We start from the raw sequence: 235,142 nt of genomic DNA, 5'->3' as shown, positions 1-235,142 counted from the left end.
TCCGCAGGCCCCCGCCCGCGGTCTCCCCGCAGGCCCCCGCCCGCGGTCTCCCCGCAGGCCCCCGCCCGCGGTTTCTGCTTCCCCGTCTCCTTCCCCCTCGCCTCACTCCTCCTCCTCGCACCCCCCCCACCCTCCACTTCCTCTGTCCACCACACCCTACCCTGCACCTCCTGGGCTCTACCTCATCTCTGCTTAAACTCCCCAGCTCCCCTCTCCCATCCAGCCCTGACTTTATTTACAATCTGGGAAGCTCAATAAAAAAAACATGAAAACTCCCCCCCATTTATTTTTCTCTGCTCATTTTCAACTCTTTCTCCAGGCGAACTGAATAATTGTCTCGCCACATAGGTTTTTTTTGGTGGGAAGTGTATCTTCTTTTTTTGGTGGGAGGTGTATAATTTTTTCTCATTATCTAGGATCTGAAAGTAAAATTTCCACCTCTCTCCAAAAAATTGGATTATTACATTTTCTTGCTCTAAGGAGGCTTCTATGTTCTTCCCCAATGCAAGGCAGATTAGAGGTCCTAATGGAAAATTCCAGAGAACTTGTGCCCATTGTCTTCAATCTGAAGATCGCCACCTTTATCCATTTTAACCACTCAAATGCAGCATTTTCATTATCCATAAAATGCTCATTTATCTTCAATTTGCCATCTTTTTGTTGTCCTTTGTTGAATATGACAAAAGTAATTTTTTGCCTTTAATGCAGCAGAAAGGATGAGCAAAATTGAAGATGTCTTGATTTTTTTCCCTATCCATTGGTAAAAATGTATTGGCTGGTCAAGGCATTTTCAATGTATGGAGTTCTGAGTAAATGCATCACTTTTGCTGCAAATCATTTGTAAAAAGTAGTACCTTGTATCAAAATTTCCCTAAGGCAGGAAGAGGATATCTTTCAATTTTAATTTATAGTATGATAACATATTTGTTTTTAAAACAAAGTCAGGGCTCTTAAGTCTGATTTATTAATTTTTTTTTTTTGCCCGGCCCCAATCTTTGCTCCTATGAAATTGCCATTTATGCCAGACTGCTGAGTAATGAAACTCCAGGAGTTGGTCTTTGTGCTGCTGTTCCCTTTAGAATTTAGTGCAGTTAATAATTTCCTTCCCTCATGGTTTTTGTCTGAAAAGATTGCCGCTTGTCCCTTTTCCCTTCAGGCCCATGTGCCATGACACTGCAATTCAGTTAAACTTTGGGAGGGTGCTCTCTTCCTTATCACGGTTAAACTTTGGGAGGGTGCTCTCTTCCTTATCATGGTTAAACTTTGGGAGGGGGCTCTCTTCCTTATCACGGTTACACTTTGGGAGGGGGCTCTTTTCCTTACCACGGTTAAACTTTGGGAGGGGGCTCTCTTCCTTATCACGGTTAAACTTTGGGAAGGGGCTCTCTTCCTCATCACGGTTAAACTTTGGGAGGGGGCTCTCTTCCTTATCATGGTTAAACTTTGGGAGGGGCTCTCTTCCTTATCACGGTTAAACTTTGGGAGGGGCTCTCTTCCTTATCACGGTTAAACTTTGGGAGGGGGCTCTCTTCCTTATCACGGTTACACTTTGGGAGGGGGCTCTTTTCCTTACCACGGTTAAACTTTGGGAGGGGGCTCTTTTCCTTACCACGGTTAAACTTTGGGAGGGGGGCTCTCTTCCTTATCACGGTTAAACTTTGGGAAGGGGCTCTCTTCCTCATCACGGTTAAACTTTGGGAGGGGGCTCTCTTCCTTATCATGGTTAAACTTTGGGAGGGGCTCTCTTCCTTATCACCGGTTAAACTTTGGAGGGGGCTCTCTTCCTTATCACGGTTAAACTTTGGGAGGGGGGCTCTCTTCCTTATCACGGTTACACTTTGGGAGGGGGCTCTTTTCCTTACCACGGTTAAACTTTGGGAGGGGGCTCTTTTCCTTATCACGGTTAAACTTTGGAGGGGGCTCTTTTCCTTATCACGGTTAAACTTTGGGAGGGGGCTCTCTTCCTTATCACGGTTAAACTTTGGGAGGGGCTCTCTTCCTTATCACGGTTAAACTTTGGGAGGGGCTCTCTTCCTTATCACAGAGATGGCACAAATTTTCCTTTTTTTAAAAGAAAGTTGGGTGCCATGAAATTAATAGGTGAAGCCCAAGTTCTATTTGTTTCTTTTTGCTCAAAATAGCTTGCATTTTAAAATGTTGCATTTCCAAATTGATACAAAAGGAATAGTTCAAATGACCTTTAAGGTTTTGTAATAAACAGGATTGTGTGACTGGTTCCAGTTATGGAAAGTATAAAGATAATTGAATCGTGCCAAATATGGTAATCCCAAATCTTAAGATGAAGCATCTTCTGCTTACTGTAGGAAAGAGTTACCAAGCTTTTTTGAGGTTTCCTGAATTCAGTCAAAAATGATTTTAAATTGTAATTTCACATCTTCCCCCCCCCCCCCCCCCCCCCCCCCCCCCCCGCCCCAACCAACCACCGTGTAGTTCAGCAGTAATGAAGTTGATATATGCCATTTATGACCTTGCAGTAGGCAGGCTGTGGTGGAACAATGCTTTTGCCTTTCAAGAAGGTAACATTCAGACAGTGGGGTGAAATTTAGTTCTGGTTCCACTGCTGAGTATATCTTGTTTGTGTTTCAGCTGCATTTTCCAATTCCTCACTTGGTTTTTCCTCATTTGGCCATTATTACAAATGTTCACATTTATGCCCAGATGCTGGAAAGAAGTACAGTATTCCCAACTACTCGGGTGTTTTTGCTGGAGGTAGAGTTGCATATTCAGGATAATTTTGAGTCTGATGCCAGAAATTGCATCATGATTGGTAAATTTAGCTTGTTGAAAGTATAATTTTGCTGTAACTAAAATTTGTGAAGTACTTTCATGCTTAGTGAACTTGGTTGAAGGCTGTGTGGTCTGTTACCGTATTGGGAAGAGTATCAGGTTTGGTGGATTCACAGAGAGACGAGTTTGGACACAGATCTTACAAGCACATGCAACTTTAATGAACACATGGGGGACAAACGGGTGAGCGTTAAACAGTACTTGATTACTATTTCCCTTCAGCAACGATATAGACAGATCTAGGTTGGACTCCGACAACTGTACTAACAGGGGTGTCACTCTCTGCAAGTATTGATCTATGGCTCAACTTCAGTATAGTGCACACCTTACCTGCAACATGGTGTGGAGTGGTGTCCGGGGCTTGAACCACGAGGCAGAGAGAGAGAATGTGCTGTGAGTTGGTGTAATTTACAGTTCTGATCTGGGCATCTAGCCAATAATGACCTTAGATGATTTTAAATTAGCCAACAGCAAGGTCTGCACTAATGGGTGGCCGGAGTCCAACCTTGATGTGACTTCTGAATAAGTTTCAGATAGGGAGGAGACATGACCACTTGCAATACACACATACAGACAGGCAGGGAGGTCGTGTTTCCACCACGCACAACATCTATTAACAGTAAAAGTGCGACAAGAATTCAGGAAGGGTGGCTTGATCACTCAAGTGAGCTAACAAAAATCTGTTTGTGGCTCTGTATTCATAAGCTGAATCATCTGTCAAACTGCAGTTGCATCAAGTAGGTGATTATTGGATCAAAAGGAAATAGAAAATTCAGGTTAATTGGGATCTGAAAGATTTTTGGTTGATCTTTCAACAGAACTTTGTGGATTGCCAGCTCTTTTTTTGTAGTACTGATCAGTTGACCTGGTGTTCTACAGATATGAGCCCAGTAATTAGTATGCTTTTCACAAATATTTCCATTTTTAAAATCTGATTCTGTTTGTTTATCTCAGTGTACTGGAGCAATCCTCTAAGACTCCAGAATAAAATAATTTAAGATTTCCATGGTAGTGACCTTTACTTAAATGGCAAGGCTTTAATTTTGCCATTCTGAAGTATTGAGATGGTAATCTTGGAAGGATGGCTATAAACTATTATTTTTATTGTGAAGCACATTTCAAATGTGTGCTTGAATATAATTTTGAGTTGAGGCTGGGTAGTTGCAGCTAAGGGTATTTTTTACAATGGAATTACAGATTGATTACAAGAGTCATGTTAATAACTTAAAACCAGTTTGTTTGTTTTTTGAAATGAGATAATGGAAGACTGGCCAAAGTTTGGTTTTAAGATGAGTACCTTTTTCTCAGAGCAAGATTTGTACTTTATTCAATGTGCAGTACCATGGTAACTGAATTAATTTGTCCCATCGTTAGTGAAGAGCATTTTTGAATGGATATTTTGGACCATAGATTAAAAATTTCCAAATCCATGCAAAATTACATAGCCTTTTCATTGCATCCTCCCTATACATGAACATGCCAACCAATAATCATGATGTCTTTTGATCATGCAGTTTATCTTTTCAATAGGTTTCCCTATGACAGAACATTGAGCCTATTTAGTCCACATTAGCTTATCTGTTCCATTCCTATATTTATTTCCCAGTAATCAATTCACTAAAATTCTTATCAATTCCCATTAAATCTTCTGCCATCCATGTACATTGGGGTAATTTTACAATAGCTAATTAACCTGCAGACCAGCAAATATTTTGGGATATTGGACAAATCAAGGTACTTGGACAAATCCATGTAGTCACAGAATATGCAAACTCCACAAAGCACCAAAAGTTAAGATCCAACACGAACTGATTTTGCTTCACCAGCGTCTCTAATGGCCCCATTGCCCAATTGCTTTTGGTTGGATTTGCTTCCTTTCTGGAATTTAAGAACTTAAGATAGAGAAATTAATATGGCTCAGCAGATCCTCAAGCCTGTGAAATCATGTTTCGCATGTCTTCCTGATTTTCCTATCAATGTCTGCCATGAATAGGCTCAAATGCCTTTTCATAGCCCTAGCGTTAGAAACTTCTTAAGATTTTGAGCCCTCTGAGCAAAGAACTTCATCCTTGTTTTGCTCTAAAAGGAAGATTATTTTATCCTGGGACTACACACCTTGTGATAATTCACCATCCTCCAGATGGAGGACAGTCTCTCATTATCTCTGCAATTTACACATTCTTTTGCTTAAATGAGATTCTCTTTTAATTTGATCATGATCAGATTTGCTCTGACTCCTTAAAAGACAACAGATACGAAGATTCCATCTGGTGAATTACTGGTTTTGCCCTCTGTTCAAGGCATTACTTTCAATCTGGATGGATCACCTAAGCATTAGGATTTGACTTTTTTGGTCTAACTTTTGATCCTCAGATGCAAAAAAAATCCAGAGATGTTACCTCAGTTTTGAATGCCTTTCCTCTTCTGCTTCCATCTTCATTTCCCATTGGTAAGAGCTCAAGAATGCAGTGCCACTAAATTGCTCAATCTGTTTTGCATCCTATCTTCACATGTGTCTTTCTTCAGTTTTTTAGGCATCCTTTTCAGTTTTGTTTTTCATGAATTCAACATCTTGCATTTTTGACCATTTCCTACAAAGCTACATCTTCCCTCACTGTCTCTATCCATTCCATTTCCCATTAGCAGAAAATATTTGCATGAGTAGTCCACTTCACCTTAAGCCTGCCTACTCGGAATTAAAATTTGTCATAAACTTGACACAACTCATTGTTTTGCGCCAGATTTAATCAAAATATTGTTATAAATTAAAAATAAGTGAAAGTGGGTAGTTGTGGTTCATTGTTCATTCAGGAATCTGATGGCAGGGCAGAAGAAGCTGTCCTTGTACAACCTGGGTGCTTGTCTTCGGGTTTCAGTATCTCTTTTTCGATGTGAGCAGAGCGAAGAGGCATGGCCTGGGAGGTGAGGGTCCTTGAGGAGAGAAGTAAAACACGAAAATCTGTAGACTATGGTTGAAGTAAAAAGACAATGCTGGAGATGCTCAGCAGGTCAAACAGTGTTCTTTATATAGCAAAGGTAAAAATACATAACCAATGTTTTGGGCTTGAGCCCTTCATCAAGGTATGGAAAAGTGTTGTCAGGCCTACAAACAAAAAATTAGGATGGAGGCATGATCGCAAAGGCAGGTGGAGGAGGGAGGGAACAAAGGTGAGCCAGGGGAGGAGGGGTGGCTAGGTGAATAGAGGGAAGGGGGAGGAGAGCTAGAAGGGGGAAGGGTGGAGAGGAGAGCAGGCTAGCAGAAACCAGAAAGTTGATGAGTGTCATCTGACTGGAGAGTGCCCAGATGGAAAAACAGGCATTATTCCTCCGATTTGTGGGTGGTTTTGGTGAGATAAAACATAAGGCCATGGACAGACGGGTGAGTATGGGAGTGTGGCACAGAACTGAAAAGGTTGGCTACTTTGAGGAGTCGATCACTGGTGTAGACGAAGTGAAGGTGCTTAATGATGTAATTTCCCAATCTGCGTCCAGTAGATGAGGTCACAAAGGGAGCACCAGATGCAGTAAATCAATCCTGTGGATATACAAGTAAGGCCTCTTTGGAGCCTCGGACTGTGATGAGGGAGGAGGTGTGGGTGCAAGTGTGGTACCTCCTGGGTTCACGGGAAGGTGCTGGGGGGGGGGGGATTGGTGGGGAAGGATGAGTGCATGAGGGATTCACAGAGAGAGCAATCTCTACTGGAGGAGGAGAGGGGAAGATGTCTGGTAGTGGGATCCTGTTGTCAGTGCTAGAAATTCCAGCAGATAATGTTGGTTGTGGAGGCTGGTGGGGAGATAGGTGGGTGTTGTGTCTGGGGGCAGAGGGGACCAGGGCAGATGAGTAGGAAATGGAGGAGATGCGGATGAGGCCTGAGTTCATGGAGGTGGAGGGAAAGCCACATTTGTGGAAGAAGGCAGACATTTTGGAAGATGTGGACTGGAAGACCTTATCTTGGGAACAGATGCGGCAGAGATGGAGAAATTAAGAGAACGGAATAGGATCTTTGCAGGGGATAGGGTGGGAGGAATTGTGGTCAAGGAAGTATAGCGGAGGAAGAGTTGAGGGGTCTTGCCTCTATAGGCTTGTAGCATGGATTGATCCACAAACAGGCAGGCGTAGTTGGGACGCATGCGGATACCCATTGGCTTCTCCTTTGATGTGGAGGGAGTGAGCCGAGTCAAAGGAGAAGTTGTTTAGAGTGAGGACAAGTTCTGCCAGGCGGAGAGGAGTGATGATAGAGGGTGACAAGTCAGGTCTCTGGTCTAGAAAGAGGTGAAGTGCTTTAAGACATTCTTTATGGGGAATAGAGGTGTAAAGGGATTGGATATCCATTGTGAAGATGAGGCGGTCCAGTTCAGAAAATCTGAAGTCATTGAACAGATGGAGGGCATGTAAGGTATCAGGATGTTGGTGGGAAGGGATTGGATCAGGGGAGAAAAGATAGTTAAGGTAAGATAAAACTAGTTTGGAGGGGCAAAAGCAAGCAGAAACGATGGGTCTACCGGATGGTTGGGTTTGTGTATCTTGGGTGGAAGGTAGAAGCAAGCAGTGCGAGGATGGGAGACGATGAGGTTGGCGGCTGTGGGAGCGAGGTTTCCAGAGGTGGAGGTTGGAAATTGTGTTGGCGTGTAACATATTTGTGTTAATCTTTAAAGATAAAATCTTTACTTATAAAATAGATATTTGTTAGTTTGTGGACTGGATTCACACATAGTCTCAGCACATTTCCAGATACAAAATTGCACTTTCAGTTTGGAGTCGTAGTGTCTGAAAAACCGAGCCATAATGGAACTGAAATGTTCTTAATTGAAACTCAAGAAATGTGAGAAAGTGGATCTTAAAAAGCATTTTTGTGAACATTCAGCATTATTGGTTTCAAAGCTCAAGTACCATTTGAACAACCTGTGTGGACTTTCTAGTCATAGCCACTTAAACAGAGATGAGGTCTATGTTTTTGTGGATGTGAAGTGACAAGTTGTGTTTTGGACAGAAATGAAACTATAATAATAGTGATGTCGTGTTGCACGATTTCAGAGAAACGTTATCTGCGAGAGATTCACTTTGAAACCAGTTGGAAGAAACCCTACCTCTTGTGAATACAGGATTCCTTTCTTTCTCTGTCAAGAGAAGTAAAATATGAAAAGGATCCTTTGAAAAGGGTCTGTGTTCTTATTAAAAGAAGGCATACCCAGTGGTATTTTAAAAGAAAATGACCACTCCGACTGCTCTTTTCAGAAAAGAGAGGCAGTCTCATTTGTGTCCAGAGGAATGGTCACGATTGATTAAGAAGTTTGAAGTCATCGTGATAAATACAGACTCTGTTACTCCTAAGGAAAATAGGAAGAAATCTGTGGAAAATCACTCCTTTCAAGGATTGAAGATTTTCATTCATTTGAAGGAACATTGTTTTGAAAATGGCTACAAAAGGAAATCGTGAATTTTAAAGAAGTCTGATGCTTCACTCTTGGGTCATAATTACCTCTGAAGTACAAATTTTAAAAAAACCTAAAGTTCAACGGGATGTTTGAAGAAGGGGGAAGAAGCTGGAGTTTAAAATAGACTTTTCCAGAATGAATGTCTAACTGTAATAGTCTCTCTCTCTCTCTCCCACACACACACACACACACACACACACACACACACACACACACACACGCGTAAGAAATGTTATTAATAGTTTAATTAAAGACTATTATTTTGAATTTGCCAGTGGTGAATTTTCCATTGCTCCTTTGTTAGTGTTGATAAGATTATATTAATTTGTTACAGAGACAATGGCTTGATGAGCTGTGGTAGGGTCCTGTGGAATCCTTGAGGATAGAGGATGCTTTCTTAGGCACTGCCTCTTGTAGATGTCCTTGACGGAGTGAAGACTGATCACATGATCAGTGCTGGGTGAATTCAAAACTTTTTTCCTGTTCTGTGCATTGGCAACCAATTAGAACGCTCTTCTTTTGACATTTGCAAGTTTTTGGTGATATACTATATCACAAACTCGTAATGAAGTATACCTGCTGGTGAGCCTTCTTCACGATTATGTCAACATGTGATTATCTATCAGCCCCAAACTTATATTCTTCTGTGCGAGTTCCTCGTAATCTTCCATTACCAAATCTCCAAAAACTTTAGTACCATCTTTGACCTATAACCCTATTTAGATTTTTTTCCACATTCCTGATGAAGAGCTCAGGTCCGAAATGATGATTGCCTTTTACTTTCTGTGGAAGCTGCACGGCCTGCTGGGTTTCTCTTACACTTTTGTGTTCTGTGCCATTCACTTTCTTTGTGCTTGATCTGTGAGTTGGTAAACAAACAACTTTGAGGGATTGTATCTTAGATTGAGTTGGTGTACAAATTACACATTTTGGCTACTCTGTGTATAAATGTTTTTTCATATCACTTCAGGAATGGTCCAATTTTCAGATTATTCCATCAGCCCTCAACTCTGATTTGTATTTTTTATTGCTGTTCTGTCCATTCCCTTTTGAATTAGCGGTTTGTACTTTTTAAATCTTCCTGGGAAGCCTGTCCTAATAGCAGACAAAGTTGGCTATGAGGAATTTAATCCCATTTAATGGTGTCTGATATGGCAACAGAAATATCCTTTTCTTAATATTTTATTTTGAGAATTTTCAATCAACATGCAGTCAAAATGAAGAATAATCAAAAAGAAAAACATCAATATTGTAGCCAACCGCTACAAATAAACACAAACACACAGTGTGGCAGGTTAAACTCACTCCTTTATTAGGGCTGGAAAGGCTGCTTTTATACATTTCAAGTTTTAGGTGATCTTCTCCACGGGAGCACAATTCTGCATTTCTATCTTTCAGTGGGGTAAACCTAGTCGAGAATCAGATTTCCAAGTAGCTGCTATATATTTCCTGGCCACTGCTAAAGCAATCTTAGTAAATTTTAATTGATATTTTGACAACCTCATTTTTGGGTCTTGCATCTTCTAAATTCCCCAATAAAAATAATTCAGGTACCTGAATTGAATTCCAGTAATTCTTTTCCAGACGATTACCCAAATCTTCCCAGAACGGCCTCACTTCAGGGCACAACCAGGTTGAATGCAAGGAAGTACCTATTTCTTGACCACATCAAAAACATTGGTCTGATATTTCCGATTTGAATTTGCATACCTTTTGTGGAATAAGTTATAGCTGATGCAAGAAGTTATGTTGCACCAGCCGATACCTTACATTAATCATGTTAATCATGTTGTTCTGACGCAAGTCAGACCAGCAAAATGGATCAATTTCGATACCCAAATCTGATTTCTCACCTTTTGTCTTCATTTATCAAGCCTTTGCTTAAGGGTTCCCACCTGAAATAGGAATACATTTTTGAAATAAATTTTTTGTGTTCCTCTTTTGAAAGAGTCTCTATTTCACTCGACTGTGGTAAGGTTAGTGCTGGACCTAATTAATGTGTCCCTTAGATAAGATCTTAACTGAAGATAGCAGAAAAAAGATGAACTTAAAAACTCCATATTTATTCCTAATTTGCTCAAATGCCATAAATCGTCCCTGTTCATAACAATCCACAATACACTTGATCCCTCACCTTCTTTCTCCATTAATTTTATTCCATATTGTAATTGTGTGCTTTAATAGGTGGGGAGGGGGGCTTCTTTAGGGCCAGATGATGATTTAGAATTCCATTTATGTATAACTTTTTCTGCTATCCTCTCACCAACCTTGTGCAACTTCAATTTTACCTATGAAGACTTGTCTCCTCTGTCAAAGAGGGAGGTGACAAACTTCAGTTGGGTTGCCCAAAAATATTTTTTGAAATTCATGAGCGTTATTCCTCCCAATTCATAATTCCAAGTTAATTTATCATAGTGTCTCTGGAAGACAAAAACTTCCTGATGCATTTATTAAGGTTGGGAAAGAATCTCAAAGGTATAGGAACAGGAAACCTTTGGGGGAAAAAAAAAGTTGCACTCTCGGCAGCACATACATTTTAATACAGTTGACCCTTCCAAATAAAGTTATCGAGAGGGTCACTCATTTATTAAGATCATCCTCAATTTTCCAAAGCAAGGGAAAATAATTCAACTTGTATAAACTGCTGATTGTTATCTACCTTGATACCTAAATATTTAATCCCATTGAGCACTTAAATTGAGAATTTCTCCTAATTTGTTCATAATTCCCACCTGTAAGTGGCATAACTTTGCTCTTGTCCCAATTGACTTTATAACCTGATATAATCTCCAAATCTTCCAACTTAGACACAATTTTTGTAATGAGGTAACTGGTGCTGTCAGATATATCAGAACACCATTAGAAAATAAATTGATTTTATGTTCTTGCTGATTGACCCTGAAACCCTTTCCGTCTGGATTGAGAAGGATGAATTCTGCTAACAGTTCAATAGCATGGAGGAAAAGAGCTGGAGATAATGGACAACCTTGTCTGCTAAATCTGGACAGTGTACTAATTTTGGACTAACTGGTTTATAATTTGGTTTCTTCTCTCATTTTAAGTAGTGAAGTGATGTGGCTGTTTTCCAAAATGACAAAATTCCAATTTGGAATTTGAGAGATAAAGAGTATAGCACCTGCATTGTTACTGATATGGATTGATCCAAGGTGCTTTTGTGTGTTTTGGATTTGGACGTGCTTGACAATTGGTGAGTAGGTACATTGGCAACTGTTGGCCAGTTGATTTATGTGTGAACATTGTATTCTGGACTTGCATATCTATGGACTATAGCATTATACCTGGTATGAGGAAGTTGGATATTTTTTGTCTTGACTTTGTTCTGCCCTTGGACTTGCTTTTTGAGACTAGGTGTATTCACTTAGTTGCCAAGTGAGGAGTCGGATAGACAGTGAAATTGGCATTATCTGGAATTCAATCAACCGGAAACGCAAAATAACTGGCAAAAGGATCGAAGAAATAAATAAATAGATGTGGAATAAATAAGACTGGGCGGATGGTCCCCATGGGGATATGCTGAGACTTTGTTGGACATGCATAGGTTTGTCCTGCTGTACTAGCAATGCCCCTCAATGTGCCCGCATTCTTTTTGCTGTTGTCACTGGTCTGGAGGTGAGCCAAGGACATGACATTAACGGAGGTGAGCTGGGTTATCAGGATGAGAAAGGTGCACTGAGGGCCTGACAGGAACATTTGCGTGGAGGCGAGTGTGGTTTGTCAGCGAGAGGAAGGTGGTAAAGTTTCAATAACGTGGTGTTGGGATGAAATGACAGCGCGCAGGATGAAGAGCTGGCCAATTCCGTGGGGGCAACTCTCCCAAGGTGCCTCCCTACCTAGTAAGAGTCTTGATCTTTATTAGTACAGTATCTGGTATATTAGTAAGGCTTTACCTGTAAACTTGGGAGAGGGATATTAATTATGACGGCACAACATTAGCCCTTTTTTCCACTGGTATCTCAGTTAATTGGCCATTCAGATAGGAAGCTGTTTGTACTGTTTCCACTCGGCCACCTTTAACCGGGACATTGCTTTTCCATTGAACACAAGTCATTCCTGGGGATCAGAGTGTCTACCTTCGAATGAAATGGATGGAAGTTGTCCTTTTTCCTCTGGTTTAATCAGCATCTGGTATCAGCTGACGCCGGGGTTACGAGGCCGTTAATCCCCAGCGTGTGTTGACGTCCTTTGACGCTGCAGTGCTGATTGTTTTCCTTTTCTGCTGGACCCTTAACCAGTTAATTTCCCGTAAATTCCTAGGACAAGGTGCCAATGGAAAAGAGGCTACTATTACTGCGTCAGCTACTGGGGTCAAATTTAAATTTTGTAAGTTACAGGAATTACCTGATTAAAGTGTATTTTACATAATTAAAGACTTTATATTCTTAACTTTCTCTTTTTCTTTCTGTTCCAATATTTTGTATTTTCTTCATCTTGGGATGGTGGGGGAAGGGGTTGTTGGGGTATTATCAACATGTATCTGATGCAATATTATATTTATATTCTGAAATTTATTAAAAAAAAACTCAAAAGTCTACACTCTGTCTTTTAAATAATGGGTTCTCAATGCAGGTGTATTTGGCATTAGAAAAGTGAGTTTCAGTCAAATGGATATTCGCTTATCGAACATCCGTGATCCCCATAGTGGGTGCCAGATAATGGGGTTTCTACTATACAGGTACACGATCCTTTATCCGGAACCCTTGGGGGACAGTGTGTTCCGAATTTTGGATTTTTCTGGATTTTGGAAAGCCCACCCGAATTGTACTGCCATATCTACCCCCACCCCCTTCCAGTCGCGCTGCCGGCGTCTCGCCCGCCCGAGTCGCGCTGCCGGCGTCTCGCCCGCCCGAGTCGCGCTGCCGGCGTCTCGCCCGCCCGAGTCGCGCTGCCGGCGTCTCGCCCGCCCGAGTCGCGCTGCCGGCGTCTCGCCCGCCCGAGTCGCGCTGCCGGCGTCTCGCCCGCCCGAGTCGCGCTGCCGGCGTCTCGCCCGCCCGAGTCGCGCTGCCGGCGTCTCGCCCGCCCGAGTCGCGCTGCCGGCGTCTCGCCCGCCCGAGTCGCGCTGCCGGCGTCTCGCCCGCCCGAGTCGCGCTGCCGGCGTCTCGCCCGCCCGAGTCGCGCTGCCGGCGTCTCGCCCGCCCGAGTCGCGCTGCCGGCGTCTCGCCCGCCCGAGTCGCGCTGCCGGCGTCTCGCCCGCCCGAGTCGCGCTGCCGGCGTCTCGCCCGCCCGAGTCGCGCTGCCGGCGTCTCGCCCGCCCGAGTCGCGCTGCCGGCGTCTCGCCCGCCCGAGTCGCGCTGCCGGCGTCTCGCCCGCCCGAGTCGCGCTGCCGGCGTCTCGCCCGCCCGAGTCGCGCTGCCGGCGTCTCGCCCGCCCGAGTCGCGCTGCCGGCGTCTCGCCCGCCCGAGTCGCGCTGCCGGCGTCTCGCCCGCCCGAGTCGCGCTGCCGGCGTCTCGCCCGCCCGAGTCGCGCTGCCGGCGTCTCGCCCGCCCGAGTCGCGCTGCCGGCGTCTCGCCCGCCCGAGTCGCGCTGCCGGCGTCTCGCCCGCCCGAGTCGCGCTGCCGGCGTCTCGCCCGCCCGAGTCGCGCTGCCGGCGTCTCGCCCGCCCGAGTCGCGCTGCCGGCGTCTCGCCCGCCCGAGTCGCGCTGCCGGCGTCTCGCCCGCCCGAGTCGCGCTGCCGGCGTCTCGCCCGCCCGAGTCGCGCTGCCGGCGTCTCGCCCGCCCGAGTCGCGCTGCCGGCGTCTCGCCCGCCCGAGTCGCGCTGCCGGCGTCTCGCCCGCCCGAGTCGCCCCCTTGCCCACCCCACCCCCCGATGTTGAGGGCTTAGAGCTTGTGAGTAGAAAGAAAGAGGTTGAAAACAACTGCTTTAATCGTACCGAATTAACTTGTTTTGTACCTGGTTTCATAACTCCAAAGGAAATGGGCAATGACAATTTTTCTCAAGCAAAATATTTCAAAATAATTGGGTCTAGAGCAGTAGTTCTCAACCTTCCCTTCCCACTCACATCCCACCTTAAGCAATCCCTTATTAATATGGCATAGGGATTGCTTAGATGGAATGTGAGTTTAGAGGGGTAGTTTGAAAATCACTGGTCTAGAGCAAACTGCTCAGATTACAATGCCCTGCCTATTAGCATAATATTCCATCTAATGTATGTCTTAAAAAAAATTGCTTTTTTCAATTAGGATAACCTTATTTTGAAATATCTACAAACCTATCCACTCCCACAACTACCTCAACTACACACCTTGTCCCTTGAAAGAATTCTGTTCCTTTCTCTCAATTCTTCTATCTCTGTCTCATATGGTCCCAAGCTGAGGTCTTCCATTCTAGATCGTCTGAGATGCCCTCCTTCTTCTTCAAAAAAAATGGCTTCCCCTTTACCACAAGCAACTCAGCCCTCATCTGTATTTCCTCCATTTTCTGCACATACCCCTGGTCCCCTCTGCTCCAAGATGCAACAAGAACAGGATGCCCCTTGTCCTCATTTACCATCCCACCACCCTACACATTCAACACATAATCTTCAGCAATTTGTCACCTACAACATGATTACACCATCAGACACATCTTCCCCTCTCTGCCTTCTGTAGGAACTGCTCCCTCCGTGACACCCTCATCCACTTATCCTTTCCCACTAATTGCCTCTTTGGCCTCTTCCCCTGTGAGCTCAGGAAGGCCCCAAACAGTCCTTCCAAGTTAAGCAACACTTCCATTGTGAATCTGTGAGAGTCATCTAATGGTGCTCCTGTTTTGGACTTCTCTACGTCAGACTGCAGACTGGGAGATCACTTCGCTGAGCACTTTGGCTTTGACTCCATCAATGACTGAGATCTTCCAGTGGCCAACCATTTCATTTCTGTGGTCCACTCCTGTGCCAACATGTCTATCCATGAAAGGCCACTGTTAATTGGAGGAGCAACACCTAATATTCTATCTGGTCTTTGGCTTGGCTTTGCGGACGAAGATTTATGCAGGGGGTAAAAGTCCACGTCAGCTGCAGGCTCGTTTGTGGCTGACAAGTCCGATGCGGGACAGGCAGACACGGTTGCAGCGGCTGCAGGGGAAAATTGGTTGGTTGGGGTTGGGTGTTGGGTTTTAACATTAATATCGCCTTCTCTGGTTTCTGCTAGATGACTTCCTATTTTCCCTCTCTTTCCTATTTCCTATTCCTTGGGCTCCTTTCTTCCAGCTCTACTTTCCATTTCCCCCCCACCCCTGCCAAATTTTCTCAAGCTCTCTCTCCATTATCCACCTATTACCTCTTGCCTGTGGGCCTCTGCCCCTCCCCTTTCCCCTCACCATTTTATTCAGTTGCCTGTCTACATTTTGCTCATACCTTGATGAAGGGCTTAAGCTATTGGTTGTGTATCTTTATCTTTGCTATAATCTTTATCTTTGGGTGGCACAATTGGTTTAGCGGTCAGCACGACACGATTACAACACCAACAATTAGGACTGGGATTTGAATCTTGCACTGTCAGTGGGAGAATTTGTACGTTTTCCCCATGTCATCATGGGTTTTTTTTCTGGGGGTTCTGGTTAGGAACTAAACCCGCAGGAATGGAAAATTCACCATGTACAATGGTATCTTCAAAACAATAATTTTTATTAATAACTATTAATAGTATAACATAACTCTAAATTTACTTAACCCCACTATGCACAAATGTGTGTTGCAAAACCAGAACCATTACTGTTTCAGGTTAATTCTGAAGAGATGATTTTAAACTTCAGTCTCAGAAAGCTTTTGTTTTGAAACTCAGTCATTAATTGCTGTTCAAAAGCAATTATAGAGTAGGTGTGAGGCATCCGACTTCTCAAGGCTCATGAATTTCTGGGAGCATTGTTTTCAGAGAATTCTTTCCACATAGGAATGATTTTCCCCCTCTTGCATAGAGGTTACAGTGGTTGTTTTTCTTCCATGATGATTTCACAAACCCAGGCAAGGGTTGAATGAAGTAACAATTGAAAAATGGTTGTTTCAGATGCATTAGTTTTACTTAATCAAAAATGACCATTTGAACGGAGACAAAAAGAGACAGTCGGAAGTGGCTATTTTCTTCAACACCACTTTTTGTGTCCCTCCTCCTCCTCTTCATAAGGAGAACACAAGCAGCCTTTCGGTGTCCTTCCTCCCCATCATAAGGAGAACACAAGCAGCCTTTTGGTATTGCGTTTCAATCCTGTCTTACCTACAGGATGGCCAGGTGTTTTCTGGCTTCAGCTTGAAATTAGTTCCTTTACATTCAAATTTGCATTCTGTCTTAGAGTGTCTACCACATGATGTGACATCATTCCTGTCTTTGAAGTTTATTTCAAGGGTACTTCACATTCACATGCTAAAAACTTGTGGCTTCATCTCTTCCAAAAGTTTGAGTGGATCTGACTCAGAATTGTCCAGTAGTCCATTTACCGGCCAGCAGAATGGCTTTGTGTATAAGCAGGATATTTCTGAGCAAACACCTATTATTTTGAGTTTTCAATGGAGAACAGTCAAGACTTTTATGACTGCAGTTTTGAATGACTTTTTAGGCTTCCAGCAGAACAATGACTAAGCAGTCTTTTGGCCTTCCAAATGGTTTCTTTGAGTGTAATTGTGTGACCCTGTGTCCAAACCAACAAAATTACTCGACTAAAAATATATACAGGTGTACTCCATAACTAAAGATTAATATTAACAATTTTGTCTCACCTCCCACTGTTCAAAACATAGCGGGGGTTGTAGGTTGATTGGGTGTAATTGGGCAGCATGGGTAGGCCGAAATGGCTTGTTATATGTCTAAATTTACTTTTTAAAAAAAAAATTTAAAGTACTCTGTTTGACCTGATGGGTTACCAGCATTGTTTTTACTTAATCACAACATGTGCAGACTTTCGTGTTTTACTCCTGTCTTTATAATATATCCAAAGTGTTTCTAATCCACAAGTTCTAAGTTGTAGTTGAAGCTGGATAAATCGACATAACACAGTTCCACTAGTGCACCATGGTTACACTGTGGCTCTGTATGCCTTTGCCAAAGGTACTTCTGCAGCAAACCTCTCCCATCAGCTAACAACAATGCAGCAGTTGGCAAAAGCACCATCACCTTTGGGTTCTGTACCAGCTTGACTTGGAATTTCATCCATATCCTTTTTGTTTTTGCTAAGCTATCTCTTAAAATGCTTCCACCACTGAGAATGCCATCTATAAACTGCAGTGGTTCAGAGCCACTCAGCTCTGTCCTTTGCAATTGAGATGGTTGGATTCAGTGATGCCTACACACTCTGAATGTATTTCATCGAAGTACAGTACTATATTAGTAATAACCTATTAAAGTCTATAGTATGACTTGACAGTAAGAGTTTTTATAATAATATAAAGTGCAAAAGGGTAGTTAAAGTGTAAATTAGTCCTTTAGAAGATGAGCAGAAGGAATTGATATTGCTTAACAAAGAAATGGCTGAGGATTTGAATTTCTATTTTGTCAATCTTCACTGTGGAGGACACATCAAACATGCCAAAGACACACATGATGGAGATGAGGACCTGGATGCAATAGCTATCACTAAAGAGGTAGCATTCAGAAAATTTGAGGGTCTAAAGATAGATAAGTCCCTAGATCCTGATGGAATGCATCCCAGAGTACTGAAAGAAATGGCAGAAGGTATAATCGAGGCTTTGATAATAATTCTCTGGTCTCTGGGCAGCTCCCAGTCGATTGGAAGATGGCGAATGTCACGGCACTATTCATAAAAGGATGTAGGCAAAAGACCGGGAACCAAAGACCAGTTAGTTTAACACCTGTAATTGGGGAAAATGCTTGAAGCTATCATCAAGGAAAAAAAATAGCAAGGCATCTGGAGCGAAATGGATCTATCAGGCAGATGCAATGTGGATTTAGGAAAGGCAGGTCCTGTTTGACAAGTTTACTGGAGTGTTTTAACATAACAACAATTACAGCACAGAAACAGGCCATTAGGCCCTTCTAGTCCGCACCGAACCAAACACTCCTCTCTAGTCCCACCTAACTGCACAATGACCATAACCCTCCACCTTCTTCTCATCCATATACCTGTCCAGCTTTTTCTTAAATAATAAAATTGACTCTGCCGCCACTATTTCTCCCGGAAGCTCGTTCCACACCGCTACCACTCTCTGAGTAAAGAAGTTCCCCCTCATGTTACCTCTAAACCTCTGCCCCTTAACTCTTAACTCATGTCCTCTTGTTTCAATCTCTCCTACTCTTAACGGAAATAGTCTATCCACATCCACTCTGTCTATCCCTTTCATAATCTTAAATACCTCTATCAAATCCCCTCTCAACCTTCTACGCTCCAAAGAATAAAGACCTAATCTGCCCAATCTCTCCCTGTACTCTAGATGCTTAAACCCAGGTAATATTCTGGTAAATCTTCTCTGTACTCTCTCCACTCTGTTTATATCCTTCCTATAATTAGGCGACCAGAACTGCACACAGAACTCTAAATTAGGCCGCACCAACGCCTTATACAATCTCAACATCACTTCCCAACTCCTATATTCCATTTGAGGATGTAACAAGTGCAGTAGTTAGAGGGGAGCAGATGGACGCTGTTTACCTGGATTTCCAGAAAGCATTCAATAAGGTGCTGCATAAAAGACTGGGACAGAAGTTAAACATGCGTAGAGTTGGGTGTGATGTATTAGCATGGGTAAAAAATTACTTAATCAATAGAAAGCAGAGAGTTGGGATAGAGGGATGTTTTTGTGGTTGGCAATAGGTGGTGAGTGGTGTGTAGCAGGGATTGGTGCTGAGCCTGCAACTAACTGGTCACGATATACACAAAGTATCTGGGAGAAGGGTCAGAGTGTAGTGTATCTAATATGTTTCTGACACATAACTGAGGGTTATTTCTGTCGGCAATTATTACACCTATCTTCCAGAGTGGCCGTTCACACTGGAACGACCAAAAACGCAAAAAATTTGGATCTCACTGCCCCTTTTCGCGAAATACCTGGGTATTTTCTGTTGATGTCTACTGTGACATATGACATACAGCGTCACGCATCATCAATAATGTCCCATTAGCCCGTTGCTGCCGAATCCCTGCAGTTGTGTTTAGACTGCAGGCGTTCTGTGAAATTCTCTAGGGGTCTAGGAAGAAAAATATCAGAACAATATTTTACCTCTATGACCTTTACACCAATTGCGTTCTGGAATTTTGAGAACAATTTTATGGAATGCAGCAGATGTGCGTATTTATATTTTAAAAAACCATGCAAGCTTGTTGATGACTCTAAATTGAACACAATAACTTGGCAGATACGGAGAGTCCGGAGAGATGTATGTAAGCTAAGTGAATGGGAAAAGGTCTGGCAGATGGAGTACAATGTTGGTAAATATGAGGTTATTCATTTTGGAAGGAAAAATGGAAGAGCAGTATTATTTAAATGGCTGCGCAGAAGGACTCGAGAGTGCTTGTGCATGAATCAGAAAAGGTTGGTTTGCAGGTGCAGCAAGTTATCAAGAAGGCAAATGGAATGTTGGCTTTCATGGCTAGAGGGATTGAATTTATGAGCGGGGAGGTTATGCTGCAACTGTGCAAGGCACCGGTGAGATTGCATCTGGATTACTGTATGCAGTTCCAGCTTCCTTACTTGAGGAAGGATGCACTGGCTTTGGAGACAGGGTAGAGTTGGGTCACCAGGTTGATCCCAGACATGAGGGGATTCGCCTATGAGGAGAGATTGAGTTTTCTGGAACTGCACTTGCTGAAATTTGAGAATGAGAGGAGATTTTGTCGAAAAATAAAATTATGAAAGGCATAGATAAGATGGAAGTAGGTAAGTTGTTTTCATTGGTGGGGGAGACCAGAACTACTCCCTTTCACACCGCCAAGTACGTGGGTTGAACCGTCCAATTTTGCGGGTCCATGGTGAGTAATCTGGTGGTGTAAAACATCCCAACCGGGCAGGGTGAGTAATAATTAACCGGGCTCTGACTCTTGGTGGGGGCCTGGCCCGAGTTCACTTGTTAATCACTCTGTGGCGGTGTGAATGGTCTACTTGATATACCAGGTACCATTAGTGCTGGCTTGCGTCAGTCTGGCAGATATATTTCGCTGCATGGCTGGTCACACTCTGACAGCCTTGGTGGCCCTGCCAACTAACTACACAGTTGTATGTCACAGCACGTCTAGCCATCAATACATCACTGCTGGAGGTGGGACCCCCCCCCTCCCCCTTAAAATCCCAGGTACCCGATGAACCAGGTAAATTAATGCTCCCCAAGTGCAGCATGCCTGGTAAATTTACCCTCTTCCTAGGAGGGTTGGCGGTATGAAAAGCCTCAACATTCAGGAGGGTAGTAAATTTAGGATGGAGAGGAAGGCAAACTGCTTTTTCTAGAGGGTGGTGAATCTGTAGAACTCGCTGTCTTTTGAAGGAGTGGAGATTACCTCAGTAAGTATACGCAAGACAAGATTGGATGGATTTTTACATAGGGGAATTCAAGGATATGGGGAAAAGGCAGGTAGATGGAGATGAGCATTTCATCAGATCAGCCATGATCTTACTGAATGGCTGAGTAGGCTTGACCCAGATACCCTACTCCTGCTCCTCTTTCTTGCGTTCTTCTGTTTACTAGCTCGCAATGTTTTTTGTGGGGGGTGGGTAGCTGGGCTAAATATGGGAAGAACACGTTTATCATGAATGGTCAGGCCCAAGGCCCCTGGTGTACAAATCCCTGAAGCTGCACCACAGGTAGATAAGATGGTCACAAAGGCATATAGGATACCTGCCTTCATTAGCTACAGCGCTATTTCTTCAGCTCAGATTAGTGGTGGTCTATAAGTTTGTTTTAGATGGTCTTGGCTGACTTGACAAAGACATATTACTGATAAATAATGTAAGAAGGTTGTAAATTTGATCACAAAAATTATTTCACTTTTCCCACCAAATAAAAATCTCTACTTCTCTAGCACCACCCCAAAAGGTAGTCCTGGGCTTGTTATATATAGGTGGTCCAGGGTAATGTCAGAGTCTGTGTTAAGAGAAAAAGTTGAGAAACACTGAGCATAGAATAAAAGTGTAGGCAGGTTTTGGTGGAAATATTTTGTTGTGGCCCAGTTGGAATATTATTTGTGGTCCTGGTCACCACACTACAAATAGGATGCACTTGCACTGGAAATGATGCTGCAGAAATGATTGGGAAGCTGCCTGCAATGGAAGGTTTCATTTAAGGCGACATTGAATAGGCTGAACTTGGTTTCCTCAGAGTAGAGAATATTGGGGGTGGGATGGAGAGATTCTGATACAGCTATACAGAATTATGAAGGGGCCATTGAACAATCTGTACAGAAACAGGCCCTTCGATCTTCTAGTCTGTACTGATCCATTTTTCTGTAGTCCCACTGATATGGATCCAGTCCATAGCCCTCTGTACCTCTCCTATCCATATACCTGTTGAAATTCTTAAATGTTTAAAATTGTTCCTGCATTCACTACTTCAACTGGCAGCTCATTTCACCCTCTCATTATTGTCTGTGTGAAGAAGCTCCCCCTTGTATTTCTCTAAACTTTTCCCTTTTCACCCTTAATCCATGTCCTCTGGTTTGTATTTCACTTACCCTCAGTGGGAAAAGCCTATCTACATTTACTCTCCCCATCTCCCTCATAATTTTGTAGACCTTTATCAAATCTCCCTTCAGTGCTCCAAGGAATGAAGTCCTAACCTCTTTAATCTTTCCCTGTAACTTGGTTCCTGAATTTCCAACAGCACCCTACTAAATCTACTCTTCATTATTTCCATCTTAATGATATCTCTCCTGTAGTTAGGTGACCAAAACTAGACACAATACTCAAAATTTGGCCTCACCAAAGTCTTTTACAACTTTACTATAATATCCCAACTCCTATACTCAATACTTTGATTTATGAAGGGCAATATGCCAAAAGCACTCTTTACAATGCTATTGACCTGTGATACCATTTCAGGGAATTGTGTATCTGTGTATTCTCGGATCACTCTGTTCTACCTCACTCTACAGTTCCTTGCCATTTATCGTATGTGCCCTTTCTTGGTTTGTCTTTGCAAAATGCAACACCTCACACTTGTTTGCATTAAATTCCATATGCCATTTATCAGCCCATTTTTTTTCCCATCTGGTCCAGATCCTCTGCAAGATTTGAAAACCTTTTTCGCTGTCAATAATGCGTCCTGTCTTTGTCTCATCTGCAAACTTGCTGATCCATTATACTATATTATCCAGATCATTGATATAGATGACAAACAACAATGGTCCCATCACTGATCCCTGAGGCATGCCACTAGTTGTAGACCTCCAGTCTGAGAAGCAGTCATCTCTCTGGCTTCTTCCGTGCAGCCACCAGTTTACTAACTCACCGTGAATACCGAGCATCTGAGCCTCCCTCTCTAACCTTCCATGTTGGTCTTCGTCAACGGCCTAACTAAAGTCCATATAGATGACATTCACAGCCTTTGCTTCATCAACTTGACTGGTAACCTTTTAAGATTTTTTAAACAGAGTCTACCACATGCAAAGCCATGTTGACTATCCCTAATCAGTCCCAAACTATCTAAATACTTGTACATCCTATCTCTTAGAACACTTTCCAATAATTTACCTACTACTAATGTCAGGCTCACCAGCCTGTAATTTCCTGGGTTACTTCTGAGGCCTTTTTTTTTAAATAATGGAAGAGCTACCCTCCAATCCTCTTGCACCACATCTATGACATTATAATTATTTCTGCCAGAGCCCCTGCAATTTCTATACTAGCCTCCCTTAAGGTCTGAGGGAATATCTTGTCAGGCACTTGGGATTTATGCATCCCTATTTGCTTTAAGTTAGCAGGCACCTTCTCTTTATAGGTTCCATTACCTCACTGTTTGTTTTCCTTACATCTTTAGACTCTGTGCCAGTTTCCTGAGTAAATACTGATGCAAAAAAAAAAATCATTTAATATCTCCCCCCATCTCTTATGGCTCCATACAAAGCCAACCAATCTGATCCTCAAGTAGGCCAATTTTATCCCTTACTATTCTTTTGCTCTTAGGATTTTACTTTACAGTGTCTTCCAAAGCAACCATGTCTTACCCTTCCTGATTTCTTCCTTGAATTCATGCATATTTTTTTGGGTACTTCTAAAGTACCCCATTTGCTCCTTGTTGCCTATACCTGCTATACACCTTCCGGACCAAATCCCCAATATCTCTCAAAAACCAAGATTCCCTGTGCCTGTTAACTTTGCCTTTTATCCATATAATTGGCCTAACTCAAGAATTCAGAATCTCAACTCAAGGCCCAGACCTACCCTTCTCCATAATTAATTTGAAACTAATGGCATTATGATCACTGGATCCAAAATTGTCCCCTAAACATCTGTCACCTGTCTGCTCACGTTCCCTAATAGGAAATCCAGTGTTGCACTCTAGTTGGTATCTCTGTATTGATTTAGAAAAATTTTCTGAACACCTTTGACAAACTCCAAGCCATCCAGCCCTTTTACAGTATGGGAGTCCCAGTCAATATGTGGAAAATTAAATCTCTATCACAGCCTTGTGTTTCCTGCAGCTGTCTGCTAGGTGTCTACAGATTTGCCCCTCCAATTCTCGTTGACTATTGGGCAGTCTATAATATAACTGTGTGAGTGTTGTCATCCCTTTCCCATTCCTCAGCTCCATCCACATATAGTGGATGAGCCCTCTGGTCTGTCTTGCCTGAGCACACCTGTGATATGTTCCCTGACGAGAATGCCCCCATGTTCTATCTCATCTAAATCAATGGAAGTGTGGAACATTGAGCTACCAGTCCTGCCCCTCCTACAAACCAAGTTCCACTAATGGCGACAATATCGTAATTCTACGCGCCAATCCACGCTTTAAGTTTGTCTGCCGTTCCTACAATACTCCCTTGCATTGAAGTAGATGCACCTGACATTTCCACCTTTTGACTTCTAACGGTGCATGCAACTTTAACATAATCTTTTCCCTCCTCCACTTCTCTATTTGCTCTGGCCCTCTGGTTCCCCTCCCCCTACAAATCGAGTTTAAACCCACTGGAGCAGCACTAGCAAACCTGCCCACAAGGATATTAGTCCCCTTCCAGTTCAGATGCAAACCACTTGTTGGAACATTTTATTTTCAATAAAACTTTTTGACTCAAGTATTTTCAATAATATCCCCAAAAACTACAACAATACACGAGTGCTGGAGGAACTCAGCAGATCATGCGGCAGCCATAAATATACATTATGCAGCTGATGTTTAGGGCATGAAGAATGCCAGCGATCAGGCAAATGCCCAAATAAGAAGGGGCAGAGAGAGGAGCACAGGCTTACAGGTGGTGGATGAATGCAGGTGGAAAAGGGTGCAAAAACTCAGATTTCTATTTCATTCCGATTTGTAATTACTGTATATTTTGGTGAATAAATTGAATGACCTATGTTACCCCCCACCCCCAACCTGTTTAATGGTATATCTGGCGTATAAGTCGACCCCACCCCCAACCTGTTTAATGGTATATCTGGCGTATAAGTCGACCCCCCCCCCCCTCCAAAATTGCAATGCCTGAGATACTGGGTGCTGACCAGTGTACAAGTCAATCTCCAACAATCGGGATGATTGAGCTGCTGGGTGTTGGCTGGAGGTGATTGCTATTATAGAGGCTCCATTGAAACATTGAAAGTATCAAGTGAGTTTTAAATTCAAAATGATAAGAATGGCCAAGAAAACCAACAACTGCTGCTACAAGAAAATTTAATGTCTATGAGAAGTTGGGAAGAGATCGGAGGAAGAAAGAAGAGACTTAAGAAAAAGACAGTACAACTCCAGTTAATGAAAATGGTCGGGATCGGGCCTATTCGGATAAACAGTTTTTTGGAGAATTGGTCATTTTTAAAAAATAGCCCAGTCACAAAAGTAAATCACTTGTAACAGTGTTTTAATAAGAAGAAACAACAAGGTAAGGCTTTTTAAGTGATAAAATAATATTTAATTCTCACCAAAAAAAAAGCTGGTCGCACTGATCACTGACATCTCCCCACCAAGGCCCCGCTTGTGCTAGAAGCCTGAGGGTCCCACTCCTGCCCGGGAGCACAAGGTCTGCTGCAGCTGTTGCCAGGACCCTGAGGTTCTTGGTCAGTTTGGCTCTGAAAAATTTCAGATAAATGAGGATTCCTGATTTATTTCAGATAACTGTGGATTTTGGATAATCGCAGTTGTACTGTACCAAAATAGCAATGCGCTATGAGAAGAGGAATCACTTGTTGGCGAGAGCTGGAAAATCATGTTTCAGCGTGGGTACGTGAACAGAGGCAAGATTGCTACATAGTCATCCGAAATAAAATAAGAATATTTGCACTGCAGTGAGCAAAGTTGTCCCAGAACTCAGTAAAGATTTTGAAGCTACAATAGGCTTTCATGAACAGGAAAAATCTGGTATTACAACAAAAACAAAAATTGGTCAGAAACTACCAAAAGATCTTGATCATAAAGTTGCAAGTTTTCACCAGTTTATCAAATGGAACCAGCAGAAACACAAGTTTTCATTGGTAAATATTGGAAACATGGACAAAACCCCCATGAATTTTGACATGTTGGGCAATAGAACAGTGTTAAAACTGCAAACCTGAAGTACGGGCCATGAAAGGACCAAGTTTACCTTGGGGGTTTATCGTCCATGGCTGATGGGACAAAGTTAAAACCCGTGGTAATCTTCAAATACAAATTTAAACCTAAAATAAAATTTCCTGAAGGTATTTTTGTATATTTTCATGAAAAAGGATGGCTGAAAGTATTCTAAAACTATGGATAGAAAATGTGTGGAACAGGTGGCTTGGTGGTTTATGCAAGGAACGGAGTTTGTTGGTCTGGGATATGTTTTGTAGCCACTTAACTGAGAACATAAAAGTAGTTTAGCACTAAATAATATTTGGCGGTTATCCCGGGTGGTTTGATGTCTATATTGCAACCTCTCTATTTGCTTGAACAAGCTATTCAAGGTCCATGTGCGCGAGGAATGGAATACATGGATGTTGAGTGCAGAAAAGTTATTTACAAAAGGCGGAGCAATGCGTGGTGCATCACGTGCATCACGTATTATGTGATTTCATGTTCAAGACATGGGACAAAGTTCAAGAGAGACTGTGATAAAATTGTTTAAAAAGTGCAGTTTGTCTAGTGCAATTGATGGCACGGAAGATGATTTATTATGGATGGGACACATGATGAAGGTGAAGCTGCCTCATCAAATACAGCCTGGGACCTGTATGATGACTGTTCAAACAGTGAGTATATGGATGTGCTTGTGTGATCTTTGCTTCAGACGACGACATCAATAGTGACTTTGAAGGGTTCTAAATGTGTTGTTTTCAATCAGTGGTGATTATGAAAGGTTCTAACCCAATAAAAAAAATTCAATGCATATCTGTTGTCATGGTTTTGTTTTTTAAGGGTCGACTTAGATGCTGAATTGGTTTTCCAAGGGTCGACATATACCGAATTGGCATGGGGCAGTTTTTGAGCTGAATTTAAGTTTTCAAAACGTGTATCTAGTGTATAAGTCCACCTACCATTTATGAGAGATTTTTTAGGGTTTCACGGCTCGACTTGTACTGAATTATATAGAACTAAAGGGGGTTTCATTTGGTCCAAGCTGTCTTTCACTTTTCTCCTCCTAGTTTTCATTATAATCACCATATCAAATTCTAGTATAAGGTTGTACTTCTTTCTGGTGCTCTGTGGTCCAGTAGTTCCCATGGTCCCAGCACATTTGAATCTGCCACCATTAGTACAAAATCCTTACAGCGTGTGATTCAAACCCCAGTCCCAATCCCTTGCGCTGTAAAGCTTTAATTGCCGCTGTTAGTACAAACTTTTTACAAACATCGCAGTACTCGGAACTCCGGTTTACCTCCCCACAGTATTCTGTTTCAAGCTTTAATATGTTTACATGGGGGGGGGGGGTCAATTTCTGTTTTCTGGCATTTTTCGTGGTTCGGTGGATTCATGAGATACAACCTGTATTTAAATTTAAATATAGGCATGCAGCATAATAACATGTAGTATGTTTTGAATAATGGAAGGAAACTGGAGCCCCTGAGGAAAACTCATGCAAACACAGGGAAAACATTCAAACTTACAGTGCGGTATTTGAATCCCGATCGTTCTGTTGTGCTAACCACTACACCAACCATATGCCCTTCACTTGTAGTTTTTGTTTCCACTTACCATCCTCTTAGCCATCTTCACCCTGTTTTAACTCATCTTGCTCTATCTGACCCCATTCTTTATTGCTTCTCTTTCCCTCTGTCTTGAAATTAACTGCTTTTCTCTCAACTCCATCCCATTTATATGTCATCCTTCACACCTCCCTGATTAATAGCCAACTGGCCCCTGTTTAACCTCTCCCACATTGTCCCCTTTATACTGGCTATCTCTGTATTCTGATCTGATTCCTTTTCCCTCCATTGTCGTTCAACCTGCTGAGTTCTTTCTGTTCTCATCAAACTCTTCCATAGCCATCTTCCTCCTATTACCTCCTAGCTTTTTACTATTTCTTCCCCCTCACCTAATTCAGATATCACATGTCAACCTGTGGTGCTCCCCCTCTTCCCCCTCTTTTATTCAGCCTTCTGCCCTTTTTTTTTATTACTGATGAAGGGCTTCAACTGTTGCCTTCCATTGGATGTCAACCAGGTCTTGATTAATGACAAAACTACTTACCTTTCATTATTGATGAAGATGTGAGGAGAATGCCCCTTCTCAAAATTCTGCTTCGTTTTTTGGCCACTGAAGAGGGTGCATAGCCCTAAAAAAGATACCCAAGTCTGCACCATCGAAATGTTGCATGGAAATGTTGATAATGTTATCAGAATGGGAAGGCAATATGATACTGCCAGTTCACTTAGTGTGTGAATTTGTTTATCAAGGTATACTTTCTTTTCTTGCCAACTTGTCTATTGAAATAGTTGTAACATTATTTGCTTGTACTACCTAATTCAGTATTTAATTTAGAGAATTACAAAATTTGAAGTCCATTTTGGCTAATGTGTAGTTTGATGGGCATTTTAAAATTAAAAATGAATGTTAATATTTTGCAGTCATGACAGGTGTTTGCTTTCACCTTGTAATCCTTTTTTTGTGTCCATCTAATGTTGAAGTTACTGTATTTTCCATGTTTGAAGTGGAGTAGACATTTGGTATGGCACACTTCATGTGGCAGTTGTTGGTTTATCTAAGAATGCAAGTATGTACATCCACAACCTGAATTTTGAGCTGATCTGATTATGTACCGTAACCGCAGCCACACCATAGTATGTCATTGAGCGATCATGCAAAAGAAAATTGTTAAATTGCCAAGTCTCCTTTCCATTGAGAGAAATATTGAACGTGAATTTCTGAATGGAGATAGGGTCATAAATTTTTTAACATGTCCTTTGCAGGTTGGTTGCATGTAATATAATGAATATATAGCAAAAACTACTTTTGAAATGGTATTTGCTAATAATTATACATGAGCACTGTATTTGAAGGAAAAATATGCAAAATTCTTGAGCCCAAAAACCATTGAGAAGTCTGTATAGCTGCTTTCAGGTGCAACGGGGGATTCTTGGAGCTGGATATTATACCTCCAGGAGAAGGGTTAGGTAGGTATACCTCCTGGCCGGGTTCTCCACTTTTCAGGTGGCCACCCAACAGCCGCATCGGTGTACAATAGGCTGCTTTATAGTCGGGTATTGTGACCACCTGAAAGTGGCTTATGCATTTATCAAAGTTATACAGTATGAATATCAAATGCTGCGGAGCAATTGAAGAAGCAAAATGTTTTGGAAATGTTTAAATCAACTGGTAGATGCTGAGAAGATTGGTTTATTTGCAGTGCATCTCTATGTTCCTGATTGAAAATGTTCTGGTTTTTGGCAGTTTGCTTGGGTCTTTCTGAAAGCAAAGGGTTCTTGGTCATTACAGACTTGGCATCTAAGATGTCAAATTGCGTGTTTCAGCAAATAAAACATTGAAGCTAAGGGATGGCTTTTGCAATTTACATGTGCGAAGAATCAATTTGAGGTGGATTTAGGCAAGTGGAGATGCTTCTACACCAGATCAGAGTTGATTTTGTTCCACAAAGCTTAATTCAAGCTTATTAATATTTGAACGGTTATCTAATCACTTTGACAGACTGAAGGGATGTCTTGGAGACAACATTTGTCAAATTGTATGAAAAATCTTACTTTTGCAGTTTAGCTCAGTTTGGAGCCATTTGAATCCAGGTCCAATATTTGTAATACAAAAATGGTGTTTCATATTTGTAGTTCCCATCTTTTGGATAAGCTATTAACCATGGCCTCTCTATCTTTTTGAGGTGTGATATTTCATGTTGAGTTTTGTCCCATCAAAAATGGATCTGTCTGTCTCTTTCTAGCCAGCTTTGGGAAGGATAAAATTTTATATCACTGCATTTGTGTAAGTACCTGAGAACGCTATATCCAATGAATATTGAAGATGTGCCTTTATGCAATTACTATGAGTGCAGTGTTGGCAATTGACCGTTGTACTAGCTTTTGATTTGAATATTACTTTTACTAGGATCCCGATTTATTACATCTTCAAAATGTTTGCTCAGAAGGAAGCATTCTAAAGTGTAGAGCTAATCAAATATTCTGGTGCGTGAATTAATTTTTTATAAACATTATAGTTAGCTGATATGCAGTGTTTATTCAACATTGAGAATGATAGATAATTAGAAACATGTTCATGTTGCTGAATAATTTACATTCGAGTTAGTTAATCTTTTGTCCAGGATGGATCTGTTTTTCCTTTTGAAGACCATATTTATTTTGGTGATCTCACTTCAGAAGTGGGGAAGAATGGACAAAGAAACCATGACCAGATTGTGCATTTCTAAAGATTTGTGGAACTTCAGATGTTAGTAATGTATGGTAGACCATGAGCACTTAAAATACAGTAAACCCCCTGTCATCAGGAATTCAAGCAACTGGCAAATAAAAAAGAATGTGTTTAAAATTGGCACGTCTCATTGTTCTGGTTGCTTGAGATTGTGTGTTCACCAATCATGCAACATGCAATCTCAAGCAACCAGAAAATTCACTTCTCTGGCATCTACCAATCACCAAAGGTGCTGGACACTGGGTTTTTTTTTTACTGTAATCAGTGTTCCTTCATTGGGGAGTCTGAGGGATGACTCAATGGAAAGGCCAAAATATGTTGAGAAGATGACTGCTTGGTTAACCAAGTGGTGACCTGCTTCATAAATGCAATTCTGTATCTGACATGGATTTAGATGCATGGTATTTTGGAAAGTAGTGGTCCTTTGTAATTTGTATTACAAATATTGGACCTGGATTCAAATGGCTCCAAACTGCAAAAGTAAGATTTTTCATTGTCTGAGCTGATTATCAAGCATCCATTTACACTTGTCTTTTTATTCTCCTCTCATCAACTCATTTGTATACTAGCTCAATTTAGTGTCCAATAAACCAACCAATCTACATATCCTTTGAGTATGGAGGGAATTCTATGCAGTCACAGGTACAATGTGCTAACATTGCAGTTTTAGAAGTCAGGATTAAATTAGAATTGTGGCATTGAGGCAACAACTCTATCTCTGTTGCCCAAGTACCTGGAAAGGACAACTTTGAGTTGCAGTTGTGTCCATTATGTTTTGTAAATTAACTTGTAAAATATTCCAGTTTTTCCAAATTTTTGGTTATGCCTGGAGAGCATTTTGAAGGGCATAGCTGACATAGAAGAATGAGGAATAATTGCAATTTTTTTATGTTAACGATTTAATTGTCAGTGAAGGATTACCTTCTTGAAGAATGGATTTCTTGTAGCATGTTTTTGTTACTCATGGTTGGTTATTAGGGTTCTTAACAGATCTCTGAGGGGGTCATGATTGGAACTTTACCTTTTGGGACAGTGGGTCTTGCTTATTACAATTTCTAAATGTTAAAATTAACTTTAGGCCTTTCCATAAAAATGTTTATTTTTGCTTAATACCTGAAGTTTGAAATTAAATTGATTGTATCCATCTAAAAAATCCAGCTGATCCAAAAGGTTTTCCCAAGCTATCCTTTTGAGCCATATTCTAGGGAGTTATTTACAAATTGAGGTCTTCCTATTCTATATATCCTGGACCACATCTTGTTAAGAAAAATTATATTTTGTAGCTGTTTCCCTCTTGTTCTGCCCTATGGCTGACTGCCTGCCTCTTTCTCCCCCCCCCCCCAAAAGAAAATAAGGTTTAAAAACCAAGAAACTTGATTTTTGTATAATTCATGGCTTAAAGAAGTTTAACCAAATAGCTTGACATGTGCATTATACTTGAAGATTATTGCATTTTACAGTTGCCTGTTGTAATTTGATTAAAAAAATATTCACACAGCATTATATATTATTAACACTTAAATTTTTCTTCAACAGCCTCCAGAAATAGATGTGTTGGTTGGAAAGGATCGTCAGAGTTTCTTCACTAATGGCTTGATCCTGGGAGGAAGGAAATGCTCTGTTATCAGAGATGGCCTGTTTGTTGATGGTGACAGCACAATGGACATCAGGACAAAGAGCCAAACTGGAGAACCAACGTACAATGTTTCTGTAGGCAGAGCTGGCAAAAGTAAGTGGTGCAGATCTGATAAATTTGGATCGTCCTGTGGTTGAATACTGAACCTCAAGGGATTTAGATTAATGATTTTTAAACTTTCTTTTGGATGATGTCGAATGTGATTAATATTCAAGATTTGTTTACTGTCACGTAATGGTGCAGAACGTGTAATTGCCTTCTCCCTGCCAAAAGGCAGACATTAGCCATTAGTGTTGCTTGGTGCTGTTTACCTAAGAGAGAAAGAGAAGCAAAAAGTCCTCTGAACCATGGGTTCACCTCCAGCGCTCCTTCAACCTCTGCAGTTGCACAGACACCTGTTCAATCAATTGGTAAGCCATGCTCCAGGTCCAAACCGCCAACACGAGCAGGAAGCCTTCAGTGCCAAAGGCCATTCGAGAGACCTTCTTGTTGTCAGCACCTCTCGAATTCTGGCTTTGGTACCTGGTTTCCATGAGCCAGTTTTCAGTCCATGTTGGTCCCCTGGCTGCAAGTCGCCCTCATCCTGTTTGTGTCTCTCAACTGCTGATTCCCTTGCGGGTTCACTGCAGTGGTCAACTTCCCTATCGGGTCGTCTTCTTAATGAGATTGTTCTCCCAATTTCTAGTGCACTGCAACTGTTTTGCTGCCTTCTTGGCTGCTGCCAAGCACAGGCACTCCTGTGTTGGGCATGGTTGTAGGAATTTACTTGCAAGCACTGTCAGTTTCTTTAACAAAGCCACCAGTATTAGAACAAGATGATCGAACCCCTCAGAGCAGTGCTGTGTCCCCATCTCCTGCACTCCCAGGTCTGCGGCAGTGCTGCTATTTTTTAATTTATGTAAAAGAATAGTGATATAAAGTACGAGAGAAAACTTTCTAATTCCACTGTTAATAAAAATTTCGGCCTAGTTTGGCTTCTTAAAACTAAACCAAAACTGCTGATCGATCATGTTTTGCATGCTATCATGGACTATTTTTTTTTTTAATTGTCCACAAAGATGTGGAGTACACAGTCAGTCCTTTTCATCTTCTGTTGGAAGGAAGAACATACTTTGAGGAATTGAAGTCTGAAATTGAGGTAGTTTGTCATTTAAAGCAAGTCCTGAATGCAGTGTCTGCAGCTTAGCAAGCAGGTTATTTGCATTGAATTAGTGTCAGTAGAGGGTAAACTATTGGAGAGAATTATTGCAGTTAATATTTACAAGCATTTATTAGGCCTAATCTTATTAGGGATGGCTTTGTGAGGGAGGTCGTGCTTCACGAAGCTACTTGCATTTTTTCAAGTGGGGGGGGGGGGACACAAAAGAAATTGAAGGTAGAGCAATGGATGGGGTGTAAAGCGTTTGAAAAGGTTCCCTTTGGAAAGTCACGAGATCTATGGAAATTGGACTGAATAGATTCTGAATTGGTTGTGTACAAAAGGTAGAGGGTGGTGGGAGAAGGAGCATATTCTGCCTGGAGGTTGGTGAATTTATAGGGGTTTGTTCTGGGATCCTGCTTTGTGTATATATAAATGACTTTAAGAGTGGGGTGAGTCAATAAATTTGCGGATGATAAGGTTGGAAATTGTGGATGGTGTAGAAGGTTGTAGTAGGTTACTGCAGGATATAGACAGGGTGCAGAATTAGAGAAGGGCCAGATGGAGTTCAATCTGGAAAAGTGTGATGTGATGCACTTTGGAACATCGAATTTGAAGGCAGAGTAATGGTGAATGGCAGGATTTTTAGTGTGGATGAACAGGGGATTTTAGGGTCTGTCCACTAGATCCTTCAAGGCTGCTGTGCAAGTAGATAGTTAAGGCAGATGTTACAATGACCTTAGTTGGAGGATTGAGTGCAAAAGCCATGAGGTAATGTTGCAGCTCTATAAAACTCTGCTTAGACCACACGTGTTTGTCTGTCCCATTGCATTGTGTTCCATTCTGGTCACCTGATTATATGAAGGATGTTGGAGATAGAGGAGATGTTGCCTGGATTAGAAATAGTGCCTTTTGAGGAAAAGTTGAGCAAGCGAGGGCTTTTCTCTTTGGAGTGAAGAAGGATGAGATGCAACTTAGAGGTGTATTAGATTATGCGTGGCATAGATAGGGTGGGCAGCCAGCACCTTTTACCCAGAGTGGCAATGGGCAATACCAGAAAACATTTGCTTGAGGTGAGTGGAAGATGTTATGGGGAGATGTTGGAGGTAGTATTTTTAAAAAATACAGGATTGTGGGTACTGGAATGCACTTCTGGACGTGGTAGTAGAGGCTGGTACAATAGCAACCTTTAAAAGACTTGGATATGGAAATTGGATGTAAAAAAAAACAGCCATGGGCTGAGGTGGGGGGGTGGGGGGAGGAAAGGTTTAGATTGGTGTGGACTTGGTTTATATAGATTGGCTGTCTACGATTTGGAAGTCAGTTTGATTTAGACGTGTTACTTTTATGAATAGAATATTTACCAGATTATCTCCTAAATGCTGATGTTGTGAATGTACAGTTTACTTGGAAGCTTGAATATTATGGGATGCAGATCTTCATTATAGCCATTGTGATATTTCTCCTAATTTGCTGACTTGTCTTGGAAATAGTAATTTCTTGATGGAATAAGAGGTGATTTGAATACACAAACCTGTGGTGAAAATCATTTAAGCAGCAGGCCCTTAAAGTTGAGGAATTTTAAAAATAGTTTGGATAATTGCGTTAAGTCATGGAGGATGTACAAGGAACGTAATGAGGGCTTTGGAGCTTTGACTTGGTTTCAAGATTTTAGCTGATGTGTTGTCCTTTTGTAACTGCAGGTTGATACTTCATTTTCATCACTAGTTGGTCCCATTGTGTTCTGCATTATTAAAATGTGAGGAATCTGGTGTTGATTGCTTATCATTTTTTTGGTTGTTAACTAATTTTCACAAAGAAATGTCTCATCTAGCCAGAACAGATGAATGTTTGCTTCCTAGTTGTAGATTCTCCATGGAAAGGGAACCTTTTCGCTTGTTGGTCCTTAATTTATTTTTGTCTCAGTGAGATTCATTCAGGTGAGCCATTCTTTCTCAGTCTTTCTATAATGCACAATCCTTGTCTAAGTGGATGGAATGAATTTGTACTGCACCCCCTCACCCTACCTTTTTAGCCGTAAATCCTACTTCAGAAGTAGTTTCAACTAAGCGTTTTGAATCTCAGTAGAGTCACACCAAAAAGGAGCTTACCTCCAATGTTTTTTTCCTCATTGCATTGGGTGGGACAATATTTATTTCAGTGTTATCAAAAGTGATTACTGTATATTTCTACATACAAATGGAATCTTGAAGCCCTCAAAAAGAACTCAAAAATAGGGGGCGGAGGGTCAACATACCACAAAAAATTAGACCTTAAATTCAGTTTAAAAAAAAACTGCCCAACACGATTGGGTATTTAAGTTGACCCTTGAAACACCGAAAAAAATCCCAATCTACAACAAATTTTCGTGCTACCAATATATTAGAAAGAACTTTTTATTGAAAAACAATACTATACTTTAACTTAAAACCCATGCTTCATACTTTTGTCATTTGGCTGGAGGCTCCAGGATAACAAACACCCTCAGGCAACGCCCAACAGGTCAGTCATCACGATTTGGTGGGGGGGGGGGAGGGTCGACTTGTACACCGATATATGATAAAGCCATGAAAATGAGGACACGACTTATCTGAAGATCTACAGTAGGCATCCAATGCCATGCACTCTCGAGAATAACTTCACTGGAAATGAAGCCTTGACGTTGACCAGCAGTTCCAGCTGTCTTTTTCTTGATGTACTTGGTAATCTTGTGTAGAATATTTCAGACCAGTGAGTAATATGAGAAATTCTGTCACCGTACTTTTTTTCCATTTTGAATGTAATGTTTCTGCAAAATGTATATAAATTGAAATTAATCCAGCTTGAATTATTAACACACCTTTTCTGATCACTTTGCCACTATAAAATATAGGTTATGTTTCTCATTAATAGTTTGAACCAAGGTGGCTCTTACTAAGCAGGGATAAGGAGATACTTTAAGAGAGTCACCCCATGAGCAGCATTATCCAGTTCTTCATCCTGGATGACAACTATTGGTATTTCATACAACTTTGTTCAAACAGCTGCCATAAGCAAAGCACGACCAAGGCCCTCTGCTGGTTGAATACTGGTATTTGCTTTCATTTTCACCAAAGGTTTAGATGTCACCTCAGAGAACATTTTCAATTTAAAATTCTTATTACCATATATTTCGGCATATAAGTTGTCTTGAAACCTTCAAAAATGCGGGGGGGGGTCGACTTATACACCAGATATTAATACGAGACCTTACAATCAGCTCAAAAAACTGCCTGACCCGATTCAGCGTACAAGGTGACCCTTGAAACACCAAAAAAACTACAACAAATTTCTTGCTACCAGTATATTAGAAAGAACTTTTTATTGAAATTTTTTTAAAAATCCTTTAAAATCACGATCTGAGTCAAAGACCTTGGCAGGCACATCCTGAGTCTTGCAGATTGGGAACCATATGATGAGTTTAAACCGTATCTGATGAGCCAGCTTCCGCTTTGTCGTCAGTGTCCCACAATAAATCATCCTCTGTGCCATCCATTGCATGAGAGATGCCTCACTTTCTAAAAATATTAGTTTCAACATTCACATCATCCCATTCTTCGAGCACATTCTCACAGCATATTAAATGATGCAGCGCGCATTGCCCCGCCTTCTGTAAAGGATTTTTTTTGCACTCAACATTCAAGTATTCCATTCATGACACACGCGGACTTTGAATGGCTTATTCAAGCAGACATCTAGAGGTTGCAATATAGATGTCAAATCATCTGTGTTAACAGTGATGTATTATTTAGTGCTAATCTACTTTTAATGTTCACAGTCAAGAGGCTACAAAACATATCCCAGACCAACAAACTCTGTTCCTTGTGTATGCTGCCTGTTCCACACTTCTATAGTTCTACAGCATTTTCATCCATCCATCCTTTTTCATGAAAATGTACTGAAATACCTGCTGGGAATTTTATTTTAGGTTTAAGTTTGCGCTTGAAGATTACCATGGGTTTTAACTTTGTCCCATTAGCCATACACGATAACACTACTGTAAACCTGGTCCTGTCATGGCCTGTACTTGCACAATTTTTGCACCTTTACCTTCCACTGTTTTATTGTCTATCATGTAGAAAATTCAGAGGTTTTGTCCATGTTTCCAATATTTGCCAATGCAAGCTGGTGTTATCGCGGTTATGTATAATAACTGGTGAAAACTGATAACTTTATGATCAAGATCTTTTGGTAGTCTGAGCAATTTTTGTTTTTTGGCATTATACAAGATTTTTCCTGTTCATGAAATGGTTCATCCTACTGTGCCTTTAAAACCTTGACTGTCTTCTGGGTACGACTTTACACACTTGAGTGCACATGCTCTGATTTTAATTCTCGTGACTGTATAAATCTTGCCTCTCTTCACGTACCCATTCTGTGAAGTGATGTTCCAACTCTGCCCATAGAAGGAAGCCTCTTGTTGAACATTGCTTTTCTTAAAATGTCCCTGCCATACGTCCGTGTTCCATTGTGGGTGAGCAATCCTATCTTGGAATGGATTTTTGTTGGAATTGCCCTGTGTCCCACAACGAGATGCAGCTGGCTGGTGATACTGGAGTAAAACTATAGATTTCTTTCCATTCTCTGTTTCTGAATCCATCTCATTTTCTCTGTTGCTGCGGACCCTGAGCATCTTGCGGACTCTACTGGCCTCTAAAATCTGTCTGACCCTCAAAATATTGAGCAACAGAATTGGGGAAAAAAAGGGACACAAGGAGTTAAAATGTGGTGGAATATCTCAACATGGCGCCCACCAAGGCCAGCTCTCGTGAGAGGTGTTATTTTCCATAGATAGGCCTAATTTTCTCTGAAATCGCGCAAGTTTTAAGTTTTGGTTGAATATGCAGGAGGACGTAAGTCACATAGGTCACAAGTCGGGGAGTTACTTGCACCTCCTATGTCCTTGTGGCATTTCTTGGCCAGTTCTATCAAACACCAAAAAATCCCAACCTACCACAAATGTTCATGCTACCAGTTTATTAGAAAGACCTTTTTTTAATGACATCACGAGTAGAAGGTAGCACAGTCCTAACCCCAGGGATACCTCCTTGCAACTTAACTTGCTTCATACTTTTGTTGTTTGGCTGGAGACTCCAGGATAACAGCCACCCTCAGGCAACGCACAACAGCTCAGTCATTGAGATCTTTTGGTGGTTGACCCGCCATGAAAATGAGGCTGAAAATGGGGACCAGGCTTATCTAAAGGCTGACTTGTATGGTGAAATATATGCTATTCTTATTTTAATTTTGAAATTTATTTTCTTTAATTTTTTTTGCTGGTTGCACGAGGCTGGTGATTGCTTGAATTCCTGACACCGAGGTTTTACTGAATTAAAAAAGAATAACCAGTTACTCTCTGAGTTAAAGTGCATGAGCTATGGAAAGTGCTGTTTTTCTCTGCAATGTTGGAGTCTGAGCGGAAACCTGAAAAAGAGTTTTAAAATTTTAAAGCATTGATGGGATAGATGGTCAGAATCTTTCTCCCAGGATAAAAGTTTTATATACTAGAAGACATTTGTTTAGGGTAGGATTGGGGGGGGGGGGGGGAGGGGGGGGGGAGAAGAGGGGCTTGTTTAAAGCGGTTCTTTTTAACATGGTGGAAGGCGCCTGACACGGGCTCTCTGTTCCACTGGTAGAATAGTAGTATTGAAGAGGCTTCTAGTTTGCATGAACATGCAGGGAATAGAAAGATATAGTGTGCAAGCAACAGTTTGTTTAAATTGGGCATCTTATTCAGCACAGTATTGAGCCTGTTCCTGTGCTGTACTGTCCTGTGTATGTTTTGTATAGTTCTTGCTCAATGCTCTATTGATGCTTCTACTAGGATGAACTGTTCTGCAATAGAATTTTCGCCATTTTCTGTAAAGGAGAGGTCGGACTTAAAAAAGTACAAGGTTGAATTTCGTTCTGCTTGTCCAAATCCTGCTTTCATTAGTCATGCTGTAACACTTTTGTTTTAAAATGTTGTATTTCATAAATCTTTTTATTCTATGGCCTATAAAACCTCTAATATTGATTGAAAGTCTTCTCAATCTGAAATTTAGTTTGTGGACAGTATTATGCTTGCATTATTTGGAGCAGCTATTTCTAATGCTTTTTTTGGCTGTGGCCCCCTTAGGACTCTGCTCAGAATTTATGGGTCGCCAAAAAGGAGTGAATCAATCAAGTTAGTTGGTTTTTTCTGCACTTCTCTTTCACTGGCTACTTTTAAAAAATATTTTAAAAACTTTATAATTTCACTCTGTGGTTTCCCCCCCCCCCCCCCCCCCCCTTAAATGTGCTGTGGCCCTCAGGGGGACTGGATTGTATGGCCCCTATTGAGAATAGTTGATTTAGAGTTACAAAATGAGTGAAATCCTTTTGTATTCCAAAATTGTTTCCTTAGTTTAAATCCATTGTGCATGAGGTTCCTTGTGAAGGTTACATTCCCTCGGTGTAAAAAGATTTTGAAAGCGTTCGTAGTATAGCCCCTTTCACACTTGCAAGTGATCCCAGAAATTAACTGCCAGTTTGCCTTTAGTGTCTGGTGTGAAAGCAAAATCAGCTCAACATCGGCGTCAGATGACATCATTTCATGCTGGGGATTGATGGCCTTGATGCTGGCGTTGCAATCAGGCAAGTGTGAAATGGGTAATTGCATTGTGGGATTATGTCCCAAGTTTTTGCATGCTTGCAGGAACGTGAAGGAAGAAAAGATTAAAATAAAGATATAAACTTTGCCGTTGGAAAGTCACAGCGGGGGGAGAGAAGAAATAAATAGCAATAGCGGACAATTTTTAAACAGTGTGGGAAAATTGGTAGCGCTATAGCACACAATTTATAAAGACCATGGGGATAAAACAATGGTGGACCTGACTTCCCAGAATGCCATTTGGCAGAGAAACCCCTCCATGAATCCTCCATGCATGCAGCTGGGCATTCTACTTCGTAGAATTCTGGGAGGGCAGGTCCACCATCGCTTTCCCCCACAGTATTTATAAATTTTACGCAATAGTGCTACCAACTTTTCCACGCTATACAGATTGTGTGCGTTAGTGCTACGAGCACCCACGCTATAGAAAATGAGCGCTATAGCGTTATCAATTTTCCAACCCTGTTTAAAAATTGTCCGCTATTGCTATTTATTGCGAGCACTTTCCCACAACCCTTATAAAGGTTTATATAGGTCGTCACAACAACAACGGGCTGAAGGGCTCATACTGTGCTGTACATAAAGCTTAATTTTGTTATAATCAGGCGTGATTAATTTTGTTCAAATATAAGATCATAATACCTTGATCAGGATTTCACTCCATGTTTAATGACATCACCGGTAGAAGGTAGCACAGTCCTAACCCCAGGGATGCATCCTTGCAAGTGTGAAAAAGCTGTGTCCCAGTTAGAAATAGTCAAGTGTGAAAAGCCAAACCCCCATTTCTATCCTAGGACACTGAACTGCCAATTTAGTGGGACGCAGGTATGAAAGGGGCTATTGATCGTCGCTACCTTTCTCTGTAAAAACCCAATGGCTTTGTCTTGCACGTCTCAATGGTTCAAGCTAGAAATCTGCAGAACGAGCGAAGAAAGTATGTGGGGAGATGGGGGGGTTCGCTTTGCTAAAATGAGCCATGGTTAACTTTTTTGTAAAATAAAAATTTGTGAATAGTATTTGAGTAATGAACTTGTGAAATGTCAAATTTCCAAATCCAATGTTTTACTGAACAATTATTTTGTCATATTCACGTTGCTCAATCAATTGTTACAATATCTCGCAATCAAATTTGCTGGATGCTTCTGCCAGTGACATATTCCAGAAACCCGTAGCTTCATCAATTCACTATTCTTGTCCTGTAATCGAAAAGTTGTCATTTGACCAACTAAATTTTGGAGTTGTAACTAATTAAATTCTCCTGTGAGACTTGGCACTCCGCAATACAACTTTGCTGCCTAATATGTTGGATTATCAAACTCATATATTTTCTTATTAGATGTCATTTCCGTTCCACTCTTATTACTTTAGCATGTTACATAGTCATGTACAGTAAAACCCCTGGTATCTGACACCAATGAGGATTGGTAGGTGCTGGATAGTTTGTCTTCTGGTTGCTTGAGACTTGGTCTTTACAATGCCTGACTAATGCACCTGCGTTAAGAATAAACAGTTTTAAAGACAAAATATTAGACTGTACTTAAACTGAACAAACTTCACTTGGATGAATAACTTTAAAGCAATTTACTTCATTTTCAGTCACATTCTTTGAATATGTTTAACCATCACCTCATCTGTAGGTTCCTCCCCCTCCAGTGAGACGCCCAAAAGACTAACAATAACATAGATTGTTAACACCCCCTCCCTGTTTACAGATAAAACCTCTCACTTGGTTGACTCTTACTAAGCAGGGATAACAGGACTCTTTGAAAGTCACCCCAGCACCAAGGAGATCAACCAGCTTTTCATCGTGAACAACGCCATTGCTGTTTCACACAACCTTGTTCAAACAACTGCCACGAGCAAAGCATGACCGGGGCACTCCACTGGCTAAATATTTGCTCTCATCTTTAAGAAATCTTAAGATTGTTTAAGAAAGGAGGGAAGCAGAAAAAACAAAATTATAGGCCTGTTATGTTGACGACAGTAGCTGGAAAGTTATTGGAGTCAACCCTCAAGGACGAGGTTATGAAATATCTTGAGGTGCATGGCATGACAGGTCCAAGTCAGCATGGTTTCATGAAGGGAAGATCTTGCCTGACCAACCTATTGGAATTTTTTTTTGAGGAAATCTCAAGTAAGATGGACAAGGGAGAGGCTGTGGATGTTGTTTATTTGGATTTTCAAAAGGCTTTCGATAAGGTGGTGTGTAAGCGGTTGCTTAATTAGATGAAACCCCATGGAATTACTGCAAAGATATTAGATTGGGTGGAGCATTGGCTGATGGGCATAAAGCAAAGGGTGGGAATAAAGGGACCCTGTTCTGGTGGGTTGCCGGTTACTCGTGGTATTCCGCAGAGGTCGGTGTTGGGCCGCTTTTTACAATGTATATTAGTGATTTAGATTATGGATTGAATGGTTTTGTGGCAAAGTTTGCAGATGACACCTAGATGAGTGGGGGAGTAGGAAGTGTTGAAGAAACCAAAAGTTTGCAGAGAGACTTGAACAGCTTGGGAGAGTGGGCAAAGAAACGACAGATGAGATGCAATGTTGAGAAATGTACGGATGGACATTTTGGAAGAGGAAATAAACAGGCAGATTATTATTTGGATGGGATAAAATTCAAAATTCAGAAGTGCAGAGGGACTTGGGGGTCCTTGTGCAGAATAACCTAAAGGTTAACCACCACGTCAGATTGGCAGTAAAGAAAGTGAATGCTATGTTGGCATTCATTTCAAGAGGAATACTGTACAAGGGTAAAGAGGTGTTGATGAGGCTCCGTGGGCCACTGGTGAGACCTTATTTGGAGGGATGTGATAATGTTGGAGAGAGTCCAGAGATTTATCAGGATGATTCCTGGAATTCAAGGGCTAACGTATAAGGATCATTTAGCAGCTGTAGGACTGTATAGAAGAATGAGGGGATCTCAGAGAAGCATTTTGAGTGCTGAAAGCATTGGAGAGAGTAGATGGGAATAAAGTATTTCCCTTGGTGGATGAATCCAGGACAAGAGGGCACAGTCTTAGAATTAGAAGGTACCCATTTAAAACAGAGATGGACAAATTATTTTAGCCAGCAGGCCAAGGATTTGGAGAATTTGTTGTCTCATCCAGCTGTGGATACCTAATCATTGGTGGGATTTAAGGGGGCGATTGATCGGTATCTAATTAGTCAGGGATAAGGTGAAAAAGCTGGAATTTGGAACTAGATGTGAAAACAGTTTAGCTCGGGTTGGATTTGTGGAGCCGAATGTCCTACGTTTGTTCCTTCATCTTGTGATCATCTCCAAAAATTTAGATTGAGAACATTTTAGATTTCAGATTTATTGTCACTACATCCATTACATCATATACCACCCCGGAGAATTACCACTTATTGGTTGTGCAAAAAAATCTACACAGCGTGAATATGTAAACAAATAAAGAATGTAAACCAATAACGAACGTAAGCAAACTGCAATATAGAAATTTTTAAAAATCATTAAATTGCATGAGTCCTCATTGAGTTTGTGGTTGAGGAGTCTGGTGGAGGGGGAGCAGCTATTCCTTGAACCTGGTGGTGCGAGTCTTGTGGCACCTAGACCTCTTTCCCAGTGGGAGCAGAGTGTGTTCTGGGTGGTATAGATCTTTTTTTTTATATAAAACTTTATTTATTCGTTCAAAATACAGATAGTAAATAACATATACAACAATAAACCAAAAACATGAACGTTATATTTTATAGAAAAAGAAAAGAAAAAATGAAAAAAAAACCCTCCCCCCTTCAGCCAGCTCTCCTAAAGAGAGTCATAAAGAAAGGAAAAAAAATATTAAAGAAAAATTAAACATACATATTAAAATCTAATCAACGTAAATCAAAATGTAAATATTCTGAATATAACAACCACTTACTAATAAAAAAGCTATAGTTATCACGTGAAACATATGTAATTTTTTCCATTATTAAACAATATGTCATCTCATTATGCCATCTATTAATATCAATTATATTTGTATCTTTCCACATACTAACAATACATTTTTTCACTACAAGTAATGCTAAATATACAAAAGTAAGTTGAAATTTTTCTAATCCCAAACCTTTCAGAGATTGCAAACTGCCCAATAGATACTATCAGATCTAAAGGTATTTTAATCTTTTTTTTTTTAATTTTTTTTATTTTTCACACCATAAATCACATTAGCCATGATATACACTATTTCTTTTTCACACATATACAGTGACTTTTTCTCCCCCACCCCTTTCCTCCCAAACCACCCCCCCACCCCCCCCCCCCTCTCATCCATTTTAGGTATACAATCTAGGTTGCATTAAGCCAGTCAGACAATGTTGTCATTCAACAAAATTACACCAGAAATTCTACTGAGTCCATTCTTTTCTTTCCTTCTCCTTCCATCAACTTAGGTAATGTTTGTCCCTGGTAGGTTTTCGCTATTGTATTTAATGTAAGGCTCCTATACTTGTTCGAATATTTCAATATTATTTCTTAACCAATATGTTATTTTTTCTAATGGAATACATTTATTCATTTAAATTTGGTAGTTTCTTCCTTTTAATTTGGTTATGTATTCCATCAATATTTAAAGACATATAGTTCAGCGTAGCCCTTTTATATTTTGTTTATCTTCTCTTTCCGTTTTTCCATCATTACCTTTCCTCCTTTTCCATTTCTGTTTTCTTATTTTCAACTCTTTATAAGACAACATTCCTACAACATCTAACATTTTCCTTATTCTCCTATTTCTATCTTATTTATCCCCAATCTCCCCTTCACCTCCTGAGTTGTCTTTTATCCCTTGTTGGACAACCACATCTCCCCTCTCCATTTGGATTTGCGAATCCACTCGCAAGCGTCAACTGATTTTGCAGTGACCGCTATTTCCCCCCACCCCGCCTCCCCCAGAAAAGATTTCACTTTTCATATGTCACAAAGGTCACTCTTTTAATTCCCTCCTTATTCTCTCTATTCCATTACCTTCCCTTATTAATTCTTGTCTATACTATCTATATTTTCCTCTAAGTACAGATACATTCATGTATGCTCATTGTCTCTATTCACTCTTATACCTCTTTACCCGCCTACATATCAATCGTGATCATTTTTACTCTCATTACCCGTCTTCATCCCTCAGTCTATTTTTGTCTTTACCCACATTCATATCAATCGTGATCATTTTATCTCTCATTACCCGTCTTCCTCCCTCAGTCTATTTTTGTAATTGTTCTGCAAATTTTCGTGCTTCTTCTGGATCCGAGAATAGTCTGTTTTGTTGTCCTGGAATAAATATTTTCAATACCGCTGGATGCTTTAGTATAAATTTATACCCTTTCTTCCATAAAATTGCCTTTGCTGTATTGAACTCTTTTCTCTTCTTTAGGAGTTCAAAACTTATATCTGGATAAATGAAGATTTTTTGCCCTTTATACTCCAGTGGTTTGTTGCCCTCTCTTACTTTTTCCATTGTCTTCTCCAGTACCTTTTCTCTTGTAGTATATCTTAGGAATTTTACTACAATAGATCTTGGTTTTTGTTGTGGTTGTGGTTTAGAGGCCAATACTCTATGTGCCCTTTCTATTTCCATTTCATGCTGTAGTTCTGGACATCCTAGGGTCTTAGGGATCCACTCTTTTATAAACTCCCTCATATTCTTGCCTTCTTCATCTTCCTTAAGGCCCACTATCTTTATGTTATTTCTTCTGTTATGGTTTTCCATTGTATCTATTTTTTGAGCTAGTAGTTCTTGTGTCTCTTTAGTTTTTTTATTAGATTTCTCCAATTTCTTTTTTAAGTCTTCTACCTCCATTTCTGCTGCTACTGCCCGCTCTTCCATCTTGTCCATTTTTTTTCCCATTTCTGTTAAGGTCATCTCCATTTTATTCATTTTCTCTTCTGTGTTGTTTATTCTTTTTCTTAAATCCTTAAATTCCTGTGTTTGCCATTCTTTAAATGACTCCATGTATCCTTTAATAAGAGCAAGTATATCCTTTACCTTGCCTTTCTTTTCTTCTTCTATTTCACCATACTCTTCCTCTTCTTCCTCTGGGTTGACCATCTGTTGTTTCTTTGTTGCCCTTTCCTCCTCTTCTTTCTTGTTTCTATTGTCTTCTGTGGTCTCTTCTTGCTGCAGGTGTTCTGCAGCTGTCGTTGCCGGCTGTGGAGATCGACTCCCCAGCTGGTCCCCCCTCCCGTCGGTGTGTTTTTTTTCATTCGCATCGCGCACTTTTACTCGGCTCAGCGAGCCATTTTTGTAGTCCATTATTTACCGACCTGAGGGAGCGGGTTTCTCTCTCCGCAGCGGGCCTCTTCGGACAGGTAAGGCCTTCACCTTTTTCCTCCTTTGTCTTCTCTTCCTCTCTTCTTGCCGTTGCTTTCGATTTTTCTTTTTTTGTCGCCATCTTCTTTCCACCTTTATACTCACTTTTCTGTAACTTTTATTTCTGTGCCTTTGTGTTTTCTCTTGTTTTTCCCGACTTTTCTGGAGAGGGCTGGAGTTCACCGTCCGGCCACTACTCCATCACGTGACTCCTCGGTGGTATAGATCCTTGATGATTCTGCTGCTCTGACGGCAGCGTTCCCTGTAGATGTTCTTGATAGTGGGGAGGGTTTTGCCTGTGATGTCCTGGACCCTGTTCGCTTTTTTTTTTGCAGGGCTGTACACTTTAGGGTATGGGTGTCCCCACACCAGACCATGATTCAGCCAGTCAGCGCACTTTCCACCACACCTCTAGAAATTTGCTAAGGTTTCTGGTGTCATACCAAACCCCCACAAACTCCTGAAGAAGTTGGGGCACTGATGTGCTTTCTTCATGATGTTATTAGTGTGTTGGGTCCAGGAGAGAACCTCCGAGATGGCGACTCCCAAGGATTTAAATTTGTTCACCCTCTCCAACTCTGATCCCTCAACAATCACTAGATTGCATACCTGTGGCTTTCCCTTCCCGAAGTCAACAATTAGCTCCTCAGTTTTGTTTACATTGAGTGTAAAAGGTGTTTAAAGGCGTTTGTCCACTATTCAGCCAAGTTTTCAATCTCCCTCCTGTATGTTGACTCTTCACCTTTATACAATCCGCTAAAGGGCTGTTGTCAGCAATTTTGTAGGTGGTGGTATTGTTGTACTGAGCCACACAGAAGAGCTCAAGCCCGAAATGTTGCTGATGTATCTTTACCTTTGCTACATAAAGGCATTGTTTGACCTGCTGAGTTTCTCCAGCATTTGTGTGTTTTTTCATTCTTGGGTGTAAAGTGAGTAGAGAAGGGGGCTAAGAATGCAGCCCTATGGTGTTCTGGTACTGATGGAGATTGTGGCGATGTCGGTCTGGAGGTGAGGAAATCCATGATCTAGTTAAACAGTGGGGTGTTGAGTACCAGGTCTTGGAGTTTGCTGATCAGTTTTGAGGGGATGATGGTGTTAAATGCCGATCCTGATTAATGCATCTTTACTGCCAGGTGTTCCAGGGCTTTGTGTAGAGCCAGTGAGATGGCACCTGTTGCTATGATAGGCATATCCATGTCACCACTCAAACAGGAGCTGAAGTGCTTCAGGACCAGACTTTCAAAACACTTCATCACTGTTGATGTAAGTGGCACTGGCCGATACTTATTAAGGCAGGTTGCTATGCTCTTCTTGGCCAACCGGTACGATTGACGCCTGTTTGAAACAGATGGGTACCACACCTGCTGGAGTGAAATATTGAAGATATCTCTGAATACATTGGTAAGTTGGTTAGCACAGATTTTTTTAATATTTGGCCAGGTACTTCGTCTGGGCTGGATGCTTTACTTGAATTCACTCTGCTGAAGACAGCACGTGCAGCCGCATTTTTCTTTTACCTGTAATTTTATTCTTATTGATTTTAATAAATTTATTTTCCTTTTAGCTGGATGCTTGAATTTGCATAGAACATAGAACAGTACAGTATAGGCCCTTTGGCCTTTGATGTGGTGCTGACCTATATATTCTGCTAATTTAAAAAAAAAAGTACTAAAACCTCCCTTTCGTCCATGTGTCCGTCAATAGTCCCTTAAATGCCCCCACCCCGGCAAGGCATTCCAGGCACCCATAACTCTGTGTGTGTGTGTCCCTCCCTCACCCTCTCTCGTGTTTGCTGATTCTGCTCAAGGGCACAATGCTGGCTGTCCACACTATCTATGCCTTTCATAATCTTGAGAACCTCTATCATGTCTCCTCTCACCCTTCTACGCTCCAGAGACCCTGGTAGCCTTGCCTTATAAGACTTGTTTCCCAATCCAGGGAACATCCTGGTAAATTTCCTTTTCACCCTCTTCCACATCCTTCCTACAATGAGGTGACCAGATCAGAACACAATACTCCAAGTGTGGTCTCACCAGAGATTTGTAGAGTTGCAACATGATCTCTCTACTCCTGAATTCAATCCCTCTATTAATGATTTGAGGCATCTCGTAGGCCTTCTTAACTATCTTGGCAACCTTGAGGGATATATGGATTTGAACCCCAAGGTTCCTCTGTTCATCTTAGTAACTGACCATTAACCCTGTACTCAGCCTTCTGGTTTGTCCTTTCAAAATGCATCACTTCACATTTATCCAGATTCAAATCCATCTGCCACTTTTCTGCCCATCTTTCTATATCCTCTTGTAAACTTTGACAATCTTCATCCACAACTCCTAACCTTGGTGTCATCTGCAAGCTTACCACTCCTTTGCCTTGTCATCCAGGTCGTTTATAAAAACCCCAAAGAGCAGGGGTCCCTGAACAGATCCTTGCGGCACTCCACTAGTCACCGATCTACAGGCAAAATACTTTCCTTCCGCTACCACTCTCTGCTTTCTTCCTACAAGCCGGTTTTTTATCTGCACAGCTAAGGTTCCACTGATTTCGTGCCTCCTCGTCATCTCTCTCTTGCAGGACCTTGTCGTATGCCTTGCTAAAATCTATGCAGACCGTATCTACTGCTCTACCCTTATCAGTTTCTTTTGTTACCTCCTCAAAAAATTAAATTAGATTTGTAATGCACAACCTTCACAAAGCCGTGCTGACTATCCTTGAGTAGACTTTACTTCATTGCTCATAGATCATATCCTTAAGAATCATCTTCATAGGTTTGCACACCACTGATGTAAGACTCACCGGTCGAAAATTCACCGGATTCTCCCTATTTTCTTTTTTTTTAAACAAGGGGACTACATTTGTCATTCTCCAATCCTTCAGCACCTCCTCTGCGGCCAAAGAGGATTCAAAGATCATCGCTACTGCCCCAGCTATCTCTTTCCTCAGTCCCCATAGCAGCCTGGGCTATATTGCGTCTGGCCCTAGGGACTTATCAATTTTGATACTTTTAAGAAGATCCAACACTTCTACTTCCTTAATCTTCATGTTGTCCAGCACACAGGCCTGTTCAATCTAATATGGCCTCTCCTCCAGTGGGCCAGACAGCATACTATGTCAGGAATCCTTCTTGTACACACTTGACAAATTCAGCCCCATCTATCCCTTTTCAAGTCGGTAGGTGCCAATCAATATTAGGGAAGTTGAAATTACTCATAACTACAACCCTGTATTTCCCATGCAATCCCCAAATCTGCCTGCTTATCTGCTCGGTGTCCTGAAGGCTATTTGGGGGCCTATAGACTACCTCCAGCACAGCGACAACTCCCTTCCTATTTCTGACTTCCACCCACACCAACTCAGTGGGCACTGATTTTTCCACTTGTGACGACATGTCGGTGCTTTAAAAAAAAATCGGTTTGTGGTCATTTTGCTTTTCGGATCTTCGGATAAGGGGTATTCAACCTGTACTACATTTATCATTGAACCCAGTGAGCAGGAACCAGATGATGTGCTGGTTGTTGACATATTTAGTGCAATAAATGCTATTTGCATCTATTGATATACATGTTGCTTATAGAATAGACTTGCTCTTGAACTTTTAATTACATTTCTATCTGTATGATAGGAGGCTTTTCCTATCCTATGCTAACCCTTCAAGCATACAAGGCACTTCCATTTTTCTACCTTCCTGTAATCTAGCCACTCGTGCCCAACAATTCCCTGAATCTTCCAATGACTTGAGTTGGGAATAACTTACAGTAGCCAATTTACCTACAGCTCATCATACCTTTGGGATGTGAAAGAACACCAGAGCATATGGGGGAATGTAGAATCGTAGGAAAATAGCAGTGCAGATCACTTAGTCCCTCCCCCACCCCCTTGGCCTACCTTGTTATTCAGAACAATCTTGGCTAATTTTACACCAGGCCTAATCGTTCCATTACTTCCCCCATCTTTCAAATTTATCTTTAAATTTGAATGATCCTGCCTCCACAGCGAGATTCCCAACCCTCTGCAAAAAGTTCCCAGGCATTAGTGGTAGTAAATGACACTTGCCACCAACATCCCCACCCCCCAAATTTTTTAATTGTGTCCCATCAGTTGAAGCATCTTAGCGTCTAGTTTATCCTGCTCCCTTAGAACTTTGGCTTGAGGACAGGATTGAACCTGGATTTGTGGACCTTGACCAGTATCTGTGCTGACCATGATGACCCTCCTCTGTTTCCATGAAAAAATATAATCAAAGCATGTTGAAATGAAACACAATGAATTCAATTGAGACAGTTCCTTGAGAGTTCCAGATGAAGCTAGTCGAGGTGAATTCTCTTGAGCCGGTGTAGAAATAATTGTTGAAAAAAAAATCCATGGATTCCAAATAGGGCTTGTATATAGAATTTTGATTAAATATAGGTGTTATCTCGTCTAACATTCTAACATCAGCAAAATATTCATATGTAAGCAGACATTGCCTGTTGGTTTTGTCTTTGATCATTGCTTTTGCATGTCCCCTTGGGTTTAATGAGGTGAAGGGTACAGAAGGAAAGTTACTAATCATGCCTTTTCCCATAATTGCTTCATTATTTTGATTTTTAAAAAATATTAAATCTCTGCTATGGCAAAACAAAATCTCCCAATAGAAAATGCTTGGCTCAAAGAATCATGGTCGGGAGAGGGGGCAATTGACGGAATGCAACATAAACCCTAATACAGGAGTCCTTGGCCATGACTGTTCACACTGAGGAGAATAAATCAGAAACCAATGAACCTCAGAACATGCTACTGGGTATTTTGTCACACAAGTTGATCTTCAGCCTCATTTTCATGGTTTTATTATTATTGAGTCTATAAGTTGACCCCCACCCCCCGAAAATACAAGTTGACTGAGCTGTTGGGTGTTGCCAGAAGATGGTTGTTAACGTGGAGCCTCCAGCAAAATGACAAAACAGAAGCTGACTCATTAGATACAAACTGGATGATGATGCAAACAGTGAGACTCTGGATGTGCTTGTGAAGTCTTTTCTCAGATGCTGATGTTTTTCCAATAAAAATTTCCTTCCAATATACTGGAGCATGACAATTTGTTGTAGGTTGGGTTCTTTTTTTGGTGTTTCAGGGGTCATCTTGTATGCTGAATGTACATTGAGCAGTTTTTTTTTAGTTTAGGTCTCATTTTTGTATCTGCCGTACAAGTCAACTCCTGATTTTTGAGGGTTTCAAGATTCTACTTGTATCCGCTCCGTAAATTTTGCTGGGCTTCACCTATGATAACTGAGACAGAAGATGAGTCTTCAGGTCCAAAATAAATGGAAGCACATTATCCTGGACTTTGAGACTGCAAAAAGGAATCAAATGGTGGTCTTTAATCATTTGTCCATTCTAAAGCCATATTTTGTCTGTGCTGGTATCCCATTTGGTGCAAAAAATATTTTCCTCTCCTAAGAATATTTAAATTTGTGAATTGGTCATTAGTACTTATTTTAGATAATGGGATTGCTTTCTCTCTGTTACTATTCCAGACGAGAAAGTATATCTCATTCGAGTCCATTTCCAAAATAGTCTAGAAGTGAACATCAATTAACCTTGTGTTTCAAATTGCAGCTGTCTTTAAAAATGTTTTCAGTGAAACGAATGGACTTCCCTTTAAAAGGGTACATGAGCACTTGGCACAGAGTATCGTAATAGTTGACCTGAATGTTCACTTTGTTTTTGTGGTATTTGGTTGAATAATGACTTGCACGTGGCCCCCTTGAGCTGTAAATCTCCTGAAATACTTTGGGTGGTATAACCAGACAAAAATCTGACAGCTGAAGTGCAGGAAACTGGCAGCGGAGCGGGCAAAGAAACATCCTGGGTTGTAGGGTTTACAAATAAGCAAAGGGCTTTGCATGTTAGCTGCTTTGCAATGATTTCTCAGTTATCTTGAAGTTGCCTCACTATTGTAGTTGAGAATGTTGATAGCTTCTGAAACATGAGCCATACCTGAGCTAGTTTTTTTTTGTTTTGGTCAAGAAATCAAAGTTGTATGCAGTGTGATGAAGGGACACATTAGCAATAAATTGTGTTAATATAGTTGAAGTGAACTTTTAACGCAAATGTGAAGTTCTAGTAAACATTGAAATTTGAAGCTTTTAAGGAAAGTCATAAACCTTTGTGTGTGTGTGTGTGTGTGTGTGTGTGTGTGTGTGTGTGTATGTAGCTTGCTGACCTGGCTTTATGTTGTACATGTAAAAGTGCCTCTAACCATCACCATTTGCAATCCAAACTGGGCTTGGTATTGAACATGACAGTCATTATATCTGCATTTTATGTATATTTGATATAACTCATGCATTTGAATCGGCAAGTCTCTTTCCTCTTGACCTTGAAGTGCTTCGTGTGAACAAACTTTCTGCTAATTGTTATTAGTCAATCCTTTGCACAAAAGAATGCAGTGCAGTTCTGAGAGTTCTAGTTTTGGATCATGTGCACTTTGTCATTTAGTCTTGCATTATTGTTAATGTTTTATCATTTGAAATTACAATTTAAGTGGGGCTGGCTCTGTGCAGCTCATTGTACTAAAGATTATGCTTGTGTTCTCTGGTTGATTTTGTATATAATTTCAGAATGGAGCCTTTTTACTATTTTTGCTAGACATATTCACTAAGCATTTGATTATACTGATGTCCATTTTCTGCAGACTTTTAATATTTCTTTTTCTTTTTCTTTCAGTCTTGGTCTTTGTAATGGGAAAAGAAGGGACCCACGGAGGACTCTTGAATAAGAAGGCATTCTCAATGGCAAAATACTTGAGAGATTCTGGGTTCTAGTTGGCCAGGATTACTATTCAGTAGTTTAAAAAAAAATTGCTATTAAAGTTTCCTTTAGCAGTCACCTACTCTTGTTGAAGTTACGGAAAGTTTAATAGCAATGCAGGGTTTTGGGGGTATGAGCCCATGTCTCCTTTGTATCCCTGTATTGGTGGGGCAAGATTAAATTTTCATTTTTTTCCTTATGCACTCCAGCATTGGTTGTAGTCATGGGAAAGGAAAGTGTCCACGGAGGGGTAGTCAACAAGAATGCATTTACCATGGCTACATACCTGAGGAATTCTGGATACGAAGCAGCCTCTCCCCATCCACTTAGCAACTCATTCACCCTTGCCATCACTCAGTTGCATTGGCCGTGCTACCAGACTGCAGTTGGTTAGAAATTTTCTTAATTTATCCATTTGATTCCCTTTGCTCCTTTACCACTTAATTGTAATAACATTGTAGATGTAATGGAAAGTAAATCCCCTATTTTGGCACCTTTAGCACAACTACTAAATGGTAATATGCATGTAATTACTTTTGATACTGTTGCAAACAATTGGGCTGGCTTGCTAAGCCTGAGCATTGCTTTGTTTTAGCATTTAGAAAATTTATTGGCATCCAAAGTCACCAAACCAGGTTATGATTATTCTCTCTCCTTTCCTTCCCCATTGACGTGCGAAATGAAAACAAATGAAAAGGTGCTGGTAGTACAATCCTAATAAGTGTTGCTGAGAACAGCCCTTTCAGCAAATTGAGGCTTTTTTAGTCTTTATGTATGAGCATGTTGGAAGAGAAAGTGCACGCATATTTTGTTTGCCCTAACGTTCCTGACTTTGGTTATACTTTCCTTGCAACTTCATTGACATTTCAAAAGGACATGGATTTGCTTAGTTTCAAACCTGTTTACATCTACAGATAACTTCCCAACATCTTTGAGGGTGCACTCTTCAATATAAGCTCAACTTGTATTACATTTTTATCATCCTAACTTTGAGATGGGATTACAAAACTGCTCTTAGGATGTGCAAATTATTTTTCCCATGGATAGGCCACAATTCTGATCAATTTAATCTGCAGGAACATTCCATCTTTTCAATAGCTCAGGCACTTAGATGTTGTTTTGCCAGCTCCTTTAATGTGAGTTTGACTTTATCATGAAGGTTGCCACTTTGGACAATAAATATCCCATCGTAAAGATCACTAACGTGTCCAGTTTTGAGTGCTTTGTAGGACCAATTAAATTGCAGCTTGGAGGATTTTAAGAGAACAGACTACTGTAAAATGACATTGTAAAGGATTACTGCCACCCCTCAATACTGTGTGGGCAATTCAGATAAAGATATTATAGCATGTTCCAAGAATGTTGATTATTGAAGGTCAAATGCTTTCATGAGTATCTGATGAAGGGTGGCAGTCTTCTATTTAGAAATCAAATTGAAAAATTTTCAAATCAAGGGAATTGATGTATTAGACCTGGTAAAGCTTCTGCTGTAGAAGGAAACTGGAAGAATTGACTTGTGCTCCTAGTTGTTTTTGAAATCTGTGGAAATGTCTGTTTTGAGCACGGTACTAACTTATGTTCAGTTCAAACAAAGCTACAAAAGTTCTGTATTCACAAATGAATAAAATGGGAGATGGTATTGGTTGGAATAATCACACTTGGCTATCTTGTGAAATTATTTTGCAAATGTTTGTGTATCCTGTGCCATACATACTGCATAGAGATTTGCTGTTGTGAGATGGATTTTAACTGCCGCTGCAAGGCTTTCAGTTGAACGGCACTTCCTTAGGGACTTAGCATATACTCAATGTTCAGGCCTTGTGAAATATGTACAGATTTAAAAATTCTTGTTGCTGACTTGTCCATTTTCTTTCCCTGCACTTTTGTTACATCTGGGATTCAGTCTAACTCATCTGATTTTAAAATGCATTTATAGAATGCCATAACTGTTAAACCACCTTGTTTACAGACAGATGAAATAAATTTATTCCAACCAGATGTTGGCTGTTTGTTTTTGTATGGACTGGGGATGTCACTTTGTTTCTTTGAGTGGAATATGAAAATGTACTTGGTCGTATACAAACTCTGATTGCCCGACTATTAATTACCATGACTGAAAGTATTTCAAATACAAAGATTGTGCTTGTTTCTGTAGGTATAACTGTTCAGGGTTGCGTTGAGGAAATGCTGATCCATAATTATGAGCAGCAAATGTCCTTCCATTGGAAGTATTCTTAAATTCTTCTGGATAACAAATTGCAATTTGGCAACTGAGAGGGAAACTTGCAAGTGATGGAGGTCCCATATGCCTCCCATTCCTTTTCTTAGGAGAAGTTTTACTGTGACAACTGTGGAGTTGTGGATGGTCTGCAGTGCAGAATGAGAAAATGTTTTTTGGGTAGTAAATAGTACCAGGTAAGGGCTGACATTCGTTCTGGGAGGTGTGCTGTTGGGATAGTGTTTATCTGGGTTCATGCCTTGGCTGTGGGTGAAATTCTCCTTGGAGCTGATAAATTTAGTTACTTTACTATGGTATTCTATCTTTGTCCAATTCTTGTAGTATTTGAGTGTACTTGATAAGTCTCCTTCCTTCCCACCCCCTCACTACTGGAAGTGGGTACAGAAGGGTGCAATGATGAGTCAAAAATGAGGGGGGGGGTCAGGGTATTGATGCTTATTGCTACACGGTGGCATCTTTGTACAAGTCGAATACCACTTATCCAAACACTGATATTTTTTTTTTGCCCAAAAAGTGGAAAGAAATTCCACACCTTATTTGCCCACCTGGGGCTCTGGTGCACTGTTGCCGCCAGTTTGATTACAGTAACAGTTTAAAAAAAAAAATGAAATCTTTGCTTCTGGCCAAGAGGATCCCAAATGGACCGAAGTCGGCGACTTCATTCTCAACATCGGGTGTGATGCCTCCCGCAATGAAGTGGCCTTGGAGTCCTGAGCAGGAGCAGGGACCGGTGGGGAGTTGGTCTTTTGTAAGCAGAGATCAGTTTTTTTTTGTACTCAATATTATTTCACGTGAATTTTCCACTTGTGGCATCATGTCAGCACTCAAAAAGCCGGCCATTATTTGTTGTTGCAGTTTAATTGCTGATGCTACTGTCCTTGCTTATTAGTTCCATTGGTCCAAAATCCTAGAAAACTTTTGTCTGGTCCCAAGCAATTCGGATAAAGGGTACTCGACTTGTATTTTGTCAAGATTTTAACATTTGAATGTTGGGATGTGTGACATTCCCCTTAACCATGCATTAAAAGGGGGGAAACTGGGCAAGGGACAGTCATGAGCCACTCTCATGATGTTCAAGGGCTGAGTCAATTCTCCTAACTACTCTATGATTTTTGGGTATGATTACAGTCAATAGAGATTTTTGCAGTTGCCATGGATTACCTGTGATAGTGTTCCACTTTCAATATTTGTGATGGAAGGATATTTAGTGAGGCAGGTGCCCTGAGAAACTATAGTGTTGACTTGGACAATCATCTCTATAAACAACTATCTTTTTTTGTATTGCCTTTAGTCTCCAATCATTTTTGAAGCTATAATGTCTAAATAAGTCTTCCAATTATTTTTTTTTCTCCTGAGGTTTTCTTGTGTAATGCGCACTTGCACCTAGGTGCCATTCAGGTATGGGTGATGAGACTACGTGCAAATATACACTGCTTTCTTATGAGATGTTGCATATCAGCAAGGTACAATCCATTCTAATCCTATGAAAGGTAAATTATTGAGATGGTTGATGGCTAAAATTGGGATACTGGCATCCGGAAGGAAAGTCCTCTTTTAGAACTAATAGACTTTTCAGCAGTATCTTAACAATCACCTGAAAATTGGTTAGAGCAGCCACCTTGATCCTTTGTTCAAGAATATGCAAATACTAGGTACTCGAGACCCTTTCACTGTCCCTTTTTTAATCTTAATCTTTTCACCATTTACAAGATGCCATTTGGAAGTGTGATTTTAAAGTGCAAAAGTCAAGTTTATTGTCATCTGATTTATACAAGTACAACCCAACAGAAGTGTCCTCTGGTCCTTGGAGCAAAACACGTAGACATAACACACACAAATGGAAATAATACATGTGCAGGATAAGTATCTACAAAAATAAATACATTATTGTTTTGTACAAATGAGAGTCTCGGAGAAGACTTTAAATTTTTGTTCAGATCTACTTTTAGACGGGTCAACAAGACAAAAGCTACATTGTCATTGATGAAAGATTTAAATTTGGTCGATGCTTGGAGAAGGTTTCACCCAAGGGAAAGACTATTCTTTTTACTCTAGTAGTCATGACTTGCTCTGGAATTGATTTATTTTTAACATTTGCACTCCAAGGTAGAATACAGCAAGTAGAGTATAAGGCAAGAATTTTATCTGACCATTCTCCCTTGTTGTTGGCAATAAGAATAATAGACAAGAATCAGTTTATAGTTGGAGATTCAACTCTTTATTAAAGAGGAAAAATTTCTGTGAATTTATCCGGAGAGATTAGAATCTTCTTGAAACCAATTTTAACTCTGTTTTAAATAAATTTATGAGGCAAGATGAAGACATATAATACGTAGCCAAATAATAATCTCTAGAATTAAGGATTATATGAGATAATTAGAACAATTGGAGATGGAGATTACAAATCTAGAAAAAGATTTAGAGGCAAGTAAGTGAGGATAAACTAGGATCCCTTATAGATAAAAAAAACTTCAATATACAGAACAGTGAATAATGAGAAAGGTTATGAATTAGGTGAAAAAGTGCATAAGGTTCTCTCATGGCAATTAAAGACAACAAGCGTCGAGAATGATTCAAATCTAGTTCCTTATAAACCTCAAGCAATTAATGATAGTTTTAAACAATTTTTCTTAAAACTTGTATCAACCGGACAGAGTCTTTAAAAGATGACAATAATTGACCTAAATTAAATTTGAATGATGAAAGAGAGTTGGGTGCACCTTTCACATTAATAAAGGTTGGAGAGGCACTGAGTTCTTAACAAAGTAACAAGTCTCTGGGAGAAGATGGTTTTCTGCCTGAATTCCTCCATTAATGGAAGTATTAAATCAGGCAGATGAAACACGGAATCCTTTAAAACATGATAATAAGTGATTCTGAAAAGAAGAAAGAGACCCTTTAAAGCCATTTTCATATAGATATATCTTTGTTAAATGCAGATTATAAAATAGCAAATATTTACAGAAGTTGATAAACATGGATTAAACTGGATTTTTAAAAAAAAAGTTAGCAGATAATGTGACGAGATTGATGAGTATAACTCACTTGGCACAGAAAATGGGAGCTACAAGTGTAGCAGTGGCTTCAGATGCGGAAAAAGTGTTTGATTAGGATGCCACTTGAAAAGTTTAGACTGGGACAAACATTTATTAATTGGATTAAAGCCCTGTATAATGGTCCAAAACCAAAGGTGGTAACAAATGGACAAGTCTTGACTTTTTTCAATTAACTCGGTCCAGCCTTATTTATTTTTGCCATAGAACCATTGGCAGAATTGATTAGGTCTGACCTTGATATTAAAGGCTTTAGAGTTGGTAGAGAGGAACAAAAGATTAGTTTATTTGCAGATGATGTAATAGTTTATCTGAGGGAACTGGAAAGTTCATTATGAAAATTATATTCAAGATTAAAAGAATACAGAATAGTATCTGGCTACAACGTAAATTGAGATAAAAGAAATTGTGCCTTTTACTGTGTGTGATCTACACAGTATAAAAGGGATACTTAATTTAAATAACCATTCAATGGAATAACATTTTTAGGGATGTGAATAGACAATTTTTAGAATGTATTTAAATTTAATTATAACCCCTTAAGAAAATTGATTAAGATTTTTTTAAATGGATGGAATTACATACAACTTTATTGGAAAAAGTTAATTGTATAAAAAAATAAATATTTTTCTTAGGTTACAATATCATTTTCAAACATTGTCTATATTTATTCCACAGAATTTTTTTCAAGAACTGAATAAATATGTAAGAAAGTTTCTTTGGAAGGGTAAAATGTCGAGAGTCTCGTTAGATAAAATAACTTGGGAGGTTTACAATTTATTATAAAGCAGCACAAATGAGATTTCTTCCTTTGAAGAGAGAGAGAAACCAGTGTGGATTAAGAAAGAGATGGATAAAATAGCGGAAACAGTGCCTGAAGGTTTTATATACAAATGGGATAAGAAATTAATAATTAGAGATGGGTATATATACTCCATTGTTGAAACATTTGATTAATATATGGAATATGGTAAATGTTGAAATGGGAATGAGCAATTGTGAGATACCATCGACTCAAAATAGACATTACTTTTACAATGAACAACCAATTTTTAATACTTGGACAAGTAAGGGAATTAGGAGAACAGTGGATTGTTTTGAAGGGAGAAGTTTAATGTCATTTGATGAATTGAAAGTTAAATATGGTATATAAAACAATGTAATTTTGTTATTAAATAAAGGCGTATATGCAGGATAAATTGGTTCCAACTATCTTATTACCTAAAAGGAGTGAACTAGAAAGTTTGATTTATAATAAATCTATTAATGTTTATTTTAGCTGTGTATGCATTATTGCAAAAGGTAATACGAAAACCAGGAATCCACAGATCTGGACAAAGGTGGGAAACTGATTTAAATGTACCTGTATTGGGGAGAAAAATTGGTTGGAACTGCGTCACGATAGTATGACGTACAATAAATGTTATTGTATAGATGTCGACTGGTTTAATATAACTTTTTACATCAAATAAATCTTACCACACAGAAATTAAATAGATTGAAATCAGATAAATGTTTCAGGTATAATCAAGAGATAAATACTTGGCCATGTTTGAAATTGAGACCTTTTTGGACGGAATTAGGAACATTTTTAGAATGGGTTACTAAGGTTAAAGTTCCTCAAGATCCCATGCTTTTCTTACTGGGTAGTATATCTTGGATTAGGCCAAACTGAAACTAAATATGTTTTAAGAGGAATTTGTAACAATTGCATTAGTAGTTGCAAGAAAATGTATAGCAGTAACTGGGAAATTGCATTCACATTTGGGAATGGATGGCATGGTGAAATACATAGCTGTATACCTCTTATTACAAAAATTCCATAAATATATATTTTCTTTAAAATTTGGTGCCCATATTGTAGGTATTACATTATGAAAACTATCCCCTAAACCTCAAGAACCTTGTCAACTCTTTGGGATTAACATGATTAATAAAGGCAAAATTTGATTGAATTTATTACTTCAGTAGCCAGCTGTGTTTCGTTCTCTTGTATTTTTTTTGTTTCTGAGACTATTATTGATTGGGGAGGGGTTGGTGGATATTATTGATTTGAGATGCATGAGGGATATTTTATGTATCTAGATGTATGAAAATTTAAATACATTTTTTAAAAAAGTTTCAGATGGTCAGTGTGAACAATTTCTTGGGTCGTTCAGTGTTCTCACTGTCCATGGGAAGAAATTGTTCCTCAGCCTGGTGGTGCTGGCTCTGATCCTCCTGTATTTCTTCCCCGACGGGAGTAGCTGGACGATGCTGTATGCAGGGTGGAAGGGGTCCTCAATGATTTCACCTGCTCTCTTCAGGCAATGGTCCCAGTAGATCACATCGATGTTGGAGACTCCAGTGATCCTCTCTGCCACTTCTAAAGTCCTGTGGATGGAACTCTGATCTATTTTTCTGCAGCCGGCCAGGACGCTCCCGATAGAGCTTTTATCGAAAGAAGCTTGACATAATGGAGGTTGGTAGCTTTTCCTGCTTCATTCTTCTCAGGAGGTGTGTCCAGAAAAGATCACCTGCATCAGTGCACACTTGACTCCAAATTGTTATCATGATCCTATTCAAGATCATTTGTTGGGAGTCTTGTCAAAAATCCTGAAAATTACTGTCCTGCTGCTCAGAACAGCCATCTTCCTGTGTGCATGGCAAGACCAGTTTTCCTCCCATGGATTCTATGATGTCAGACTTACTTAAATGTGTCCTTGTGTTTAGGGCTTTAGCTTTTCAAATTTATTTTGTCAGGACCATGAGGTCTGGAAACAAATGGGCCCATTGTAATCTGATCTGATTTACCAGCACAAGTTCACTTAATCTTTGTTAACCTCGTCCATCATTTTTGCAAATTTACTGATGCTGTTTTACTTTATATGAGTGAATTTGTCATTTTGATGAACCAGATGTAAAAGGAAAAAGTTCCAATCTTATTCGTAATACAACATTTAGAATGTAACATACATGAAATTCTAACTTTTGTCTACTCCAAGGCAGAGAGTAGCCACTTTGTTCAGTGCTCCTCACATACTTTGGTAAAGTAAAATGCTACTTATATTGTCTGGTTATGGATAGTCTTTCCAGAAAGAGGATTCCTCAACATCTTTAGTACTACACCTAAAAAGCAGTGTTCTAACTGGCCAGGCCTTGTTTACCTGTTCATAGACATCATTTGGAGTGAATCAAGACTGGGTTTCTGCTTTGATTAGAATAAGTGGGAGAAATGTGAATGATCTCCTTGGCAGTTTTATTGGGAGATGGTTGCAAATACTTCAACCTTGCCTTTTGTATGGGCTGCATTCTTATTGAAGAAGCCATTCACAGCAAATGCATGGAGTCAGTGCTGTGTAATTGCATTATGTTGCCAGAGATTTGTTTATTGGATCAATTAATTGGTGTGATATTTCACAATAAAATATATTGGCATTTTTCCCCCTATTTGCTTAATTATAGTTGTTCCCATGGATGTGGTAATGCCATAAGAAGTTAAGGGGAATTGGTTAGACATCTGTTCTTCAGGATTTACACTGATGCCTGGGTGCTTGATTGAAGCAGTCTTACTGTAATGTAGATGAAATACACAGATAACAGAATAGTTACACCAAGTAGCTGTTTTCACTCTGAATATTGAGTTTTTCTAGGCAATGCCAATATTACCAGACTGGACAATTGTATTTGCATCAAATAGATGGATTCTCACTGCTATAGCTTGCTATTGCATCAAAATGTGCGTTCTACATCCTTGTACTTAGTGCTTTTTCTCCCAAGCATTGTGTGGAGGACTGATTTATCCACTGGTGATAAATCTGCAAGTTAGATCTGTTATAGCCAGTGCTGAGATCTAGAATTGTTAAAGGATAAAGTCATGGATTTGATTTTGTTTCCCAGGGTTCATTGATGAAACCTCGGGTGCTTGGAGAGTTTTCAGATGCTGTCAATATTGGTGGTTTAGTGGCCATAGACTATCATAAAATTTGAAGGGCATTAATACTTTGGTCTCCCTTACCCTAAGGCATACGTTTAAGGCGAGGCAAGAATATTGAATAAGCTATCAGAGGAGGTGGGTGCAGTTAGCAATGGATAGGAACTGATTCGAGGAAACCAAGCAGATAGGATTAGTGTGGATAGGCATCTTGTTAGCATGGACTAGTACTGCATAACTGAATTTTGTAACATTGTTTAAATTATTCCAGTTTAGTGACTGCTTTGTCCTGCAGTACAGAGTGTATTCTTGATATATAATGATACATGGTCTTTTTTTAAAATATCCTGTTATGGCAAAAGTCATTGTTTTTCTTTAGTTGGTTCAATGGTCAATAGAAGGTCATTTAAACCAATGATCTTCCATTAACGAAACACAAGACAATTTTATCACAATTATTAGAGATCTGAACAATGGTGCAGCTTTGGTTTCTATTTGATTGCCTCAAGCATCCAAAAGCTGCCATAGCTGAAAAAAAATATACACCAAGATTACTACACATAGTTAGTTGCTCCTTTTAATGTTATACAGGCCTTGGCTGAAAGCAAAGGCTCACCAAATACCAGGCCAAATCCCCTGGGCTCAGTATTGGAATATTTTGGGGGGGGGGGGGGGGGGAAGTACCAGCCCGTTTCTGTCAAGTTCTGGCATAGGGGAAGATTAGATGATTGAAATGGATTAATCTACCTGAAGAGATGGGCTGAAAGCTATGACAAAATGGTAGCCATACAAAAGAATTTTTGTCATCTGAAAAGGCAAGACATCTGAATTTTATGCCTTATTAAATTACAAGTAGTTGCAGCTATGTTATTTCATATTTTTCAACATTAATGAAAAGTTACTGAACTAATTAAACACAGCAAATGGGGGCATTTACATTATTCAAGTCCATAGAAGCTTGGAATGACCTGAATTTGTTAAATGAACTGACACTCAGACTTCATTACAACAAATGGATCTGCACAAATCATTTGAAAAGTTGATTACTTTTGACTGCTGTTCCAATTTTCAAATGACTCTCGTCAAGAAGACATTTAAGTTTACCTTCAGATGTGCTTGTACCTGGAAAGCTGGGAGGGTGAACAAATCCAAGCTAAAGATTGGTCCAAACCACTTGCACCATGGGATTGTTTCTGCCCCACCACTCCCTGTAGAGGATTCAACCTCACCCCGATTTTTCTGCTTTAAAATAACTGTAATGTTTGGTGACATCTCCCTCAGAAGTAGCAACAAGGAACCAAATGAAATTGTAATAATTTGTCACAGCCAGTCAGTATTGTCTCACAATCTGCTACGAAAACTATTCATTTTTTATTAAGAATCTTAGCTTTCAAGATCATATTTATATGCACCATATTGGCATATTATACATACAATTGTAGAGGTGAATGCAGAATAAACTTTGTTCATACAACCGAAATTAAGACTACTTGACTATTTACATATTACTTGTTGGCTTCATAAATGCAATCCAAAATAAAGCTGGAGACAAATTCCAAAGTATTAGAAGTGTATTGTAGAAAATTAGTGTTTTTTTTTAAACTTATTTATCAATATGTAGGAACTGAAAGGAGGTGCAGAATTTTCTTACTTTAAAATCAAATCCAAAATGAGTTGAGAATTTCAACTATTGTAAGAAAATCGGGCAAATACATCTAAAATATTGAATTCTTGGGTTGAAAGCAGAATTTACAGGAAAATGACATGATTTAAACATGTTTGCAGTCACCTACCTCAGTATTCAAGTTGTTTTCATTTTGCTAAATGAATCTGAGCAGGATCTGTGTGTAGCTGGTTCAGCCCAGCTACCCAGATGAAGATTGCTGCAGTAATGATAAAACAGGTGGCAATAATTCGGGGAAACGTTGTATCACTTTAGCAGCCCATGTGAGCAGGAAGCCACCAAAGATTTTAATATTAACTGGAAAAGCAAATGGAAAAATTTCCCCAATTTTTAATTTTGACATTCACTGTTTTTTAAAGGAAGTGCAGATTTTGTTTTTTAAAAAAAAATCCAAATTAAATCAAACTACTGGAAACGGTTCTCTGCTTCCTCTTGCTAGAGCGCTCGCTTCACGGTTTTCCTGTTGCATGTGAACTACTGTTTCTTCATTAACCCCATCCTCGGCTTCACTGCTGTCTCCATCCTCGTATTCATATTCAGAGGACTCCAATGCTTCTTGGTGAGATTGGGATTCTGTCATGGTTCCAAAGGAATGAGCGCTGGTGGAGGAAAGCGATGATCTCAGAAGAGGAGTGTTCTCAGAGGCTTCATCATTTTCTTCATGGCTACTGTCCACTTCATCAGTGTCTGAATCAGACTCTCCCTGTGAGGCCACTACCTTTTGCTTGCAGACAGGGCAGGTTTTCTTTGTTCTAGTTAGCCATGGGTCCACACATTTACAGTGATATGCTGGGAAAGCAAATAAGAAGGAAATGACAAATTATTGCATTAAATTGTATCAAATAATAACATTTGTATACAATGTTATTTGGGATTCTGGAAAGGAGGAGGACAGCAGTAAGATATCAGCCACTCATAAGGAAAATATTGCAATCCAGCATTAGACAAGTGATTGGAATACAGTAGATTCAATGTATTACTGTGGAAAAAGGGTAAACATGGCAAATTTATCATAGAATGCATCAAGCTGGATGGATAAAGAACCACCAATAGTTATTTGAATTTCCAAAGAAAATTTAATGAAGTGCTAAGTAAAAAGTTAATGTACAAGAGCTCATGACAACAACTGCAGGAGGAGGTGATGATTTTCAAGCTTGTGTGCTATAAATTATTGGTTTTCCACAGGGACCTGTGTGGCCGTAACATTTTAGAGCAGCCAATCTCAGTGGGGTGGCCACAGCACATTTAAGTAGAAGCCCTGTACTTTATGTTACAAAGTACGGAAGAAACCAAAACTTGACTGCTTCACAGAGAAGGGGGCCTATAAGAGTCCTGGGGGAACATAGTTGAAAAAAGGTTGAGAAGGTCTGGTTCAGAAGAAGGCACTGTGTATTGCAGCCCAATTTACTTGCATTACAAAAGTGGGAGGGGAAAGCAATGGGATAATAGATGTGTAAAGGGAGTGGACAAAGATTAGATGGAGTATAATGTTAAGAAATGCCAGGTTGCCACTTTGGTAAGAAAAATGTGTCCATTTTAAATATTCAGATACTATAAGAATGCGATTGTAAGGGAGCATCTTACAGAATAAGAAAATAGGAAGGCAAAATCAAGCAGGAAATGCCCAGCATCTGTTGAAAGGGGAATACAATAGTTAACATTAGAGATCTAGGGCCTGGATCTGGAAAATTAATTAGTGTTTTAGAGAGAATGCATAGAAATGAGCTTTTGGTTGTACTGAATCTATGTCGACCAATCAACAACCCATTTGCACTAATTTTTTATTCTCCCCACACTCCCACCAACTCCTCCCAGATTCTACCATCCACATACACATTTTGGGAAATTTACAGTGGCCAATTTATCCACCAACTAGCACATGTTTGGGACGTGGAAGGAAACTTGGCAGTCACAAAGGGAACAAGAAACACTGGCAGCTTCTGTGATCTGGATTGAAGCTGGGATACTACTATTTTGGAAGCAGTTTGATTCTTGGAAGGAAAAATCATCTTTTGAGCAAATTAGGCCTTTGTTCCTTGGAGTTTTTCTCAAAAAGGATGATCATCTTGTGCATTTAAAATTTTGAAGAGTGATGAGATAGTTCCTTAATGGGGAAAACAAATCTAGATGATATCATTTTAGAATAAAGAATTTCCTTCTTGTGACAGGTGAGGGGAAATTTCTCTTCTCACAAGCTCATAACCCCACTTACCTCAGAACTCAAAGAGTGCATTCAAGACCTAGATTTTATAACTATTCCAGAACTCTATGGGAGCTGTGGTTAAAGGGGAAAAGACAGGACCGCAATGAATGGTAGTAAAGCTCGAGAGGCGCCACAACCAACTTTTCCAAATTCAAATGCTAAAGAACATAAATATCCTTCATCTTTTTTGACTGAAACATGTCCAGGAGCTTTATGCAGAACATAAATACTGACAAAAGACACATTGGGCTAAACAGCTGAAAGTTGAATTAATGGACATCTTAATTGATTAACACTGAGAAATTAGCAGCTTTATAAAAATGCACAAGTCACCACAGGGATTTTATGTTTTACATTGCATGTGCTTGTTTCCTGTTGAAAAGCTGCCCATCAGGAAATTGACAATTGAAAATAACAATTGTTATTTTCAGTTCCCATTTCACTTACATGATCATTACTGAATAGCTGAAACTGAAGATTCCAAACTACAGCCTTGATTTTTTAACCCAATATAACAAGGCTCGGTACGACAACAACCCCATCCACAAATTACCAACGATACCACAGTAATGGGTTGTATAAAGAAAGGTGATGAGTCAGGAGGGAGACTGAAAACTTATCTGAAGGAAGAACAATAACCTGTCGCCAATCCAGTGAACTTTGGTGGTTCAGACGTGGAGGTGGCGAGTAAATTTAAGTTCTTGCGAGTCACCATCTTGGAGGATCTTTCCAGGACCCAACACACTAATTGCATTGTGAATAAAACACGTTAATGCCTCTATTTTCTCAGGAGTTTGTGGAATTTTGTAGAAACCCTGGCAAATTTCTGCAGAGGTGTGGAAAACGTGCTGACCAGCTGCATCACGGTCTGGTACGGGGACACCACTACTGCAGAGCGTAAAGCCCTGCAAAAGGTAGAGGACACAGCCCAGGACATCACAAGCAAAACTCCCACCATCAAGAACACCTACAGGGAACGCTGTCATCAGAGAGCAGCAGCAGTCATCAAGAATCCGCACCACCCAGCACCCGCTCTACCTTCAGGAAGGTGTAGGGGCCACAAGACTCGCACCCCCAGGTTCAGGAACAGCTGCTTCCCTTCCACCATCAGACTCCTCAACAACAAACTCAGTCCGGGCCTCATTTAAGGACTCTTACTTGTGCACTCTGTTGATTTTTTAGAAAAGTCTCTGTGTTGCAGTTTGTTCACATTTGTCACCCTTTATTTGTTTACATGTATATGCTGTGTACAGTTCACCGTCATTTTGTCTCGTCCACATAAAAAAGAATCTCAAGGTTGTGTGATGTCATCTTTGAACTCTGACAATAAATCTGAATTCTTCAGTCCGAAACCAATCAATCATATAGTGTCCCACTGGGTCAACATTTTTCTCATTTTTTAATTCACTTATTTAAACCTGTTCTGGGTCCATACTCACCACAACCAAGTGTAATTGGGGGGGGGGGGGGGGGGATTCTGACACCATCATTCATCATTACAGCCAGTGAATTCCTGATCCTATCACCTGCTGGGTGAAAACATCTGACCTTTCAATCAATTTATATCCTTGGTTTTTGAATCATTTGATAGGAGAAATGGGTCCATCCTTTAATACTTCCTCAGTCCCTCAATTACAGTGCAGCTCTGATTATCCAAAATGGTCAGGTCCACGCCTATGTCGGATAAACTTTTTTTTCGTATAACTGGACATATTTTAAAAACAGCCCAGTAGCAACAACAAGGGAAGGCTTTTTAAGCATTGAAATAATGTTTAATTCTCACCAAAAAAATGCTGGCCGCAAACGTCGCTGCCAATACCTGGGAAGGCTTCCCGCGCCGGTGGAACAACCGCTAGTGAGTTGGCGGGCTCCTGTCTCCCCGGTCACCAGAGGTCTCGAAGCCCAAGTCCCGACTCCTTCCCTAGGTCTACTGCGGAGTCCGGCGTGCACGAGTAGTAATAGGCCGAGGGGAGGGTTCAGAGTCGGCGTGGGAAACTCCACTGTGCCGAGGGAGGGAGAGAAGGGGATAGGAGGGGAGGGAACACCAATGAGCCCGAGATCCCGCTCATACTCAGGAGCCCGAGGTCCCGCTCCTGCCCATGAGGCTGTTCTTCTTGATGACTCCAGGACAAGGGATTCTTCCATCTGCTTGTGGCTGGGAGACAGTGGCATGCAGTTTGAGAGGGAGAGTTGAAGAGAAAAATCAATTGGGGAAGGTAAAGAAGAAATTGAACGAGAGAGGGGAGGGAGTTACCTGAAACAAGGACCAATCGTCATTCTAATTTCATATCGAGTGGAAAAAAATTTTTTTCCAGACAGGTCAGTTCAGCTCTGAAAAAATTTCAGATAAATGAGAATTTCAGAGAATCTGATTTTGGATAATCGGAGTTGTACTGTACATTCATCTGAGCTAAACATCCTCTCAGTCTTCTGTTTCGAAGTGAACAACTCTTATCCAATCCATTCCCAGAGCTGCAGAGAAGTCCCCCTGACTCCTTTCCTCTGGCACTATTTCTCTCCCTTTTCCCTTGTCCTCTTCCACAGAGCCCAAATCAATTCTCACCTCTCCTCTTATACCCGAGTAACACCTTTTGTTTGTTGGTCTGAGCTCCTCCCCTCCCATTCTTTCCCCTTTCTCTCCCGGTCTTTATTTCGATGCCTGTCTGCTTTTTGCTTATACCTTGAAGAAGGGCTCAGGCCCAAAACGTCTGTAATATACCTTTACCTCTACGATGCTGCAAGACTGGCTGAGTTCCTCCAGAATTTGCTGTGTGATTTTACTACTATTTTCAATGTTCCAGGCCTGAATAATCCTGAAATCTGTTCTGCACCCCCTCCAGTGTAAACACCTATTTCTGTGGTGTCTTGATCAGTACACAGGATTAAAAATTGCCTAACTAGTTATACAGTATTGTATAACTTCCTTGCTCTTCTATCTATGCTTCAGCTAATAAAAAACTTTATTGATATGTCCTGAGGACGCTCTCTCTCCACACTACTACCTTCCCATTGTCTATTCCCATCGTTTGCTGAACCTCCCTAAATACACTGCACAGGCTTCAGCATTTCCCATTTTTCTTCTGAGCTGATCAGATCACTTGTACTTACTTCTTTCCACCTCATGGTCACTGTCAGTTTTTGAGTATTCTGCAAACTTTAGCATCTGCTAAATTTAAGTGAAAGAAACATTTCTTATTATATAAAGCAATGAATTCAATATTGAGCTTTGAAGATCTCCATAATTAAGCTCACCAACCACGACCTTTTGCTTCCTACCACTGACCCAATTTTGGATCCAGTCACCTTTTCACTTGGTTATATTAGCACCTTGTCAAGAATCTCACTAAAATCCAAGTAAACTCACCAAAATCACATTCCTCTCATCAACCCCAATTATTATCAATTTGTCAGACAGGATCTCTCCTGAACAAAACCTTTCTGATGGTTCTGCATTAATCAGACCCCCTTCCTAAACAAAAGCTTACATTACCCTCTGAGAATGAATGCCAATAATTTGTCCACTGCTGAAGTTTAACCACTTAGCTGTAATTACTCTGTTTAGCTTCCTTTTTTAAAACAAGCAATAGCACAAAATTACAGTTTCTCCAATTCTCTGGCACCTCTGAACCTCCACAATTTCCTTTTCTGCTTCCTCTCATAAAATGGGACAAGTCCAGAGATTTAAGCAATTTTTTTTAATCTCCATCTTGGATGTTGGCCCATATCCAAAGGCTACACCCTTTGGGTTCCAGATTCTCTAATCCACAGAAACAGCCTTTTGCCAGTCACCCATCAATCCCTCTCCCAGTCTTGTACATCTGAATAACATTACTTCTCAATCCTTTCAACCTCAATGCATGTGCCTACTTTATCAATTTGTCAGAGTTTTAAAGCATTGTGCTTAGAAGTAGCCTTTGCCACAAGAGGATAGAACTGGACCTTGATAAGCAAATTGCAGTAGTACACTAATAATGGTTGATTATTAGTTCAACTGCATCGCCACCACCTCCTGACCAACTCAATCTGCAATTTCTGCCCTTCTCAAAGCATTTAGATCTTGTTTTAATTAAAATCTTCATTGCTGTTGGTGTTCAGATTCCATTGTTAAAACTCAAAGGCAGCTGACGAGAAAAAGCAAGTCATTCTAACTTGGGTGATGAAAAGCTGTTTAACATGCTTTGCATTGATCATAAATCGGAACGCTGTCACGTTCATTCTGAAAACCTGGGATGGTTGAAGATTAAACATTTAAGTCAAGAAAGACCACGATGGTCATTTTAACAGTTCATTCGGATGCACACTGAAGGGATGGGAAAATTTGCAGGCAGAGGTTAATATAATGTTGACAATCTTGTTACAAGATTAAGAAGCATTTGCTTACCATGTGAACAGGGCAGGATGCGAAGCTTGTCACCTTCTTCATATTCATCCAGACAAATTGCACATACTTCGTATTCATCCCCTGCAGAAACAAAGGAAGGGTTGCACTTAGCCACTCAGATCACCACACACACTTGCCCAACGTGAAGTCTTGTGCCAGTTTTACACTAAAAGATCCAAAAGGCGACAGAGATGCAAGACCTTCCTCTAGATTTATCGAATAGGGAGCTTCAATCTACTTGTCCAGCAGGTTTTTTTTTGAGATATATCATGATAATGAAGCCTTTTCAGTCCACAGGTCCAATAAACCTAACCTACATACCCCGTACAATTTTAGAGGGTGGGAAGAAAACCAGAGCACCCGGAGGAAACCCACACAGACATGGGTAGAATATACAAGTTCCTTACAGACAACGCTGGAATCGAAGCTGACTCGCTGGGGGCTGTGCTAACTGTTCTGGCATTTCCTTAGAGCTCTCCAAAAAGAGCCAGACAGTGCAAAGTTAATTTTTAATCCATGAGGCCGGAGTTACAAACTGGTCGTTATGTGAGTTCCTCGCACGTTTGCAACTGAAGCCTCACATGAGCAGTGGGAACGCCGCACTTACAGCCTTGCCGGAACTATAAATATTTAATCATTTGTAATGTTTCTCAACTGACCATCCACAATATTTTGCGAAGGTATTTTAAATTTATTTGTTGCAATGGTTTTAATATTTGGCAGTGAATGAAAATGCACATCTCGAGAGTAAAGTAACAGCTGACAAGAGCATGCATTGTAATTCTGCCATTGATATTCTTCAGGCAAAAATTAGACGGGGAGATACTGAAACAACTTAATTAAGTCCATTATTTCCAGGTGACCTTTGGTCCCGCTTCTGAAGAGATTATTCTTTGGTACTGTTCTACGGTCATATGAAACTGCATGGAATCCACTCAACATAACCCAATTAACACATCATACTTTACCTGAGAACCTGAAACACAAAACAGTTCAGCACAGGAACTTGGCTCTTTTGGCTCACAATATCTGCAGTGAACACGACGCCCAAATTAAACTGCAGTTTGCACACGACCTACCTCTGCGTCCTGCATGTTCATTTAAAAGCCCGTTAAACAGTCACTATCATGCCTGCTTCCACTCAGGCAGCCTGTTGCACAACTATTGCAAGAAAAAACACAGCTTTCAGGAACACTGAATCAAATGCAAAGAATTTTGCTCCAAGGTGAGGTGACAAGTGGCAACACCAGCATCACAGAATCAACGTGGACCAGCCATTCTCAACGGGGACCCCACGCACCCCCTCATCCCCCATTCCAGGTGCCACAACACATCTAAGTAAAAGCATTATTTTCACCTCACATAAGAAACATTTTTTATATTTTATTTAGAAGGTAGGAGATAAGTACAGAAGAAACCAACTAAACTTGACTGCTTCGCAGGGAAGGGGGCGGGCGTGTGGTGTGGGAGCCATAGCCGAAAAAAAGATTGAAAATGGCTGATGTAGACAATGTTGGTAGAGTTTTCATTCCACAAATTTTCTAATCTCAGTTTATCTGCTGAAGCAGCATGCAAGTGTGACGAACCATAACATCAATCACATTTCCGAGATCTTTTACAATTAGGGATGGTTAGTTAATGTTTGCTCAACCAACGAACTCTGCATCACATGAATGAATGTCAAGTAAAACCAGTCAAAATCAAAGCTATTGAATCAGGCCATAGTGTCAGGTCAGGACGATGCTTTAGCAGGACAGCTCTTCCAATTGGATTATTTGTCCATGCTGCATCGATATAAGCGCTGGGATGTTTTCTTCTCCCCCACATCAATAATAATTTTAAATCAAAAAATGAACCAGTTTAACTACACTAGTTTGAATTCATTGAAGGGACATGGGGATTACTACCAACATCAGCACTCATCATTTCCCTAATGAAGATCCTTTCCATCACCTGAAGCCTTTTTCTTGGACACCATGTCCTGGCCATCTGCCCACTCTGGATTGTTATATTTCTAACTGCCTCCAAGACAGATTTTAAAAGGGACAGAGTAAATGTGGATAGGCTTTTTCAATTAAGAAAGGGGGAGATTCAAACTAGGGGGAAAATTATAAGGGGAATATGAGGGGAAATTTCTTTACGCAGAGGGTGGTGGGGATGTGGAATGAGCTTCCGGCAGACGTGGTCGAGGCGGGATCATTGGTTACATTTAAGGAAAGACTGGATCGTTACATGGATAGGAGGGGACTAGAGGGGTATGGACCGGGTGCTGGTCAGTGGGACTAGGAGGGTGGGGATTTGCTACGGCATGGACTAGTAGGGCCGAACTGGCCTGTTCTGTGCTGTAAGTGGTTATATGGTTATATGGACAGCAACCATCTCAATTTCACAACTCCACCTCTACAGAAACATCTGCCCTCCTCACCAATCCCAACTTCACTATCAAAACATCTGACAAGATGGTGCTGTTGCAGTCTAATGCACTGATCCCTACTTTGCTGAACTCAGACGACATCTTACTCACCCAACAAAAAACATCAAGCCACTGTCTCATGCACCCTCTGACCTCATTACTTCCCGACATCTCCATCCTACGGCCTCTAACCTCATTGTTTCCCATCTACCTCCTACTGAAGATCCACAAACCCAATTGTCCCGGTAGTTCCATTGTTTCCATACGCTCCTGCCCCACTGAATTGGTATTATCTAATCTCGACTCCGTTTCCCCCATCCAGTCCTTCCCCACATCCACAATACTTCACATCCATCACTTTAACAACTTCCACTTCCCTGAAGTCGACCATTTCAAATTCACCACAGGCGTCCAATCTCTCTATAACTCCATCTTCGATACTGCAGGTCTCAAAACCCTTGGTTTCTTCCTCAACAGATCCAACTAACCTCCCTCCACCACCACCACCCTCTTTTGCCTGGCAGAACTCGTTCTCAACCTCAATAGCATCTCCTTTGACTCATCCCACCTTATCCAAGTTGAAGGGGTAGCCATGGGTACCTGCATAGGTCCCAGCTATGTCTCCCTTTATGCTGGCTATGTGACGCAAACCATGCTACAAGCCCACTCAGGCAAGGCTCCTCAATTCTTCCTCCGCTACATTGACAACTACATTGGCGCAGTTTCATGCACCCATGATAAGCTCATCAACTTTATCCACTTTATAACTTTCACACTGACCTCACGGTCCATCCCTGGCAAGACTCTCCCCTCTCATTTTCTCTGTCTCCATTTCAGGAGACAAACTCTCTCGACATTTTCCACAACCCCACCAATATCCCACAGTTACCTTAACTACACCCCTTCGCACCTTGTCCCCTGTAAGGATTCCATTCCTTTCTATCAATTCCTCTATCTCCATCACATCTGCTGCCAGGATGAGATATTCCATTCCAGAACATCCGAGATTTTCTTCTTCAAAAAAAAAGGCTTCTCCTCCCTCTACTGCCATCAACTCACTCCTTACCCGCATCTCTATTTCCCACACATCTGCCCTGCCCTGCCCCCTCCGCCCCTGGACACAAGGTAAGGATTCATACCACCCCACCAGCCTCCACATCCAACACATTATCTTCTGCAATTTCTACCATTTACTAAATGATTCCACCACCAGGCACATCATACCGTCTCCTATCATAGTATTGCCAAACCAAGGCAACCTGGCAAATTGGTGGAATAAAAACTAATATTCGGACTGGGCACCTCTTAAACCATGTGGCATTAACATTGACTTCACATTTCATTATGCCCCTCCCCTTCCCTCCTTTTTTTTTAATCAGTTCCCCACCCCCTTCACTCTCTATTCAGAGAGCTACTCCCTCTTTTCCCTCTCAGCTTTTTTTCTCTTCTGCCCTCCAACCCGAATCATCTATGACCTCCCCCTGCCCTTTTATTCAGGCACCTGTCTTCTTTTTGCTCAGGCCCGAAACATTAGTTATATCTTTGCTTTCTATGGGTGCTGCCTGACCACTTTTATGTATTAAACTGTCTGCAGTCTTTCCTGTTTAAATACGCGAAGTCTATGTTATGTATGTCAGATGACAACTTTAAGCGTATGATTCATCTAGGAAAGGAGAGCAGGTTAGCAGAAGCCGTAAAAGTCAATATTAATGCTATCTGCCTGGAGAGTCCCCAGACAGAAAATCAGGTGCTGTTCCTCCAATTTACAGATGGTCTTGGTGGGATAGCAAACATGTGAGTATGGGAGTGGGATGCAAACTGAAATGGTTGGCCACTGGGAGGGTCCTGTCACTGGACAGAGAGAAGGTGCTCGGTGAAGTGATCTCCCAGCTTGCGGCTAGTCTCTCTGATGTAGAGAAAGCCACAAAGGGAGCACCGGATGCAGTAAATCAATCCTGAGGATACACAAGTGTTGCCTCACTTGAAAGACCTGTTTGGGCCCCTGGACTGTGGTGAGGGAGGAGATGTTGGACCTCCTGTGGCCACAGGGGAAACAGCCTCTGACCATACTCCTGCTAGCATATAGGTTTATAAAATTATTTAAAGCACAGATTAAATTCTCTCTGACCATGAAAAGGATAGAAAAACTGCAGATAAACTACTCATGACACTCGGACCATCGAGCCCGATCCCCTATTCAAATCATGGCTGATCTATTTTTCCTTTCAACCTCATTCTCCTGCCTTCTCCCTGTAATCCTTGACATCCTTACTAATCAAGAACCTAACAACGTCTGCTTTAAATATTCCCACCAATTTTGGCTCCGCAGCAACAAAATCCAGATTCATCACCCTCTGGCTGAAAACAACTTCTCATTCCATTTTGCATGACAACTTAATGATCTAGTCACCTTTGGCACCTTTATAATTCCAACAACTTAAATAATTACATTCAAAAATGCATGAAAATGCAACGATTCTCAACTTTACCAGAATAGGTAATTTTCAAAGTATCACTGATGGATGTGTGATTTCCAACTACCATTTGCTTGAATAGGGAAACAGTTTAGCTGACAAGCAGTAACAGAGAGATTTGTACCACTCCCTCCATGATAAATTGCCCACTGGGAATAAAATGAATAGCAGTCCAAGATTTAGCAATTACACAAATGCAGGAAGTAGCAACTGAACTAAAGACCCAACGGGAAAGCAGTTAGTATGCAGTTTCAGAGCCAACTCAGATTGTAAGGGAAATTAAAAGACAGTTAAATGAAGTACAACAGAAAAACCTGAGGTTTATATAAAAACGATTGGAACCTAACACTGCAACAATTGTGCTGGAGAATACAAGTTGAGAGTAAGGGAGGGGAGATTTAGAAAGGGGGACTTCATTCAGAAAGCGACAAAGACGTGGAATGCACTGCCTGAGAGAGTGGTTGAAGCATAGTTGGTGCAAAAATTGATGAAGTGTTAATAAGCCCTTAAATTTCTTCAGCATAGAGTGATGGGCGGCCACTAGTCAGTACAGATTAGTTGGGCCAACTGACCTCATTTCCATCCTGCATGATTCTACGAGTCAAGAGACTCCTTCTGAATGTGAAAAGTCATGGTATAAAGCAAGAACAGGCAGTATGAATTGATCTTGGCATGTCTACACTGTAGTATGATAACATTTTCTAACTGAAGTGACCAAATTAGTGACACACAAATCCCAGTGAGTTTAGGTGGTCTTGGATTTGATTCAATTGGAGAGTTTGAGAGCCAGATTGAGATAGAACAGTGCCTGGATAAGATGACCCATGCCCCTTTTGGAACAAGCAGAATTTCAAGCTTTGAATAAATACCATTCTGACAAAAGACTGCTGAACTATAAATTGAATTGAAAATTCTAGCCTTCAATTACCACAGCAGTATCACTGGCTTTAAGCATGTGGACCAGAGAGCATTACACAGGGGGAATGAACATTGTAAAACTAGCCAGTCGACCATGAACATCTGAAAAACAAATCAACAGCTTCCTTCTGGGAAAGCTGTCAGATGAAAAGCACCAAAGCTGAAGGTTAACTGGGCTTGTGACTTGGGCACCGACAATGATCCCAAGTAGTAACATTACAAGGAAGTGTCTCCTCTTGTTCATAATATTAAAAAGGGTGAGTTAAATTCGTATCATTCTGTTCACTTCTCAAGACCATCCCAAAACTTAGGATGCAGGTTGGATTCAACATTTATGGCTGCAGAAATATTTTACGATTAATTGATGGTCAAGGCGGGTTCTATTGTGGTCTTCAAGAGGTCTAAAGACAAAATAATTCATTAATAAATTTATTAAGGAAAACTACATTATTTGAGATTGTCTTGACTGTTTTGCATTTAATATGTTTGCCTATTAACCTATAGTAGGCAAATATATAATTCAGAGATCAAACCTGAAAATGTCACCTGCCGATTTGGCCAATTGTGGTTACTGGGTAGAACTCAGTACAGATATTTCCTTCACAAAAAGCAGAATATTTGAACATCAGACCAGACAACATCTGAGGAGGGAGAAGAAGAGTCAATAGCCACTCTCAGGTGGAAGAGCTGGGAGAATGCAGCTCCGGACCCGGCTGCGGGAGTGTGCGAAGCGACATTCAGATGGCAGCACTGAAGGCGCTGGTCTGGCATCTGAAAGGTCCGCAGCGGGGAGAGGCACCACGGAGCAAATGCCGGCTTCTGTCCACTGTGGCTGCAGTCCTGCCTGCTTTCAGGTGCCTAGGAGGAGCGCTCAGAAGCAGAGAATACACCTATCCAAGGAGGGTTGGGTAAGGACTCCATGGGTCAGGGTTCTCCGCTTTCAGGTGGCCTCCCAACAGCTGCATTTTGGTATTTTAGGTGGCTTTACGATGGGGTATTCTGGCCACCTGAAAGCGGCTAATGTTTCAGAACAGGAAAAGGGAAAAGATCAAGCATGTTATTTGTTGGAGAGAGTTGGAGAAAACAGGGAATGTGATCAATCATCCAGGTGAAGATATTGCTTTTGGTACCTAGATTAATAGAAGAGAAACAATGACCATGATGGAAAGCAGAGCAGTTGGTGGAAATTCAAAAGAAAATCTTGGAAATATCTGGCATACCCAAGCAACATTTGTGGATTGGGTGGGGGTGGTGGATGAAATGGACCTTCAAGGTGAATGACCTTGCATCAGAATCAGCCAGTCCTGTGACAGGAATGGCAGCTGGTTATCTGAAACTGGAATTCAGTATCGAGGCCCGAAGGCTGCAAATGGAAGACGAGCTGCTCATCCTCAAGCTAAATATTGGACAGTGTATCCAGAGAAGTCAGAGTGGGAGGAGGTGGTAGGACACTGGAAGTTCAGGCTCATCCCTGCTGAGTGATCTCTGGAGATCAGTGGTATTCATCCAAGTAATATTTCAGAAAGGATCACATTGTGAACACCATATTTTACAGTCTAAATCAGAGGTAATGAAGGGGAATTGTCCTGATGGAGGGAAGTGATAAAGTTTAAAGGTGATGCACCTCCTTTGGTTGCATGGAAATTTGGGTACAGATATACCCCGCTTTTAGAATACTCACTTTTACGAAAATTCACTTTTATTTAGAAACTAGCGTTCGCTATTTGAAAGAAATATGAATGGATTTTCGCTTTTACGAAAATAGCCTTCAATAGTAATGAATGGGTCTTTGCTTTACATCATTTCAGCTTACGAAAGGTTTCATAGGGAGCACTCTTATTTGAAAGGCTAGTACTCAAATTTTCAATTCCATATAATCACAAGAAAGTCAATAAATTGAAATCAAGCTAAAACTGAAAAGGTACATTGCATTATATGTTAACAAAAGTGGAAGGCACTCTTTCCTTCCAATAGCCTACAGGTCACGCTTGTGCAAGGTGGAGGACCTGTTTAGCCTCCCAATCAGGGTCACGTGAAGCCATGGATTGCAGATGGTCAATGGTTTTTACAAGCAGGTTCTGCAAATTGAAATTTATGGTTGGGAAACGAAAAACGCTGGGCAGATGAATTTGCTGATCAATGGCCAGAGTTACCCGTCCAGTATGGACACTGCAACTGAAGGAAGCAACAGGAAACCACTTCAATATTTTTCCCCTTGTATAATCATGAACTCAACGTCAATTAACGGTCTCAAGTCAAAGAAGGAGCCTTCACTGAAGGAGAACGGGGGAGGCAACAACTACAATTCGAAGGGACAGAGATTGTGATCGATGGAGATATGATCCTCTACGCCGAATGGCAAGGGACCTAAATGATGAATGTAGCTGAATGCTATTTTGAGAAGGTGTGACAGTGAAGCTATTAAGGTTTGATTCTTTTTCCTGTCACTTTGTAACAGATTCATAGAAGAGATCCTGACCAAAAATAAATCCAAAATAAAATTGTGACTTCTTAGAAATTGAGACGAGGAATGGGGAAAGTAACTGTTTCATGACTAAAGACTGAAAGTGCACAGAATTTTAGAAAGCAGGTCTTGGCTCAGCTGTGCTGCTTGTTAGTGCTGTCTTCGATGGAAAAGAGTGAACAACAAATTTACATGAAGCCAATTGAATCAATTACCAATTACAAATTGGTAGCGTTTGCTGACTTGTGTATCTCCACTGCTCTTATCAGTCACATTATATTTTCCATCCATTGGAAAGGACAGATCAGACCATGCCAGAGATGTCTCCTTTGACACTACAGCACTTCTTTATTTGGCTATGCCAATCTCTAAAGTAGAGAATGAACCCACAATCTTCTGCCTCAAAAAGTAAGGAGCCAAAGATTTTCACCTATAAAACCCTCCGGCTTCAGAGACACAGCCAGCAGGCCGTCTCCTGAAGGTAAAGGAAGATCATTTCATCCTATACAGTGTTGTGAGGTCACGTCTCACTCTAGAAATGGAAAAACGCTGGGGTTAACAAATCAGAAGGAGCTGGAGGCATGTGTAAACAGATATTCAGTATTTAAAAACAACTTCTTCAAGCCATTTAAATTTTACCTACTGTGATTCTCTTTTGAATTCTAGTTGGGAAGATTATCAGTTACTGGATTACTACCACGATTCAATTTACAGAACCAAAGTGTTAGTTCATGCAATCACAGTGGGAGGTTTCTAGCTGTTGACGTTGCAAGAAAATTTACTTAAAGAGGGTGTATAATATTTGCTCGAATTTCTGACCATTACATATGCATTCATGATACTGATAAGACAGGCAGGGCAACACAGATGGAATTTAATCCTGATAAGGATGAGGCGATGGATTTTGGGAAACTAATGAGGGCTAAGTCATACCTAATCAATGTGTAATTGAGGAACACTATGACCCTGATGTATGTGGCAGTCATGTGATTAAAGGTAAAGGTTCCATTAGTGTCCTGTAATACTACATTTAGAATGTAACATACATGAAATTCTTTAACTTTGTCTACTGGAAGGAAGACAGTGTCACCACCTTGTCCAGCTCCCCTCACAGAAATGAGGCCCCAGCAAGGAACAAACTCGTGACTCCTGGTTTACAAAACCAGTGCCCTAACCACTGAGCTACAAGTGGAGGGAGGTGAGGGCAAAACTTTATAAAACACTGCAAAGGCCACTGTTGAAGAACTGGGTAAAGTTATGGTCACCACACATGAGGAGGACATGAGACTCTGGGCAATATGCAGAGAAGATTCATGATCTTGTCCGGGATGGGGCATTTGAGTCACAAGGAGAGATTGGACAGGCTGGGTTTTCCATGGAAAGGGAGAGACCTGAATCAGGTATATAAAATTTAGGAATGTAGATAGAGTAGGTGATGAGATACCTTTCCTTATGACAAAGTATCAAAAATTGGAGAGTATAGGCTGAGGTAATGGATAGAAGGGTGAGAGAGAGAGCCAAGGAAGAAGGCTATTTACCCCTAGGATGGCTGCAATATGGAATTCACTGTTGGAGAGGGTGATTAAGAACATTCAGACAAGCTTTTGATTTATCAATGCATGAAAGAACTAGGGACCAAGTGGCATTTGTAGACTTTGGTAAAATGGTAGGAAGGGGCTTGATGGGCAGAGGGATGGTTTCCGCTCGACACACACATCATTACAACATCCACCAACTATAGGGGATGTACGGTTAGCTTGCAAAAGAAAAATTAGACATTAGCGCCTTTGGCAATGCAGGTACCTTGAAATCCTGAGAAGAATTCAACAGATAAGTTATCTCAGAGCTATAACCTGTGGGAAGGAAGTTCCAGAGAGACCATATATTTTGCTTGAGCTACTGGATATGCCTCCTGCTTTGTAGCAGTGTCTAGACCAGCCATTCTCAACAGGAGCCCTACGGCCCTCCCTGGGGGCCACAGCACATTTGTTTTCTTTTCGCCTCATGCAACATATATACATATATATTTTTAATTTTTTTGTGTGTAGTTAGTAGGAGAGAAGTATAGAAGAAGCCAAAACTTAAGTGCTTCACAGGGAAGGGGACCCATGAACTTTGAGCAGAGACCTGAGGGGGCCATGACAGAAAAAAAGTTTGAGAATGGCTGTTCTAAACATACACCATTACACTTGCAAATTTCCATAACTACAGCAATTAAAATCTTTCTACATAACTCCGGTGGATGTTGAGGATGGTGCAGAGGCAGTGTTGGTGGAAGCGCTCAAGGAGTTGTAGGTGACGACGGGAGGTGTCCCATTACTTGAAGCAGGAAGGTGGTCAGTACAATGGCTCTGTACGTACTAATCTTTGTGCCTTTCTTCAGATGCTTGTTGTTCCAGACTCTTTAGTACAGCTGCCGAATGTGCTGTTTGCCTTTGCCTGTCTGTTCGAGTATATATGATGTAATGCACTGGCAGAAAAGTCTGACAAAAGAAACTGAAAAAAGGTCAGCTCAAACAATTTGGAAGCTGTTCGTGCAATGAGAGATGTGATAGATGACAAAGAAAGACCACTTAGTTTTTTAAAAAACTTCCAAACTACTTGTGCATTTCATTCGCCTTGTAGATCTTTGCCAAATTATACTCCAGTTTTTAATTAATCTGCTTTCTAACATGAAAAGAATGTTATTTTCAATCTTGGAAAAAGAAAGAGCTCTAAAGCATGCAGAATATAGACCAATTAATTGAATATTAGCTTGATGTTTTTTTTTGGGCGGGGTTGCCTCGTAGTTAAGGATTAAGTTTTAGAATTATTCTTGAATTTTTCAAAAAACTAGCTACATATTTTAGGAAATTGATCAAAGCTCAACTAGATGGATTGCTAAAATAAATCTCCTTTCACTTTGAAAGGAACTTGACCTTTCTATTGTTAGCGTCCATGTGAAAACAACTCAAATACAATAATACGTGTCTGATACATGGGTAAAATACAGATTTTGGAAGGGCTGTGTTCTAACTGCATTACTTTCCTCCCTTAATGCCATTCCTTTTAGAGACAATAATACATGTCTTTCACTGGAACTGTTATCAGGCTGACTGCACATTTGAGTTTGTGGAACAAAGCAGCACACGGGGATGGGGAAAGTATGGGGGTACAGATTCCTGAGTTTCCAGAGAAACTCAAACACTCCAGATTCTGACCAATCTAAGAGAAGCCAGAGGGATTCAGTGGTTCAGGTACCATCCATGGGTAGAAAAGGACAGTTAACATTTCAGGTCAGGACCCTTTAAGAAGGAAGGGAGACATCACAATTATCAAGGTTAAAAAGGTAAGGACAGAGGGAGAAAGTGAGAATAGGAGGAGGTAAAGAGGAAGGGACACTGGAACTACCATTTCCATCTCTTCTTTACCTACTCCTGTCCAATATGTGATCACCTCCTGGACTCTCCCCTACCTTTTTCCCTCCTCTTTAACTACTTGACATCTCCTGACATTAGTCTGGATAATGGCTTCAGATTTGAAAAGTATCCTTCCACTTTGACCCTCTGCCTCCTATCACCAGGCCAACTTTCAATCCAAAGAGCCAGCTCACCCAGGATCCTATCTGCCTGAACTTTTTACCATGTAGGAGCTTGTCACATGTCTTGCTCAAGTCCATGCATGCAATGTTTTCTGCCACTTAGTTACCTGCTTGTAAACTCAATCAAATGACTAGGGCAGGGTTTCCCCGACACAGTTATCCTCTCTATCCCTGCCTCTCCAAATGTGCATAAATCCTTTCCCTTTATGATTTTCTTGATAATTTCCCTACCACAGATGCAAGATTCACTTCCCTGTACTTTTTCTCTTTATTTATTCTTGGAATCTCCCACTATTGCCCATTTAATATGTTTCAATGAGATCCCTCCTCATTCTAAACTCTGGTGAGTCCAGGCTCAGAGCCACCAAACACTCTTCATATGTTAACCCTCCCATCCCCAGGATCAGTTTCATGAACCTCCTCTGGACCCTCTCCATTGCCAGCACATCTTTATTTAAATATGGGCCCCAAAACTGTTCACAATACTCTAAATGTGATCTGACCAACACCTTACATCTTTACATTTATATTCTATTCCCCTGGAAATAAACACTAATGTTGCATTGACCTTCCCTACTACTGACTCAACTTGCAAGTCAGTCTTCAGAGAATGCTGCACTGGGACTCCCAAGTCCCTTCGGACCTCCATTTTCTGGATTCCCTCCCTATTTATAAGATTGTCATACCTTTATTCCTTCTACCAAAGTGCATGACTCTATACTTCCCTACCCTGTATTCAGTCTGCCACTTACTTGCCCATTCTCCCAACCCATCCAAGTCCCTCTGCAAAGTCCCTATTTCCTCAGCCCAACTCACTCATCCACCTATCTTTGTTCATCTGCAAACTTGGCTACAAAGCGATCAATTCCAAAATTTTGTCAATCTCATGACATCTAAAGCTTAATCTTCCTTAAAACTGACCTGCTCCAGATTATTTATGCACAGACCCCTGAACTCAAAAGCTTTCATTGCCTTCTCCTTGGTGAATACAAATATTCATTTAGAACATTCCCACATCACCTAGATCCACACACAGTTTACCTATTTGGTTCCCATGGGGACTCATTCTTTCCCTAGCACGCTCTTACCCCTTTACAATATCTTGAGATTTCTCTTCATTATTACTTCACAGGGGCATTTCACGGCCCTTTTTTTCTCTTCAAACTTCTTTGAAGTTCTCTCCTACACATTCTACATTCCTCACGAGACTCAACCAATCCCAGTGAGGTAATTGTTTTTAAGGGATACTAAAATGAGAAAATTACAACGAATCTCACCACAAAACAGAAAATAATGTTTCTTCATTCGACGAGTTTCTTCCCTGTGTTAAGTTTCTTACTCTTTGATCACTTCAATCAGAGATAACCAAAGGAATGCTGTCTTGACATTTTGAAGAAATGAGAGAACAGCTGAAGAGACCAACTGAGCAAATTACCAGGAGGTGTACTAATGGAATCTGTTTTACATTTCACCCATAACAAGGCTACAATTCTTCAAAGTGAACAAGGGCTGAATCTACTTGCACAGGATTGACATTTCAATCTGGAAGAAATCTGTCCAAACTGACAATGTGAAACTGCTCACATCCTGTTGGGTACTCTGCATTTAACCCTACTATTATGTCAATTTCCTCTTGGAAAGAGTTCACCCTCAGAGCAGACTTATTTATGAAATGCTCACATGTTTACAGCTTCCGGGAATGAGCAAAGAGCTTGGCAAAGTGTATCAGTTAAACCTTTGCCCTCGGGAATCTAATGCATGCAGCTCTCAAAATGGTTTTGAAACATTTCTTTATTGTTTCAAATCAACCCAATGAAAAGTCAACATATTGACAAATCTTTCCAACGAAAGTCAAATGTTTATTCTTAATCTCTGGCTATTATTCTGTCCTAATTTATTTGAGCTTGCACATTACCCTATTAGGAAGAATCATATCTGTTACTTTATATGCAGTACTAATGACGCAGTCATTTTTCCTTTACTCTCTTTTCACCATGCTGTTAGAAGCAAAAGGTTTCTACTGACAATAACCTTCACTCCCTTAAAGTGAATGCAATTTCCACATAAAACTCAAATACTGTACATTAAACTTTGTGAAAAGAACCACTTTTTAAAAGTTCTGAAATTGTTTGGTGTAATACAAATTTATAAAATAGCATTAATTCCTGAGGGAATCCTTTCAAAGCTTCACAACCCTTGCAATTTCCAGCAAACACCACACAGTACACAGCCTGACATTGTACATTTCTTTAGACTCTTTCCCATTGCTAGCTATAGCATAGCTCAACTCAAAAAAATTTCAAAAATAAAATAAAGTTGGCTCAAAATGGATTCCAGAAGAATTATAATTAAAAATTGAGTGCAAAAGATGGAGTCCAATACTCAGAGGGACGGGAGAGCTGAGATAAGGCAGATGAAATATTGACATGTGGAGTCAAATGAGTTTTTTTTTAAAAAAGATGTAAAAGGACCTGATTCATACTGGAAAAGAACCACAAATAGTTGAAGAATGGCACAAACAAAAATAAATCAATGAACAATCAGAGGGCACCATGAGGAGGAATTGGAGAATAAAGCTTTAAAGGGAAAATGAGAGGAAGCAGAAATATTGAAGTTTCAATAATCGATTATACAGACACTAAGATTGAAATAACAGCCATGAGGGAGGAAGAGATATAGTTGGGCAGTGGGTGGGGGAAGAGGTGGGACGTCGACCTAAAAGCATTTGGGCAGGAGAAAGGCCATTCTGTAGTGGTGCACTTCTGTTAATCATCAACCTTTGATGCACTGTGTGCTTTCTTCATGAGGCTCTTCATCACCTTGGCAGAGCTCTCTGCTAGGCCATTAGACTTTGGGTGATGTGGGCTTGAAGTTTGATGTCGCAACCCCCAAGTACTGCCAAAAGACTCAAAGTCACTGCTCAATAATTGTGAACTTATGTCATAAAAGTGATAACTGCTTTGCTGGATGTTGATCGCAGTTTTACTATCTCTGGGTAATTGGAAAAATAGTCTTATTACTATATGACTCTTCCCATTACAGTCAAACAAATCTACTCCAAATTCAAAGTACTGTCTGGTACAGGGTATAGTGTAAGTGGTTTTGCTTGCTGTTTGGTTCTATAGGTAAGGTATATTTCACACGAAGCAGTGATCTGGCTTATGTCTTGGTTCATTCTTGGCCAGATCTCCACCTGTCAACCTCTACGTTTGCATTTCTGGAGCATTTCCTTGCGTAGCGACACTGGAAACACAAACCACTGGAAACACAAACCACATCACAAACACAAACCACTGGAAACACAAACCACATCACAAACACAAACCACTGGAAACACAAACCACTGGAAACACAAACCACTGGAAACACAAACCACTGGAAACACAAACCACTGGAAACACAAACCACATCTTTCACAACTGACAGTTCATCTCTGCGTGCCCAATAATCCCACATACCCATTGGACAGTCATTCTTAGATACTGGCCATCCTTTCTGTATTGTACCTTTGAGGTCTTTCATTGTTTCAACTGCAAACATGTATTTTCCTAGTGTGTAGGTCATTTTCACATCATATTTCTGCAACCTGATCAACATTCGCTGTACTCTCATGGGACCGTCATTCAGTGGTTTGCACATAATTGAGACCAGTAGTTTATGATCTGTCTCCACTTCAAGAGCTTGTCCATAAAGGTATTGCTGGAACGTTTTGCAAGTACTGGCAAGAAACTCTTTCTCTATCTGTGCATGGTTGGCTTCTGCACTTGTTGAAGCCCTTGATGCAGAGGCTACAGGTTGCCATGTGCCCTCATCCTGCTGCAGTAGTACTGCTCCAAGGCCACATCACCATGCATCATCTGAGATCCTGGTGCACCTATCTGGATCATAAAATTTTAGTATAGACTCTTCTGTTAGGAATTTGAGTGCCTGGAAGCACAGTTCTTGCTCGTACGACCAGATCCACTCATTTTTGCTGACACAGTCACCATCCCCAAGAAACGTCTCACCTCATCATTGTTTTGGGGCCTCACAAAATTCTCAATGGCTGATGACTTTCTTAGATCGGGCTTCACTCCCTGTTCAGATAATGACATCTCCTATGAAGGTCAGTGTCTTATGTCAAACTTCCATTTCTCTTTATTTAATTTCAAATTGCTTAAAAGCCTTTTCAACTGTAGCCAAATGTCAAAAGACAGTTAGAAACAACGGAAGTAATTAAAATATATAATTAAAAATAATATATTTAGACTACATTTAATTGGTGTACGTTAAAAAGAAAAACTATTACCTTCATTTACTTTTGCCTTACAGAGTGACAACTCTATTAAAAAAACAGGGTTGTGCCAAAACTAATCAAGGTGCTTCAGCTACCGGTATTCTCGTTGCGGCAATGGAAATTGAAGGAAGACTTGATAGAGATCAAATGGGTTTACAAAGTGTAAATAGATGTGCCTAATCTTTCATCTGGGATTCTGAACAGAGCAACTTCCAAAAATTTGCACTTTTTCAGTAATGAAAATGCCCGACCTCCTCGCCCCTAGCCCCTGCCGTCCATGGCCCCCACTGTCATTGGTCACCCCACCCCCCCCCCACCCCAGCTGTCTATCCATCGCCAGTTTTACTCTGAAGTTTTACTTTCAAATATTTTTAAAAACATGCTAGTGAGGTTATGGTCTTTTATGGTCTTCATTTAACACCCTGTTTTATGCGATTTTGAAACATCGCATTTGCTCACAGGGATTGCCATTTTAAAACAGTTCTGAAATCCGGAAGATTCCGAACAACAGCAGGTGTCAGGTCCTGATGATGCAGGATAAAAGGGCAGGCACCTGTAGAAAGAATTTGTTTGCATCAGCAGGTGACTCAGGAACCGATGTACACATATTTAACCTGAAGAGTGAGGAAATCAAGGGATGGGGGGAGGTGGGGCGGGAAGAAAGAATTTCTCATGCAGGATGGTCATAATCTGTCTCCCAGATCAATATGGACTTCATTAAAAAAAAAGGAAATTAAATAAGTATGATAATAAATCATTTCAACGCTATAAGGAAAAAGAGCTGTATTCGGAATTGTAATAGTTTTTATAGACTTATAATTCTTCGAAGAAACATGAATGAACTTCCCAAAATCCAAAACAGGTTTTGGACTAGAATGATCCCAGCCACACTTTGGATTTGCTTGTCTGCTGCCAATACACCACAATCCAATGGTGATGCCAATATCACGGAGAGAATTAGCAATTGCACACGTGACATTGTGGTTTTGAAGAATTAGCACAGCCAAACTCAGTAGAATTATTGAGACTTCCTGCTGGCCGTTGATGGTTCAATTTACCTTAACCGTTTCCAACCTTTTTAAATCCTCATTCTTAAACTTTATGTTGCTGAATTTAACTGGATTAATGACTGTAACTGTCTTTAACATGGCTACAAGGAGAAAAGCTACCAGAAAAGAAGGTCCTCCTGCATCTTTGGGGTCTATCACGGTTTTACTTCGACAACGTAGAAAAGAACCTTTGATGAATTACAATTCAGAATGGTTGCGAACAGAATTATTTTCATAAAACCTAAGAAGAACGTGATAACATATTCAAGATAATGAAGAGCTTGCAAATGCTTTGGATGGAAGAGCTCTGCAAAAACTTATCAAAGACTAATGAAAAATTAACCCAGAATATTATTAATTTAAAAAACAGAAGCAGAAGAAATAACTTAATTCAATTTCTGCAAGATCTCTCACTGAATTGTTTGGTCTGCAGTTCCGCTGACTCTCCCTGCGATTGATCGTGCACATAGATCGTTGATCCCAAAACCAGCTCCTGGTCAGAGACCGCATTTAGTTTCAGTCTGCTTTCAAGAATTTCAAACTAAGGAGCTTTTACTACATGAAGCTCGTTGCAGAGGAAGAATTGATTACAAAGGTCAGAAGATTGGTGTTGTCGAGGACTACTCATCCGAGATTATGAGTGAGTGTTTTAAATACAAAAAGATTATGTTGGATTGCTACAATCAAGGTTTAAAGCTTGCTCTGCTTTTTCCAGCACACCTTTGAATCACATTGAAGGACAATTCTACGAAGTGGTTTCATACGGTTGAAGAAGCCCAGAAATTCTTGAAAGAATATCTGCCATCTACTTTTTATCCTTCTGAGTAACCATTTCTCTAATACAATGTAACTTATTTACTTCCTGAATTTTTTATGCTTAATTAATAGAATAACATTTATGAGTTAATGCCTTAGAGTTTATACATTTTGATCAGTTTGCTTTTAATATTTAAATGTAAAATGTTAAGCTTTTTGATTCTGAATTAACTATTTGAATTAATAAATGATTTAGCTTATAAAATTTTAAGTCTTTGATTCTGAAATAACTATTTAAATTAATACTTTAATAATTGTATTTTCTTTACTTCAAGGTTTTTCCTCTTGTTAATTGGCATTGTGTGCTGTTTTATTATGGAAAAATAATAGCTATATCAGCTTCTGTTTTTGGCATTTAACTACCCTAGCTTTGTTTTGTCTCATTTGGAACACATTCAAGGTTTCATTATAATATTGGAGTTTTGCCAGCAGGAATTTTTTGGGATGGGTAATTTAGTTAGCTGTGTGCCATCTATTTTTTGGTCAGCTTTCTGACTTTGTGTAGAGGGAGGGAGGGGTGTTAATATTTTGTTTGAATTGTATAATCACACCTGTTTTCTGCTACTTCACTTTCAATGCTCGCTTAGTGTGTTTGATAATAAGTTTCCTGTTTCGTAGCTTCTTGTTCTTTAAAGAGTAAAATGGATTAAGTAATTTAGTAACTTAGTTTGAACAGTGAAGGGTTGAATCATCCTGTGAAATGAAATAAGATTTTTGCTTATGCTAAAAATCTTAAGGTCCCAATTATATATTTGCAACAAACACATATATGTAATAGTGATAATGTGGCTTTTTAGAAGAAGGAACTGACTGCATTTTCACTCATCATTTCATGTCAAATCCAGAGGGGTAGCGATTTTTATAGATCATACAATTTCCTTTGTTCAACATGATGTCGTCTCAGACACAAATGGTCGCTTTCTTTTATGACAGGGAAATAGTATAATAAATTAGTGGTGTTTGTTAATGTTTATGCCCTGAATAACCCTGGATTTTTAAATCTTTTTTTCCACTCTTGCCTGATTTGAGTCTTTATTCATTAGTAATGGGAGGAGACTTTAACTGTTGGTTAGACCCAGTTTTAGAATGTTCATCTCCTAAGCCAGCCACTTTGAATAAATCAGCTTTATTCATTCAATCTTTTTTATTGAATGTGATCTTATTGATGTCTGGCAATTTTTTAAATCCACAAGACAGGAAATTTTTTTTTTTCATCATACATATTCGCAGATTGACTTTTGACAAGGAATTTTTAAAGGTTCTTGGAGGAACAAATTACTCTTTATTTTGGGGAAAAAAAAACACTCAGGAAGAGACTTCCAGTCTTATTTTTTGGGATACTTTTCAGGCTTTTATTAGGGGACAAATTATCTCTTTTACTGCAAGCATTAGGAAAGAGGCTAACCAAGAGAAAACAGATTTAGCTAATCAACTGAAACAATTAGATCAAAGATATGCTCTGATTCCAGTTCCTGGTTTATAAAAACAGCATGTTGAAATTAAAACTAAATATGAGCTTCTCCTAACATATCCAATTGAAAGTCAACTTTTAAAAGCTAAAAGTCAATTCTATATTCATAGAGATAAAACAGATAAACTATTAGCTAATCAATTAAAAGCTTTAGTAGCCAAATGACAAATCAAAGAAATTTGTAAAGCTAATGGTGTTATGACAACTGATCATTTAAAAATAAATCATACCTTTTAAGGAATTTTATTCTGAACTTTATATCTCAGACTCTTCTAAGGATAATAGTGCAATGAATAATTGAATATTCCTGTATTATCTGCTGATAACCAAAAGAAATTGAATCAACCTATTTCATTTGAAGAAATTGCCGACGCTGTATGTTCATTACATTCCGGGATGCCATCAGATCCTGATGGATTTCCTGGAGAATTTTATAAGGTTTTTTCTTCAGTACTTACACCTCACCTACGTTCTGTTTTTTCTGATTCTTTTAAATTGGGCAAACTGCCACAGTCTTTTTTTCAACCTTCTATTCGCTAATTCTTAAAAAGTTCCACCTTATGCTCTAATGACTTATTGCTTGATATTTCTAATCCTGATACCTCATTTCCTTCTATGGCTTCTTTAATTTCCCATTTTATTCAATTTTCAGGTTTTAAGTTAAGTGAATCTACTTAATCTACTTAAGAGTGACCTTTTTACTTTGAATAATTTGGCACCAATAAATACTAACCTTCCCTTTAAAATTGTAAGAAATCAATTTACCTACTTGGGTGTAACAATCACTAAAAACTATAAAAGCTTATTCAAAGAAAATTTTCTCACTTTAATCAAGTATACATCATCATCTAAATAAAGTCCATTTACAGAAACTTAAGAATAGAGGTTTAGTTTTACCAAACTTTAGGTTCTAGTATTGGACAGTCAATATACAAAATCTTACAGCTTGGTCACTGAATGGTGGAACAGACTGCCCAATATGGGTCTCTTTGGAATCTAATTCTGCAACAACATTTTTAATTATTTCCCGTCTCGGATCCTTACCTCTCATATCGGTAAACAAATTAACTAATAAAGCAGTGGTTAAACATACTTTGAAGACCTGGATACAATTTAGAAAACATTTTGGCTTATTGAGATTTTCTCTTTCTCGCTTTTTTCTAATTATTTCTTTAAACTTTCCATGATTGATGTAGCTTTTAAGGAATGGTATAGATGAGATTCGGTAGGGGGGAGATGGGGGAGGGGGAGATGGGGAGGGGGAGAGAGAGAGAGATTGCAGGGGAGTGATAGTAATGGAGGGAAAGGGGTCAAGGAGGTTGAGGGGAAGGAGGAAAGAAGATATACCTAGGTGGTTCAGATAATTCTTTGTTCCTGGAATTGTTATTACGAAGGAACAGCTTATCCAAGTCGGAGAGGATGCAACTTGCATGGAATGCGATGGTTCTCCCCTATTAAAAACCACTATCAAGGGAATTAACATTCAAGTACAAATACTAGTAAAATAATGAGGCCTTTACTCTGTTCTAACTATCTTACTGCAAGTCTACACTTTTACCCTGCTATACTATTTTTGGGTTGACTGGCTGAACTACTCATAAAACAACCTTCCCCCTGTACCTTGATACATGTGACAAATTTGAACTTAAAGAGACTGGAGTGTACAGTTCAGATCTGTTTTTTTTAAAAAGTGCGTTTTCCAACATCAGTGAATGAGTTGAGATTTTATACCTGCAAGGGGATTCAAGTTCATTTTTCTACCAAAGCTAACTTGATATTTCTAAATTATTTCTAATATTATTATTCAAATTCTCAGTAGTTAATATGAGAACTGAACCTCTCATTTGATTATTAACCCAGGCCTACTAATTTTTAGATTTATAGAACAACTCCTACATTAAAATTCCTTCTCTGAACATTCGGTTTGTGATAGATACTAAATATAAAAGACTTGCTGATCAAACTAGTTTCACGGATTTCTAGTAAGATGACAAATTTGGGTGAGTTCTCGAGTTTAATTTACAACTGCCCTGAGCTCCTACAAACATATTAAAAATAATCTGGTCTAAAGAACAGAATGGATTTATTGGAATGACAGATCAATTCCAGGATTGTCATATCTATAAGAACTAGAACTAACATTTTACATCCAAGCTAAATTGTAGATGAAGAACTTTATTTGACCCGCATTGCCAGTTTAGCTCCAGGCTATCATCACAAAGTGAGCCAAAATAAATCGGTTTCCAGATGGGTTCTGGTTCAGTTGCAATTATTCACATCCTCCACAAAGACTTCTTAGACAGCACTCATCTCGCAGAGCCATCCGAAATCAGAGGAAGTCACATTTTGCTTTATTTGGTGCCAAAAGCAAATTCAGCGCGTCAAACAAGAGGTTTAGAACAAATATCTTGAGATAGTGGAGGCATTGTTTTTAAAAATTTCCAAAAATCTCTACATTTACAGAAAGTTCTATGAAATAGGAAAATAACAAATATAATCTCCAAAAAGATGCAGGGTTGCAAGTTAATTGGGGTATTTGGGTGGCACGGGATCATGGACTATAAGGGCCTGTGCTGCATCTTTAAATTAAAAAAATTAAATCTTCTTTATTCAAGTGGGAGAGACAGAAAGCGGGATCTACAGGCTGATTAGCTTAACATCTTTCACAGAGAATTTGTTAGAAGCCATTGTTCATGACTTCTTAACAATGCTCTAAAAAAATGGAAGTGAGCAAATTCAATGTGGTTTGAGGAAAGGAAATCATGTCTAATCAACTTTCTGAGATTCTTTGAAGTATTGTGTTGTGGATATAGGAGAACCAGTGGATATTCAGCACATAGCTTTTCAGAAGGTAATTGTTGAGATGTCATGTGAAAGGATATAGTGAAAATAATAATGGTGTATAACAGTGGTTCTCACACTGACAAGATTTTTCTTTTGGAGGGAACACTTTATTAAAGTTTTCCAAGTTTTGTCATCAAATATTCAATCCTGTTTTGCTTATTAGTTTCATATTACATCGGTAATATTGTTCTTCACTTGTCGACTCAGGCCACCGATTACAAACTCACGGTCACCTCATACTACTGTCGGGGACATTATATTAAATTGGTGTGGATGGAGATTGGCTGGACAACAGGAACCAATGGCTCTATTTCTGGTTGTCAAGTGCTGGGCCTCAACCATTTTACAACTTATTTAAATACCTTGCATGATGGTGCCAAAGGTCTAGTTACCAAGTTAGTTGATCAAATATTGCAAGAAGGGAAGAGGAGGTAAGGCTGAAAAGGAATCCAGATAATCTATATGTGTGGGCAAAGATTGGCACGTGGAATATAATATGATAGACTAGGAAATGGTCCAGTGTGGTAGGGAATATAAAAAAGTAAATCATCTAAAACAGTGATTCGCAACATTTTTTTCCTCACTCACATACCATCCTTATAAACCATAGGATGCCACCCACAGTTGCTCTGTGGTTAGTAAAGGATTACTTAAGGTGGTATGTGAGTTGGGGGGTGGGGAAGGTTAATTCTAAAATGAAGAGAGGTTGTACCGTTCTGAGATGTAGTGTGTATTTGCAATAAGCTGCAATCCTGGTAGAGCAAGTAATTTGGAAACATAATGTTATCATTTATTGCCAGGGAATAAAATGCAATAGACAGGTTTTGCTTTAGTTGTACAAGTTTGTAAGTGAGACCTTACACAGTCTGCTGAATACAGTACTGGTCTCCTTATTGATAGAAGAATGTTAATGTGTTAGAGATGATTTAGAGCAGGGATTCCCAACCTGGGGTACATGTACCCCCAGTGGTACATTTGCACTTTTCAGGGGGTACATTGGGTCTGAGAGAATAACCACTACTGTACAATACGTGGTGTTGTAATCTGCAGTCAGATTGCACAGTGTCGTGTTTTTTTTAATCCTTAATTTCTAGGGGTACATGGGCACAGCCAAACTCAGTAGAATTATTTGACCCGCATTATTGGCCCGACAACACTTGGATTTTTTTTGTTTGACTCCTAAGTCAGTGACTGATAGAAGGCATGGCTAAAAATCTCAGAATTATCTTCAAAACCAGTGCTGTATATTACAATGTAGGCTCTGAGAGCTGCTATTATTTGCAGTAGAATCACAGAGAAATAAGAGTAGGGAACAAGCCCTTTCTCATGCTGACCAAGTTTGCATTCTGAGCCAGTTCCCTTTCCTGTATTTAGAAAACAATAGGAGAAGTCGGCCATCTGGCCCGTTGAGCCTGTTCCACCATTCAGTCATGGCTGATCGGGCCACAGACTCAGCTCCACTTCTCTGCCTGTTCCCCGAAACTATTAATTCCCCAATTCTTCAAAAATGTATCTGTGTCTTTAGTACATTCAACAAGCCAGCCTCCACTGTTTCTTTGGGAAGAGTGTTCCACAGATTCACTTCCCTCTGGGAGAGGCAGTTTCTCCTTACACGTCTTAAATCTACTCCCCTGAAGCTTGAGGTGAAGTTCCCTAGATATAGTCTCACCTGCAAGTGGAAAACAATCTCCCTGCTTCTACATCTCTATAAGATTCCCCCCACCTCATCCTTCTAAACTTTCAATGAGTACAGGCCCAATCTACTCAATCACTCCTCATTACCCTTTCATTTTGAAGGAGCCTGGTGAACCCCCCTGCACTGCCTCCAAAGCCAGTACATTTTGCTTTTTAGTACATATCCTTCCAATTAACTGTCAAAGCCTTTTCTGTTAAATTGAACCTTTAAATGAACAACTTACGTTGTAGTACAAATGAAAGAAAAATCAGTGGGACAAAGGTGAAGTTTCTGGGCCAGCACCCAGAGGACTGGTCCACTGATCTCAACAAAGTTTAAATCCAATCATTAATGCAAATAAAAAATGCATTAATGCAAATAAAAAATAGATTTACTTGAAAGGTTATCATTGCTGTGGACAAACATGAAACTTCTGCAAAGTCCCTGATTACATTCAACATTCAAAATCCCCTAGTATTCAAAACAAAATAATTGCAAATACTTAACACAGAAAATAATGGAAATGGTTGTCCAAAAGCAAGACAATAAGCAAGGCATGGTCTGAATGGGACAACAGAGTGGTTATAGAGCTGGTCTGCTTGCTATTTAACACTGACCCCAGAACAATTCTGAGCCCTGGTGCCATCCTTACAACTGCGTGATCTTGTTTCCTCCCACATACAGTAGGTTGGATGGTTAACTAGCCTCTGTACATTACCCCTAGAATGTAGGTGAATAGTAGAATTGGGGGTAATTGATAAAATGTAGTGAGAATATTAGTATAAATGGGTTTGTACAGGGATTGTTTCCATACCATCTCCCTCTCCAGGTGGAGGGGAATTGAGGGGAGGGGGGTGGAGGTAGTGAGTGAATTAAAATGGGAGCAATATAGGTGTAATATGTGTGGACAATTACCAGTCAGTACACTAAAAACACAATGCCGGAGAAATTCAGCAGGTCCACACGGTCCACCTTATATGGGAACGCTAAAGATATATAATTGATGATTTGGACTCAAGCCCTTCATCAAGGTATTCAGGTGTCTGAATAAAATAGCAGGCGGAGGAGCACAGGTCCACAGGCATGAGGTCATAAGTGACTATGGGAGGGAGGGCACAAGATGGAGTGTGTTGGGGGGGCTGAGGAAGCCAGAGGGGACAGGGTGTGGGGGGGGGGGGCATTGCGGGGTGGGGAGGCAGGCAGGGGAGGTCAGTGGAGAGACAGGGGCAGGAAGATGAGATGGTTCGAGGGCTGGGGAGTAGGAAGAAATGTTCCCCAACTGTAATCCCTGACACCAGTCAATATAGACTAGTGGGCTGAAGGGCCTGCTTCTATGTTGTACGACTAAAGCCACTTTCAGGTGGCCAGAATACCCGACTGTAAAGCCACCTATTCTACCCCAATGCACCTGTCGGGTGGCCACCTGAAAGTGGACAACCAAACCAGGAGGAGCACTTACCTAACCCTCCTCCTGTAGGAATAATCTCCGGCTCTGAGAATCCCCCTGTTGCACCTAAAAGCAGTAGTGGGACTACGGCCACAGACCACAGGAGCCGGCGTTCGCTTGGACGCGGCTCTTCTTCAGCCGGCACGTTCAGGTGACTGAAAGGCGTCTTCTCCGCGGCCACCTAAACAGCCCAGCTGCACTCCCCCAGCTGCGTCTGTTGGCACAATATCTGCCTCCGAGCCCCTGAAAGCGGCTTAGAGTGAAACTTCAGAAGGATGAGGTGGAAGATTATATTTTAGGAAAGTGGAAGAAGAGGGGAGAAGAATTTTAATGGGCCAGGCTGTGCTAACGGAAAGGATTAGTGTTGGAAAGAGCTTGACTGCTGTGCACAGCTTGAAAGCACGCTGCAATTATATCGATCAACGATGCTTTCTCATGCCCTCATCAACAAAGCACATCCATGGAAGAATAAAGTTATTTATCTTACTGCTTCTTCGTAATTTCATCATAACAATTACAAGAAATTACTTCAAAAAACGTAAAACAATAAGGCACCATATGAATCATTTTATGAGAATGGCCAGAGATTTTAACTGGATCACAAAAAAAGTACAACATATATTTCATTTATTTTTTTCCCATTAAAATAGGTCTTTCAAAAGTTTATAGTGTTTTGAGATTTCCATGGTCACCACAACAATCAAAATAAAGAACAAACTGCCACCTGCTTGGACGGGTTTATCATTCACAACCGAGAATCATTAACTAAAAAAGCATAAAGTGTTGAATGTTTTAAAAAAGCAGCCAAGAATAGCCCACCTGAAAATACAGAGATCATAGAGCAGGTGACTAATGGAATTCCGCAGGGATCTGTTCTGCGACCCCCGCTCTTTGTGATTTTTATAAATGACCTGGACCAAGAAGTAGAGGGATGGGTCAGTAAGTTTGCAGATGACATGAAGGTTGGAGGTGTTGTGAATAGTGTTGACTGCTGTCATGGGATACAACTAGATATAGACAGGATGGAGAGTTGGGCAGGAAAGTGGCAGATGGAGTTCAATCTAGATAAGTGTGAGGTGATGCATTTTAGTAGGTCAAACTTGAAGATATAGTACATAGTTAATGGTTAGATACTTAACAGTGTGGAAGACCAAATGGATCTTGGGGTCCAAATCCATAGATGTCATAAGGTTGCTGTGCAGATTGATAGAATAGTTAAGAAAGCCTTTGGTATGCCGGGCTTCATGAATCTGGGGATTGAGTTCAGAGTTGTGAGGTAACGATGCAGCTCTATAAATCTCTGGTGAGACCACACTTCGAATATTGTGTACAGTTCTGGTCACTTCATTACAGGAAAGATGTAGAAGCTATGGAGAGGGTGCAGAGGAGATTTACCAGGATTGGAAAAGATGTCTTATGAGGAAAGGTTCGCAGAGCTGGGGCTTTTCTCTTTGAAGTGAAGAAGGATGAGAGGTAACTTAATATAGGTCTGTAAAATTATGAGAGGGATAGATGAGGTACACAGTCAGCATCTCTTTCCCAAGGCGGGAGTAGCAAACATCAGAGAAGATCTGTACAAAGTGAGGGCAGGAAAGTTTAGGGGAGACAACGGGGGTGTGTTTTTTAAAAAATTACACAGAGAGCTGAGAGTGCCTGGAATGCCTTGTCAGGGGTGGTGGTGGAGGCTAGAACGATATGTGCATTTAAGAGATTCTTAGACAGACATCGAATCCACGCTGCTGAAGATCAAACTGCGCTGGGTAGGTCACGTCTCCAGAATGGAGACGGCTTCCCAAGATCGTGTTATATGGCGAGCTCTCCACTGGCCACCGAGACAGAGGTGCACCAAAGAAGAGGTACAAGGACTGCCTAAAGAAATCTCTTGGTGCCTGCCCCATTGACCACCGCCAGTGGGCTGATCTCGCCTCCAACCGTGCATCTTGGCGCCTCACAGTTCGGCGGGCAGCAACCTCCTTTGAAGAAGACCGCAGAGCCCACCTCACTGACAAAAGACAAAGGAGGAAAAACCCAACACCCAACCCCAACCCACCAATTTTCCCCTGCAACCGCTGCAACCGTGTCTGCCTGTCCCGCATCGGACTTGTCAGCCACAAACGAGCCTGCAGCTGACGTGGACATTACCCCTCCATAAATCTTCATCCGCGAAGCCAAGCCAAAGAAAAAGAGAAAAGAAAGACAGACACATGAGTGAAAGAAAAATAGAGGATTATTAAGTAAGGGAGGATTTTGGTTTTTTTTGGTAGGTATATATGGGTCAGCACATCATGAGCCGAAGGGCCTGTACTGTGCTGTAATGTTCCATGTTCTAACAATACAGCATTGCACAGGCCCTTCAGCCCACGATGTTCACTTAAGTAATGGCACTCCACATGCAAAGCTACTCCATAAACCTCGATAAGTTTTAGAAAACTATTGCATTTGACTTTTAAGAAGAAGGCACCACCCACCTTATCTGCACAGAAATACAAAATGGATAGAAACAAACACTGTCCAAGCAAAGCCTGCTCTCAGTCTGAAAATTGAGACAACGAAGGGACTGGAGACAATGCAATCTTCAGAATATTGTTTGCTCCTCTCTCTGAAAGTGCCTGGGAGGTGCAGATTGCTTGCTGGTCTCTCTCGCTCTCTTTCTGAAAGTGCTTGGGAACCGCTTGGTCATCAGCGTTGCAGTAGAATAGACACATTCAAAATGGCAGATCTACAGAAGACACTTCTGAGCCAGGGCGGGAGATTTATTGAGTGAAGTTTTTGCTTACTCCGCAATTAAACAGCAGGCCGACTAACATTGAGCAGATAATGACATTTCAATGTAACAACAACGAATCTTTATCTTTTTACTATTTGGGGATCTTGCAACAGATAAAATAGGGCAATTGCTTCAACCTGGTTGGATCACGACATCAGCTGCAAAGTGGATTCAATCCGGTCGGTGCTGACTGTGTGAAGTTTGCTCAATTTCAGATTCCTCTGGCTTCCACCAATATCCCAAAGATGTGTGGCGGGTAGGTTAATTAGTTACTGTAAATTTCTGCAGTGTAGGAGGGTGGTAGGAGAATCAAGATGGAGTTGCTGTACATGATAGCGGAGAGGAAGATTAGGGAACAAGGGAAATGCGTGGAGGAATGAAATTGGTGGGATTGCTGAGAGCTAATGTAATGTGATGAGCTGATTGGGGTCCTTCTCAGTCATATACATATATCCAACTGCACGAAAACCAACAAGGTCGGGTCAGATACAGCAATGAGCTCTCTGAACCCTTCTCCATTAACAATGGCGTGAAGCAAGGCTGTGTTCTCGCACCAACCCTCTTTTCAATCTTCTTCAGCATGATGCTGAACCAAGCCATGAAAAACCCCAACAATGAAGACGCTGTTTACATCCGGTACCGCACGGATGGCAGTCTCTTCAATCTGAGGCGCCTGCAAGCTCACACCAAGACACAAGAGAAACTTGTCCGTGAACTACTCTTTGCAGACGATGCCGCTTTAGTTGCCCATTCAGAGCCAGCTCTTCAGCGCTTGACGTCCTGCTTTGCGGAAACTGCCAAAATGTTTGGCCTGGAAGTCAGCCTGAAGAAAACTGAGGTCCTCCATCAGTCAGCTCCCCACCATGATTACCAGCCCCCCCACATCTCCATCGGGCACACAAAACTCAAAACGGTCAACCAGTTTACCTATCTCGGCTGCACCATTTCATCAGATGCAAGGATCGACAATGAGATAGACAACAGACTCGCCAAGGAAAATAGCGCCTTTGGAAGACTACACAGAGTCTGGAAAAACAACCAACTGAAAAACCTCACAAAGATAAGCGTATACAGAGCCGTTGTCATACCCACACTCCTGTTCGGCTCCGAATCATGGGTCCTCTACCGGCACCACCTACGGCTCCTAGAACGCTTCCACCAGCGTTGTCTCCGCTCCATCCTCAACATCCATTGGAGCGCTTACATCCCTAACGTCGAAGTACTCGAGATGGCAGAGGTCGACAGCATCGAGTCCATGCTGCTGAAGATCCAGCTGCGCTGGATGGGTCACGTCTCCAGAATGGAGGACCATCGCCTTCCCAAGATCGTGTTATATGGCGAGCTCTCCACTGGCCACCGTGACAGAGGTGCACCAAAGAAAAGGTACAAGGACTGCCTAAAGAAATCTCTTGGTGCCTGCCACATTGACCACCGCCAGTGGGCTGATATCGCCTCAAACCGTGCATCTTGGCGCCTCACAGTTTGGCGGGCAGCAACCTCCTTTGAAGAAGACCGCAGAGCCTACCTCACTGACAAAAGGCAAAGGAGGAAAAACCCAACACCCAACCCCAACCAACCAATTTTCCCCTGCAACCGCTGCAATCGTGTCTGCCTGTCCCGCATCGGACTTGTCAGCCACAAACGAGCCTGCAGCTGACGTGGACTTTTTACCCCCTCCATAAATCTTCGTCCGCGAAGCCAAGCCAAAGAAAGACATATATGGGAAAATAAGGTGAACATAAATCTTCCTTTGTTTTGTGAGACTAGCTGTAGATTTTTAACTGAACAATAATATTTTGAAGTAATTTTCATGGGATACTCAAAATATCTTAAAAAAAACTGTTTGCAAAATTTTTTTTTTCATGAACCCTTCAATTCCATCAACTCAAATTACTTTCTTTTCCACCCCTATAGAACCTCATGTAAATAACAATTTATCAGAGTTCTAAGTTTAAACTTTGACACTGTAAATATTACAGTCAGGACGGGAATCTTGCAAAGAACCAAAGGCAGAAATGCTTCCATTTGACCGCAACAAGGCCATCTTTAACCACATTTTATTTATAACTTTGCCTTTAACTGAAAACTTTGCATTTTCAATTAACATTCAAGTTTATGTTCCAATAAAGTTATTGTAATCTGCCAGACTACGTCTTATGAAAGAGCTCATCCTTTACTTTTACGAGTTCGACACACATTCTAGCTCAAGTTTCAGATTTAAAAAAAACTGTTTTTGGCACCGCTTCAGTTCCAGGAATCTATAAAACAATTATTTAAATCGGAAAAGGTTTATGACTGTAGAAAAACCAATCTAAATTGCTTTTCTAAAGAACAATCTGCAATCTGCATTGCTCTGTACAAATTTTGCTTACATTAACAACACATTGTTTGGAAGCCATTTAAATGGCTTTCAAAGATTGCTGCTACTGGCAAGGAGAATCACAAAAAAAGTTAGGAACAAATCTTTTTGCACAAATTGTTCCTTGCAGCAAAGTCTTCCACATCGTAACCACTTTTTGACTAAATAATTCATTATTTGCCAGTTTAATGCATCTAGATTTACTCTGCCCAGGAACTTGCAGAATCCCGATTTATATTCAAATTTCATTAAATTCAGCAAAGTCAAGAAATGTCATTGAATTTTCCTTTTTGTTATTGTTGCTTATTTTCGTTTATTTGCCTGGATGCCTGATGAAATATTGAACCAGAAAATAAAACTTATTTTTTAATTATATACCTGGATCACAACTGATATCATGGGAATCTTACGAATGGATCATCATCCTTGATTAGCCAGATACAAGGGTTTGGCTATACTGGTATCTGCATCCCACATAAGTGTCATCCTATCTTTAAATGCAACTTATGATTCTTTTTCTTGCCCCACCCCCTTCACCTCCTCATCTATCTCAATATCTTGTCAAGTATTCTAGTGATTTCAATTTCTCACTCATGGAAGCAAACACTACATTTTAAACATTTTCTAAGTATGTTGTGCCGCGCGGTTAGCACTTAGCTATTAGTGCCAGTTTCTAGACCAATTGCCATTCAACAACTTAATCACTCTCCATGCGATCTGAAATGCCAGATAACCCTCCCCTCCATCGCTGCTGCCTGACTAGCTGAGTTCCTCCTGCAGTTGGTTTTTTGTGCCTGATTCCAGCACCTGCACTCTCTTGCACCTACAACTGAACCATATTTTTTCGATATGCCAGCTAAACATGTGTGCCTAGGTAACAACAAACATCATTTGCATTCCAAAAAGAGTTACCAGGTGGATTTCAGAGATGAGGGGACTAGCCTACGAGGAGAAATTGGGTCGGCTGGGACTTTACTCGTTGGAATTTAGAAGAAGGAGAGGGGATCTTATAGAAACATATAAAATTATGAAATTAAGGTATAGGGAAGTTGTTTCCATTGGTGGGGGAGACTAGAACTAGTGGACATAGCCTCAAGATTCAGGGTAATAGATAGAGGATGGAGATGAGGAGAAACTCCCCATTGAAGATGTGGAGGTCACCTCAGAAAATATATTTAAGACAAGGCTGGATCATGTTTTTTTTACAAATAGGGGAAAAGTGAGATAGGTGGACATAAGCCTACCATCGGATTAGCCATGATCTCATTGAAGGGCGGAGCAGGCTCAATGGGCCAGAGAGCCTCCTTTATGTTCTTGAAAAGCACATGGAAAGGTTATATTGTCTGCATTACTGCCAAGGACACACTGCAGAAATAGAACCATTCAATTTAACATCATTATTAACTGAATAGGAAATGACAGCGATAATTGTATTGGAGAAACTGATCGGGAGTCAAACCACAGGAGCAGGAGAGTGGTAGAAGGGATCAGTGGAGTCTCCCTCCCCATTGACGTGATCTATCTAGATCACTGTCTGAAGAGGCCGCGCAGAATCATTGAGGACCCCTTCCACCCTGCACATAGCATCGTTCAGCTGCTCCCGTCGGGGGAGAGATACAGAAGGACCAGAGCCAGCACCACCAGGCTGAGGAACAGCTTCTTCCCACGGGCAGTGAGAATACTGAACGACCAAAGGAACTGCTCCAACTCGCCATCTGAGACTGTCATACTCACAAAACAGTATTTATTTAGATAAAATGCCTGCCCTCCATATGTATTATTTGTCTGTACGTGCATTATGTCTGGTTGTGTGTCTGCATGTTTTGCACCGAGGACCGGAGAGCGCTATTTTGCTGGGTTGGACTTGTACAATCAGATGACAATAAACTTGACTGGATAATATTCAATAGAGCAGGAGAGCATATTAATTAGTTTATATGCCCACTAACAAAATACAAAGTCTGTACACAATCAAAAGCTTGACTCTCTGATGTTAGGAACTTATTTATAAATTCAAATGATGCCAATATTTGAGTTTAGATTGTTGGAATCTAGGGGTTAAAACAGTATGAAATAAATGATTAATCAATAAGTTTATTTGGACTGCATGAGTCAGGGAAAGAGGAATGTGGCTAAGTGGCTGTCACAGCATGGAGCAAAGTTGGCTGAACAAAATTGGCTGCTCCCAAGATACAGGGAGAGGATATGCATAAAACGATTTAGGAGGAATGCTCAACTGAAGGAGGTGGGAAGTAGCACAGGAGACACAGGCCAGATCAGAACAAAGAATGGCCCGCAAGAATCAAAGGGAATGGAAAACCAGTCTAGGAGGAAGATTAAGGCACGAGGAGGTGTTAAAGAGAACAGCAGAAATTGGCCAGACAGGGACCGAATGGTGATTAGAAATATCTGGGGATGAATTAATTTCAGATCTAAACAACAGGATAGTCTGGCCTGGAGGATTAACATGGGAAGGCTACACCCCAGAAATCTGCAAAACAGGAGATGACTTGTGATAACCCTTATGCAAAAAGATCTAGCAGGGAAAACAACTTTTCTTCTGTGTGATAAGATTGACCTATATAAACTGTGCCAACTGGACAATAGGGGTCAGTCTCGGGGAGTAGCTCACCGGCAGGTGACCTATGAACTAACAGACTGACCCAGAGCTCTGATAAGTTTTATTCTTGTGCTGTGCTGTGCTGTGTGGTGTAATAAACTGACTGTTGAACCGAATACCTTCTCCTATCACTTCATTCAACGAACGCGCTGGACTCAGCTCACACATAGACTAAATTAAGAGTAAATAAATTAAAGCCAGAGTCCAACAAGATACAAGGAATGATATCGAATAGACAGTTCAAGTTAAAGTCACCCTTAGAAGTACCCATTAAAAACTCTTCGAAATAATCAGATACATTTGCTGCTGGCCACACATCAGTTCATTTCACACCAATCAAACAGGAACCAATAGAATCTTTTACTCATCCACAGCATTTCAGCTGTTAGAGACTTGAGGAGTAACATTTCCCAGCAAGTATCCAGGATCTATAAATTGCTGGATTCATAGAGATTTCTAACTCATTTGGTGCAGTACATTTCCATATTTATTTTCACAATTTATTCATGGAAAAACTGATTCCAATGGTAAATTTGTGGGAACAGATGCTCATGAATAAAGACCAAGATTATGTCCCTTTGCTAAAAAGCATCCGAGTAGGATGGTCTTTAACCTTGTATCATACCCATTTGACTGATCACATCCTTATTACTAGACATTCACCCATTCTAAATCAGGAAATTAACCCAAAAGACATACAAGTTTTGTCAGCAAGGCACAGTTTGTTTGCCTGTTGGCACAATGCTCTTGCAGCATTACTGACTGGGGTTCGAATCCGGCACTGCCTGGAAGGAGTTTGTATGTTCTCCCCATGTCTGCACCTCTAGGTTTCCTCCCACCCTTCAAAACATATGGAACTTGTAGGTTCATTGGGATATTTGGGCAGCAAGGCTCGTGGGGTGGAAGGACCTGTGTCTGTGTCTAAATTATAAAACCTCTGTCCCCACTGTCGCTCCTGATACAATAAGCAGATGATCATCCAAGTGGTTACATTTCTTATCCAGAATATTCTTGAAAATTCCTGAATATTATTCATGGCTAGTCCAAAAATATGGATTTTTGGATGTGAATGGCATGAGGGCTGGTTTTGATTGTTTATCTGTGAAAGGTTCCTTGATTGGAAATGCATTACAAGTAAAAAAGTGGGGAGAAAAGTACAAAGTACATGAAACCCATGTGGCTCAAATTCAATCTTGCCTTGGGCGATAGTTCATTGTGTTAAAATATTTCAAATAGGCTTGTCTTAATGTTGTGAGAACAGGAAAACAAAAACTGCTCAGCATGTGTGTCCCGGGAATGAAGATGTGAAAGATTACTTGCCTATTTCTTCTTCCTGAACAATGGCTTTCCATCTACCATTGTTGAAAGAACCATTAACTTCATTGCATCCATTTTACAGGCCTCTGGACTTATCCCCTCCCCTCCTGACAGAACAATAAGAGTTCTTGCTAAACAAAAGTCTGCAGATGTTGGGGTCAAGAGCAAGGCAAGAATGTGCTAGAAAAACTCAACATGCCGCTAAAGGATAAAGGAGGCAACATGTGCCTGGAGGCAGAGGAGGTCCTAAATGAATACTTTGCTTCAGTATTCACAAAAGAAAAGGACCTTGATCATGGTGAGGTCGAAATTGAACAGGCCTGTGGGCTGGACAATGTGGAGATTAAGGAAGCAGAAGTGTTGGATCTTCTTAAACATCAAGATTGATAAGTCCCTGGGGCTGGACATGATATACCATAGGCTGCTGTGGGAAGTTAGAGAAGATAGCTGGGGCAGTAACTATGATCTTTGAATCCTATTTAGTCATAGTTGAGATGGAGAATGGCAAATGTAGTCCCCTTGTTTAAAAAAGGTAATAGGGAGAATCCTGGGAATTATAGACCAGTGAGTCTTACGTTAGTGATGTGCAAACATATGGAGAGGATTCTTAAGGATAGGATCTATGAGCATTTGGAGAAGTACAGTCTACTCAAGGATGGCCAGCGTGGCTTTGTGAAGGGAAGGTCATGCCTCACGAATCTAACTGAGTTTTTTTTTTGGAGGGGGTAACAAAAGAAATTGATGAGGGAAGGATGGTAGATGTGGTCTACGTGAATTTTAGCAAAGCATTTGACAAGGTTCCCCCATGAGGCTCATCCAGAAGATCATGAGGCACGGGATCAGTGGAACCTTGTCTGTGTGGATAAAAAATTGGTTTGCTGGAAGAAAGCAGAGTAGTAGTGGTGGAAGAAAAGTATTCTGCCTGGAGGTCAGTGACTAGTGGAGTGTTGCAAGGATCTGTTCTGGGACCTTTGCTCTTTGTGATTTTTATAAATGACCTGGATGAAGAGGCAGAAGGATGGGTCAGTAAGTTTGTAAATGACACAAAGGTTGGAGGAGTTGTGGATGCAGCTGAAGGTTGTCAAAGGTTACAAGAAGATATAGACAGGATGTTGAGCTGGGCAGAAAAGTGGCAGGTTGTGTTCAATCCAGAAAAATGTGAGGTGATGCATTTGAGAAGGACAAACCAGAACGATGAGTACAGGGTTAATGGTTGCTGCACAGGTTGAGAGGATAGTTAAGAAGGTCTATGGGATACTGGACTTCATTAATAGAAGGATTGAATTCAGGATTAGAGAGGTCATGTTACAACTCTACAAATCTCTGGTGAGACCACACTTAGTGTATTGTGTTCAGTTCTGGTCACCTCATTATAAGAAGGATGTAGAATCTATGGAGGGGGTGCAAAGGAGATTTACCATGATGTTGCCTGGATTGGGAAACAAGTCTTATGAGGCAAGGTTAGCAGAGCTGGGACTTTTCATTTTGGAGTGTAGAAGGATGAGAGGAGACCTAATAGAGGTCTACAAGATTATGAGAGGCATAGATAGGGTGGACGAAACCACCTGTTTCCCAGGGCAGGAAGAGCAAAGACCAGAGGACGTAAGTACAAAGTTAAAGGAGCGAAGTTTAGGAGAAATATCAGGGGTAAGTTCTTTTACAGAGAGTTGTGGGTGCCTAGAATGCCTTGCCGGATCGGAAGTGGAGGTTGGATCATTGGGGGCATTTAAGAGATGAAAGAAAAATAGAGGATTACAGGGTAGGGAGGGTTTAGCATTATAAAAAGAGGAATATATAGGTTGGCACCACATCGAGGGCCAAAGGGCCTGTACTATATTTTTCAATGTTCTATGTCAGGCAGCATTGATATGAAGTAAAGGATAGCCAATGTTTTGGGTCTGAGACAGAGATTCTGGAGCTTCCACCCCACCAGTACATAAATTCTATAGATCATTCTCTGCAATTATCTCCACCTTCAAAAGGGGTTCGACCAGTGGGTGCATCTTCCTCTTGTGCATGTTGATTTAAATGAATCTTTCAGGATGAAGATGGTTTTGTGAAATGGATGTTTGACATCCCTTGAAACCAAAGTATGTAAGTGAAGTTGAGGAGTAGATGAACAAATATTAAAACGTCCTCACAGATACCTCTTTTTGCGCTAACATAGTTTAGAATATTGCACTTTTTACATTCATGATTTTTCATTACAAAGTTCAAATTGACAAAAATCTGTTGCTTTAAGTGTTTTTTTTTCCCTCATGTACCACCTTGGAAAATCTAATGCAGATTCCAAACATTTCAAATTGGAAAGTGTGTGGTGGTACACCACTGGCCTACTGCAGGGGGCAACCTCTGTACCTGCAGGAGTGTACCACCCGCCTACTGCAGGGGGCACTCTCTGTACCTGCAGGAGTGTACCACCATCGGCCTACTGCAGGGGGCAACCTCTGTACCTGCAGGAGTGTAAGGGGACAGGACAACACCTGGCCAGCTGTCAATCAGTCAGCCTGAATGGATCAAGCCCCACCCAGTCAGGTGTCAATCACCCTCCGGGCTATAAGCCTGCGCCAGCCTCCCGAAGCTCACTCAGAGTTACTGCAGCTACAGCCAGCCTGGCTCTGTGGAAGTCTTTGTGGATTAAAACCTGTTGTACAGTCTTTGACTTGTGTGTGTCCGATTCTGGTTAACAGCGCACCACAAAGTGTGTGTGTTTTCCTCTTACAAATGCAGTAAAAGCCTTTTCCCATAAATAAATAATGAATATTGCATAGATTAGATTTGTCAAAAGTGATACAATTTGTTTGTGTGCAAAAGGACTGTGCTATTTTCTTCACCGAGGAAAAAAATTGGCTTGTACTCAGCAGGGATTTTATGTTTCCTATTAGACTAACAACTTCCTTGTTATTCCAGTTAAGTCTGTCAACATATCTTCAAAATAATATCATTTTCAAATGCCAATATTTAAAAAGTATGCTACAGTTGCAGACCTCCCACCACTGTTGTAGTTAGCCAATGCCCCCTTCCATGCTTTCATCTCCCTTCACAGGCATCAGACCTGATGAAGCACATCTTTCTACTTCCTCTCCTCAAGCCATTTCCTACAGGACCTTGCACCCCCATCTTCCCATTCTATTTCCAGTACCAATTCAAGCAACACCTGATTTCCATCACTACTAATACTGACTGACTCTCTGGTTTTGGTCCCTTGGACTTGTCGGCTTCCTTGATGTAACCTTGTTCCCCACATCTACAAGTATTTCTCTAACATACTCAGCCCCCCCCCCCCCACTAAAGTAAATAATAATTGGATCTTTGCCCAAAAAATAGCATTTAATTATATCAAATCACACACTTAACATAATTTTACAGTTTCCTAACAGGGACAATTAAAACCCATGATACTTATTCCATAAATAATTCTGGACAACAAAGATTTTGCTTCTTGATCAGTTTTGGGTGTATTTTACAGGTTTTGAGCTGCTGATCTTGAAAATCACCTTAAAAGATTTCCTATCACGTACCATTCTTTAGATATAACCTATTTTTGTGATTTCCTGTCATATTTTAAGTCTATTGCAAATCTACAGAACATGTCATGTACTTGGACGTCTTCCCTGCTGATCTTGGTGCAGTCAGTGACGAACATGGTGAAAGGTTTCAAAAGGACATAACGGCCATGGAAAAGCAGTATCGGAGTAAATGGAATCCATCGGTGCCGGCCGACTATTATTGGACATTGACACAAGAGGCATCAGATGCTGAGTACTAAAGAAAATTAGTGGCAAAACATTTTAGTTCAGTTGAACTAATGTAATGCGTCAGCGTTATTAAGCAGTTAAACATGCTCAATTCAATAAAAGTTAATTTCATGTTTCTACAACTTCTTTGACAAAGCAAATCTGAAATTATCTTCATGTTCAGCTTGAAGTTGTCTATCATAATCCCCAATTTTTTTTCCAGAAAGCAAACCTTTTGGATAAAAAATTGTTGTCCAATATAATTGTATAGAGCATTAGAAATCAGAATATTTCGAGGAAGCCATTCTGCCCCCTACTGCACAGCCAGTTGAAAAAGAAATGCTCATGCTAAGGCTGTCCGCCAATTCTTGGTTCGCAGTTCTCAAGTAGGTCACAGTTCTTCAAGCACTCTTCCAAGTATTTTTTTTTAACATGTGGGGTAGGTTTCAGAGTTTATTGGCCCCTCACTTATTTTTTTCCCATATCCCGAGCATCTCCTGGGTGGATATAAATTTCTACAACCTTCAATGTACATTAAATTTATGCCTCATGGTTTTCTGCTGAGGGAAATTGGCCCTTCCTTTTTATTCTAACCCTGCCAATTAAGTTACTCTTTTGTTCAAAGAAAACTATCCTAGCCCTCTCTCATCCCTAAACATTTCCAGTTGTGCCTTCCTCATACCTCCTCTGCATTCTCCGAGAGCAATTACATCTTTTCCGGAATGTGATCAGAACTCTTAGTATTCAATGTTATGGGCCAATTTGTAGTGTACAGTATCATAATAACTTTCCTGCTCTTGTATTTCATGTCTCAACTAAAATATCTCATGTGTGCCTTTTTAAACACAGTTAGCGACCTGCCCTTCCATCTCAATATGTGTGGACATGCAGTCCGAGACTGTTTAATTAATAAATGAAGTCTCTCATTCTATTTTGTTACTCATTCCTATTGAATTACAGCCAATTTCACAGTTCAGACATTAAATTCAGTGGAAAATGCCATTAGAAAATACATAGAGAGGCTTGGGAGGAGGGAGGGGGGAGGGAGAAAAAGTCACTGTAAAGGTGTGGAAAAGAAAAAGTGTATATCATGGCTATTGTGATTTATGGTGTGAAAAATAAAAAATTAAAAAAAAAAAAAAAAAAGAAAATACATAGAGGCAGAGATTGGCCAGACAATTTAAAACTGAGTGAATATAGAGATCATTTTGCTCAAACATCTTAGAACAAGGTGGGATATTGTTAATAATGATCCAACCACATATATTAAGATGCTCGAAACAAACTTTCATACAATGATTCGAGATTTATTGTCATGTAATAGCACAGAACATATTAACATATTTCACCAAGTTTTCTTCTGCCTGCTGCTCGGCAGAGAGCCACCATTCCTTTCACCCGGTGCCCTTTACAGTCAGAGAGAAAAAGAAGCAAAAGGGAGTCCCTTCAGACTCATTGAATGTCAGTGGATTCAACTCCAGCGCTCCTGCAGCCTCTGCATGAACGGGGGAAACAAAATTGTTCCTGCAAGCACCTTTTGAAAAGTTAACTTGGTCGGGAAATAGTTGTTTTGATGAAATAAGTTTGGCGTATGGAGTATGCTATAACCTTGATGACAAAAATGTAGAAATAAACACAAAGGACTAGTAAAAAAGTAAATATTTTGGAATTTTGTTCCAAATCAATACTACTTTATCATGACAGGTATCCTTCAGAGATATATAGTTGCTTTTATAGCTGGTAATGACAAAGGTCATTTCTACCCGATGACATCTAGAAAGGGAGAAGGGGGAAGAAACGTCCTTCTCCAGATCAATCCATGCTTTCCTCAAAGTAGCTTTGATAATGCAATATTTTTTTTGAGGTTTTTGTCTTTGATTATCATGTGCAGTTCCAGACACAAAGCTGTGAAAAGCTGGAAAGAGTGCAGTAAAGACTCATGAGGATGTTATCTGACTCGAGAGCTTGAATTATAAGGAGACAAAGGATAAACAAGAGGCTGAGGGGTGATTACATACAAAATCACGAGGAGTGTAGATAAGGTAAACAGTCATAATATTTATCTCCAGGTTAGGAGAGTCTAAAGCAAGAAGCCGTAGGTTTGACGTGAGAGGTCGGAGGGTCACACTTTTTACTCAGAATGTGGTAGGTATATGGAATGAGCTGACAGAGGAAGTGGTGGGGGCAGGGAATAATTACCCCTAAAAGACATTTTAAGCAGGTCTATGGATAGGAAAGCTTTAAGAGGGATATCAACCAAAAAAGCAAATGGGGCAAGCTCAGATGGAGAAGAAACCAACTAAACGATTGCTTCAGAGTGAAGGGGGGGGTCCACAAACTTTGAGCAGAGTCTCAAGCGGGCCATAGCCGAAAAAAAGGTTTAGAACGTAGTCAAACAGGAAAGTCTGCAGACATTGTGGTTGAAGTAAAAACACAATGCTGGAGAAACTCTGCAGGTCAAACACTGTACTTTACATAGCAAAAATAAGAATGGCTGCTCTAAACAGTGCTATTCAAACACTGTTCCAACAAAGCACATGCTGAAAAATAATTGACTCCATGCTTGCAAATCACCTCAGTACTTCAAACGAAGAGAAGGGAAGTAGCCTATTTGCAAAATCTCAAGGATAAAAATGTAGCCCATGATGTATCTGACTACTGCTTTTGTAAAATTTCTATAAAATTGAAGATCACCTCTCTGCCTGGATGAATTATCTGAATCTACATTTTGCAATTAAGATCAAGAGGTTTAAATAATTCTCTGATTTGATGAAAGCAGAGGGTTAATTAGAGCGCCTGTAAGCTTCTGGATCACATTGTATTTTAGAAAAGCAAGGCTGGGTGCAAGTGGTCCCGTATAACTAGTATACAAGAATATTATATAAGTATGATACTCTTATATAATAATAATATGATTCAGAAAATCAAGCCAGGAAATCTAATTAGAAAAAAATGGGAAATTATCCATTGTATTGCCAAATCATTAATGATCCACCTGCATCACTCAAGATCACTGTATGGCCAAACACAGCTCCAGGGAAATGTGGTGGTTATATCTCTGCTCAGTATTCCAGAGAACTGGATGAATAGTACAAAGGCAATTCCCATTCCACTGTACTAGGGAATTTAAATGAATTCATATGGAGCAAAAAAAACCAACATCTGTAACAGTGACCAGGGTGGAAGCACCATGATAAAAACCCACCGTTCCCTAATGTCCTTTGAGAAATTCCGCCACACCCAGATCCACAGCAAATAGTTGAAACCCAAACTGCCCCCACACAAAAAAAAATGAACAAAGTGAGTAGCAGACCCATGCAGCATCTACCAATGACAAGAACTCACCCAGCACTGTATCCCCTTTATACCAAGGACATCTTCCATCAGATTGTGTGGCACTTTCATTCTCTGGAGTGCAGCAAAACCTGAACACACCTGGCAGCTCAAATCTGGCCACTTATAATTTAAATGTTTAAATTTAGACATACAGCACGGTAAAATTTAGACATACAGCACGGTAATTACACCCAATTGACCTACTACCCCTGGTAATTTTGAACAGTGGGAGGGACCCACAAGGAAAACTCTTGCAGATACGGGGAGAATATACAAAGTCCTTACAGACAGCATGGGATTCAAACCCAATTGCTGGTGCTATAATAGCATTGTGGTTACCACTAACCATGCCACCCCTTCTGAGATGCTTTGTTTAGGACCACCAGCAAAATTAGATTCCACCCTAATCTCTGACCTCAAGTGGCATGGTTAACATTAGCAACCAGTGAACACTCTTACAGCGTCAGTGATCTGGGTTCGAATCCAGCACCGTCTGTCAGGAGTTTCAGAGCTTGGTTTCCTCCCACCTTTCAAACCATACGGGGTGGGGGGATTGTAGGTTAATTGGGGTGTATGGGTGGGCCTGTTACTGTGCTGTATGTCAAAACTAAATATCTAATTTTGTACAATCAAGCTAGAGGACAAACATGATTACTGGAGTGCAGAAGGGCATGCAAGGAATAGCGCCAGCCATATTCAAAGAGGTCCGCATTCCCACTAAAAAGCAGCTAACAACAGCTTAGATATCTATCCTATAACGTATGGACCAGATAAAAGCTCTGCAGTTCTGCCACATCAAATCACGAACAGTAGTGGGCAACCCCTCGAACATCCCTATCAGTGATGGCAGATCCCAGCACGTGTGGCATAGAGGAATTTGAAATACTTGCAACCATCTTCAGCGAAAAGCACCTAGCGGACAGTCCATTTCAGCTTCCTCGGGACATTCCCAATATAACAGAAGACAGATTTCAGTCAGTGTGGGCCACTTGATATGGGGTCGAGAGGATTGGGTACATCAACTAGCTCTGAGACCAGACAACATCCTGACTATGGTTCTGAAGACGTTCTTCAGAGGTAACTGTCCTCCTGGCCAAGTTGTTCCAGTTTAGTTACAATAATAGCATCGTCATGGTAAATTGCCCAGCGACATCTTAGTCACACGAAGCAAAATAATGCCAAGCCAGCTTGTCAGCAGTCTACTGCTTATCAAGAAAGTAATGGTGGTTATTGATGACAGTAATATCAAATGACACAAAATCATTAATAACTGGTTTATTTGGGTTGATAGATTTTAAAAATTTAAAATAAATTTAAAAAAAATATATATATATATATATATACGCACACACGCAAAGATTACGTTTTTTTTAAATGGACATTCAGTGCAGTAACAGGCCCTTCTGGTCCTTAAGCACATGCTGGCAAAATACCTCAATTAACCTACAACCCTCATACATTTTTAAAGGGTGGGAAGAGACCGGAGCACCCGGAGGAAACCCACTTAGGCACGGGGAAAATGTAGAAACTCCTTACAGACAGTGCTGGATTTGAACCTGGGTTACTGGCATTGCACTAGCCTCCATGCTAACCGGCCCATCTAATAATGGCAATATAGTAATGAGATTAAATGAAATGAGTGATAACCCTTGACATTAAAACCTTTGACTAAGTATTGCATGTGGCCTTGACATCAATCCCTCTCAGAGTTAGTAAGATTCAATGAGCTATCTCCTCATTCTTCTAACTTCGCAAGTATACTGTAAATCAGATCCAATCTCTCCGCAAGGGGAGAAGACAGTGTCATCAATTACAACCCCAATCCTGAACATCTACACACTGATGAAAGAACTTGTTCACTTTGGACTCCACCAAGTTAATTTGGCTTTGTGCTTACTGTAAATATTCGAGTATAATGCGAAAAAATTTCCCCTCTTTTTCCTCAAAAAAGGAGCAAAAATTCCTGAGATGAATATGAATGATTTTAACATTAAGAGGCAAAGATGTTAATGGCAATTCGAAGAACACATTCGAATGAATAAAATTGTGTGCAAAACAAAGCAAGATGACAAGTTGATGGAGCCCATTTTTAGCCTCATCAACATAAAAGAACTTCAAAACAGTATCCTAAGCCGAAGCCTAGGTAGCTTTAAAAACCTTCCTCCATCACAAGGTCAGATGATGGTCCCTTGGTGGTGATTAGACAGTGTCGGGTCAGTTAGGAGTTCTGAAGATAAGGAGACAGACTTTAACTATATGCAAGGCTTGGACAACATTGAGGCTTGGGCTGATTGATGGTGAGTAACATAATGAGCTGAGAAATGACTTCAGTAAGAATTAATCCCATGTTGATATACCATGGTATTAATACCCCAAATCCTCCATCAACAACATTTTGGGATGTATTTTGGTCGATATGGTTCACAGTGCGAAAAATAAAAAATTATATATATTTAAAAAAACAACATTTTGGGATCACTATTCACCAGAAATTTAATTAGACCAGCCACTTAAAAATTGAGGTTACATGAAGTCAAAAGCTGGGTATCCTACAGTAAATGATTGACTCCCCAAAGTCTTCCTTGTATCCAGAAGGCACAAGTCAACTGGTGTGATGGAATGCCTTCAAATACCTGGAAGTGCAACTTTAATAAGAAGCTCGACTCCACTCAGAACAAACTGCTCCTTTGACTGCCATTCCATCCATCACATTCTCTAACGTGGTTGCAATGCACACAAAATGAAGCAACATCCTGCCAAACTTGCAAATTTTACCCACACAAAGGCAGCAGACGATCAGAGAAACACTGCCTACAAGATACTCCACACTGTCCTGGAAATATTTCTTCATTACTGCCATGTGACAATTCTTGAACTCCCCATTCAACTGATTAAAATTAGTGCAGGGATTAATGAAGGCAGCTCATTACTACTTTATAAAAAGCAATTAAAAATGGACATTAAATATTTGCCATGCCAGCAAGACTGCCATTCACTGTGAGAAAAAAGGGTAGTTCAATTAAAATATGTCAAAATTAAATTCCATTTAGCCTTTAAAACTAAATCAACATGGACATATCTCTTTATTAAAAATAAACAAACATTGGATACCAAAAACTTTAATGCTACAACCTGAGACCATAAAAGCATAATTTTGTGGTCTGGCCACAACTTATTGGCAAAGTATACAAAATTACGATGGGTATAGATAGAGTAAAATGCAAGCAGGTTTTTAGGTGAGATAAAAACTAAATGGGTTAAGGGTGAAAGCGGAAAAGTTTAAAGAGAACATTAAGGGGAACTTCATCATGTAGAGTGGTGGGACATGGAACGAGCTGCCAGATGAATTGGTAAATGAAGGATCAATTGTGATATTGAAGAAAAATTTGGACGGGTACGTGGATGGGAGGGGTACGAAAGGATATGGCCTGCATGAAAATCAACAGGAAAATAGTTTGGCAGTCTAGAAGGATCAAAAGGCCTTTTTCTGTGCTGCAGTGTTCTATGAACCAGATTCAAGATGATCACCAGAAGAAGGACAAAGAAACAACATGGAAGGGCAGCAATGATGTAAGACTATCTGCCTTGGCGAATCTAATAACTCTGAGGGTCAAAGTCTTCTGAAAAATTTTTTAAAAATCAAATCAACATATTACAATGCAAATTCACATCGAGTGCCATCATGCTTAAGGCTCTTAAAAATCAATCATGAAATGAGAAATTCTACTTCTATCAACACTAAGGATACCGGCCAGTATTAAAGAGTCTTGGAAATGGCCTTGGGGATTCCACTGCCTTATGAAAGCACTTGAGCTCTGATAACTTCTCAAAAATTAGTCATTAACACTACAGTCGGATCACAATTTCCTCAAAGCTAACTCAGGGCAATTAAAAGCAATGGGCATAATGACTTTGTCACACATTATAAAGCAGATTTTTGGCCTTCCACTTTAAAGCATAATTTGCGATCAGGTTAAAACATAAATATTTAGACCATATTTGGTGTCCCTAATGAGAAATCCTATCTTCAAATATTATTCACAGCAGTTAAATATAAAAGGTGTCCATATCTATGCCAAATGGAATTTCAGTTGCCTTATTTTTCTTTCTGATCTTAGCTCACTCCAAGTCACAATAGTTTCAATATCTGCCTGCTGCACAATCAAGACATTACCTTACATTTATTGATTTTTATTTCTTACTCTTCATGAATCCAGTAAAGAGCCCCATTCTGCTTCGCTTTCTTTCTTCCCACCCCTTCCTCACAATTCCTCCTTCTCCCATCTATTTCTTGCAGATTTAAACTTGCATCTGATCATCCACAAGACGTTGGAGAAACTCAGCAGGTCACACAGCATCTGGCTAACGTGGATTGTGGAGGAAAGCATGGCCTACCTGCCTGCCTGGAACATTGTGGGTGGTCATGTGTTCTCCCCGTCTGAAACGTATTTAGAAGTCACATCACCTGTCAATCAAGGTTGGATTCTGGCCACCCGTCAGTGCACACCTTGCCATTGGCTAATTTAAATCTCATAGGGTCATTATTGGCTAGATTCCCAGATCAGAACCTCATAAAACATCAATGCATAGCAAATTATTTCTCTCTGCCTCGTGGTCCAAGTCCCAGACATTGCTCCAGGCCAGGTTGCTACTGTGAACATTGCCTGAAGTGTTGCGGGTAAGGTGTGCACTACACTGAAGCTGAGCTGTAGCACTCTGATAGATCAGCACCTGCAGAGACAGCATGGCATCAAAGGTTATAACCACCCTAAAGCTTTCGATTGTGGCATTGGTCCATAAAAGGGCTCCATGTCTTTAGGAAATTAGTATTTGAATCTTTAATGGCATAGTTAATTTTTTCTAAACTTAAACAACACATATCATTTAACTATTGTGTATGTTAGATGGAATATTATCTTTCCATTTAATCAAAATTGCACCTAGCTATCAACGAAGTAAAAGATAAAATTCGCTTTTGAGTTGAAGTCGGTAAAACATCATCACCTTGAAATGATCCGAAAGGAGCAATTAAAAGGCAAGGTTCCAATTTAACCTTAAGATTCACTGATAATGTTAGAAAAATATCTTTCCAAAATTTTCTAAACTAGGGCAAGTCCAAAACATGTGAATCAAAGAAGCCTCAGCAATGTTGCATTCATCACAGTGAGGATTTATATCAGAATAAAAATGAGATTATTTAACTTTAGACATATGTACTCTATTTAAATTGCAATAACCAATGCCCTACACAAAGACGATGGTTAAATGTCTTTCCTAAAGACATGGGGCCCTTTTATGGACCATGACCGCACACTTAAGTTTCAGGGCTGTTATAACCTTTGGTGCTGTGATGGCTATTTCCAGGTTGTCGTCACTTGATCCCCACATGTTTTTTTTCCCCCCAACCTTTTATAGTGGTAGGAGTTTTGAATTATTATTTTTTTCTTTTTCTTGTGATTTGTATTTCAATATACAAATTGTACTGCCTAATTTTTTTATTATTGTAAACTTCAATAAAAATATCTTAAAGAGTAATGAACCTTTTATTTTATATTGCATCCTGAATATGAGCTGTGGTATCTACTGTGCTCTGCATTATGTCTCTTAGCACATTCAGAAAATTGTAGTTTCAGGTTTTAATTATAATGTTACAGATCATAGATATGATGTTATAGATCACACACTAGCATATATATATTTTGTTACACTCGGTAATGATGGTGTTCTACCAGTGCTTCCATTAACAGAAACAAATATCTCATGGGGTAGTTGCAGGACGTGCGAACCAAGAGAGGCCTCTAGCACCTCGTGAATGACCCTGCAATGCCTGCTCGTAGACGTGGTTGGAAAGGTGCACACATTTGCAGCTAAGCTGGAGAAACCAGGCAAGCTAGTTATAATGTATGTAAAGCTTACTGTTTATGAACCACTAATTGATTGTCTTTTTAGTGATTGGAGAGCAATGTGACTTCCAAGGGGTGGAATATTATATGTGGATTGTAGAGGAAAATGTGGCCTTCCTGCCTATCTGGAATATTATGGATTCCGGGTAATCATGTCCTTCCTGACTGAAATTTATTCAGAAGTCACATCACCTGTCAATCCAGCCACCCATTAGTGCACACCTTGCTGTTGGCTAATTTAAATAACCTTGGGTCATTATTGGCTAGAAGTTTAGATCAGCACTGTGTAAAACATTGAAGCATAGCACACTCTTTCTATCTGCCTTGTTGTCCAAGCCTCGGACATCGTTCCACACCAGGTCGCTACTGTGGACTTCACTGGAAGGGGTCGCAGATAAGATGTGCACTACACTGAAGCTGAGCTGTAGTACTGCAATAGATCAGTATTTGCAGAGACTTGCACCCCTGTTGGCACAGGGAACTGGGTGGGGGCGGGGGGGGTTGTGTGTGTGTGTGTGAAAGTCCCTGTCTGTAGAGTGTGTACTCAAGTGTGTGAGTATGTATAGGCGGCCACTTGTATCAAAGTCCAACCTAGGTCTGATGTGGGGATATATATTGTTTAAGTAAAAATAGTACTGTAATCAAGTAATTTGACATTCTTCTGTTTGCCTCCTGTGTGATAATTAAAGTTACGTGTGATTGTAACACTTGTGTCCCGACACATCTCTCTATAAACCCACCGAACCTGATACTCTTCCCAACAAAACAGCATCCATTATGGCAAAGATATATAACCAACGTTTCGAGCTCGAGCCCTTCTGTGTGACCTGCTGAGTTTTTCCAGCATTTCTGTAATAATATCACAGCATAATAAATAACTCCTCAAAACATTCACTTGTTTTGTGTCAGGGCTAATTGGACGTGCTAGTTCACAATCATTCAAATAAGTCACCTTCTCCAATTTAAATGCCTAATAGCCAATTAAATATCAAAAAGACACGTTGAATGTTTCACTTGAGTAGTGTTAAGTCACCAGTTTCACCAGGAAAGAGCAAAATTAGTGTAGTACACAAAAGTGCGAGAGAAACTTAGCAACTCATGCAACATCCATGGAAAGCAAAAATTGTTCCACATTATTCAACAGTCTCCATCCCAGACAGCATCAATATCAACCACCATTCTCTCCCCTCAAGACTCCATTCATCTAGCTTCCCGGCCCCTTCCTTCTCATCCCCCCTGTCCCCTCCCCATCACTTCAATCTCTTTTTTCCCCTCCCACCTGTATCCAACCATCACCTGCAAACCTTATTCTTTCCTGCCCCCACCCCGCCACCTTTTCAGGACACCCAAGGAAGGGCTCAAGCTCAAAACATTGAATTCTTTTTGCTTTCCATGCATGCTGCCTTACCTGCTGTGCTCCTCCAGCATTTCTGTGTATTGTACTGGACCCTAGTATCTGTAGACTTCATGTAAGCCTCAAATTAGATATATTTTCCAACGAGTCAACCCAAGAATTCAAGTTCACATTACATTGTTTATACAGATATGAATGCAATTGGTTACACATTCTAAAAATTAGTATTTATAACAGATTTTTTTTAAAAATAGAATGACATACCCTTTTTGAATTTGTGTACTGGTAGCTTCTTCAGCTGATCTTTTCGCAGCCGGTTTCTTCTCGCCCTGTGTCTATCCTGAATAAATTTTGAAATCTAGAAAATGGATAAATGGGGTTTCAAAGAATTATTTCCTGGGTTTCATTTTAACCCAAAAATAATTAATAATTTAGTAATATCAAAAATTACTGTCTAAATAGGTTCTCATCAATTATTTCAAGTTGTCAAGATACTCAGAACACATCAATAACTAAAAGAGCATACAATTTACAAGAAATATCTGGGTCTTGAGTTTAGATGAGAATGCATTGATCTTAAATACTCTAAATACACCGAGACAAATATAACTACTCATTGTTCTGTTGGATGAGAGATGGAGACAGCAAGTGTCTTCTCATTTTGAGAAAGTTTAATGAATGACAATGGAACTTTTTTCCCCCAATACCCAAGATAACACTTATCCTACCAACCATCTATTGTACAAGTTAGCAGCCACATTCCCTCTATGTCAATAGTGAGCACACAAAGTAGCTCATTGGCTTTAAAGCAAGTCATTACATAAACGACTTCTTCAATCGGGAGATTAAAGATCATGCCAACTCTGATGGAAATGAAGCCTCTACTTATTTATATTTGATTTTTAAGAGCCACAAATTTAACTCTTTCGGGCACTTCAAGGACAAATCCAACAGGACCAGTCTCTCAGAGGAAACTGTAGGAGCAAGCACAATTTTGACATTCAAATGGCTATTGGACATTTTAGAAAGGACCAAGGATAACCTGCTGTCAAAAGATAAATAATACTCTTATACCTGCAATATTTTTAGTTAAAAGATCGTTTTACGTTCAGATTCTAATCAGTGAATTCTTATGGCATATGGAAGAATTTGTACAACTGTCTATATTTAATTTGACAACTAGATACAAATGTGGGCAATATTAAACTTCAAATGTTTTGAGAGATTGCAGGAATTTTCTTAAAAACTTTAAGTACTTGTACAAATTTCATATCTAATACTTTATTCTCCCATAACAGACTTATTTGTGAGTTATTAATTTTGAATAGATAAGACAATAATTCCATCGCAAATAAAGTTACAATATACAGCATGGTGAGATTCAAGTTTTAGCTAAAGCTCTACAATATCTTAACGTCGCAGTCTATTCATATGCAATAATACTACATTCAAGCAGGAATTAATACATACCATAAAAATAGCAATCAGGATTAAGCAGATTCCGACTATAATGAGGAATGGAATTAGATAGTACTCCAGAGGAAGGCTAAAATCAGGTAGTATCACTATATGCCCACTGTGGAGAAACACAATAACAAAGAATGTTTGCAGATAATTGCGATATCGTAACTGATGATGGCCATCAAAGCACAATTCTAGAAATGCCGCCAGAATGCACATGATGACAATAATGATCATATTGGATCGTTGATCACATGGTTAGGATCATAATGACTGCAGGCAGCACAGGTTGACGCACATAAGAGCTGCACCATAAAAAAGGAAGCCCAGATTTTAGGAACTGAATTCATTGGGATCCTTTTAGCTGATGCATCAGATGTGGCAGTACCATGTCTGATGTCACGCTGACCACACTGGAGCTAGACTGTGATGCAATTATGACACCCCAACAAGCCTCATTGTGATGCACCTTAAGACTCTGGGATTTTTTTTGCTCTCTGTTTTAATACCAATAATGCTTCAATAAATTTAATTTTTTAAAAAATCAATTATTTCCTTTAAAAAACCTTCAGCATAAAATTTAAATGTTTTCCTTTCTTTTACTTATTCATTTTTCCAGATCTGGGAATCACAAAGAAAGTGCAGCTTTTATTGACCATTTTGAGGTGGTCTCGAGAATATGACCATGAGCCATGGTCTTGAATTCTTTCTGGTGAACAAAAGTGGTGCAAAATAAAGTAGCTTTTTAATGGTTTAATTTTTCCAAATCGAGCTTAGCTTGCAATTGCTTAGGCCAACTTGAAAAAAAATTCACATTTTAAATTCAAGTTGTCAGTGTCGTGGAAGTCACATGCCACCATTGCCACAATTAGTCTTGCTATCGTTTTCTGCCAACTTTTCTTGTGGATCGAAGGTGGTGTTGGAGCATGGTGATTTTTTGTTTGGTGAGCATCTGGTCTGGCACACAAAATGAGGCCGTACCTCTGAACACCTGATAATAAACAATTCAATACTTTATTTTGGCAAGCACACTTGTCTACCTGTACCCATATTGAGAAGGGAAAGCATGCCAAGATTTTATCGGAACCTACTACAATTTTAGCTAATTCAATGCTGACCCCAAAGTTTCACTTTTCATTTTAAAAATTTAAATATTCTCTTTTGGCACATGAATACAAAGGGAATGCAATATTTTTTGAAAAACAAAATAGGACATGGTTTACTGGTGCCATTTCAACACTGTACCTCATATATCATACAGAACAGCTGAAAAACGGAATGCAATGAGTTCGCCAAGAAAGGTGTTTAATGCTGTCATGGGTTTTCAGGCCCATTTGATATCACATCATGTTCCTTCAACAAGAGCAGAAGGAACAGCGTCAATAATTCCCACTTTAACTTTCAAACTTCATGGTGGATGACAGCACAAAGCATTGGTTGTATATGCAATAATTTAAATGCAATCATTCATATCAATTTGCTAATCCATGCAAATAGCAATTTTAATTTTACTTTATTACAATTTAATCATTATCTACCTGCTTAAATGCAATCTTTCATTGCAAATGTTTTATCATCATGGATTTAGCTTCAGAAAATGGAGGAAAATGGTTTTAAGAGGGTGGAAACAGAAGACATAGATTTAAGGAGACCAGCAAGTCAATTGTAAGAGAAAAACATTGGGCCAAAGAACATTTATCTGTGCTGTATAATCAGTAAAAACACAATGCTGGAGAAACCGATGTTTCTGGCTTGAGCCCTTTATCGAGGTTTGGGAAAATGTCCGCAGGCGTCCGAACAAAAGAGTTGGGGGGGGGGGAGGTGTGGTCATAAAGGCTGGAGGTAATAGATGGAGAACGGAGGGAGGGGATGGCAGCCAGAAAGAGGAGGAAGGATGGCTGGGTGAATAGACAGAGAAGGGGAGACAGGGAGGAGAGCTGGAAGGGGGAAGGGAACAGATGAGAGCAGGTTAGCAGAAACCGGAAAAGTCGATGTTAATGCCATCTGGCTGGAGAGTGCTCAGACAGAAAATCAGGTGTTTGTCCTCCAATTTATAGGTGGTCTTGGTGGGATAGCACACAAGGTCATGGACAGACATGGAATATGATGGAACTGAAATGTTTGGATACTGGGAGATCTCTGTCACTAGTGTGGACAGAGCGAAGGTGCTCAACAAATCGCTCCCAGTCTGCACCCAGTCTCTCCAGTGTAGAGAAGGCCACAAAGGGAGCACCAGATGGAGTAAATCAATCCTGTGGATACACAAGTGTTGCTTCACTCAAACGGCCTGTTTGGGACCCCTGACTGTGGTGAGGGAGGAGGTGTGGGTGCAAGTGTGGCATCTCCTCCAGCCACAGGAGATAGCGGCAGGGTGCAATTGGTGGGGATGAATGAGTGCATGAGGGAGTCACAGAGGGGAGGAGAGGGGAAGATGTGTCTGATAGTGGGATCCTATTGTAAGTGCTGGAAAGTAAGGAGGATAATATGTTGGATGTGGAAGTTGGTAGGGGGTAGGTGAGGACAAGAGGGATTCCGTGTTTGTTGTGTCTGGGGATAGAAGGGGCCAGGTCAGATAAGCGGTAAATGGAAGCGATGTAGGTGAGGGCTGAGACATTTGTGGAAAAAGGCAGACATTTCGGAAGATCTGGGCTAGAAGACCTCATCTTGGGAACAGATATGGCAGAGATGGAGAAATTGAGAGAAGGGGATGGAATCCTTGCAGGGGACAGGGTGTGAGGAAGTGTAGTCAAGGTAGTTGTGGGAGTTAGTGGGCTTGTAATACACGTTAGTGGAAAGATGGTCTCCCGATTTGGCGTTAGAAAGATCCAGGAAGGGGAGAACGTTGTCGGAGATGGACCAGACGAGTTTGAGATCGGGGTGGAAGTTGGCTGCGAAGTGAATGAAGTTGACAAGCTTATCTCAGGTGCATGAGGGAGTTCCAATGTAGTCATCAATATAACGGAGGAAGAATTGTGTGATCTTACCTGCGTAGGCTTGCAGCATGGATTGCTCCACAAAGCCCACAAGCAGGCTGGTGTAACTGGGGCCCATGCAGGTACCCATGGCTACTCCTTTGATTTGTAAGAAATGAGAGGAATTAAATAAATTGTTTAGAATGAGGAGGTTGTTTAGAATGAGGTCAAGTTCAGGCTGGCGGAGGAGGGTGGGGTAGAGGGTGACTGGTCGGGTCTCTGGTCCAGAAAGAACTGAAGTCCTTTAAGACTTGGTTTCATAGACAGTAATCATTTCCAGTTATGTCTGAAGCCACATCCAGTTGTCCATCAACATCGAGGCACCACCCAGCCTCTCCAACCTGCCAATCAGGTGTGAGCCCACCAGCCAGAGCACGCACCCCCCATTGGCCAGCGCCGTACCTCACAGCCCCTGCTGAGCAGGGGAGGTTATAAACTGCAGCACCTGAGTTTTACTTCCTCTTTGCCATGTGGTTGCAGGTAAGGGACTAGCAACCCCTTAAACTAACTAGAGTATCGCTGTAGACACAGCCAATATTGGTATTGTAGACATGCTCCAATTATCAGGGGCATGGATCATGTATACTCCTATAGGTAGCCCATGTGTAGGGTACCCTCCGTAGTTGGAATCCCCTTTCCCTACGGGTGTATTCTGGGGTCAGAAGCCGGGGTTGCATTTCCCCGTTCTCTCTCCTGGAACTGCTTCTGATTGCATGCTGCTGCTGGGTTTAGATTCCAACTGCTTGTAAATTGCTAATTACTTTGCTTTGTGCTGTTAATTACTCCTGATCTGCCACTGTGTTGCTGGGATAGCCAGCCTGTTTGTTTCTGTGTTCATAAATCTTTTAGTTATCCATTCCCTATGTCTAGACTTGTTTCCTTCTGAATTCCAAACGAATCTCAACACAACAGACTTGTATGGGGGATCGAGGTATAAAGGGATTGAACATCCATCATGAAGATAAGGTGCTCCAGTTCGAGGAATCTGAAGTCATCGAAGAGAAAGAAGTCGTGAGGTTTTGCGAATGTAGGTGGGGAGGGACACTGTGGGAACCAGACCTTGCATATGTTCCAAATGTTCCCAGGCAATGCTTTTACAGCTGCAGCATGAGTTCCTGACTTATATACCAATTCCCTAAACCAGTGGTTCCCAAACTTTCTCGGGCTGCCACTCCCTTGGCCTCCAGGCTACATCCCGAGCGTTCCCCACTCCATACAATGGCACTGAGCGGATGGGGGGGGAGGGAATAGTGTCGGTGCTGATCGAGGTGGGGGATAGTGGTGGTGTTGATCAAGGTGGGGGGTTAGTGGCGGCGCTGAGCATGGGAGGGGGCTGGTGGCGGCACTGAGGTGGGGGGTGGAGTGACACCAGTACAACATGGCGGCCACTAAGACCAGCTCTTGCGAGAACTCCTTGTCACCATTTATTTTGCTCACTTCTGCCACCCTGTGTCTGGCCAGAAAATTACTGCACTGGCTTCTTCATTAAACTTTGCAGCAAATGGTTGGGGACCCCAGTGGGGATGAGGGAGGAGTTGTGGGTGCAAGTGTATCACCTCCTGCAGTCACAGGAGTAGGTACCAAAAGAGTGATTAGTGAGAAGTGGATGAGGGAGTCACAGAGGGTGAGAGGGAAAGGTGTGTCTGTTGCTGGGATTACATTGAAGATGTGGGTAATAGCAGAGGATAAGTTAGATGCAGAGGCTGGAGGTGAGGACAAGTGGAATCCTGTCCTTGTTGATTCTAGGGGTGGAGGGGGCCAAGTGGATGTGCAGGAAATAGAGGAGATGAGGGTAAAGGTTGGATTGAGGGCAATAAAGGTTAAACCACGTATTTTGGAGATGGAGGACATCTCGGATGATCTGGAATGGAAGACATCATCCTGGGAGCAGATGCTACAGAGACAGAGGAATTGAGACGAAGAATAGAAATCATTACAGGGGACAAGGTGTGAAGAGGTGTAGCCGTGGGAGTTGGTGAGTGCAGAGAAAATGTTTGGAGAGAGTTTGTCTCCTGATATGCCAAAATTAAGTCGATGTTAATACCATCTGGTTGGAGGGTGCCAGGCGGAATATTAGGTGATGTTCCTCTAATTTGCATGAGGCAATGGACAGGCATGCTTACGGGGGTGGCATGGTTAGCGTAGCTGTTAGCGCAACGCTGTTATAGCGCCAGCAATCAGGACCAGGGTTCGAATCCCGCGATGTCTGTTAGGAGTTTGTACATTCTCCCCGTGTCTGCATGGGTTTTCCCTGGGGACTTCGGTTTCCTCCCACCCTTCAAATCGTACCAGGGGTGTTAGTCAAGTGGGTGTAATTGGGCGGCACGGGCTCATGGGCCAAAGGGGCTGTTACCATGCTGTGTCTAAATTAAAAATTTAGTTTGGGAATAGGGTGCGGAAATGAAATGGTGGCCACTGGGAGGTCCCTGCTATTGCAGCAGACAGAGCAACGATGCTCAACAAAATGATCTCCCAACTATGTCCAGACTTTGCAAGGTAGAGGAAACCACAACGTTAGCACAAGGTGCAGTATATAACCTCTGCAGATTCACAAGAAAATGTTTTGCTTCACTTGGAAGGACTGGTTGGGGACCCCAATGGTTGTGGGTGCAAGTCAGCCACTGTCTCCCACATATGCACCTCATCTGCTCAGCAGGATCTTTCCTTCATGGCTGCCAACCTAGCAGTGCCCCAGTCCCACAAAATCCATCTCTACTTTCTGCCTGAGATTAATAAGCAACACTTGAGCAGACATTTTGTTTCAGCCTTCTTCAGCATGACATCTTCAGCAAAAGAAAGAATTGCTGAAGGGACTGGTTCTATCCATCCATGGGAGGAACTGGCAGTCAATGTTTCAGGTCTGGATTCTTTATCAAGACTAAGATAAAGATAAAAAGGTGAAATAAACATAAATAGGGGAAAAAAAGTTGGAGGAGTGGCCAGAGGTAAGAGGGCTTAGGACAGAAAGTGAAAGGTGGAGAAACAGGTAGAGAGAGAGAGAACGGTAGAAATGAGGGGGTGAAGGAAGAATGGTAAGTGCAGGTGTAGGCCGAGAAGAGATGGATGACACTATTCCAGTGCCAGCGACTCAGTTCAAATCTGGCACTGTCAGTAAGGACATTCTCCCAAAGATCTTTGTGGGTTTTCCCCGGGTGCTCCGGTTTCTTCCCACCTTCCAAAACGTACGGGGTAGTAGGCTAATTGGGTGTGATTGGCCAGCATGGATTTTGATGGCTGAAATCAGCTTGTCATGAGGCAAATAAAATTTAAAACAAAAGGAATTTAAAATGAAATGGTATAACCAGATGGGGTGGAGTTTGGATTAGGTTACCACAAACGGTTCGTGTTCCGAGAAGCAGCACCCAGTCTACATTTGGGCACAGGTGGCAGAACAAATGAGGAAGCAGAGAGGAAAATCACTGTGCAATTAGATACCTTTCAGAAAAACAAGCTCACAGTGTTACTGAACAAAAATAAGACACAGGTATTGCAACTTAGTGAAGGATTCTTATGAAAAGGATACAGTATTTTTGTTCATAATGTTGTTATTTTGAGACCTAAATTCAGTAAGTGATTTTTAAACCATCATGAAAGGACCAAGTTGAATAAAAAGCCTCAGTGAACACTTACCCCCTGAAATAACTGAATTCTTTCAGGTACTTGGCTGATGCTGCCCCAATAAACACTGATGGAATGGTGATTTGTTTAAAAATATCAACTGTAAAACAAAACATTATAAGAAATTCACCACTGTAAGGAAATATACCAGACTATAAATAAGCTCAAATCAAACTCTCTGGTCTCGTTAGGTCTTCCCCCAATAAATTTTCTCTGCTCTGGAATTGTGGGAGACATGATCAACATTCTCTCAAGTGAAAATGAAGTAACATAAGGATTTTTCAAGTTTTATCACAGGAACATGAGTTAAATTTGCTAAAATGTAAAACCAATGAAAGGTCATGAACTATTTCCCTTCTCCAACAAGCCCAGTGCATCAAATTTTAGTTTTGTGGATCAAGGCAAATAAAGCAAGTGCATTATTGGTTGACAAATTATAAATGCTGAAAATATCCTCTTAAGAAATGCCACCAAAAAGAGTTTGAGTTGAACAGCAATTTATCCTTCACACCAAAAAAATCAACCAGCTAGTTCAGTTATCAACAGGTCAGCCTCAGAGATCTGGACTACTAGTACTGTTGCACCTCCTGAAAGGCCATCAAAAGCAGCCATTCTCAACCTTATTTTGGCTGTGGCCCCTTAGGAGCCTGCCCAAAGTTATGGACCCTCTTCCCTGTGAGGCAATCAAGTTTAGTTGGTTTCTTCCGTACTTCTCTCTCATCGACTTCAGCACCCGTTGAGAATGGCTGCTCTAGAAGGCAGGCTGCAAGGTAGATTTGATTGTCGCCCCCTTCTCCACTCGCAATACACCTTTGACTGTGGGCCTAGGTCCAACAACACCACCGTTTACAAATACACTGACGAGACCATCAACATACAGGAGGGAGATTGAAAACTTGGCTGAATGGTACACAACAATCTTGCACTCGATGTAGGGGGTAAATCAGAGCACACAGAAGAAACTCATGTCGCTACAAAGAGGACATGCAAACTCCACACAGATAGCAACTAGGGAGGCGAGGATTGAAGCCAGATCGCTGGAGCTGAGAGGCATCTAGTTGTACACTAATGCAGCCCTCGTTGAAATATATGAAGGAAAAGTTGTGTGAAGTACTTATTATTTACAATTCTCTTGGTGCCTCCCATAATTTCTTGAGCATTGAAAATAACTAGAGAAAAATATAATTAAATAAAATAATTGATTTTGGCAGTGAGTACCTATGGGGGAATTGGTGCTAACAACTCCATTCTTTCAAACTATGGAATTTCTCCTCTATATTCACCTTCCATAGATGTCAATTTTTGAAAATAAAATTCCCAAAGCACTTGGAATTATTGAATGATTGCCAGGAAAGCTAATGTGGTGTACATCACTATATTCAGTAACTGCTTCCCTCATTTTTAAAATGTTTTTGCATGTGGCCAATCCAAAGATTTTGTGAACCTCTTTATTCAAAATGACTGGGGGGGGGGGGGGGGGGGTGCTGCATAACTAAGAGATGACACCAAAGATTGTAATCTCGATTTTTCAAACTTCTGTTACACATGACGACGAGGTGAGCAAAAGATTAATTCTGCTTTGGAGTTCAAAAATCATTTGGTGCAGAAACCACCACTTAGTTGATACAGCACATTAAAAATAAAGAAATACTCAGCTTCGAATTCCTGTTCTATGTGGAATTATTGAAACTCAGAGGGAGCTGTGGTGCCAACAACCCAATTTGTCACAGTACTTCTTGGCTAGGCAGTGGAAATAAGAAAAGTAAGGCACAACTTCTGACATGTATCCGGTCACCTTGCAACAAAATGTATGCATAACTCGGACCAACTGTCATGTTATATTTCTGTCCAACCTAATAAGTTCAGACAAGATTCACACTAAAATCAATTTCGCCGAAGTACCAAAGGACAGTTGAAATCTTTGCAAAATTCTACAGATGTGTAGTGGAAAGTGTGCTGACCATATGCCCTACGGCTTGGTGTGGGGGCACCAATGCCTTTCAGCGGATAGTCCTCGAAAAGGTACGGGACACAGCCCAGTGCATCACAGGCAAAACTCTCCTTTCCACTGAGAAAATCTTCATGGAATATGGACGTGGGAGAGCACCAGCAATCATCAAGGATCCACACCTCCCAGGACATGCTCGGTTCTCGCTGCTGCCACCTGGAAAGGGGTCTAGGTGCCACAAGATTCACACCACCATGTTCAGGAACAGCTGCTACCCCTTCACTATCAGACTCCTCAACAACAAACTCAGAGGCTCATTTAAGGGCTCTTGCTTTGAATTTTATTTTTGAATATCTATTTTCTAGATTGCAGTTTGTTTGAATTTCCTTTTGTTTACATTTCCCTCTTTAGTGTAGGTATCTTTTCTTGAGTAGTTTTTTTTTGCAACACCGATAAGTAGAAATTCCACTTGGCCCACAAGAAAAAGAATCTCAGGGTTGTATGTGATATCATGTAAGCACTCTGACAATCAATCAGAACTCTTTTTAAACTATGAACAACACACAATTGGCTTCACAAATCCAAGAATCCCTGAATGCACAATATTCATCGATGGCCACATTTTTCTGGAGGTGAACCACATTGATTAGTTTGCGTAGCTTTACAAGATCTTTAACTGGAATTATAAATGTCAACGCTGCACAGGATGCCAATAACAGATTAAACCCATAAAAGAATCAGGAGTTCCCCTGTACAAAGTCATGCTGATCAGCATGTCCACTCAATGTCATTAGAACGTTCTCCAATCATTTCCCTACCACCAGCCTGTCGTTATTTAGTTTATCTCTGCTGCTTTTCATAAACAAAGGAACAACATTAGAATAAACCAACTGGTCAGATAATTAAAGTAATTCTGCAGCACTAATGAAGGTAATCCTTTTTTTAAAAAAAGATTAATTGTTACCGACGCATCAGAAGCATGCCGTCAATGCAGTCTGCAGTTTTATGCAAATGGTTGCAAATTATGTAGATATGCAATCCATTTCAAGTTCAAATTAGTTCTGGGTTTGGGGAGGGGTAAAATTGAAGAAATATCCTCACTCCTATTGGCACATTTATAGGGGTTTTGTCTTTCTTATGCCTCTGGGTTCTATCCGTAGAACTGAAAAATTGTGAACAGTAAAGGATCGGGTGGACTAGACTTGTGTCTTCTTCTCTTTGGCTTGGCTTCGCGGATGAAGATTTATGGAGGGGGTAAAAGTCCACGTCAGCTGCAGGCTCGTTTGTGGCTGACAAGTCCGATGCGGGACAGGCAGACACGGTTGCAGCGGCTGCAGGGGAAAATTGGTGGGTTGGGGTTGGGTGTTGGGTTTTTCCTCTTGGATTGGATGAATCTACATCTCCTTCCTGAGTAGTGCTCTCAGGAGAGCTCGGTTCTGCTACTTCTTCATCAGCAAGGCAGAAAACTGCCTGCAGTTAAGGTTTCAATGTAACATTTATCTGTTTAGGGACATGATATATTTTTTAAACAAAGGAAATCAATAAAATTCCTGAGTTTTAAAGTTTATTGCCTTTTCTAGTTGACATGGTTAATGGGAGAGTGGGAAGTATCCAATCACTATGCTCTCATGTGGGAGATAGACTACTCTTTTAAATCAGGTTTATGTTCTGAATAAATCAGTGGCTCTGAGATTTTGGAATAAAACACAAGAGTCTGTAGACAACAACACAGATGCTGGAGGAACTCAGCTGGTCCACAGCATTTGTTGGAGGTAAAGATATATTACAGATGTTTTGGGGCTTCAACACCTTGAGGAAGGACTCAGGCCCAAAATGTCAGTAATACATCTTTATCTCCTGTGGACACTGCGAGACCAGCTGAGTTCCTTACTGGGCTTTTAGAAACACAACAGACTTCCTTTATTTCATGCAAGATGGAGTCACAGAACCATACAAAAAGGAAACGGGGCCTTTGGCCCCAACTGGTCCATATTGACCTGGGGTAATCTCTTTTGCCTGTCTTTGGCCCATATCTCTTTTTTTAATATAAATTCATGTACCTGTCCAAATGTCTTTTAAATCTTGTAATTGTACCATCAAAATAATGTGCAACTTATCCAAGCATAAAGCCCTGCAAAAAGTAGTTGACACAGCCCAGGACATCATAAATAAAACCCTCCCCACCATTGAGAACATCTGCGGGGAACACTGCCATCAGAGAGCAGAAGCAATCATCGAGGATCCTCACCACCCAGCACACGCACTGTTCTCTCTGCTGCCATCAGGAAAGATGTCTAGGTGCCACAAGACTCACATCACGAGGTTCAAGAACAGCTGCTCCCCCTCCACCATCAGAATCGCTAGCAATAAACTCAATCAGGGGCTCGTTTAAGGACTCTTACTTTTACACTTTGTTTTTTTTCCCTTTCTGTACTGTGCAGTTTATTTAAATTTCTTTTACTTGCTGACATGTGTGTGTTGTGAACAGTTTTTGTCGCACTACCAGTAAGTAGTAATTCTGCCTCGCCCACAGGAAAAAGAATCTTGCGATGTCCTGTATGTACTCTACAATAAATCTTAAATCTGAACTTGAGGAGTGAAAAAGCAAAACCTATTCTATTATCCTTTTTTTTCTCTCTATTTATTTAACATTATTTTTTCATTCTCATTATTTAACAAAACCGTTTTTAAGCAGGAAGTTTGAAGAAACTAAAAGGAAACTGCATATCTCAAAATAGGAAAACAATCATGGAAATGTTCTTTGACCCAGAATTTGAGGTCAGAACAGAGCCAACTGCCTTCACGTGACAAAGATGTGAATGAGCTTATTGTCACAATGTACACGCGCACTGAAATTCTTTCTTGCTGCAGCTGAGCAGGTACTTTGTTTTAAAAAAAAGTACAAAACAACTGCATAATAAATATTTAATTGAATCAGAAAGACATTTAAATACATAAAAAGATGATAAATATTCAGTTATTCTAATGCAAAGGGAAAAAAAATGACTCAGCAATTGTGCAGACAGTTCTTTTGTGGTGTCGAGCAGTCCCTGATTAGTAGAACAAGGGGACCGCATTGACCACAGGACAAAGCATGAACTTATTCAATGTGGCTATCTAGCAGAAACTTGTGGTTGGAAGCTGCCTCAACCCGTCACAGCAAAGACAATTCATTCTCTGGGGTGTTTTAGTGGCATAGCAGGATCGAGTCGTTAGCCAGAGCAATTCCCAACCATGAGGTGAAAAACAATGGAGTTAAACAAGAAAGTCTGCCAATGCTGCAGTGTAGTTCACACACAGATGCTGGAGGAACTCAGCTGGTCACGCAGCAATCTCTTTAAGGGAACATTTTGTGCAAGAGTCCTCTGCCAAGGTATGACCAAACAGCAGGCAAGAGCATGAATAAAATGGAGGGGAGAGGGGGTGGGGGAGCACAGGCAAGAGGTCATAGGTGGATATGGGTTGGAGGGAAGAAGAGAAAAAGCAGAGAAGTGATAGGGGGAGGGGAGGTGAAAAACAAAGACAACTTTGCCACATCTTACTCAGCAGGCTGTCGAAATAAATTGATGAATTATTTATTGAATTGATGTTTATTGTAATATGTATAGAGATAAAGCGTGCTTTTTAAGCAATTCAACCCACACTCAAGTAAGCCAGGTAGTGAAACAATAAAAGAAATGGGTGTAGTATCACAGCAAATCAAGACCTGTAGGGGCAGTTAAGATTCTGATCACAGCAGGAAATAAACTGGACCAATTTCTGGAATTCAAAAACAATGAGAAATATATTCAAAAATATTCAACAAAATAAAACATTATAATAATTCAAAAAGAGTTAAAACATTTGGTGAAGAAAAAAATCTCACATTAGCCTTTGCAAGCATTCCATCCATTCTAATAGGGAAATATTTTACTGCTAGGCCGAGGGTACAGACAAGGCAATGTAAGTGGAGCAACTGCATGCTCCCCAAGTACTTCATTCAATAAAGTACAGGATGTCAGTGTTGTCAAGATTGCTCTCAGATTATGCAGCACGTTTACCATGGCTCTTAGCGCAACGCGGTTACAGTTCCAGCGATTGGGACCAGAGTTCGAATCATGTGCTGTCTGGAAGGAGTTTGTACATTATTCTCACGTCTGCATGGGTTTTCTCTCACCGGTCAAAAATGCACTGGGGGCTATAGGTCAATTGAGTGTAATTGCGTGACACAGGCTGTGGGCTGAAAGGGCCTGTTACCCTGCAGTATGTTTAAAAAAATTTAATTTATTATGCTGCATTTGAGGCAGTTATACAGATAGATGCTAACACTTTCCAGCAAAACCTGGGAACCTAGATTATAAATAGCATGTGCTGTTAAATGTTATTCCTTACTTAGTATAACTGTTCTTCCATCACACCTTCAACGACTGGAGAAACTGATAAAATGCCAGAATGCAAGCCAGAGGTTTATTTTTCTACAGTACTTCACATTCCAAATTTAGTGTTGGTGCAAGCAGAAATTCATTTTGCTACATTTGCAGTTCAAATTGAGAGAAACAAGCGAATGATAAAATTAGCTTAGATTCCATCTTCCAGGATATGACACCACTTTTAGATCCGATTTCCTCTACACCAGGCAACATTTTGTATACGCATTATGACTGGAATGCTGATGGAAACAAAATCTCAATGCTCAGTGCCTCCAAATTACCAGTTGGACTATCGTGCAACCTAAAATTAGAAATTCTTCCAAATTAAGGAATAGTCAGCTTTGATTGGTCATTATAATTCAACTTAAAAGTAGGTGAAGCAATGTTTGCAATAGCAGTATTTCGGGCACACGGGAAAATAGTAAAAATATTTGCAAGTACTTGGAAATGATTAAAAATTGGAATGCAGTTAGAATAATAATTCTATCATCTTGCTATTTTCCTGCAAGACATATAATCAATTGCACAAGCACTGTAGGGACATAATGGAAATTCCTTTCCCCTTAGATGATTCAAAAGGCATTGCTGCTTTAGCAATTTGAGCATCATTAACCATTAGGTCTAATTTTCAGGAAATAAACCTCAAAAGTTGTGAAGTGAATTTCCTGTACAACAGAAAGACAATAGATCCCATTTGATTTAATGCTCTGAACACAAGGCCTTCTTTGTCGTAAATATTTCAGAGGTTTCTGAAAATATCAGAAATTATTGACAACAAATTTTCATTCAGGGTTGGGAAGGGGCCTGTAACAACTTGTGCAGAGAGAGCTTGTGTCTGAAATAGTTGTTCTTGCATCTTCATGAGAAGCAATCTTTTAGCAATGTGCACTTTTTAGATGTGTACATTGAAAGTACATATTTCACTGCAAAAAGGAAGCATACTAAAGGCAGGGGGAAGCTCCTGTGCCCGATAAGGGAAATCAAAGTTTGCATAAAGCAAAAAAAAGAGAGTATACGGTACTGCAAAAATTAGCGAGAAGCTGCAGTATTGGGTAGCTTTTAAAAACAAAAGACAACAAAAAAAGCAATAAGGGAAGGAAAGATGAAATATGAAAGTAAGCTAGGCAATGATATCAGAGGACACAAAAAGTTATTTTTCCCAGATTCAGTAAAACCCTGGTAATGTCGGATTAGTGAATTCTCTGGTTGCTTGAGATTACGGGTTGCATGGATTGGCGAACTAATGTTAAGGCACACCAATTTTAAACCTGTATTTTTTTAATCGATTAATTTTCCAAGATTTTTTTGCTTGCCAATTGCTTGAATTCCAGATAACAAGGTTTTACAGTGTATAAAGAGTAAAAGAGAGGCACAAGTGGACATCAGATCAGAAGAAATTGACACTAGAGAAGTGGTAATGGGGAACAAAGAAATGAGGGATGAACTGAATAGGTATTTTGCATCAGTCTTCACTATGGAAGACTACTAGTGACATGACAGAAATTGGGTGGGTAGAAGTGAGGAGAGCTGTGAGAACTGAGGAGAAGGTGCTTGGGAAGCTAAAAGGGCTGAATGTGGAAAGTTGCCTGGACTGGATGGATTACGCCCCAGGATTCTAAAAGAGGTCGCTGAAGAGATTGTGAATCCATGAGTAGTGATCTCAGAGGAATCACTGGCGTCAGGAATTTTCCAGAGGACTGGAAAATTGCAAATGTCAGTCCTCTCTTTAAGAAAGGTGGAAAGTAAAAGACATAAAATTATAAGCTGGTTAGCCTAACTTCAGTCAGAATCGGACATTTTGGCACCCACATCTTGGCGCTTGCCTTTTGGCAAAAAAAGACTTTTGTAACCCTTTGGACATTTTGGCACCCACAGTTTGGTGCTGGCTCAGCAATTTTAATTAAATATAATAAATATTAAGCATTGATTAAAATTATTTTTTTTTAATTTTTTTTTTTTCACACCATAAATCACATTAGCCATGATATACACTATTTCTTTTCACACATATACAGTGACTTTTTCTCCCCCCCCCCTTTCCTCCCAAACCACCCCCCACCCCCCCCTCTCATCCATTTTAGGTATACAATCTAGGTTGCATTAATCCAGTCAGACAATGTTGTCATTCAACAAAATTACACCAGAAATTCTACTGAGTCCATTCTTTTCTTTCCTTCTCCTTCCATCAACTTAGGTAATGTTTGTCCCCGGTAGGTTTTCGCTATTGTATTTAATGTAAGGCTCCTATACTTGTTCGAATATTTCAATATTATTTCTTAACCAATATGTTATTTTTTTCTAATGGAATACATTTATTCATTTAAATTTGGTAGTTTCTTCCTTTTAATTTGGTTATGTATTCCATTAATATTTAAAGACATATAGTTCAGCGTAGCCCTTTTATATTTTGTTTATCTTCTCTTTCCGTTTTTCCATCATTACCTTTCCTCCTTTTCCATTTCTGTTTTCTTATTTTCAACTCTTTATAAGACAACATTCCTACAACATCTAACATTTTCCTTATTCTCCTATTTCTATCTTATTTATCCCCAATCTCCCCTTCACCTCCTGAGTTGTCCTTTATCCCTTGTCGGACAACCACATCTCCCCTCTCCATTTGGATTTGCGAATCCACTCGCAAGCGTCAACTGATTGTGCAGTGACCGCTATTTCCCCCCACCCCGCCTCCCCCAGAAAAGATTTCACTTTTCATATGTCACAAAGGTCCCTCTTTTAATTCCCTCCTTATTCTCTCTATTCCATTACCTTCCCTTATTAATTCTTGTCTATACTATCTATATTTTCTTCTAAGTACAGATACATTCATGTATGCTCATTGTCTCTATTCACTCTTATACCTCTTTACCTGCATACATATCAATCGTGATCATTTTTACTCTCATTACCCGTCTTCATCCCTCAGTCTATTTTTGTCTTTACCCACATACATATCAGTCGTGATCATTTTAACTCTCATTACCCGTCTTCCTCCCTCAGTCTATTTTTGTAATTGTTCTGCAAATTTTCGTGCTTCTTCTGGATCCGAGAATAGTCTGTTTTGCTGTCCTGGAATAAATATTTTCAATACCGCTGGATGCTTTAGTATAAATTTATACCCTTTCTTCCATAAAATCGCCTTTGCTGTATTGAACTCTTTTCTCTTCTTTAGGAGTTCAAAACTTATATCTGGATAAATGAAGATTTTTTGCCCTTTATACTCCAGTGGTTTGTTGCCCTCTCTTACTTTTTCCATTGTCTTCTCCAGTACCTTTTCTCTTGTAGTATATCTTAGGAATTTTACTACAATAGATCTTGGTTTTTGTTGTGGTTGTGGTTTAGAGGCCAATACTCTATGTGCCCTTTCTATTTCCATTTCATGCTGTAGTTCTGGACATCCTAGGGTCTTAGGGATCCACTCTTTTATAAACTCCCTCATATTCTTGCCTTCTTCATCTTCCTTAAGGCCCACTATCTTTATGTTATTTCTTCTGTTATGGTTTTCCATTGTATCTATTTTTTGAGCTAGTAGTTCTTGTGTCTCTTTAGTTTTTTTATTAGATTTCTCCAATTTCTTTTTTAAGTCTTCTACCTCCATTTCTGCTGCTACTGCCCGCTCTTCCATCTTGTCCATTTTTTTTCCCATTTCTGTTAAGGTCATCTCCATTTTAATTATTTTCTCCTCTGTGTTGTTTATTCTTTTTCTTAAATCCTTAAATTCCTGTGTTTGCCATTCTTTAAATGATTCCATGTATCCTCTAATAAGAGCAAGTATATCCTTTACCTTGCCTCTCTTTTCTTCTTCTATTTCACCATACTCTTCCTCTTCTTCTTCCTCTGGGTTGACCATCTGTTGTTTCTTTGTTGCCCTTTCCTCCTCTTCTATCTTGTTTCTATTGTCTTCTGTGGTCTCTTCTTGCTGCAGGTGTTCTGCAGCTGTCGTTGCCGGCTGTGGAGATCGACTCCCCAGCTGGTCCCCCCTCCCGTCGGTGTGTTTTTTTTCATTCGCATCGCGCATGCGCGAAACTTCGCGCATGCGCGGTTGCGCACTTTTGTTCGGCTCTGCGAGCCATTTTTGTAGTCCATTATTTACCGACCTGAGGGAGCGGGTTTCTCTCTCCGCAGCGGGCCTCTTCGGACAGGTAAGGCCTTCACCTTTTTCCTCCTTTGTCTTCTCTTCCTCTCTTCTTACCGTTGCTTTCGACTTTTCTTTTTTTGTCGCCATCTTCTTTCCACCTTTATACTCACTTTTTTGTAACTTTTATTTCTGTGCCTTTGTGTTTTCTCTTGTTTTTCCCGACTTTTCTGGAGAGGGCTGGAGTTCACCGTCCGGCCACTACTCCATCGCGTGACTCCTCCGATTAAAATTATTTCTTGATGCCAATAGTTAACCTACAACAATTTATTCACTTATTATACTTGGTATGAAGTGGGACTCTGCACACAAGATAGCAGCTGTCGCTCTATCACATCGAGCTGACACTTCAGGCTGTTGTGCAGAATCTTGCACTCGGGAAAGCGGTTGACACAGCACTACGAGCACTGGAGTTTTACCAGCGATGACTGAGTCAATGAATCAACAGGACCGGGGGACGAGGGGAACCAGGTGGCAGAGGGGGACCGGGAGAGAAGGGTGATCAGAAATCATGAAGGTATCGGTGCTCAGTCCCTGGCCCCGGGACAACTTGCCTCCGCTACTACGAAAGGGTTCAGCAACAAGTTCCCTCCCACTGTTCACCAACGCCGCTTACTCACTGCCAAGCACTGGTAAGCCTCCAGCGCCTGTAGTGCCATGTTGGTCAGCTCGATGTGATAGAGCGACAGCTGCTATCTTGTGTGCAGAGTCCCACTTCATACCAAGTATAATAAGTGAATAAATTGTTGTAGCCTAACTGTTAGTGCCAAACTGTGGGGGGCAAAATGTCCGGTGCCAAATTAAGATGCCAAACTTTGGAGGCCAAATGTCCTAGACCCTAAAGTTGACAAGATTTTAGAGCCCATTACTAAGGATGACATTTCAGAGTACTTGAAAATAAGCCATAATCATTATAGATTCTTTCTGTGGAGATCTTGCCTGACAAATCTCTTGGACTTCTTTGAGGAAGTAATGAGCTGGACAAAGGAGATTCAGATATTGTTTACTTTGATTTTCAGATCCCTTTAACTGGGTTCCACACATGAGGCTGCTAAACAAGATAGGAACTATGCCATTATGAAAAAGATACCAGCATGGATAGAAGGTTGGGCAACTGGTAGAAGGCAAAGTGAGGGAATAAGGGGTGGCGTACCTTTTCTTGATGGATGATGGTGACTAGTGGCGTTCTGCAGGAGTCAGTGTTGGGTCCACTACTTTTCACGCTGTATGTAAGTGATTTAACTGATGGAACTGATGGCTTTGTGGCCAAGTTTGTGGAAGATGCAAAGGTAGGTTTGAGGAAGTATGGAATCTTCAGAGGGTCTTGGATAAGTTGGGAGAATTGGAAAAGTTGGAGCAGATGGAATAACAGCAAAGGGAGGTCATACACTTTGGTAGGAGTAAAGAAGTCATATATTTTCTAAATGGGGAGAGGGGAGAAATTCCAAAAGTCGACGCTCAAAGGGACTTGGAGCCCTAGCGCAGGATTCCCTAAATGTTAATGGGCAAGTCAATACATTAGTAAGGAAGACACATGAAATGTTAGCATTCATTTCAAGGACGAGAATAAAAAAGGTATGGATGTAATGTTGAGGCTTTACTAGGCATTGGTCAGATCACATTTGGAGTCTTGAGAGCAATTTTGGGCCTCATATCCAAGGAAGGATGAGCTGGCATTGGAGAAGGTCTGGAGGAGGTTTGAAAATGATTCCAAGGAAGAGAGTGTTACATACGAGCAGAGGTTGACAGCTCTGGCCCTGCATTCACTGGAGTTTAGCAGGATGAAGGGGGGGGGGGGGGGGGAGAAATCTAATTGCAACACTGAATATTGAAAGGGCTAAATAAAGTGGACATGGAAATGTTTCTAGTAGTGGGGTGTCTAGGACCAGAGGGCACAGCCTCGATATAAAAAAGAGGTTTCTTCAGCCAGAGGGTGGTAAATCTGTGGAATTCATTGTCACAGACAGCTGTGGAGGCCAAATCATTAGGTATATTTGAATCAGAAGTTGATAGTTTCTTGATTAGTAAGGACATCAAAGGTTATGGGGAGAAGGCAGGAGAATGGAGTTGAAAGGAAAAATGCACAAGCCATGATTTGAATGGTGGAGCAGACACAATGGGCTGAAAGGCCTGATTCTGTTCCCAAGTCTTCTGCTCTAATAAAACAAAATAACTTGCTCAGAAAAAAAGTACAATCTTCAATAGAATGAAGGACTTGAAAACATGCAAATAATGCTCCTGGGTGCACATACAGCAATCAGGAAACAGTGATCTAATTTAAATTTTCTCTGATTATTAGAAAATGAATCACAAAAATCAAGGAGAAATATTAAAATTGCAATAATATTTGGAGAAATGCAAATGAAATCTGTTCCAATTTGACAAGATAAAAAATTAGTTTCATATTATCAATTTTATATTCTGAAATCAAATAAGGCAAAATAAACTGCTTTACATAAGTAACTTTCACGTTACTTTGTCAAACTAGACAAAGGAGAAACTTAAACAATGCAAATTCTTGGCGAGTTTAGTCAGGGGTTCATGGCAAGGTCACTCTGAACAAAGGGGGCCAAAAATTTTGTACAGTATTTCAATTTACTCTCAGTAGATGGCGAGGAAACAATCTTCGGGAAATCCACTACAAACTAGCTTGAAGTGAAGGTGCCCAGTAGTCCAATTGTTAAGTAAAAACAATTTTGATAGTCAAATGTGTTTTCAAAACGATTGTTGGGAGCAAAATTAAATTTGAATTTATGTTGAGATTAAAGTTTAACTAGAAAATAAAGCAGTAAAACATCCATGCCCGAAGTACAGAAATCTTTGGGTAGAAAAAAAATGGACGCTGAGAAAAGATTTTTTTAGTTACTTTGAGGAAGAAAAGTTAAACAGCAAAAATAGTCACAATATCTCTTTATCACAAGTCCCAACTCTTAAAAACAAACCAATTTTTTTTCCAGTTACAACCAGAAAGCAAACTATTCTTCAATGAGACTTCATGTGGAAGGCACTGGAAAAATGAAACAAATGATGCTCAACTTGATTACTTCAATCTTTTTCTACATTACATTTTACAGATTATAGACACGTTTGTGTCCATAGTCCCTTTCATACTTGCCAGTGATCCCAGGAATCAAAAGCCAATTGGCCTTCAAGGTGGCAAGTGTGAAAGCAAAATCTGCTCAACGCCAGTGTCAGATGATGTCATCTCACGCCAGGGATCGCCGGCCTCAACCCCTGGCATCTGCAGACGCTGGCGTTGAGATCAGGTAAGTGTGAAATGGGAAATTGCATTACAGGCACTTCCTATTAAAGGTAGAACAGACAAACACTGGGGATAAACCTTTGCAAGTGTGAAAGCGTTCATTGTCATGGTTTGGTGTGGTCTAGTGTGAAAGGCTAAACTCCCATTCCTATCCTAGGGCACTGAACGGCCGATTTACTGGGATGCAAGTGTGAAAGGGGCTATTGACAGATGAAAAATTATTGAAAAGTGAGAGGCTATGCATTTTGGTTCCTTTTGTGTGGAGCATGGTAAAATACCAAATAGATTCCTAGACACTCTATCCAAAGGAAGATATACACCATCTAATTTCCTGAATATGCCTAGGATTAGCTTGGAAGCTAAGCAGACTTGGAACTTGGACAGAAGACAGCCTAGGAACACCAGGTGCTGTTGGTTTCTGTGACGGGCGCTGAACAAAGTGGCGACTCTCTCGCTCTCTCTCTCTCTGCCTTACGGTAGACAAAAGTTAAAGAATTTATCTAAATGTGGTATTACGTGACAATAATGGAACCTTTATCTTTAATTGTATTGGGGAAGTTAAGAAGTGACTGACTGATTTCTAGATTAGCAGGTTTATAGAGTAAAGAAAAATTAAGCAGACTGATCTGACACTGTCAAGTTTAAAAGAATTATTTTATTGAAATGTACATCTTTTTCCCAGGGTTTTACAGGGGTAGATGCATTGATGAAGCTTCCTATCTTGTCTGAGACCAATTAGCAGTCTCAAGGGACTGGTCATTCAAGTCCAAGAAAAAAATTACTTCATCCACAATGGCTGGAATTCTCTACAAGAGGGGTGCGGAGGTTCAATTACTGAGCATATTCAAGGTAGAGATGGAAAAAATTATGGTCATGGGGGAATCAAGGGATATAGGGTTTGCATAGGAAACAAGCACAGATCTTACTGAATGAAGGAATAGCACATGGGGTAAAAGAGTCAACATCCTCATTTTTTTTTTTAAACATAGCAATTCCACTCCAAATATATGACAGACAATCTGTACTTTGCTTAACACTTCCTGATTCTTGTCGATGTATAATTAGGCCTGCAATAAACTTAAGAACTCCCTGTGGCCTTGATGGATTGAGTGCCAGCTATCTGACTAACAGCATCATACTCTGGTCAATCCTCCTCTCCCCCAGGGTCCATATGTCTACTTCCAGCAGGATTAACTGCATAATAATCTGGATAAGATATCCTGACCCTTTTAAATTTTCTGCAACTCCTGCCACCACAGCTGAGATCCACCAAACTAAGCATGGACCTTCCACTGTGCAATTTAATTCTACTTAACAGATTACTTACCATCATTGGACCCCATACTAATAAGATCATCTGAATCAACATTGTATACAATGGCAGCTTTGTATCCAGCTCGTTGAGCATTCAAAACCTAAGGGAGCAAGAAAAATTACAGGAATATAAAACTGCAAGAAGAACATCTGAGCACATCTCTGACCAATTATTAACTTCAGCTGGATGAAGAAAAAGAAAACTGTCAATAACATCAGCATTCATTTTCTTACCAAGACTTAATATTTTTAGTACAGGAATTGCTGGAAGTTCCCATAACACATCTGATTGATCAATTTCCCCAAAAACTTTAAACGTGAAATTATCGGCTGATGAGCTAGAACTCGTGGAACATAACATTGATTAAGATTGGACACTTGAAGCTACAATTTACAACCTTTCCCCATTACATTAATGATAAATATTGATTTTTTAAGTTCAACATTAAAATATACACATCTGAGCAAAATGATATACTTTCGAAGGACATTTGTGCATCCTGAGTTGAGATCTTAAGTGACTCAATGTTGACGCTCTTCCAATGAACAGGTACAGTCAAATCTTCTGCTCGAGGATAGTTTATATTCCAGAAATTTACTTTATTTTTTGGCAATTAAATCAAAATCATTTTTTCATGTTCATTGTTCTCAGTCAGGTGCACAAATGGGATGTGTAGGGGCAATCATAGACTCCTGTTGAAAATGGAACCCAGGAGGTACCCCCTCAAAGGGCTTGCTAATTCAATCCACAAAGATCCCATTGACTCTAACCAAAATAAGAACCCCAGCTAAAATAAGCGGCTAAACCCTCATTTTGTTTGGTACGTTAAGAAAATTGTTACATTACGGGAAGATTATTTTTTGTTCTTATTCACATTGTTGCCAAATTTATTACAGTCAACATATTACTTTTAGTGGCGTTAAAGTAATTTTACATCTCTCCCTTGGTACCAGGGCTACTGACTCCCAAGTTCAGAAGTTTGAAATGTGACACTCAGGCCACAAGGCACCTGTGATGTCTCATCACATGCATCTTGTATATCTGCTTGCAGGATTGCGCTACCCGTTTTATTTTTACCTTATAAAGGATGGGTTTCTTGTGTGGTTGAGCAGTTGTTTCTGCTTTGGGCTGCAGCAACTGCGCTTCAAGTGGCAAGAACCATGAAGCTGCCGTAATTAGAGGAAAGAGAAAGAATCACCCACTTTAGAGCAACTTCCGCCTACGTCAAAGGCTGAATGCGACAACACCCAATCTTCCCAAGTGCAAGCTGCCCACCTCAGGTGACATCAATAATTAAACAAGTCTAAGCCTTTTTGCAGAGCCCCACGGCTCTCAATTTGAGGGCGTGATATATCAGGCAACGGTGCGATGAGCTTCCCAGTTTGCCGCAGGCAAGGAACTGCCAAGCATGGGAACGTGCCATACAGGGAGGGTTGGGCCCCCCAACGCATATAGAAAACTTGAAAACAGTTGCAAAAAGAAAAATGCAACAACGATTACCTCACTTCTTTGTCTCACTTCGCAGTAAGCTTAGTTTACGAAGTCTGGTTACAGACACAAAAAAAACTAATGTGAAAAATTGATGACGCGTCCTTTAAATCTGGTCCCTCAGCCACTCAAGTACAAGAGGCCATGAGAGCGCATTTACCTTCTGACGGCAAAATCATTGCTCTTTACTCTTCATCTTTACATGGGAATAACAACACCCAACATGACAAGAACGATAATCTGGCCCCAGGTCTCTGTCAATATAGAGTTTAGTCAGGAACTTCAAAGGTGGATTTGGACACTCTCTTCATTTTTATGTCCTGTGGCAAATCGGCTGGAGTCACATGCAAAGTTTATTTACTCCATTCTTTTTATGATTAATCATGAAGGAAATCACCAAGTTTACTCCCTCCATCTCACAGAAAAGCAGTGGCTTCTGGTTCAGACTCGTCCTCCGACTGATTAGCAGTAGGACAACATTAATTAAAACATGAAGTTAAAAAAACTCGTAAAATTGCTAATTATATTTCTTGAGGAATTTATTAATGAAATGCTAGATAATGCCTTCATCTAGAGCAGAATAAACCTAAAGCAAAACAAACAACTGAAAGAGCTGGGAAAACTCAGCAAGTCAGGCAAATGTGGAAAGTTGAAACAGTTAAGTTAATACTTATCTGATCATCTGCGCTTTTCTTACATTTTAATACTTTATTTTAGATTTCCAGATTGTGTAGGTTTTTTAAAAAATTTTCAATGAGAGTTGGCTGAAGCATGTGAGAACTTTTACCCCAGTTCAATGATTGAAGACAGCAGGTTTTCTCATGACCTCAATGCTTTTAGCATAAACTAAAATTCCAGACAGCCATAAAACTTCATTGTATGATGACTGTAAATCAAACCACTTTCTAGGCAGAAAACCATCGTTCTGGGATTTCAAGTACTCAGGACAGTTATGCTGAAGATGCAATAAGACTATAAAGCAACATGACTTTAGATAGCAAGGCAGAACCGAAGTTGCACATGACAACATGAACATTTTATTTTGCTTACATGGTTCCTTTTCAAGTCAATTATTTGATCATTGCTGGGAACTGCAAAATCCCGATAAAACCCCTTCTGGGGGATGGGGAAGAGAATTTCACTTTACCCAAGAGACATTCTTTCAACAATTGAAATAAAGAGCTAAAGGAGAGACTGTTTAGAACAACGGCAAATGCACTGCCTAACATTCAGGAAGCTCCGCAGTTGCAGCCATTCACATGATTTCTCCACTGCATCTGCCGAAAGGCCATAGAGCGGATCGAAAACTTAAGTTACCTTTCAGTCAACAGCCCTAAAAGGCTGCTCCAGCGTCCCATTCATATCGAGAGGCACCTCATAGCGCCCTCTGGAGCTGATGGAGGCAGGGCAACTGGTGTTGTCATAAATATGCGGCAGAACAAAGGCTGTCTTCCCTACCCATAATCCCCCACGCAGCTGGAACGGCTCTGCAGTTCCCAGAATAGTTCCAGCTATGTGGGGGATTACGGGTAGGAAAGAGGCCATTAACCTGCTGCGTTTTGAGCCGCAGAGAGCAGCTCTGAAGGCTGAAGCGGCCCGATGTTGGTGTCACAGCCCACACTGGCCATCCCCTGATGGCTCCTGCCAGCTCCCGCTGCCCCAACGGCTCCTGTCTGCCACCTCTGCCTTGAGGGGGTCATGGAGGGAGAGGGATGAGTGGGGAGATGGGTCAAAGGCTGATGGCATCATCAGCCCGCCCCTCACCAGCCGCTTGCAGCAGCTGTACATTCAGGTCAGGCGGCGGAGCCCAGTGCTCTTTCCCTGAGAAGGGTTGGAATCGGTGCCTTGCTGCCGGCCACGGCGCATTCAGAAAGGTACATCTTTAGCCATAAGGGCAAACAACCTTTAAAGACTGGTGTTTTCCCTGCTTGAATGCGCCTGAAGATAGCTTCCAAAATTTTATCTTTGTTTCCTATGGATGCTGAAAGACAGATGAGTTCCTCCAGCATTTCAGTGTGTTTTTACTACAATCACACCTGCAGGCTTGTGTGTTTCATTCTAAAGGTTTCTTGCATCTTAAGTCATGAGCTGCTTACAAAAGTACAGCATAAAATAGGCGATGAGACACAAAAAATCCTCACAAAATTTCTCCTCTCCATACATTTCTTTTATCTAACTTTCTAGTCTTTTCTCCTTCAATATATTGACCTCCCATATTCAGGATGGCATTCACTTCAGCCATTCCACGTGGTAGTGAGTTCCATATTTAAAAATGCTATATGAAGACTGAAATCTCTCTAGGATTTAATGTTTACCCTATCCTTTTGATTCTGCTCATTCCCACAAGTGGCTTTGCACTTGCCCTATGAAAGCAATTTTAAATACCTTGTCAGCTCACCCCTCTATTTTGGCCTTTACCTCATGTACTTTTAAAAAATAAATGTTTAAAAACACATTTAGTAATGGAGCACAGAAAAAGGCCCTTCGGTCCATAATTTAAAACTGCAACATCACAGGCACCAGTCTTCACTCCATCGAGGACATCCACAAGAGGCAGTATCTTAAGAAAGCAGCCTCCATCCTCAATGTGCTCCACCACCCAGGCCATTCCCTCTTCACTTGCTACCATCAGGAAAAAGGTGCAGGAGCATGAAGACAAGCACTCAGCAGCATAAGGACAGATTCTACCCCTCTGCCATCAGATTCCTAAATGAACAAGGAACCACAGACACTGCTTATCTTGTCTTTTTGTTGCACTATTTTCATTTAATATTCAATAAGGTGGTTTATATGAATATTTACACTATTGATGCTGCAGCAAAATAATAAATTTTATGACATGTTCATGACAAAATTCTGATTCTGAAACTGCAAGCACTTGGTACATATCCCTCTATTCTCCTCCACCTGTTCACTTATTTAAATGCCTTTTAAATGCTGCTTTTGTGTCTAGCACCATTTCTACCACTAACCCTGGCAGCATGCTCCAAGAAACTAATATTGTATAAGAAAAAGCTTGCCTTGAAACTCTCTTTGAAATTTTCCCCCTTTCCTTTAAAACTATGCCCACTAATATTTGACATTTCCATGCTTGGGGGGGGGGGGGGGGGGCGGGGGGGGGGGGGAAAGACCCCCATCTATACATAATTTTATAAGCTTCTAAAAGGACATTTTCAGCTTCTGACCCTTGGGAGAAAACAACCCACGTTTATCCAACTTCTTTTAGCCCATACCCTCTAATTTATGCACCATCCTGGTGCACCTCTTCTGCATCCTGATAAAGCCTTCACATCCTTCCTGTAATGCGGTAGCCAGAGCTGCACACAATTCTAAAAATGTGACCAATGTTCCTCATTGCCTCAACGTGACTTCCTACATTTTACACTCAATGTCTCCACTGGGCAAGGGCTAATTACGAAGGGATGAGGCAGGAACTAGCGAGAATAAGTTGGAAACAGATGTTTAAGGGTGAAAGCACAGATGTAACGTGGAGGTGGTTTAGGGACCACTTGTGGTTTGTCCCACTTGGACAAGGAAAAGATAGTAGGAAAAGGTGGCTCATGAAACAGGTCAGACAACAAGTCAAGAGGAAGAAAGAAGCATACATTAAATAATGAGAAGTATATGGTAGCCAGGAAGGAGCTTAAGAAAGGACTTGGGAGAGCTTGAAGGGGGCATGAAAAGGCCTTGGCATGTAGAATTAAGGAGAACCCCAAGTTCTATGCGTATGTGAAGAACAGAAGGATGACGAGAATGAAGGTGGGGCTGCTACAGGATAAAGGAGGCAACATGTGCCTGGAGGCAGAGGAGGTTGGGGAGGTCCAAAATGAATACTTTGCGTCAGTATTCACAAGAGAAAATAACCTTTATCAGGTTGGGGTTGAAATTGAAAAGGCTTGTATGCCAGACAATGTGGAGCTTAAGGAAGCAGAAGTTTTGGAACTTAAAAAAAAATTAAGATTGATAAGTCCCCGAGGCAGGTTGTGATATACCCTAGGCAGCTGTGGAAAGTGAGAGAAGAGATAGCTGGGGCAGTAGATATGATCTTTGAATCCTCTTTGGCTATAGGGGAGGTGTCAGAGGATTGGAGAATGGCATATGTAGTCCCCTTGTTTAAAAAAGGTAATAGGGAGAATCCTGGGAATTATAGACCAGTGAGTCTTACATCAGTGGTGTGCAAACATATGGAGAGGATTCTTAAGAATAGGATCTATGAGCATTTGGAGAAGTACTCAAGGATAGCCAGCATGGCTTTGTGAAGGGAAGGTCATGCCTCATGAGTCTAATTGAGTTTTTTGAGGAGGTAAAAAAAAATAGATGAGGGAAGGACAATAGATGTGGTCTACGTGGATTTTAGCAAGGCATTTGACAAGGTCCCCTACAAGAGACTCAACCAGAAAGTCATGAGCCACGGGATCAGTGGCTGCATGAATAACAAATTGGCTTGTAAGAAGAAAGCAGAGTTGTAGTAGTGGAAGGAAAGTATTTTGGCTGGAGGTCAGTAACTAGTGGAGTGCAACAGGGATCTGTTCTGGGATCCCTACTCTTTGTGATTTTTATAAATGACCTGGATGAAGAGACAGAAGGATGGGTCAGTAAGTTTGTAGATGATGTGAAGGTTTGAGGTGTTGTGAATGGAGCTGAAGGTTGTTGAAGGTTACAAGAGGATGTAGACAGGATGCAGAGTTTGATTTGGATAAGTGTGAGGTGATGCATTTTGGAAGGACAAACCAGAAGGCTGAGTACAGGGTTAATGGTCAGTTACTTAAGAGTATGGATGAACAAAGGGACCTTGGAGTGCAAATCCATACATACCTCCAGGTAGCTGCACAGTTTGATAGGATAATTAAGAAGGCCTAAGGAATGCTGGGATTCATTACTAGTGGGATTGAATTCAGGAGTAGAGAGGTCATGTTACAAATCTAGAAACCTTTGTTAAAACCACACTTAGTGTATCGTGGTCAGTTCTGGTCACCTCATTAGAGGAAGGATGTGGAGGTGATGGAGAGGGTGCAGTGGAGATTTACCAGGAAGTTGCCTGGATTGGAAAACAAGTCTTATAAGGCAAGGATAACAGAGCTGGGACTTTTCACTTTGGAGCAACGAAGGATGAAAATAGATAGGGGTCTACAAGATTATGAGAGGCATAGATCGGGTGGACAGCCAGCACCTGTATCCTTGGGCAGGATCAGCTCACACCAGGGATCTATGTACAAAGTTAAGGGAGAGAAGTTTAGGGGAGATATCAGGGGTGTTTTTTTTATATATACACAGAGCTGTGGGTGCCTGGAATGCCTTGCTAGGAATGGTGGTGGAAGCTGAAACATTGGGGGCATTTAAGAGACTCTTAGACACATGGATGAAAGAAAAATAGAGGGTTATGGGGTAGGGATGGTTTAGTACTTTTTTTATATATATATAGGAATGAATACATGGGTCAGCACAACATCAAGGGCCTAAGGGCCTGTACTGTGCTGTATTCTATGATGAACACGTATATTGTACACCTTCTTCACCAACCTATCTTCAAGGAGTATGGACTTGCACCCCAAGATCCTTCAGTGTTTCCAAGGACCCTAATATTTTACTGTACTTACCTGACATTTGACCTCCTTAAGTGCAACATCTCACACTTTTTCAGATTAAACTCCATTGGCCATTTCTCTGCCCACGTCTCCAGATGAATGATTCAACATCCTCCCTGATTATTCAAAACTCCACCAACTTCTGTGTCATCTGCAAACTTATTAAGCAGCCCATCCATGTTGAAATAATTTCCATACATTACCAGAGTTCCTAGCACTGATCCATGTGCCACACCTCTGATCACAAACAGAATAATACCCATCGACCAATAAATCTGCTTTCCAAGGCCAAGCCAATTTTGAATCAAATCTACCAGGCCTCCATGGATCCGATGTGCCTTATTCTTCTGGATCAATCCACCATGAGGAACTTTATCGAAAGCTTTACCAAAGGCCCTGCAAACAACATTCAATGCCTCACTAATCAGACCATTCATGTTAGATTGAATCATGTATGTACAATCAACCATAATCATCACTCCTTCAAAACATTAATTCATGGCATTTGTGTGAGGCTCGTCTTCAATATCAAATGAAGAAAAAGAATGAAGCTGAGAATCTAGGGACTCTGAATAATAGAACCCAGTCAACTTATTGCCTCATCCCTAAAATACTTGAGTAACAATTCCTGGATTGTCAGCTTAACCTTCACTGCCAAAGATCCAATCAATTAATTCTCCACTTCACATCATGATAGAGGATCACTTTTGATACTGATGTACGTGCTTCATATATTGCTAATTTTAATTGAATCTAAACTTCAGGTGTTTTAGTAGTCCAGGAGGTAATTTCACCTTTATGTGGAAGATGATACTTCCATAATGGATGAAGCACAGGGAATAATACCTTCCATACAGTGGGTGAAATGTTCACTCACAGTGTCCTTATAACCTTCAATCCTCATCAAATATTAATGAAAAGTAATCTAATGACAGTATTAACTGTTTTGTGCACTTTTGTAAGTTTAAGCCAAGGAATCAAATCCTGTACCTTAACTCAGATTTCTAGATTTCAGTGCCAGGTGTGGAAGTCAGAAGTGGACCGAGGGGATACACCGCAGCTTAGGGAGGCAGTCAGCGCAACGCTTTTACAGCGCCAGCCACCCAGGTTCAAATCTGGCGCTCAGTCAGGAGTTTACGTGTTCTCCCTGTGTCTGCATGGGTTTCCTCCGGGTGCTCCAGTTTCCTCCCACCCTTCAAAATGTATGGGGGTTGGAGGTTTATTGATATGGCAAAAGGCAAAGGAGGAAAAACCCAACACCCAACCCCAACCCACCAATTTTCCCCTGCAGCCGCTGCAACCGTGTCTGCCTGTCCCGCATCGGACTTGTCAGCCACAAACGAGCCTGCAGCTGACGTGGACTTTTACCCCCTCCATAAATCTTCGTCCGCGAAGCCAAGCCAAAGAACAGCTTCATGGACTGGGAGGGCCTGTTACTGCATTATATGTCTATAAATTATATTAAAATTTAAAACTCAAGTCAAGAGGCAAGCTTTACCTGGCTTCAGGAATCTGCTAGTGTCACATGTTACACAAAGTAATCAATTGCTTCTATAATTATTGGAAGGTCTTAAGCTCAATAAAGATGCTGAATAATTGCCAGCTCTTTTCTCAGCAAGTTGCAACAGCATCATCAAAAAGTCCCCAACACGGTGTATAATCAATCACAGAGAATTCAGTTAATTTGTTCAGGTCTGCTTTGGGTCTACAGAAAGCAACTTCAGATCTGTACCAAAGGCAAAAATGACTTGGTTCTTAACTACATCCTTGAGCAGGAATGTGACCTGCTCAATACCAGAAGCACAACACCAATGGCAATCCAATCCAATCCCATCATCCTGCACTACACTAGAAAAGTGAATGATGTGAAAGAAAGAATGGCACAGAGGATCATGAATTGGAGTAAGACATTACAGTAACAGTTAAAACAGATTTTTTAGTGAAATTGTCAACATTTGTGAATCTGGAGATTGTAGTAGAACCATTGTTGGCCTTCTCTGCATTAGAAAGACTGGATGCAGACTGGGAGATCATTTCATTGAACACCTTCGCTCGGCCAGCTGCAATAGCGGCGATCTCCCAGTGGCCAACCATTTCAATTCCACATCCCACTCCCACAACGACATGTCTATTCATGGGCAAACCAAGGCAACCTGCAAATTGGAGGAACAACACCTAATATTCCATCCGGATAATCTTTAACCACATGGAATTAATATCTACTTCTCCAGTTTCCATAAGGCCTCTCCCCTAGCTCCCTCTCTTCCCCATCCCTCTGTCTCCTTTCCTCCAACTCTCTACCCCCTTCCCTCTCCATTCAGAGTTATCCCCAGCCCCTTTCACCTCAACTTTTCTCTCTTCTGCCTCTTGCCTGTGCTCTTCCCCCTGCCATTTCATTCAGGTACCTGCCAGATTTATGCTCATACACACCTTGATGAAGGGCTCAGGCCCAAAATGTTGGTCATGTATCTTTATCTTTGCTACATAAAGAACAATGTGTGACTTGCTGAGTTTTCCAGCATTTCTGTGTGAACCTGATCTAATCGTTTCTTTTGTGAATGTCTGTGAACTTGGCACAAGAGACTTGATTCTGATGAGTGCTTTCACACATAAACCTGCTAGCAAAGTGCTCTCAACTATGAAAGATTAAAAGGAAATCCAACACAGATCAGTAGTTACTTTAGATTAAAAAGAAATATACTGGCTACAGCCACAAAGAAATATAGAGCAAAAACAAGAAAAGAAATTTGAATGATTTCACCTCAGAATAGAAAGTTTAGCTATGTCATTGAACAATGAATACTGTTGAATGAAATGCAGATCCTTTTGAGAGTTGGAGCCTTTGTGTGAGCAGAATTCACATTATACCTTGAACCCTTGCAGAGGGGATGAGAAAAATGCTCAATGTTTAAAAGGTTGGAGGACAGTGGCAGCAGGATCTTTTTCCTATTTTCATTGTTTGTGGTCTCTTCCTGCTAGGAAGAGATTCAAAAAGTGATTTTCTCTCGCTAAATAGAACAAAAGAAATTTCTAAGCTGGGAGGGTGAATGACACAAGGCATGCTGGCTACTTGAAAGTGAACTGTTGGGCGAAAGTATAAATGGCACAAGAGACTGGATTCAGCTGTATCATTCAAGATTCTTTTAAATGAAGGGAGGTGAAGTCATCCACCAAAAGACCACAAGACTGAGAAGCAGATCAAGGCCATTCAACTCATCAAGTCTTGCTGCACCATTCAAATCATGGCTGCTGTATCTTTCTTTTCAACCCCATTCGCCTGCCTTCTCCGCATTACCATTGGTGCCCTTACCAATCAAGAATCCATCAATTGCTGCTTTAAATGTACCCAATAGGTTCAGAAACACAGGCAAAAATAAACAAAAAAAACCGAATGCAGAGAATCTCGGTGAACAAATGAGAAATGGAAACAGAAGGTAATGTTTACAGAGTAGACCACTTTATAGCAATTCAGCTATCAGACTTGTGAACCTCCCTATCCTACCCAGACCATAAACTATTCCGGACCACCAAAAAATTTGTCTGCATCATTTTATTTTGTTTCTTGCACTAACTGCAACTGTGAATATTCATTTGTCTAACATTTTATATTTATTATCTTTTTCTCTCGAGGCACATAGTGGTAATTTACACTGTAGTATTTGGTAGATTTTTATGTCTGCAGCAAGTAAAATTCTTGGTGCAAATGTACATATGTATATGACACTAAACTTTTATCTCATCCTGTTAAATGTTTTAGATATACAAAATAGTTACAGGCCCTTTTGGTCCATGAATCTATGCCACCCAATGAATCTACAACCCATAACGTTTTGAAGGGTGGAAGGAAATTGGAACCCCCAGGAAAAACCCATGCAGACACGAGGAGAATGTAAAAAATTCCTTACAGATAGCACGGAATTCAAACCCTGGTCCCAATTGCTAGCGCAGTAATAGCACTGCACTACTGCTACGCTAACCATGCCACCCTAACCATGCTAACCGTCTTCTTTCATAACTTCAGAGTCGAATTGTTACCATCAATTTACTGTAGTTGCTCTTTACTGTTTCCTGACCAGTGTCTTGATCTTTCTCCTTTTGTTTGATTTAGCAGAACTTAACAACATTCTGTGGGTGACACCAGTGCATGTGGTGACCAAATTTTTGTTTCCTTTTCTGGCCACAAGGCTCCACACCTGCCAGACTGTAAATTGGAGGAACACCCGTAAATTGGAGGAACAACACCTCACCTTCCGACTGGTCACCCTCCAACTGGATGGCATTAATATCAACTTTCTCTAGGTTTTGTAAAAAACCAACCCATCCCCCATCCACACACCATGCTTCCCCTCACTCCTCCCCCCCCCCCCCCCTCCCCATCATCTCCTTTCACACAGACATGATCAATTCTACCTAGTCTCTGTCACATCCAATTAACACCTTTTGTTGGTCTGGATTCCTCCCCCATTGTTTGGATTCTGAGACTTTCTGAGATATCCTACTTCTACCTTTTCTGATTTTCCTTTGAAGAAGGGCTCAGGACTGAAATATTGGCAATATATCTTTGTCTCCTAGAGATGCGGAAAAGACCAGCTGTGTTTCTCCAGCATTTCAGTGATTTTCCACACCAAATTCAACAATTTTAGCTAACTAATCTTTCAGGTTTGCATCCAAACTGGCCAATTCCAATAAAAGGTCATCAACACCAAATACTGATTTCTCTCGACATAGAAGAATACTCCATTGAGTAATTTCATTCAATTTTATTTCAAATTTGCAGCAGCCAAAATATTTTATATCACCCATATCTTCTATTTTTCTCTCCTCTTTCGTCATTATTTACCATTTATACTTTCGCCCAACAGTTCACCTTCAAGTAGCCAGCATGCCTCCCAGCTTAGAAATTTCTTTTGTTCTATTTAGCGAGAAAAAGAAAATCACTTTTTGAATCTCTTCCTAGCAGGAAGAGACCACAAACAATGAAAATAGGAAAAAGATCCTGCTGCATTTTTCTCATCCCCTCTGCAAGGGTTCAAGGTATAATGTGAAATTCTGCTCACACAAAGGCTCCAACTCTCAAAAGGATCTGCATTTCATTAAACATTAACATTTGTTGAGTGGAAAAGCAACCTTTGAGTCAGAAAACCAATAATGTTAAAAGTAAAAAATGAAATGAAGGAGACAAGACTTAATTTCAGACAGGACTGAAATAATAGTGAAACAAGGGTTGTTCTGAGAGGGAACAGAGTTAAGAAACTAATGCCTTCAATAATTTATATAACAAAATGATTGTGCCACCAGACAACTAATGATCACAGCAAAATAGCAAATTATTGCAAATACTGGAGATGCAAGATAAAATTAGATGCCGAAAAAGCTTGGCATCCTAATTGTGTTCAGGCCAACAAATGGTGATCTGTTGTTCTTCACCCACAAGGATTGGTGATTTTATCGCTGGGGACACATTGCTGAGAAATTTCTATCAGACCCTATCGAGAGCCTTGGTAAAATGGAAGGAACAGATAAATGAAACTCTTCAATACAAATGAAGATCCGGAGAGACATAATATGAGCAAATCCATCTTACAGCAATTTCTTTGAGGAAATAAAATGGAGATTGGGAAATAGGAGAAAACAAAATTATATCGTTGCAAATAGTATGAAGATCGGCACAAAAGGTGACGCAGACCAAGGGTCTGCTTCCCTGCTGGACAATTCTGTGACTGTCCTGTATAATATAAAACTTGAAGCAGATGAACCACAGAACAAGTCTTTTTACAATTTAGTCAACTTTATAACTAACACACAGCAATGGTGTGCAGCACAGGTAACGTCAGGAGGACGTGCAAGGGTTCAGAATCTTCCCAAGCGAACAGTGGCAAACACATTCAATATTAATCCTTGTCTGTAATCACCAAACACACATACAAATGAATGGTAACAATTTAAAGCTTCAAAGTGTGTGGGAAGTTTCAAAGAATCGTTTTTTTTTGTGAGATCTCCATGGAATTCAGTTTACTCATTCGGGTCTGCTTTAAAATAAAACAGAAAGCAGCCTCAGATCTGTACCTACAGCAAAAAGGCACCAATTGGCTGCTGTTTCCAAATTAGAACTGCAACATCATTTGTGGCAATTTGGGGTATTTAGATATTGTCAAACATATCTTGATTAACTGTTTAATCTTTCTCTTCACTTTGAAAGTCCAGTTCTGCTGACTAGTCGCCCGACACAATCAAGGACTTATCTGACTGAAATATCAGGTCTCTGACCAGAGAAAGTGAGATTAATTGATAACCCTTCCTGACGCACAGCATTACTTTGATTCTATTAATGCAATGCAGAAGAGCACTGAAAATTGTTACCCACACACTGACTAAAACCCATCTGTGAACAACTGTTTCATAAGGGACTTGTGTGTGGAGTGTTAAAACATTCAACTCCTTAAGCCTATCAGCCATTCAATTACATAATTGGTGACAAATGGTGACAAAATTCCATTTCAATGTATCACTGGTTAACAATGATCTACCAATATAATTAATATAATTAATCAAGCATCAACTGCCATCTACTGGGAAAAATTCCAAATTTCTGCCCTTCCATGCAAAAGCATCTCACAACTTTTAAATTAATTATTTCCCTCTCTAATGAAGGGAAACTAACTTGACATGCTCAACTTGATGCAACAACAGATACTTGCAATATATTGGACTTAATGACAAACCTAAAGTAATTCAGAGATGCATAGAACAAAGAACACTACAGCCCTTTGGCCCTCAATGTTGTGCCGACCCATATGTTCCTTAAAAAAATACTAAGCCCACCCAACCCCGTATCCCTCTATTTTTCTTTCATCCATGTGCCTGTCTAAGAGTCTCTTAGATACCCCTAATGTTTCAGCCTCCACCACCATCCCTGGCAAGGTATTCCAGGCACCCACAACTCTCTAAAAAAAAACTTACCCCTAATGTCTCCCCTCAACTTCTCTCCCTTCACTTTGTAGATATGCCCCCTGGTGCTTGCTATTCTTGACCTGGGAATCAGGTTTCAACTGTCCATTACTCTATCTATGCCTTTCATAATCTTATGGACTTCTATCAAGTCTCCTCTCATCCTTCCACACTCCAAAATGAAAAGTCCCAGTTCTATTAACCTTGCCTCATAAGACTTGTTTTCCAATCCAGGCAACATCCTGTTAATTCTCCTCTGCCCCCTTCTCCATAGGCTCCAATCCTTGTTATAATGAGGTGACCAGAACTGAACACAATACTCTAAGTGCGGTCTTACAGAGATTTGTAACGTAGCAACATAACCTCTCTACTCCTGAACTCAATCCCCCATTAATGAAGCCCAGTATTACATAGGACTTCTTAACTATCCTATTAACCTGTGCAGTGACCTTGAGGGATGTATGGATTTGAACCCCAAGGTCCCTCTGTTCATCCACACTCATAAGTAACTGACCATTAACCCTGTACTCAGCCTTCTGGTTTGTCCTTCCAAAATACATTACCTCACACTTACCCTGATTGAACTCCATCTGCCACTTTTCTGTTCAATTCTGCATCCAGTCTACATCTTCTTGTAACTTTCAACAACCTTCAGCTCTATCCACAACTCCTCCAACCTTCGTGCCATCTGCAAACTTATTGACCCATCCTTCTGCCTCTTCATTCAGGTCATTTATAAAAATCACAAAGAGCAGGGGTCCCAGTACAGATCCTTGCAACACTCCACTAGTCACTGATCTCCAGGCAGAATACTTTCCTTCCACCACTACTCTCTGCGTTCTTCCTGCAAGCCAATTTTTTAATCTACGCAGCCAAGGTTCCACTGATCCCGTCCCTCATGACTTTCTGGATGAGTCTCTTGTGGGGGAACCTTGTCAACTGTCTTGCTAAAATTCATGGAGACCACATCTATCGCCCTTCCCTCATTAATTTCTTTTGTTACCTCCTCAAAAAATCTTAATTAAGCTCGTGAGGCATAACCTTCCCTTCACAAAGCCCACTATCACTTGAGTAGACTGGACATCTCCAAATGCTCATAGATCCTATTCTTAAGCATCTTCTCCAATAGTTTGCATACCACTTATGTAAGACTCACCGTTCTATAATTCCCAGGATTCTCCCAATTATCTTTTTTAAACAAGGGACTACATTTGTCATTCTCCAATCCTCCGGTACCTCCCCTGCAGCCAGAGGATTCAAAGATCATTGCTAATGCCCCAGTTATCATTCTCTCACTTCGTTACATGACCTGCGGTATTCAGACTTGAACACGTTTCCAAAATTATTCTTGCTAGTTCCTGCCTCATCTCTTCATAATTGGCCCTTCGCCAGGTAAGCACTTTCCCTTTTTGTCTTTTTCATAGCTATGTTGAGTTGTGGTCTCTCTCACCAAAATGCTCCCTCACCTAGAGGTCCACCACCTGATCTGGTTCATTACCCAGAACCGGTATGGCCTCTCCTCTCATCGGCTGCTCCACATACCATGTCGGAATCCTTCCCGATCATATCTGAAAACTCAGCCCCATCCATCCTTCTTGAAGTCATGAGGAAAGTTGAAGTCACCTATAACTACAACCCTGTATTTCCCACACCATTCCAAAATCATACTGAACAATTACCACCCCTGTGAATCGCAAAATTTACACATCGGCAGAATATTAACTTTTTCAATGACATAAATATAACCATCAAAATCTAGGAATAACAGTTGACTTCTCTTCTAAACCATACTCACTGTTCAGTCTTGTGAAATCAGGAAAGGGCAACCACATCAGCATAAAATTGTAAGGTTTCAATCAAGCCACAACTCTTTCATAGCCCTAAGACACCAGGGGGTTTAAGCTAGGGGAGATGGGAACCAGAGTGCCAGAGCAGACAGTGGAGTACTTATGGAAAAATGTTGGTAAGCACGTAGGTGAAGACAGAAATAGAAATTTGAGTTTACTTTGAATAGCTTAAAATATTAACAAATCACTCAAAGCAAATGAAATTCCAGAAAATATATCATTTAGAGTACAACTCCAATTATCCGAAATCGGATTGTCTGAAACCCTCAGTTATATCCAAAACAAATGATAAATCCGAAAATTTTTCAGAGCCGAACTTATCAGGGACGTCAGGGTCCCGGCAGCGGCAGCAGCGGAAACCTCGGGCCTCTGGCAGCAGCAGCTGGGACTTCAAGCTCCTGGGCAGCTTGGTTTTAAAACTGCCCTGCTTAATTCAGAAACCAAAATGCAAATTGTATGGCCTGTCCATTGGAACTCAGGGTACTCTTTGTTAGCTAGTCTTTCAGGATCAAAAGCTACTTTCTGCCGTTATGGTTTTGTGGGTTCTGAGGTGACCGACCAGATTCACGTGAGAACAGAACTTCTTGTCATGAAAGTGTCACAAAATCTGTTGTTTTGCAGCATCATTACCGGTAGAGAATTGCTATAAGTTAGATTTAAAATAATAGTGCAGAAGAAGAGGAAGTGAGGTATTGTTTATGGTTCATTGTCCATTCAGAAATCTGATGGCAGAGGGGGAGAAGCAGTTTTGTACTATTGTGTATTAATCTTCAGGCTTCCTTCACCCCCTTCCCGATGGTAGCATCTTGGTGGTGAGGGACCTTGAGGGTAGAGGTTGCATTCTTGAGACACTGCCTCTTATAGATTTCTTTAATGGAGTGAAGGCTGGTGCCCATGATGGTGCTGGCCAAGTTTCTACAGCCTTTTCCTTGGCACCTCCCTACTATGTTCTCCACAGTACACCTGTAGAAATTTGTAAGTCTTTGGTGACATACCAAATTTCCTCAAATTCTTCACAAAATATAGCTGCTCGTGAGCCTTCTTCACAATTCCATCTACATAAAGAACCCAGAATAGATCAGAGATGTTGACACCCAAGAATTTGAAGTTCTTAACCCATTCCACCGCTGACTTCTCGATGAGGTCTGGGTTTGTGTTCTCCTGATTTCCCCCACCCCTCCTGAAGGCCACAATTAATTCCTTGGTTTGTTAATGTTGAGGGCATGTTTGTTGTTGTGATACCACTCAACCAGCTGATCTATCTCACTCCTGGACACTTGCTCATTGCTGTCTGTGATTCTGCCAACTACTGCGGTGCCCTTGGGAAATTTGTAGATGGCATTTAAAATTTGAACAGCAGACTCTCCCAATGACAGAAAAAAAATGGGTAGTGCACACTTTCTGTGTTCCCCTCTTGCTACCATCCATGATACCACTCCCCCATTTACAGCAGGAATGAGGCCCGTTCAACGGAGCCAACAGTGTAATTAGAGACTTAATCCTGGAGGTTTTGGCCCAGGAGAACACCAGCAGGATTGGTTTAATACAATTACAGTTTGAAGAATTTTTAAGAGTTTTTTTTAGTTCATTGAGATGCCGGAATATCTCAAACATACAAGTCACATGCTTGCTTGACAATGGCATGAATGCCATTATCCTAAGCATTAAGTTGATCATTCTGACTGAAGAGTAGTGTCAAACAAGGCAACTACCCCAATGCGATTTTCAAACATTTTCACCACAATGTTGCACCTCCCTAACAAAATTCCCCAAACAGAAACCTTTAGAACTAATAGGAAACTGTTTAACCAATGACCTATAGACACTCTAGAATCATGGGTAGTCAACTTGCATGTGCTCAGAGGTCAAATTCAAAATAAAAATGACACTGCAACTGCGGTTTATCCAAAATAAAAGCAGAAATGCTAAAGCACCTCAACATCTGAGGAAAACAAAACTATTCACGATTCTGGTCTAGTTCCGACAAAGCTTTTTCCACAGATTCTGCCTGACCTGCTGAGAGTTTCCATTGCTTTTTGATTTCAAGCCACCTTTGTCTCATTCACTGAAGCATGCAAGTCGATCCGCCTAACAGACAATACCTATGAGATAAATTTCCTCTACCAACCTACCCTCACTGTGCAACATCATCCTGCCCCAATAAAGATTCATGGAGAGACTCAAGAAATATATACCACTTCCCACATCTTGCCAACCACCAGCTGGGGCTGACATCAATTGTGAAATTCACCTTTGTTTTCAATGTCTCAAGATAGCCCTTGGTTAATTGTGGACTTTGTGAGAAATGGTGGGACTGCTGGAGCAGCTGTTACCGTAGAGCTGCCGCTGGTGCAAACCTGCGAGAGCAGAGAGTGGAGACACAGTGCTCAAACCATCCAGTCCGACTGCCATCAGCTCCGCACAGGCTTTGAACTGTCTGTCAATGGAGCCGACAGTGGTTTTATTTTAAAATTTTGCCATCGCAGGGTCGGCGCCCCCATATGGTGATAATCGGCAGCAGCCACAAGGTGTTGCAGACTCCTGGGAAGTAGAGGACTAGCACCAGAAATCGGGGCGAACACCGCCCCCCCCCCCTCATCCCTCCACTTGAGGAGGAGCGGAGGAGATGACCCACAGGACGGTGACCGCAGCAGAGGACCAGTGAGGGGTTCGGAGGCTGAGGAACACACAAGCGGTGGGCGACTCCAGGCGAGGAAACCACTCAGCCTATGGGCAACTGTGGTCAAGGGATTCACACCAGGCGGCAGACTGGGATGCAAGAGGGTGCTGAGGGCAATGAAGGCTTCCTGATTGTGTCGGGAGGTTCGGATCTGGAGCTCAGGCTGCCGATTGTTTGTACTGGACACTGAGTAACTGTAACAGTGCTGGATGTGAATCCACAGGCACTCAGGGATTTTGAGGGGACTCTCTTTTGCTCGTCTTTCACTAATTGTAAGACGTGCTTCAGAACACTTCTGTCTGAATTCAGTGAATGAGACAAAGATGGCTTGAAATCAAAATGTAATTATGTGGCAATAAAGGAATCTTGACTAGCAGGTTTGAAGATCAAGATCTCAGACCTGGCATTAAAAAATATGGTCACCAGGCAGCAGAGATCCCTGTACCCCCAAACTGTAACTGATCACTGGGAACGTTGGCCTGGGAGAAGATGCTGACAAGACCTGCTTATCTTGTTAGGGGATCGGGTGGTTTTGCGATCGTGGTTCCTCCCCAGTGTTTTGGGGTGCCTGCTCAGAATTGGACAGGAGGCCAGGGATCACAGTGATGTGTTCGACTGCAAATTCTTTTATGCCGGACCCGAGATCTTCATCTTCATACACTTTCCCTCAGACAGACAAAGGCTCTGTATTGAAGGCAATAGTGAATTTCATAATCAGCATGTGCTTTTACTGCCAGGAGGTCGCAAAACCTATGAAAAGTGGTTCAGGATTCCATTGCACACTTTTGTTAAGAGAAGTGGGTGCTTTGGCGGATTGGTTGGAAATAAACTTTGGTTTAAAAAAAAACGTTAATGACATTCATCCAGTAAAATTAATGACATCATATGCAAAACATGCAATCTGCAAACACAGACTTCATTCAAGGTATAGATTATCTAAAAACAAAATCAGTTTTACCAGTGTAGCCTTGTAAATCAGAGAGATCCTATTTTGAATACAAATTCGTGAGGCTCATCAGTTTAATCCTTTTTTTTTTAAAAGGCCAATTCAGGAGGCTCAATAGCTTAATTCTGAGAAACATTTGCCTAAAAGCTAGAACAATTTCTGACACATTTCAGGAAGATGATTTGAATCAAAGAATGAAGAACATTATTTGAATGAATCAAGTTATTCTCCATCCCTTTTTCTCAATTTAGCAATGGGATTACAGGACAAAGCTGGATGATTCATCATGCTTCTAAGAAGCCGTACAAGAGCAGACTGCATTCCTAACATTCCCGCAGTCACACAAGCCTGCAAAGCATCTTACTTTGTGACCACTATCCAATTGTTACAGATCAGAGTTTGAGGAACTCCAGGGGCCACAGTGGCTTGTTAGGTCAATGCACTGTGCCAGAGAATGAAGCAGCACGAGCTACTTGACCATAATTTTCTTATTGGTTCAATTCATGAATTGGGAAGAGAAGAAACAAGAAATTAACAGGAGTAAAACACAGCCTCTAAACCCTGCACCACCATTTAATATAATCATGGCTGACCTTCCCTACCCCTCAGCTCCTCTTCATTGCCAGTTCCTCATATCCCCCAGAGTAAAACAAGAAAATGTGCACTTATATAAAGGTGCTGGAGAAACTCAGTAGGTCACGGAGCATCCATAGGAAGTAAAAGGCAATTAACTGTCCTGCTAAGTTTCTTTAACACTTTTGTATCCCCCAATTCCTTCAATTTTGTGATCTTTCAAAAAAATATTGCTACCCCTTTGCATGTCCCTGATGATCTAAGCTCAAAGAGAAACACTCAGTTCTACCCAGCCACTACACAATTTATTTAAGTTGGTAGCTTCAGATTAATATGGGCCAGGCAGAGACAGAACACAAGGTTTTATAATTGTACTGACAATAACCACACCAGCAGTGCGAGTATAAGACAGCTTTAATAAACTAATATGGACACTAAGACGTCTTGTCTCTCTGCAGGATGAACCTGGAAGGCTAGACTGTAGCTCTGGACTGCTTTGTAGACAAGGTCACCGGGGTGACCCCTGGTGACCTAATGGTGTAATTACATCTCACCACATATAATAAGGGGACCTAATTCAATCAGCTTAAAATAAGAAAACCATCTGAAAGAAAATGCAAGTTAAGGGAAAAATACAAATTCAAGTTGTATTTTTAACATTTATTTGTAGCAATTTTAAATGTATTGATGTGAAAAAAATAGTTTCAAAAGCAACTGACTGCCATAATTGAACAAATTTCTGCTGCAGGTGTTTGTAAATTATTTTATAATGAGGATAAGATTATTAAAATATGAGGAGATCTGATGGCTTTGGGCCTGTATTCACTGGAGTTTGAAAAAAAAATCGGAGGCAACTCTCATTGAAACTGACTGATTATTGAAAGGGTCGGATAAAGTGAAGGCGAATATGATTTTCCAGTACTGTAGTGGGAAAGTCGAGGAGCAGAGCAGCCTCAGAATAAAAGAGCATCTCTTTAGAAGACAGAAGAGAGTTTTTTTCAGCCAGAGGGTGATGAATCTGTGGAATTCATTGCCACAGACAGCTATGGAGACCGATCACTGTGTGCATTTGAAGTAGAAGTTGACACGACCTTGATTATTATGGGTGTCATTGCGGAGAAGTCAGGAGATTGGGGTTGAGAGGCCGTGATTCAAATGACATATGCAATGCACACAAGTGCTGAAGAAACTTAACAGGTCACATAGTATCCATAAGTAGTATTAGTAGTAATTCAGGCAATTTCCTCTTTTTCCACATTCCCAGTGAAGGGCTCAAGCCAAAACTTTGATTGGTTATTACCTCCTACAGATGCTACTTGACCTGCTAAGTTTCTTTGAATGGTGGAGCGGACTCAATGGGCCGAATGCTGCTCCAATATATTATGCTCACTGCTAAACCTACTGTGAAATCACATTCCACCTTTCCCCCATTGTAACTAAAGTTAGAAGGAAACTCTCAGGAAAGAATCCTCCACAACAGCCCTTTCTGCCTTTTCCACAATCACACACTCTATATTGATCGTTTACATTTATCATAGTCCAATCAGTGGACAAATATGGTGTCCATATTGGTAGAATGTTGAATAGGAAAGAATCAAACCACATTCCAACAAACATAGGCTGCATATATTTGTTCGATTATGTATTACGCCAGCTGGTTACTTTAGAAAGACCTATATTCATTCATCTTCGAGAAGCCTTGGCAATAATGCTTCGGATTACTTATAAACTGAAGTTATTCATGAAGATGGCTTTAATTGAATCAAGTTTGAAGACCTCAGACAGCAGCTGAAGATAATGACTAGAACAAGAAAAATGGTCATCAACGATGTTAAAGATCACCACATACAGTACGTGCAATTTGCAACTTGTTTCTGTATGTTTGCTTATTCAAACAAAATATCCTTCATCCTAAAATTGATCTTATGATATGGTATTCTACTGTCTTTTGAACAGGGAGGAGATTTTATTTAGAGTTGCAAAATCTTAGGTTCCTAACTTAGATAGTAGTTGATGTTTTGCATAATTGGTTCCAGGCTACGTATGGAATCCAAGGTGGTTGAAATTTCAACCATCAAATCCGCTGGCTGTCCTGCCAGAGGTTTGACGGGGTGGGTTGTAAAGTAGGTACACTGGGCTTCCTTGTGCTTCCAAAGAGACTTGAGGATCTCTGAGCCTTCCCCGATGTTTCTTCTCCATTTTGATTAGGAATCTCTGACCTGTAGCCACGTTAGCAAGTTCGACAACATCTTTAAAGCATTATTCAAGTCAAGTTTATTGTCATCTGATTGTACGAGTACAACCCAACGAAATAGCGGTCTCCGGTTCTGTCATCCTGGTAATTTCCTGCTGAATTAAGCTAACTGGAGAATCTATTTTAGGTTACTCTAGCAGCCAAACTTGCACAAGCAGTTCCTGCTCATTGCAAACACCTTGAAGAATTTACCAAGATTTCAAAGGAAATCTCTGGCATGGCAAAGAATTATGAAAATTATTTTAAAAAAAGACATACAGCATGGTAGCGTGCCCTTCTGGCCCATGAACCTGCGCTGCCCAAATACCCCAATTAATCAATAACCTCCATAAGTTTTGAAAGCTGAGATGCAACCAGAGCAGCTGGAGGAAACATACGCAGACACCAGTGAATGTACAAACTCCTTACAGACAGGAGCTAGATTTGAATCTGGGTCACTGGAGCTGTAATAACATTGCCCTAAACGTGTCATCCAAATATTGAAGAGTGAAAGATGCTTAAACCATTTAACAAACAAAATACACCACTCTGTGGAGTTACAGGTCTTTAGAAATCGCCATTGTATAGGGCAACAATTACTCAGTCCACAAATATTAAGAGAATTTCTTTAGAGGCTGTTAACTTGAGGCACTGACCATAATTTGATAGAATTTTAAGTAATGTTCAAAATGCAAAGTCCAAAGTTCATCAGACTTAATGTTAGTTTTTTTAAAAAAAACCAAAATGCCGACAGATATTTAAAATCTGAAAGAACAGAAAATTCAGAAATACGCAGCCCGTCAGGCAGGATCTACGGAAGGAGAAACAGATTTAACACTTCAGATCAAAGACTTTGTCAGAACTTGAAGCTCTACAGAAATTTACCCCGGCAGATATCCAGGACAGGTTATCCACGACAGAAATTTACCCCGGCAGATATCCAGGACAGGTTATCCACGACAGAAATTTACCCCGGCAGATATCCAGGACAGATTATCCACGACAGAAATTTACCCCGGCAGATATCCAGGACAGACCAGGACAGCTTGAAATACTTTTTTTCCATTTAGCATTTTCATCAAAGTCACGACAAATCAAGTTTATTGACATCTGGTACAACCTGACGTAACAACATTCTCCGGTCCTCAACCAGACACAACACACATACAGATGCAGGACAAATATTCATATAAATAAATAAATGATTTTGTTAACATGAGAGTCTAAATCCATTACTCTGCACTTGGTTGAATGAAATTCCATATGCCAGTGATTCACCCAACTTTCCATCTGTAGCATCAGGCAACATTCCTCACCATCAACACCACCAAATTTCATGTCATCTGTAAGCAACCTAAACATACTTCCAACATTCATGCCATCACAAACAATAAGGGTTCACAGACTTCCAATCAGAAAGCATATGCTCACTGTGCTTCCCATTACAAAGCCAACTTGGGATCTAGTTGCCAGCTTGCCATGGATCTCAAATGCGCCAACGTTCTGGATCAGCCTACCTTTCGGGACCTTGTCAAAGGCCTCACTAAAGTCCTCATAGACCACATCTACTGCTCTGTCTTTGTAGTTATCTTAAAATATTTTCCTCCTTCGCAAATAAATTACAAGCCATGTTCATTGTGCTTAAAATTTGGAGATCTTTATGGTAATACGATACAGTAGGCAAATTTGGCTTCAATTTGGGATGTACAATGAACGCAAGTTAGTTTTGCTGTGTCTCTCAATAATTTTGCGGTGGATGCATTGGGAGTTGAGAAGGACACGAGGGGTCAATTATATTTCTTTTCAGAAGCTCCGTTGTTTGTTCAGTGATCCACAAAATAGGTGAAACATTAGCAACATATAATGATCTTTCTGAGAATTCCTGTGAGTGAAATAACAAATTTATCAATTAAAACGGGTTCTAAGAGAGTGGAGGGAAAAAACATCAAATCTAAGTGACTGCCAGAGGAAATGCATTTTAAACAAACAAATCCTTGTCCTTAATTCAAACAATAGCAGACTGTTCTGACGGTGACATACCAGGATGGTGTCACCATGCAATGATTGACATTGCATCAAAGACCTCCTGACAATCTAGAGTTGGCATATTTGTACTCACTGGCACCAAAGTTTCTTTTGGTTGTTATGCAGGGTTTCTTGTTTCTAAGTACTAGTTTCACCTATAATTAATTATCTGATCATGTAAAATGAAGAATAAGATTATTCTGTTGTACTTGAAAATGGAGACTTGTAGTTCTATGGAATATTGAAAGAAAGTCTATTCCATTTGCTTGGGGTTTCAATTTAAGTTGCTGATACTACATATATGCAAAGTGATATGGGAAGCTCAGTGACATGAACACCACTCACGCTTAACTCATGGCAAAAGGAGCCAGACTCTCTCCAGGAGGTTGATGGACACTGGTTTGAGTTCTAAACAAGCAATATGAACCCTCTTCAGGGATGCCCTCTCAGCTTTAAGTAATGCTCTTTCTTCTGAGAGTTCAACAGTTCCCCATGGAACATGCTTCTCTGGTTTACTCTAAATAGCTCCTTGCCCAACTTTTCCTATGTTCCTGCACACAACCAAGTCCAATGTTGAGCATTACATCCTCCAAGAAGGACCAAATATCCTCTTAGGCACAGCATCTTTGCATTTACTCAGCATGTAATTTAGGTCCTTCAATACACTCCTTAAGCACATGAACACCATGGATAAGGTTGAAACCTAACTTAGAGCTAAAAGATCATTACAGTACCATTTATGACAAATATACGAGCAGGAGGAATACCAATTTTTGTAGGTAACAATATTATACCTCCATCACTATATATTTCCATCACTTGGTGAAGTCTTCAGAAACATGAGGGGCAAACAGCCCCAAGCCTACTCTGACTTCCAATATCACAGCAATTCTCCAACAAGATCCCTCATAAACCCTTTGTAGCTCAATTGCTTAGAATAAGCTGAACATATGTAACCACTGTGTCTCTCATGTTGTGAATTCCAAAGATTCACATCCAATGAAGAAAGCACCAATTTCCGTCCATATCCCATATTAATTTCTCTCATCACATTTCTCTCTCTACATAACCCCACACTCTCTCCAACATATTTCCATTTATCATCTATAGTCATATTTGTTCCAGAACCAATCATTTTCTCCCTTGATGAAGGGCTCAAGCCCGAAACGTTGGTTATGTATCTTTATCTTTGCTATACAAAGTACAGTTTGACCTGCTGAGTTTCTCCAGCATTGGTTTTACTTCCATCACAGTGTCTGCAGACTTCCGCGGTTTACTCTTTTTGTACTATTTTCTCCCTCTCCCAGATCTTCTGCACCACATAAACCGCATACTGCAAACCAGGAAAGGAATATATTGGAAGAAGCTTTCAGTCCTTGCCCTCCAAACCTATCTCATGAAGGTCCATGTCTACCTTTTTGCCTATCAACACCAATTCAATTTGCTTGCATCCTTCCATGCCTTGCCTGGGTTGCCAAAATGTCTCTTAAACATCAAAATTGTACGATTCTATTACCCCTTTTGGCAGCACATCCCAGACATCAATCACTCTATATAAAAACTTATTTCTCAACATCCTAGTGAAATGCAACCCACCTTTCAAAAATTTCAATGATTTTTTTCTGAACCCACATTCCTTTCAGGTTCTGTATTTTCTCACTTTTGCTCTCCTATATCCAGTATTAACCTTTTTCTTTGTGAAGCAGATATTGTTACCCTTCAAAAGCTGAAAATGTTGTCAGCTTTGTCCAAATTGAGACCAGAAAAGCTACTTCTTAAAAACACTAGTTTTTATTTACCGCTCCATAAATAAATGTGGTCCTCAAAGTCAATTTGTCTTCAAAAATGACAATTGTGCTCTATTACGAATACAATTTTAAATTTACACAAAACCCTTTAATTTAGAGATACATCATGGTAATAGGTCCTTCTGCCCTACGAGCGCACACTGCCAAAAATACACCCAATCTACTAACCCCACAAGTCTTTGGAACATGGGAGGAAAGACCTAGAGCAGGGGTGTCAAACTCAAATTCACGGAGGGCCAAAATTAAAAACTTGGACTAAGTCGAGGGCCGAACTAAATATTTATTGAAAATTTTCAACAACATCTGCATGTTTTCTCTTCTTTCAACATATGTAATGTTAAACTTTAGGATATAACTTTAGGAGGATAATGTTACAGGTCAGGAGTAGGTAGCTCAAGTTCACCCTTTGCTTGACCTGAGGGAAACATATTTGGTCCCTGTGGAGATGTAGTCAGCATTCACAGGCTGTGTCCATTTTGGCCTGCATCAAGACTCAGCATTTCCTGCTCATTCCTCAGGCTCTAGGCCTCTATTCACCCTCGACTCACCATCCCTCTACCTGACCACTCCTTTACCCAACCTCTACTCATCCCTCACTCCACTCGTTCTGCCTCTACCCACCCCATCCTATACACGCCCCTCTACTGCCTCTCCCCTCAACCTGTTCCTCCCTCTACCCGTCTCTCACCCTCTAATCACCCCTCCCCTACTCGCCCTGCCCCTCTCCTTTTACCTCTTCCCTATCCACCCCTCCTTCTACTCATCCCTCCCTCTAACTGCCCCTCGCACCACCATAACTTCCCCTGCCCATTACTACTCACCTACACCCTCTGCCCACCGCTGGTTACCCACCCACTCAGGCCCAGCGCGCTGCCGATCAGCCTTTGCGGAACAGCGGGGGCCGTGCGCAGCCTGCCATGTCCGTCGCGCCGACAGGAAATCACAGGCGCTCGCCAATCCGCCACACTGCTCGACAGGTGGGAGAAGTGACTGGTTGCGCAGGGAGCCTTCCAACTGGCTTGCCGGCTGATGACATTGACAGACTTCTCGTGTTACAATTTTGTTTTCCCCGTTCTCAAAGTTTGCACGGTCAACCTGCAACACTCTTGCTCCCTCCGCGTCCCGTGGATCTGATGCCCGGGTGTTGTTAGGATTCCCAGCAGAAGGTTTGTGGAACTTTACCATTCTGGATTCCTTTTTGAGAATATTCTGGCCATCTTTTAAGGGGGGGTGGTTTTAGGGGGGAGGGAATAGTTAGGGGGTGGGAAAGGATGTGCAATGAAGGGGGAGGATGGTGGAGGTGACATTACCAAAAAACAGCATCGGCTCTCGCTGCAGGGCGGGCCACCTCTAATACATTTTTGAAATGATCTTGCGGGCCAAATATAATTATATCGCGGGCCAAATTTGGCCCGCGGGCCAGAGTTTGACATGTGTGACCTAGAGGAAACCCAAACAGTTACTGCGAGAATGCAAACTCCTTACAGACAGCACCAGATTCAAACCCGGGCCGGTGACATCGTAAGAAAGTTACATTAACTGCTCCACTAACTCTGTCACCCTTTACATTTAGAAAAATCTATCAGTACTTTTTATAGTCAAATGACAAAATCTAAGCCGAATATTTTTGCTTTCAACTCAGCCTGCTATAGATCAGCAAGAACTCACTCTGGCAACTCAAGAGTCTAATAGACAGACGTGTTTTGATCGAGTTGTCCATGAAGAGCATCAAAAAAAATGGTTAAAATCTTAAAATTATGAATTTTTTCGCTAAAGAAATGGACAAAATAAGAACTAAGAAACCAAGGGAGTCAAGAACAAAAATTGAGGAATTTTCTACTCGGCCAGGAACATCAAGCCAAAGCCCGAAAGATAGCAGTCTAAGAGTGGCCTTGGGACCGGCAGACCCTGGTAGAGCAGGGGGTTTAGGACAAGAACAAAATATTATCATGGAAAACTTGAGCAATCGATTTGTAGGCATCAAAAATGTAATGAGACAAATGAAAGGATGAATTAAATTAAAGAAATCATTGAAGACCAAATGGAAAGAATGAACCAAGCAGAAATAGACTTGGTTTAAAAAAAACAAGATAAGCTAAAAGCTTTGGAAAAAGATGCAAAGCAATGGGAGTCGGACAGACAAGGTTTGCTGGAGAATTTTAGCAAACAAAATAATGTTTGAATTATCGGACTGAAGGGAGGGATTGAGGGAAGAGATCCGGTGAACCTCTTTGAAAGATGGATCCCACAAGTGTGGGAGAAGACAAATTCAGAGAAAATTACATATTGAAAAGGACTCTTGGACCTAGAAGAGCCAGAGATCAGTGACCACGACCGGTCCTGGTTTAGAGCTACAGGAACAGGAAACAATTCTGGGAGCAGCATATGAATACTCTAAACAAAATAATAGCCCGTCCAAGATTGACCATGAAAAAGTACAATTTTTTTCAAGATTTTAGTCCTACCTTGATTAAGCAAAGGACAAATGTAAAAAGACAAATGCGTTCCAAAAACTTATCAAGGGAAGACACTCTTCAAAGGGTCTAGGTAGACTATCTAATATAATACATATGGCAAAATCAAAGTTGAATCCAAGTTTAACTATCTCCCTAGATGCAAAAAAAAAGCATTCGATCAATTGGAATGGTCTCTCTTACTTAAAACACTGGAAAAATTTGGTATAGGCAGAAAAGTTATAAATTGGTAAAGAAGTCATTATCATAAACCTCAAGCCAAAATTATAACTAATAATCAGATGGCAGTGATTTTTCCCTTGAGTAGATCGAGTAGACGGGATGTCCCTTTTCTCTGGCACTTTCTATCCTAGCTATTGAGCCACTGGTGGAGATTTATAAGGAGAGATCCGGATCCTAAGGGCTTCAAAGTTGGACAGGAAGAAGATGCAAGTTGCTTCTTGCTGATGTGTCTCCAGCTGAATCCTTGGTAAAATTACAAACAACATTAGAAAAATATGGAAGAGTATCAGGTTATCAAATAAATATGGACAAGAGTGAGATGATGCCATTGAAGAATTTTGACTATGAAAGATGTCAAAAAGATTTAAATGGAAGATAGATGGAATATTTAGAAATAATGACTGATAATAATTTACAGAATTTACATACATTTAATTACACTCCTCTTTTAGAAAAAATAGAGAAATATTTACAGAAATGGAAAGATAGAGAGAGCGAGAGGGCGAGCGCATGTCCATCACAAGATTCCTGAAACAATTGTTCTAATCTCTGGCCTGGAAAGAGGTTACCAAGCAGATAAAGGTAAAATTCAAGAATGCATTCAAAGCATCCTTAAAGAAGTACAACATTCCGACTGATTATTGGGAACCTGGCCCAAGATTATTCAAAATGGAGTATTCAGGATGGTCGAGAACTGGGAAATGAGGATGTCTCAAATAGTGTCAGAAGGAACACATCACCTCACAAACTACCTGGTTAGCCAAACGCCTTGCCCCATCTGTGGAAGAGTCTGCTAGCCCCATGAAGGCCTCATCAGCTGCTTTAGAACCCACAAAAAAAATGCGAGGGGAAGCAAGTCACCCTTGATCTTGAAGGAATGCCTCAGAAGACTATGGCCATGACAAAAGAAAATATACATTGATGTTTATTAAAATAAGAAACATTTAGTGTTATAACACAAGGTAGAATTTGTACATTTATAAAAGTCCTGGTGCTAATGTTATGTTGATAAATATTGCACTGGCTATATGCACATTGTTTAAGAACTGCAGTTTAGACACAAACTTATTCCAAAGCTTTGTATAGCTGCAGTTGTGGTACAAAATTCAGTAAATACAAGTCAAAGGGGGAGCCACATGTACCAGCATGAGCTCCTGCTATGGCTTCCTTTTAATTGGCTACATGGAGCAAACCAGGCTACAAGCCAACACAGGCAAATCTCCTCAAATCTTACTCTGCTTCATTGACGACTACTTTGGTGACCTTATCCACTTTGCTGCCAACTTCACTCTGACCTCAAATTCACTTGGTCCATCTCTGGCAACCCTCTCTCCTTTCTTGATCTCTCTGTCTCCATCTCAGGAAACAAATGACAGACATTTGCCACAAACTCCACCAATTCCCACAGCAATCTCAATGACACCACTTCATTCCCAATCCCTTGTAAGGATTCCATTCCTTTCTCAATTCCTCAGTCTCCGCTGCATCTGGTCCCAGGATGAGGTAGTCCATGTGAGATCATCCGAGAATATCCTCCAACATTAAAAAACATGGCTTCCCCTTTACCACCATCAACTTGGCCCTTACTTGCATATCCTCCATTACCCACACATCTGTTCCGGACCCCTCCGCCCCTACATGCAGTAAGGACAAGATTCCCCTTGTCCTCACCTACCGCCACTCCTAGCCTCCACACCCAATACATCATCCAACATATCCACCATGATTCCACACCAGACACATCTTTCCCTTTCATCCCCACATTCTGCAGGAACGATTCCTCTCTTCCTACTAATCGCCCCTTGCCATCAACACCTGTGACTGCAAGAAGGGCTACATGACCCACACCTCCTCTCCCATCATCAATCAGGGCCTCAAACTGTCCTTCCAAGTGAATCAACACTTTACTTGTGAATCTGCAGGGGGTCATCTGCCACATCTGATGTTCCTGTTGTAGTCGCTTGAACATTGGAGAGTCTGGACGCTAACTGGGAGATTACTTTGTTCAGCACTTTAGCTCTATCCATCGTAATAGCAGGGATTTCCCAGTGCCAATTCTATGCCAACTTGTCTGTCCATAGTTTCATGCCCTGCCGCACTGAGACCCCCCCCCCACCCCACAAATTAGAGGAACATCGCCTGGGTTCCCACCAACGAGATGGCATTAACATCAATTTCTCTGGTTTCCATTAATTCCCACCCCCTCCCCCCCACTATTTCTCTCCTTCCCCCACCCCGGCCATGTTTTCCAATTAATACCTCGCTGAATAAATAATGAATTGATGGATGTTACTGTTATTAATTAATTTTGACATTGCATCACATAAAAATAATACTCATTGATGTTTTATTTAATGGAACAAACTGAACAAGGTAGTTCTAAGTATAGAATGAAATCTTAACTAAATACGTTACTTTGTAGAGTTGCAACCTGTATCCACAACCTGTGTGTGGTGGCCGTTTTTGTGCATTTTTTTTTTAAATGGGTGGGACACCAATGTCAGTGGCAGCCCTAAGGTGTCACTTGACCTAGATATGCCACTGCTCTAACCCCATCTCCAAAATGATTCTTTAATCAAGAAGATAGCCGGGGTGGGGGGTAAAGAGGGTGAAGGCAAATCTTTTCTTCACAATCGGTGTTTAGCTTAAAAGGCTACAGAAAAGAACGATAAGGAGCAGGGAGAATATGTTTTCAAGGTTCACTTAATTTACTCTTTTAAAAAAAAAATCCTGTCAACCTTGCACAGGGCTATTAAGTATACAAGTACACCAGAATGAACTTAAGCACCTGTAACATGAGCCACAAAATAGCTGAAAAGCTGAGATGAATACAATGTTAATAGTACCAGTTGATTACAGTAATCATGGTTTGGTAATTTGAAAACAACTCAATATATTCTTTCTGTTCAAGGTCCAATATCAATCCATGCTGAATAATTTAAGGACATTATTACTTTCATGGCTAAGTGTATTGGTCACCATGTTGAAGTGATCTTTTTTCAAACGTTTAACAGTTCTTTTTCAAATCTGTGGATCATTTAAAACATTGTGGTGTTAATTTTGAATCAGTATTCAGTCTACTCAAATAACTCTTGTACATAGTCTTTGGACACAAACACTTATTAAAAGAGTGGACTTTTATTGGTAACAGGCAAAGAAATTGGTGTTTTAGTGACAAATGAACTCTTTTTTTTGTTTGCTGCCAAATTAAAATTGGAACCTAAATCACATGATCCTGTGAGCCTGCTTCACCATTCAGTAAAATGATGGTTGAACCTCAGTGCAAATATACACTCCTTTCCAAATATATTCCACCAAATTAATCTTAATTTTGCTTAACTCAATCACTTTGAAAAAAGAATTCCAAAGATCCACAACAGTTTTTTTTTTAAAGATGCCGTTTGGCGTACTATAGCATTGGGAAAATGGGATGTTTATAAAAGCGTGTTGACAAGAGACTAGAGTGTGCATATTCCTGATGGAGTGAAGGGTCTGACATGCAAGCAGAGGGAAGCCGAGCCCACAAAGGAAATTCTGGTCAAGACCAAATAGGCATGGGGAGATGTAACCAGTTTTGGGAACTGAGAAGCAAGCTAAAAAAGGAAATCAGATGGGGAAAAAAAGGAACAGGCGGTTTCAGGCTTGCGTCCTCCATTAAAACTTGATGAAGGGCTCATGCCCAAAATGTTGGTTATGTATTTTTTTATCTTTGATCTATACAGTACACTGCTTGACCTCCTGAGTTTCTCCAGTATTGTTTTTACTTCAATCACGGTGTCTGCAGATCATCGTGTTTCACTTCCAGAAGGTAGCTCATGAAGCTAACATTAAGCATAATCCCAAGAGATTTTATAGAGAAAAAAGGGAAAGGGGTAACAAGAGAGAAAAAACACAGGACCTCTCAAGAATCAATGCAGTCCACTCGGCGCAAAGCCACAGGAGATGGACAAGGTCCTCAAAAAGTAGTTCTCCTTTGCTTTACTGTTGAGAAAGACAAAGAATGGGGTGACTTGAGAAGATTCAATATTATGGTTGAGGAAGTGTTGAAGGTAGACAAATATCTTGGGCCTGATCAGATATATCCAAGGACATTAGGAAGTGAGAGGGGGAATTCCAGATGCCCTGGATGAGATTTACAAGTTGTCATTAAGTTCAGGTGAGGCGTAAGAAGACTGGAGGATGGCAGATATGGTACCTCTATTCAAGAAGGCCTGCAGGGAAAAGCCAGGGAACTACAGGCCAGTGAGCCTAACATCTGTGTTTTTAAGTTACTGGAGGGAATTCTGAGGGAGAAGACAATCATGTGGATGGGTTAATTACGGATAGTAGGTATGCTTTCATAAATGGGAAATCTTGTCTTACAAATCTGATCAAGTTTTTTGAAGATGTGAGCTAGAGATTTAATGAGGGGAGAGCTATGTATGTTGTATAATTGTATATGGATTACAGTAAAGCATTCAATAAGGTTCTGCATGTTAGGCTGCTCTGATCAAAAGGGATCTGAGCAGCAATAACAGAATGGATAGAAAATTAGCAGAAAGGTTGTTTTGGGGATTAAAGGCCAACTTTTTTTCCAAGTAGTTTGGGGTTATTAAATCATTTTTTAAATCTTTACAATTGAAGTTGTGCAGTACTTTATGGTGCTCAATTTTGATACCAAAAGGTGTAATTACCGTCACGTTTTTCATGCATTTATTTTGTCACTTTTTTTTGCTTTATTGCTCTGCTTCTAGAAGATTTTAACATTTAAAAAAAGTCTTATAGATACACACATGAATATGCAGGGAAAGAGAAGCATGAATCATGTGCAGGTGGAAGAGATTTAATTCAATCTCATTCAGCACAGACATCTGAAGGCTCTGTTCCTGTCCTTAATGTTTTATGTTCTAACTAAGTATCTCCACACAGCTGCGTAAGGAGTTCTAGGATTTTGACCAAAGAAAATACAATCCATTATATTTTCCTTATCAGCATAGTGCGTGACTTGACACAGAACGTGAAGATGAAGCTACTCCCATATCCATCTCCTACACGGGTCCTTCTTGGAGGTAGAGATTGCAGATTTAGGAATTGCGGACAACTGTCAAACAGGAGGAGGTCGTAGAAGTGCACACCAGTGAGTCAAAAGTGGTGTGGCAATGACTGATGAAAGGGTGAAAAGAATTGAGCTTGAAGATAACAATTTCAGTTGAAAGTTTATATTGCCGATTTTAGTTATGGAAAAGGAATGGGGTGAGAATCAAATAGATCATGACTGCAAAACATATAGTTCAGCCAAGTCCATGGAAGGAGAACCAAATTTGGGATGAGGACAAGTTAATGACCTACTTTCCAACGTCAAGAAGAAAATCGTGTTGGGCCGGTGGCTTACTTTCTTACAATTTTTTTCCTTTTTATACAAAATTTGCTGTGCTAAATTTTCATTTCTGGTGAGCAAGGTATACTTTTGGTACACAAACTAGCTGACTGTTACATGGCCCAATGATCACCCCCCACTCCATCTTCTACCAACCTCTTCTGTAAAAACTTCAAATATACTATGCATATTCAAACTTTTATTCTAATTTTTAAGAGGTAAACCACACTCTGTTGATGTGCACTTTCAGACTAGTAGCCCTTCATTTTCCAAGTGCCATTACAAACTTTCACTTGCAACGTGTAATGCTCCTCAACCAGTTAATGCTTTGGCATAGGTCCAAATATACATAATGCAATTCAGCCATAGAATAATCCTTCACTGTCACGGACTCTGTTGATTTATAATCAGCTTCATCAAGTGTTAAGCAGGCCGTACCACCAAGAGGGCTTTTTGTAAAAAAAAGTCAACATGTATCGGAAGAGGCTTCACATATCTTTTATAGCTCCTCAATGTAAAATGCATCACAAGTGATTGTACCAAAGCCACCAGAATTCTTTTGAGCCCCAAGTTATAGGAGGGGAAAATGAGAGCCAAATTTAGATTCTCAATTGCTATCCAGCGACACCTGCTGGACATCAGAAAATTACAGATTTGGTTTGGCTTCTTTCTTATAATCAGTCTGCTAACATGCAAATATTAGTTTTAGGTATCTGTGGCGAGAAAGAAAAATCTGAAATTCATTTGAATTTTGTGCTTTCAAAATGTTGAGGGGTGGAGGGTAAAGAGGGAAAATGTTCTCTCCACACCAGTTTACCTTGGACCATGTACCCTAAACCAGCCATTCTCAGCAGGGTCACAGCATGTTGAAGGAGGGGCACAGACTAAAATCCTAAATATTTTTATGTAGTCGTTAGGAGAAAAGAACAGAAGAAACCAACTAAATTTGACTGCTACACAGGGAAGGGGGTCCATAACTTTGAGCAGAGTTCCAAGGGGGCCATATCCAAAAAATGTTGGAGAATGGCAGCCCTAAACAGCTCATTGCTGTAATGGGGCAAACACCAGAGAAGCAAATACCATACATTTCGCCATACAAGTTGATCAGCAGATAGGTCAAACCCCTTTTTATGCCTCATTTTAATGTTTTTATGGTACATTCGGGCCTCCCAGGACCAACCCAAATTTAAAAAAAAACACTCCAATCACAAGAAACAAAGTTGTAAATTAAGTTAAAAAAAAATAACCTCGGCCTACCGGGCAGGAGCAGCAACAGCCCGCAGAGCTGGAGTGGCGACGTCGTGCTCCCAGCAGGATCCTTGGCCTACCAGGCAGGAGCGGCCACGGTGACGTCAGGGTCCCAGATAGGAGCAGTTATTGTGGTCCCCAGTGGTGGGGAGGCATCAGGGAACGGTGGTGCCAGCAGTGGGGAGGTACTTCCAACATCGACTTAAAATGCTGAATTGACATCAATCTGGTTTTTTTTGGTGAATTTAAAGTCTCAAATGTATATCTGGCATACAAGTCAACCCTACTTTTTTTTGAGTGATTGTTGAGGGTTTTACAACTCGACTTGCATGCCAAAATATATGGTAAATGTGCAAAGTTTATTTGCATAGTTGGCTTATTGTAATGCATTCTAGAGGTAACATTAATGCTACAGATGACCCTTGCATTATGGGGAGGTAGTGATAGGTGTTGCATTACTAGAAAGTGACTCATGTAGTGAGTTTCCATAGTACACAAATCTTTCGCATCTGCACATGATGAAGAAACTAGTTGGAAAAAATTGTGATGATTTATTTACTTTTTTGTTGCATAAAAATTCATACGAATTTTATTTTGCATCTCAACTTACGGGTAACCATTTCTAGAGCTTGAAAGGATGAATTTCCGCTACCCAAACAACCGTTACACAGAGGTAGCCTGTGCACAGAAGAGGCTGTGTGTATTTTAGAAGGCCAAATGTTCAGCTCAAGTCACCTTTGTCATTCATACCATGCTTGCTCAGCAAAGAGGAGATAACGATTCTCCGGGACCACAGAACATATTTACATAAATATAGGTTAGAATAGAAGTTCCACACATTTAAAATATTAAGACTTGTACATTAACAGACCATGATACACAATTCCCAAATATTTTGAGAGTTCAGGAGTCTGATGGCTTGGGGGAAATAGTTCTTGCCCAATCTGGACACAAGGACCTGAGTGCTACAGTACCTCCAATCCTACCGGATGGCAGAAGGGAGAACAGTTTACTTGAGGGTTGTGTAGAGTCCGTCATAATGTTTATTGACTTTCACCAGCATCGAATGTTGTAAATGTCCCTCAAGGTAGGAAGGGAACCCCCAGTGATCTTTTCTGCTGATTTTACTGTCCTCTGCAGGATCTTGCTGTCCGAGGAGGTACAGCTTCCAAACCAGGCGGTGATGCAGTTGCACAGGATGCTCTTGATGTGCCCTTTGTAGAATGTAGTAAGGGTGGGAAATGAACTTTCCTCAGCTTTTGCAGGAAGTAGAGGTGCTGCAGGGCTTTCTTGGCTATGGAGCTTGTGTTAAGGGGCCATGCGACGTTCCCCACCGTGCACTCCAAGGAACTTGATACTCTTTACAACTTCAACAGTGGAGCCATCAATGGTCTGCAAAACATGGTCCCCTTGGGCCACTTGAAGTCAACAGCCATCTCTTTTGTTTTTTTTGACATTCAGATACAGGTTGTTGGCTGTGCACCAGTCCATTAGCGACTGCACTTCATCTCTGTACACCAACTTGTCATTCTTACTGATCAAGCCCACCACGGTGGTGTAGTTAGCGAACTTGATGATGGGGTGTGAGCGGTGTTTAGGTGCACGATCATGGGTCAGCAAAGTGAACAGTAGTGAACTCAGCACACAGCCCTGGAGGGCCCCGTGCTTAGTGTGATGGTCTTGGGAGATGCTGTTACCAATTCGGACTGCTTGCAGGAAGTCAAGAACCCAATTGCAGAGAGGGGTGTTTAGAGCCAGGAAGCTTAAAAGACTAGTGTTAAACAAAAACATTTTACACTAATCAGATTCATGAATTTCAAAACCATTTGGGGCTTTTCAAAGGTTGACCAAAAAGGAATCATCAATTTCCTTCTTCATTTACTTTATCCCTTCATCCATTACTACTCCTTTGGCCACAGTGGAGATTAGATGACAGTCATCAATGAGAGTGATGGAATGAACAGTCTGAAACCCACTGCCGTATATTTTTGCACAGTCTTTTATACATTGCACATGCAAGTTTTATTAAATTGTATGCACTTCCCTCCCCCCCATGGTCTTTTATACATTACTCCTCTTTTTGGAGGGTTGGCAGTGTGAAAAGGATATTGTCTGACCCACTGAATTCCTCCAGTATTTCATTGTTTGCTCATGCAATTGAATGACCCATGATGTCAAAAATATTGGAGGATGACATGGACTGAGGAGGGTGGCGGGGCAGAAGAGGAAGTCACCTGAACAGAAGTTGTATAAACTTAATTTATTTCTCTGGACCAGAGACCTCACAGATGTTAATAAAATTATAGGATGGGCAGTCAGAATCTTTTTCCACTGGTCTGCTCACAAAGCTACCTCTGCTGCTGCGTTTTTGATGCAGGAGACAATAAATTTGAAAATATCAAATCCTAGAGGGCATGCATTTAATGTGAAAGGGGGAGTTTAAAGGAGAGATGCAAGACAGGGCAAGTTGTTTATCCACAGATGGATGGTAGATGCCTGAAACATGCTACCAGGGTAATGGTGGAAGTCGATACAACCGTGTTTATGATGCTTTTAGAGGTAGGCATGAACATGCAGAGAGTGGAGGTATTATGGATTCTGTGCAGGCAGAAAAAACCTAGTTGAATTTGGCATTGTGTTTGGTGCAGACATCATGAGCCAAAGGGTCTGATCCTGTGCAGTACTGTTCTGTATTCTATCCCCTGCAGGGCTGATTGCTGAAATGATTCTTGAAATAGCATTCTTAGCCATTTCTTTTTTCTTTATCGACTCATTTAACAAAATGTTCAAACAATTGTTTCCATAATCTGTTCACAGTTATTTGCAAAGAAATATGGAGAAAGCCTCATCGCACACTGAGAATGCTAGACAATATTGAGTCTTATTTCAAAACCTGAATGTGCCATACTTCATGTCACAAGTTCACAGGATGTGAATGAGCAGATGCAATTACAGATAACACTGCACAAATTTGAAGAGAGCCATTTGAACACAAAATAAATTACTTAAATGTGCCTTTTTTTACAGTAATAAAGAGATGAATATATACAAAACACCAATTTTACAATGAGTATTATGTTCTTCACTTACTTTATGAAATGCAAAAGTCCTGTAGGTATATAGTCTTCAGCTCAATGTGATAAAGCTAGACTTCAGCAGGCAGCAACAGTTTAACATATAAATTGGATGCATTCCATTTTCTGAGATGACCTAAAGAAAGTCTTTTGAGATCTTTCATAGAGAGGAACCAATCATTCCCACACCAATTACTTTCTAAAATATTTTCCAAAATTCCTTGCTCCCCAGGCATCATGGACTGAATGGATAGCTGTGTGAAAATAAACCATAATTTGCATCCACACAGACATCCTGTCAATGTTGCAAGATTATAATGATAATGGAATATTGCACTCATGCTTGAAATGACACTTCAATATTACCAAGCGGGCCCAGTGGGTGATCAGACTTTCTCTGACAAAAGACATGTCGATGGAAACGATGAAATTAGTTTGTGGTTGTGCAAAAAGAAATGGTATAGACTCTGCCTGTCAAGTTTAATTTCAGCAATTGGCTCTCCAGAAGATGCCAACTTCATCACGCTCCACAATCAGCAATTCTTCTTCCACCATTTCAATCACCTCTGGCTTGACACTGGTGCAACCACCAAACACTTCTTTACTTCCAGCTTTTCAGATATCTGGGGATTCATCCACCTCGAGTTGCCACAGTTATCACAGTATCTTCTGAGCAAAAGAATCATGGAATAGAACAGCAGATGCACAACTTCCCTTCAATCATCCAGGATATCAAACACACTTACAGATTAAGTTCAATAAAGTATAGTCTGCCTGTCCCGCATCGGACTTGTCAGCCACAAACGAGCCTGCAGCTGACGTGGACTTTTACCCCCCTCCTTAAATCTTCGTCCGCGAAGCCAAGCCAAAGAAAAAAGAAAGTTTTTAGGGCTCTGTGGCAAGTAGAGAGGAAGGCAACATGGCTGCGGAAGCGAGTCTAATGAGTACGTGGTAATAAAGCTAGGCAGCACCAGGAATTACCGATGGCGATCTCAGAGAGAATCCCACAGAACCTTTAAGTGAGCTGAGGAAAACCGCTTCATGGTAACCGTCCCTCTAAGTTTTCAGAGTTTTGCAGTAGACAGGAGTAAAACACAAAAGTCAAACAATGGTATTCTTTTCTAGTCCTGAACTTTCCTTGTGTGTTTTATTACCACCTACAAATGCAAGCAGAGCCTCATTTAAATATGGTATTCAGTACCATGGATCACACACTAAATCTCATGTTGGCAACATTCACACTCAAATTTTAAAAATGAACAGAAAGAGCATTGGAACCTGGTCTGTGCATGTGACAAAATCAGGCAGACGTACTTTTTCAATTCTGCTCAATACTGACAACCTTACAGGCACTTCTACATAAACATTAAAATTCAAGAGGTTTCCTGTAACAGCCTCTACTTCAGAATTCTTGGCCTTTTAATCTGCTCACTCCATTTGAGGCTGCCACCAATTGTCACCTCTTGCCTTCTTTAGTTCTATTTACTCCATCTGGGTCCCTCATACTTTGTACTCCTTGTTTAAGTATTTCCTCTCATTGTTTCCCCCCCCTCCAAAGAAAAACACAAACCAATCCAAATCTTCATCTCTGCAAAATACATTGCATTTATTTCCATTCCAAGCAACTTTCTGGAAATCTCCAGTGCATAATGGAACTATAGCTTTCCCACATTGTGCTGACCAGAACGATAAACAATGCTCAAGCTATGTATTGCTAATATGTGGAAAGATACAAATATGATTGATATTAATAGATGGCATAATGAGATGAAATATTGTTTAATAATGGAAAAAAATTAGGTATGTTTCGCGTGATAACTATAATTTTTTAATTATTCAGAATATTTACATTTCAATTTATATTGATTAGATCTTAATATGTATATTTAATATTTCTTTAATATTCTTTCTTTTTTCTTTCTTTATGGCTCTCCTTAGGAGAGTTGGCTGAAGGGGGGTTCTTTTTTTTAAAAAAACGTTCATGTTTATGGTTAATTGTTGCATATGTCATATATTATTTGTTTTTTGAATGAATAAATAAAGTTTTTTTTTAAAAAACAATGCTCAAGCTGTGGTATAACTGACTTTATAGGAAGTTTTGGATTCTAAAAATAGTAGTTCTTTGTGCTGTGTGTCAGCTGATGAAGGGAAAACCCTTTCCCTACTTTATTAATCTATCAAACTAAATTTTAGAATCTGATTGATGTACACCGTAGAAAATATGCGAGATGAGCAGTACAATTTTTTTTCCAGAAGTGTTCAAACACCTTCCTTATTTCCACCAGGGATTGATAAGTTCAACTATTTTTATTAGTGATCTACCTCGATGCAACTGTCTTTATTAAGGTTGGCCTTCCAAAACTACTCATTTCTTTAGGAAGATTTCCATTAGGGCTTACAGTGAATTCATAATCTTAAACTGAATTAATGCCAAAATTGCCACTGTGAACACTCAGTCTTGTGTTCTGCCACATAAAACCTTTTACAAAATATTGCTGAGCCAGAATTTAAATCACTCCCTAGTCAAGCAGGCAGCAGGCCAAAGTTCTCTAGGTCAGCATTTCACTTACCAGTAATACATTTGGTTGAAGGGTTTCCATCTGCAAAGCATTTTCCGCTCTGCTGTTTACCAGCCCAATAAGCTTATTGGCCAAGCGACATTTCTGCTAGCTCCACAAAATTGAATGTACATACATTTATCTGTGTCAGTCAGATTCTTCTTTAAACTGGCTACATATGAATTTCGTGTAATCATCAAGAGTTCAATCACTCCGATCGGAGTGATCGGCGTGGTTTAGCTATATCTGTAGGTTTTTTTTAAAGTTTTTTTAATTCAGATTTGTTTTGTCTTCTTTTTTGGGGTTTTTTTTCTCTCTTTTTTCATATATTGTTATTAATTATATCTTTTTTTTTAGAGATAGTTCACACCCTAAACTGATCTAAAATTTTTTTTTATGATATATTTTTATTCTGTAATATTATTGTTTAATATCTCTGTATTAATTCATTACTTACTATGTATTTTTTATATCTTTTTGAACTGTATGTTTATAAATTATAATAATAATAAAAAGATTGAAAAAGAAAAGAAAGAGTTCAATCAAAAGTTAAACTGGAAAACGTTCATGTCAATTTAATACCTCAAAAAGTCCATGCAAACTTTTCAAACATTCAGTGGTTACTGACCTTGATATCAAAATTGCAGTCAAATCTTCTAATTACAACAATGAAGTTGACTGAAGAATTGTCCACTATTGGAGGGGAAATAATTGGTTCACAGGCATTCTTTGGCTTTGAATATACCAGAAACCCCTAAAAGCAAACAAAGAACAAGCATTCTTAAACCAAAATGCATATCTCGATTAACAGACAGGCAGATACATATGTTTAGTGAAAATAACCTTTTGTCCTGACTCTGATGGCGACAAATACTCGTCAGCTATGCTAGGGATTGCTACTAGTTCCAACAAAGTGAGGGTGAACACCATAAATGGCTGGGATGCCTCACTACCTAATGAGCTGTACACGTTCTATGGCCATTTTGAGAACAACTCAGTGCTGATGTGAAGGCTGAGGACCTTGCAAAATCAGTCTCAGAGGTCAACATCAGGACATCATTTAAGAGGGTGAACCATCGCAAGGCCTCAGGCCCTGACAGCATACCTGGCAAGATAATGCAAATCTGTGCCAACCAACTAGCCAGAGTATTCATGGACCTTTTCAGCCTCTCATTGCTGTAGTCGGAGGATCCCATCTGCTTCAAAAGAGCATCCATTATCCCAGAGCTTTTCTCACACACTTTCCTTTGGTGTCTTTTTGGTGGGTGGGGGGGGGATGGGTGGTTGGAGGGTTTGGGTTACAACCATTATGCAACATAAATTTGTCGACTTATGTTTTTTTTAAATTTTGCATTTGATGACATATATAGTCTAAAAAAAATTTAATTATTAAAAATATATATTTTTTAAAAATAACCCAAGAGCAGACCGAGCTAACTCAATGACTTTCATCCAGCAGCATTCACATCTACTATGATAAAATGCTTTGAGAGGTTAGTCAAGGCCAGAATTAACATGTACCTAAGGACCGAAGCCTCTGCAATTCACCTACGGGCACAATTGCTCCAAAGCAGACATTGCCTTGCCACTCAGCTCTGGAACACATAGACCAGTGGTTTTCAATCTGCCCCCTAAATTCACATTCCACCTTAAATAATCCCTATGCCATGTGCTCTGTGATTAAGGGTGGTATGTGAGTGGGAAGGGAAGGTTGAGAACTACTGCTCTAGACCCAATTGTTTCTAAAATATTTCCTTTAAAAATTTTTATTGCATTTAATATATAGACTTGCATACAAAATTCAATGAGATATATAACCAGTCGTCTCATATACATATAAAGAAAATCTGAAAGAATATAACAGCATGAGCCAATTGCCTATTCATATGAAAAACAAAGCAATTAACATATTCTTAATGTACATAATTAAACCCACTTACCAAATTATTTGGGTAAAAAAAAAGAAAAAGAAAAAAGAAAACCCACAAAGCTAAAACTAATCTAACCCAGATAGCAACCTCCAGGCATACTGAAATATTTGGCTTGAGAAAAAAATTGTCACTGGCCCATTTCCTTTAGAATTGTGGAACCATGCACATAACGAGTCAATTAGGTACAATTAAAGCAATGGTTTTCAATCTTTCTTTCCACTCACTTACCACCTTAAGCAATCCCTGACTAATCACAGAGCACCTACGGCAGAGGAATTGCTTAAGATGGAAAGCGAGTTCAGGACGGCAGTTTGTAAACCACCGATCTAGTCAAAAACAACTCATGCATACGGCTGCTATTCATGGACTACACTTCAGCTGACACCATCGTTATTCCCTCAGTACTGGTCAACAAGCCCCAAACTCTGAGCCTTGGCACCCCACCCCCCCCGCCCCCCCACAACTGGATCCTTATTTCCTCAATGAAAGGCCACAGTCAGTACGAATTGGAAACATCTCATCTTCACTGGACAATCAACACAGGCGCAACTCAAGGATTCGTGCTTAGCCACTGCTCTACTTACTCAACACCCATAACGGTGGTTCGGCAGAATTCAAATGATATTTACAATTCTGCTGATGACATCACGGTGGTCAGCAGAATCTTAAGTGGCCATGAGGAAGCAATGAGATAGAAAGATAGATCAGCAAGTTGAATGGTGTCACAACAACTTTGCACTCAACATTAGCAAAACCAAGGAGTGGGACTTCAGGAGGAAAGCAGGATAACACGAACTAGTCCTATCAAGGACTCAGCAGCGGAGAGGATCAAGAACTTAAAATTCCTGGGTGTCAACAGATCAGAGGATCTTTCCTGGAGCCTCCACAATAATGCAATCACAAAGAAGACTTATCAATGGCTATACTTTGTAAGGAGTTTGAGGAGATTTGGTATGTCACCAAAGACTCAGAAATTTCTACAGGTGTTCCATGGGGAGCATTCTGGGTGGTTGCATCACTGTCTGGTATGGAACTGCCAATTCTCAGATCAAGAAAAACTCCAGAGGGTTGTTAAATCAGCGTGAAATCATGGATTCCAGTCTTCACTCCATCAAGGACATCTACAAGAGGCAGTGTTTTAAGAAAGTAATCTCTATTCTCAAGGACCCCCACCACCCAGGCCATGCCCTTTTCAGTCTGCTATTGTCGGGAAACAGATACAGAAGCCTGAAGATGAGTACTCAGTGGCACAAGGATAAGTTCTTCCCTGCTGCCATCAGATTCCAGAATGAACCATCAGACACTACCTTACTTTGTCTTTTTCTTGCACTATTTTTCTTTACTTTGTAAGGTGGTTTATGTAAATGTATGCACCGTGATACTGCTGCAAAACAACACATTTCGTGACCTGCTCATGACAATAAATTCTGATAAAAAGATTTTCCTTCTTGCTTGTGGTCGACCACACAGATTTATGGATAACTGTCACCCTTTAATTATTCATAAATGCATTTTGAATTTTCAAATAACAAATCTAACCTGGTCAGATAATGCTTCAGGCAACACAATTAGCCAAGTGAAGCTCGGCTGCATCAATAATATCATCAAGCAGTTATTCAGCTACATCAGCATCACTGATGCTCTGTGTTTTGTTCCAGTAGAACTACTTGGGTCCAGCCTTTAATTGCAAATATAAAAGCATAATGGTAAAGATAAAATGAGAACAAATCCTCAACATCAGGGAGCATCTTGTGTCAGTGAATTCAATGGGAATAAAGATAAAATATGCCTTTGGCTAGAAATGCACCTAGCAAAGGGGAGTTTGCTCTGCTGTGATAGATGAAGCCCATTCAGCACAGCCGCAAGACCCTGCTTGCTGGGGGTTTTCCAGATCACTGACCCAGGTTAGAATCTGTTGGAATATTTTCTACTCAGTGTAGAAACTGCACTCATCTGGACACAGAGCTCATTAATGTAGCCCATTTGAAGACCACCATTCTAAATGTTCACTGCACCAGCACAACATACCACCTACATTCGACCTGACGCACTGCAATCCCTCAGAGGATTCAGAAATAGTACATCTTAAACCCATGATCTCAAACAACCTGTTAATGAGCAGCTGCCACATGGAAAACCAAGTTATCTTTCAATTCAGTGTTAGCCCGAATTGGAGAAAACCATTCACTGTTGGTGGGATAAAATCTTGGAACCATTCTGGGTGATTGTAACTAAAGTGAGTATGATACGCTATGGAGTACTGTTTGCAGCTTGGATCACCCAGCTATAGCAAAGATATTGTTAATCTGGAAAGGACGCAAAATAAATTCATGAGAATGTTGACACAACTGGGAGATGAATTCAAAGAAGAAGCTGGATAGGCTGGGAATTTTCTCTTTGGAGTGTAGGAGGCTCTATTATCTTCATACAATACGAATTGTTTCTCCCATGCTTCAGAGAATACACTTTCTCTTTACAAAGGGCAATAAACAGCCTTTGTATCTTGCCTAACATAATACAAGTGTATCAAGACAAAAGCTGATCTTAAATTTAACTGAACTGTTCTTTTTCACATGTACCAATATAATACAGCAAAAAGCTTTGCTTTGTGTGCTATCCAAGCAAGTCAAACAATAAAACAAAAGTGCAGAGTAAATTGTTACTCGGACAAGGTGCAGTATTTAGAAAAAGGTGTAGTGAAACAGTCCAGGTGCATAATTTTTTGACAGGCCCATTCAAGAGTATGATAACAGCAAGGGCACAAAAACAGGCTTTGGTGAGAACATGTAAGAGGTGAGGAATAGTGGGAATTGAAATAAGATAGGGCCACCCTTTTCAAGGAACTAAAAGGATTCAGTAGGTAGGCACAGGTAAGGGAAGGTTTTAGATATCATATTTTGTTCTTCTAGTCATAAACAGTGGGAATGGCAGCCACGGCAAGAGAATGCTCCTCTTGCAGAATGTGGATTGTCAGGGAAGCCAACAGTATCCCTGCGACTTCACCTGTGAGAACTGCATCCAGCTCCAGCTCCTGACAAGCCAAGCTAAGAAATTGGAGCTGGAGTTGGATGAACTCTGGATTATTCGGGAGGCAGAGGGGGTGAGAGGCAAGAGTTACAGGGACACTATCACACCTAGGAGGCAGGAAGAGGGTAGATAGATGACAGTCAGGAGAGGGAAAGGTAACAGGACACCTTATGGCTATTCCCCTTAATAACAAGTATACAATTTTGGATACTGTTGGGAGGGGCCTACTAAGCACAAGCCATGGCGATCAGGTCTTTGGCATGGAGCCCAAGAAGGGAGGAGAAGAAACGAGCTGTAGTGATAGGGAATTCCATAGTAAGGGGGTCAGATAAGAGGTTCTGTGGAAGAGATCGATATCCCAGGTGGTACATTGCCTCCCTGGTGTCAGGGTCGAGATATCTCAAATCAAGTTCTCGGCAGCCAGATGTTGTGGTCCATATAGGGACCGATGATGTGGGTGGGAAGGATGAGGAGGTCCTGCAAGGAGAGTTCAGGGAGTTGGGCACTAGGTTGAAGGAAAGGACCTCCAGGGTTGTGATCACAGGATTGCTAAGCATGATACATGCTGGTGAGGTTAGAAATAGGAGGATGATGCAGCTTAACACGTGGCTAAAAACCTGGTACAGGAGGGAGGGCTTCATGTTTCTGGATCATTGGGCTCTCCTCCAGGGAAGGTGGGACCTGTTCCGATGAGATGGTTTGCATCTGAACTGGAGGGGAACTAATAGCCTTTCAAGTAGGCTCAGTAGTGGGTTTAAACTAGATTTGCAGGGGAATGAAAACCAGGGTGCCAGAGCACCCAGTACATGCTCTATTCGCGCTGCTGCCATCAGGAAAGAGGTGTAGGTGCCACAAGACTCAAGCTCAGGAACAGCTGCCACTCCTCCACCATCAGACTCCTTAAGTACAAATTCAGAGACTCATTTAAGGATTCTTATTTGTGCACTTTGATTTTCTTTTGTTCTCTCTGTATTGTACAGTTTACATTTGTTATCTGTTGACATTTCTTTTATTTGTTTACATGTTTGCACTGTGTAGTTATTTTCTGCACTACCAATTAGTGGTAATTCTGCCAGGCCCACAGGAAAAAGGAATCTCAGAGTTGTATGTGATATCATGTATGTACTCTGACAATAAATCTCAAATCTGATAATTTCCTGAAAGTGGTGTCACGGGTGGATAGGGTTAATTTAATTTAGATATACAGCACTGTAATGGGCCCTTTAGGCCCACGAGTCCATGCTGCCCAATAAACACCCAATTAACCTACATCCCCAGTACCTTTCAAATAGTGGGAGGAAACTGGGGCCCCCTGGGAAAAACCATGCAGACACAGGGAATACATACAAACTCCTTACAGACAGCACAGGATTCAAGCCCCGGTCCCCATCTCTGGCACTGTGCGCTAACTGCTACACCAACCGTGCCACCCAAGGGTTGTAAAGACAGCTTTTGGCATATTTGCCTCCATAAATCAAAGAACTGAGTATAGGAGTTGGGATGTTTTGGTAAAGTTGTATAAGACATCGGTGAGGCCAAATTTGGAGTATTGTGTGCAGTTTTTTTTCCTCGCCTAACTACCAGAAAGATAGCAATAAGTTAGAAAGACTGCAGAGAAGACTTCAAGAACAGAGTTACAAGGTTAAACAGGTTAGGGCTTTATTCCCTGGAACATAGAAGAATGCGGGGAAATTTGATAGAGGTATTTTAATTATGAGGGGGATAGATAGAGTAAATGTAGACAGGCTTTTGCCACTGAGGGTAGGTGAGATACAAACCAGAGGACATGGTTAAGAGTAAAAGGGGAAAAGTTTCAGGGGAATGCAAGGCAGAACTTCTTCACACTCAAATGGGAGTGTCGAATGAGCTGCAGATTGAGGTGCTGAATGTGGACTCAATTTTAACATTTAAGAAAAATTTGGACAGGTACATGGTTGGGAGAGGTATAGAGGGCTATGGACTGGGTGCAGGTCAATAGGACTAGGACAAAAAAAAAGTTTGGCATAGGCCAGAAGGGCCAAAGGGGCCCATTTCTGTGGTGTAGTGTTCTATGGTTCTAATAGAAGAAATATGAGTCGGTCATCTGGTTCATTAATCCTTCTCCATCATTTAATACGATCATGGCTGATCTGGCTGTGGACTCAGCTCTACCTACCTTTATCGCACAACCTTCAATTCACCGATGCAAAAATCTATCCAACTGTGCCTTAGATCTATCAATGAGGCAGTCTCTACTGTTTCTTTGGGCGCAAAATTTCAGATTCACTACTCCCTCAGAAAATAAATTCCTCACGACTTCCCTAAATCTTCTTCTCCTCTGATTCTTTTTGTTTTAATTTTATTTAATTGTTCGCATCATTACAGAAAAAAAATGAATAGACTTATTCAAAGTAAAAAAGGAAGAAGTTGATTTTGTTTTAACAACATTTTTGGTAATTGATCATTTTTAATTCCTCTCTCAATATGAATTCTATTCCACATGTTTAAAATATGTTTCAATACGGAAAAATCTTTAGTTTCTTAAAACGATTCACGTTCATTTATACAAAATTAACTCTGGAATAGTTTCACCAATTTTATTCATTTCTATTTGAATTGAAACTGGTTTTTCATCCCATTGATAACAGGAGGACAAAATGATTCTTAAAATTTGGTAGTCTGATCAAATTTCCACATTAATTTTTCTAAATCAATTCTTGACATTATTACCTTTCCAAAGAAATTCACATGTTATTTTATTCAAATTTCAAAAGAAAAATCCTGGGACATGAATGGGCAATGATTGAAAAAAAATATTGTATCCTTGGAAAAAATATTCATTTTAATACAATTCACTCTTCCTATTAACGTTATTGGTAAGTCTTTCCATCTTTTCAAATCTCAATTTTTTTAAAAATGGCAAATAATTTAGTTTAAACAAATTACTTCTATTTCGACTAATTTGAATTCCTAAGTATTTAATTGCTTCATTTTGCCATTTAAATTTTATCAATCTTTTACACTGATCCACCATAGGCATTACTTTACTTTTATTAACATTCACTTTATAAGCCTTTACTAACCCATACCTCTCTGAATCTTGAGGCCATTTCCCCAAATTCTAATCTCACCTACCAGTGGAAATAACTTTCCTGCCTCTTTCTTACATATTCCTTTTATAATTTTGTGTTTCTACATGAACCCCTCTCATTCTTCTAAATTCCTGCAAGGATAGTCTGAGGTGACTCAGTCTCTTCATAGGCTAAGCCCCTCACCTATGGAATCAACCTGGTGAAACTCCTCTACATTGCATCAAAGCCTTTCACAAAACCGACCAGAATTGCATGTGGCACTCCATGTGTGATCTCACCCGTACCCTTGAACAGGAAAATTTAGGGGATCTTCCCTGTTCTTAAATTCAATCCCTCTTGCATTTAGAGTGAATAAGGAAAGAAATTAAAAGAAAATTAAACTTGAATTTAGAGGTACATTTTAAAGCTTATGCATCTTAAGCCCTACAGAAGGATGGGCGGGGGGGGGGGAAGTGGGGGGAGATGTGGAAGGGGAAGAGAAGAACACATGATCAGTGTGGGATGAGTCCTTTTCCATGAGTACACCTATAGTTACAGTGGCATTATTGCAGAATTTTATCGACAACAAAATCTGTGATGGATGTAGGTTCGCTTTCAAAAACAGCACATTATAAATAAACAGAATAATCATATAGTTATTGTAATGTTCATTTCAAAAGGGAACCGACAGATTTGCCAGGGCAGAAATCAGGATGTTTAAGACATGATTCTGTCAGGGCTCAACCAGCTGGCTCTGGGGCCAAGATAGAGAGAGGTCAGTTGCTTGGATAAATTTGTTATCTGTTTGCATGGATTTAGGATGTTGCAAGGAAAATTTCTGTTCAGAGCATGGCAAACATGGCTACGACAGAGACATTTCTAGATGCAAAAGAGGCATAGGGAGAAAGAACGAATAAAGCATGAAGATAACAGAGCAGCCATGATTATAAAATGTCTGAAAACGGTAGAATGGTCAACTGGATTCGTTTTCTTCTATTTATCCATGTTCTATACATTTCACCTTCAGAAAAAAAAGTCAACGTTTGTCATGATGTAAATGAATAAAAAGTGGCAAATTAAGCAAATGAAATTTGAGAATTTTGATACATCTTGGCAAAAAAAAGATAGACAATAGAGAGAGTGCAGAGAAGGTTCACGAGAATGTTGACAGGATTTCAGGGTCTGAGTTACAGGGAAAGGTTGTGCAGACTGGGGCTTTTTTCTTTGGAGCGTAGAAGATTGAGAGGGGACTTGATAGAGGTGTTTAAGATTTTAAAAGGGACAGACAGAGTAAATGTGGATAGGCTTTTTCAATTAAGATTGGCGGAGATTCAAACTAGAGGACATAGTTTAAGATTGAAGGGGGAAAATTATAAGGGGAACATGAGGGGAAATTTCTTTACGCAGAGGGTGGTGGGGATGTGGAATGAGCTTCCAGCAGACGTGGTCGAGGCGGGATCATTGGTTACATTTAAGGAAAGACTGGATCGTTACATGGATAGGAGGGGACTAGAGGGGTATGGACCGGGTGCTGGTCAGTGGGACTAGGAGGGTGGGGATTTGCTACGGCATGGACTAGTAGGGCCGAACTGGCCTGTTCTGTGCTGTAAGTGGTTATATGGTTATAAAGGTTTGCAGCAGCAAAGGGATGTGGGGGCGCATGTGTATTAATCAATAAAAATGGCAGAGAAAACTGGGGAGTCAATAGGAATATGGAATTGAGAAAGGGGTTTAAAAATGTAGGCCCTATTCTGAAATTTATAAGTTGATGTGTTATGGTGCAATGGAGGTGAGTTGCAATGATTCTGTTGAAAACACGAGCTAAGTCACAATGGAATACTGTGTCTAGTTCTGGGCACCTAAGTTTAGAAAAGACATGAAGGACTCCAGAAAAGATATGAGATTTCCGTTTCAAAGAAAGAATGAAGCGAGCAGGGATTTCCTTTGAGCAAAGAAAATGCAGATCTGATTAAAGTGTTCAGGATTTTCTTGGGTTACAAATGATCTAACTCACAGAAATGTGATTTTATGCAAATTTCCCCATATATTTTAAATAATTTTAAGCTATAATAAAAATAAGTGTTTTATGGCAATCATTACTGACTGGATACACACTATATGCCGTTAATTAATGAAGAATTATAATCAGTATGAAACACAATATGGTATATTTTGTGCATTTTTGATCACTCAGCTACAGAAAGGATATTGATAATCTGGAAAGAGTGCAGAAAAGATTTATGAGAATGCTGACAGGACTGGGAGGCTTACATTAAAAGGAGAGGCAGGAAATTTTCTCCTTTCAGTGTGAGAAGCTTCGGGGGTCACGTACAAAGTTTTATAAAATCACGACAGGCACAGTCGAGATAAATGGTCGTAGCTTCTTCCACCTCCCAGTCAGTGAATCCAAAAGTGATCGGCACTAATTTACAGTGAGAGGGGGAAAATATCTAAAGGGCACCTTCGCACAGAAGGTGTATGTGGAATGAGCTTTGAGAGGAGGAAATGGTAGAAATTGCGTCGACTGGAACATTCAAGAGGCATTTAGATAGGTGGACCGAGAGCAAAGATTGAGAGATATGGGCCCAAAGCAGGCAAATGGTACTAACTTGGTAAGCAGCGACAAGTTGGGCTGAAGGGCTAGTTTTTGCATTGGCTTCAATTCTGTGTGATATTTAAGGTGTATATTATAGAAAAGCCATTGTGCACAGGAAAAATGCAATAGATTTTGATGACTTATAAAATTGAGAACATTAAGAATAGCTCCTAAAATTTCCTTTTACGAAATTCATCCACTTTGCACGTAAAACTGATTCTGTGAATTTGGTTACTTCAGTGAATTTCTTTCCTTGGAGAACTAACCTATTGCCTCTAAAGCAGCACTCACACAATACAGGACAACTAGTCCTAGGAACTCCAGAGATCAAATACATGTAATTATATCAGCATCTACCATAAATTTCTTTTTCTCTCCCATTAGAGGCAGGAAGTAAATTCATCCCCTTTAATATTTTCAACATAGACCTTATTACAATTCATTATGCATCAAACTAAAGAAATGGTCATCAGGACAAAATTATTGAGCTCAATTCAGGAAGTTGGTTTATGGAAATGGGACAGAAAATGTGCAGCAATGATTTGTGATTCTAATTAAAAATTAAACCATCACAGGAAGAATTTATCAAATCTAGGCCCAATTATAATTCAGCCAGTCATTGTAAGGAATATTCGGAGGAAGCAAAAAAAAATTCACTTGTGTTCTTTCATTTATTTGTTTCCAAAATGCTGTATAGCAATTACTGAACATGAGGAAAATGTTCAATATTCACAATTCATATCCCACAATTTAGATGCAATCCACCAATCATTAAAAAAAGTGTTTATTTCTCTTAAATGGTGAAACAACAGTGAATAGAGAGCTTTGGAAGAGGCAAGCAGTTTCTAGTTTTCCTCGGATTTAAACAGGCAACTTCATTAGCAGAATTAATGAAAATGTCAATTACAGGGTTAGGGCCTTAACACGGAGTGTTCTGAGTCATCGGCAAAAACAGGACATCTGGTCTATTCAGCTTAACGGGAAACAAGCAATTACATCACTCTGATTCACATAAGCACTTGAATCCCCTTCTTGGGAAAATGCCATTATCAAACTCATTAGATCTCTCTCTCTCTCTCCCATTTTACTATTCCAAGCTGGGTCACATCTATCCTAGGGTACAAATTATTGCAGAGTCTGTACATTGCCTAGCTCTCAACAGATTAACTCCCAAGTCCATGGGTTTTGTGAGAGTGCTACGGCGAGCTTGCAGTGCATCAAAAACAATACAAGAAGTGAAGCAATGATCATTAACACAATTCAATAGACTTCTGGTCAGAACTGTGTACTTTTAGTGAAAAGACCCATCTAGTGACGTGATTTCAGTGTTGATTTCACACATCGTGACTTCCTTGTTTTAACCAATACCATTAAGTCATAAAGTGACCTTATTTTTGGATGTATTTTTAGTCCACCCTCAAGTAGACTGAGCGAATGAAAGCTCTGGTCACCTTGAATCATCCAAGTTTGCACGTCATCTACTTGCACATTAAACAAAGCTGTGTGCTGTCATGGTTCTTGGCTGCATCAGAGGCGATATTTGTATGTTTGAATAATAATCACTACGTGGCAATTTCCATTTCTAGCCCTGATTAGTATTTTCCTTCGATTAAATAGCTCAGTGCATACTAGAAAGTGACCTTGGATTTTCCTGATCTGCATAGCCACCACTCTTTTGTTTAAAAAAAGGACATTTAAACCATGCAAAAACTTTAACCCCATGTAAAACATTGCTGGGTTGTTACTGACATTCTTGCTATGTTAAGGTCACTGGAGTAGTAATTCTGAAGCTCCTACTGCGGAAAATCTTCCTCTAAAGTTGATACATTTACATTTAGTTAATGATTTCAACTAATCTGGAATTCAAAATACCAGAGTCATTAACGTAAAATTACTGCTATACTGTAAGCCTGCCAAGAAAACCACTTTGCTTAGCCTAGCCAATATAGGACTCAAAAATCACAGCAACGTATCTGACTATAAATTATCTCCTGAAACAGTCACTTGGATGCATCTTAATAATGTACCACCTCATGTTCAAGGGAAATAATGTAGGTTATCAGGGAATAGAGAGACATTAATAAAGGAACCATTGATACAAGAACCAAGTCTTAAGCTGTGTCCAATAAATGTATTGATACTTAATGCAGTACTCAGGGTTTTTAAATGGTACAGTGAGGTGCAACTGTGTAAACAAAGTCTATTCTCTATTAGAACAGCTGCTGTATTACACAGCAGTGAATCACTTGACACAAGTGGTCTGGAAACCCATCACAATATTTATACAGAGGACAATTAGTTCCTCAAAGTGCATTCTACAGTATTAATTACAAGAACATGTTTGACAAACTTGGTTTTCTCTGCGGCGTTGGAGGCTGGAGGGGCAACCTGATAAAAATATATAAAATTAGGAGATGGTCAGTCCTTTTGCACAGGATGGAAATGTCAAATACCAGAGGGCTTCATTTTAAGGAAGGGAGAAGAACATTTGATGGAAATGTGCAAGGCAAAGTTTCTCTATAGCTACAATGTCGTAGATGCCTCAAATGTGCTGCCAAAGGAACAAGTGGAAATGTATAGGAGAGCAGCATTTAAGAAGTGTACAGGCAGACACACAAACAGACAGGAAATGGAAGAATGGGGTCCAGTGTAGGTGGATGTGCAATTTAAACTGGCATCATGATCAGCATAGATATTGTGGGCAGAAGGTCTTGTTCCTGTGCTGTACTGTTCTATCTTGTTGATTAAAATGCTCATCTAGACCTTGGAAGCAACTCCACCATCAGCCTATTTTGAATGAAAAATACTCTTTCTCAGATCCTCTCCAAATTTCTTACTCCTCACCTTAGATCTGTTGTCTGGTCTTAGACCTGTCATGGGGAAAAATTTCTCACGATCTAGCCCATCTCTTCATACCTTGAAGTCATACAACAAAACAACAAATCAAACAATAAGATCAGGGGTAAAGGAGATCAATGTACAGTAAAACCTGTTATCCAGAATTCAAGCAACCGACAAAAAAACTGCAGAAAATAAATGGCAAAAAATATAAAAGTTTCACACGCAAACGAAAATTGCACTTATCCGGAATCTACCAATACCCCTAGGTGCCGGATACCAGGGGTTTTACTGTACCAGGTAGGTGACAGCAGCCACCTTTCAAAAAAACAGCAGACACTAAGCATTTTAGAGTTAAAGATTTGGGACCCTGAAACACAAATGCCTTAAGCTTATGCATAGGACCATGGGAGGTCCCAATGACCTAGGCACCAAGGGTCAACAAAAGTAATCATAGCTACACTTGAGAGTTCACCAGTCATCTTGTCATGCAAGATCATTGTACATACAAAGGTAGAAATGAAAAGTTTTTGATTTGAGATTCTTCCATTTGATCTACGCTGTGCCCATGTTTGTATTGAACAAGGGACTCTCACAATTGGAACTTTATTTGAGATTCTTCAGCCACCACATTGGCCATGCAAAAGACATCCCAAGAATTAAAAGCATATTTGAGTGCGCAGGCAACCCAAGCTCCACCACCAATTTAATAGTGTTACACAAATTAAATGTGTAAAAAAAAAGAAAATTCCAACACAGTGCCAGTATACAAACAACCCAACAGTACAAAAAAAACCTTAAACTCTATGTAAAACACTTAACATAATCTCACTGAAAGAAAAATGTCAAGAGTGAATGAACTTTATTGGAAAGAGGCCTTCATTTCATAATTCTTTTTCTTAACATACAAGATAAATGATTATGATAGGTCTCGATGGGAAAGAAAATATTCCTGACATTTTAACATCTAGACTTTTCACTGATAGGTCAACGTCCGCCACACCACTGTAAAAGAAAACTAACAAACAAAATCAACAGTGGAAGAGTGATGATAGTTGTTGCAATAAACACCGCCAGTCCTTGCTTGGGAAAGGTTGACCAGGCAGTAGCTTTTCAAATTTATAAATTTTGTACTTGGTGGGTAGAAGGGAAAAAAATGTGTTTGAATGAAAATAACTTCTTTTGCCATCTGTACATGTCAAGAACCAACTGGAGATTTTTAAAAAATAATTACAATTCAGAATAATATCGAACAGATGCTTGATGGAATTATATTAACCAAAACTGCAGTACAATAAATTTAAAGTATTAGATTAAAACAAAAAATCATAAAATATCTACCACGTCTCCACTTACTGATCACATTTATACAAACAGATGCAAAATTTTTTAAAATTTAAATGTTATAAATTTAGACATACACCAAAGTAACAGGCCCTTTTGGCCCACGAGCCCGTGCCGCCCAATTACACCCAATTGATCTGCAAACATTTTTGAAGGGTGGGAGGAAACCAGAGCCCCTGGGTAAAAACCCACGTGGACATGGGGAGGACATACAAATTCCTTGCAGACAGCACGGGATTCAAGCCCTATGTCCCAGTCGCTGGCACTGTCTAACCGTGCTGCCCTTCTCCCAATTTTGTCTTCCATGAATAATTTTGGAAACTTTAATGAGTTTGAGCTTCCACTGGGTGCCCCAATGATATGCATCATCCACAATTATAATAAAAATATCCTGACATTAACCAATAATTAACTGTTTTTCAAGTCTTGTTGAGTAGGAGGACATAAGGTTCTTGTCTTTGGACAGTCTAATTTTGCCACCGGGCAAATCAGTAAATATGGGAAAATCTGGAGTGAGAGAAAATGCAGGGGAATAAATTTTTAAAATCTGAACCATGATGAAAATCTCCATGATATTAAAAAGTACTCCATGCATTTCATCGAAGGTTCTCACAACAGCAAGGAAACACCAAAGCTACAGTACTAGAACCTTGGGCAGATAAAAGATTTACTAGAGGAACTTAACAGGTCAGACAGCATACTTGGGGAGATATGGTCAGACAACATTTCAAGTCAAAGCCCCTTATCAATTCAACACGACCTAAGAGAGTAACAAAATTAAGCTAAACTCAGCAGAAAATTATGTAGCCAACAAACTGTCGCTTTTTGTCTTTTAATTTAATCTCCCGCATAAACGTTTCAGAATTTATTTGGAAGTATAGAGGATCACGTTTACAAAAATTCAGCAATCCAGTGAACCTGAGATTATGCGTGTACTAGTTCTATTTTGGAGTGCAAGACTGAATTTAAAGTCAATCTTGGTCATTCTTGAGCAGATTACTAAAGGTGATTTACAGTTTTATTTTGTTTAGAGAGCTCCCTAGACAAAATTCTGAAGGGAATGCCAGATGTATTTGCAACTAAGACAATGGTCATCCAACATAATTGAGATTGGGAACACGTGACATGCAAAGTTCACTCTTCCTGATAGCATTTGTACTGATTAGAATAATTGATGCATATTGGGTGACCACTTTGTGGAACCACTCCATTCTGCAAGCATGAATGAGCTTCACTTTATATCCTTCTTTGACATCTATCCCCCTCCTCTTGCACTATTCCAATGACGCTCGTTCAGTGCAAGGGCAAGGACATCTTTCATCCGGGATTGTTACAGGGAACATTGAATTAACAATTATAGATGCTGCCATCTCCATGACTCTCCATTACTTCCTATGAGACCATGCTTATTTCTGCATGTCGAATTGCCATTCGCCTTAATCCCAGAGGTAGCCAAACTGAGGTTCGAGAACCACACGAATATGCTGCTTTCGGAGGTATTTTAGCTGTGTAGTGTTAGTGGACGTGGCTTGTGATCGTGTGATTGTGGCTGCGTTACGGGCAGTGAAATTCGCAGAGTGTAAGTGCGATCCAGGGCTCCCATCCATTCAAGCTCCTGACGCTCCGGCCACAGATCTTCGCCCCAGCCACCCACTGGATCTCCCAATACCCCAAACATGGCACAGATGCTTGCCCTGACTGCCCTCTCATCCAAGATCCCGACACCCCAACTGCCCACCCAGCTGAGCTCCCAGAGCCCCAGCCCATCCAAGGGCTTCTATTGCAGATCCTTGCCTCAACCTCCCCATCCTAGCTCCTGACCCATTTGCCTCCCATCCATTTGAGCTTCCAACGCTCCTGATGCCCTGACTGCGGACTCTTGCCTAGCTAGGCCCTGGCGGCTCTCCCAGCTACCAGAGCACCTAACATCTCGAATGTGGGTTTACCACTCAATCATAGCTGCCTATCCCAGCTCATGACGCCTCAAACGACTCAGATACTTACCGCAATCAAATGTTACATGCGTGCAATAGTGGACACTTAAATTTTTCCCTAACAATTGGTCCATGAAATTCCACTATTACCTGAATATATGCAGTATGTGTACATTTTGATTACTGAAATAAAAATTGTTTTAAAATGCATAAATGAATAAATATTATGTACATGTATTTCTTAATATTTATATAAAATTTTTGTAAGAAAGTGTGCATGTAAGAGTAAAAAGTGTATTTAAAATTCTTTTATGTTATGGGCTCTCAAACATCTGAAGTTTTTTCATTTGTGGCTCTTTCGATAAGCAGGCTTGGCCACCTCTGCCTTACACCTTTGTTTCTAATTTTAATCTCGCCAGCCTCTTACCCTATTGCAGACCCTCCCTCAAGATCATTCAATACCTACTCTATTTTCTACCTCAAAGGTTTCTCTCAACTTTCTCCAGTTCTGATGAAAGGTCATCAAACTAAAAATGTAAACTGCTTCTCTCCACACACGTTACAAGTCCAACATTTTCTATTGTTATTTAGAACTTGTTTTACCAGCTAAAGGGAGGAATAAAAAAGTATATTGTTTAGTACAGCTATTCAATTTTGAATGCCATTTGTACATGAGATATCCTTGCTTTTGAGGTTAGAAAGATCTATTTGGGGTCAGGAGAACATTTCTTCCTGGCCAACAAAATCAATTTAGAAAAAATAAACCCTCATTCATTAGTCCTCAACATATGATATTGTGACAGATTATAAATATGTTTTTGGGAGATAAATTTAAAACACATCTTATTTAAAATACTGGAGCTCTGCTCAGGCCAGACAGTCCAGCTCCAAGAGCCTTTGCAAAAGCTTTGGAAAGTGCCCAAGAGACTTCACTAATGGATTGTTGTTTACAAAAATGGCAACAGGTGAAAGAACTCATTAGAGCCACAGGCTGTCTGGAGTGGAACTTGGTGTTCTAAGAGAGTCATGTGATTTTGTAAGCAGAGAGAGTCAAACAGGCTCTTTCTCGGGATGGGGGTGTGGGAAGGGAAGAGAGAAAGAGAGATAATTCAGTTCTGCAGTGCTACAGTGAGCAGCAGCAGCTGGGACTGGAACAGGACGAGCTGGCAAGCTTGTGGAAAACCCCATTTGGAAGACAGGCTGTGAGTGCTTGGTTCAGCCTGGTCAAAGCCCTTGTGGTTCACGCAAGAGAAGAGGACTGGCTGCCTAATGTTTCACTTGAAATAAGGGTAACAAAAAGGAACTCTGTGGTGACCTGAAAGAAAGAGGTTATCATCTGGAGAATCCTGAAGGGTCAAGTTTCTTCGGCAAGACACTGAAGTGGCTGGTTACAAGGAATCAGTCGTGGGTGTCCAGTGAGCAACAAATCTCTCTGAAAACCGACAAGAATCTTCCTGAGCGACCATTTACCTTTTGAGCACCAAATCCTGGTGAATTTTATAAATGTTAAAATCTGTGCACAAGAATTGCTTGCAACCAATAAACCTGGAGGAATGAGGTGAGATTGGAATGTGAATCAAATAACTTTTCTGAACTTACATGCACATGCGCTTAGAATTAGAAGGGGGGCTAAGTAACTCAGTAGAGTTAAGTTAAAGTGTGATTCTAAACTGTTTTCATGTTTAAAGATAATTAAAAGCAACTTTTGTTTAAGTAACCATTTGTCTAGGTGAATATCTATTGCTGCTGGGTTTTGGGGTCCTCTGGATTTGTAACAATACTTATTTTGAATATCAATGGTAAATTAGAGAAATGAAATTAAAGCACACCTTTGAGCACAAAGCCATGACACAGATCAACCATAATCTCTCAGCACAGATGCTGCACTGAGTATTTCCAGAAAGAAAATACAATGAGAAAGATTGTTTTCTCACTGCGAGTTGATATGTGTTTAAGCAAACTAATCTGAATACGCCGTACATAGTAAGTTGCATGGAGCATATTTAGAAAACAAATTCCTAAGAGGCAAAACTTGAATTCAAATTTAAATTGAATTATTTTCCATAAAGGAAAATATTGTACCAGCCAATGGTCCGTCTCAATCTCCTTGCCCAAAAACATAAGGATCGGACCGAATGCACAAGTGGTATCAGAGTGGGAAACCGGTTCAACCATTGTCACCTATGAACAATTGGTGCAGTATATTGGTGCATGACTGTCCAACACTCGTGCATAGTAATGAAACAAATATGACGATATGGCTCTACGATTGAAAAAACTTTGCACCGTTTCCTTTGCATTTTTTTAAAATTGTGAATGAAGTTTATTTTTGGAACAAAAATTGGACATCAGGTTGCAAGCACTGAAATCCTTTGCCATTTGATGCAGTGGATCACAACAAGCAAACAAATACAGAAACAACAGGCTTCTAAGGACTCCAAATTGTACTGAAAACCCAATGGATTCAGGAGGAAGTAGCAAGCATGAACAAACAATTAGTTCCACACTAACAAGGCCTAAAGGAAAACTTGGAAAACAAAAGAAGGTCAAAAGGCCAGATAGATCAAAGGTCATTTTAATTCAAGCCATTCACTCATCCAAAAAAAAATCTCTAATAGGAGGTCGCATCTGCCCTGCATCAATCATTTTATTATGAGAACTGCTTGACTAGTAGTAGATAAATTAGATCAAAATATAATCACTTGCATTTACATAGACCTTTAACTTCTTTTAAGAGGCAATTGTGGAAAATTCACTGCACTAAGCTAACATTACATTTTCTCTCCTTTCAGTTGTTATATTCCATCTCAGTAGATAGCACACTATTGCATTTTCATCTAGGAATTGTTATCCACCATATTGTTGTCACAAATTTCCACTAAACAGTTGCAAGAGACAGAAAAAAATAATTTCATACATCATATCCAAAAACTGGTCTAATTTAAAAATATAGTTCCTATCCGTTGAGGGATTCTGTGGCAAAGCGACGAGGAAAAGGGGTCGGTTACTGCAACCAGCTACGCTCATTCCGGAGTGCATCACCAGTTCAAAGGTCAGCCTGTGTGACAACATAGGAAAGATTTTGATTGCCACTGCAGGCAAACAAAAGACAGTCTTTCCTCACATTAATGCTCTTCCTCAAGCTACTTAAAAATACATGTGGCATCTGACCTTCTATTGTTTTGTAACAGATTTATTTTCAAATTGACATCAAGCTGAGGTTTATCCATCTGTGCACTACATTTTCAACTTCAGGATGAACATCGGTGCAGCAGTTTTCCAAAGGCTGAGAACTCCAGTACAAACATTGGTGCTGCTGTTATTTACTGTTCTGTAGCACACGGCATCTCACAGGTTGCAGATAATTAAAAAAAAAGGCAAATTATTATTATTGACAGAGGGCACCAGAAGAGATAAAATCTGGAAAATGGAGTTAAAATTTTTTTAAGAAAAGCTGAAATGTTGTTGCCTGTTGCAATATTTCTGATGATATGGAGCTAGTAAGAGATTGGGTGTCATTTGATGACAAAATCAAAGTGAATGAATAGACAACACGTTTTGTGATTGTCTACAAAACAATGATCTAATGTTCAGTGAGGATTAGTCTTGGTCTAGACTCGATGGATTTCACATGGTGACCTTCACTAGATAATAATGCAAGTCTTGTCATGGGTTTAATGTTAGAAGAATGCTGCAAATTCACAGGTTAAAGTGGGTGAAGTAGGAATTTAGGCAATTGGCAGTTTGCCAAAAATAGCTTTAGGGAAGGTTAAAAAAAAAACTAGAGATCTGAGATTTTCAAGAATTTTAGACACGAGTGATCTTTTCTGATAAAGATCATCTATCTGAAATATTAACATTATTGCAAATGTCATAGTATCAGTCCCAGAATTAGGCTTGTTTGGTGATTTACCTCGGTGCTGGTTTGACAAAAAACACAAAATAGTTATTGATCCAAGTTAAACTCTTAAAGCTATGTAAAACTGCATGGGGTTTCTCAGTTTGCATGTCCACCTCAACATCTGAAATTGCACTGCAGCTTTTTAAACAGCCTCCATCTCAGGATCTTTCCGTATATAATGCCCAATGAATTTTTATCTGCCTCCGGAATGACTTCATGGCAACTGAGAAACAGGAATAGGTTGGCAATGTTAACATTTCCTCAATACTTAGATCGTTATGGATATGGATTTAGAACAAGAATGATGTTTCCAGATCAAAAGGAAATATATTTGCCAGTCACAGAAATTAAACTGTGGATAAATTCCAGAACTTGTGTCATATGCATGGCTGATATCAGAATCTTATTTACTGAGTGATCCTTCAATTGTTGTTGTCTCCTAACCTCAAAAGACAATGCTTCGGCATTACCATCTGCTGTTAAAACAAGGACAGTACACTCTTTTCAGAAAACGTGTTTCCCAACAAATCCTGCAGAGGGCCTTCAATCCATACTCAAGTCACTTATATACTGCATAAGCAAGCTTGCAAATTAGAAATGCATCAAAATGCAGGCAACATGTTTAAGCAATACTGCAGAAAATAAAAAGATTCCAGTCTGCCAAATCTGGTGTCCAAGACTGACACCAAGCAACTTGAATCAGCACAGAGCTATTTAAATAAAGGGTCTGTTCCTGTTTTGACCTGGTCCACTTTTTTTTATATACACACTACATCAAAGACTGGCTCCTGTGTTGTACTGGTCCACATTCACCGTCACCACATCCAGGACCAGCTCTGTTGTTCTGGTCCACATTCACCACCACCTCCAGGGACCCAATTGTGGCAGATTCACCTGTACTTTGTCCATCCAGATTTAATGCTCTCAACATGATCTCCTCTGCTTTGGTAAAACCAAATGCAGTCGAAGCATCAATTTTGCATGGTGCCTGTGCTCCACCTCAAACAGCCATCTTGAGCCTCCAGGTGCATGCCATTTTAATTCTCCTTCGCACTCCCACACTAACTGGTCTGTCCTCAGCCTTCTGCACTGCTAGTGAGATGGTAAACAAATTGAAAGAACGTCTCCACATTGTGTTTGGATGGCTTAAAATCCAAAAGGTATGAACAATATATTTCTAGTTTCAGGAAGCCCATCCCCTCAATGTTCTTCTCCCATCCCCTCAATGTTCTTCTCCCATCCCCTCAATGTTCTTCTCCCATCCCCTCAATGTTCTTCTCCCATCCCCTCAATGTTCTTCTCCCATCCCCTCAATGTTCTTCTCCCATCCCCTCAATGTTCTTCTCCCATCCCCTCAATGTTCTTCTCCCACCCGCACACTCACCTGTTCACTGAGATTCTTCCCTTTCCTCATCCTCTTCCCCTTCCCTCCCTCCTCCTTCACCCCCTCCCCCCATATCTGCTTTCGCTCATCACCTTCTAGCATCCATTACAGTCCTCATTCTACTGCTATAGGACAATAGATCCCCTGATTCAGGGGCTTGACCAGAAACAGCAATGTTCAATATTTGTCTGCTGATTTTTTTTCCCAGCATTCTGTTTGTTCTAGTTTTCACGATCAGTAGTCTCTTAAATTCAATATCATCTCCTGCAGGCTGCATACCCAGATAAAAGAGTTGTTCCTTGATCTTATAATAATACAAAGGCCCCATACAGATAAAGGCAGAATGGGAGTGGGATAGAGAATTTGTATAGCAGGTGAAAGAAAACACAAAGTCATCCCTACAGACTGAATGCAGCTGCTCTACGGGCTATCACCCAATTTACATCTGGTTTCTCCAGATGGGGAGACCACAAAGTAAACATCAAATGTAGTAAAGCAAATTGGGAGTCATTCAAGTGAATCACTGACACACCTGGAAGCTTGTTTGGGTCTCTGGAAGACAGAAAGGGAAGATGCAACATCTCTCCTACAATTCCAAGGGAAGTTAATGCAAGAGGTAAAATGGTGGAGACAGAAGAGGGAACAATTTCTTCAAAATTCTGAAAAGGAGAGAGGAAGCATCCTGAGCAACATGGGGAACAGAGAGATTGTGTGGATGGATGAAGATTTTGTGTTTGGAGGGACATTGTTTGTGTACCCATATCGAAGTACAGCTTAATGCAGTGACACACAACGACAAGAGTGAGGACCTCATTGAGAACATTTATCCCCTCCTTTCTCTGGAAATTTGTACAATTCAACTGTGAATGCACTCCATTTTCCAGAAAAAAAAATGAAAGATAGCTCAGGTGACTGACACCACAAGAGTAAAGTTGGACAATAGCTGAGTATCTCTCTCTGAAATCAGTAACAGCTCACTCCCAATGACCAAACTCCTTCCTACAACCAGAAGGGTATAATAATCCTACAATTTTTCTTTCTGCTTCGTGTCCTTGGTGCATGCCCACTTCTCTGAACCATATTCTCAGCACCTTCAGGCAATCAGAGCGGTCAGTGAGGGAACAAAGGGTGTCAAACCAGAAATATTTGCTATTGGTGCTCTATCTACAGACCCATGGTGAATCTCCACAGAATCAATTCAAAACTGCCCCTGGAAGTATCAGCCTCGATTATACACCCACAATATTCTACTTGAAGCAGAAGCACCATTACTGAGCAAAAGCAACCAATAATTTTCTTCTTTCTCAATACCTTTCTCTCCCTTTCATATCAGCTAACAACTTCTCAATGTCCAAAGAAGCACTGTTATAAAGTAGTGCTATTAAAGTCTGGAAGTACTTCACTGGCAGGACAATTTTCATTATTGACCGAATCAGTTTAATGATCAATATAATAATTTTTATTAGACTTTTGAAAATCTTGCACATAATCAAACTATTTTACTTGCAATTATTCAATTCTACAGCATATATATTACAACATCAATCTAACATGAAGATTAGCAGAAATGAACGCAGATTGAAGCTCTTAGGGCTGGCACCTTAGGACATGACTGCCGCCAAAGTGCAGAAAATCCAAGCCATCCAGACCACAGAAGTTTCTCCCAATGATCTTCCTTCAAGCTAGAAAACTCTTCTTTTTATATTACTGAGTAATTTAAGAATTGTCTGCAACCCAAAGTTTCAGTGGAACTGAAAACACTATCTGGTGAATTGCAAAACCTGCACCAGGTTCCTACTAGTCATATAGTTCAAATCTCAGTTGCTTAGACCTTAGTTAGAATTAATTAATATGATTATTACAGATTTAAAACATGTCAGACTATGGAAGTTGCTGGACCAAAGAGTTTCGATCTGTCTGCAATTTTCATTTGCTTCCACTTGATAAATGCCCTTCTGATGAATCCAATAATCCGTAGCAAGGAAAAACAATTTACAATATAAAATTCTCACATTTATTATTCATGAGTCCTGTGCACAGCGAGAAAATAAACTACTCTGAACCTCAGCTGAGTGGCTGCAGTGAAATATGATGGATTGACTCAACAAGGCAGATGCATAAGCAATTTAAGGCTACTGAACTTTCTTCCTTTCCTTACAGGTTTGCTGATTTACCACGAATAACTGCCTTACCCTCAAGATGTGCATGACACGACCAAAAATGTACATCATCTCATGTTACCACACTGAATAAAGAATGGATTTTTATGTGTCAGTTCGGAAGTACAGAAACAAGCCCTTTGGCTCATCACATCTTGGCTGACCATCATGTTCATCTACACTCATCCCACTGCCTGCAGTAACTCCACACTCCTCTATGCTTTGCTTTTTAAGTACCTGTCCAAATGTCTCTTAAAATGTTACTCTTCCTGCCTCACCCACTTCTCTGGCAGCTCATTCCACTTACCAACTACATTCAATATGAAAAATTTACATCCCCTTTAAACCTCCTCCCTCTCAACTTAAACCAAAGGCCTCTAGTTTCAGAGCCCACTACCACTAGACATTACTTGCCAGAATATTGTATTCAGAAAGTGAATTATTTTAATTTCAAATTTTAATGTTTTTTGAATTTGGACATACAGCATGGAAACAGGAACTTCCAACCCACAAGCCACCCAAGCACCCCAATTAACCCAAAACCCCTGTACATTTTCAAAGGGTGGGAGGAAACTGGAGCACTGGAAATTGTTAGGTCTGCTTTGTTCATGAATGAGTGAGACAAACACCAGACTGAGTCGAAATCAGGGTTCTTTGTTCTTTATTACCGGATTGTAACACTTGCAACTAACAATGTTAGTCGGAGAATGCATTCTGCCGTTATCAGCAAAATGGTGATTTTTTATATCCTTGGATACGTGCTTAGAACATCATCATATCATTACTTGTCCAATGACTAAAACTGTTGCTATCCTTTCCCTGCTAGCTTCCTGCCTCTCAATCCATCAATGTCTCTCTTATCTTGTAAGTACAAGGATGCATTCACATCTTGTTACAGCCCTGCACAGGGTAACTCCTTACACATTCCCATCTCATGATGTTTTACCTTACAAAACCCACACAGACATGGGGTGAACGTACAAGCTCCTTAGAGACCTCACCAGATTCAAACCCAGGTCACCTGCGTTGGGGTAACTGCTATACTATAGGTACTGCCCCTAAAGCTTCTCTGCATCCACCTTGCTTCTTTCATTGACATCATTTTTGCATAAATAGCAAACTTGCATGTTATGGTAAATAAGAAGTTTGGTGCATATGTACATTGTACATGGCAATAAACTCATTACTTAAACATTTACTCCCCTCAGCCAAATCACTGTAAACTACTGGAGTCCCAGCACTGATCCAAGAGACATCCAGTCATAGCCTCCCATTCCAAGGTGATCCATCTATTATTTTTTATTTTTGTCCATTAACCAATTCCAAATTCAAAACAGCATGTTACCCCTATCCATGCTCGGATCATGTTTAAGTACTAAAAATTGACCAGTAGATTTACATGAAAAATACAGAAGAACACATGCAGCAAATTTAGGACATCTGGGGTCAATAAATTTTCATAAAATTATGCTTTGAAGGATTATTTCACAGGATTAGGCAAAATAAGCAAGAAAAATATGGGTACAAAGTAGGGAAAAATTTAGATTGTTGTGGAGAATATCTCCATGGTTCAACACAACATCATGGGCTAAAGGGCCTATACAGTGCTACAATGTTCTATGTACATGCTCAACAAAGATCGACTCTGACATAATGAGAAAACAATCAATAAAGAGATATAGTATTGCATTAGGTTAGCAGCCCTGCAGGTCACATTATTTCAGTACATATTCAAGTATCATGCAAATGTAATGAAAGATTTTGCCTCTACCAGAAAAACACCCAACTGCCAGCCTCTTTATGAATAATATTTTTGTCATCTCCCCTCTAACTGTTTTATCAATTACTTTAAATTTCTCCATCCTGATTTTTGACCCCTCAGCCAAGAAAAATCAGTTCTACCTATTCAATCTATTAGGACATCTCAATTTTGTATAACTTTGTAATATTCCCTTTACGCTTCCTGTGATCTAAAAAAAAACAGCTTGTCCAATTTTTCCCAAATAGATTCAATACTTTTGTGTGTGGCACCCTCTCCAGTGCAATCACATTTTCCTGAAATGTGGTGTCCAACTACATATATTACTCAAAGTGAAGCCCCACTAGTGCTTCTGTAGAAAACTAAGACATAGGAGTAGAACTGGCATATTCAGCCCATCAGTCCATAGAGCCATTCTATCATACCTGATACACTAAACCCATTTCAATCCAATTCTCCCACCTTCTCCCCATAGCCCTCCAGTCCTTTCTTATAAGGATTCTACTTCCATCTTAAAATTATCCAATAACTTGGCCTCCCCAGCCATCCGCAACAAATTCCACCCTCTGGATAAATAAATTATTCCTCATCTCTGTTCTAAACTACTTACTCCTGTAGCTAAGCTTTGACTAAGGTAATCCATATATCATTTAACTACCTTATTGATTTGCTACTCTAAGAACCCATGAAAATATTGTTATGAGGCCAGAGGACCCCAAAACCCAGCAGCAATAGAAATTCACCAAGACAAATGGTTAAACAAAAGTTGCTTTTAATTATCTGTAACTGAACCCGCTTCTAATTCTAAGTTCACGTATATGTAATGTGTATACGAGTTCAACAAAAGTTCTTTGATTCATAATCCAATCTCACTTCTCACTCCTCCAAGTTCACTGGTATCAGGCAATTCTTACTGTGCACAGAATTTAACATTTATGAATTTCATCAGGCTTTGGTGAATGAAAGGTAAATGGTTACCCCTCAGGAAGGTTTTTGTCAGTTTTCAGAGAGATTTGTGGCTCATTGGACAACCATAACTGATCCCTTTTGATCAGCCATTTCAGTGTCTTGCTGAAGAAACTTGCCCCATCAGGGTTTTCACCACAGAGTTCCTTTTTGTTTCCCTTATTTCAAGTGAAACATTATGCAGCCAGTCCTCTCCTCTTGTATGGACCACAAGAGCTTTGACCAGGCTGAACTAAGAACTCACAACCCGTCTTCAGATTGGGGGTTTTCCACAAGCTTGCCAGCTTGTCCTGTTCCAGTCCCAGCTACTGCTGCTGAACTCTAGCACTGTAGAACTGAATTCTCTCTCTCAGAGAAAACCACATGACCCTCTTAAAACAGCCAACTGCACTCACACAGACTGCAGCTCCGGACCTAATCTTCCGAGTTCGTTCATCTGTTGTCCTTATTGGCATTCTTCAAAGTTTGTGCAAAGGCACTTGGAGCCTGAACTGTCTGGCTTGAGCAGAGCTCTGGCATTTTAAATGAGATCTGTTATGAAGTGTTTACACTAAAAAGCGTGCCACAATTTATCTCCTTTAAAACATATCTATATACAATATAAAGTATAACAATCCGTCACAATATACTCCAATGTTCCACTATTTCTTCTCATGATGTCCATCCTATCTATCACATTGGTTGAAATCAAATGCATTTCCTCACATTTTTCTGGATTAAATCATAAAATCTGAGGGAACTATAGCAATGATACCCCAGTTTCTTAGACTGCAGATTTTCACCTGTAGTCCAATAGAAGAATCTTCGGTCCTCAAACCTACAGCCGAATAGATGCAACAAGAAATGGGAGCTTCTCCAAATATTTCAAAACAATTCTCGGTGTCCGTGATCTGACAACTGGGCTGAACCAATGCTATACATCATTTGGATTTATCTATTGCATTCAATGCGGTAACATATCTTTTTTTTTTTTACCTTCAAACCATCTTTAGGAAGGCGGTAGCCAAATCTTGATGGGAGATCATCAAAATTCTGCGTTCGATTATCACTGGAATACTAAAATAAATACAAAGAATTAGAATCCCAGGTAGTCAAGCTAACAATTACATTTAGCAGGAACACTTTAGTCTGTGTCATATGTTAGCCCTGCAATGACATATACCAAAGAATTTACAGTCAGTTATCTTTGCAATATCAACTTGCACACCACAAATTCTCAAAAGCATAATTAAAGGACGAGTATTGGCCAGATTTCCAGGAAAATGTATCAAATATCTCAAAAGGGCCATGAGATTTTTTGATCTACCTGAAAAGTGGTTCGTGAACATCTAAAATGGTGATAAAAATTCTGCAACCTTCTTTTACAAATTTATTGCAATGCACAAAAGAAACTCAGACCACAACGGACACCACTGTCAAGGTGCCACGTGACCTGCTGATTTTCCCCAGCACCTTTGTACAATGCACTACAATCACTGCATTTGCAGTTTATCTCTTTATCAATGTATTCGTGAATCATTATCAAAAGCTATCATTTATTTTTAGCTCTCTGATGGACAGTTATTTTTTCCTTATAACTTATCCCACTCAAATTTTGTGGATTGAGAGCTGGCTACAGAAGCAAAAGCCTCTTCGACATGCGGGGCATGTCTTCTTTGGCTTGGCTTCGCGGACGAAGATTTATGGAGGGGGTAAAAAGTCCACGTCAGCTGCAGGCTCGTTTGTGGCTGATCAGTCCGATGCGGGACAGGCAGACACGATTGCAGCGGTTGCAAGGGAAAATTGGTTGGTTGGGGTTGGGTGTTGGGTTTTTCCTCCTTTGCCTTTTGTCAGTGAGGTAGGCTCTGCGGTCTTCTTCAAAGGAGGCTGCTGCCCGCCAAACTGTGAGGCGCCAAGATGCACGGTTTGAGGCGTTATCAGCCCACTGGCGGTGGTCAATGTGGCAGGCACCAAGAGATTTCTTTAGGCAGTCCTTGTACCTTTTCTTTGGTGCACCTCTGTCACGGTGGCCAGTGGAGAGCTCGCCATATAACACGATCTTGGGAAGGCGATGGTCCTCCATTCTGGAGACGTGACCCATCCAGCGCAGCTGGATCTTCAGCAGCGTGGACTCGATGCTGTCGACCTCTGCCATCTCGAGTACCTCGACGTTAGGGGTGTGAGCGCTCCAATGGATGTTGAGGATGGAGCGGAGACAACGCTGGTGGAAGCGTTCTAGGAGCCGTAGGTGGTGCCGGTAGAGGACCCATGATTCGGAGCCGAACAGGAGTGTGGGTATGACAACGGCTCTGTATACGCTTATCTTTGTGAGGTTTTTCAGTTGGTTGTTTTTCCAGACTCTTTTGTGTAGTCTTCCAAAGGCGCTATTTGCCTTGGCGAGTCTGTTGTCTATCTCATTGTCGATCCTTGCATCTGATGAAATGGTGCAGCCGAGATAGGTAAACTGGTTGACCGTTTTGAGTTTTGTGTGCCCGATGGAGATGTGGGGGGGCTGGTAGTCATGGTGGGGAGCTGGCTGATGGAGGACCTCAGTTTTCTTCAGGCTGACTTCCAGGCCAAACATTTTGGCAGTTTCCGCAAAGCAGGACGTCAAGCGCTGAAGAGCTGGCTCTGAATGGGCAACTAAAGCGGCATCATCTGCAAAGAGTAGTTCACGGACAAGTTTCTCTTGTGTCTTGGTGTGAGCTTGCAGGCGCCTCAGATTGAAGAGACTGCCATCCGTGCGGTACCGGATGTAAACAGCGTCTTCATTGTTGGGGTCTTTCATGGCTTGGTTCAGCATCATGCTGAAGAAGATTGAAAAGAGGGTTGGTGCGAGAACACAGCCTTGCTTCACGCCATTGTTAATGGAGAAGGGTTCAGAGAGCTCATTGCTGTATCTGACCCGACCTTGTTGGTTTTCGTGCAGTTGGATAATCATGTTGAGGAACTTTGGGGGACATCCGATGCGCTCTAGTATTTGCCAAAGCCCTTTCCTGCTCACGGTGTCGAAGGCTTTGGTGAGGTCAACAAAGGTGATGTAGAGTCCTTTGTTTTGTTCTCTGCACTTTTCTTGGAGCTGTCTGAGGGCAAAGACCATGTCAGTGGTTCCTCTGTTTGCGCGAAAGCCGCACTGTGATTCTGGGAGAATATTCTCAGCGACACTAGGTATTATTCTATTTAGTAGAATCCTAGCGAAGATTTTGCCTGCAATGGAGAGCAACGTGATTCCCTTGTAGTTTGAGCAGTCTGATTTCTCGCCTTTGTTTTTGTACAGGGTGATGATGGTGGCAACACGAAGATCCTGAGGCAGTTTACCTTGGTCCCAACAAAGCTTGAAAAACTCATGCAGTTTGGCATGCAGAGTTTTGCCGCCAGCCTTCCAGACTTCTGGGGGGATTCCATCCATACCTGCTGCTTTGCCACTTTTCAGTTGTTCGATTGCCTTATATGTCTCATCCAGGGTGGGAACCTCATCCAGCTCTAGCCTTAGGGGCTGTTGAGGGAGCTGGAGCAGGGCGGAATCTTGGACTGAGCGGTTGGTACTGAAAAGAGATTGGAAGTATTCTGACCATCGGTTGAGGATGGAGATCTTGTCGCTGAGGAGGACTTTGCCGTCTGAGCTGCGCAGCGGGCTTTGGACTTGGGGTGAGGGGCCGTACACAGCCTTTAGAGCCTCGTAGAAACCCCTGAAGTCGCCAATGTCCGCGCTGAGCTGTGTTCGTTTGGCGAGGCTAGTCCACCACTCATTTTGGATCTCCCGGAGTTTGCGCTGAAGATGGCTGCATGCGCGACGGAAGGCTTGTTTCTTCTCTGGACAGGACGGCTTTGTAAGGTGAGCCTGGTGGGCAGCTCGCTTCTTTGCCAGCAGCTCCTGGATTTCCTGGCTGTTTTCGTCAAACCAGTCCTTGTTTTTCCTGGAGGAGAAGCCCAGTACCTCTTCAGTGGATTGCAGTATGGTAGTCTTCAACTGATCCCAGAGGGTTTCAGGGGACGGGTCCGTGAGGCGGGTTGCAACGTCGAGCTTTGCTTTGAGGTTTGCCTGGAAGTTTCCTCTCGCTTCGTCTGACTGCAGTTTTCCAACATTGAACCTCTTTCTGGGGGCTTTATTGTTCCTGGGCTTTGGCTTGAAGTGAAGGTTGAGCTTGCAGCGAACCAGCCGGTGGTCAGTGTGGCATTCCGCGCTAGGCATGACCCTGGTGTGGAGCACATCTTGTTTGTCACTTTCTCGCACCAGGATGTAGTCCAGGAGGTGCCAGTGTTTGGATCGGGGATGCATCCAGGTAGTGTTCAGGCTGTCCCTCTGCTGAAAAAGGGTGTTTGTAATGACAAGCCGCTGTTCTGCGCAGAGCTCCAACAGGAGGCGCCCATTGTCGTTGCACTTGCCGACGCCATGCTTGCCCAGGATTTCTGGCCAGGTTTCTGAGTCTTTGCCGACACGAGCGTTGAAGTCGCCCAGGATGACAACCTTGTCGGCTGTAGGGGTACGTTGGATGAGGTTGCGCAGGTCGGTGTAGAACTTGTTCTTTTCTGCTGGTTCCGCCTGGAGGGTTGGAGCATAGACACTGATGAGGGTGATGTGACGCTTGTTTTGAAGTGGGAGTCGCATGGACATGATTCGGTCCGAGAGGCCTGTCGGAAGGTTTTCGAGTTTGGAGGCAATGAAGCTCTTGACCATGAAGCCTACACCAGATAGGCGTCGTTCATCCGAAGGCTTGCCAGACCAGTAGAGTGTGTAGCCCGCGCCGCGTTCTTGGAGGCTGCCTACATCTGCCAGGCGGACTTCACTGAGAGCGGCTATGTCGATGTCAAGTCTGAGGAGTTCATGTGCAATGAGGGCAGACCGACGTTCAGGTCGATGGCTGTCAGTCTTGTCTAGCATGGTTCTGATGTTCCAGCATGCTAGCTTGAGTTTGTGAGCATCTTTTGAGGGGGAGGACGTGGACCTGTCCTCGGGCCTGCGCAAAGGAGCTTTTAGGTGGAGTGCAGTGCGCGCAGTACTGGCCCCACCCTTTACACCCATGGTTCGTGTGCCGTGGCCAAGCAAGCTGGGACGTGGCAGCGAGGTCCTTGGGTCGTAGGTTTTATATCGGAGTGGCCTTCTCCTATGCAGGTTTATTACCCGGGCTGCGGGGCATGTACTGCTTGACAAAATAAGCAGGTTAGCACCTTATGGAAGTAGAAATGTTGCTTCTGTGGGACAGAATATTTGGAGGGCAGGTCCTTAATTAAAACCACTGCAATACTACCCAAATTCAATGGAACAGATTATTCCTCCTTTCGAACTCAGTCATTAGTGCTATTGACAACATTAAAATAGGGTAACCCAATACAGCAAGCGAGCAGAAATACCAACAACAGCCAGATTATTCTCTTTAAAAATTAACGCAGACATTGCATTAGTTTCTGAAATTTAATGCAAAAATTATCAGATAATTCTTATTCAATTTATTCATTTTTTTTATATTTAAAAAGGCATACTTACTGCTATAATGTCACCTTCCACAGGCCACAGATGAAGTAAAGCAACAAAATACACCATAAAGCTTACATGAATCTGCGAGGCAGATAAAATCAATAACCCCAATGGCAAAATCATCTTCAGAAATGGTTGCAATACCTATTCAAGAAAATTTAAAAAAATATATGAAATATTTGGACACACCATTCATAACTAAAGCAGCTCATTCAGACATAGCAGATGTCAAAACATTACTGTTCAGTGGAAAGAGGTGGTGTGTGTTTACATTGTGGGAGTCCAGTCAGAATGAAGTGGAATGTAAAAGAGATTGCAAATGAGCATTTCAACAAAGTACTGTTGCAAAATTTAATTCAGCAATCAATTCAATTGAACAACAAATCATCCAAATAAGATTGCTTGCCAAGTTTCCAAACACAGTACAATATTTTTCCAAAATGCTTGGGACTGGATGAGTATTGGTTAATGGCATTTTTCGGGTAACTGAGCAACCCAAGTAGCATCAGCACAATACTTGCATCAGCCGTCGCCGATCCCAGACACCTCCTCACTTACACCGTCAAACCTGCCCAGGAGCCCGTGGTCCCCGCTCCAATCCCCAGCACTCCCCACCACCTTCACAGAACCTGTCCAAGGTCCCTGCTCCAATCCCAGACACCTCCCCAATGCAGAACATGCCAGGAGACTGAGGTCCCCACTGCATCGCTGAACCTGCCCAGAAGCCCGAGGTCCCTACTCAGATCACCGACACCTCCCCATAGCCATTCCAGAACTTTCCTGGGAGCCTGAGGACCCCGCTCCAATTCCCTACACCTCTCCACTGCCGTCATTGAACCTGCCCGGGAGCCCAAAGTCCCCACCACCACCACCCCCACCCCGGTCTGACGCTGCCGCCAGCGCCCCCCCCAACTCAGTCTGGCACTGCCAAAAAAATCAGCGTCTCCCTCCCCCCCCCACCATTACCCTAATGTCCCCAGACTAGATTTGTTCTGACACTGGCTCTAAGGACATTGAAAGAGAGAGGGGTGGGAGTTACTGGAAACGAGAACAATCTCTCCATTCACTGTCTGACCAGCCAACTTCCTACAGTCGCTCACTGATATCACCAAACTGGTGCTAACAGTGAATCAGAGACCCACATGAGCACGCCAGGTGAAATTTTTTTTCCAACTTGTGACTTCATGTTGATGCCAAAAAATTTTTTCAGATAATCAAAAACTTACTGTAGAAGGTTTACTCTTCAAATATTTAATGGATCAAAAACTTGTCAGTTTCAAGAATAATGCACCAAAATTTCCATTTATTTTTGTAATGTTGAATCAGAATCAAGTGGTTGAAGATTCTGTAAAGAACAAACACAGGCTCTATTCTCGCTGCTACCATCAGGAGGGAGCTATGTGCCACAAGACTTGCACCACCAGGTTCTACCCCTCCAACATCAGATCCTCAACAATAAACTCAGACTTATTTAAGGACTCTTACACTTTATTGCTTTTTCCTCCCTCTTTGTATTGCAGTTGTTTACGTTTCTTTATTTGCTTACATGAATCTAAATGATAATTCTACCTCACCTGCAGGAAAAGAATTTCAGGGTTGTAGGTAATGTCATTTACGTACTCTGACAATAAATTTGAAATTTGAAGTACCAACAGCGTCCTTTAGCTTCAAATACAAGGGCTCCATTTATAAATCAAATCTATGAATTTTATATTTCTATTGATTTGAGCAGAATGAATAAAAAGTAATAAGAATAAGGCATTGATCAGAATGACAGGTAGTTGTCAGCTCTTCCCATTGACAAAAAGCACTGAATATTTAACAGTGCAATGACTGGTAGTAGAGACATTTCTGAGACAGGAGGCCTATGACCAAAGTTGATGGTCATCTATATCAGCTATTCTCAACAGGAGCCGTACGGCACCCTTGGGCGCAAGGGGGAGGGAGGGCATGGACTGAAATCACACAAAAAAAATTATGTAGTTAGTAGGAGTGAAGTACAGAAGAAACCAACTAAATTTGATTTCACAGGAAAGAAGGCCCATAAACTTTAAGCAAAGTCCTAAGGTGGCCATAGCCAAAAAAGCTTGAGAATGACAGATCTACATTAACAACTTGGATAACAATGCAGTGAGCATGGTTAAGCCGTGTTTCTCTTGCTTCTCTTTCTCTGACCGTAAGGGGTGTTTCATGCAATTTCTGCCAATGGCAAATCTGTCTACCTTAAGGAAAATTAAAACAAATTCCATATAATATTGTACTGTCTTTATTACATGACAATAAATTGAATCTTGAGCAAGTTTGTGGATGACACTAAAATTGGTGATATATTGGTAAGAGAAATTATCAAAAATTATACGAGGATCTAAATGAACAGGGAAAGCGAGCCAAAGAATGGAAAATGGAATTCAACTCTGATAAGTGTGAAGTGTTTCAATTTGGTAGGTTAAACCAACTAACCAAAGTCAGAAGGACTGGTAGAGCCCTGGGGAGCGTTGCAGAATAAAGCAAGTTAGGAGTAGAAGTACACAGTTCCATGCAACACTGGTAAACAGAGTGATGAGAAAGGCTTTTGGCACAAGTGTCTTCATCAGTCAGGGCACTGAGTACAGGAGCAGAGACATCTTGTTACAACTTCACAAGAGGTTGGTGAGGCTGCACAGTTTTGGATATCATTAAGTTGGAAATAGTCTCGACAATGTTAAGAGGCTGGTAGGTTTGAAATACAAGGAGAGCCTCGATAGGTTGAGACTTCTCTCCTTAGGACCTGGAGCTAATGGGGTCTTACAGAGGGGCATAAAATCATGAGAGACTTGGATCAGATACAGTCAAAGCTTTTTTTCCCCCAGTATAACTCTGAAGAGATAATTTTAAAGTTCAGTCTCAGAAAGCTTTGTGTTGAAACTCAAAAGTCTTTACTGCTGTTCAAAGCAATTATGAAGTATGAAGTATCAGGTTTCTTTAAATCATTGCTCAAAAGCAATAATGAAGTATGTTGAAACATTAAGCCATCAGACCTCTAAAACATGCAACTTTCTTTCATAGAGCAGTTCTCAGAGCAATGTTTCTTCATATGAACAATTTTTTTCTCTCTTGCATGGAGATTTTGGAATCTGTGTTCCACACTATAAATCTATCCTCTTTTCCAGAGATAGCCAAGTAGCTATTTTCTTCCATGATGATTTCACAAACCCAGACAAGGGCCGAACGAAGTGTCCAAACTGGAAAGGACACGGTTGAACAGCCCTCTTTTCTTAAAGAGACAGTCAGAAATGGTTTTCCTCCTTCAAAAGCCACTTATTCCTGCAGTCCCCTTTTTCCAGGAGTAAAATCTTTTCTGATTACTGCATCTTCAATCCAAAACAATCAGAGACAGTGAAGTGGCTCTTTATTCCTACTGATTTTGTTATCTCCTATGATAAAGATAATAAATACAGAACATCCCTCCCTCTCCCTCCATAGAAGCTGCTATTTTTCAATCCTGTCTTACTCACAGGATAGTCAACTTCCTTCTGGTTTCATAAAAATCTCTGCTTCCAGTAATGTTTCTGTCTGAAATGTCTCATCATATGACATTATCACAGATTGTTTCATTTCTCCAAAAGCATGAATCATGGCAGATGACCCTTTTTCATGTTACTTCCAAAGTCAATTCACATGTATATGCTGAAAGCGTCTCTTGCCACTTAGAGCCACTTCAAAAGTTTGAGTCTCCGATTAAGTCTGCAGACCATTGAATTAAAAGTCCTATTTGTTTGGACCTCTGTCAGCAGAATGCTGTGTCTGTACACAAATGCTTTCAAGCCAACAACCATTGTTCTTAAGTTTCAATTACAAAACCACTTCAGCTCTCTGGCTGTTTTTCCAGATGTGTCAACTCTGAGAGCAGTTTCTTTGTGTAAAGGTCTGTGGTGTCTGTGTGGCCCTGAATCCACCCAAAACTAACTTCACTAAGAAATCTATATTTTATTACTAAAGATTTTAACTTTAAATATTAATATTAACACAAATCGATTACACTGGAAACACTCAGCAGGTCAGGAGGCAACCAGACTTAACATTTCATGTCAGAGACCCATCATCAGAAAATAACGATTTCTCTTTCCACTGATGCTGCTCTACCTGCCAAGTAGTTCCAATGTTTTCTATTTTAGACTTCATGCAATTTTCTTTAAAAATTGTTCATTTGAATAAGGATTCAGCAACCTCAAAATGTTTGCCTTCCTTTACTGAATTAATATGGTTTTACATTACAGGTGTTTTGAAATCTGTTTACATTTTTAATTTTAGAAAAACATTTTCAAGTATTTCTATCATGGAGATGTAGAAATGGAAAAGGCATTCCATAGTACAAGTGGTCAGTAAGATGAGGAAGATGACCAAGGTCATTCTGGATTCCGCAAGGTCATTCTGGATTCCGCAAGGTCATTCTGGATTCCGCAAGGTCATTCTGGATTCCGCAAGGTCATTCTGGATTCCGCAAGGTCATTCTGGATTCCGCAAGGTCATTCTGGATTCCGCAAGGTCATTCTGGATTCCGCAAGGTCATTCTGGATTCCGCAAGGTCATTCTGGATTCCGCAAGGTCATTCTGGATTCCGCAAGGTCATTCTGGATTCCGCAAGGTCATTCTGGATTCCGCAAGGTCATTCTGGATTCCGCAAGGTCATTCTGGATTCCGCAAGGTCATTCTGGATTCCGCAAGGTCATTCTGGATTCCGCAAGGTCATTCTGGATTCCGCAAGGTCATTCTGGATTCCTCTGCTCATCAATTGTGGACTACATATCAGAATGGCCATGTCAACTTGCATGCGACCTGTAAAACTACAGCATCAACTGGCATCCCGCTGCAGGTAAACAAGAGCCAAAGGGCAAGTTGAGCACTCTCCAGCGCACGAGGTGTTTCTGCCTCTATGGGTGCTACCTAACCAGAGCATTTCCAGAAATGTTCTTGTCTGAGATTTTCAACTTTTTAAAAAAAAATGTTACCTTTGGGTAAAATATTCAATGTTTTCATCCTTCAGGAAAAGTCAAGTGTCAGTCTCGATAAATCTTTGCACACAAATCTCAGGTGTGGAACTCTAACCCACAAAAAGGAAGAAGGGTAGTTGAAAATTAATTACACAACTTGATAAAATCTTACTATTCTCAGACTAGATCATGCAAAAAGAAAACATGAAAGCTGCAAACCCCTGCATTTATTTAGATCAGGTTTGAGTTTGAAATCCTACTTGAAAGTCAGTGCTTCAATACTCTAAGGTACAAGCCTAAATTTATTTTGGACAGGATGGTAAAACATAATATGTTTCAGTCGTTGAATAAAGTCTCGTCTCCTGTATTTAAATTTCCAGTGGGCAAGCTGTAAATAAAAATTCAAAAGTTCTGCTTTTATGTCATATCTAAAGTTTTGTTTATTATATTTTACAAATTCACCATTTTACTTGATCACATGGAGCAAGTTCCCACTAAATCAATGCAAAATGAAGTTTGAATAAAAAAAGTTCTATAATTTCTTAAAATGTCTTCCGTCTATTCAAGCTAGAAAATAAACAGTACCAATTTTTACATCACACCAAAAATGCAAGTCAATCTTGAAAATTCATCCTCTAGAAGCTCACTTAAATTTCTCCTTTAAATTAAATGATACAAGTCTAGAGTTTTAGAACCATGAGGAAATATGTGTACCAAACTAATGACATGGAGTTCATGTTTCACTCGAAGGGGAGAGAAAGCTTAGAGTATTGATACTATGCAAAGTCATATTTAAACCATCCTTGGCAGCCAGCTATTCCTAAAGCTCCAAATTACAAATCCATATGTTCATTTTCAAATCCCTACCACAACACATCTCAAAGACCTCCAAGAAAAAAAAATCAAACAAAATTTCTGAGAGTGGCAAGGCAAAATCCATTCTGAAAATGTTGTCAGAATGTATTTCTATGCATGGAGAGTGGCTAGTTTTTCATTGTTGTGGAAATATCTTCATAATTAACACGTTCATCCATCTCACGCCATGAAGTGCCAATTGTTGTCACAAAATTCACAGATCAAAGACATACAGTACATCCACCAAGAGCTCCTTCCACTCTTACCATTTTTTTTTGTTTATTCCATCTTCGCCACAAGACCGCCTTCACATTTTCTAAGCCACAAGACTTTCAGTCTTCACATTTCTGAATCATTATCTTTCTCCTTCCTACTACAATCCCATAATTTCATTTCACAAAATCCACTCTTCTATTATTGTTTTAACTGTTCAACTTTTGTACCTACCCTGCTCATTGATTTAAGCAAGTTGACACATTTCACAACATAAAAAGGAGAGTTATCCAAATGCAAGCTGATGAAATGATACAACGGCCAATATCAAATTTCCTTCCCTCCTGACATCAACAGATTAGCCTATTGGCACCAGCCACAAGGCATTGCAGACTCTGAAGAAGCAGAGGTCAGGTGCAGGAAACCAGAAAAACTTGGAGACCCCCCCCCCCCCACCCGGTTTGAGAAGGAGAAACAGAGGAGACAACCCACTAGTCGGTGACCACAGCAGCGGTCTAGTAAGGAGTTCTGCAGCTGAAGAACACATAGGTGGCAGACTGTTGGCGACTCGAGGCAAGGAACCCATGCAAGCTGCAGACAACTGCAATCAAGGGATTCACATCAGGCTGCAAACTGCTGGAGAATGGCTGAAGGGAAGGGTACCAGGTCTTAGAACTGGGATGCAAAAGGGTGCGGAAGGGTTTCTGATCATCTTTGTGGTTCGGATCTAGAGCTTGGGCTGCTGATAGTTTGGATTAGACCAGTGGTTATCAACCTTTTTCTTTCCACTCAGATAATAAGGGGTTGCTTAAGGTGGCATGTTGGTGGGAAGGGAAGGTTGAGAATCACTGCTCTCGACCCAATTGTTACTGAAATATTTGGCTTGAGAAAAATTGTCATTGGCCCATTTCCTTTGGAGTTATGAAACCGAGCACATAATGAATCAAACTTTTTCTTTCCACTTACATACCACCTGAGGCAATCCCTTACTAATCACAGAGCACCCAAGGCATAGGGAATACTTAAAGTGGGATGCGGGTGGAGAGAAAAAGGTTGAGAACTACTGGACTAGACTACATGGCTGTGGAGACTGCAGGAGCACTGGAGATGTATCCACAGACACTCGGTGACTCTCAGGGGACTCTCTTTTGCTTCTATTTCTCTGACTGAAAGAGACGCTTCAGGCAATTTCTGCCACCGGCGAATCTGTCTGCCTTGCAGCAGACAAAAGCAAATTCCATGTAATATTGCAGTTTTTATTACAATAAAAGAATCTTAAATAATTAAACTTTTGTCTGCTGTAAGGCAAGCAAAATCCCCATGAGCATTGCCCGGCACACCTCACAACAGGAGAAAGAGAAGCAAAAGAGAGTCCCTTCAGAGACACGCAGTGTCCACGATCCACCTCCAGTGCTCACATAGTCTCTGGAGCTGTGCAGACTCCTGTTCAATCCATTGGCCAGCTGTGTTCCAGACATGAGGAACCAGACATGACCAATGCCCTCTTACCATTAATTTGGCCTTGAAAGAGTAGCAGAGGCAAGACGTTCCAATATTTGCACCAAACAGAACCAACACAGATTTTGATCAAGTGAATAGAAATAGTGTCGAAAGGAGAGTTCTGAATTTGAAGGCAAAAAGATCTATGTCAAATTATGTTGCACAATAACCTTAAGGTGATGACTTTTTTTCTATTGCAACATAGAAGCTTTAGAGAGCACCATTTTCTAGTTACGGGGGCACAGTTTTAAACATGCTCATTTCAAAGGAAATCCACCCCCAAAATATATTTTCATTTTGGTGATTACAAGAATGCAACAACTAGCACTCCACTATTTTCTGAGTTGGCAAATCACTCATTACAGGATCCATTAACCTTCAATCTCATGTCCAGAATTTAAAACCAATGGCAGATATTTCTCTTTTCTTCTCTCAACTTCCCAGATAGAAAACCTTAAGATCAATTAAAAGTCTACTGAATTGGAGTGACACAATTAGCATAGAGGACAACGCAATGCGGTTACTGAACCAGAAACACGGGTTTGAATCCTATCCATCTATAGAGTTTGCACGTTCTCCCTGTGCCTGCGTGGGTTTTCCTGGGTGCTTTGGTTTCCTCCCACCTTTCAAAACAATCAGAGGTTGCAGGTTAATTGGAGGATTTGGGCGGCATGGGCTCGTGGGCTGAGAGGGCCTGTTACCAGGCTGTACGCCTAAATTTAAATATACAGATGCACACAACTGCCATGGCCACACCACAGTCAGAACTTGTACACCTCATCGCAACGCACATGGAAGTCACAGGAGGGCAATACTGAGCTCAGCAGCCTTGCATCCAGGAAGCACAAGAGATTGCAGATGATGTCATCTTGGAGCAGAAAGCAAACTGCTGAAGAAGCTCAGCAAATCGGACATCAGTTGCGGAGGGAAATTAATTGCTGCCATTTCAGGTTGAAACTCTACATCAGAATCCTTTATTAATTTATTCAGTTAACCCACCCAATACTCGTACATGGTTAAAAGACACCAATGCTACTCTCAGAGCAAGAGATCATGTCTGGAAAAGAAAGAAACCTGCAAGGCCATGAAGGTACATAGTTGGATAAGACCATGCCCTAACAAAACCCAACAGGAAATCTGATGTTGGCACTTCTTACGAGAGAGAACTGCCCGCAGCATCGGAAGCTGAATTTGCCTGACCCAACTCTCAATGTTGGATCTCATCAATTAGAAGCGATACAAGTTTAACAACCGTTGGTTTGGACTAGTTTGAAAACTAAAAATCTAAAAAGATTTCAGAACCAGCTGTATTAAAGCCTGCAGAAATCATTTTCCAAAAAAATGATAATCATGACTAAAATATAAATTATACAATAAATGAAAGGAAAAAAAGCTAACAAAAACCAGAGGCATGTTTGATATTCTGGATTAGTTCCTGAATATATTAGTTAGAAAAAAAATCACTAAGCCAGTATCCATTTCTAATTGTCCTTGAAGAAGTGCTGAGCTAACTTTTTTGAACTTCTGCCACCTCGCTGGTGAACGAATTCCCAGTGCTGTTTAAGATTTCGCCCAGCAACATTTTCTTGGTAGACTGTTGTATTTATACCTTGTAGGGTAATCTGAAGGTGCTGGTGTTTTCAGTGTGTTGGTTACCTTTATTACACATTCAGGTGATCATGTAAGTATTCTGGGTGAGTATGTGCAGTGCATGTTGTAGACAGAATCCACCGTAGCCACTATATATCCATGGTGGATGGAAATGAATGTTCAAGATGGTCAATGGGATTCAATTAAACAAGCTGGTGTTGAGCTGCTTGAGAATTGTTGTTGCTGCACTCATCCAGGCAGGTGAAGAATATTCCAACATGTTCGAGGAAACAGTACAAGAGGAGCTATGGCAGCAAGGATAGAAAATTAATAAACAGGAAACAGTAATGACAAATGTTGGTTCTCACTTTCGGAGGGAAAGTGCTAATGGAGTTCAGGGGTCAATCCTACAGCTACTGTTTTCCTTTATACAATATTGACGCACATCCAAGCGTTATGTCCATTTCTCCCGATGATACAAGTATTGGAGATATAGTGTTATAAAAAGGATAGTAACAGACTTCAAATGATACAAACATAGGAGGCTTACAACTTCCAAACTTTAAAAATTATTATAGAGCCGCACAATTAAGATACCTATCAGATTTTTATCAAACAAGGGAAAAGCCAGATTGGACTAGATTAGAACTAGATAAAATAGGGGAAAAGATACCTGAACACATATTATATAAATGGGATGAAAAATTGGTACAACGTAGGAGTTCTCCAGTATTACATCATCTACTCAATATTTGGAAAAAGATTCATGTAGAAAGGAATAAAACAAATTACCAATTACCAAAACTAATATTGACACAAAATCAGTTACTCCCTTTTACAATAGATAACCTTTCCTTTAGAGAATGGGAGAAAAAAGGGATCAAAAGAATAGAAAATTGTTTTTCAGGAAATAGATTATTATCCTTTGAACAAATGAAAGATAAATACAATATAACTCAAGATACAGTGTTGGCATATTACTAATTGAGATCCTATTTGAAGGACAAATTAGGAAGCAGTCTGAGTTTACCAGAGGGAAGTAACTTTGAATATGTGATTACAGATACAATGATAATCAAAAGATTTATAACAAATATGTATATTAAACTGCAAGAAAAGGAGAATGAGGAAACAAATGGTAAAACTAAACAAAAATGGGAAAAGATTTAAATATAAAGATAAAAAAGGAAACATGGGAGAAGTTATGTTCTGGAACGATGAGAAATACAATAAATACGGGGTTACGTATGATACAATATAACTGGGTACACAGGCTATACATTACACCTCACAAGTTAAATAAATGGGACCCAACAGTATCTGATAGATGCTTTCGATGTAAAAAAGAAATGGGAACAACAATTCATGCAATCTGGACATGTGAGAAAGTAGAAAAATTTTGGGAAGATCTAAACCAAATATTAAATAAAATTACAGAAAACAATATTCCAAAAAATCCAGAGATCTTCCTCCTAAGTAACATAAAAAACAAAGAGTTTGGAATTGATTTGGATGGTGCACAAAAAAGATTTGTTAAGATAGCTCTAGCCATAGCAAAAAAATGTATTATGTCAACCTGGAAATTGGAAGATAATTTGAAAATACAACAATGGTATATAGAAATGAATAAATGTATTCCATTAGAAAAAATAACATAGTTTAAGAAATAATATTGAAATATTTGAACAAATATGGGAGCTTTACATGAAACACAATAGAGAAAACCTACCGGGGACATTCACTACCTAAATTAACGAAAGGAGAAGGAAATGAAAAGAATTGACTCAGTGGAATTTCTTGTTTATTTTTATTGAATGACAACATTGTTTGACTGGTTTAATGTATCTTAGATTTTGTACTTTAAATGGATGGGGGGGAGGTAGGGAGGGTGGGATGGGAGGAGGGGGGGGGAGAAAATGACACTGTATATATTTGGAAAGGAAAATGTATGTATCATGGTCAATGTGGTTTATGGTGTGAAAAATAAAAAATTTAAAAAAAAATGATACAAACATTGGAGATATAGTTTTATAAAAAGGATAGTAACAGACTTCAAGATGTAAACATGTCAGCGTGCAAGGTGTTTTGTAGGAATATTACAGGCTTTCAGGTTTCCACAATTGGAGAAAATATACACTGGAAAGTACAGTTCTGGAAGGGGCACAAGGACATAAATCTTGGTGTATATTTTGAGAAAAAGAGCCAGGGCTTTACAAATGAAAGCATAGAGAACAAGAGCAAAGAAATCATAATGAACCTTAATAGAAACTAGTTCAGGTGCAGAAAGTCTTTAGGAAAAATGCAAATGTTTGAGAGAATGCAGGAGATTTACGAAGCAATTCCAGGGATGAGATTTTAATATTGTGGCCGGGCACAAGTTTTGGAATAGACAAATTTGTAAAGTAAGCTGATACTAGGCATTGAAAATTATGAAGAGCATAAACTGAATAGAGACATTGATAGAAGGCTCAGAAAGAAGAACAGAAAAATGGTTAAATCAATGCAAGAAATGAAACTTATGGATATATGGAGGAGGAAACACCCAAGAGAGAAGGAATTTTCATATTATTTAGTAGAAACAAGAACAGAAAAAGATGGAATTACCTATTTGTTTTTCTCCCATATAAATTTCATAAGTGCAAATTATATTCCAGATCTCAAATTTTTGGGTAGTGATTGTGAATGTCATAAGGGCCAATTGTGGAAACCCGAAAGCCTGTAATATTCCTACAAAACACCTTGCACTCGATTTTCAATGAAAGGATGTTAAAGAAAATTGCTCATTACTACAAAGACTACCAATTAAGTATGTTGTTGACTGATCCCACTGAAGCACTGATTTGTTGAACAATCTTCAATGTAAATCAGTTATTACTGAGAGTTTTGTATTACATCCACCAGGGATATTCCCATTCTCATGATATTAGTTACAGAACATTTAATCTAATGCAACACCCAAATACTTGGATTTGAAATAGAACACAAAATAAGAATGCCACATTGAGGGATCTAGTACTATCAAAGTTCTAAAACAAAATGTGGAGACCACTATCTTTGCTGCATAGAAACTCCACGTACAAAGATCAAAAAAGATAGGAGCCAGGATGGAGCCCTAATCTGATATTCACCTTTGTCCTGGGTAAACTTGTACCTCTCACTTTGTTCGTTTTAGATTGGTCACAGTGTTTGAGCTACCGAAAGAAAATAGAAAAAAGAGAGCAGTTCAGTTTATACAAATGTTTATTACAAATTCAAAAGCTGATTTCAAACTACAATATGCTAGCCCTTCCCAACTATACTCATCAACGCCTGGACTGGTCCCAACTGCCGAAGCGAGGCAACGACTGCACACTTGTAGTAGGTTGTCGGGGCGCTGGTAGCAGCTTCTCCACCTCCCTCGACCGGGACGTCAGCTGGACTCTAGAAGTTCTTCTTCTTGCTGAGAGATGTTGCCACCTCTTGGAGAGTCTCAAACTTCAGCAGCGGGACCATGGCTTATATTACCCAAAAACTGCTTACCCAAGCACCTATTCCCAGCACAGTAAGAAAGATAACCGAGCAAGCTAGCATGCCTGGCTTCTATCGAATAACGTAATTTTCAGCTTATAACTTTGAATATAATGGTTTATTTTGCATCAAGGCTAGGCCTCTGACAGACTGTGACCAAAACAAGCAGGAAGATTAAATGTTCTTAGTACACAGATGTCCTTTCGTCAGATAACTGCATCTCTGGCCCTCGGTGGAATTTAGTTTATGTCTGCTGATTCTAAAAAAAACAAGCAGGTTCTCAGCCCTGCAGAAGCAAAGGCTGCAAAAGTAAAAAAACATGGTTTAAATCTTCTATTACACCATCCTTTCTCCTGACGCTCTAACTGCAGATCCTCACCTTTAACACCTGCCCATCCAAAATCATGACAGCGGAGCCTCTGCTCATCGCCCACCCATCCAAACTCCCGACCGTAGATCTTCGACCCAACGCCTACCCCTCCAAAATCTCGAGTGCAAGTCCTCGGCCACACATCTCTCCCCCCCCCCACCGTGCCAGTCCATCTGATCTTCCAACCACAGGCCTTTGCCCCAAAGTCCGTCCATCCAAACTCCCAACTGCGGATCCTCACTCTGATGCCACATGAGCTACTGTTGCTCCAACCAGGAACATACTACCTGGTCTCAGCCATCCATTCTCATGAGTACACAGGTACTCATGAGGTCAAATGTTTTCCCCCAAAAATTCCTGCAAAAAAATTCGACAACTACATGTGTGTAAAACATAGAACATCTCATTCCATCCTCCCATTTGCTCTAAATTAATTCAAAGGTCATGATCAAATACAACATGGCGGCCCACAGAGTCCGATCTGGCCAACACTCCCCATTGATGCTATTTTCAATCAACCACCCCCCCCCCCCCAACCCCAGGCTTATTGATCCCTTCAACCTCCAGGGGTTGATATCGACCACTTTGGAGACCCTTAGTGTAAAGTGAGCAGTGGAGGGAGTTAAAAAAAAACAGACCCGTGGTGCTCCAGTTCTGAGATTTTCCTCTGTTCAGAAAACGGATGATGAGATCATCGATTTTAATTATCCTGCACTCAACACCAATGTAACCCTCGTGTCCACACTCCTCCCTCACCACCATTCAGAATCTTAAACAGTCCTTCCAAGTGAAGCAACACTTCACTTGTGAATCTCCAGGAGTCATCGTTTGCATCCAATGCTCCAGGTGTGGCCTCTTCTACATTGAAGAGACTGGCCGTGGATTGTAAAATTGCTTCAGTGAGCACCTTTAGTCTGTCCAGTGGCAACCCATTTCAATTCCCTTCCCCATCCTTATGCTGACATGTCTGTCCGTGGTCTCATGTACTGCCAAACTGAGACCACTCGCAAATTGGAGGAACATAATCTCATTTTCTTTCTCGGCATCTCCAACCAGATGGCATTAACGCTGACTTGTCTTATTTCCATTAGCTCCTCTCCCACTCCCACCATGACCTCCCCCCCCAACAAGTCTCTCCATCCAACTCTACTCCTTTAGCCTGGTCTCTTTTCCTCCAGCTCTGCATTCATAGAGCCACCAGCAGCCTCCCCCGATCAATTCTCAGCCAATACATGAAAAAAGAAATGAGATCTAAAATGAAACTTAATTAGACATTCTTATTTTAAAAAGTGAAAGAGACAAGGGAATTTTAAGTTCTGACATCAACCAACATCCCTAAAGCAGGCATTGAAAGAAAATAAAACTGAAAATAATTAGATGGTTAGCAGTGTGGAAAAAAAAGCATTAACATTCATGGAAGATGATCTTTCATTCGAATTGGGAATAGTTGTAGTAATAGAGTTTATAAGATGCAAAGAGAAGGAAAACAAAAGGATAGTAGAGAGGCTTCAAGATGCTGGTAATGTGTCAAATTAAGAAAAACAGAACATTTGCTCACTGACTTTAACATTTCCTGCTTTTTCTGTTTCACCACACAGAGAATCTGGTCATTAATTCAATTTTAAGACACACATTAAAAGTCCTCTCTTTGCTGTCATACACATTCTTCACAGAGTCAGGAGACATTGGTTAGTCAGCAGAAAGGTTTGGTAATACATGCAGTCCAGTTCCACAGGAGACAATTTCTGGAGAGAACAAATCACAGATTTCTAGCCAGTAAGTTAATTATTAGTTTCAGGGAACTAATCTCATTTAACAACTTAATTACATTTTGCAGTAAGCATTTGGCATTTAACATTGGCATGAATTTGCTTTTTTCACATTAGTCAGTGGTAAATCATCAGTTTATTGTGAAGTTGTACAGTTAATTAGCTGGCTAGGACTGGTTACTAGGTAACTACATTGAACAGGGACTGAAATGGGTCCTTGCAATTTTAGCTAGAAGGATTTTGCTAAAACATACCTGCATGAGAGTCCAGTTCCACAGAGATTTTAATTGACAGGTGATGAAATACTGGTTTTGGGGGGGGGTCTTGGTAGTATTGATGATGCAGGAGAGGAGATGCTGTTTCAGCATTACTTAGTGGGAGCGAGTCAATCTAAGAATTGACAGAATGGCAGGGCACCCCAGACCTCTGGCATGCATACATCATACATTGTGAGAATTCCAAGATGTACCTGTGGTTGTCCAGGACATGTGTATAGTACATTAAGTGACTTTGCTTTCATTGCCAGATTTATTCAGTAATTTGAATTCAACTTCCAGCTGCGTGGTTTGGTTTGCACTCTTAGTTCTGAATCTGTGGCACAAACCTTTGGTTGCTAGTCCAATAAGTCAGCCATTAGCTTATTTGCTTAAGTTGAAAGGAAATGAGTGATATAAAAGAGGTAATTAGGTACCTCAGGTGGTCACCAAGTGGCTCTTCTCCTTCCAGTACTCTGAACTGAACATCAATGGGGAAAAAAAGTCCCCCTTTGGTGCTGCAATCACAGACTGTGCAACTGGTCCAGTGATCATTGTAGAGATGGAGTGAGTGATTGGGAGTCACTATCTCGGAGGATCTTTCCTGGACTCAACACACTACTGTTATCATTAAGAAAGCACGTCAGAACCTCTACTTCCTCAGAAATTTGCAGAGGCTTGGTATGACATCGGAAAGCCCGGCAAATAATGCTGATGGTCTGGTATAGGGACCCCTGACCATAAATCCCTGCAAAAGGTAATGGACACAGCAAAGAACATCGCAGACAAAACTCTCTTCACCGATGAGAGCATCTACGTGGAGCACTGCTACCTTCAGGAAAGAAGTACAGGTGCCACAAAGACTCACACCACCAGGATCAGGAACTGTTACTACCCCTCCACCATCAATCTCCTCAACATCAAACTCAATCAGGGACTTATTTAAGGCATCTTACTTTTGCACCTTTATGATTTTGTTCCTCTCTGTATTGCAGTCAGTTTGTTTACATTTCTTTATATGTCGAGTCAGTATTTTTTTTGCACTGCCAATAAGTGGTAACTCTTCCTTACACACAGGAAAAAAGAATCTCAGGGTTATACGTGATGTTTTGTAGGTATTCCAACAATAAATCTCAAGAAAGATAGAGAGTGCAGAGACATTTTTGAAGTCTTTGCATACATTATTTCAGGACAGTCTATCTGTTACCTGAAACCCCTTTTCCTCTGGCATCTTTCCCCAGGAGTTAACAGAGACAGCATTTAGTGGAAAAAGAAAATAAATCAGCACGCCGATGTCAAATCATGCCGGGATTGACGGCCTTGACCTCTACTCATATCCACGGTGTCAGCTGATGCCAGTGTGCTTATTAAACTAGTGGAAAAAGGACAGCAGAAAGTCACCCATATCCGGTTGAAGGCAGACTAACCCCGGGGATGAGTTGTGTTCGGTGAAAGAGCAGTCAGTGTCCCGATTAGAGGTGGCCCCAATGGAAACAGCACAAATGGCTTCCTATTCCAGGACACTGCACGGCCTATTAACTGAGATGCCAGTAGAAAGATGATTAAGAATCACTGGAGGCTTAGAACATTCTGAGGGGAGGGGGTGTGGGGTGATGCTGATGCCATTGTCCATATCAGGCACCAATACAGGCAGAACAAAAAAGGGACAAAATTTTGCAGACAGGTGTGAAGATTAAAGAGGATATAAAAAAGGTAGCAATCTCCAGATTCCTCAAGGTCACATAACAAAATGAGTAAAGAAATACAGTAACTGAAAAGACATTGCAGGAAGAAATGATATTGCTTCTTGGAGAACCAGCTCTGGGGAAGATAGAGACCTGGATAGGCCAGCTCAATGGGATAAAGACCAGCATGTTCATTAACAAGAATCCAAATACTGGTGGGAAAGTTTAATCTATCTGAAGAGGAAAGGAAGTAACTGGAAATACAAGGCAGAAAATTTATTGAGATTTTGGAAGGCCAATCAAAAATGATTGGTTGTTTACATGAAGGTCTGAATTGTAAATGATAGATTCCTTCATGCAAGAAACGTCGTGAACAGGACAGATGAGCTGAAACCATAAACTGATGTGGAATTATGAATTTACAGCTATTACGAAAACAGGACTTAAAAGTTTTTGACTAGCATTTCAATTTTTCTGGTCACATGGGTTACAGAAAAAAAGATGGCATTTTTAAAAATTGGGTCAATACTGACTGAAACAAGCGCAGCTGTGAGAAGTAAACACTGGAAGGATCCAAATGGGCAAACCATTCGACAAAAAAAAGAAACATCACACTGCCTGAATGAACTGTAGACTCCTAAACAGTCCATGGGAGATGGAAGGGAAAACTTGTAGACATATTCCTGATTTGAAAATCCAGTGGGCATTAATTGTGGCTGAGGCACAACAAGGAAGTTATGTCAAAACCATAAACAACACCGCGCTTATGTAGGACATACAAGTCTGGCCACCAAATTACAAGAAAGATGCAACTGCACTGAAGACATTCAGTAGATTTACAACGATGTAACTAGGATTGGAAAACATCATCTAGAAGAAAATGTTGGATAGGATGGGATAATTTCTTTGGAACAAAGAAAGCCGAGGAGAGACTTAATTTAAGTGCTTGAAATTAGAAGCCATCGAGACAGAGTACACATGAAGGATTAATCTTCTTTAGCTGAGAGTTTAAAAAACATGGAACACAGGTTTTAAAGTGGTAGAAGAAATGCAAAAAAGATGACAAAAAATGTTTCACAGACAATGAAATACACAAAACTGCTGGAGAAAATCTTGCAGCATCCCTAGGAAGTAAAGGTATGTAACCAATTTTTCTGGCCTGATTCCTTCGTCCAAGTGCGAGCAAAAACAAGGCAGGTGCTTGAATAAAAAAGTGGAGGAATAGGGAAGAAGGGCAGGGAAAAAGTGTTATGAGCCCAGAGGACCCATAAACCTAGCAGCAATAGATATTCACAAGGAAAATGGTAACTTAAACAAAAATTGCTTTTAATTATCTTTAAACACGAAAACAAAATCACACTTATCACGATTGACTTAACTAACCTACTTAACCCCCCTTCTAATTCTAAGTGCACTTGTATGCAATGTGTGTGCAAGGTCAGAAAAGTTATTTGATTCACAGTCCAATCTGTCATTTCTCATTCCTCCAATTCTTATATTGTGCACAGATTTAACATTTAATAAATTCACCAGGCTTTAGTGCTTGAAAGGTAAATGGTTACCGCTCAAGAAGGTTCTTGTCAGTTTTCAGAGAGAGATTTGTTGTACATTTACTTCCATCAGCCATTTCAGTGTTTTGCCAAAGAAACTTGCCCCGTCAGGGTTCTCCAGATGATAACCTCTTTCTTTCAGGTCACCAGAGTTCCTTCTTGTTTCTCTTATTCCAAGTGAAACATTAGACAGCCAGTCCTCTCCTCTTGCATGAGCCACAAGGGCTTTGACCAGGCTGAACCAAGAACTAACAACCAGTCTTCCAAATGGGGTTTTCCACAAGCTTGCCAGCTTGTCCTGTTCCAGTCCAGCTGCTGTTGCTTGCTGTAACACTGTAGAAGTGACCTCTCTCTCTCTCTCTCTCTCTCTGAGAGAGAAGCCTGTTTTACACTCTCTGCTTACAAAACCACATGTCCCTCTTAGAACCAACAAGATCTTTCATCTGTTGCTTTTTAGTAAACAACAATCCATAGTGAAGTTTCTTGGACACTCTCAAAAGCTCTTACAAAGGTTGTGGGGCCGATATGTCCAGCATTAGTAGAACTCCAGTATTTCAAATAAGATCTATTTTAAAGTGTTTGTATGTTGACCTACTCTAACAAACATCTCACTTGATCTCCCAAAAACATATCTATATACTCTGTCACAAAAGCAAAGGCCAACAGGAAAGAGGTCATCTATGGAAGGGCAGAAGAGAAAAAAAAACTAAGAAACTGAAATGGTTGGCCACTGGAAGAATCCTGATATTGCAGTGGACAACGAAACACCCCAGTTGCTTCACTTGGAAGGACTGGAGAGGGAGGAGATGTGGCTACAAGTTTAGCATTCCTTGCAATCATAGGTATAGCTACCGAAGGGGTAATTAGTGAGAAGGGATGAGGAATCACAGAGGGAGTGATCCCTGTGAAAAGTGGACAGGGGTAGGGAAAGGAAGAAGTGAAGCAGGGGGAATCCTGTCCTTATTGTATCTAGAGGTTGAGGGCCAGCCAGGGGAAATGCGCCGTAAATAGGAGGTACAGGTAAGGGCCATGTTGATGTGCGGGAAATAGAGATGTAGGTGACAGACGTTGGACACATGAAGGTTTCTGCCTCTACCAACTATAGTCAAAGAACTCAAAAATATACTTGAAGAGCCACGAACTACAAACAAGTACAAAGAAGAAACAAGGCCAGGTAAATTATTTTAACCAGCAGTCATGGGCCAAATGGCCTCATGCTATACTGTAAATTTTCTATGCTTCTATAAACCAAGAATGTCAAGTCCTGGCACACATTTGATAAACACAGCTGTCAGCTTTAACACTAAACTTGTCAATTCTATGAAAAGTAAAATCCAGATCAGCAAGTCCAGCAAAGGGCAGGGGCGGGACCGGGGGAGGGCAGGGA

The 235,142-nt window shown here is 40.6% G+C and overlaps 2 protein-coding genes across 9 annotated transcripts in view; one reads left to right on the top strand and one right to left on the bottom strand.

Moving 5' to 3' along the window:
* Nucleotides 1-52,892, top strand: part of LOC138742690 (profilin-2-like) — a 54,199-nt gene extending 1,307 nt beyond the window's left edge. For 2 of the 4 annotated variants that reach the window (XM_069897427.1, XM_069897430.1), the window contains exons 2-3: nt 31,687-31,879; nt 52,590-52,892. In XM_069897427.1, the coding sequence (XP_069753528.1) occupies nt 31,687-31,879; nt 52,590-52,687 (291 nt within the window). In that variant the 3' untranslated portion in view covers nt 52,688-52,892. Of the gene's footprint in view, nt 1-2,501; nt 2,538-26,443; nt 26,529-31,686; nt 31,880-52,589 lie in introns of those variants that run through there. The other 2 variants (XM_069897429.1, XM_069897426.1) reach the window with 2 other exon arrangements.
* A 10,984-nt stretch (nt 52,893-63,876) lies between these two features.
* Nucleotides 63,877-227,832, bottom strand: rnf13 (ring finger protein 13). Of its 5 annotated transcripts, XM_069897424.1 has the most exons (11): nt 227,749-227,832; nt 215,502-215,636; nt 211,013-211,093; nt 183,777-183,902; nt 142,096-142,183; nt 127,030-127,117; nt 120,437-120,542; nt 119,231-119,324; nt 70,147-70,227; nt 68,874-68,931; nt 64,264-64,351 (listed from the first exon to the last, which is right to left on the bottom strand). In XM_069897424.1, exons 2-10 carry the CDS (start codon nt 215,613-215,615, stop codon nt 68,897-68,899), a joined length of 813 nt encoding a protein of 270 aa, XP_069753525.1. In that variant the 5' UTR covers nt 215,616-215,636; nt 227,749-227,832; the 3' UTR covers nt 64,264-64,351; nt 68,874-68,896. The 5 variants fall into 5 exon arrangements, with proteins under 5 accessions (XP_069753522.1, XP_069753523.1, XP_069753524.1 ...); XM_069897421.1 differs by lacking the exon at nt 68,874-68,931 and having other exon boundaries at nt 63,877-64,351; nt 227,749-227,829; XM_069897422.1 differs by lacking the exons at nt 68,874-68,931; nt 227,749-227,832 and adding an exon at nt 216,719-216,835 and having other exon boundaries at nt 63,877-64,351.
* Nucleotides 227,833-235,142: the final 7,310 nt, after the last annotated feature.

This window comes from Narcine bancroftii, chromosome 9 (genome assembly GCF_036971445.1).
Source record: "Narcine bancroftii isolate sNarBan1 chromosome 9, sNarBan1.hap1, whole genome shotgun sequence".
In the NCBI taxonomy this organism is placed as follows: Eukaryota; Metazoa; Chordata; class Chondrichthyes; order Torpediniformes; family Narcinidae; genus Narcine; species Narcine bancroftii.
Note: the sequence above shows the minus strand (reverse complement) of the source record. Positions and strands in the feature narration are given on the sequence as shown.

Coding starts and splice junctions, on each gene's coding strand:
- rnf13 (XM_069897421.1), bottom strand. CDS start 215,615: ATGATTTTGCCATTGGGGTTATTGATTTTATCTGCCTCGCAGATTCAT. Junction 211,094..215,501: donor TGGAAGGTGACATTATAGCA/GTAAGTATGCCT, acceptor TATTTATTTTAG/TATTCCAGTGATAATCGAAC. Junction 120,543..127,029: donor GAATTCAGTTATTTCAGGGG/GTAAGTGTTCAC, acceptor GTTTCTCCACAG/TGGGCATATAGTGATACTAC.